The 288,358-nt window shown below is 44.3% G+C and overlaps 4 protein-coding genes, 2 long non-coding RNA genes and 1 pseudogene across 6 annotated transcripts; 1 reads left to right on the forward strand and 6 right to left on the reverse strand.

Annotated features, from left to right (window-relative positions):
- The first annotated feature begins 2,650 nt into the window (after positions 1–2,650).
- LOC129844019 (uncharacterized) lies at positions 2,651–7,902 on the forward strand. The gene is made up of 2 exons (XR_008757889.1): positions 2,651–3,267; positions 6,780–7,902. It is a non-coding gene; the product is annotated as an uncharacterized LOC129844019 (long non-coding RNA).
- A 7,542-nt stretch (positions 7,903–15,444) lies between these two features.
- Positions 15,445–47,667, reverse strand: LOC129844015 (uncharacterized; the record flags this gene model as incomplete). Its single annotated transcript, XM_055912386.1, has 13 exons — positions 15,445–16,082; positions 16,210–16,298; positions 17,038–17,316; positions 17,442–17,747; positions 18,183–18,503; positions 18,734–18,763; positions 33,521–33,922; positions 34,455–34,847; positions 34,947–35,077; positions 44,072–44,211; positions 46,229–46,464; positions 46,915–47,190; positions 47,316–47,667. Coding segments are annotated over 13 exons (3,090 nt in total), but the record flags the coding sequence as incomplete, so codon positions are not given.
- A 1,497-nt stretch (positions 47,668–49,164) lies between these two features.
- On the reverse strand, positions 49,165–52,245 carry LOC129844016 (killer cell immunoglobulin-like receptor 2DS2). The gene is made up of 2 exons (XM_055912387.1): positions 51,963–52,245; positions 49,165–49,595 (listed from the first exon to the last, which is right to left on the reverse strand). The coding sequence occupies exons 1-2, from the start codon at positions 52,243–52,245 to the stop codon at positions 49,267–49,269; spliced, it is 612 nt and encodes a 203-aa protein (XP_055768362.1). The 3' UTR covers positions 49,165–49,266.
- Positions 52,246–64,468: 12,223 nt separating this feature from the next.
- On the reverse strand, positions 64,469–143,680 carry LOC129844017 (scavenger receptor cysteine-rich type 1 protein M130-like). Its single transcript, XM_055912388.1, has 6 exons — positions 143,054–143,680; positions 75,871–75,900; positions 75,328–75,639; positions 74,594–74,899; positions 74,193–74,468; positions 64,469–64,861 (listed from the first exon to the last, which is right to left on the reverse strand). The coding sequence occupies exons 3-6, from the start codon at positions 75,530–75,532 to the stop codon at positions 64,533–64,535; spliced, it is 1,116 nt and encodes a 371-aa protein (XP_055768363.1). The 5' UTR covers positions 75,533–75,639; positions 75,871–75,900; positions 143,054–143,680; the 3' UTR covers positions 64,469–64,532.
- Positions 143,681–204,753: 61,073 nt separating this feature from the next.
- LOC129844021 (zinc finger protein 239-like) lies at positions 204,754–210,541 on the reverse strand. The gene is made up of 2 exons (XM_055912391.1): positions 208,708–210,541; positions 204,754–206,574 (listed from the first exon to the last, which is right to left on the reverse strand). The coding sequence occupies exons 1-2, from the start codon at positions 208,739–208,741 to the stop codon at positions 205,697–205,699; spliced, it is 912 nt and encodes a 303-aa protein (XP_055768366.1). The 5' UTR covers positions 208,742–210,541; the 3' UTR covers positions 204,754–205,696.
- Positions 210,542–210,860: 319 nt separating this feature from the next.
- Positions 210,861–214,923, reverse strand: LOC129844018 (scavenger receptor cysteine-rich type 1 protein M130-like; annotated as a pseudogene).
- Positions 214,924–222,099: 7,176 nt separating this feature from the next.
- LOC129844023 (uncharacterized) lies at positions 222,100–259,797 on the reverse strand. Its single transcript, XR_008757890.1, has 3 exons — positions 259,345–259,797; positions 258,804–259,115; positions 222,100–222,319 (listed from the first exon to the last, which is right to left on the reverse strand). It is a non-coding gene; the product is annotated as an uncharacterized LOC129844023 (long non-coding RNA).
- Between the last annotated feature and the right edge of the window lie 28,561 nt (positions 259,798–288,358).

Here is a 288,358-nt window from a genome sequence, read left to right on the forward strand (position 1 = left end):
ACCCAATGTCCACCTGGCACACTGACAGGAATGTCCACCTGGCACACTGACAGGGTCTGAATCAAACCCAATGACCACCTGGCACACTGACAGGAATGTCCACCTGGCACACTGACAGGGTCTGAATCAAACCCAATGACCACCTGGCACACTGACAGGGTCTGAATCAAACCCAATGTCCACCTGGCACACTGACAGGGTCTGAATCAAACCCAATGACCACATGGCACACTGACAGGGTCTGAATCAAACCCAATGACCACCTGGCACACTGACAGGGTCTGAATCAAACCCAATGACCACCTGGCACACTGACAGGGTCTGAATCAAACCCAATGTCCACCTGGCACACTGACAGGGTCTGAATCAAACCCAATGACCACCTGGCACACTGACAGGGTCTGAATCAAACCCAATGTCCACCTGGCACACTGACAGGGTCTGAATCAAACCCAATGTCCACCTGGCACACTGACAGGGTCTGAATCAAACCCAATGACCACCTGGCACACTGACAGGGTCTGAATCAAACCCAATGTCCACCTGGCACACTGACAGGGTCTGAATCAAACCCAATGTCCACCTGGCACACTGACAGGGTCTGAATCAAACCCAATGTCCACCTGGCACACTGACAGGGTCTGAATCAAACCCAATGTCCACCTGGCACACTGACAGGGTCTGAATGTTAAGGGGAGGGAAGATGGTCAAGAGGTGATGATTATTGTTGTTCTACTGCCTGATTGTTAAACAAGCTTTGTTAAAGAACAAGAAGACCCTCACACTGTTTACAAAAGCTTTGTTAAAGAACAAGAAGACCCGCACACTGTTTACAAAAGCTTTGTCAAAGAACAAGAAGACCCGCACACTGTTTACAAAAGCTTTGTTAAAGAACAAGAAGACCTGCACACTGTTTACAAAAGCTTTGTTAAAGAACAAGAAGACCCACACACTGTTTACAAAAGCTTTGTTAAAGAACAAGAAGACCCGCATACTGTTTACAAAAGCTTTGTTAAAGAACAAGAAGGCCTGCACACTGTTTACAAAAGCTTTGTTAAAGAACAAGAAGGCCCGCACACTGTTTACAAAAGCCTTGTTAAAGAACAAGAAGACCCGCACACTGTTTACAAAAGCTTTGTTAAAGAACAAGAAGACCCGCACACTGTTTACAAAAGCTTTGTTAAAGAACAAGAAGACCCGCACACTGTTTACAAAAGCTTTGTTAAAGAACAAGAAGACCCGCACACTGTTGACAAAAGCTTTGTTTCAAGAACAAGAAGACCAGCACACTGTTTACAAAAGCTTTGTTAAAGAACAAGAAGACCCGCACACTGTTTACAAAAGCTTTGTTAAAGAACAAGACCCGCACACTGTTTACAAAAGCTTTGTTAAAGAACAAGAAGACCCGCACACTGTTTACAAAAGCTTTGTTAAAGAACAAGAAGACCCGCACACTGTTTACAAAAGCTTTGTTAAAGAACAAGAAGACCCGCACACTGTTTACAAAAGCTTTGTTAAAGAACAAGAAGACCTGCACACTGTTTACAAAAGCTTTGTTAAAGAACAAGAAGACCTGCACACTGTTTACAAAAGCTTTGTTAAAGAACAAGAAGACCCGCACACTGTTTACAAAAGCTTTGTTAAAGAACAAGAAGGCCTGCACACTGTTTACAAAAGCTTTGTTAAAGAACAAGAAGACCTGCACACTGTTTACAAAAGCTTTGTTAAAGAACAAGAAGACCCGCACACTGTTTACAAAAGCTTTGTTAAAGAACAAGAAGACCCGCACACTGTTTACAAAAGCTTTGTTAAAGAACAAGAAGACCCGCACACTGTTTACAAAAGCTTTGTTTAATCAGCACAACAGTTTTCAGCTGTGCTATCATTATTGCAAAAGGGTTTTCTAATGATCAATTAGCATTTTAAAATGATAAACTTGGATTAGCTAACACAACGTGCCATTGTAACACAGGAGTGATGGTTGCTGATAATGGGCCTCTGTACGTCTATGTAGATATTCCATAAAAAAATCAACCGTTTCCAGCTACAATAGTCATTTACAACATTAACAATGTCTAAACTGTATTTCTGATCAATTTGATGTTATTTTAATGGACAAAAAATGTGATTTTCTTTCAAAAACAAGGACATTTCTAAGTGACCCCAACTTTTGAACGGTAGTGTACATCTACATGATGTATTGTTACACCCTGTAGGAGCAGTATAGACCTAGTCTGTTCATTATATACATCTACATAATGTATTGTTACACCATGTAGGAGCAGTATAGACCTAGTCTGTTCATTATATACATCTACATGATGTATTGTTACACCATGTAGGAGCAGAATAGACCTAGTCTGTTCATTATATACATCTACATGATGTATTGTTACACCATGTAGGAGCAGTATAGACCTAGTCTGTTCATTATATACATCTACATGATGTATTGTTACACCCTGTAGGAGCAGTATAGACTGACAGTAGCTGGCTACTTATTTAGATTTAGTTTGACATAATGAACTGCCTTAAATGTGCTGTAGTAAAAGAAAATGTATTCGCACTAATCAATCAACACATTCCTGTCTTTGTATGTCTCAATATAATAGTATTATTTAATGAAATCCATTTAAAATAATATTTTCCTCAACTGCGTTTCCCACTCCAGTCAGCAGACGGCGATTTGCGTCGTTCAGGCGATGCTGCTATCGTGACGTATAATCTAGTGGACGGTTCTTCAAAAACAACAAGTCAACCACCTAGGTAGCTTGCTAGCCAACGTAGCCGAAAGATTCAAGCTGTTTTAACGCTTTCGGTGTATATTAGCTGCTGTGTTTTAGACACACTTCTATCGTATCTACTTGTTAACCTATTTAATTTAATATGACGTTATTTTTTATTAGTCAGATATAGTAGCTGGCTGGTTAAATTAGCACTAGCTTAGTTGCTAATGATAGCTAGCTAGCTAATATCCCCGAAACATGAGGTCACTAAGCTTCTCCCCTCCTGCTAAATAAGAGGTCTGCTGGACGGAGAAAGAAACTCTGGGGCTGAACATTGTAGTGAAAGAGGAGAAGGAAGAGGAGGATGTCACAGTTAAAAAATAAATTGAGGGCGAGGCTGTTACAGTGAAAGAGGAAGAAGCGTTCACAGTGAAAGAGGAGGATGAGAAAGAGGATGCCGTTTTTGACGTGAAGAAGGAAGGGGAGATTTCTGTCACATTGAAAGATGAAGAGGTGGAGGTAGGAGATATGATTTACATCAGTAAGTACCACCTTCAATTTGGTTTTCACTTTGGGTATTCGGAGTTGGCTCGTCAATACCTCATCAAGGGAGGGCCCTGGGATGATGACTGATATGTCTGGAATCAGACGACGTAGAGAGCAAGCTACCCCTTGTTTTCTCCGTTCCGTTTCCAAAAAGTGACTTAACATATATATTTGAGAAGGGTCTATCTGGGGGCCACGGCATGTAGTGATTTTAATGTAGTTATGATTTACTACACACAGTGCCCCCCAATAGTGCCTTGCGAGAGTTGGGTTGGCTACACCAACGATTATGGATATACTGACAATAAGTCTCTGCCCTAACAAGGGGAGTCGTTGTCCACAAAGCAGCACTGTGGGTTGTCTAGCTCCCGCCTATCCTTTCTTTGGATTGGTGGATACATCTTATTATTGTTATCTATTGTTTATATTCTATGAGGGTTGTTGTCGTCAACCGCCTGTATTCAATGGAGAGAGATGCTAAGCTACTAGCATGAATATGCATAGCGATCTGGAGACAACTCCTGTAGTGTTTTTTATCAAAGTTGTCGGTATGTCACGTGTCAACATAACAATTTAAGAATTACGACACTTCTGTTAGATCAAGTAAACCTCACGTAGCAAATAAGCCATTCATTTTGTTGTTGACCAAATTCAACACTTTCCACATTGGGTTGATAATTGTTTCCACTAGAGAGACAACCAATTGGGTACCACCTACTGTAACCTACTGGCATGACCTAGAGAGAAAACCAATTGGGTACAACCTACTGTAACCTACTGACACGACCTAGAGAGAAAACCAATTGGGTACAACCTACTGTAACCTACTGACATGACCTAGAGAGAAAACCAATTGGGTACAACCTACTGTAACCTACTGACATGACCTAGAGAGAGAACCAATTGGGTACAACCTACTGTAACCTACTGACATGACCTAGAGAGAAAACCAATTGGGTACAACCTACTGTAATTGCATGAGAAAATAATGGTACCAGTCAAAAGTCTCCATGACTCTGCCGTTGTGCTGTAGAATTTGTGAACTTTGTCGCTTGTATAATAAGGGACTATCATTTGTCCCAACATCACAGGCCACAGACTTTGATAAAGACTTCCAAAAGTTTTTCCGCAGTTTTTGTAATGGGGTTTCTCCCTGTGCACCTGCCAATGTAAATCCATTGAACGAGACAAGTTACCAGACAGGACATATTGCTGATGCTCTTCCTATTGATAACCTGAATGACAATTAACTTGTGGGTGGTGGTCGTGATGACGGCCTATTCGAGGACGTCCATCGGGATTCCCCCCCCAAAAAAGAAGACGCTCTGGATTGATCACTGGAGTCAGATGTGAAGGAGGAGGTTGATCATCAGGAGTCAGATGTGAAGGAGGAGGTTGATCATCAGGAGTCAGATGTGAAGGAGGAGGTTGATCATCAGGAGTCAGATGTGAAGGAGGAGGTTGATGACCACATCAGTGAATTGTACTTTTTGGAGAAATGTCCTCTGGTCTGATGAAACAAATATAGAACTGTTTGGCAATAATGACCATCGTTATGTTTGGAGGAAAAAGGGGGAGGCTTGCAAGCCAAAGAACACCATCCTAACTATGAAGCACGGCGGTGGCAGCATCATGTTGTGGGGGTGCTTTGCTGCAGGAGGGACTGGTGCACTTCACAAAATAGATGGCATCATGAGGAGGGGAAATTATGTGGATATATTGAAGCAACATCTCACGACATCAGTCAGTAAGTTAAAGTTTGGTCGCAAACGGGTCTTCCAAATGGACAATGACCCCAAGCATACTTCCAAAGTTGTGGCAAAATGGCTTAAGGACAACAAAGTCAAGGTATTGGAGTGGCCCTCACAAAGCCCTGATCTCAATCGTATAGAAAATTTGTGGGCAGAACTGAAAAAGCGTGTGCGAGCAAGGAGGCCTACAAACCTGACACAGTTACACCAGCTCTGTCAGGAGGAATGGGCCAAAATGCACCCAACTTATTGTGGGAAGCTTGTGGAAGGCTACCCGAAACGTTTGACCCAAGTTAAACAATTTTAAGGCAATGCTACCAAATACTAATTGAGTGTATGTAAACTTCTGACCCACTGGGAATTTGATGACATAAAAGGTGAAATAAATCATTCTCTCTACCATTATTTTGACATTTCACATTCTTAAAATAAAGTGGTGATCCTAACTGACCTAAGACAGGAAATTTTTACTAGGATTAAATGTCAGGAATTGTGATGAGATTAAATGTATTTGGCTAAGGTGTATGTAAACTTTCGACTTCAACTTTAGGTACCGTTACTGTGTTAAAAACAGAGGCAGTTGTGGGACTGATGTGTGTGGTGTTAAAGGGGAAATCTGACATTTGTTTCTAAACATTGGAGTAAAAAATGAATGACAGCTTTGTTATTGTTTCAACTGCAGATTGGTTGTTTGTTGTGTGGCTTTTTTAAAGGGGCAACCTAGGTTTTAAACAGAAACAAAATGGCAGCCCAGAGACCTGAGCTGTGTTGGAATACTAATACTAACTGTACTATTTGTGACGTACATTGAGTTTGTAGTATGCTTATTGGTCGTAGTATGATATAGTTGGTTTAGCCAAAAGTTCCCTGGTAAGCAAGCATTTCTAAACTTTATTCACTGTTATGGGGTACTATTTTGGTGTGATGTCATTATGGGGTATTGTGATGTCATTATGGGGTATTGTCTGAAGATAGATCATTTAAAAAAAAAAAGTCATCCATTTTAGAATAATAGCCAAAGAACATTTTACTGGTTAAAGTCGTTTTTAAATACAAAGTAGTACATTTGACAAAAACATAAACATTATATTAATCAGGACATTCAAATGAACCTTACAATTATAATCCAAAGTAGTGTGAAATGCACTCATAAGCAACCTGTAAATGGAGGCTATATCTGCTGTCAGCCTATGAGAACTCCCCTGAGTTTTCCCCCACGGTGGTGAATTAGTGAATAGACACAGAGCTTAATGTGAGTTTCCTTGAGTAGCACTCCTGATCTTGCACTGATAGTGTGTTGTCATATTCAGAATACATTGTGGAAAAACTAAAATCTTTGCTCACCTTTTTTGCTCCAGGCAGATATACAACATCCATAACTAGTGGTTTCTGCATTAGCAGGGAGGTGTTTCTGCAACCAAATTGCATGTGTATCGCCCTTGTCGCAATTTTAGAAAACACAGAAAGGGGCCTATATTGGAGACCAAAAGTCATCTGGCACACTGCTTAGGATTTCAACAACTTTTACTTTTTTCTAGCCTAAAATCATTGATGTTACTACTAATGTGAAAAAAAAACTAAATATGACTATTGTTGCTCACTTGACTGTCTTAAGACAATTGTCAAGTAATTTTAACATTCATTACAGATGTCAATTGTTGTACAACATCATGGCTATGCTGTTGGCATCACCTTTTACAGTGGATTTCTGCTGTTGTGGGCCTTTAACCATCTGTCTGACTTGTTGTTTACACAGGACAGAGACGTGACTATTGTGGATCCTCTGGGGAGCCTCAACAACATCATGAAGCTGACGAGGCAGAGAAGAGTCCCTCCCGATCAGAACACCTCATGAAACACCAGAGGAGACCCACAGGGAAGAAATCTCACTGCTGCTCTGACTGTGGGAAAGGTTGCAAATCTTCATCAGAACTTAAAATACATCAGCGAGTACACACAGGAGAGAAATCTCACCACTGTTTTGATTGTGGGAAGAATTACTTAAGATCAGAATCACTAAAAGTACACTTGAGAATTCACACTGGAGAGAAACCTTATAGCTGTGATCAATGTGGGAAGAGTTTCTCACTCAAGCTGCCTTATAGTACATCTGAGAGCACACACCAGAGAGAAAACTTACCACTGCTCTGACTGCGGAAAGCGTTTTGTTAGTTCAACAGATTTAAAATCACACCAGAAAATACACATAGTAGAGAAACCTTTTAACTGTACTCAATGTGGGAAGAGGTTTAATCACTCAAGCTGGCTGATAGTACATCTGAGAGCACACACAGGAGTGAAACCTTATAGCTGTGATCAATGTGGGAAGAGATTTGTTACATCTAGCCATCTGACTATACACCAGAGAACACACACAGGAGAGAAATCTTATAGCTGTAGTCAATGTGGGAAGAGTTTCTCAGTCAAGCAGCCTGGTATCACACCAGAGAACACACACAAGAGGGAAATCTCATAGCTGTGATCAATGTCACAAGAGATACTCTGATAAAAGATCTCTGATCAAACATCAGAAAATACATACATGAAGTAGTTGTTTCATGATATCAATGAAATGTCACAATGTAGAATATTTGAATGATGTCACAATGTAGAATGTTTTAACATTGTAGTAGGAATACAAAGGATTTGAATTTGTTAAAAGTCCATATTGATACAGAAACACTAAACCATGATTTAGATGTATTAAGAACAAGTTGATTGACAAAGTCATGAAAAATGGAATAAACCACATTTTGGCTCTGATAAAAGATATGGCTCTGGGGTCAAAATGATCCATGTCAGAACTATGGTTCAATGTAAATATGTAGTGGGTCTAAAGTTTGTTTTAAATTATCACTCATTAAACACGAATCAATCAACACATGCTTCTCTTTGAACGACTTAATATAATATTACACTTTTATGAAATAAATGAAAATAAACTTTTGGTTCCTCAACTGCGTTGCCCACTCCAGTCAGCAGAAAGGGACGCAGCAGAAGTGCCTCTTTTTAGATTTGATTTGATTTATATATATTTTTATTCAAAATGCAGATCTACAATTTACATTGTTACATCATACAAAACAGAACACAGGTATTAACAAGAAAATACTAAAACAAACAAAACATATAAATAATTAACTATTCTAGTGTAGTTGTAATCACTCTGAAAAAATCTATAATGATTCAGGAAGATGTTATTGTTGTTGTTATTCACTAGGATTAATGTTTTAATAAAATAGTTACATTCAATCAGAAAAATGTAGAATTTTGGAATGTTTGTTTGTTTATAAAGTATTTGGCAACAAGAATAATAAAAATGAACAATCATTTCAATGGTCTTGTTATCATTGCAATAGTAACATATTATATCTTTCATGTCAAAAACATGGGTCGTGTTCATAATGATAAATAAGTATTTTTCAAGGTTTTCCCAAAATTCTGACACAAATTTACATTAAAGAACAAGTGGGACAGATTCTCACCTTTTTCACAGAAAACGCAGATATCATCAACAGCCACACATTTGGATATCATAGAATTACATGGTTATACAGTATCTTATGTAAAATTTTAAAGTGCACTTCCTTAACTTTGTTTGGTATACAATATTTGTAAGGCCTTAACCAGGCATTTTTCCAGACAATGTCAGGAATAATAAGCATGTTCCAGAAACATTTTCCTCTCGGTGGAAGTTGGTTTTGTGAATGAAGAATTTGTCTTATATATTTATTACAACCAGATTTCTCAAGTAAGCCCACGCCTTCCAATCTGAGTTCTGGATAAACTTTGTGATCATTACCAAAGCTAAGATGAGTTTTCATGAGTGTAGTTAGACCACTGGGAACGGCTTTGATCACAGAAATAAACTCTCTGAAAGGAATTGGAAACTCTTTCAATGTTATAAATTGTTCATATGTAAGAATATTACCTCTGTTGTCGAAAACATCAAGAACAAAGTCAATATTCCTCTCATGCCAGTTGGGGTAGAACAATGACTTATTCCTTACAGTAATGTCTGAATTATTCCACAAAAGAGCTTTATGAGGGGAAAAATTTAATGGAAACATATATGGAAACATATTTTCCAGGCCATTAAAGCTTGTTGGTGAAACCTAGCCAATTTAGCAGGTAATCTTTCAGGAATATAATTACATTTCAGTAACAATCGAAGACCTCCCAATTTATTAAACACATTATTTGGAATGAAATACCATATTGAGTCAGTATCGAACAAACATTTTTTCAGCCAGTTTATCTTGAAAGTGTTATTTATGTCAACAAAATCCAACACTTCTAGACCGCCTTCAGCTCTTTTGTTAGAAAGGACAGATTTCTTTAGTTTGTGAGACTTATTTTTCCAGATGAAGTCAAGAAAGGTCTTATTGATCTCTTTACAAGTAGCTGGATTTACACATAACGATAATGAGGGGTACACAAAGTGAGAAAGTCCCTCTGCCTTGGACAGAAGTACTCTCCCAAGTATAAATATTTAACACAGTCCTTTACAGGAATATTTTCAATTTCTTTATCAGAGTCAAATAAACATAAGATTTCACATTTAGAAACATTCAGCATTGATCCTGATGCAATAGAAAATGCAGTTATAGCATTAAGGGCGACCTGGTCTTTGTCTCTTAAGAAAAGAGTAGTATCATCAGCCAGTTGGGAAATTTTGATTTCTTTGTTAAAAATGGTTAAGCCATACAAATTTGCATCATTCAGAATATCTAGAGATAGAAGTTCCACAACCAAAATGAATAAAAATGGCGAAATTGGGCATCCCTGTCGTACACTTCTGTTGATACTAAATCTTTTGGAAGTATTAAGGTTTAGTAGCACAGAACTATTTATATCTTTGTAAAACATGCAAATTACTTTAATAAAAGTTTCACCAAATCCAAAAAGTTTAAGAGACCTAAAGAGAAATTCATGTTCAATTGTGTCAAAGGCTTTACAGAAGTCCAGAAATAGGACAACCGCATCTGAGTCAATTGTATCTGAATAATCTATAAGGTCCAAGACTAAACGAATGTTAGAGCTTATGTGACGGCCCTTCATAAATCCTGTTTGAGTCTCATTTATAATGGTATCTATTCCTTTAATCTTTTGGCATAAACCAGAGCAATCAATTTGTAATCAACATTTAATAAAGTAATTGGTCTCCAATTGTCAATGAGAGAAGGGTCTTTATCAGGCTTCAGAATCAATAAAATAAGGCCCTGTTTCATAGTGGAGACCATTTCCCCATTTTTAATGCAATCTTGAAACATATTGAAAATCGGGTCTTCTAGCAACTCCCAAAACTGTCTATAGAATTCAACTGATAGGCCATCAGGGCCAGGTGATTTCCCTTTTTTCATTGAATTCAGAGCCTCTCTAATTTCTCCAATTGACACAGGTGAATCGCAAACTGAGTGGAAATCATCCTCAATTACAGGGACAATTCTGAATGTGGCAAATGTAGCTTTCACAACCATCTTCCTGAAATTGAGCGCTGTAAAGGTTTTCATAAAAGGAATTGACAAATTATGATATTGTAATGGGATCTTTGCATAAAACTTAGTTAATTTTGAGTGCAGTTATAGATTTTCTTCTGTAGTTTCTCTTTTCAAGTGCAAAAAAGTAACTAGTGTTTATTTCCCCCTCTTCAATCCATTTTGCTCTTGACCTTACAAAGGCGCCCTTTGCCAGATCCGTGTTAGTCTGTTCTAATTCTAGTTGTAAAGACCTGAACACAGACTCCTCTTCTTCAGATAGATTATCTTTCTTTAGAAAACTGTCAAGTTTGCTCATCATCTCATTTTCTCTATGGTTCTTTAATTGCATCAGCTCTTTGGCGCGTTTAATGGCTACAACTCTGACTTTATATTTGAAAAATGTCCATCTACTTCCACGACCCAAGTCTTTTCTTGCAAAAATATCTTTAGCTAATGATTTGATGTTTTCAATGAGATCAGTATCTTTAAGAAGTGTATTGTTTAATTTCCAATACCCTCGAGTGCCTTTTGATTTTTTAGTAGCTTGTAAATTCAGGGAAATCAAGTGATGATCAGAAAAGGGAGCCAACTGATGATCTACATCTATAACAAATTGTAACAAAAAAGGGGAAATTAGGAATAAATCTATTCTAGATTTAGGTGACATAGTTTTGTTGGTCCAGGTATAACCCTTAGCATCCGGATTGAAATAACGCCAGGCATCCTCAACACAGAGATCCTTGCATAATTTAGTGATGATATTGCTATTCTGAAGGCTTTGACTCGTTCTAGGAGGAAAGCGATCAGCAGAAGCATCAGGTGTTTCATTAAAATCCCCTGAAATAATTAGAAAAGCCTCTGAGTATTTGTTGTTTAAATCCTGTACTTTCCTGGTAAATTGGGTAAAAAGGGTCTTATTAGGAGCATGTGAGTTATGTCCGTATACATTACAGATGATGAAAATAGCATTGTCAAGTTTAACAGTTACTATGACCCATCTGCCGTCTTGTGAAGATGTGGATTCTAGAATGTCACCTTTAAACTTGTGAATAAGTGTCAAAACACCAGCAGAGTGATTTGATCCATGACTGAAATAGGCCATATTTCCCCATTGTGATTTCCAACATTTCAAATCACTTTCACCCGAATGAGTTTCCTGAAGAAGGACAAAATCTGCATTACTGCGTTTACAGTAAAAAAATAAAGCTTTCCTTTTTGTAGGATTTCTCAAACCCCTAGCATTCAGACTAACGATATTGAGTGAATTGAAAACGAACTCCTGCATTAAAAAAAGAAAAAAACACAAATTAGATAAAAAGTATTAATATGAACAATAAAACAAAACGGTGAACCTTGAGGATTACTCGACGGAAAACCACTCAGCTGAGGTAGCGGTGGTTAACAGAATAACACATCTATTTACTTCCTTTTCTTTGGCAAGTGTTCATCAGTTGTAGTTCGAACGGTACATGTATTATTGGCAGTACATTAACTGTACTCATGGTAGTACTCACAGTTCCAATTTGGTTCATGTCAACAGAGTTACCCAGTAATCATTCTTCCTTCGATAAACGCGTGTGGGCCCTTGAACCCCGCCTTCTTTCCCTCTTGTCTTGCCTTCTGTATCAGCGGCCACAGTTTCTCTCTGGCAGCCTGATCCTGCGGTATCAGAGCTTCTTTGATGCGGAGTTTCTTCTCGTCCAGAAACTTGTTCCCCTTGGCCATTTTCCATATGATGTCCCTGTAATGGCGCATAGTTCAGCGCAAGATGATATTACGAGGGGGTCCATCAGATCTTCGTTTCCCAAGTCGATGTACCACATCAATCACGTCTCTTAGCCTGTCTTTGATGCATGGTGCCACTTTTCCCAGGATATGAATAACTACTTCTCTAATATCCTCTCCCTCTTTTACACCTTGGATTTTCAGATTCCACCTGCCAGAGTACCTTTGAAGTTCAGCTACATTCTCACACAGCTCATTCTTTTTGGATTGCATTTTCTTCAGCTCATTCTCTAGGAACGTTATCTTTTCCTTCTTCTCGCCCACAATTTTGTGTAGTTGATTGACAGTTTCTGACAAATGATCGATCTTCTTTGATGTTTCTTCTGTAGCCCGCTCTACGATGGACACTTTGGAGAGCGTGGCGTCTTGTTTAGTAGACAGGGACTGGATTGCAGAGAAAAGTTCCGACATGGAAATGTCGTCTTTTACTTTTTTCACCAGAGGATTTTTACTTGGGGTCCGAGGTAAAGAGGTTGCAAGGATTTCATCCTGGTCAGTTTTGTTCTTTCTCTTGTTAGAGATCGCGGCTTCTTGTGTATCCATGCAGCTCTGGTCCTCGTTGTGGCTAGCTAGCATGTCAGCCGTCTTCTGTGAGACTTGGATATTTCGTCTACTTTTGTCTTTCTGTCGTGTTCTTCCCATTCAACTTGACAAAAACTAACTCTAAACTTATCCCATGTCCATAAAAAAAAGTTATAGTTAGTTTCTTTCAATATTAATAGCCAATATTTGACTGTTAACCACATAACCCTCAATATTGCTTTGAAGAGCGCAAAAACACTCCCTCTCACAGCGACGCCATCTTGGCCTTCCGACAGTAACCAGGGTAACGGGGATACCTAGTCATTTTTGCGTCATCATTGCATGCGATCATCATTCTCAAAGCCGCTGTTTACTTCTAAGATCACTTTAGCACCGCCCTAAAAACCCGATTCAAATTCGACACAAACCTTAAAATAGGTATGTAATGACACGTTATATAAACTCTTTATAGTGTTTTATTTACATTTTAGAGGCAATAAGGTGATAAGTTGGACAGATCGAGTGAAAAAAAGCAATTTCCCAGACAACATCTCTCCTTCTCACTATCATGCATTAGTTTCGCTTCCCCACCCGCCATTTTAAAAAGACCCGACGGGGCTCATTGCCTGTTTGAATTATGCAGAAACGGCCAGCGTTTAGGTCATGTAATAGATTCTGTTGGAAAGGGGAGAAATTGTGCTTTACAATGGTATTGACATTACAGTTGATCTGGAAGTATTACGTTTTTGGGGCGCTAAAATAAGGGCAATTGTACGGACCAAGGCAATGTACGAGTTTACGTGAGTTTACATTACTGTTGCTCCTATCTAACAGATATCTTGTGTCCTACCTAACCATGTATCACTACTGTTGCTCCTATCTAAAATATATATTGTGTCCTACCTAACTATGTATCACTACTGTTGCTCCTATCTAACATATATCTTGTGTCCTACCTAACCATGTATCACTACTGTTGCTCCTATCTAACAGATATCTTGTGTCCTACCTAACCATGTATCACTACTGTTGCTCCTATCTAACAGATATCTTGTGTCCTACCTAACCATGTGTCACTACTGTTGCTCCTATCTAACAGATATCTTGTGTCCTACCTAACCATGTATCACTACTGTTGCTCCTATCTAACAGATATCTTGTGTCCTACCTAACCATGTATCACTTCTGTTGCTCCTATCTAACAGATATCTTGTGTCCTACCTAACCATGTATCACTACTGTTGCTCCTATCTAACAGATATCTTGTGTCCTACCTAACCATGTGTCACTACTGTTGCTCCTATCTAACAGATATCTTGTGTTCTACCTAACCATGTATCACTACTGTTGCTCCTATCTAACAGATATATTGTGTTCTACCTAACCATGTATCACTACTGTTGCTCCTATCTAACAGATATCTTGTGTCCTACCTAACCATGTATCACTACTGTTGCTCCTATCTAACAGATATCTTGTGTCCTACCTAACCATGTATCACTACTGTTGCTCCTATCTCACAGATATCTTGTGTCCTACCTAACCATGTATCACTACTGTTGCTCCTATCTAACAGATATCTTGTGTCCTACCTAACCATGTATCACTACTGTTGCTCCTATCTCACAGATATCTTGTGTCCTACCTAACCATGTTGTAGTCTGTCCAAGAGGAGAATCACACAAGACTGACAGTCTGTAATTTTATTAAAAGCATTCAGTTGATTACATGACAGTTTAGAGAGAAACATCATAACAATAATCTCCATCATAATCAATAATCAATATCATAACATTTATAATCAATAACATCATGAGAGGTAAACAACAACGACAAACCCCTTAATTAAAAAATGTTTCAAAATACAAAGAATGAACAGATGATTATAATACATGAACTAATAATGGAGACACTTCAAGATAAAGAATCTAAGAGACACTAAATAAGATAAAGAATCTAAGAGACACTAAATAAGATAAAGAATCTAAGAGACACTAAATAAGATAAAGAATCTAAGAGACACTAAATAAGATAAAGAATCTAAGAGACACTAAATAAGATAAAGAATCTAAGAGACACTAAAGAATCTACGAGACACTAAAGAATCTACGAGACACTAAAGAATCTACGAGACACTAAAGAATCTAAGAGACACTAAATAAGATAAAGAATCTAAGAGACACTAAATAAGATAAAGAATCTAAGAGACACTAAATAAGAAAGAATTTACGAGACACTAAAGAATCTAAGAGACACTAAAGAATCTAAGAGACACTAAAGAATCTAAGAGACACTAAAGAATCTAAGAGACACTAAAGAATCTAAGAGACACTAAATAAGATAAAGACAAAAGCAAAAATCAATAAATTCTGGAACGCAAAACAGACGTAATTGAGCTACTCGCTTAAAATAATCAAAACCCCAAGTTACCCAAAACCCCAAGTTACCCAAAACCCCAAGTTACCCAAAACCCCAAGTTACCCAAAACCCCAAGTTACCCAAAACCCCAAGTTACCCAAAACCCCAAGTTACCCAAAACCCCAAGTTACCCAAAACCCCAAGTTACCCAAAACCCCAAGTTACCCAAAACCCCAAGTTACCCAAAACCCCAAGTTACCCAAAACCCCAAGTTACCCAAAACCCCAAGTTACCCAAATTCCAAGTTACCCAAAATCCAAGTTACCCAAAATCCAAGTTACCCAAAATCCAAGTTACCCAAAATCCAAGTTACCCAAAATCCAAGTTACCCAAAATCCAAGTTACCCAAAATCCAAGTTACCCAAAATCCATGTTACCCAAAACCCCATGTTACCCAAAACCCCATGTTACCCAAAACCCCATGTTACCCAAAACCCCATGTTACCCAAAACCCCATGTTACCCAAAACCCCATGTTACCCAGAACCCCATGTTACCCTGGTGGTAAAAACCAAACTAAAAGGAATAATGGTGGTTGCAGTCACTCCTTTTAGATTTCTTCCAAGGTTCTAGAAAGATAAACTAATTCTGAACTTGTTATTAAAATTAGAACCACTTCAGGTTTGTCACCACATTTTAAACACCAGTCCACTGTTGACCATCGATTTAAAACACAAAACTGACCTAAGATCAGCATGTAGGATCAGCTTCATTCTACTCCTACTCCGTCCCCTGGGCTGCTCTCTCCTCTCCCGGTCCAGCTTCAGCTCTGGAGCTCAGAGAGACCATCTCCATGGCATTGACATCAAGATCCATGCTGCTCACCCTGTTCACTCTCTTCTGCCTCCTGGTGGGCTAGGGAGACACAGCACCAACAGTCAGACATTTACTCTCTAGTATCTCCTTTCTCTCTCCCTCCCTCTCCTCCTCACCCTCTCCCTCTAGTTTAAATGACGTGTAACGTCTGAGTAAATGTCTTTACCTTGTAGTACAGGTAGGAGGTGGTGATGGCTGTCAGTAGGAGCAGCAGCACTACAACGTGTCTGATGATGAAGGCTGGCAGAGGAGAGGCTGCAAACAGAAACACCTTTGATGAGGGGACTGATCATCATCACATAGATCTGTGGGAAATCTGTCAATGACAAAGTTATAAGTCTGGTTCATGTTCAGTTACCTGTGATGGTGAGGGAGAGGAGATCACTCTCAGAGAAGAAGTTATGAGAGAAAACATAATTGTAATAAACACAGCTGTAGTGGTAGTGAGTAGAGACGTTCACTGAGATAACTCAAATACAAAAGCATTCTGGGATATTTAAGTTGTATTTGATTCCTACTTGACTGAGTGATCTATTTTGCAAAGCAGACTGACAAGCTAAACAGTCATCATGAGAGGTGCAGAGGAAGTTGTATGAATGAAGGAAATCAGTTGGATATAATTATAATATGTTGATATTTCCTGAGCAGATCACTGTGAGTCCAGGAAGGAGATATAATACATGGACAAAAGTATGTGGAACTCAGCAGTGAGTTTTACAACAGAGGATTATTTTTACGCTCTACGTGGTTCAACACTCGGCGGTCCGTTCTGTGAGCTTGTGTTGTCTACCACTTCACGACTGAGCCGTTGTTGCTCCTAGACGTGCCACGTTAAGTCACTGAGATCTTCAGTAAGTCCAATCTACTGGCAATGTTTGTCTATGGAGATTGCATGTCTGTGTGCTCATTTCAGCTACACATTGCTGTGTGGCTGAAATATCAGAATCCACAAATGCCCACATACTTTTGGCCATATAGTGTATCTTGTTATTACCTGAGCAGATCACTGTGAGTCCAGGACGGGGATAATACATTCTCACACACTCCCTCAGTGAAGACTCAGACCCATAACAGTAAACGGCATTCCCTCTAGTGGTGTTTCCAGGTGGTACTGAAACAGTGGAGCCACAACCCAGCTGTCTACACACTACTGCAGCTACATTCCACTGGTTCCAGTCTGAAGCTCCCACAATCCTCCACTCTCCCTGGTCGTACCACTCCACTCCACCAGCACAGCGACTGCCTCCTCCCACCAGCCTCACATCATCAGGCTCTGACAAAAGAAAAGAGAGAGACAGTAATCTTACTATTTTCTCACTAAAACACACCTATATTGTCTCTCATATTCTTCACTCCAGGTGAGACACAATGTTGATTGAGTGACAAATTGTTTCTTACCTGAGCAGGTGAGTCCAACAGCATTACCAGGGAGGCAGGTGTTGCGTTTTCTGTCTGAGGTGTCACAGTCCAGGAGAAGGGACTCATTGCCTTTACACTGGAACTCTTTATCCCAGGTCTGACCCTCACCTCCTCCATAGAGCCCCCCCTGTAGAGCTGCAGGAGCCCCACAGCCAAGCTCCCCACAGACTACCTCTGCATCCTGCCAGTCAAAGTCAGCTTCACACACTGAGGCCCAGGACTGATTGGACTTCACCTCCACTCTCCCAGAGCAGAGACCAGCTCCATCCACAAGACGCACAGACTCTGGAGAAAAAGAGTTGGTTGAACATTCAATCAGTTTTGTTGATGACACTGTCAAGGACTAAACACAAATATGTTGGATAAAAGATTGTAGTTTGCTATGTTTGATACTGTAAGAGGTAGAAATGGGTTCTTAGTCACTCAGGATCGGGTTGGGAATAATGCAGGCAGGAGACAGGAATAAGTTCACTTCACTTTATAGAAAATAAACAGCTGGACATCCATCAGGCAGCTTCACTTCAGTACCATCTGAACTACAATGATCTGCCCATGAACATCTCCCATAAACCAATATGACAAACACAAATATAATGTTTAAATACATCTGACATCTCTCCCTCTATTTAAATAAAATAAAAACACATAAAACATAAAACATGATACATGGTAATATTGTATAATGTATAAATAAATCTCTCAATATGACCAGTCTCTTACCTGAACAGGTCACATGATGATAATATTCACCAATACAGACACCACGTCCTCCTACGATGATGATGATGACACACTGTTCAATAGAAGACTCATTTCCATTGCAACTACCATATAGTGTGACTCCTCTTCTTCCATCTTCAATCAGAGCTCCTCCAGATTCAGCTACAGGATTCCCACAGTCCAGCTCTCTACAAAAAACCTTAGTCTCTCTCATCATGCTCCACCAACTAGAACATAGACCTGACCACTCTCCTCTGGAGAAGACTTCCACTGTCCCAGAACAGGAAGTGGTCCCATTCACCAGTCTGACTGAGTATTCAGCTGTAAACAGCAGAGAGGAAAGCACAGTGGTGAGGACAGATGATGACAGTGATTCTGTTATTCTAACAGCAGTAATGCTTTGTGGTTGACAAGTATTAGTAGTTCCATAAAACACTACTTGTTATTGGGTTTAGAATGGTTTGTATGGACACATGAATTTCTCCATGTGGGATAATAAAGTTGACTAATATTGAACTGCTATATTCACTGTAGATTTATACTCTACCTACCTGGTGGACTGACGCTTTGAGCCTGGAGATCTGAGGAGAAAGAGAGAGAAAGAGACAGAGAGACAGAGGAGAAAGGGAGGAGTCAGAGGAAGAGAGAAACAAAAGAGAAAGGGAGGAGTCAGAAGAAGAGAGAGACAGAGGAGAAAGGGAGGAGTCAGAGGACGAGAGAATGGGAGGAGTCAGGAGAAAGGGAGGAGTCAGAGGAAGAGAGAGACAGAGGAGAAAGGGAGGAGTCAGTGGAAGAGAGAGACAGAGGAGAAAGGGAGGAGTCAGAGGAAGAGAGAGACAGAGGAGAAAGGGAGGAGTCAGAGGAAGAGAGAGACAGAGGAGAAAGGGAGGAGTCAGAGGAAGAGAGAGACAGAGGAGAAAGGGAGGAGTCAGAGGAAGAGAGAGACAGAGGAGAAAGGGAGGAGTCAGAGGAAGAGAGAGACAGAGGTTAAATGAACATCAACATGACCTTTCATGATGTGATGGGAAGACAGGCTTATCTTTGGTATGGTGCAACAACACCCATGTGTACAAACACTATATATACAAAAGTATGTGGACACCCCTTCAAATTGGTGGATTCTATTTCAGCCACACCCCTTCCTGATAGATGTATAAAATCAAGCACTCAGTCATGCTATCTCCATAGACAAACATTGTCAGTAGAATGGCCTTAATGAAGAGCTCAGTGACTTTCAACATGACAACATCATAGGATGCCACCTTTCCAAGTCAGATGGTCAAATTTCATAATCCCCCAACTCCTCTTCTCCCCCTCTCCTCTTCTCCTCTCTTCCCCCCTCTCCTCTTCTCCCCCTCTAGTCATCTCCCCTCTCCTCCCTTTCCTATTCTCCCCCCTCCTTTCCTCTTCTCCCTCTCTCCTCTTCTCCCCTCCCCTCTCCTCTACTCTCCTCCCCCCTTTCAACTCCTCTCACCACCTCTCCTCTCCTCTTAATCTCCTCCTCTCCCATCTCTTCTTCTCCCCTCCCCTCTCCGCCCTTCCCTCTCCTCATCTCCCTCTTCCCCTCTCCTCCTCTCTACCCCTCTCCTCTTCTCCTCTCTACATCTCCCTCTTCCACTCTCCTCTTCTCACTTCTGCTTTTCTCCCCCTCTCTTCTCCTCTTCTCCCCCTCTCTTCTCCTCTTCTGCCCCTCTCTTCTCTTCTTCTACCCGTCTGCTCTTCTCCTCTTCTGCACCTCTCTTCTCCTCATCTGCTCCTCTCCCCTCCCCTGTCCTACCTTCTCTTCTCTCCTCTTCTTCCACTCTCTTCTCCCCCTCTCTTCTAATCTTCTTCCCCTTCTCCCCCTCCTCCTCACCCCCCTCTTCTCTTCTCTCCATCTCTACTCCCCCTATCCTCTCCTGTTCTGCCCCTCTCCTCTCCTCCTCTCCTCTCCTCTGTACTCCGCCTCTCCTCTTCTCCCCCTCGCCTCTCCTCTTGTCCTCCTCTCCTCTTCTCCCTCTCCTCCTCTCCTTTTCTCCCCCTCGCCTCTCCTTTTCTCCCCCTCTCTTCTCCTCTTCTCCCTCTCTCTTCTCCCTCCTTCCCCCACTCATCTCCTCTTCTTCCCCTCTCTTCTACTCTTCTCCCTCTACTCCTTTTCTCCCCCTCTCCTCTCCCTTTCTCCCCCTCTCTTCTCCTCTTCTCCCTCCTTCCCCACTCTTCTCCTCTTCTGCCCCCCCCCCCCCTCTTCTCTTCTCCTCCCCCTCTCCTCTTCTCCCCCTCTCTTCTCTTCTGCCCCTTTCTTCTTCTCTTCTCCCCACTCTCCTCTTCTCACCCCTCTCATTTCCTCTTCACCCCCTCTCATTTTCTCCCCCTCTCTTCTCCTTTCCTCCCCTTTCCTCGCCTCTCCAAACTATCCTCTCCCCTTCTCTCCCTCTCTTCTCCTCTTCTCCTCACCCCTCTCCACTTCACCCCCCTCTCCTCTCCTCCTGCTCTCCTCTCCTTCTCTCCACCCTCTTCTCCCCTTTCCTCTCCTCACCCCCCCTCTCCTCTCTTCCCCCTTTCTTACTCTCTTCTCCCACTCTCTTCTCCCTCTCCTCTCCTCTTCTCCCCCTCTCTTCTCCTCTTCTCCCCCCTCTCCTCTTATCCACTCCCCTCTTCTCTCCCTCTCCTCTCCTTCTCCCCCTCTCCTCCCCACCCCTCGCATCTTCTCCACCCTCTCCTCTCCTCCCCTCCCCCCTCTCATCTCTTCTTCTCCCCCTCTCCTCTTCTACCCCTCACCTCTTCTCACCCCCCCCTTTTCTCCTCTTCTCCTCTTCTCCTCCTCTCTTCTCCTCTTCTACCCCTCTCTTCTCCTATTCTCCCCCTATCCTCTCCTCTTCTGCCCCTCTCCTCTCCCCTCTTCCCCTTCTCCCATCTCCTCTTCTCCCCTCTCTTCTCCTCTTTTCCCTCTCTCTTCTCCCCTTCTCCCCTCTCTTCTCCTCTCCTCTTCTCCCCTCTCTTCTCCTCTTTTCCCCCTCTCTTCTCCTCTTCTGCCCCTCTCCTGTCCTCCCCTCTTCTCTCCTCTTCTTCCTCTCTCATCTCCCCCTCTCTTCTAATCTTCTCCCCCTCCTCTTCTCCCCCTCTTCTCTTCTCCCCCTCTCTTCTCACCCTTTCCTCTCCAATTCTGCCCCTCTCCTCTTCCCCCCATCTCCTCTCCTCTTCTCCCAATCTCCTATTCTCCCCCCTCTCCTCTTCTCCCCCTCTCTTCTAGCCTCACTACTGTATATAGCCTCGCTACTGTATATAACCTCGCTACTGTTATAGCCTCGCTACTGTATATAGTCTCGCTACTGTATATAGCTTCACTACTGTATATAGCCTCGCTACTGTATATAGCTTCACTACTGTTATAGCCTCGCTGCTGTATATAGCCTCGCTGCTGTATATAGCCCCTCTACTGTATATAGCCTCACCACTGTATATAGCCTCACTACTGTTATAGCCTCACTACTGCATATAGCCCCTCTACTGTGTATAGCCTCGCTACTGTTATAGCCTCGCTACTGTTATAGCCTCACTACTGTTATAGCCTCACTACTGTATATAGCCCCTCTACTGTATATAGCCTCTCTACTGTATATAGCCTCACTACTGTATATAGCCTCACTACTGTATATAACCTCGCTACTGTTATAGCCTCACTAATGTATATAGCCTCACTACGGTAAAGTCTCACTACTGTATATAGCCTCACTACTGTTATAGCCTCACTACTGTATATAGCCTCACTACTGTATATAACCTCTACTGTATATAACCTCGCTACTGTATATAGCCTCACTAATGTATATAGCCTCACTACGGTAAAGTCTCACTACTGTATATAGCCTCGCTACTGTATATAGTCTCGCTACTGTATATAGCCTCGCTACTGTTATAGCCTCGCTACTGTATATAGTCTCACTACTGTTATAGCCTCGCTACTGTATATAGTCTCACTACTGTTATAGCCTCGCTACTGTATATAGCCTCGCTACTGTATATAGTCTCACTACTGTTATAGCCTCGCTACTGTATATAGCCTTGCTACTGTATATAGCTTCACTACTGTTATAGCCTCGCTACTGTTATAGCCTCACTAATGTTATAGCCTCGCTGCTGTATATAGCCTCGCTGCTGTATATAGCCTCGCTGCTGTATATAGCCCCTCTACTGTATATAGCCTCACTACTGTATATAGCCTCACTACTGTTATAGCCTCACTACTGTTATAGCCTCGCTACTGTTATAGCCTCACTACTGTTATAGCCTCGCTAGTCTATATAGCCTCACTACTGTATATAGCCTCACTACTGTATATAACCTCGCTACTGTATATAGCCTCACTAATGTATATAGCCTCACTACGGTAAAGTCTCACTACTGTATATAGCCTCGCTACTGTTATAGCCTCGCTACTGTATATAGTCTCACTACTGTTATAGCCTCGCTACTGTATATAGTCTCGCTACTGTTATAGCCTCGCTACTGTTATAGCCTCACTACTGTTATAGCCTCGCTAGTCTATATAGCCTCACTACTGTATATAGCCTCACTACTGTTATAGCCTCGCTACTGTTATAGCCTCACTACTGTTATAGCCTCGCTAGTCTATATAGCCTCACTACTGTATATAGCCTCACTACTGTTATAGCCTCGCTAGTCTATATAGCCTCACTACTGTATATAGCCTCACTACTGTTATAGCCTCGCTACTGTTATAGCCTCACTACTGTTATAGCCTCACTACGGTAAAGTCTCACTACTGTTATAGCCTCGCTACTGTATATAGTCTCACTACTGTTATAGCCTCGCTACTGTATATAGTCTCGCTACTGTATATAGCCTCGCTACTGTTATAGCCTCGCTACTGTTATAGCCTCACTACTGTTATAGCCTCTCTACTGTATATAGCCTCGCTACTGTATATAGTCTCGCTACTGTTATAGCCTCGCTACTGTATATAGCCTTGCTACTGTATATAGCTTCACTACTGTTATAGCCTCGCTACTGTTATAGCCTCACTAATGTTATAGCCTCGCTGCTGTATATAGCCTCGCTGCTGTATATAGCCTCTCTACTGTATATAGCCTCACTACTGTTATAGCCTCTCTACTGTATATAGCCTCTCTACTGTATATAGCCTCACTACTCTATATAGCCTCTCTACTGTATATAGCCTCACTACTGTATATAGCCCCTCTACTGTATATAGCCTCTCTACTGTACATAGCCCCTCTACTGTATATAGCCTCGATTCTGCATATAGCCCCTCTACTGTTTTATCCTCACTACTGCATATAGCCCCTCTACTGTTTTATCCTCACTACTGTTATAGCCCCTCTGCTGTATATAGCCTCACTACTGTATATAGCCTCTCAACTGTTATAGCCTCTCTACTGTATATAGCCTCACTACTCTATATAGCCTCACTACTGTATATAGCCTCACTACTGTATATAGCCTCACTACTGTATATAGCCTCACTACTGTATATAGCCTCACTACTGTATATAGCCTCACTACTGTATATAGCCTCACTACTGTATATAGCCTCTCTACTGTTATAGCCTCGCTACTGTATATAGCCCCTCTGCTGTATATAGCCTCACTACTGTATATAGCCTCTCTACTGTTATAGCCTCGCTACTGTATATAGCCTAGCTACTGTATATAGCCTCGCTACGGTAAAGCCTCACTACTGTATATAGCCTCACTACTGTATATAACCTCGCTACTGTAAATATTCTCACTACTGTATCTAGCCTCGCTACTGTATATAACCTCGCTACTGTTATAGCCTCACTACTGTATATAGCCTCGCTACTGTTATAGCCTCACTTCTGTTATAGCCTCGCTGCTGTTATGGCCTCGCTACTGTATATAGACTCACTACTGTTATAGCCTCGCTACTGTTATAGCCTCACTACTGTTATAGCCTCGCTACTGTTATAACCTCGCTACTGTTATAGCCTCGCTGCTGTATATAGCCTCACTACTGTATATAGCCTCACTACTGTATATAGCCTCACTACTGTTATAGCCTCGCTACTGTTATAGCCTCGCTACTGTTATAGCCTCGCTACTGTTATAGCCTCTCTACTGTTATAGCCTCCATACTGTATATAGCCTCGCTACTGTTATAGCCTCGCTACTGTATATAGCCTCGCTACTGTTATAGTCTCGCTACTGTTATAGCCTCGCTACTGTTATAGCCTCCCTAATGTTATAGCCTCGCTGCTGTATATAGCCTCGCTGCTGTATATAGCCCCTCTACTGTATATAGCCTCACTACTGTTATAGCCTCGATTCTGTATATAGCCCCTCTACTGTATATAGCCTCACTACTGCATATAGCCCCTCTACTGTTTTATCCTCACTACTGCATATAGCCCCTCTACTGTTTTATCCTCACTACTGCATATAGCCCCTCTACTGTTTTATCCTCACTACTGTTATAGCCTCGCTGCTGTATATAGCCCCTCTACTGTATATAGCCTCACTACTGTTATAGCCTCGATTCTGTATATAGCCTCTCTACTGTATATAGCCTCTCTACTGTATATAGCCTCACTACTGTATATAGCCTCTCTACTGCATATAGCCCCTCTACTGTTTTATCCTCACTACTGTATATAGCCTCTCTACTGTATATAGCCTCTCTACTGTTTTATCCTCACTACTGCATATAGCCCCTCTGCTGTATATAGCCTCACTACTGTATATAGCCTCTCTACTGTATATAGCCTCACTACTGTATATAGCCTCACTACTGTATCTAGCCTCGCTACTGTTATAGCCTCGCCACTGTTATAGCCTCGCTACTGTTATAGCCTCACTTCTGTTATAGCCTCGCTGCTGTTATGGCCTCGCTACTGTATATAGACTCACTACTGTTATAGCCTCGCTACTGTTATAGCCTCACTACTGTTATAGCCTCGCTACTGTTATAACCTCACTACTGTTATAGCCTCGCTGCTGTATATAGCCTCACTACTGTATATAGCCTCACTACTGTTATAGCCTCGCTACTGTTATAGCCTCGCTACTGTTATAGCCTCGCTACTGTTATAGCCTCGCTACTGTTATAGCCTCTCTACTGTTATAGCCTCCATACTGTATATAGCCTCACTACTGTTATAGCCTCGCTACTGTATATAGCCTCGCTACTGTTATAGTCTCGCTACTGTTATAGCCTCGCTACTGTTATAGCCTCGCTATTGTATATAGCCTCACTACTGTTAAAGCCTCGCTACTGTTATAGCCTCACTACTGATTTTCGCCTCACTTCTGTATATAGCCTCACTACTGTTATAGCCTCACTTTTGTATATAGCCTCACTACTGTATATAGTCTCACTACTGTATATAGCCTCACTACTGTTATAGCCTCGCTACTGTGTATAGCCTCGCTACTGTATATAGCCTCGCTACTGTATATAACCTCTCTACTGTATATAGCCTCACTACTGTTATAGCCTCGCTACTGTATATAGCCTCCCTACTGTATATAGCCTCACTACTGTTATAGCCTCGCTACTGTATATAGCCTCACTACTGTTATTTTCAATCTTTTAACTGTTGTTTGTATTTCTTTACATATCTATTGTTCACCTAATATCCAATTTTTTACCTAATACTGCACTGTTGGTTAAGGGCCTGTAAGTAAGCATTTCACTGTAAGGTCTACACCTGTTGTATTCGGTGCACGTGACAAATAACCTTTGATTTGATGTAGGTGGAGTTATTAAAGTGACTATGCACAGATAATAACAGAGAGTAGCAGCAGCGTGTGGGGGGGGGGGAGGGGGGGGCAAAGCAAAAAGTCTGGGTAGCCATTTTACTAGATATTCAGGAGTCTTATGGCTTGGGGGTAGAAGCTTTTTAGAAGCCTTTTGGACCTAGACTTGGCACTCTGGTACCGCTTGCCGTGCGGAAGCAGAGAGAACAATCTATGACTACGGTGGTTGGAGTCTGACAATTTTTATGGCCTTCCTCTTACACCGCCTGGTATAGAGGTCCTGGATGGCAGGAATCTTGGCCCCGGTGATGTACTGGGCCGAACACACTACCCTCTGTAGTGCCTTGCGGTCAGAGGCCGAGCAGTTGCCTTACCAGGCAGTGTTGCAACCCGTCGATACCGACAGTGTTGGAGTTGTGCCTGGCCGTGCAGTCATGAGTAAACAGGGAGTACAGGAGGGGACTTAGCACGCACCCCTGAGGGGCGTCTGTGTTGAGGATCAGCGTGGCGGATGTGTTGCTAAGTAAGGGGGGGGGGGGGGGGGGGGGGCCTGTCTGAAAGTCCAGGATCCAGTTGCAGAGGGAGGTGTTTAGTCCCAGGGTCCTTAGCTTAGTGATGAGCTTTGAGGGCACTATGGGGTTGAACACGGAGCTGTAATCAATGAATAGCATTCTCACAAAGGTGTTCCTTTTGTCCAGAAGGTAAGGGGCAGTGTTGAGTGCAATAGAGATTGCATCATCTGTGGATCTGTTGGGGCGGTATGGAAATTGGAGTGGGTCTAGGGTTTCTGGGATAATGGTGTTGATGTGAGCCATGACCAGCCTTTCAAAGCACTTCATGGCTACAGACGTGAGTACTACGGGTCGGTAGTCATTTAGGCAGGTTACCTTGGTGTTCTTGGACACAGGGACTATGGTGGTCTGATTGAAACATGTGGTGGATCTAATTTAATACATTTGCTTCTGTCTGTTTTTTAAATAATGAAATTCAAAGGTCAGGGTCAAGCTGAGCCGGACCAAGAGTGGAAGAGTGGAAAAGGTTACTGGTTGTGATGACATCACTGGTGAGAAGTCAGTAATGAAAAGATATTGAGTTGACTGCATGTTATTCTGTCAGCCCCATCTCTGTTGACATCTCCCTCTCTCTCCATCTCCCCTCCCCCTCTGTCCCATAGACACATCAAGTAGTGTTTAAACCCTTTACAATGAAGATCTGTGAAGTTATTTGGATTTTTACGAATGATCATTGAAAGACATGGTCCTGAAAAAGGGACCTCTTTTTGTTGCTGAGTTTACAAGCTTCAACGGCTGACTTCAAATATCCACATCAATGTGAAAGACACCAGAGCATAAAACAGCTGACTGGGAATGTAAACTATAACAGATAAATCCTACACATGTATTGTAAAAATATAAAAAGGTAGACATCAAAGGAATTACTTAGGTCTTCAATCGACAAGGACGCATAACGACAAACAGACTCAAGCAAAGAATGAAGAAAATTATGAAATACAAAAGGAAAATCTACACATTAAAGGAAAAATCCACCCGCAACCACTCATTCTTTTTAATTTACTGTGTTAAATAACACTAATGTGTGAGAACAATCATTTTTGTTAACAGATCTTTCCTTTCTGCGTTATAATAAGGTTGGTAGAAATATGGAAAATCATTGAGGAAATCTGTTGCAGCTCAAATCGAGAACAAAATCCACAATGCAATGATCTCACCTAAACAAACTGCACTATCAATTTAGGAGTCTCCAATCTCACCATGTTCAACCTGCAGATCGATGTGTCTCACAGAGTGGAGTTTAAATCACAACGGCAGATATACTTTTGAGGAGATGGGAAACCATGACGATGCTACGTCATTGGCCCACGCGGTGCATTCTGGGCGGTTCTGGGACAGGGATCGCTCTCCTTCACGGAGTGAATGGTAGTAAACTGGGCGCTGCCTCAAAAACCCAACATTTACACGTTACATTTAGTCAACAAGAAGTACAACATTACTAATCTTTTCCGAGATGTGAGGTAATTGACTTGCTATCTGTAGTATCGTATAGCTTTGGAATCGTGGCATTACATACTTTCGAAGAAAATAGGCACATTTCTCGACATAAAGTATACTGACGATTATTTTAACAAACACGTGACGCAGCATGACAACCTGAACGAAGACCTCCCGAGTTAAATCGTCCAGTATTGAAATCTGACGTGTATGAATAACGTTTTGGCGATCTAAAAGTCATATTCCTATTAACTTCCAGTGTAGTGAGAGACTTTATCACGGTGGTACGTCATACCGGACATATTTCTGCCTGCTTGAAGGCAAATAACTCAGATACACATGAAAACATGAAATGACGCAGGGAATCGATAGAACATCACTCAGAAATGAACAAAAACAATACAATATTTAACCTTTACCTTAAGGCTACACCGCTGATTGGACAGCGCCTCCATACAGGAAGGCAATGCATAGTGGGGCTCCATGGCCTGTGGTTTAATGAACAACGTTTCTGTCCAGTAGCCAGCTAAAAATATTCAGTTTGTGGGCAGTTAAAAAAAAATTGGGCACAGTTGAGTAGCATTAAATGCTTATATGGAAATAATTACAGTCACGCAGATCTTTAGAAATTGTAGGATCACTTGTAAATTGGCACTCATGAAAAGCGTTGCCGACCCCCTGCTATACTGTAAATGAAGTCACCCTTGTGGAGCGGTTCGTATTGTGTACTATGACAGTGTCATTGTCTCATGTGCTTCCCAACAAAATTGTTGCTCTGCATTCAGAGATGTTCCTTATGATGTCTGCACCCAGCTCATTTTGTATTTGCCTGTCTGCATTATTCACCAGGGAAAGGAAACATTCTGTGAATACTGAAGCATTGCATCAACAAGGTGGCTCTGATAATATTGAAACATTGTATAAATGAACGAGGCGGCTCGGAGAAACTGAAACATTTAGTATCAACAAGACAACTCTGAGAATATTCATATTGCAACATAGTAGTCAACACGGAGGCAGCAGGGCCAGCTTGTCTGTCTGATATTATTGTGTTGCCTACGCAGCATCTGGGTGCTCATTATATACTAAAAACAGCCCTACATCCACACTATAGATAAATAACTTAGCAATATTTAATGACCTTATGCAGCAATATTGATCTGTTCATCTTTTAATTCAGGAAGATGGACAAGCAACACTGATGGAGTGAGAGGTGGAAATGCATTATACCAGAGGTAGGTAGACTACAGGTAGGGATTAGGATGCAGACAGAGCAACACTGATGGAGTGAGAGGTGGAAATGCATTATACCAGAGGTAGGTAGACTACAGGTAGGGATTAGGATGCAGACAGAGCAACACTGATGGAGTGAGAGGTGGAAATGCATTATACCAGAGGTAGGTAGACTACAGGTAGGGATTAGGATGCAGACAGAGCAACACTGATGGAGTGAAAGGTGGAAATGCATTATACCAGAGGTAGGTAGACTACAGGTAGGGATTAGGATGCAGACAGAGGATGATGATGTAGTCCTATTGTTTAATTTAACTAGGCAAGTCAGTTAAGAACAAATTCATATTTACATTGACGGACTAGGAACAGTGGGTTAACTACCTTATTCATGGGCAGAACAACAGATTTTTACCTTGTCAGCTCTGTGATTCGATCTAGCAACCTTTCAGTTACTGGCCCAACGCTTTAACTACTAGGCTACCTGCCGCCCCTATTAGCCGAAGGTGTATTTTTGGCTCCCTACAGAAGGCTATATCAAACCGCTGATACAGTACTGGAATACTAGCGTGAACAAAATGTTCCCGGAAGTTTACAAAAATTATTAAAATGTATTTTTTATTTTTGTGGGGGCGCTGCAGCACCCTCATCATGCCTACTTCCCTCAGCTATACTCTGTCTCCTCCCCTCCTCTCCTCTGCCCTCCCCACCCCCTACTTCCCTCAGCTATACTCTGTCTCCCCCCTACTCTCCTCTCCTCTGCCCTCCCCACCCCCTCTTTCCTCTCTCTCGTTCTCTCTCTCTTCCTGACATGTAGCATCAGGCCTGTTGAGCTTGACTCAGGTTACAGAACTCTGGCGTCGACACGCCCCCTTCTCCTACTCTAACGTAAGACCAATATTAAATGTAATACAAAAAATATACTCTTTCATTTACGTAGAGAAAGATACAATCAATCATTGACACACTGAATATACAACAGTCAGATGCATGACACCATCACAACTTAACTGACATTAGTGCCTGTCCCCAGATGGACAGTTAGGCTACAGTAAAGTACATTTACAGGTGATCACATCATTGTCCTGCTTTGAGACACATTTTTACTGTCTGCTTCCAGTTGCATGTTATTTTACTAGCCCTGCAAATGGTAATATATCTTACAATATCAAAACATATCTCAGTAACTGTCACCAGTGTATAGGAGTATAACAGTATCCTACCTGTGCTCCAGAATAAGATCATGAATATCATTGCAGGTATCATATCTGTCTCTAACTGGGGCTCCACTGAGCTATACAGTCTACTGTCATGAAGAGAGGACTGAAGAATGGAAAATACTGCTAGGCTATATGACTTGTCTCTCATTACTTCCTTATTTCAATGGTGTGAAAACTTTTCTTAGATCACTGGTTGAACTCAGCTAAATAAAGCAATCTGATCTGTTCTGAAAAACCCCACAGGACACTGCTGACAGAGCAGCAAAGTTTCACATACAGTTGAAGATGGAAGTTTACATACACTTAGGTTGAAGTCATTAAAACTAATTTTTCAACCACTCCACAAATTTCTTGTTAACAAACTACAGTTTTGGCAAGTCGGTTAGGACATCTACTTTGTGCATGACACAGGTAATTTTTCCAACAATTGTTTACAGATTATTTCACTTATATTTCACTGTATCACAATTCCAGTGGGTAAGAAGTTTACATCCACTAAGTTGGCTGCGCCTTTAAACAGCTTGGAAAATTCCAGAAAATTATGTAATGGCTTTAGAAGCTTCTGATAGGCTAATTGACATCATTTGAGTCAATTGGAGGTGTACCTGTGGATGTATTTCAAGGCCTACCTTCAAACTCAGTGCCTCTTTGCTTGACATCACGGGAAAATCAAAAGAAATCAGCCAAGTCCTCAGAAAATAAATTGTAGACCTCCACAAGTCTGGTTCATCCTTGGGAGCAATTTCCAAACGCCTGAAGGTACGACGTTCATCTGTACAAACAATAGTACGCAAGTATAAACACCATGGGACCACGCAGCTGTCATACCGCTCAGGAAGGGGACGCGTTCTGTCTCCTAGAGATAAATGTACTTTGGTGCGAAAAGTGCAAATCAATCCCAGAACAGCAACAAATGAACTTCTGAAGATGCTGGAGGAAACATGTACAAAGGTATCTATATCCACAGTAAAACTAGTCCTATATTGACATAACCTGAATGGCCACTCAGCAAGGAAGAAGCCACTGCTCCAAAACTGTCATTAAAAAGCCAGACAGTTTGCAACTGCACATGGGGACAAAGATCGTACTTTTTGGAGAAATGTCCTCTGGTCTGATGAAACAAAAATAGAACTGTTTGGCCATAATGACCATCGTGATGTTTGGAGGAAAAAGGGGGAGGCTTGCAATCTGAAGAACACCATCCCAACCATGAAGCACGGGGGTGGCAGCATCATGTTGTGGGGGTGCTTTGCTGCAGGAGGGACTATTGCACTTCACAAAATAGATGGCATCATGAGGAAAGAAAATTATGGTGATATATTGAAGCAACATCTCAAGACATTAGTCAGGAAGTTAAAGCTTGGTCGCAAATGGGTCTTCCAAGTGGACAATGACCCCAAGCATGCTTCCAAAGTTGTGGCAAAATGGCTTAAGGACAACAAAGTCAAGGTATTGGAGTGGCCATCACAAAGCTCTGACTTCAATCCTATAGATAATTTGTGGACAGAAGTGAAAAAATGTGTGCGAGCAAGGAGGCCTACAAACCTGACTCAGTTACACCAGCTCTGTCAGGAGGAATGGGCCAAAATTAACCCAATTTACTGTAGGAAGCTTGTGGAAGGCTACCTGAAACGATTGACCCAAGTTAAACAATTTAAAGGCAATGCTACCAAATACTAATTGAATGTATGTAAACTTCTGACCCACTGGGAATGTGATGAAAAAAATTAAAGCTGAAATAAAATCACTCCTATTATTCTGACATTTCACATTCTTAAAATAAAGTGGTTATATGTCAGGAATTGTGAAAAACTGAGTTTAAATGTATTTGGCTAAGATGTATGTAAACTTCCGACTTCAACTGTAGTGTGTCCTGTAATATCACCTCTAACTTTCTACTGCTTGAGTTCACCTCTTATAGAATATTGGCTTAATGTTCCAGCACCTCAATATAAACAGTACCAGCACCCAAAATGAGTACTGATGAGGTCTCATGTTAGAGCAGGAGAAGGGGGGATGTGGTGTTGAAGCTAGAGGTCTGTTACCCAAGTCAAGTCAACATGCCTGATGCGATATGTCAGGGTCAGGCTGGACTGGGACAAGAGAGGAACAGGTTACTGGTTATGATGACATCACTGGTGAGTTGTCAGTGATAAAAATATATTCAGTTGACTGCATGTTAGTCTGTCAGCCCTCCTTTAAAAAGGATAAAACGTTATACATGCAAAATAATCTACAAATGAATCTTGCAATGTGACCAGTCTCTTCCCTGAACAGATCACATAATGACCAGTCTCTTCCCTGAACAGATCACATAATGACCAGTCTCTTCCCTGAACAGATCACATAATGATCAGTCTCTTCCCTGAACAGATCACATAATGATCAGTCTCTTCCCTAAACAGATCACATAATGACCAGTCTCTTCCCTGAACAGATCACATAATGATCAGTCTCTTCCCTGAACAGATCACAGAATGATCAATGCAGTAACTACTATACAGTAACTATGACTAAACAATCACAATACAGTAACTGACTAAACAATCACAATACAGTAACTAAACAATCACAACACAGTAACTAAACAATCACAATACAGTAACTATGACTAAACAATCACAATACTATGACTAAACAATCACAATACAGTAACTATGACTAAACAATCACAATACAGTAACTATGACTAAACAATCACAATACAGTAACTATTGGTCACTATAATGTAATATATTCTAATATGAATTCCTTCTAGAATTGTGTCTGTTACTAATGATAAACCTTTAAACTGCACTCTTCCTCCCCATCTCTGTATTTTTCAGCTCCAGATGACAAAACCTACACAGTCCAAGGGTTGCAGGTCTGCCGACTTCCTTCTGGCCACACATTGTATTCAGAGAAATATCCAATAAACCAAAGACATTGTTTTAACTGTCAATGTACTTTATTGCAGATGTTTTCCTCAAATAAAATGGAGCGTAAAATAAACCAGTTATTACAATTTATTTACACTGGGTCTAATGTGTGTGTGTGAGAGGGAGGCATGTGAAGGGTTAAAGTTGATTTTGGGGGTCTTCTAAAGACCCCCACCATTGATTATGTTATTCATTTGCTTACGTGCCATTGTACTTATACTCACTGTATAGCTGAATATGGAGGCCTCTCTCTGTGTAGCGCCCTGCAAAACCCGCAGCCCCGCGTCTGTGAGAACAGGTGAGAAAAGGGATTGAGGGTGACAGCGAGACAGAGAGAGACAGCGTCTGTGAGAAGAGGTGAGAAAAGGGACCGAGGGTGACAGCGAGACAGAGAGAGACAGCGTCTGTGAGAAGAGGTGAGAAAAGGGACCGAGGGTGACAGCGAGACAGAGAGAGACAGCGTCTGTGAGAAGAGGTGAGAAAAGGGACCGAGGGTGACAGCGAGACAGAGAGAGACAGCGTCTGTGAGAAGAGGTGAGAAAAGGGACTGAGAGTGACAGCGAGACAGAGACAGCGTCTGTTTTTTTCTGAAACAAGGGCAGATTTACATTCTGCTGAGACAGATTCTCAGAAACCTTGTGTTAAGAATAACTTGTTCTTTTAGCTGCACATGCAGGGTTTGACACCATAAGGTGTGTTCTATATAAGATGCTGTCTTTCTTTTGTTCACAACTCAGGAGAGACATCAGTTGTATGTTGATCTTTGACTTCTGTCTACGGCTGTATTCTAATTATAATATCTTAATTTTATATATTCACATTTTAAGTGTTTCTTATTTGTTAAGTAAATAACGGAGACAGAAAAGTGGAACCAACACGTTGTCAACTTAGATAAAAAGCACGCATAATTTCCTCAAACTGTAAACATTAAGCCGTCGTCTTTTACAATATTATCAATCCCCCTTTGATAGATATGGAGAGTAATTATGTAGATATTGAGAACGGACATGAAGGAGTAGATATCTCCAATCCTCAAATAAAATGCAGCAAAGCATTAAATAAACAAGTAATTACAACGTATTTGCATTGTGGATAATGTGTGTTGTGTTTTATTTTCCTTGTCAGCCACCCATCTCTGATTGGTCAGTCTGGATAGGCCCAGTGTCTTCTGGGTGAGGCTGTCAGCCACCCATCTCTGCTTGGTCAGTCTGGATAGGCCCAGTGTCTTCTGGGTGAGGCTGTCAGCCACCCATCTCTGCTTGGTCAGTCTGGATAGGCCCAGTGTCTTCTGGGTCAGGCTGTCAGCCACCCATCTCTGCTTGGTCAGTCTGGATAGGCCCAGTGTCTTCTGGGTGAGGCTGTCAGCCACCCATCTCTGCTTGGTCAGTCTGAATAGGCCCAGTGTCTTCTGGGTGAGGCTGTCAGCCACCCATCTCTGCTTGGTCAGTCTGGATAGGCCCAGTGTCTTCTGGGTGAGGCTGTCAGCCACCCACCTCTGCTTTGTCAGTCTTGATAGGCCCAGTGTCTTCTGGGTGAGGCTGTCAGGCAGATCTGATAGAGACACTAAGTGACAGTAAGTATACAGGTCAACAACATGTCTGTGTACATCTGTTGGTGTGACTGAGCATATGCAGTATAATTCTGAATGACCTGTATCCATCTGGGTCTCCTCAAAGTGTCTCCCTTCACGGCCAGTGTTGTAGGAACTGGTGCAGCCGGTAAATGAAATACCACAGCAGAGGACTACTGTGACTGCAGCTGAACTGCTGGAGGTGGCAGATCTAAAAGAGAGAGGCACAATTTTCTGAACTGACAATAATCCTAAACTAAACAGACTGAATGAGTGTAAGGCCTAGGTCCAATCAGATCAAGTGTTAACCGGTGATATCTGACACCACACAGCTGATGTTTTGGCCGTGTCAGAGGTGTAACTGTGTTGGATCTGTCCAATCAGTGAGCAGCAGCTCTTGATCAAAGTCACAAAACTACAGCCATCGTACAAACATTACAAGTTCAGAAGGAGAATGTGTCATATAGAAATAATGACGCTGACATTCTAAATCAAACTAAATCATGAGGATTTCCATCAGTCTAATGGAGGTGTAGATTACATCTCACATTCTAAATCAACAAACTAAATCATGAGGATTTCCATCAGTCTAATGGAGGTGTAGATTACATCTCACATTCTAAATCATGAGGATTTCTATCAGCCTTAACGGAGGTGTAGATTACATCTCACATTCTAAATCATGAGGATTTCTATCAGCCTTAACGGAGGTGTAGATTACATCTCACATTCTAAATCATGAGGATTTCTATCAGCCTTAACGGAGGTGTAGATTACATCTCACATTCTAAATCATGAAACTAAACAAGGCTACGTTGTTATCATTTAGTAATGTTGTACTGTAGTCTACTGCACCCCATATCAACCAACTACTAGCTGGTCACAAGGCTACGTTGTTATCATTTAGTAATGTTGTACTGTAGTCTACTGCACCCCATATCAACCAACTACTAGCTGGTCACAAGGCTACGTTGTTATCATTTAGTAATGTTGTACTGTAGTCTACTGCACCCCATATCAACCAACTACTAGCTGGTCACAAGGCTACGTTGTTATCATTTAGTAATGTTTTACTGTCGTCTACTGCACCACATATCAACTAGTAGTGACAAGGCTATATTGTTGTCATTCAGTAATACTGTAACGTTACTGTACATCACATTATCCACCTAGCTAGCTAGTGATAGCTTAGCTAGCTCCAAAGAAACAAACAATGAATGACAACAGGCTGTTTAACAATATATATCTACCTGATTGCATGTAAAACAACTTTACAGGTGATTAAAGTTTGAAAGCAAAGTTGACTTACAAGTATGCTGCTCTCTCGGGAACTAGAGCGAGGCATCCAGATATGGGGTTAGCTAGCTAGCAGCGCCAGAATGTTAGCTATGAAAGTATTTATCCAGCAACAATGTCGAGGTCACAAACGAAAGGAACTATGTTAAACCATGCTGACTTCGTAAGACATGTCAACTCGGACTGAAATAATGAACAGGCTGAACGTACATTTCTGTGACTAACTAGATAACTTTAGCTTGTCATTCCTGTTTACAGAGTGTACGTCCCTCCACATTGAGAAGCGCCACTGTGTCAACATTGTAGAATTATATTACATCCGGGTTGGTTTACAAACCCCACTGACAGTGCATGGGACGCTGTTTAGGGCCGTTTAGCAAAAGAATAATCAACTGCGAAAAATATATATGTAAACTCTCTTGGTAAATAGTGTGGTCTACAGCTTATCATGATACTCTACCTCAAGCTAGCAAAACATTGAGACTTCCTTAGATTTTGTGCACCAGCTGTTGTTTACAAATATGCATCGGCCACCGCACCTTGTCTTACCAGAGGCAGCTGTTCTATCCTGCCGAAAAAGCTTCAAACCCGCCAGCTGTATGTTAATCATGTCATCGTTCAGCCACGACTCGGTGAAACATAAGATATTACAGTTTTTAATGTCCCGTTGGTCGGATATACGTGCTCGTAGTTTGTCTATTTTATTATCGATTGATTGTAAGTTGGCTAGTAGGAACGATGGTAAAGGTAGATTACCATCTCGGCGACGGATCCTTACAAGGCACCCGGACTGTTGTCCACGATACCGCCGACTTTTCCTCCGGCCACTGACGGGGATGAGGGCTTTGCCGGGTGTCTGGAGTAAATCCTTCCCTTCCGACTCGTTGAAGAAGAAGAATTCCTCTAGTACGGGGTGAGTAATCGCTTCCCTGATATCAAGAAGCTCTTTTCAGTCATAAGACACTTTGGCAGAAACATAAGTTACAAATAACGTGAAAAAAACATACAGAATAGCACAATTGGTTACAGGATCGTAAAACGGAGGCCATCTCCTTCAGCACCATTAGATAATCATATTTAGACATCCAACCCCTAGGGGGCAGTAGGAGACAGGTGTCTGGAGTACCAGCATGGTTTAATGGCTCTGGTGAAGTTTAACCTAAGGACTTGTGTAGTGGTGCACTTTATAGGGAATAGGGTGCCATTTGTGGCGCATTCTATGGGAAAATCGCAATTACATTTCCTTTAATTACTCGAGTCCTCGCTCCTCGCCTCCTACTCAAAACCCAAAGGAGGAAAGGGAGGACACAAGGAATCAAGGAAATGAAATCTAACTAGCTGACAGGATGATGAAATACTGTACTAGGTCTGGGTAATATGAGGGTGATCATGTTTCATACTCACACCAAACTACAGTGAAATCTGTAGGCTCCAGGTTGAACTTTCCCTTAGATACATGTAACCCTCTCTTCTGAGGGACCTGAGTTCCTATCAGTTTGGACCTAGTATCTAGGTGTGTGGCAGTACTATTAGACTAGGTGGTCAAAAAGTAGTCAACATGTGAAGGTTAATGTGTGTAAACATAATGTAAATATAATGTCTGACCAATCGAAATACACATTTCAAAATTGTTTTGGTCACGTGGACTGGGAAATGTTCCGTAAAGCCTCAGACAATAACATCGATTTATATGCTGACTCGGTGAGTGAGATTATTAGGAAGTGCATTGGAGATGTTGTACCCACTGTGACTATTAAAACCAACCCTAACCAGAAACCATTCGTGCAAAACTGAAAGCGTGAACCACCACATTCAACCATGGAAAGACGTTGGGGAATATGGATGAATATAGACAGTGTAGTTATTCCCTCCGCAAGGCAATCAAACAAGCGAAATGTTGGTATAGGGACAAAATGAAGTCGCAATTCAACAGCCCAGACACGAGACGTATGTGGCAGGGTCTACAGGCAATCACGGACTACAAAAAGAAAACCCATCACGTCACAGACACCGACATCTTGCCACCAGACAAGCTAAACACCTTCTTTGCCCGCTTTGAGGATATACAATGCCAACGACGCGGCTCGCTACCAAGGACTGCGGGCCCCCCCTCTCCTTCTCCATGGCCGACGTGAGTAAGACATTTAAACGTGTTAACCCTCGCAAGGCTGCTGGCCCAGACGGCATCCCTAGCCGCGTCCTCAGAGCATGCACAAACCAGCTGGCTGGTGTGTTTATGGACATATTCAATCTCTCCCTATCCCCTCCCTTCTCCCCACATGCTTCAAGATGGCCACCATTGTTCTTGTTCCCAAGAAAGCTAAGGTAACTGAACTAAATGACTATCGCCCCGTAGCACTCACTTCTGTCATCATGAAGTGCTTTGAGAAACTAGTTAAGGATCATATCACCTCCACCTTACCTGCCACACTAGACCCACTTCAGTTTGCATATCGCCCCAACAGGTCCACAGACGATGCAATCGCCATCACACTGCACACTGCCCTATCCCATCTGGACAAGAGGAATACTCATGTAAGAATGCTGTTCATTGAATACAGCTCAGCATTCAACACCATAGTACCCTCCAAGCTCATCATTAAGTTTAAGGCCCTGGTCTCAACCCCGCCCTGTGCAATTGGGTCCTGGACTTTCTGACGGGCCGCCCCCAGGTGGTGAAGGTAGGAAACAACATCTCCACTTCGCTGATCCTCAACAATGTGGCCCGACCGCAAGGCACTACAGAGGGTAGTGCATACGGCCCAGTACATCACCGGGGTCAAGCTTCCTGCCATCCAGGACCTCTATACCAGGCGGTGTCAGAGGAAGGCCCTACAAATTGTGAAAGACACCAGTCACCCTAGTCATAGACTGTTCTCTCTTCTACCGCACAGCAAGTGGTACCGGATCACCAAATCTAGGACCAAAAGGCTCCTTATCAGCTTCTACCCCCAAACCATCAGACTCCTGAACATCCAATCAAAAGGCTCCTTATCAGCTTCTACCCCCAAACCATCAGACTCCTGAACAACTAATCAAAAGGCTCCTTATCAGCTTCTACCCCCAAACCATCAGACTCCTGAACATCCAATCAAAAGGCTCCTTATCAGCTTCTACCCCCAAACCATCAGACTCCTGAACAACTAATCAAAAGGCTCCTTATCAGCTTCTACCCCCAAACCATCAGACTCCTGAACATCCAATCAAAAGGCTCCTTATCAGCTTCTACCCCCAAACCATCAGACTCCTGAACAAATAATCAAAAGCCTCCTTATCAGCTTCTACCCCCAAACCATCAGACTCCTGAACATCCAATCAAAAGGCTCCTTATCAGCTTCTACCCCCAAACCATCAGACTCCTGAACAAATAATCAAAAGCCTCCTTATCAGCTTCTACCCCCAAACCATCAGACTCCTGAACATCCAATCAAAAGGCTCCTTATCAGCTTCTACCCCCAAACCATCAGACTCCTGAACAACTTGTAAGTCGCTCTGGATAAGAGCGTCTGCTAAATGACTTAAATGTAAATGTAAACATCTGATCACATGACCACCAGACCCCTCTTTTACACTGCTGCTACTCTCTGTTTACTATCTATACATAGTCACTTTAACTCTACCTACATATTACCTCAATTACCTGGATTAACCGGTGCCCCCTCACATTGACTCTGCAACGGAACCCCAATATAGCCTCGCTATTGTTATTTTACTGCTGCTGTTTAATTATTTATTACTGAAAAAATATATATCTTTACTGAACACATTTTTTATTAAGAGTTCTTAAAGCAATGTTGGTTAAGAGCTTGTAAGTAAGAATTTCACTGTAAGGTCCACACCTGTTGTATTCAGCATTTCACTGTGAGGTCTACTACACCTGTTGTATTCAGCATTTCACTGTGAGGTCTACACCTGTTGTATTCAGCATTTCACTGTGAGGTCTACACCTGTTGTATTCAGCATTTCACTGTGAGGTCCACACCTGTTGTATTCAGCATTTCACTGTTGTATTCGGCGCATGTGACAAATACAATTTGAGTATCCTCTAACTAGATTGGTCCATGACAGACATTTGACCTCTAACCCTTGGTATCCTCTCTCCCCATTGGTCCAGGTGAGAAGAAGAGGTCATTGGGGCGGGACTACCACCCTCTGTGTCTGAAGTGTCAACAGTGTCAGAGACAGTTGACCCCGGGACAACATGCTGAGGTATGGAGAGAGAGGGAGGGAGAGAAGGGGGAGGGAGGAACGGGAGCTGAGAGGGAGGGGAGTATAGCAGAGGAGGGAGACGTAGGAGGGAGAGGGGAGAGAGGGAAGGGAAGGGGGAGAGAGAGTGAGTCAGTGAGAGAAGAGGAGAGAGGGAAGGGAAGGGGGAGAGAGAGTGAGTCAGGGAGAGAAGGGGAGGAGAGAGAGGGAAGGGAAGGTTGAGTGAGGGGGGAGAGAAAGATAGTATCAACAGTGTCAGAGACAGCTGACCCCAGGACAACATGCTGAGGTATGAAGACAGGGAGGGGGAGGGTGGGGAAGGAGAGAGGGAGGGAGATGGGGTGCAGAAGGAAGGTCTGTCTATCTGTCTATCTATCTGTCTGTCTGTCTGTCTGACTATCTATCTATCTATCTATCTATCTATCTATCTATCTATCTATCTATCTATCTATCTATCTATATGTGTGTATCTATGTATCTCATGAACTAAGATGTTTTCTGTGCTTTGTGTTTCAGCATGATGAGAAACCCTACTACACTAACTGTTACATGTAGACGTTTGGTAACAGAGGTAGATACTGCTTGGTGATGAGAAACCCTACTACACTAACTGTTACATGTAGATGTTTGGTACCAGAGGTAGATACTGCTTGGTGATGAGAAACCCTACTACACTGTTACATGTAGATGTTGGGTACCAGAGGTAGATACTGCTTGGTGATGAGTAACCCTACTACACTGTTACATGTAGATGTTGGGTACCAGAGGTAGATACTGCTTGGTGATGAGTAACCCTACTACACTGTTACATGTAGATGTTTGGTACCAGAGGTAGATACTGCTTGGTGATGAGAAACCCTACTACACTAACTGTTACATGTAGATGTTTGGTACCAGAGGTAGATACTGCTTGGTGATGAGTAACCCTACTACACTAACTGTTACATGTAGATGTTTGGTACCAGAGGTAGATACTGCTTGGTGATGTACTTTAGCTGGAGTACGTCCCAAATTGCTGCCTATTCCCTACATAGTACACTACTTTGGCCAGAGACTTGGTCAAAAGTAGTACACCAAATAGGGAATAGTGTGTGTCTTAGGATGGTATGTACAGCAAATATCTCATACATCTCTATCTCTCTCTCTCCTCTCTCTGTGCTCTCTTGTATGTACAGCAAATAACCCTCTCTCTGTCTCTCTCTCTCTCTCTCTGTCTGTGTCTCTCTGTCTGTGTCTCTCTCTCTCTCTCTCTCTCTCTCTCTCTGTCTCTCTCTCTCTCTCTCTGTCTGTGTCTCTCTGTCTGTGTCTCTCTCTCTCTCTCTCTCTCTCTCTCTCTCTGTCTCTCTCTCTCTCTCTCTGTCTGTGTCTCTCTGTCTGTGTCTCTCTCTCTCTCTCTCTCTCTCTCTCTCTCTCTCTCTCTCAGCAGGTAACAGGAGACTGATGTCAAACTGTCACAGCTCAGCCTCCTCTTCCTCTTCCTCCTCCTAGGAACCAGTCTAACCAAAAAACACCAAAATACAACCTAATGAGAACTAACAGGCTATCAACAAGGATCTATGTTCAACAAAACTGACATTCAGCCAACAAGCCAACGACCATCCAACTAGACCCAACATTCAGCCAACCAACATTTGACCAATCGAGAAATACTCTGAAAGTCCCCCTCTTTCAGTCAATCATAAAACAACTACCTGGACCACTACGCTGTGTTCAATGGAGACGACGGTTGTTCTTCAATAAAACAGAAGCTTCTACAGTCGTCTGGTTGAAGTGTGTTAAATACAGAGTCCCTTTAGGCACCAACACACATCCTACACTACACATGTACTGGAGTACACAGACACACATCCTACACTACACATGTACTGGAGTACACAGACCCACATCCTACACTACACATGTACTGGAGTACACAGACACACATCCTACACTACACATGTACTGGAGTACACAGACACACATCCTACACTACACATGTACTGGTACTAGTAAGATCATGTTTTAATACCACCAGAGTTCTGAACACGCAAACACACACACACACACATATATACATACACACACACACAAAGACACACACACAGACACATAGGGACTTTGCAATGAGGGTTTCAGCATGACAGTTAGTTCAAGAGGAGAATCACACAAGACTGACAGCCTGTAATTTTATTAAAAGCATTCAGTTGATTACATGCCAGTTTAGAGAGCAACATCATGACAATAATCTACTTCATAATCAATAATCAATATCATAACATTTATAATCAATAACATCATTATCTCTATATACCACCAACAACATCATGAAGTAAACAACAACAAACCAAAACGACTTGAGGAAAAGATGACCATAATAATACCTGGATGAATAATGGAGACACTTCAAGATAAAGAATCTAAGAGACACTAAATAAGATAAAGAATCTAAGAGACACTAAATAAGATAAAGAATCTAAGAGACACTAAATAAGATAAAGAATCTAAGACACACTAAATAAGATAAAGAATCTAAGAGAACTCTAAAGACATGAAGACAAAAGCAAAAAGCAATAAATATATTCTGGAACACAAAACGGATTTAAAAAAAATCAAAACCCCAAGTTACCAAAACCCCATGTTACCCAAAACCCATGTTACCAAAACCCCATGTTACCCAAAACCCAATGTTACCCAAACCCCATGTTACCAAAACACCATGTTACCCCAAACCCCATGTTATCAAAACACCATGTTACCCAAAACCCATGTTACCCAAAACCCCATGTTCCCAAAACCCCATGTTACCCAAAACCCCATGTTACCAAAACACCATGTTACCCAAAACCCCATGTCACCCAAAACCCCATGTTACCAAAAACCCCATGTTACCAAAACACCATGTCACCCAAAACCCCATGTTACCCAAAACCCCATGTTACCAAAACCCCATGTTACTCAAAACCCCATGTTACCCAAAACCCCATGTTACCAAAACCCCATGTCACTCAAAACTCCATGTTACCAAAAACCTCATGTTACCCAAAACCCATGTTACCCAAACCCCATGTTACCCATACCCCATGTTACCCAAACCCCATGTTACCCAAGCCCCATTTTACCCAAACCCCATGTTACCAAAACACCATGTTACCCAAAACCCATGTTACCCAAAACCCCATGTTACCAAAACCCCATGTTACTCAAAACTCCATGTTACCAAAACCCCATGTTACCAAAACCCCATGTTACTCAAAACTCCATGTTACCAAAAACCTCATGTTACCCAAAACCCCATGTTACCCAAAACCCCATGTTACCAATACCCCATGTTACCCAAACCCCATGTTACCCAAACCCCATTTTACCCAAACCCCATGTTACCCAAAACCCCATGTTACCCAAAACCCCATGTTACCCAAAACCCCATGTTACCAATACCCCATGTTACCAATACCCCATGTTACCCAAACCCCATGTTACCCAAACCCCATGTTTCCCTGGTGGTAAAAAACTAAACTAAAATGAATAATGGTGGTTGCAGTCACTCCTTTTAGATTTCTTCCAAGGTTCTAGAAAGATAAACTAATTCTGAACTTGTTATTAAAATTAGAACCACTTCAGGTTTGTCACCACATTTTAAACACCAGTCCACTGCTGACCATCGATTTAAAACACAAAACTGACCTAAGATCAGCATGTAGGGTCAGCTTCATTCTACTCCTACTCCGTCCCCTGGGCTGCTCTCTCCTCTCCCGGTCCAGCTTCAGATCTGGAGCTCAGAGAGACCATCTCCATGGCGTTGACATAAAGATCCGTGCTGCTCACACTGTTCTCTCCTCTACCTCCTGGTGGTCTCGGGAGACACTGCACAAAGAGACAGTCTGGTTGACCACAAAAACACACATGACCAACTCTCAGTGGTGTAAAGGACTTAAGTAAAACTACTTGAAAGAACTATTAAAGTAGTTTTTTGGGGTATCTGTACTTTACGTTGCTATTTATATTTTTGACAACTTTTACTTTTACTTCACTACATTCCGGAAGAAAATATTTTACTCCAAACATTTTCCCTGACAACCAAAAGTACTCTTATCTGGTGGACTTACTAAACACATGCTTCGTTTGTTAATGATGTCTGAGTGTTGGAGTGTTGGAGAGTGTCCCTGGTTATCTGTTAATGATGTCTGAGTGTTGGAGTGTGTCCCTGGTTATCTGTTAATGATGTCTGAGTGTTGGAGTGTGTCCCTGGTTATCTGTTAATGATGTCTGAGTGTTGGAGTGTTGGAGTGTGTCCCTGGTTATCTGTTAATGATGTCTGAGTGTTGGAGTGTGTCCCTGGTTATCTGTTAATGATGTCTGAGTGTTGGAGTGTGTCCCTGGTTATCTGTTAATGATGTCAGAGTGTTGGAGTGTGTCCCTGGTTGTCTGTAAATACATAAATAAATAAAATGATGCCGTCTGGTTTGGATATATTAATAAGGACTTAGAAATGATTACTTTCACTTTTGATACTTAAGTATTATTTAACCAAATACTTTTAGACTTTTACTCAAGTAGTCTTTTACTGGGTGTCTTTCACTTTCACTTGAGTCATTTTCTATTAAGGTATCTTTACTTTTACTCAAGATGTGAACTTTTTTCACCACTACCAGACTACTAATCAATACAGACCATCTCTCTACCAGACTACTAATCAATACAGACCATCTCTCTACCAGACTACTAATCAATACAGACCATCTCTCTACCAGACTACTAATCAATACAGACCATCTCTCTACCAGACTACTAATCAATACAGACCATCTCTCTACCAGACTACTAATCAATACAGACCAACTCTCTACCAGACTACTAATCAATACAGACCAACTCTCTACCAGACTACTAATCAATACAGACCAACTCTCTACCAGACTACTAATCAATACAGACCATCTCTCTACCAGACTACTAATCAATACAGACCAACTCTCTACCAGACTACTAATCAATACAGACCAACTCTCTACCAGACTACTAATCAATACAGACCAACTCTCTACCAGACTACTAATCAATACAGACCATCTCTCTACCAGACTACTAATCAATACAGACCATCTCTCTACCAGACTACTAATCAATACAGACCAACTCTCTACCAGACTACAAATCAATACAGACCATCTCTCTACCAGACTACTAATCAATACAGACCATCTCTCTACCAGACTACTAATCAATACAGACCAACTCTCTACCAGACTACTAATCAATACAGACCATCTCTCTACCAGACTACTAATCAATACAGACCATCTCTCTACCAGACTACTAATCAATACAGACCATCTCTCTACCAGACTACTAATCAATACAGACCATCTCTCTACCAGACTACTAATCAATACAGTCAGATTTTAGGCACGTCGGAGCAGAGATGGAAAATTCAAGGAACTTTCAATAAAATCAATGGTTTTCCAAAATTCTTAGTTGGAGGATTCTGGATTTCCTGTGAATTCCCTCCACATCCAGGGATATTCCAACTGGGATTTAGGGAAAACCCGGAATTGTCCAACTCTACGTCTGAGAAAATGTCTTTACCTTAGTACAGTACAGGTATAATATGGCGGTGAATATGGTGGTGATGGCTGTCAGTAGGAGCAGCAGCACTACAACGTGTCTGATGATGAAGGCTGGCAGAGGAGAGGCTGCAAACAGAAACACCTTTGATGAGGGGACTGATCATCATCAGATAGATCTGTGGGAAATCTGTCAATGACAAAGTTATAAGTCTGGTTCATGTTCAGTTACCTGTGATGGTGAGGGAGAGGAGCTCACTCTCAGAGGAGAAGTTATGAGAGAAAACATAATTGTCATAAACACAGCTGTAGTTCACTTGGTGGGAGTCATCTGCAGCAGGGAAGAGGAAGGCAGCAGAGTGATTGACAGCTGGCTGGGTCTGGGTTCTGTTGGAGCCGGTGAACGTGAGGAGGAAGGAGCCTCCTGGGTACTGTGGCTGAGTGGAGCAGGTGATGGTGAAGCTGTAGCCCCTGAACACCTCGGGCCCCTGGTGGCCCCTGGAGACCCCTCCCATTGATTCAGTCAGGGAGATATCAGGCTGGACCAGGAGATCTGTAACAATAAAAGAGAAGAAGAAAAACCTCTTCAACTAGTTTCCTATAGATATGACAATAACATCAGCATGTAACAGTGCCAGCCACCCTCCCTCACAGGGCAACATGAGTAGTGGGCCTACAGTCACTGAGACAACATATGTTGATATCAGGCTTAAGCAGGACATCTGGAACAAGAGGAGAGAAAAAGAAAACGTAGCTCCTCAACTACTTTCCTCATTTAGATATGACAATAACATGACATGTGACAGTGGTAGTGAGTAGAGACGTTCACTGAGATAACACTCAAATACAAAAGCATTCTGGGATATTTAACTTGTATTTGATTCCTACTTGACTTAGTGATCTATTTTGCAAAGCAGACTGACAAGCTAAACAGTCATCATGAGAGGTGCAGAGGAAGTTGTATGAATGAAGGAAATCAGTTGAATAGAATTATTGTTATTACCTGAGCAGATCACTGTGAGTCCAGGAGAGAGACCATACATTCTGGAACACTCCCTCAGTGAAGACTCAGACCCAGAACAGTAAACTCCATTCCCTCTAGTGGTGTTTCCAGGTGGTACTGAAACAGTGGAGCCACAACCCATCTGTCTACACACTACTGCAGCTACATCCTCCTGGTTCCAGTCAGCTCCCACAATCCTCCACTCTCCCTGGTCGTACCGCTCCACTCCACCAGCACAGCGACTGCCTCCTCCCACCAGCCTCACATCATCAGGCTCTGAGAAAAGAAAAGAGAGAGACAGTAATCTTACTATTTTCTAACTAAAACACACCTATATTGTCTCTCATATTCTTCACTCCAGGTGAGAAACAATGTTGATTGAGTGACAAACTGTTTCTTACCTGAGCAGGTGAGTCCAACAGCATTACCAGGTAGGCAGGTGTTGTGTTTTCTGTCTGAGGTGTCACAGTCCAGGAGAAGGGACTCATTGCCTTTACACTGGAACTCTTTATCCCAGGTCTGACCCTCACCTCCTCCATAGAGCCCCCCCTGTAGAGCTGCAGGAGCCCCACAGCCAACATCCCTACAGACTACCTCTGCATCCTGCCGGTCAAAGTCAGCTTCACACACTGAGGCCCAGGACTGATTGGACTTCACCTCCACTCTCCCAGAGCAGAGACCAGCTCCATCCACAAGCCGCACAGACTCTGGAGAAAAAGAGTTGGTTGAACATTCAATCAGTTTTGTTGATGACACTGTCGAGGACTAAACACAAATATGTTGGATAAAAGGTTGTAGTTTGCTATGTTTGATACTGTAAGTGGTAGAAATGGGTTCTTAGTCACTCAGGATCGGGTTGGGAATAATGCAGGCAGGAGACAGGAATAAGTTCACTTCACTTTATAGAAAATAAACAGCTGGACATCCATCAGGCAGCTTCACTTCAGTACCATCTGAACTACAAGGTCTGATACTATATGTCAGGGTCAGGCTGGGCCGGGCCAAGAGAGGAACAGGTTACTGGTTATGATGACATCACTGGTGAGAAGTCAGTGATACAAATATATTCTCTTTCACATCTCTACCTCTTCCTCTCCTCCTCCCTCCTCCTCTCTTTGTGACAGTGAGTAGAGACGTTCACTGAGGTAACACTGAAATACAAAGCATTGTGGGATATTTAAGTTTGATTTGATTCCTACTTGACTGAGTAATCTATTTTGCGAAGCAGACTGACAAGCTAAACAGTCATCATGAGAGGTGCAGAGGAAGTTGTATGAATGAAGGAAATCAGTTGAAAATAATTATAATATGTTGATATTTCCTGAGCAGATCACTGTGAGTCCAGGAAGGAGATATAATACATGGACAAAAGTATGTGGAACTCAGCAGTGAGTTTTACAACAGAGGATTATTTTTACGCTCTACGTGGTTCAGAAACACCTTTGATGAGGGGACTGATCATCATCAGATAGATCTGTGGGAAATCTGTCAACGACAAAGTTATAAGTCTGGTTCATGTTCAGTTACCTGTGATGGTGAGGGAGAGGAGCTCACTCTCAGAGGAGAAGTTATGAGAGAAAACATAATTGTCATAAACACAGCTGTAGTTCCCTTGGTGGGAGTCATCTGCAGCAGGGAAGAGGAAGGCAGCAGAGTGATTGACAGCTGGCTGGGTCTGTGTTCTGTTGGAGCCGGTGAACGTGAGGAGGAAGGAGCCTCCTGGGTACTGTGGCTGAGTAGAGCAGGTGATGGTGAAGCTGTAGCCCCTGAACACCTCGGGCCCCTGGTGGCCCCTGAAGACCCCTCCCATTGAGTCAGTCAGGGAGATATCAGGCTGGACCAGGAGATCTGTCACAATAAAAGAGAAGAAGAAAAACCTCTTCAACTAGTTTCCTGTAGATATGACAATCACATCAGCATGTAACAGTGCTAGCCACCCTCCCTCACAGGGCAACATGAGTAGTGGGCCTACAGTCACTGAGACAACATATGTTGATATCAGGCTTAAGCAGGACATCTGGAACAAGAGGAGAGAAAAAGAAAACGTAGCTCCTCAACTACTTTCCTCATTTAGATATGACAATAACATGACATGTGACAGTGGTAGTGAGTAGAGACGTTCACTGAGATAACACTCACATACAAAAGCATTCTGGGATATTTAAATTGTATTTGATTCCTTCTTGACTGAGTGATCTATTGTGCAAAACAGACTTCCAAGCTATACAGTCATCGTGAGAGGCTGGCAGAGGAGAGGCTGCAAACAGAAACACCTTTGATGAGGGGACTGATCATCATCACATAGATCTGTGGGAAATCTGTCAATGACAAAGTTATAAGTCTGGTTCATGTTCAGTTACCTGTGATGGTGAGGGAGAGGAGCTCACTCTCAGAGGAGAAGTTATGAGAGAAAACATAATTGTCATAAACACAGCTGTAGTTCCCTTGGTGGGAGTCATCTGCAGCAGGGAAGAGGAAGGCAGCAGAGTGATTGACAGCTGGCTGGGTCTGTGTTCTGTTGGAGCCGGTGAACGTGAGGAGGAAGGAGCCTCCTGGGTACTGTGGCTGAGTGGAGCAGGTGATGGTGAAGCTGTAGCCCCTGAACACCTCGGGCCCCTGGTGGCCCCTGGAGACCCCTCCCATTGATTCAGTCAGGGAGATATCAGGCTGAACTAGGTGATCTGTAACAAATCAAACCAAAGTTTGTTTGTCATGCGCCCCCAAATACAACAGGTGTAGACCTGACAGTGAAATGCTTACTTACAGGCCCTAACCAACAGTGCAATTTTTAAGTAAAAAAAATATATTATGTGAACAATAGATTAGTAAGGGGAAAAAACAACAGTAAAAAGACAGTGAATAATAACAGCAGCGAGGCAAAATACAGTAGAGAGACTATATACAGTTGCGAGGCTATATACAGTGGCGAGGATATATACAGTAGAGAGGCTATATACAGTAGAGAGGCTATATACGGTAGAGAGGCTATATACAGTAGAGGTTAAATACAGTAGGGAGGCTATGACAGTAGCGAGGCTATATACAGTAGAGAGGCTATAACAGTAGCGAGGCTATATACAGTAGAGAGGCTATATACAGTAGAGAGGCTATATACAGCAGAGAGGCTATATACAGTAGAGAGGCTATATACAGCAGAGAGACTATATACAGTAGTGAGGCTATATACAGTAGAGAGGCTATATACAGTAGGGAGGCTATAACAGTAGCGTGGCTAAATACAGCAGAGAGGCTATATACAGTAGTGAGACTATACACAGTAGAGAGACGATAGACAGTAGAGATTTTATATACAGTAGAGAGGCTATATACAGTAGTGAGGCTATATACAGTAGAGAGGCTATATACAGTAGTGAGGCGATATACAGTAGAGAGGCTATATACGGTAGAGAGGCTATATACAGTAGAGGTTAAATACAGTAGGGAGGCTATGACAGTAGCGAGGCTATATACAGTAGAGAGGCTATATACAGTAGGGAGGCGATAACAGTAGCGAGGCTATATACAGTAGAGAGGCTATATACAGTAGAGAGGCTATATAGAGTAGTGAGGCTATATACAGTCGAGAGGCTTTATACAGTAGCGAGGCTATGTACAGTAGAGAGGCTATATACAGTTGAGAGGCTATATATAGTAGTGAGGCTATATACAGTCGAGAGGCTTTATACAGTAGCGAGGCTATGTACAGTAGAGAGGCTATATACAGTTGAGAGGCTATATACAGTAGCGAGGCTATATACAGTAGCGAGGCTATATACAGGCACTGGTTAGTCGGGCTAATTGAGGTTGTATGTGCAAGAATGTATAGTTAAGGTGACTATGCACATATGATAAACAGAAAGCATCAGCAGCGTTAAAGTCCGGGTAACCATTTGATGACCTGTTCAGGAGTCTTACGGATTGGGGGTAAAAACTGTTGATAAGCCTTTTGGTCCTAGACTTGGCACTCCGGTAACGCTTGCCGTGCGGTGGTAGAGAGAACAGTCTATGACTGGGGAGGCTGGGTCTTTGACAATTGTTTAGGGCCTTCCTCTGACACCGTGCAGCTTAGCCCAAGTGATGTACTGGGCCGTACTCGCACTACCCTCTGTAGGGCCATGCGGTCGGAACCTGAGCAGTTACCATACCAGGCAGTGATGCAACCAGTCAGGATGCTCTCGATGTTGCAGCTGTAGAACCTTTTGAGGATCCGAGGACCCATGCCAAATACTTTTAGTTTCCTGAGTGGGAATAGGTTTTGTCGTGCCCTCTTTACGACTGTCTTGGTGTGTTTGGACCATTCTAGTTTGTTGGTGATGTGGACACCAAGGAACTTGAAGCTCTCAACCAGCTCCACTACAGCCCCGTCGATGAGAATGGGGGCGTGCTCGGTCCTCCTTTTCCTTTAGTCCACAATCATCTCCTTAGTCTTGGTTACGTTGAGGGACAGGTTGTTATTCTGACACCACCCGGCCAGGTCTCTGACGTCCTCCCCATAGGCTTGTCGTTGTCGGTGATCAGGCATACCACTGTTCTGTCGTCTGCAAACTTAATGATGGTGTTGGAGTCGTGCCTGGCCACGCAGTCGTGGGTGAACAGGGAGTACAGGAGGGGACTGAGCACGCACCCCAGAGGGGCTCCAGTGTTGAGGATCAGTGTGGCAGATGTGTTGCTACCTACCCTCACTACCTGGGGACGGCCCGTCAGGAAGTCCAGGATCCAGTTGTAGAGGGAGGTGTTTAGTCCCAAGATCCTTAGCTTAGTGATGAGCTTTGAGGGTACTATGGTGTTGAACGCTGAGCTGTCGTCAATGAACAGCATTCTCACATAGGTGTTCCTTTTGTCCAGGTGGGAAAGGGCAGTGTTAAGTGTAATAGAGATTGCATCATATTTTGCAAAGCAGACTTCCAAGCTAAACAGTCATCATGAGAGGCTGGCAGAGGAGAGGCTGCAAACAGAAACACCTTTGATGAGGGGACTGATCATCATCAGATAGATCTGTGGGAAATCTGTCAATGGCAAAGTTATAAGTCTGGTTCATGTTCAGTTACCTGTGACGGTGAGAGAGAGGAGATCGCTTTCAGAGGAGAAGTTGTGAGAGAAAACATAATTCTCATAAACACAGCTGTAGTTCCCTTGGTGGGAGTCATCTGCAGCAGGGAAGAGGAAGGCAGCAGAGTGATTGACAGCTGGCTGGGTCTGGGTTCTGTTGGAGCCGGTGAACGTGAGGAGGAAGGAGCCTCCTGGGTACTGTGGCTGAGTGGAGCAGGTGATGGTGAAGCTGTAGCCCCTGAACACCTCGGGCCCCTGGTGGCCCCTGGAGACCCCTCCCATTGAGTCAGTCAGGGAGATATCAGGCTGAACCAGGTGATCTGTAACAAATCAAATCAAAGTTTATTTGTCAGGCGCACCGAATAGAACAGGTGTAGACCTGACAGTGAAATGCTTATTTACAGGCCCTAACCAACAGTGCAATTTTTAAGTAAATAATAGATATTATGTGAACAATAGATTAGTAAGGGGAAAAAACAACAGTAAAAAGACAGTGAATAATAGTGAGGCTATATACAGTAGTGAGGCTATATACAGTAGAGAGGTTATATACAGTAGAGAGGCTATATACAGTGGCGAGGCTATATACAGTGGCGAGGCTATATACAGTGGCAAGGCTATATATAGTAGTGAGGCTATATACAGTAGAGAGGCTATATACAGTAGAGAGGCTATATACAGTAGAGAGGCTATATACAGTAGTGAGGCTATATACAGACAGGCTATATAGAGTAGAGAGGCTATATACAGTAGAGAGGCTATATACAGTAGAGAGGCTATATACAGTAGAGAGGCTATATACAGTAGAGAGGCTATATACAGTAGAGAGGCTATATACAGTGGCGAGGCTATATACAGTAGTGAGGCTATATACAGTAGTGAGGCTATATACAGTAGAGAGGCTATATACAGTAGGGAGGCTATAACAGTAGCGAGGCTATATACAGCAGAGAGGCTATATACAGTAGTGAGACTATACACAGTAGAGAGACGATAGACAGTAGAGATTTTATATACAGTAGAGAGGCTATATACAGTAGTGAGGCTATATACAGTAGAGAGGCTATACACAGTAGAGAGGCTATATACAGTGGCGAGGCTATATACAGACAGGCTATATACAGTAGAGAGGCTATATACAGTAGAGAGGCTATATACAGTAGTGAGGCGTTATACAGTAGAGAGGCTATATACAGTAGTGAGGCTATATACAGTAGTGAGGCTATATACAGTAGAGAGGCTATATACAGTAGTGAGGCTATATACAGTAGAGAGGCTATATACAGTAGAGAGGCTATATACATTAGAGAGGCTATATAGAGTAGTGAGGCTATATACAGTCGAGAGGCTATATAAAGTGGCGAGGCTATATACAGTAGAGAGGCTATATACAGTAGAGAGGCTATGTACAGTAGAGAGGCTATATACAGTAGAGAGGCTATATAGAGTAGTGAGGCTATATACAGCAGTGAGGCTAGACAGTAGAGAGGTTATATACAGTAGGGAGGCTATAACAGTAGCGAGGCTATATACAGTAGAGAGGCTATATACAGTAGTGAGGCTATATACAGTAGAGAGGCTATACACAGTAGGGAGGCTATAACAGTAGCGAGGCAATATACAGCAGAGAGGCTATATACAGAAGTGGGCCTATTCACAGTAGAGAGACGATAGACAGTAGAGAGGTTATATACAGTAGAGAGGTTATATACAGTAGGGAGGCTATATACAGTAGAGAGGCTATATACAGTAGTGAGGCTTTATACAGTAGCGAGGCTATATACAGTAGAGAGGCTATATACAGTAGAGAGGCTATATACAGTAGTGAGGCTTTATACAGTAGCGAGGCTATATACAGTAGAGAGGCTATATACAGTAGTGAGGCTTTATACAGTAGCGAGGCTATGTACAGTAGAGAGGCTATATACAGTTGAGAGGCTATATACAGTAGCGAGGCTATATACAGTAGCGAGGCTATATACAGGCACTGGTTAGTCGGGCTAATTGAGGTTGTATGTGCAAGAATGTATAGTTAAGGTGACTATGCACATATGATAAACAGAAAGTATCAGCAGCGTTAAAGTCCGGATATCCATTTGATGACCTGTTCAGGAGTCTTACGGATTGGGGGTAAAAACTGTTGATAAGCCTTTTGGTCCTAGACTTGGCACTCCGGTAACGCTTGCCGTGCGGTGGTAGAGAGAACAGTCTATGACTGGGGAGGCTGGGTCTTTGACAATTGTTTAGGGCCTTCCTCTGACACCGTGCAGCTTAGCCCAAGTGATGTACTGGGCCGTACTCGCACTACCCTCTGTAGGGCCATGCGGTCGGAACCTGAGCAGTTACCATACCAGGCAGTGATGCAACCAGTCAGGATGCTCTCGATGTTGCAGCTGTAGAACCTTTTGAGGATCCGAGGACCCATGCCAAATACTTTTAGTTTCCTGAGTGGGAATAGGTTTTGTCGTGCCCTCTTTACGACTGTCTTGGTGTGTTTGGACCATTCTAGTTTGTTGGTGATGTGGACACCAAGGAACTTGAAGCTCTCAACCAGCTCCACTACAGCCCCGTCGATGAGAATGGGGGCATGCTCGGTCCTCCTTTTCCTTTAGTCCACAATCATCTCCTTAGTCTTGGTTACGTTGAGGGACAGGTTGTTATTCTGACACCACCCGGCCAGGTCTCTGACGTCCTCCCCATAGGCTTGTCGTTGTCGGTGATCAGGCATACCACTGTTCTGTCGTCTGCAAACTTAATGATGGTGTTGGAGTCGTGCCTGGCCACGCAGTCGTGGGTGAACAGGGAGTACAGGAGGGGACTGAGCACGCACCCCAGAGGGGCTCCAGTGTTGAGGATCAGTGTGGCAGATGTGTTGCTACCTACCCTCACTACCTGGGGACGGCCCGTCAGGAAGTCCAGGATCCAGTTGTAGAGGGAGGTGTTTAGTCCCAAGATCCTTAGCTTAGTGATGAGCTTTGAGGGTACTATGGTGTTGAACGCTGAGCTGTCGTCAATGAATAGCATTCTCACATAGGTGTTCCTTTTGTCCAGGTGGGAAAGGGCAGTGTTAAGTGTAATAGAGATTGCATCATATTTTGCAAAGCAGACTTCCAAGCTAAACAGTCATCATGAGAGGCTGGCAGAGGAGAGGCTGCAAACAGAAACACCTTTGATGAGGGGACTGATCAACATCAGATAGATCTGTGGGAAATCTGTCAATGGCAAAGTTATAAGTCTGGTTCATGTTCAGTTACCTGTGACGGTGAGAGAGAGGAGATCGCTTTCAGAGGAGAAGTTGTGAGAGAAAACATAATTCTCATAAACACAGCTGTAGTTCCCTTGGTGGGAGTCATCTGTAGCAGGGAAGAGGAAGGCAGCAGAGTGATTGACAGCTGGCTGGGTCTGGGTTCTGTTGGAGCTGGTGAACGTGAGGAGGAAGGAGCCTCCTGGGTACTGTGGCTGAGTGGAGCAGGTGATGGTGAAGCTGTAGCCCCTGAACACCTCGGGCCCCTGGTGGCCCCTGGAGACCCCTCCCATTGAGTCAGTCAGGGAGATATCAGGCTGAACCAGGTGATCTGTAACAAATCAAATCAAAGTTTATTTGTCAGGCGCACCGAATAGAACAGGTGTAGACCTGACAGTGAAATGCTTATTTACAGGCCCTAACCAACAGTGCAATTTTTAAGTAAATAATAGATATTATGTGAACAATAGATTAGTAAGGGGGAAAAACAACAGTAAAAAGACAGTGAATAATAGTGAGGCTATATACAGTAGAGAGGCTATATAGAGTGGCGAGGCTATATACAGTAGAGAGGCTATATACAGTAGAGAGGCTATATACAGTGGCGAGGCTATATACAGTGGCGAGGCTATATACAGTGGCAAGGCTATATATAGTAGTGAGGCTATATACAGTAGAGAGGCTATATATAGTAGTGAGGCTATATACAGTAGAGAGGCTATATAGAGTAGTGAGGCTATATACAGTAGAGAGGCTATATGTAGAGAGGCTATATATAGTAGTGAGGCTATATACAGTAGAGAGGCTATATACAGTAGAGAGGCTATATACAGTAGAGAGGCTATATACAGTAGCGAGGCTATATACAGGCACTGGTTAGTCGGGCTAATTGAGGTTGTATGTGCAAGAATGTATGTTGAGGACCAGGGGGTGCTATTTTCACTTTTGGGGAAAATCGTATGATTTTTAAACGGCCTCGTACTCAATTCTTGCTTGTACAATATGCATATTATTATTACTATTGGATAGAAAACAGTCTCTAGTTTCTAAAAACGTTTGAATTATTTCTCTAAGTGAAACAGAACTCTTTTTACAGACCATTTCCTAACCGGAAGTGAGATTTCCAAAAGCGAAGTCTCTCTTTAAGAGCTTGTCTATAAAAGGGCATGTTACTTATGACTGTAGAAACACGTCATACGCCTTCCCCTGGGTGTCATGCGGAAGTGAGAAAAGAAATCACTTGATTATCTCGTCCTGGGATTGAACACAACCTCTTGGACTGAGACGTGCGCACTTTATATTTTTTCCTGGAAGCGAAGTTGGACCTGTACTCGGCTCATGGAAGAACCTTGTTAAAGGTGAATATGATCTCTGGCTTCGATTTTATTTGATACATGTCACAATATCATCCTAAAGTATGTTTTTTCAATATAGTTTAATTATATTATTGAATTTTATTCTGGACTTTAGACGTGATGCGACGCAAGATTTGGTTCAAGAATGAGAGGTTAGCATCGCACGGCCAGTGTGCTTGCTAATTCAAGAGGGAAATCGTTCGTTCTGGATCGAAATAAAGACGTTTCTGAACAAAGGACCCCTTGGAGAACATTCTGATGGGAGATCAACAAAGATAAGGACCCAATTTGGGATGCTTTTTCATATATCTGTCGAACTGTGCTATGCTACCGTTTGACTAGAATCAATGCTGCTGTGTGCTAGCTATTGTAGTAAGCTAATATAACGATATATTGTGTTTTCGCTGTAAAACACTTCAAAAATCGGAAATATTGGCTATATTCACAAGATATTTGTCTTTCATTCGCTATCCACCATATATTTGCCTGAAATGTTTTATGATGAGTAATTAGGTAGTTGACGTTGGTGTCTGTATTTACTCTGGCTACTCCCATGCGATTTCTGACTGTAGCTATGATGGTAGCAGTAATGTAAAACTGATTTATAGCTAAAATATGCACATTTTTCGAACAAAACATAGATTTATTGTGTAACATGTTATAGGACTGTCATCTGAGGTATTTTTTTCTAGGTTATTTAGGTTGGTTCTAGGTTAGTTAGGTTGGCTTGTGCATGCTACCTGCATGCTACCGTTGCTGTGTCTGTCTGTCTTTTGTATTTGGTGGTGAGCTAACATAAATATATGTGGTGTTTTCTCTGTAAAACATTTTAAAAATCGGACATGTTGGCTGAATTCACAAGATGTTTATCTTTCAAATGCTGTATTGGACTTGTTAATGTGTGAAAGTTAAATATTCCAAATTTTGTTTTTTTGAATTTGCCGCTCTTCCTTTTCAGTGGAATGTGGGCGGAGTTCCGCTAGCGGAACGGGGGGGGTCAGACAGGTTAAGGTGACTATGCACATATGATAAACAGAAAGTACCAGCAGCGTAAAAGTCCGGGTATCCATTTGATGACCTGTTCAGGAGTCTTACGGATTGGGGGTAAAAACTGTTGATAAGCCTTTTGGTCCTAGACTTGGCACTCCGGTAACGCTTGCCGTGCGGTGGTAGAGAGAACAGTCTATGACTGGGGTGGCTGGGTCTTTGATTATTGTTTAGGGCCTTCCTCTGACACCGTGCAGCTTAGCCCCAGTGATGTACTGGGCCGTACTCGCACTACCCTCTTTAGGGCCATGCGGTCGGAGACTGAGCGGTTGCCATACCAGGTAGTGATGCAACCAGTCAGGATGCTCTCGATGTTGCAGCTGTAGAACCTTTTGAGGATCTGAGGACCCATGCCAAATCTTTTTTAGTTTCCTGAGTGGGAATAGGTTTTGTCGTGCCCTCTTTACGACTGTCTTGGTGTGTTTGGACCATTCTAGTTTGTTGGTGATGTGGACACCAAGGAACTTGAAGCTCTCAACCAGCTCCACTACAGCACCGTCGATGAGAATGGGGGCGTGCTCGGTCCTCCTTTTCCTTTAATCCACAATCATATCCTTAGTCTTGGTTACGTTGAGGGACAGGTTGTTATTCTGACACCACCCGGCCAGGTCTCTGACGTCCTCCCTATAGGCTTGTCGTTGTCTCTGTCGTCTGCAAACTTAATGATGGTGTTGGAGTCGTGCCTGGCCACGCAGTCGTGGGTGAACAGGGAGTACAGGAGGGGACTGAGCACGCACCCCTGAGGGGCTCCAGTGTTGAGGATCAGCGTGGCAGATGTGTTGCTACCTACCCTCACCACCTGTACCACCACACGTAGGTGTTCCTTTTGTCCAGGTGGGAAAGGGCAGTGTTAAGTGTAATAGAGATTCCATCATCTGTGGATCTGTTTGGGCGGTATGCAAATTGGAGTGGGTCTAGGGTTTCTGGGATAATGGTGTTGATGTGAGCCATGACCAACCTTTCAAAGCACTTCATGGCTACGGATTTGAGTGCTACGAGTCTGTAGTCATTTAGGCAGGTTGCCTTAGTCTTCTTGGGCACAGGGACTATGGTGGTCTGCTTGAATCATGTTGGCATTACAGACTCAATCAGGTACATGTTGAAAATGTCAGTGAAGACACCTGCCAGTTGGTCAGCACAAGCATAGAGCACACGTCCTGGTAATCTGTCTGGCCCTGCGGCCTTGTGAATGTTGACCTGTTTAAATGTCTTACTCACATCGACTAGAGCGTGATCACACAGTCATCCAGAACAGCTGGTGCTCTCATGCATGCCTCAGTGTTGCTTGCCTCGAAGCGAGCACAGAAGCGATTTGGCTCGTCTCACTGGGAAGCTCGTGGCTGTGCTTCCTTTGTAGTCTGTAATAGTTTGCAAGCCCTGCCACAAGCCCTGCATTGGAGCTGGTGTAGTACGATTCAGTCTTAGCCCTGTATTGGCGTTTTGCCTGTTTGATGGTTCGTCGGAGGCATAGCAGGATTTCTTATCAGCTTCCGGGTTAGAGTCCAGCACCTTGAAAGTGGCAGCTCTACACTTTAGCTCAGTGCGAATGCTGCCTGTAATTCATGGCTTCTGGTTGGGGTATGTACGTACAGCTACTGTGGGGATGATGTCCCTGATGAAGATATTTATAAAGCCAGTGAATGATGTGGTGTACTCCTCAATGCAATCGGAAGAATCCCGGAACATGTTCCAGTCTGTGATAGCAAAACAGTCCTGTAGTTTAGCATCTGCTTCATCTGACCACTTTTTTAAAAACCCGAGTCACTGGTGCTTCCTGCTTTAATTTTAGCTTGTAAGCAGGAATCAGGAGGATAGTATTGTGGTCAGATTTACCAAATGGAGGGCGAGGGAGAGCTTTGTATGTGTCTCTGTGTCTGGAGTAGAGGTGATCTAGATTTTTTTCACTCTGATTGCGCATTTAACATGTTGATAGAAATTAGGTAAAACTGATTTAAGTTTCCCTGCATTAAAGTCTCCGGCCACTAGGAGCGCCGCCTCTGGGTGAGTGGTTTCCTTGTTTGCTCTTTTCCTTATACAGCTGACTGAGTGCGGTCTTAGTACCAGCATCCGTCTGTAGTGGTAAATAAACAGCCACGAAGAGTATAGATGAAAACTCTCTTGGCAAACAATGTGGTCTACAGTTTATCATAAGATACTCTACTTCAGGCGAGCAAAATCTAGAGACTTCCTTAGATTTCGTGCACCAGCTGTTGTTCACAGATATGCACAGACCGCCCCCCTCGTCTTACCGGAGTGTGCTGTTCTATCTAGCTGGTGCAGCGTATATCCTGCTATCTGAGTATCCATATCATCATTCAGCCACGATTCCGTGAAACATAAGATGTTACAGTTATTGATGTGCAGTTGGATATTCGTGTTCGTACGTCGTCTAATTTTTTGTCCCGTGATTGTATGTTGGCGAATAATATTAACGGTAACGGGAGCTTTCCCACTCGCCTTCTGCGGATCCTTACGAGTTACCTCTGTGTCCTCTGTACCTGCGTTTCTATTGCCAATAATGGGGATGTCGGCCTTGTCGGGTGTTCGCAGTATATCCTGTGCTTCCTGCTTGTTGAAGAAAACATCTCAGTCTAATCAGAGATGAGTGATCGCTGTCCTGATGTCCAGAAGCTCTTTCTTGCCGTAAGAGATGGTGGCAGAAACATTATGTACAAAGTAAGTTACAAATAACAAAAACACCCCCTCATAAGAGTACAACTGGTTAGTCGCCCGTAAAACTGCTGCCATGTCTTCAGGCGCCATTATATTTTATAACAACAAAAGAGAAGAAGAAAAACCTCTTCAACTAGTTTCCTATAGATATGACAATCACATCAGCATGTAACAGTGCTAGCCACCCTCCCTCACAGGGCAACATGAGTAGTGGGCCTACAGTCACTGAGACAACATATGTTGATATCAGGCTTAAGCAGGACATCTGGAACAAGAGGAGAGAAAAAGAAAACGTAGCTCCTCAACTACTTTCCTCATTTAGATATGACAATAACATGACATGTGACAGTGGTAGTGAGTAGAGACGTTCACTGAGATGACACTCAAATACAAAAGCATTCTGGGATATTTCAGTTGTATTTGATTCCTACTTGACTGAGTGATCTATTTTGCAAAGCAGACAGACAATCTAAACAATCATTGTATGAACGAAGGAAATCAGTTGAATATAATTATAATATGTTGTTATTACCTGAGCAGATCACTGTGAGTCCAGGAAGGAGATCATAACTTCGGGAACACTCCCTCAGTGAAGACTCAGACCCAGAACAGGAAACTCCAAACCCTCTAGTGGTGTTTCCAGGAAGTACTGAAACAGTGGAGCCACAACCCAGCTGTCTACACACTACTGCAGCTACATCCCCCCAGATATCAACTCCCACAATCCTCCACTCTCCCTGGTCGTACCGCTCCACTCCACCAGCACAGCGACTGCCTCCTCCCACCAGCCTCACATCATCAGGCTCTGAGAAAAGAAAAGAGAGAGACAGTAATCTTATTATTTTCTCACTAAAACACACCTATATTGTCTCTCATATGCTTCACTCCAGGTGAGAAACAATGTTGATTGAGTGACAAACTGTTTCTTACCTGAGCAGGTGAGTCCAACAGCATTACCAGGTAGGCAGGTGTTGTGTTCTCTGTCTGAGGTGTCACAGTCCAGGAGAAGGGACTCATTGCCTTTACACTGGAACTCTTTATCCCAGGTCTGACCCTCACCTCCTCCATAGAGCCCCCCCTGTAGAGCTGCAGGAGCCCCACAGCCAAGCTCCCCACAGACTACCTCTGCATCCTGCCGGTCAAAGTCAGCTTCACACACTGAGGCCCAGGACTGATTGGACTTCACCTCCACTCTCCCAGAGCAGAGACCAGCTCCATCCACAAGCCGCACAGACTCTGGAGAAAAAGAGTTGGTTGAACATTCAATCAGTTTTGTTGATGACACTGTCAAGGACTAAACACAAATATGTTGGATAAAAGATTGTAGTTTGCTATGTTTGATACTGTAAGAGGTAGAAATGGGTTCTTAGTCACTCAGGATCGGGTTGGGAATAATGCAGGCAGGAGACAGGAATAAGTTCACTTGACTTTATAGAAAATAAACAGCTGGACATCCATCAGGCAGCTTCACTTCAGTACCATCTGAACTACAATGATCTGCCCATGAACATCTCCCATAAACCAATATGACAAACACAAATATAATGTTTAAATACATCTGACATCTCTCCCTCTATTTAAATGAAATAAAAACACATAAAACATGATACATGGTAATATTGTATAATGTACAAATACATCTCTCAATATGACCAGTCTCTTACCTGAACAGGTCACACGATGATAATATCCACCATCACAGACACCAAGTTCTTCTATGATGTCACACTGTCGAATGGAAGACTCATCTCCATCACAACTTAGTGTGACTCCTCCTCTTCCCTCTTCAATCAGAGGTCCTCTAGATTCAGCTACAGGATTCCCACAGTCCAACTCTCTACACACAACCTTAGTCTCTATCATTCTCCACCACCCAGGACATAGACCTGACCACTCTCCTCTGTAGAAGACTTCCATTGTCCCAGAACAGGAAGTGGTCCCATCCACCAGTCTGACTGAGAGTTCAGCTGTAAACAGCAGAGAGGAAAACACAGTGGTGAGGACAGATGATGACAGTGATTCTGTTATTCTAACAGCAGTAATGATTTGTGGTTGACAAGTATTAGTAGTTCCATAAAACACTACTAGTAATTTGGTTTTAGAATGGTTTGTATGGACACATGAATTTCTCCGTGTGGGATAATAAAGTTGACTAATATTGAACTGCTATAATCACTGTAGATTTATACTCTACCTACCTGGTGGACTGACACTTTGAGCCTGGAAATCTGAGGAGAAAGAGAGAGACAGAGGATAAAGAGAGAGAAAGAGACAGAGAGACAGAGAGATAGAGGAGTAAGGGAGGAGTCAGAGGAAGAGAGAGACAGAGGAGAAAGGGAGGAGTCAGAGGAAGAGAGAGACAGAGGAGAAAGGGAGGAGTCAGAGGAAGAGAGAGACAGAGGAGAAAGGGAGGAGTCAGAGGAAGAGAGAGACAGAGGAGAAATGAACATCAACATGACCTTTCATGATGTGATGGGAAGACAGGCTTATCGTTGGTATGGTGCAACAACACACATGTGTACATACACTATATATACAAAAGTATGTGGACACCCCTTCAAATTGTGTGGTAAAACTTCACAAAGCCCTGACCTCAACTCCATCGAACACCTTTGGGATGAATTGGAACGCCGACTTCGAGTCAGGTCGAATCGCCCAACCTCACTAATGCTCTTGTGGCTGAATGGAAGCAAGTCCCTGCAGCAATGTTCCAACATCTAGTGGAAAGCCTTCCCAGAAGAGTGGAGGCTGTTATAGCAGCAATGTTCCAGCATCTAGTGGAAAACCTTCCCAGAAGAGTGGAGGCTGTTATAGCAGCAATGTTTCAACATCTAGTGGAAAACCTTCCCAGAAGAGTGGAGGCTGTTATAGCAGCAATGTTCCAACATCTAGTGGAAAACCTTCCCAGAAGAGTGGAGGCTGTTATAGCAGCAATGTTCCAACATCTAGTGGAAAACCTTCCCAGAAGAGTGGAGGCTGTTATAGCAGAAAGGGGGGACCAACTCCATGCAAATGCCCATGATTTTGTATTGAGATGTTTGAACAGCAGGTGTCCACATACTTTTGGTGATTTAGTGTATATTCTGCAGCTGGCTGGCTGGCTGGCTGGCTGGCTGGCTGGCTGGCTGGCTGGCTGGCTGGCAGGCAGGCAGGCAGGCAGGCAGGCAGGCAGGCAGACAGACAGACAGACAGACAGAACTACTAGTCACCCCTCCACTCTCTCCCTGAGTCCATGCCCTAGACAGACAGACCTACTAGTCACCCCTCCATTCTCTCCCAGAGTCCAGGCCCCAGACAGACAGAACTACTAGTCACCCCTCCACTCTCTCCCTGAGTCCAGGCCCCAGACAGACAGACAGACAGACAGAACTACTAGTCACCCCTCCACTCTCTCCCTGAGTCCAGGCCCCAGACAGACAGACAGACAGAACTACTATTCACCCTCCACTCTCTCCCCGAGTCCAGGCCCCAGACAGACAGAACAGCAACACCGTCAGAACTATAGCAGTCTTCATTCTGAAATGACTCTGGTCTTCTTCAGAAGTAGTGCAGTAGTCTACAGGGTTCAGAACTCGTCTTTTTAAACACTTCTTATCACTCATATCATGAGGTTTCACATGTGTTTGGTTACATAGTGTCCAATGTTCTTCTTAGTGATAAAACAGCAAACATTAAGAGTGTTTACTTATCAGACCCACATATATAATAAATATACTATAATATACTATCTTCATATGCTTTTAGTACTCACACATGAATCATATCCTGTTTGGAGGTCATGTGTTGTTTTGAGCCAGCAGTAAAAACACACTGACAGGACAGTTCCTCTTATGGCCACTAGGTGGTAATCTGGTGTCACAGACGCAGGACTGAAGACTAGAAAGAAGCATTGTCTCAATTATCTCTCCTTTCTCCTAAAGTGTACACTTGTTCCCTTCCCTTCACTGAAATGACTGGTACACTAAATATGGTGGAAACGCCCACTTGATAACAGAAAGTAGAGTCCTCTGAGTGGAACGGTGGGAGACAAACAGTACCTCCTCTCCCCTTCTCCTCCTCTCCTATCCTATCCTCAACCCTCTCCCTCTCCCTCTCCCTCTCCCTCTCCCTCTCCCTAAGCTATACAGTCATCGTGAGAGGCTGGTAAAGGAGAGGCTACAAACAGAAACACCTTTGATAAGGGGACTGATCATCATCACATAGATCTGTGGGAAATCTGTCAATGACAAAGTTATAAGTCTGGTTCATGTTCAGTTACCTGTGATGGTGAGGGAGAGGAGCTCACTCTCAGAGGAGAAGTTATGAGAGAAAACATAACTGTCATAAACACATCTGTAGGTCCCTTGGTGGGAGTCATCTGCAGCAGGGAAGAGGAAGGCAGCAGAGTGATTGACAGCTGGCTGGGTCTGTGTTCTGTTGGAGCCGGTGAACGTGAGGAGGAAGGAGCCTCCTGGGTACTGTGGCTGAGTGGAGCAGGTGATGGTGAAGCTGTAGCCCCTGAACACCTCGGGCCCCTGGTGGCCCCTGGAGACCCCTCCCATTGAGTCAGTCAGGGAGATATCAGGCTGGACCAGGAGATCTGTAACAATAAAACTAAAAGTAAATGTAAATAAAAGAGAAGAAGAAAAACCTCTTCAACTAGTTTCCTATAGATATGACAATAACATCAGCATGTAACAGTACCAGCCACCCTCCCTCACAGGGCAACATGAGTAGTGGGCCTACAGTCACTGAGACAACATATGTTGATATCAGGCTTAAGCATGGACATCTGGAACAAGAGGAGAGAAAAAGAAAACGTAGCTCCTCAACTACTTTCCTCATTTAGATATGACAATAACATGACATGTGACAGTGGTAGTGAGTAGAGACGTACACTGAATTAACACTCAAATACAAAAGCATTCTGGGATATTTAACTTGTAATTCATTCCTACTTGACTGAGTGATCTATTTTGCAAAGCAGACTGACAAGTTAAACAGTCATCATGTGAGGTGCAGAGGAAGTTGTATGAATGAAGGAAATCAGTTGAATATAATTATAATATGTTGATATTTCCTGAGCAGATCACTGTGAGTCCAGGAAGGAGATATAATACATGGACAAAAGTATGTGGAACTCAGCAGTGAGTTTTACAACAGAGGATTATTTTTACGCTCTACGTGGTTCAACACTCGGCGGTCCGTTCTGTGAGCTTGTGTTGTCTACCACTTCACGGCTGAGCCGTTGTTGCTCCTAGACTTGACACGTTGAAAGTCACTGAGCTCTTCAGTAAGAACATTCTACTGTCAAGGTTTGTCTATGGAGATTGCATGGCTGTGTGCTTGATTTTATACACCTGTCAGCAACAGGTGTGACTGAAAAAGCCGAATCCACTAAAGTCCACTTACTTTTGGCAATATAGTGTGTCAGGATTTGGCCAGGATTGTTCAGGTTTTGGTCACTAGATGCCCCCATTGTGCTTTTTTGACTCATTTGTTTTTTCCCTTGTTCCAGTTATTATTTGCACCTGTGCCTCATTTCCCTTGAAAGTATTTAAACCCTTAGTGTTCCTCAGTTCTTTGCTATGTGTTTGTATGTTAGCACCCAGCCCCAGCCATGCTGTGAACTTTTGTTTCTCCAGTTGGATTTTCTTGAGGTACTCTGGTTTTGTTCTTGTTTATTTTTGATTATTCTTTTGAGGTTTGTTTTTCCCTGCTGTTCTTACCAGTTTGTGGATTTTCCTTGTGTCTTGGAGGATATACATTTGTTCTCTTGGAATTACTTTTGACGTTGTGGATTTATATTCCTTTTTACTTTATTAAATCACCGTCTCAAGTACTGCTGTGTCTGCCTCATCTTCTGGGTTCTGCCGACTATTAATGGCTCAGTTTACTAAGTGACTGTTTCTCACACCGGAGACCCGAGTTCGTAACCGGGTCCTGACAGAAACACAGAGCCAACAAAATGAACCCAGAGGCAGCCAGTACCCAGGACCTTTTTTCCATGCTGTCCCACCACGAGGGGACTGTCCAACGCCACGAAGCTGCTCTGAGGCCTTAATGGGTAGACATTCTCAACTTCTGTCGTAGATGCTGACTTCCATAAAGCAGATATCTAATCGACTTCCCCCGGCAACCGCTCCTGCCCCAGTACATCAGATTCAAGTGCCCGTGGCAGTTAACCTTTTGTCAATCTAGGGGGTGCTGTTTCCACTTTGGAAAATATTGTTACCAAATTAAACTGCTTCATACTCAATTCTTGCTCGTACAATATGCATATTATTATTACTATTGGATAGAAAACACTCTCTAGTTTCTAAAACTGTTTGAATTATTTCTCTGAGTGAAACAGAAGTCATTCTGCAGCACACTTCCTGTCAAGAAGTGAGATTTCTGAAATTGAGGTCTCTGTTCCAGGGTCGGTTTATAAATTCCCTTATAAGGTATGGGGCTACATGCACTGCATACGCCTTCCCCTAGATGTCAGTAAGCGGTGAGACTTTGAATGGAGCGGATAGCACCATCTGGGGGAGTATAAAACCTCTTGGAACGGAAGTATCGACCTTTTCGACGAGGCGCCTGACGCATGAAGGACATCGGCATGGCTTCTTCAAAAGCTTTCGGTTTAGCAGTTCTTTATCTCCGGCTCTGATTTCATTTGTTTTTTGTCTTAACTTCATAAGGTAGTTAATTTAAACCGACTTATAGCAGTTTATTGCGATTTTCCTGGATTTCTTTGTGACGCGCTTTCACGAGTTGGACACCTCTCCAGTGGGTGGCTATCGTTAGCTGCTATTTCGACAGGACAAGAGGACATCTTTCAACCCAAAGACGATTGTTCTGGAGAAAGGACACCTTGCCCAAGATTCTGATGGAAGCTCAGCTAATAGTAAGCAGTCTTTATGCTGTTAATTCGTACTTATGTTGACAAATGTCAAATAATAATTCCGCCATGAATTATGGTGCGGTCTCGCTTTAGCGCACGCTGTATTGCGCAGTAACGTTAATTTAAAAAATCTAACACAGCGATTGCATTAAGAACTAATTTATCTTTCATTTGCTGTCCAACTTGTATTTTCTAGTCAAGTTTATGAATAGTTTTCGATTAGAATAGGTGCTTCTCCAAGATGGCGCCGGACAGATTGCTCTAAGTTTTGGCCACTATTCTCATTGTATAACCACGATTTGTGCCGCTAAATATGCACATTTTCGAACAAACTCTATATGCATTGTGTAATATGATGTTATAGGATTGTCATCTGAAGAATTCTGAGAAGGTTAGTGAAAAAATTAATATCTTTTGGTGGCTTATACTTATCGCTATGTTTTTGCTTGAATCAATGCTGTTGTGATGTTTGCTATTGTGGTAAGCTAGTATAACGTTATAATGTGTTTTCGCTGTAAAATCAAATCAAATAAAGTTTATTTTATATAGCCCTTCGTACATCAGCTAATATCTCGAAGTGCTGTACAGACACCCAGCCTAAAACCCCAAACAGCAAGCAATGCAGGTGTAGAAGCACGGTGGCTAGGAAAAACTCCCTAGAAAGGCCAAAACCTAGGAAGAAACCTAGAGAGGAACCAGGCTATGAGGGGTAGCCAGTCCTCTTCTGGCTGTGCTGGGTGGAGATTATAACAGAACTATGCCAAGATGTTCAAAATGTTCATAAGTGACAAGCATGGTCAAATAATAATCATGAATAATTTTCAGTTGGCTTTTCATAGCCGATCATCAAGAGTTGAAAATAGCAGGTCCGGGACAGGTGGCGGTTCCATAACCGCAGGCAGAACAGCTGAAACTGGAATAGCAGCAAGGCCAGGTGGACTGGGGACAGCAAGGAGCCATCACGCCCGGCAGCCCCGACGCACGGTCCCAGGGCTCAGGTCCTCCGAGAGAGAGAAAGAGAGAGAGAAGGAGAGAATTAGAGAGAGCCAAGATTTTCAAAATGTTCATAAATGACAAGCATGGTCAAATAATAATCAGGAATAAATGTCAGTTGGCTTTTCATAGCCGATCATTAAGAATTGAAAACAGCAGGTCTGGGACAGATAGGGGTTCCATAACCGCAGGCAGAACAGTTGAAACTGGAACAGCAGCAAGGCCAGGTGGACTGGGGACAGCAAGGAGTCATCATGCCCGGTTTGCCGTGACGTATGGTCCTAGGGCTCAGGTTCTCCGAGAGAGAGAAAGAAAGAGAGAACGAGATAATTAGAGAGAGCATACTTAAATTCACACAGGACACTGGATAAGATAGGAGAAGTACTCCAGGTATAACCAACTGACCCTAGCCCCCCGACACATAAACTACTGCAGCATAAATACTGGAGGCTGAGACAGGAGGGGTCAGGAGACACTGTGGCCCCATCCGATGATACCCCCGGACAGGGCCAAACAGGAAGGATATAACCCCACCCACTCTGCCAAAGCACAGCCCCCACACCACTAGAGGGATATCTTCAACCACCAACTTACAATCCTGAGACAAGGCCGAGTATAGCCCACAAAGATCTCCACCACAGCACAAACCAAGGGGGAGGCGCCAACCCAGACAGGAAGATCACGTCAGTAACTCAACCCACTCAAGTGACGCACCCCTCCTAGGGACGGCATGAAAGAGCACCAGTAAGCCAGTGACTCAGCCCCTGTAATAGGGTTAGGGGCAGAGAATCCCAGTGGAGAGAGGGGAACCGGCCAGGCAGAGACAGCAAGGGCGGTTCGTTGCTCCAGAGCCTTTCCGTTCACCTTCACACTCCTGGGCCAGACTACACTCAATCATATGACCTACTGAAGAGATAAGTCTTCAGTAAAGACTTAAAGGTTGAGACCGAGTCTGCGTCTCTCACATGGGTAGGCAGACTATTCCATAAAAATGGAGATCTATAGGAGAAAGCCCTGCCTCCCGCTGTTTGCTTAGAAATTCTAGGGACAATTAGGAGGCCTGCGTCTTGTGACCGTAGCGTACGTGTAGGTATGTACGGCAGGACCAACTCGGAAAGATAGGTAGGAGCAAGCCCATGTAACGCTTTATAGGTTAACAGTAAAACCTTGAAATCAGCCCTTGCCTTAACAGGAAGCCAGTGTAGGGAGGCTAGCACTGGAGTAATATGATCAAATTTCTTGGTTCTAGTCAGGATTCTAGCAGCCGTATTTAGCACTAACTGAAGTTTATTTAGTGCTTTATCCGGGTAGCCGGAAAGTAGAGCATTGCAGTAGTCTAACCTAGAAGTAACAAATGCATGGATAAATTTTTCTGCATCATTTTTGGACAGAAAATTTCTGGTTTTTGCAATGTTACGTAGATGGAAAAAAGCTGTCCTTGAAACAGTCTTGATATGTTCGTCAAAAGAGAGATCAGGGTCAAGAGTAACGCCGAGGTCCTTCACAGTTTTATTTGAGACGACTTTACAACCATCAAGATTAATTGTCAGATTTAACAGAAGATCTCTTTGTTTCTTGGGACCTAGAACAAGCATCTCTGTTTTGTCCGAGTTTAAAAGTAGAAAGTTTGCAGCCATCCACTTCCTTATGTCTGAAACACAGGCTTCTAGCGAGGGCAATTTTGAGGCTTCACCATGTTTCATTGAAATGTACAGCTGTGTGTCATCCGCATAGCAGTGAAAGTTAACATTATGTTTTCGAACAACATCCCCAAGAGGTAAAATATATAGTGAAAACAATAGTGGTCCTAAAACAGAACCTTGAGGAACACCGAAATGTACAGTTGATTTGTCAGAGGACAAACCATTCACAGAGACAAACTGATATCTTTCCGACAGGTAAGATCTAAACCAGGCCAGAACTTGTCCGTGTAGACCAATTTGGGTTTCCAGTCTCTCCAAAAGAATGTGGTGATCGATGGTGTCAAAGGCAGCACTAAGGTCTAGTAGCACGAGGACAGATGCAGAGCCTCGGTCTGACGCCATTAAAAGGTCATTTACCACCTTCACAAGTGCAGTCTCAGTGCTATGATGGGGTCTAAAACCAGACTGAAGCATTTCGTATACATTGTTTGTCTTCAGGAAGGCAGTGAGTTGCCGTGCAACAGCTTTTTCTAAAATTTTTGAGAGGAATGGAAGATTCGATATAGGCCGATAGTTTTTTATATTTTCCGGGTCAAGGTTTGGCTTTTTCAAGAGAGGCTTTATTACTGCCACTTTTAGTGAGTTTGGTACACATCCGGTGGATAGAGAGCCGTTTATTATGTTCAACATATGAGGGCCAAGCACAGGAAGCAGCTCTTTCAGTAGTTTAGTAGGAATAGGATCCAGTATGCAGCTAGAAGGTTTAGAGGCCATGATTATTTTCATCATTGTGTCAAGAGATATAGTACTAAAACACTTGAGTGTCTCCCTTGATCCTAGGTCCTGGCAGAGTTGTGCAGACTCAGGACAATTGAGCTTTGGAGGAATACGCAGATTTAAAGAGGAGTCCATAATTTGCTTTCTAATGATCATTAACTTTTCCTCAAAGAAGTTCATGAATTTATTACTGCTGAAGTGAAAGCCATCCTCTCTTGGGGAATGCTGCTTTTTAGTTAGCTTTGCAACAGTATCAAAAAGAAATTTTGGATTGTTCTTATTTTCCTCAATTAAGTTGGAAAAGTAGGATGATCGAGCAGCAGTGAGGGCTCTTCGGTACTGCACGGTACTGTCTTTCCAAGCTAGTTATTTGTTGCGATTGCAAACGTAATAAAATGGTGGTCCGACAGTCCAGGATTATGAGGAAAAACATTAAGATCTACAACATTTATTCCATGGGACAAAACTAAGTCCAGAGTATGACTGTGGCAGTGAGTAGGTCCAGAGACATGTTGGACAAAACCCACTGAGTCGATGATGGCTCCGAAAGACTTTTGGAGTGGGTCTGTGGACTTCTCCATATGAATATTAAAATCACCAAAAATTAGAATATGATCTGCTATGACTACAAGGTTTGATAGGAATTCAGGGAACTCAGAGAGGAACGCTGTATATGGCCCAGGAGGCCTATAAACAGTGGCTATAAAAAGTGATTGAGTAGGCTGCATAGATTTCATGACTAGAAGCTCAAAAGACGAAAACGTCATTTTTTTTTTTGTAAATTGAAATTTGCTATCGTAAATGTTAGCAACACCTCCGCCTTTGCGGGATGCACGGGGGATATGGTCACTAGTGTAACCAGGAGGTGAGGCCTCATTTAACACAGTAAATTCATCAGGCTTAAGCCATGTTTCAGTCAGGCCAATCACATCAAGATTATGATCAGTGATTAGTTCATTGACTATAACTGCCTTTGAAGTGAGGGATCTAACATTAAGTAACCCTATTTTGAGATGTGAGGTATCACAATCTCTTTCAATAATGGCAGGAATGGAGGAGGTCTTTATCCTAATGAGATTGCTAAGGCGAACACCGCCATGTTTAGTTTTGCCCAACCTAGGTCGAGGCACAGACACAGTCTCAATGGGGATGGCTGAGCTGACTACACTGACTGTGCTATTGGCAGACTCCACTAAGCTGGCAGGTTGGCTAACAGCCTGCTGCCTGGCCTGCACCCTATTTCATTGTGGAGCTAGTGGAGTTAGAGCCCTATCTATGTTTGTAGATAAGATGAGAGCACCCCTCCAGCTAGGATGGAGTCCGTCACTCCTCAGCAGGTCAGGCTTGGTCCTGTTTGTGGGTGAGTCCCAGAAAGAGGGCCAATTATCTACAAATTCTATCTTTTGGGAGGGGCAGAAAACAGTTTTCAACCAGCGATTGAGTTGTGAGACTCTGCTGTAGAGCTCGTCACTCCCCCTAACTGGGAGAGGGCCAGAGACAATTATTCGATGCCGACACATCTTTCTAGCTGATTTACAGGCTGAAGCTATGTTGCGCTTGGTGACCTCTGACTGTTTCATCCTAACATCGTTGGTGCCGACGTGGATAACAATATCTCTATACTCTCTACACTCGCCAGTTTTAGCTTTAGCCAGCACCATCTTCAGATTAGCCTTAACGTCGGTAGCCCTGCCCCCTGGTAAACAGTGTATGATCGCTGGGTGATTCGTTTTAAGTCTAATACTGCGGGTAATGGAGTTGCCAATGACTAGGGTTTTCAATTTGTCAGAGCTAATGGTGGGAGCCTTCGGCGTCTCAGACCCCGTAACGGGAGGAGTAGAGACAAGAGAAGACTCGGCCTCAGACTCCGACTCGCTACTCAATGGGGAAAACCGGTTGAAAGTTTCTGTCGGCTGAATGAGCGACACCGGTTGAGCATTCCAACAGCATTTCCCTCCAGAAGCCATGAGAAAATTGTCCGGCTGCGGGGACAGTGCGGGGGGATTTATAATAACGTTACTATCTGTACTTACTGGTGGCACAGACGCTGTTTCACCCTTTCCTACACTGAAATTACCCTTGCCTAACGATTGCGTCTGAAGCTGGGCTTGCAGCACAGCTATCCTCGCCGTTAGGCGATCATTCTCCTGTATATTATGAGTACAGCGAATGCAGTTAGAAGACATCATGTTAAAGTTACTACTTAGCTTCGGCTGTTGAAGGTGCTGACGAACCATGTCCAGATAAAGCGTCCGGAGTGAAAAAGTTGAATGAGGGAAAAAAGTTGTGATGGAAAAACTAAAAGTATAAACGTAAAGTTGTCAGCTAGCAAAGCAAAGCTAGCAAAGTAAAGTTGGCAACAAAACGCACAGCAACACGTCTGCAAATTCAAAAGTCTTAATCTTCTGCGTTCCTCACAGCGGTACCAACGACAAGCCAACAGACGTCGCCGTCCCGGGCCTACCCTGCGCCTCGGCCAGAGAGTCTGGCTCTCAACAAAGAACTTACCGCTACGGGTGGAGTCTCGCAAGCTGTCCCAGAAATACATCGGTCCCTTTAAGGTTGCCAGGAGAGTGAATCCCGTTACTTATCGCCTGCACTTACCCAGATCCCTTAAGATTAATCCCACGTTTCACATTTCTTTATTAAAACCTGTTGTTTTTTCTCCCCTTATCCCGGCAGGCAGACCTCCTCCTCCGGGTGCAGCGGTCCTGGCAGTATCTGGTGGACTGGGAAGGCTACGGTTCCGAGGAGCGCTCCTGGGTTCCTGCCAAAGACATACTGGACCCTGACCTCATTCGTCAGTTCAGGGTCCTCCACCCTGAGAAGGCTGGTAGGAACATCAGGAGCCGTTCCTAGGGGAGGCTTCTGTCAGGATTTGGCCAGGATTGTTCAGGTTTTGGTCACTAGATGCCCCCATTGTGCTTTTTTGACTCTTTTGTTTTTTCCCTTGTTCCAGTTATTATTTGCCCCTGTGCCTCATTTCCCTTGAGTGTATTTAAACCCTTAGTGTTCCTCAGTTCTTTGCTCTGTGTTTGTATGTTAGCACCCAGCCCCAGCCATGCTGTGAACTTTTGTTTCTCCAGTTGGATTTTCTTGAGGTACTCTGGTTTTGTTCTTGTTTATTTTTGATTATTCTTTTGAGGTTTGTTTTTCCCTGCTGTTCTTACCAGTTTGTGGATTTTCCTTGTGTCTTGGAGGATATACATTTTTTCTCTTGGAATTACTTTTGACGTTGTGGATTTATATTCCTTTTTACTTTATTAAATCACCGTCTCAAGTACTGCTGTGTCTGCCTCATCTTCTGGGTTCTGCCGACTATTAATGGCTCAGTTTACTAAGTGACTGTTTCTCACACCGGAGACCGGAGTTCGTAACCGGGTCCTGACAATAGTGTATCTTGACAATAACATGACATGTGACAGTGGTAGTGAGTAGAGACGTTCACTGAGATAACACTCAAATACAAAAGCATTCTGGGATATTTAACTTGTATTTGATTCCTACTTGACTGATTGATCTATTTAGTAAAGCAGATTTACAAGCTAAACATTCATCATGAGAGGTGCAGAGGAAGTTGTATGAATGAAGGAAATCAGTTGAATATAATTATAATATCTTGTTATTACCTGAGCAGATCACTGTGAGTCCAGCAAGGAGATCATAGCTTCTGTAACACTCCCTCAGTGAAGACTCAGACCCAGAACAGATAACTCCAAACCCTCTAGTGGCGTTTCCAGGTGGTACTGAAACAGTGGAGCCACAACCCAGCTGTCTACACACTACTGCAGCTATAGCCTTCACGTCAGAGAGAGCTCCCACAGTCCTCCACTCTCCCTGGTCGTACCACTCCACTCCACCAGCACAGCGACTGCCTCCTCCCACCAGCCTCACATCATCAGGCTCTGAGAAAAGAAAAGAGAGAGACAGTAATCTTACTATTTTCTCACTAAAACACACCTATATTGTCTCTCATATTCTTCACTCCAGGTGAGAAACAATGTTGATTGAGTGACAAACTGTTTCTTACCTGAGCAGGTGAGTCCAACAGCATTACCAGGTAGGCAGGTGTTGTGTTTTCTGTCTGAGGTATCACAGTCCAGGAGAAGGGACTCTTTGCCTTTACACTGGAACTCTTTATCCCAGGTCTGACCCTCACCTCCTCCATAGAGCCCCCCCTGTAGAGCTGCAGGAGCCCCACAGCCAACATCCCCACAGACTACCTCTGCATCCTGCCGGTCAAAGTCAGCTTCACACACTGAGGCCCAGGACTGATTGGACTTCACCTCCACTCTCCCAGAGCAGAGACCAGCTCCATCCACAAGCCGCACAGACTCTGGAGAAAAAGAGTTGGTTGAACATTCAATCAGTTTTGTTGATGACACTGTCAAGGACTAAACACAAATATGTTGGATAAAAGATTGTAGTTTGCTATGTTTGATACTGTAAGAGGTAGAAATGGGTTCTTAGTCACTCAGGATCGGGTTGGGAATAATGCAGGCAGGAGACAGGAATAAGTTCACTTCACTTTATAGAAAATAAACAGCTGGACATCCATCAGGCAGCTTCACTTCAGTACCATCTGAACTACAATGATCTGCCCATGAACATCTCCCATAAACAAATATGACAAACACAAATATAATGTTTAAATACATCTGACATCTCTCCCTCTATTTAAATGAAATAAAAACACATAAAACATGATACATGGTAATATTATATAATGTGTAAATAAATCTCTCAATATGACCAGTCTCTTACCTGAACAGATCACATGAAGATAATATGCACCAAAACAGTAACCAGGTCCTCCTCTGATGTCACACTGTCTAAAAAATGACTCATGTCCACTACAACTATAAAGAAAGAATCCTCTTCTTCTTCCATCCTTAACTAGAGGTCCAATAGATTCAGCTTCAGGATTCCCACAGTCCAGCTGTCTACACACAACCTTGGCCTCTTTCATTATGCTCCACCAACTAGGACATAGACCCAACCACTCTCCTCTGTAGAAGACTTCCACTGTCCCAGAACAGGAAGTGGTCCCATTCACCAGTCTGACTGAGAGTTCAGCTGTAAACAGCAGAGAGGAAAACACAGTGGTGAGGACAGATGATGACAGTGATTCTGTTATTCTAACAGCAGTAATGCTTTGTGGTTGACAAGTATTAGTAGTTCCATTAAACACTACTTGTTATTGGGTTTTAGAATGGTTTGTATGGACACATGAATTTCTCCATGTGGGATAATAAAGTTGACCAATATTGAACTGCTATAATCACTGTAGATTTATACTCTACCTACCTGGTGGACTGACGCTTTGAGCCTGGAGATCTGAGGAGAAAGAGAGAGACAGAGGAAGAGAGAGACAGAGGAGAAAGGGAGGAGTCAGAGGAAGAGAGAGACAGAGGAGAAAGGGAGGAGTCAGAGGAAGAGAGAGACAGAGGAGAAAGGGAGGAGTCAGAGGAAGCAAGTCCCTGCAGCAATGTTCCAACATCTAGTGGAAAACCTTCCCAGAAGACTGGAGGCTGTTATAGCAGAAAGGGGGGACCAACTCCATATTAATACCCATGATTTTGGATTGAGATGTTTGAACAGCAGGTGTCCACATACTTTTGGTGATTTAGTGTATATTCTGCAGATGGCTGGCTGGCTGGCTGGCAGACAGACAGACAGACAGACAGACAGACAGACAGACAGACAGACAGACACAGACAGACAGACAGACAGAACTACTAGTCACCCCTCCACTCTCTCCCTGAGTCCAGGCCCCAGACAGACAGACAGACAGACAGACAGAACTACTAGTCACCCCTCCACTCTCTCCCTGAGTCCAGGCCCCAGACAGACAGACAGACAGAACTACTATTCACCCTCCACTCTCTCCCTGAGTCCAGGCCCCAGACAGACAGAACAGCAACACCGTCAGAACTATAGCAGTCTTCATTCTGAAATGACTCTGGTCTTCTTCAGAAGTAGTGCAGTAGTCTACAGGGTTCAGAACTCGTCTTTTTAAACACTTCTTATCACTCATATCATGAGGTTTCACATGTGTTTGGTTACATAGTGTCCAATGTTCTTCTGTGTGATAAAACAGCAAACATTAAGAGTGTTTACTTATCAGACCCACATATATAATAAATATACTATAATATACTATCTTCATATGCTTTTAGTACTCACACATGAATCATATCATTTATGCAGGTCATGTGTTGTTTTGAGGCAGCAGTAAAAACACACTGACAGGACAGTTCCTTTTATGGCCACTAGGTGATAATCTGGTGTCACAGACACAGGACTGTAGACTAGAAAGAAGCATTGCCCCAATTATCTCTCCTTTCTCCTAAAGTGTGCACTTGTTCCCTTCACTGAAATGACTGGTACACTAAATATAGTGGAAACGCCCACTTGATAACAGAAGGTAGAGTCCTCTGAGTGGAACGGTGGGAGACAAACAGTACCTCCTCTCCCCTTCTACTCCTCTCCTCCTCTCCTCTTCTCCCCCTCCCCTCTCCTCTTCTCCCCCTCCCCTCTCCTCTTCTCCCCCTCCCCTCTCCTCTTCTCCCCCTCTCCACCTCTCCTCTTCTACACCTCTCTTCTCCTCCTTTCTTCTCCTCCTCTCCCTTTCTTCTCCTCTTCTCCCCTCTCCTCCCCTCTCTCTTCTTCTCCCACTCTCCACTTCTACTGTTCTCCCCAATTGTCCTCTCCTTTTCTCCCCAACACTCTCTTCTCATCTTCTCCTCCTCACCTCTTCTCTTCTCCCCCCTCTCCTCTTCTCCCCCTCTCCTCTTCTCCTCCCCCTCTCTTCTCCTCTTCTCCCCCCTTCTCTCCTCTTCTCCCCCCTCTCTTCTCCTCCCCCTCTCTTCTCCTCTTCTGCCCCTCTCCTCTTCTCACCCTTCCCTCTTCTCCCCCTCTCATCTTCTCTTCTCCCCTCTTCTCTTCTCCCCCTCTCCTCATCTCCACTTCTCCCCCTCTCCTCTTCTCGCCCTCTCCTCTTCTCGCCCTCTCCTCTTCTCCCCCTTTAATCTTCTCCCCCTTTAATCTTCTCCCCCTTTAATCTTCTCCCCCTCTTCTCTTCTTCCACTCTCTTCTCCACTTCTCCCCCTCTCCTCTCCTCTTATCCCCCTTCTCCCCTTTTCCCCATCTCCTATTTTCTCCCTTTAATATTCTCCCTCTGTCATCTTCTCTTCTCCCCCTTCTCTTCTCCCCCCCTTTCTTCTTCTCACCCCTCTCCTATTCTCTTCTCCCCCTCTTCTCCTCTTCTCCCACTCTCCTCTTCTCCCCCTCTCCTCTTCTCCCCCTCTTCTCCCCTCTCCTCTTCTCCCCTCTCTCTTCTCCTCTTCTCCCCCTCTCTTCTCCCACTTTCTTCTCCTTCTCTCCCTTTCCCCTTTACTTCTTCCCCTCTCCTCTCCTCCACCTCAATCTTCTCCCCCTTTCCTCTTCTCACCCCTCTCCTCTTCTCCCCTTCTCCTATTCTCTTCTCCCCCTCTTCTCCTCTTCTCCCACTCTCCTCTTCTCCCCCTCTCCTCCTCTTCTCCTCTTCTCCCACTCTCCTCCTCTCCTCTTCTCCTCCTCTCCCCTCTCCCCTCTCCTCTTCTCTCCCCTCTCCTATTCTCTCCCCTCTCCTATTCTCTCCCCTCTCCTATTCTCTCCCCTCTCCTCTTCAGTTTGAAACTTGGTAGTGAGTTTAGTGAGTGTTGCAACCGAGGACAGACCATTTTTAAGCGTTCATCACTCTGTGGTCCCGTTCTGTGTGACCTACCACTTCACAGATGAGCCATAAGACTGTTAAATAGTTCATTAATGGTTACCTGGACTGTCTGCACTGACACCACAAACACTCACAAGACTACACATACACACTATATAAACACTCACTAGACTACACATACACACTATATAAACACTCACTAGACTACACATACACACTATATAAACACTCACCAGACTACACATACACACTATATAAACACTCAGAAATTACATAGACTTGTAACGGCAGTCTAAGTTGTCCTCCTCATCGGACGAGGAGAGGTGAGAAGGATCGGATGACCAATATGCAGCGTGATAAGTTTCCATGATTTAATAACACAAAAACTAGACAAAATACAAAACAACAAACGAACCAACCGTCACAGTCCCGTGTGGCACAAACACTGACACAGGAAACAACCACCCACAAATCCCCAACACAAAACAAGCCACCTATATATGATTCTCAATCAGGGACAACGATTGACAGCTGCCTCTGATTGAGAACCATATTAGGCTGAACACAGAAACAGACAAACTAGACACACAACATAGAATGCCCACCCAGCTCACGTCCTGACCAACACTAAAACAAGCACAACACATAAGAACTCTGGTCAGGACGTGACAGTACCCCCCTCCTGAGGTGCGGACTCCGAACGCACCCCTAAAACTCAAGGGGAGGGTCTGGGTGGGCATCTGTCCGCGGTGGCGGCTCCGGCGCAGGACGAGGACACCACTCCACCATTGTCTTTGTCCCCCTCCTTAGCGTCCTTTGAGTGGCGACCCTCGCCCTCGACCCTGGTCTAGGAACCTTCACAAAGGTCCCCCCTAGATTTAGGAGACAGCTCAGGACAGAGAGGTAGCTCAGGACAGAGAGGTAGCTCAGGACAGAGAGGTAGCTCAGGACATAGAGGTAGCTCAGGACAGAGGGGCAACTCCGGACTGAAGGGCAGCTCCGGACAGAGAGGCAGCTCTGGACTGAAGGGCAGCTCCGGACTAATGGCAGCTCCGGACTGAGGGGCAGCTCCGGGCTGAGGGGCAGCTCATGACTGGAGGGCAGCTCCGGACTGGAAGGCAGCTCATGACTGGAAGGCAGCTCATGACTGGAGGGCAGCTCATGACTGGAGGGCAGCTCATGACTAGAAGGCAGCTCATGACTGGAGGGCAGCTCATGACTGGAGGGCAGCTCATGACTGGAGGGCAGCTCATGACTGGAAGGCAGCTCATGACTGGAGGACAGCTCATGACTGGAGGGCAGCTCATGACTGGAGGGCAGCTCATGACTGGACGGCAGCTCATGACTGGAGGACAGCTCATGACTGGAGGGCAGCTCATGACTGGAGGGCAGCTCATGACTGGAGGACAGCTCATGACTGGAGGGCAGCTCATGACTGGACGGCAGCTCATGACTGGAGGACAGCTCATGACTGGAGGGCAGCTCATGACTGGAGGGCAGCTCATGACTGGAAGGCAGCTCATGACTGGAGGGCAGCTCATGACTGGAGGGCAGCTCCTGACTAGCTGGCGGTTCTGGCAGCTCCTGACTGGCTGGCGGCTCTGGCAGCTCCTGACTGACTGGCGGCTCTGGCAGCTCCTGACTGGCTGGCGGCTCTGGCAGCTCCTGACTGGCTGGCGGCTCTGGCAGCTCCTGACTGGCTGGCGGCTCTGGCACCTCCTGACTGGCTGGCGGCTCTGGCAGCTCCTGACTGACCGGACGGCTCTAATGGCTCGGGACAGACGGGCGGCTCTGAAGGCTCGGGACAGACGGATGGCTCAGATGGCGCTGGGCAGACGGATGGCTCAGATGGCGCTGGGCAGACGGATGGCTCAGATGGCGCTGGGCAGGCAGGCAGCTCAGACGGCGCTGGGCAGACGGATGGCTCAGATGGCGTTGGGCAGACGGATGGCTCAGACGGCGCTGGGCTGGCAGGCAGCTCAGACGGCGCTAGGCAGACGAGCAGTACAGACGGCGCTGGGCAGGCAGGCAGTGCAGGCGGCGCTGGGCAGGCAGGCAGTGCAGGCGGCGTTGGACAGACGGCCGACTCTGACCTGCTGAGGTGCACAGTAGGCCTGGTGCGTGGTACCGGCACTGGAGGTACTGGGTTGGAGACACGCACCATAGGGAGAGTGCGTGGAGGAGGAACAGAGTTCTGGAGACGCACAGGAAGCCTGGTGCGTGGTGTAGGCACTGGTGGTACTGGGCTGGGGCGGGAAGGTGGCGCCGGATATACCGGACCGTGAAGGAGTACACGAGCTCGTGAGCACCGAGCCTGCCCAACCTTACCTGGTTGAGTGTTCCCCGTAGCCCTGCCAGTGCGGCGAGGTGGAATAGCCCGCACTGGGCTATGCTGGCGAACCGGGGACACCATACGTAAGGCTGGTGCCATGTACACCGGCCCGAGGAGACGCACTGGAGACCAGATGCGTTGAGCCGGCTTCATGGCACCCGGCTCGATGCCCAACCTAGCCCGGCCAGTGCGGCGAGGTGGAATAGCCCGCACTGGGCTAAGCACGCATACTGGGGACACCGTGCGCTCCACCGCATAACACGGTGCCTGACCAGTACGACGTCCTCTCACTCCACGGTAAGCCCGGGAAGTTGGCGCAGGTCTCCTACCTGACTTCGCCACACTCCCCTTTAACCCCCCCCCCAAGAAATTTTTGGGTGAGCCTCTCGGGCTTCCAGCCGCTCTGCCATGCTAGCGCCTCATAATGCCGCCTCTCCGCTTTTGCTGCCTCCAGCTCCGCTTTGGGGCGGCGACACTCCTCTGGCTCTGCCCAGGGTCCTTTACCGTCTAGAATTTCCTCCCATGTCCATTCCTCCTGGTACCGCTGCTGCTGTCACTGCTGCCCATTGCCACGCTGCTTGGTCCGGGTTTGGTGGGTGGTTCTGTAACGGCAGTCTAAGTCGTCCTCCTCATCGGACGAGGAGAGGCGAGAAGGATGGGAGGACCAATATGCAGCGTGATAAGTTTCCATGATTTAATAACACAAAAACTAGACAAAATACAAAACAACAAACGAACCAACCGTCACAGTCCCGTGTGGCACAAACACTGACACGGGAAACAACCACCCACAAATCCCCAACACAAAACAAGCCACCTATATATGATTCTCAATCAGGGACAACGATTGACAGCTGCCTCTGATTGAGAACCATATTAGGCCGAACACAGAAACAGACAAACTAGACACACAACATAGAATGCCCACCCAGCTCACGTCCTGACCAACACTAAAACAAGCACAACACATAAGAACTCTGGTCAGGACGTGACAAGACTAAACACACACATATTTTACATTCAATATATGCCACTTTACCCTGCCTTCATGTACATATCTACCTCAAATACCTTATTATTATCTATCCTGATGTCTAGTCACTTTACCCTGCCTTCATGTACATATCTACCTAAAATACCTTATTATTATCTATCCTGATGTCTAGTCACTTTACCCTGCCTTCATGTACATATCTACCTCAATTACCTTATTATTATCTATCCTAATGTCTAGTCACTTTACCATGCCTTCATGTACATATCTACCTCAAATACCTTATTATTATCTATCCTGATGTCTAGTCACTTTACCCTGCCTTCATGTACATATCTACCTCAAATACCTTATTATTATCTATCCTGATGTCTAGTCACTTTACACTGCCTTCATGTACATATCTACCTCAAATACCTTATTATTATCTATCCTGATGTCTAGACACTTTACCCTGCCTTCATGTACATATCTACCTCAAATACCTTATTATTATCTATCCTGATGTCTAGTCACTTTACCCTGCCTTCATGTACATATCTACCTCAAATACCTTATTATTATCTATCCTGATGTCTAGTCACTTTACCCTGCCTTCATGTACATATCTACCTCAAATACCTTATTATTATCTATCCTGATGTCTAGTCACTTTACCCTGCCTTCATGTACATATCTACCTCAAATACCTTATAATTATCTATCCTGATGTCTAGTCACTTTACCCTGCCTTCATGTACATATCTACCTCAAATACCTTATTATTATCTATCCTGATGTCTAGTCACTTTACCCTGCCTTCATGTACATATCTACCTCAAATACCTTATTATTATCTATCCTGATGTCTAGTCACTTTACCCTGCCTTCATGTACATATCTACCTTATTATTATCTATCCTGATGTCTAGTCACTTTACCCTGCCTTCATGTACATATCTACCTCAAATACCTTATTATTATCTATCCTGATGTCTAGTCACTTTACCCTGCCTTCATGTACATACAGTGCATTAGGAAAGTATTCAGACCCCTTGTCTTTTTCCACATTTTGTTACGTTACAGTCTTATTCTAATATTAATTTAAAAACAATCCTCATCAATCTACACACAATACCCCATAATGACAAAGCAAAACAGGTATTTAGACATTTTTGGTAATTTATTAAAAGTAAAAAGCAGTCGTTCTGCTTTTCACTGTCGTTCTAAAGTTTGGGGTCACTTAGAAATGTCTTTGTTGTTGAAAGAGAAGCACATTTGTTGTCCATTAAAATACCATCAAATTGATCAGAAATACAGTGTAGACATTGTTAATGTTGTAAATGACTATTGTAGCTGGAAACGGCAGATTCTTTTTGGAATATCTACACAGGTGTTCAAAGGCCCATTATCAGCAACCATCACTCCTGTGTTCCAATGGCACGTTATGTTAGCTAATCTGTAAGAGCTGTCGCTTTCCTCATCCTCGGAAGAGGTGAGGAGAGAAGGATCTTCAGACCAATATGCGGAGTCAGGGAAATATGCCATCTTTTTTTATTAATACGAAAACTGATGACACGAAAACAAACACTTTAACAAACTACAAAATAAGAAAACGACGTACACGCAACCTGAACATAAACTTACATGGACAAACGTAAACTCACGAACAGGAACGGACATCGAAACATACGAACAGCCAAACAGCTCCAAAAGTGAATACATCGAACACAACGAAGACATCACAGGAGACAATCACCCACAAACAAACAGTGAGAATGCCCTACCTAAATATGACTCTTGATTAGAGGAAAATGCAAACCACCTGCCTCTAATCAAGAGCCATACCAGGCAAACCGAAACCAACATAGAAACAGATAACATAGACTGCCCACCCAAAACACATGCCCTGACCATAAACACATAAAAACTAACATAAATAGGTCAGGACTGTTACAGTACCCCCCCCCCCAAGGTGCGAACGCCGGGCGCACCAGCACAAAGTCCAGGGGAGGGTCCGGGTGGGCAGTTGACCACGGTGGTGGTTCCGGTTCAGGACGCTGTCCCCGCACCACCATAGTCACTCCCCTCTTCTTTCTACCCCTTCTACTGACCACCCTAACACTACCTTCCCCTAAATAAACAGCTAGCACCGGGACAAGGGGCAGCACCGGGACAAGGGGTAGCACCGGGACAAGGGGCAGCACCAGAACAAGGGGCAGCACCAGGATAAGGACCATCACTGGAATAAGGGGCAGCACCGGGACAAGGGGCAGCACCGGGACAAGGGGCAGCACCGGGACAAGGGGCAGCACCGGGACAAGGGGCAGCACCGGGACAAGGGGCAGCACCGGGACAAGGGGCAGCACCGGGACAAGGGGCAGCACCGGGACAAGGGGCAACACCGGGACAAGGGGCAGATCCCGGCTGAAGGACTCTGGCAGGTCCTGTTTGGACGGCTCTGGCAGGTCCATGCAGGCTGACGGTTCTCGACGCTCATGGCAGACTGACGGCTCTCTACGCTCATGGCAGGCTGACGGCTCTCGACGCTCATGGCAGACTGACTGCTCTCGACGCTCATGGCAGGCTGACGGCTCTCGACGCTCATGGCAGGCTGACGGCTCTCGACGCTCATGGCAGGCTGACGGCTCTCGACGCTCATGGCAGGCTGACGGCTCTCGACGCTCATGGCAGGCTGACGGCTCTCGACGCTCATGGCAGGCTGACGGCTCTCGACGCTCATGGCTCTCTGACGGCTCTGGCTGCTCATGGCTCTCTGACGGCTCTGGCTGCTCATGGCTCTCTGACGGCTCTGGCTGCTCATGGCTCTCTGACGGCTCTGGCTGCTCATGGCTCTCTGACGGCTCTGGCTGCTCATGGCTCTCTGACGGCTCTGGCTGCTCATGGCTCTCTGACGGCTCTGGCTGCTCATGGCTCTCTGACGGCTCTGGCTGCTCATGGCTCTCTGACGGCTCTGGCTGCTCATGGCTCGCTGGCGGCTCTGGCAGATCCTGTCTGGTTGGCGGCTCTGGCAGATCCTGTCTGGTTGGCGGCTCTGGCAGATCCTGTCTGGTTGGCGGCTCTGGCAGATCCTGTCTGGCGGGCGGCTCTAGCGGCTCCTGTCTGGCTGACGGCTCTAGCGGCTCCTGTCTGGCGGATGGCTCTGTAGGCTCATGGCAGACGGGCGGCTTTGCAGGCTCATGGCAGACGGGCGGCTTTGCAGGCTCCTGGCAGACGGATGGCTCAGATGGCGCTGGGGAGACGGATGGCTCAGATGGCGCTGGGAAGACGGATGGCTCAGATGGCGCTGGGGAGACGGATGGCTCAGATGGCGCTGGGGAGACGGATGGCTCTGGCCGTATACGGCGCACTGTAGACCTGGTGCGTGGTGCCGGAACTGGAGGCACCGGGCTAATGATAAGCACCTTCCTACTAGTGCGTGGAGCAGGGACAGGGCACACTGAACTCTCAAAGCGTACTCTATACCTGGTGCGTGGTACCGGCACTGGTGGCACCTGGCTGAGGGCACGCACCTCAGGACTAGTACGGGGAGAAGTGACAGTGTGTACAGGACTTAGGAGACGCACAGGTGGCTTAGTGCGTGGGGCCGGAACTGGAGGCACTGAACTGGATACACGCACTATAGGGAGAGTGCGTGGAGGAGGAACAGGGCTCTGGAAATGCACTGGTAGCCTAGTGCGTAATGTAGGCACTGTAGGTACTAGGCTGGGGCGGGGAGGTGGCGCCGGAAATACCGGACCGTGCAGGCGTACTGGCTCTCTTGAGCATTGAGCCTGCCCAACCTTACCTGGTTGAATGCTCCCGGTCGCCCTGCCAGTGCGGCGAGGTGGAATAGCCCGCACTGGGCTATGCAGGCGAACCGGGGAAACCATGCGTAAGGCAGGTGCCATGTATGCCGGCCCGAGGAGACGCACTGGAGACCAGACGCGTTGAGCCGGCCTCATGACACCTGGCTCAATGCCCAATCTCGCCCTACCAGTGCGGGGAGGTGGAATAACCCGCACCGGCCTATGCACACGTACAGGAGACACCGTGCGCTCTACTGCGTAACACGGTGTCTGCCCGTACTCCCGCTCTCCACGGTGAGCCTGGGAAGTGGGCGCAGGTCTCCTACCTGCCCTTGGCCCACTACCCTTTAGCCCCCCCCCCAAGAAATTTTTGGGAGTTACTCACGGGCTTTTTCGGCTTCCGTGCCAGACGTGTTCCCTCATAATTCCGGTTCCTCTCTCCGGTAGCCTCCGCTCTCCTAAGTGCCTCCAGCTGTTCCCATGGAAGGCGATCTCTACCTGCTAGGATCTCCTCCCATGTGTAGACACCTTTTCCATTCAATACATCGTCCCATGTCCATTGCTCCTTCTTCTGTCCCTTACTCCGTTTAGCATTCCCATACCGCTTGGTCTCTGTATTTTGGTGGGTGATTCTGTAAGAGCTGTCGCTTTCCTCATCCTCGGAAGAGGTGAGGAGAGAAGGATCTTCAGACCAATATGCGGAGTCAGGGAAATATGCCATCTTTTTTTATTAATACGAAAACTGATGACACGAAAACAAACACTTTAACAAACTACAAAATAAGAAAACGACGTACACGCAACCTGAACATAAACTTACATGGACAAACGTAAACTCACGAACAGGAACGGACATCGAAACATACGAACAGCCAAACAGCTCCAAAAGTGAATACATCGAACACAACGAAGACATCACAGGAGACAATCACCCACAAACAAACAGTGAGAATGCCCTACCTAAATATGACTCTTGATTAGAGGAAAATGCAAACCACCTGCCTCTAATCAAGAGCCATACCAGGCAAACCGAAACCAACATAGAAACAGATAACATAGACTGCCCACCCAAAACACATGCCCTGACCATAAACACATAAAAACTAACATAAATAGGTCAGGACTGTTACATAATCCAAGTTTATCATTTTAAAAGGCTAATTGATCATTACTGTAGTAGTGAATGGATACAGGCTGGTAAAAACAGGAAACTAAGCCATTATAAAGGCTTAGGTAAGCTTAAAGTACATTGTCTATTGTAGAGGACAGGAAAATAAAGAAAGGCCATAAGTGCATAGACAAGCTGGAAATTCCAAGGTCAGAGGGACATACAAAAGAGGGGGCCAAATGACCAACAGATGAACTATAGGCATAATACATATTTATATTAGGACACTGAGAAGGTCCTGGCACCATTGTAATCTAATCAAGAGCGGATACAGGCATTATGGGGTACGAACAAGCAGGAAGCCTGAAAATGAAAGACAATGGTAACATATGATGTATGAGAAGTAACTTAATGTGCGTATGTAATGGACTGATATACTGTATGTGTATAAAAACAGAGCCAGGGCTTAGGAAAGGTGGTCTTTCCGCGGACTGACACGTATTGTGATACATTGTATTAAAAGTCTATTTAAATTTACAAGTTCTTGTAAGTGTTATGTTTTGAACCGATTATCCACGACATTACAAAACCCTTTTTCAAGAATGATAGCACAGCTGAAAACTGTTGTCCTGATTAACAGTGGCCAAGTGGCTACTGTGGCTATTTGATCATAATGAGACTTTTGAAAGAAACATGTAGGGCTTGACATTAACCTGTTCATCCACTTCTCCTTCAGACAAGGAGGTGACTGAAAATGCTGTTGTGTTTGATGCAAGTTTACGAAGGTGTCCCAAAATACAACACTGCCCCTTTAAGAGAAAAAAAGCTATTTACCTGACTGATTTTCAAAGAGTCTAGAAATGTACACAGTTTGTAGGAAGTAATCACTCCCCTATTGCTGACTACAGATGATCTATAACCGGGATAATAACTCACTAACTAACAGAGGAGATGAACAAAATGTGCCCACATGCAGCTCTCACTTTGAACTCAAACAACATCTAGTCCCGACCACAGCTGTAAACAATCCAGTTACCTGATCCATATATGCACTGGTCTATTTGCATGTAGGCCTACTGCAGCTCTGATTGGTTCTGCCGCCCCGGTCTGTGTAGAGTACGGGATGAGTCGTGTCAATGTAATAGAATCCTACTCCGATGCGTTCTGTCTATAACATCTCTTACATAGTTGGGTTTGTTTCGCTTTGTTGCAGTGAAAGTGGATAATATTCCATTGATCACATTTACCACAGTAAAGAGACACGTTGATGGTGTTAACAGGGAAATCTCTAGAACAGTGATGGTGTTAACAGGGAAATCTCTAGAACAGTGATGGTGTTAACAGGGGAAACTCTAGAACAGTGATGGTGTTAACAGGGGAAACTCTAGAACAGTGATGGTGTTAACAGGGGAAACTCTAGAACAGTGATGGTGTTAACAGGGAAAACTCTTGAACAGTGATGGTGTTAACAGGGGAAACTCTAGAACAGTGATGGTGTTAACAGGGGAAACTCTAGAACAGTGATGGTGTTAACAGGGGAAACTCTAGAACAGTGATGGTGTTAACAGGGGAAACTCTAAAACAGTGATGGTGTTAACAGGGGAAACTCTAGAACAGTGATGGTGTTAACAGGGGAAACTCTAGAACAGTGATGGTGTTAACAGGGGAAACTCTAGAACAGTGATGGTGTTAACAGGGGAAACTCTAGAACAGTGATGGTGTTAACAGGGGAAACTCTAGAACAGTGATGGTGTTAACAGGGGAAACTCTAGAACAGTGATGGTGTTAACAGGGGAAACTCTAGAACAGTGATGGTGTTAACAGGGGAAACTCTAGAACAGTGATGGTGTTAACAGGGGAAACTCTAGAACAGTGATGGTGTTAACAGGGGAAACTCTAGAACAGTGATGGTGTTAACAGGGGAAACTCTTGAACAGTGATGGTGTTAACAGGGGAAACTCTAGAACAGTGATGGTGTTAACAGGGGAAACTCTAGAACAGTGATGGTGTTAACAGGGGAAACTCTAAAACAGTGATGGTGTTAACAGGGGAAACTCTAGAACAGTGATGGTGTTAACAGGGGAAACTCTAGAACAGTGATGGTGTTAACAGGGGAAACTCTAGAACAGTGATGGTGTTAACAGGGGAAACTCTAGAACAGTGATGGTGTTAACAGGGGAAACTCTAGAACAGTGATGGTGTTAACAGGGGAAACTCTAGAACAGTGATGGTGTTAACAGGGGAAACTCTAGAACAGTGATGGTGTTAACAGGGGAAACTCTAGAACAGTGATGGTGTTAACAGGGGAAACTCTAGAACAGTGATGGTGTTAACAGGGGAAACTCTAGAACAGTGATGGTGTTAACAGGGGAAACTCTAGAACAGTGATGGTGTTAACAGGGGAAACTCTAGAACAGTGATGGTGTTAACAGGGGAAACTCTAGAACAGTGATGGTGTTAACAGGGGAAACTCTAGAACAGTGATGGTGTTAACAGGGGAAACTCTAGAACAGTGATGGTGTTAACAGGGGAAACTCTAGAACAGTGATGGTGTTAATAGGGGAAACTCTAGAACAGTGATGGTGTTAACAGGGGAAACTCTAGAACAGTGATGGTGTTAACAGGGGAAACTCTAGAACAGTGATGGTGTTAACAGGGGAAACTCTAGAACAGTGATGGTGTTAACAGGGAAAACTCTAGAACAGTGATGGTGTTAACAGGGGAAACTCTAGAACAGTGATGGTGTTAACAGGGGAAACTTTAGAACAGTGATGGTGTTAACAGGGGAAACTCTAGAACAGTGATGGTGTTAACAGAGAAAACGTTAGAACAGTGATGGTGTTAACAGGGGAAACTCTAGAACAGTGATGGTGTTAACAGGGGAAACTCTAGAACAGTGATGGTGTTAACAGGGAAAACTCTAGAACAGTGATGGTGTTAACAGGGGAAACTCTAGAACAGTGATGGTGTTAACAGGGGAAACTCTAGAACAGTGATGGTGTTAACAGGGGAAACTCTAGAACAGTGATGGTGTTAACAGGGGAAACTCTAGAACAGTGATGGTGTTAACAGGGGAAACTCTAGAACAGTGATGGTGTTAACAGGGGAAACTCTAGAACAGTGATGGTGTTAACAGGGGAAACTCTAGAACAGTGATGGTGTTAACAGGGGAAACTAAAACAGTGATGGTGTTAACAGGGGAAACTCTAGAACAGTGATGGTGTTAACAGGGGAAACTCTAGAACAGTGATGGTGTTAACAGGGGAAACTCTAGAACAGTGATGGTGTTAACAGGGGAAACTCTAGAACAGTGATGGTGTTAACAGGGGAAACTCTAGAACAGTGATGGTGTTAACAGGGGAAACTCTAGAACAGTGATGGTGTTAACAGGGGAAACTCTAGAACAGTGATGGTGTTAACAGGGGAAACTCTAGAACAGTGATGGTGTTAACAGGGGAAACTCTAGAACAGTGATGGTGTTAACAGGGGAAACTAAAACAGTGATGGTGTTAACAGGGGAAACTCTAGAACAGTGATGGTGTTAACAGGGGAAACTCTAGAACAGTGATGGTGTTAACAGGGGAAACTCTAGAACAGTGATGGTGTTAACAGGGGAAACTCTAGAACAGTGATGGTGTTAACAGGGGAAACTCTAGAACAGTGATGGTGTTAACAGGGAAAACTCTTGAACAGTGATGGTGTTAACAGGGGAAACTCTAGAACAGTGATGGTGTTAACAGGGGAAACTCTAGAACAGTGATGGTGTTAACAGGGGAAACTCTAAAACAGTGATGGTGTTAACAGGGGAAACTCTAGAACAGTGATGGTGTTAACAGGGGAAACTCTAGAACAGTGATGGTGTTAACAGGGGAAACTCTAGAACAGTGATGGTGTTAACAGGGGAAACTCTAGAACAGTGATGGTGTTAACAGGGGAAACTCTAGAACAGTGATGGTGTTAACAGGGGAAACTCTAGAACAGTGATGGTGTTAACAGGGGAAACTCTAGAACAGTGATGGTGTTAACAGGGGAAACTCTAGAACAGTGATGGTGTTAACAGGGGAAACTCTAGAACAGTGATGGTGTTAACAGGGGAAACTCTAGAACAGTGATGGTGTTAACAGGGGAAACTCTAGAACAGTGATGGTGTTAACAGGGGAAACTCTAGAACAGTGATGGTGTTAACAGGGGAAACTCTAGAACAGTGATGGTGTTAACAGGGGAAACTCTAAAACAGTGATGGTGTTAACAGGGGAAACTCTAGAACAGTGATGGTGTTAACAGGGGAAACTCTAGAACAGTGATGGTGTTAACAGGGGAAACTCTAGAACAGTGATGGTGTTAACAGGGGAAACTCTAGAACAGTGATGGTGTTAACAGGGGAAACTCTAGAACAGTGATGGTGTTAACAGGGGAAACTCTAGAACAGTGATGGTGTTAACAGGGGAAACTCTAGAACAGTGATGGTGTTAATAGGGGAAACTCTAGAACAGTGATGGTGTTAACAGGGGAAACTCTAGAACAGTGATGGTGTTAACAGGGGAAACTCTAGAACAGTGATGGTGTTAACAGGGGAAACTCTAGAACAGTGATGGTGTTAACAGGGAAAACTCTAGAACAGTGATGGTGTTAACAGGGGAAACTCTAGAACAGTGATGGTGTTAACAGGGGAAACTTTAGAACAGTGATGGTGTTAACAGGGGAAACTCTAGAACAGTGATGGTGTTAACAGAGAAAACGTTAGAACAGTGATGGTGTTAACAGGGGAAACTCTAGAACAGTGATGGTGTTAACAGGGGAAACTCTAGAACAGTGATGGTGTTAACAGGGGAAACTCTAGAACAGTGATGGTGTTAACAGGGGAAACTCTAGAACAGTGATGGTGTTAACAGGGGAAACTCTAGAACAGTGATGGTGTTAACAGGGAAAACTCTAGAACAGTGGTCACCAACCTTTGAGTCAAGATACAAGCCTGAGATCTAACAGTAAGGTTTCACTTTGAGTCTAAATTCAAGCTGAGAACTACCACTCATGCTCTTTTCTCTATAGATACACATGATATCAACACCATACCACCAGTGGGGGGAAAAGTACCCTGTCCTGAGTAAAGTAAAGAACATGACTCAAGTAAAAGTGACAGTCACCCAGTAAAACACTGCATGATTAAAAACCTCTCTAGGGGGTGTGGGACGCTAGCGTCCCACCTGGCCAACATCCAGTGAAATTGCAGAGCGCCAAATTCAAAAACAGAAACACTCAATATAAAAATGTATAAAACATACAAGTGTTTTAAATATAAACTTCTTGTTAATCCAACCACGGTGTCAGATTTCAAAAAGGCTTTACGGCGAAAGCATACCACGCAGAGCACAGCAGACAAATCATTACAAACCGTAACAAGCCAAGTAGAGGAGTTACACAAGTCAGAAATAGTGATAAAATTAATCACTTACCTTTGATGATCTTCATATGTTTGCACTCACAAGACTCCCATTTACTCAATAAATGTTTGTTTTGTTCGATAAAGTCCATGTTTATATCCAAAAACCTCTGTTTTGTTAGCGCGTTTTGTTCAATAATCCACTGTCTCAAACAACATCCGGTGAAATTGCAGAGCGTGAAACTCAACAAAACAGAAATTCTCATAATAAACATAGATAAAAGATACAAATGTTATACACCAGCTTAAAGATAAACTTTTTGTTAATCCAACCGCTGTGTCAGATTTCAAAAAGGCTTTACGGCGAAAGCAAACCATGAGATTATCTGAGAACAGCGCCCAGCAGACAAATCATTGCAAACAGTTAGCTGCCAAGAAGAGGAGTAACAAAAGTCAGAAATAGCGATAAAATGTATCACTTACATTTGATGATCTTCATAGGTTGCACTCCGAAGACTCCATGTTACACAATAAATGTTTGTTTTGTTCAAAAATGTCCCTCTTTATGTCCAAAAACCTTTTGCTGGTGCGTTTTGTTCAGCAATCCATTGGAACAAAGCGCGGTCACAACAGACAGACGAAAAATCAAAAAAGTACAATAAAAGTTCGTAGAAACATGTCAAACGATGTTTAAAATCAATCCTCAGGTTGTTTTTGTCATAAATAATCAATAATATTTCAACCGGACAAAAGCTTTGTCAATAGAAAAGGAGAAACAAGAAAGGCGCGCTCCCAATCGCGCACTGGACTCATGTCTGGAAAATTTCCACTGTCCTCTCATTGAAAGTACTGTATCTCCCTCATTTTTCAGAGTAAAAGTCTGAAACAATACCTAACGACTGGGCACATGTAGTGGAAGCCATAGGGATCGTGAACTGGGTCCCAAGTCTTTGTATGGTGGATAGGCTTTCAATGGAAAAACAGTCTTTCAAAATAATAGTACTTCCTGGATGGATTTTCCTCAGGTTTTCACCTGCCATATCAGTTCTGTTATACTCACAGACATTATTTTAACAGTTTTGGAAACTTTAGAGGGTTTTCCATTCGAATCTACCAATTATATGCATATCCTAGCTTCTGGGCCTGAGTAGCAGGCAGTTTACTTTGGGCACGCTTTCCATCCAAAATTCCAAATGCTGCCCCCTACCCTAGTGAAGTTAAACGTCTAAAAGTATTTGGTTTTAAATATAGTTAAGTATCAAAAGTAAAAGTACAAGTACAAATAATTTAAAATGCCTTATATTAAGCAGACAGCCACATTTTCTATTTTATTTACAGATAGTCAATGGCACATTCCAACATTCAGAGATCATTTTCAAAAAAAGCATGTGATTAGTCAGTCTGCAAGATCAGAGGCAGTAGGGATGACCAGGAATGTGTAACGGCTGTCATCCTCTTCTTCCTCTGAAGAGGAAGTGTAGCAGGGATCGGACCAAGACGCAGAGTGGTAAGTGTCCATGTTTTAATATAATCCACTGAACACGACAAAAAAATACAAAATAACAAAGTAACCTAACCGAAACAGTCCCGTGTGGCACGAACACAGACACAGGAACCAAACACCCATAAACCAACAGTGAAAACAGGCAACCTAAATATGGTTCCCAATCAGAGACAATGCAAAACACCTGCCTCTGATTGAGAACCATACTAGGCCAAATGACAACCCTAAACATAGAAACACATAACATAGACTGCCCACCCCAACTCACGCCCTGACCATACTAACTAAAGACAAAACAAAGGAAAATAAAGGTCAGAACGTGACAGTACCCCCCCCCCCCAAAGGTGCGGACTCCGGACGCAAAACCTAAACCTATAGGGGAGGGCCTGGGTGGGCGTCTGTCCGCGGTGGCGGCTCTGGCGCGGGACGTGGACCGCACTTCACCATAGTTTTTGTCCGCCTCCTTAACCGCCCCCGTGGCATCTTACGAGCGGCGATCCTCGCCGCCGACCTTGGCCTGGGAACCCCAATAAATGGGCTCATAGGACTGGAAGGCACCTCTGGACTGAGGGGCAGTTCCGGACTGAGGGGCAGCTCCGGACTGAGGGGCAGCTCCGGACTGAGGAGCAATTCCGGCATCGCCGGCGTGACAGGCGGCTCTGGCAGCTCCTGGCTGACTGACGGCTCTGGCAGGTCCTGGCTGACTGACGGCTCTGGCAGGTCCTGCCTGGCAGACATCTCTGGCAGGTCCTGGCTGGCTGGCGGCTCTGGCAGCTCCTGGCTGGCTGGCGGCTCTGGCAGCTCCTGGCTGGCTGGCGGTTCTGGCAGCTCGTGGCTGGCTGGCGGCTCTGGCAGGTCCTGGCTGACTGACGGCTCTGGCAGGTCCTGGCTGACTGACGGCTCTGGCAGCTCCTGGCTGGCTGGCGGCTCCGGCAGGTCCTGGCTGGCTGGCGGTTCTGGCCAGACGGGCAGCTCAGACGGCGCTGGACAGACGGGCAGCTCAGACGGCGCTGGACAGACGGGCAGCTCAGACGGCGCTGGACAGACGGGAGACTCTGGCGGCTCAGGACAGCTCAGACGGCGCTGGACAGACGGGAGACTCTGGCGGCTCAGGTCTCCTACCTGGCTTAGCCACACTCCCCGTGTGAGCCCCCCCCAAGAAATTTGGGGCTGACTCTCGGGCTTCCAACCGCGTCGCCGTGCTGCCTCCTCATACCAGCGCCTCTCTGCCTTCGCTGCCTCCAACTCTGCCCTGGGACGGCAATATTCCCCTGGCTGAGTCCAGGGTCCCTTGCCGTCCAGAATCTCCTCCCAAGTCCATGAATTCTGTGTCTTCTGCCGCTGCTGCTGCTGTCCTTTACCACTCTGCTTGGTCCTTGGTTGGTGGGTGTTTCTGTAATGGCTGTCATCCTCTTCTTCCTCTGAAGAGGAGGTGTAGCAGGGATCGGACCAAGACGCAGAGTGGTAAGTGTCCATGTTTTAATATAATCCACTGAACACGACAAAAAAAATACAAAATAACAAAGTAACCTAACCGAAACAGTCCCGTGTGGCACGAACACAGACACAGGAAACAAACACCCACAAACCAACAGTGAAGACAGGCAACCTAAATATGGTTCCCAATCAGAGACAATGCTGATTGAGAACCATACTAGGCCAAATGACAACCCTAAACATAGAAACACATAACATAGACTGCCCACCCCAACTCACGCCCTGACCATACTAACTAAAGACAAAACAAAGGAAAATAAAGGTCAGAACGTGACAGAATGTTCTCTTGATAAGTATGAATTAGACCCTTGTCCTGCTAAGCATTCAAAATGTAACAAATACTTTTGGGTGTCAGGGAAAATGTATGGATTAAAAGTACATAATTTTCTTTATGAATGTAGTGAAGTAAAAGTTGTCAAAAATATAAAAAGTAAAGTACAGACACCCAAAAAACTACTTAAGTAGTACTTTCAAGTATTTTTACTTAAGTACTTTACACCACTGCATAACAGTCTTTGTTACTTTGACTCTATCCACTTTTATACAGACAGGTGTGTACATTTCCAAATCATGTCCAATCAATTGAATTTACCACAAGTGGACTCCAATCAAGTTGTAGAAACATCTCAAGGATGATCACTGGAAACAGGATGAACCCAACCTCAATTTCGAGTCTCATAGCAAAGGGTCTGAAAACTTATGTGAATAAGGTATTTCTGTTTTTGATGTGTTATAAATATGAACAATTCTAAAAACATGTTTTTGCTTTGTCTTTATGGGGTACTGTGTGTAGATTGATGAGAAAAATAAATAATGCAATCAATTTTAAAGTAAGGCTGTAACAAAATGTGGAAAAATTTAAGGGGTCTGAATACTTTCGGAATACACTGTACATTAGTGCCTGTCCCAGATGGACAATTATGCTACAATAAATTAATTTACAGGTGATCACATAATTTTCCTGCTTTGAGACACATTTGTACTCTTTGCTTCCAGTTGCATGTTATTTTACTAGCCCTGCAAATGGTAATATATCTTACAATATCAAAACATATCTCAGTAACTGTCACAAGTGTATAACAGCATCCTACCTGTGCTCCAGAACATAATCATCAATTTCACTGCAGGTATCATGTCTGTCTCTAACTGGGGCTCCACTGAGCGAAACAAGTCTACTGTCATGAAGAGTGAGAAATACTGCTAGGCTTTATGACTTCTATCGCATTACTTCCTTACTTCTAAGAAGTGACAAACTTTTAAGCAGATAAGATCAGTTAAACCCACCTACCTACAGGAAACACTGACATTAGAAAAACTCCACAGGAAATTGCTGACAGAGCAGCAAAGTTACACATAGTGTGTCCTATAATATCACCTCTAACGTTCTACTGCTTGAGTTCACCTCTTTACTTGTGTGATAAGTCTGGGCGTACAGCCAAGGGCCATTTGGGTGTGACACATCCTGTTTTTCCCAGTTTTTCATTATCTGCAGGAAATCAGCTATGTGGAAACATGGAGAACGGATCAGAGAATAGTGTGAGCTGTGGTAACTCTAGACGGTTGAACCCTCTTGCTGTCAACGTCACCTTTTACACACTATGTTCCTCACCCTCTCTCTCCCTCCTCCCCTGTCTCCCCCAGTTGCTCTCTCCCTCCCTCCTCCCCTCCCTCCCCCAGTTGCTCTCTCCCTCCCTTCTCCCCTGTCTCCCCCATTTGCTCTCTCCCTCCCTTCTCCCCTGTCTCCCCCAGTTGCTCTCTTCCTCCCTTCTCCCCTGTCAAATGTTTATCTAGTGTAGCTATGTATTTAATTACTCTGTAATAATTTATCTATGTATTTAATTAGTCTGTAATAATGTATCTATGTATTTAATTAGTCTGTTATAATGTTTATCTAGTGTAGCTATGTATTTAATTAGTCTGTAATAATTTATCTATGTATTTAATTAGTCTGTAATAATGTATCTATGTATTTAATTAGTCTGTAATAATGTATCTATGTATTTAATTAGTCTGTTATAATGTTTATCTAGTGTAGCTATGTATTTAATTAGTCTGTAATAATTTATCTATGTATTTAATTAGTCTGTAATAATGTATCTATGTATTTAATTAGTCTGTAATAATGTATCTATGTATTTAATTAGTCTGTTATAATGTTTATCTAGTGTATCTATGTATTTAATTAGTCTGTAATAATGTATCTATGTATTTAATTAGTCTGTAATAATGTATCTATGTATTTAATTAGTCTGTAATAATGTATCTATGTATTTAATTAGTCTGTTATAATGTTTATCTAGTGTATCTATGTATTTAATTAGTCTGTAATAATGTTTATCTAGTGTATCTATGTATTTAATTAGTCTGTAATAATGTATCTATGTATTTAATTAGTCTGTTATAATGTTTATCTAGTGTATCTATGTATTTAATTAGTCTGTTATAATGTTTATCTAGTGTATCTATGTATTTAATTAGTCTGTTATAATGTATCTATGTATTTAATTAGTCTGTAATATTGTTTATCTAGTGTATCTATGTATTTAATTAGTCTGTAATAATGTATCTATGTATTTAACTAATGTCTGTAATAATGTATCTATGTATTTAATTAAAGTCTGTAATAACGTATCTATATATTTAATTAAAGTCTGTAATAATGTATATATATATTTATTTATAGTATGGTATAGTGTTTATCTAGTGTATCTATGTATTTAATTAATGTCTGTAATAATGTAGCTATATATTTAATTATAGTAGTTATAATGTTTATCTAGTGTATCTCTGTATTTAATTAGTCTGTAATAATGTTTATCCAGTGTATCTATGTATTTAATTAGTCTGTAATAATGTTTATCTAGTGTATTTATGTATTTAATTAGTCTGTAATAATGTTTATCCAGTGTATCTATGTATTTAATTAGTCTGTAATAATGTTTATCTAGTGTATTTATGTATTTAATTAGTCTGTAATAATGTTTATCCAGTGTATCTCTGTATTTAACTAAAGTCACATGATGTACTGATGAGACTTGCTCCCTCTGCTAGAACACTTCCCCTTTGTCTACATGACTGACTCATGGTTCTGGACTCACAGCCAAATGCTGTTTCTCCATATCCTGTTATTTAGCAGTAGACTGAACTAAACTGTGAGAGACGAACAGGACAAATGGTTGTGGTTCCTATGAGAAACAGTGTTGAGACATTGAGCACTGAGAAATGGTGTGACATTTCTCAACAAGACCTCACCACAAAAGTCACAATGTGGAAAGGTGAACATCTCTCTGCAGAGGAGGTTATATATAATTTAATATATTTTCTTTCATCTGTTTTTGTTTTCTCAATCGTTCAGTTCCATAGGTCAGAGGTCAAGCTGAGCTGAGCCAATAGCGGAGAGTGGAAAAGGTTACTAGTTATGATGACATCACAACTGGTTATGATGACATCACTGGTGAGAAGTCAGTAATGAAAAGATATTCAGTTGACTGCATGTTAGTCTGTCAGCCTTATCTCCTTCAAATCTCCCTCCCTCTCCTCCCCTTATCTCCCCCCCTCTCTCTCTGATCTTATCTCCTTCAAACCTCCCTCCCTCTCCTCCCCTTATCTCCCCCCCTCTCCTTTAAACCTCCCCCCCTCTCTCTCTGATCTTATCTCCTTCAAACCTCCCTCCCTCTCCTCCCCTTATCTCCCCCCCCTCTCTCTCTCTGATCTTATCTCCTTCAAACCTCCCTCCCTCTCCTCCCCTTATCTCTCGTCCTCCACACCCCCTCCTCTCTCTCTGCTCCTCTCTCTCATTCTCAATTCAATTCAAGGGGCTTTATTGGCATAGGAAACATATGTTACCATTGCCAAAGCAAGTTAACTAGTTAATATACAAAAGTGAACTAAACAATAAAAACGAGGTGAATGCACCAATTTGTAAGTCGCTCTGGATAAGAGCGTCTGCTAAATGACTTAAATGTAAATGTAAATGTAAATGAACAGTAAACATTGCACTCACAGAAGTTCCCAAAGAATAAAGACATTTCAAATGTCATATTATGTATATATACAGTGTTGTAACGATGTGCAAGTGGTTAAAGTACAAAAGGGAAAATAAAAATAAAAATATGGGTTGTATTACAATGGTGTTTGTTCTTCACTGGTTGCCCTTTTCTTGTGGCAACAGGTCACACATCTTGCTGGCTGTGCTCACTGTGTCTGTACATAGTCAAAGCTTTCTTTAAGTTTGGGTCAGTCACAGTGGTCAGGTATTCTGCCACTGTGTACTCTCTGTTTAGGGCCAAATAGCATTCTAGTTTGCTCTGTTTTTTTGTTAATTCTTTCCAATGTGTCAAGTAATTATATTTTAGTTTTTTCATGATTTAGTTGGGTCTAATTGTGTTGCTGTCCTGTTCTCTCTCTCTTCCTGACATATAGCATCAGGCCTGTAGAGCTTGAATCAGATGACAGACTTCTAGCTTCTACACCCCCCCTCCTCCTCTCTCACCCTTCCTCTCTCCTCCCCATCCCCTCCTCTCTCTACTCCTCTCCCTCTCTCTTCCTGACATATAGCATCAGGCCTGTAGAGCTTGAATCAGATGACAGACCTCTAGCTTCTACACCCCCCCCTCCCCCTTCCTCTCTCCTCCCCATCCCCTCCTCTCTCTACTCCTCTCCCTCTCTCTTCCTGACATATAGAATCAGGCCTGTTGATCTTGACTCAGGTCACAGACATCTAGCATTGACACCCCCCCCCCCCCCCTCCTGATCTAACATAAGACCAATATAATATATAATATATACTCTCATTAATTTACATAGAGACAGATACAATCAATAATTGACACACTGAATATACAACAGTCAGATGCATGACACCATCACCAATGTTCCCTCTAACTTTCTCCGTCACTGAGCAGGTTTCAGGTCTGCTGAGCTCAAACTTTTAATGTTGTGAAAATTCTGTGCAACTTCCAGGGTGTGTTTACTGTGAACACAGAGGCTGTACCCCCTTTAAGTTACAGTTAACAGTAGACAAGTAGGCTACTGTGGCTATTTGATCATAATGTAGATCTACCAGAGTGACCTACCATCAAAAACAATGGATAAAATACATCCCATAACATTTTAACATGGAAATAGCTGTTCTATCGTTCAGCCTACAGTAGCAGCCAATGTGTGGTGTTCAACGTAGACCTACATTCCATGAGACTTTTGAAAGAAACATGCAGGGCTTGACATTAACCTGTTTATCCACTTCTCCTTCAGACAAGGAGGTGACTGAAAATGCTGTTGTGTTTGATGCAAGTTTACGAAGGTGTCCCAAAATACAACACTGCCCCTTTAAGACAAAACAAACAACTATTTTCCTGACGATTTTCAGAGTCTAGAAATGTACATGGTTTGTAGGAAGTAATCACTCCCCTATTGCTGACTACAGATGATCTATAACTGGGCTAATAACTCACTAACTAGCAAAGGAGATAAATAAAAAATATGGTAATGTTCTATTTGCATGTAGGCCTACTGCAGCTCTGATTGGTTCTGCCGCCCCGGTCTGTGTAGAGTACGGGATGAGTCGTGTCAATGTAATAGAATCCTACTCCGATGCGTTCTGTCTATAACATCTCTTACATAGTTGGGTTTGTTTTGGTTTGTTGCAGTGAAAATGGATAATATTCCATTGATCCCATTTGAAACAGTAAAGGGACACGTTGATGGTGTTAACAGGGAAAACTCTAGAACAGTGGTGGTGTTAACAGGGAAAACTCAAGAACAGTGATGGTGTTAACAGGGAAAACTCTAGAACAGTGATGGTGTTAACAGGGAAACTCTAGAACAGTGATGGTGTTAACAGGGGAAACTCTAGAACAGTGATGGTGTTAACAGGGGAAACTCTAGAACAGTGATGGTGTTAACAGGGGAAACTCTAGAACAGTGGTCACCAAAAATGGAGTCAAAATGCAAGCCGAGATCTACCAATCAGCTTTTCCTTTTAACATGACTTAACACGTACGCCTATGCAACATTAACCAATTAAAAACAGTACTGTAGCAATGAGTTTTGTGCAGTAAGTTCATAGGCGGAAATCCCAGGGGGGACGGGGGGGACACGACCCCCCCATCCTGGGAAAAATATGATTTGTCCCCCCCAATCTATCACTGTAAACATAACTATGTAATTTCAATAATATTAATAATAAGCAATGAAAGCAGTTGTGCTGATTATAGACACTTAATAGCGCGTTTTTAAGTTTCAAAAGATTGCGACCACCCCGCCCTTTGCCTCACAATGGTTTGATCCACTGCCAGTTCTTTAGCTGGCAAGGTAATAGAGGGTTCGTATCTACTGTCCGAAAGGCACTCAATGTACGTAACTGACGTGAGGTTAATCCAGTCAATCAAAAATGTTTACATTTTTATGTTGGCAGGGTTCACACACTAGCTGAATTTGCAGAGCTAGCGCGCAAACTAAAGCAAACATTAACTATCAAGCTAGCTAGTACCTATTCCATTTATGTGGCGTCGTCAAAGATGGAATCTTTGCTATCGTCATTTTATTCCAAGATCATCATTCAGCTGTAGTGCTTCAAAGTCCCTGTGATAAGGTTAACGATAAACTGAAGTCCAAACTGAACAGAACTACACTCTCTTATACCATTGTCTTAAATATATTTAATGGTCTCGTTGCAAAAGCTAAATTGTCGCTGGTGAACTTTTTTAAATTTATTTTATTTCACTTTTTTTTTTTTTTTTTTTAGATTATAGCAAACACCACAGAAACGGAATTGGTGCTCGCTAGCTTTACAAATTCAGCTATTGTTGGAAGCCAGCCAATATGAAACAAACTAGAATTAGAAAAGGTTGTAGCATATGTTGTGTAAATGTGTGTGTGTGCAGCTAGACCGGCCAGCCAGCCAGGTAGAAAAATGGCAGTATTTTTCAGTACACCAAAACGCATAGTAAGAACTCTAGTAGCCTAATATCTCAAAGACGAGTTGATAAAATGTTCATAAGAAAGAAGTGAAATGCTAATGGAAATGTTTCACAATGATGTCGTTTGGCAGAGCAGGCAACAGATGGCACACAGACAGCAGAGCTGGGGACAGATATGCAGGGACAGGGAGTCTCAGGTAAGTTTGTTGAGTCTTTGTTTGGCAACATTATGAAAGGTTCTCAATTTTTTTGACTTGTAAAATAGGGACATAATTGGAAAATGCCATGGATACCCCCGCTCTCAACTTAAACTGATGACTAAACTAAGATTTGTTTACGGCAATGGTATTGCTGTTGTGATTAATTGTGTAGTTTTGGGTACCGGTAGTTAGGAGTACGGCAAACACCTTATTTCTTTTCTAGGAGACAGACTGAGTCAGTGAGGGTGGTGAAAGGGAAAGAGCCAGGGAGAGAGACTTCAGAGAACAATGTCACAGCCACGGCAGGACCAGGTGTCACCCTTGTTGCCAGCAGCACCAGTATAGGGGACAGTGGCACAGCATTGTCCAGTTACCTCAGTGATGGCACAAAACCATATCAGCCACACCCACAATTTTTGAACCGCAAACTCTTGCCAACAGAGTGTTGACGTTTCAAGAGGCCCCAAAGCACAGAATGAAATTCTGAACATCATGGCCAATACAATCATTCGAGGCATTGCAGCTGAGATTAGGTCTCTTCCGATTGTACAATTTTCATTAATTGTTGATGGTACTCAAGATGTCTCTGGTGCTGAACAGGAGAGTGTCTTTTTGCATTATGTTGACCATGACCTTGTCCCTCACGAGGAGTTTATTGGGCTATACAGGGTGTCGGAGACAACAGGCGAGGGCATTGCGAAAGTGGCAACTGAAGTGTTGTTGAGGCTCAATTTGCCCATGTCTGGCTTACGTGGGCAGAGTTACGATGGTGCCTCAAACATGGCAGGAAAATACACAGGTGCACAGGCAATTGTGAGAAGGCAGCAGCCATTAGCCCTCTATGTCCATTGTGGAGCACACTGTGTAAATCTGATTACACAGGCTTGCTGCTCAGCCTCCCCACTGATCCGGGATTCCCTTTCTTGGGTCCATCAGTTAGGTGTCCTCTATGGCCAGTCAGGAAGGTTTAAGAGCATGTTTGAATCAATTGCCACGTCCAAAGAAACACATCTGCCCACCCGGAAACCCCTATGTCCAACAAGGTGGACTGTGCGGAATACTGCTATTAGAGCTGTGCTAGGGCAGTATGAGCGGGTACTAAGCAGCCTAGAGGAGAGTAGTTTTTAGTACATGACAGTACACTTACAAATTATTTATTTCATGTTATTTTATTTAAAATTGCATACTTTGTGCGACATACTTGTCCATAGCTGCTGTTTGAAGAGTTGAGACACTGACTGAAGGATATTTTGTTTGATTTATTTGGGTTTTTCATTGAAGTAGTTATTTTGCTTTTAGAACTGTACTTATTTTAAGCTTTTTGTTCTTGTAAAGATATTGTAGTAGACTCAGGCCAGTGGCACATTTAATGACTATATAAATGTATCAGAAAAAGTAAAATTAAAAGGTCAATTCAATACGGAGACTAACTTTGTGATGGTTCTCAATGGAGATTCTTTTAGATGTGATCACACCATGTTCATTGTATTTATGAAAACTACACCCATACAGTGTACAGTACCATTGTTACCTACTGGCCTTTCTTGATATTGCTAGTTGTAAGTCCGAATACCTGCATACATACTGGACTGGTAAGGAGCACTGCTATAACTATTATTAGTAGTAGTATTATAATGATTTAAACATTTGAACAAGTTGGTTAAACCCTTCAGTTAACTACTGTACCTATCAATTATTCAGTTGTAGGAATTATGGTTCCTCAATATACATTTAACATATTACAACGTAGGCTATGTGTTACAGAACTACTTTTGGTGTCCCCCTCAGGAATTGCTCTTGAGAAAATGTAATGTAATTGTCCCCTCCAAGGTTGATATCAGATTTTCGCCCCTGAGTAAGTTACATGCCCAATACATTATCACCGTTTGACGGAGAAGTCAGTCACTGGCCGCGGACAGCATTTGGTAAACTAACACACCCCTCCCTGCTCCGTTTTCAGCTCCGTTAACAATGTGTGTCGACACAGTTCATTTAGCGATCTCAGTTCATACAATACACACATTTTTCTTACCTTCCTTCAGTAACAATATGGTATAAGGAATAAACAGACAATCATTCATGTTTGATTCATGTGACGTTTATTGTACTTATCTATGTTTTGGAGTAGCGCTCTGTTTGATTGTTTCTGTTCCTCTCCGTCTCTGTAACTTTCGGGTTTGCTGGAATACGGAAACGAGCTTCTTCTTCTGTGGTATAATTGCGTTCGCAACAATTATATGTGCCTTCCGCCACCTACTGTTCAGGTGGACAATACGTCTCCAAACAAGATAAACATTTAACTTAATCAAACTAAAATAACAAGATAGTTTGTATTGAATTTGTTAATTAAACAAAATCTGCCTGCTTTTATATTTTAATCAGGTCCTACACAGGCTCAGAAGGATCATGTGATGGAGGGACATTTCCTGGTGACAGTAGTCCTTGAAGTGCTTCTGCCATAAGTCTTGGAGGCACAAAAACGTCTCTGCTGCAGTTATAATGATGTCCCACTTCTTGGACACTTCTGCAGTACAATGAATAACTGTGGCTGTAAATGCTACAAAATCCTCCTTTTCCACAATAAGTGCATCCAGAACACTTGATTGACGTATAACATTTACAACTGGTTGTGGTACATCCACCTCCATCTCTTCTTCAGAACTGGCCTCTTTTCCCTTCAACTCTCTTCACCACCTCCACATGGGAGACTTGTTGTACAGCCCTGATCCTTGACTCCTCAACCTCTTTCACCCTAACAGGGCATTCTGGGAATTCAGAAATATGATCCCTACCACAGTTACAACATTTTACATTCACAGACTCTTCTAGAACATATTCCTTCAGTCTGAAAACACTTGACACAGACAAACTTCTTACACTTTTTACACGAACGCTCTTATGGCGTATCTTGTATATCCCAACTTTACATAGAGTGGTAAATACTCATCAAACACCAATACAGATAAACAGCTACATTCTCCATAGGGGTCAATAATACAGATAAACAGCTACATTCTCCATAGGGGTGTCACGGTTCATGAATCCACTGCCTCACTCTCTCTCTCTCTCTCTCTCTCTCTCTCTCTCTCTCTCTCTCTCTCTCTCTCTCTCTCTCTCCTGTGTTTGTGTGGGCGTGGTTCCCAATCTTGGCCTGATTGTCTGCGCCAGCTGGAATTAATTATCTTCCCCTTTATATGTTCTGTAACCTGTGTTTCTTGTTGTCAGATCGTTGTTTCTTCCCTGAGGTTGTGTCGTGTGTCAGTGCTCATTCTCTCTCAGCCCTTGTGGGGATTATCTGCTGTGCTCCTTCCTACCCAGCCGGACTCACTCCCTTGGATTTCTCAGCACGCTATCATCAGAGGATGTGCCCTAGGCCCTGGGTTGGATTCTGTCTGAGTATATTCTGTCTGTCCTGTGGATACTGTAAACTATTTTCATTAAACCATCGTTGCTTGCATCTTGCAAACGCCTCTGTATTGTGACAAGGGGTCAATAATACAGATAAACAGCTACATTCTCCATAGAGATCAATAATACAGATAAACAGCTACATTCTCCATAGGGGTCAATAATACAGATAAACAGCTACATTCTCCATAGGGGTCAATAATACAGATAAACAGCTACATTCTCCATCGAGGTCAATAATACAGATAAACAGCTACATTCTCCATAGGGGTCAATAATACAGATAAACAGCTACATTCTCCATAGAGGTCAATAATACAGATAAACAGCTACATTCTCCATAGGGGTCAATAAAACAGATAAACAGCTACATTCTCCATAGGGGTCAATAATACAGATAAACAGCTACATTCTCCATAGGGGTCAATAATACAGATAAACAGCTACATTCTCCATAGAGGTCAATAATACAGATAAACAGATACATTCTCCATAGGGGTCAATAATACAGATAAACAGCTACATTCTCAATAGGGGTCAATAATACAGATAAACAGCTACATTCTCCATAGAGGTCAATAATACAGATAAACAGCTACATTCTCAATAGGGGTCAATAATACAGATAAACAGCTACATTCTCCATAGAGGTCAATAATACAGATAAACAGCTACATTCTCCATAGGGGTCAATAATACAGATAAACAGCTACATTCTCCATAGAGGTCAATAATACAGATAAACAGCTACATTCTCCATAGAGGTCAATAATACAGATAAACAGCTACATTCTCCATAGAGGTCAATAATACAGATAAACAGCTACATTCTCCATAGGGGTCAATAATACAGATAAACAGCTACATTCTCCATAGAGGTCAATAATACAGATAAACAGCTACATTCTCCATAGGGGTCAATAATACAGATAAACAGCTACATTCTCCATAGGGGTCAATAATACAGATAAACAGCTACATTCTCCATAGGGGTCAATAATACAGATAAACAGCTACATTCTCCATAGAGGTCAATAATACAGATAAACAGCTACATTTTCCATAGGGGTCAACAATAATACAGATAAACAGCTACATTCTCCATAGAGGTCAATAATACAGATAAACAGATACATTCTCCATAGGGGTCAATAATACAGATAAACAGCTACAGTCTCCATAGGGGTCAATAATACAGATAAACAGATACATTCTCCATAGGGGTCAATAATACAGATAAACAGCTACATTCTCCATAGGGGTCAATAATACAGATAAACATCTACATTCTCCATAGGGGTCAATAATACAGACAAACAGCTACATTCTCCATAGAGGTCAATAATACAGATAAACAGATACATTCTCCATAGGGGTCAATAATACAGACAAACAGCTACATTCTCCATAGAGGTCAATAATACAGATAAACAGCTACATTCTCCATAGGGGTCAATAATACAGACAAACAGCTACATTCTCAGTAGAGGTCAATAATACAGATAAACAGCTACATTCTCCATAGGGGTCAATAATACAGACAAACAGCTACATTCTCCATAGGGGTCAATAATACAGACAAACAGCTACATTCTCCATAGGGGTCAATAATACAGATAAACAGCTACATTCTCCATAGGGGTCAATAATACAGATAAACAGCTACATTCTCCATAGAGGTCAATAATACAGATAAACAGCTACATTCTCCATAGGGGTCAATAATACAGATAAACAGCTACATTCTCCATAGGGGTCAATAATACAGATAAACAGCTACATTCTCCATAGAGGTCAATAATACAGATAAACAGCTACATTCTCCATAGGGGTCAATAATACAGATAAACAGCTACATTCTCCATAGAGGTCAATAATACAGATAAACAGCTACATTCTCCATAGGGGTCAATAATACAGATAAACAGCTACATTCTCCATAGGGGTCAATAATACAGATAAACAGCTACATTCTCCATAGGGGTCAATAATACAGATAAACAGCTACATTCTCCATAGAGGTCAATAATACAGATAAACAGCTACATTCTCCATAGGGGTCAATAATACAGATAAACAGCTACATTCTCCATAGAGGTCAATAATACAGATAAACAGCTACATTCTCCATAGGGGTCAATAATACAGATAAACAGCTACATTCTCCATAGAGGTCAATAATACAGATAAACAGATACATTCTCCATAGGGGTCAATAATACAGATAAACAGCTACATTCTCCATAGGGGTCAATAATACAGATAAACAGCTACATTCTCCATAGAGGTCAATAATACAGATAAACAGCTACATTCTCCATAGGGGTCAATAATACAGATAAACAGCTACATTCTCCATAGAGGTCAATAATACAGATAAACAGCTACATTCTCCATAGAGGTCAATAATACAGATAAACAGCTACATTCTCCATAGAGGTCAATAATACAGATAAACAGCTACATTCTCCATAGGGGTCAATAATACAGATAAACAGCTACATTCTCCATAGAGGTCAATAATACAGATAAACAGCTACATTCTCCATAGGGGTCAATAATACAGATAAACAGCTACAATCTCCATAGGGGTCAATAATACAGATAAACAGCTACATTCTCCATAGGGGTCAATAATACAGATAAACAGCTACATTCTCCATAGGGGTCAATAATACAGATAAACAGCTACATTCTCCATAGGGGTCAATAATACAGATAAACAGCTACATTCTCCATAGGGGTCAATAATACAGATAAACAGCTACATTCTCCATAGGGGTCAATAATACAGATAAACAGCTACATTCTCCATAGGGGTCAATAATACAGATAAACAGCTACATTCTCCATAGGGGTCAATAATACAGATAAACAGCTACATTCTCCATAGGGGTCAATAATACAGATAAACAGCTCATTCTACATAGGGGTCAATAATACAGATAAACAGCTACATTCTCCATAGGGGTCAATAATACAGATAAACAGCTACATTCTCCATAGGGGTCAATAATACAGATAAACAGCTACATTCTCCATAGGGGTCAATAATACAGATAAACAGCTACATTCTCCATAGGGGTCAATAATACAGATAAACAGATACATTTTCCATAGGGGTCAATAATACAGATAAACAGCTACATTCTCCATAGGGGTCAATAATACAGATAAACAGCTACATTCTCCATAGGGGTCAATAATACAGATAAACAGCTACATTCTCCATAGGGGTCAATAATACAGATAAACAGCTACATTCTCCATAGGGGTCAATAATACAGATAAACAGCTACATTCTCCATAGGGGTCAATAATACAGATAAACAGCTACATTCTCCATAGGGGTCAATAATACAGATAAACAGCTACATTCTCCATAGGGGTCAATAATACAGATAAACAGCTACATTCTCCATAGGGGTCAATAATACAGATAAACAGCTACATTCTCCATAGGGTTCAATAATACAGATAAACAGATACATTCTCCATAGGGGTCAATAATACAGATAAACAGCTACATTCTCCATAGGGGTCAATAATACAGATAAACAGCTACATTCTCCATAGAGGTCAATAATACAGATAAAAAGCTACATTCTCCATAGGGGTCAATAATACAGATAAACAGCTACATTCTCCATAGGGGTCAATAATACAGACAAACAGCTACATTCTCCATAGAGGTCAATAATACAGATAAACAGATACATTCTCCATAGGGGTCAATAATACAGATAAACAGCTACATTCTCCATAGGGGTCAAGAGACGTCCATTAACTACTACTGGAATTTTATGTCTAAGATATTGATACCTTGACTTTGACTGCACCATATCAACACCATACCACTCCTGGTTACTATGACTACACCATATCAACACCATACCACTCCTGGTTACTATGACTGCACCATATCAACACCATACCACTCCTGGTTACTTTGACTGCACCATATCAACACCATACCACTCCTGGTTACTTTGACTGCACCATATCAACACCATACCACTCCTGGTTACTTTGACTGCACCATATCAACACCATACCACTCCTGGTTACTATGACTGCACCATATCAACACCATACCACTCCTGGTTACTTTGACTGCACCATATCAACACCATACCACTCCTGGTTACTATGACTGCACCATATCAACACCATACCACTCCTGGTCACTTTGACTGCACCATATCAACACCATACCACTCCTGGTTACTATGACTGCACCATATCAACACCATACCACTCCTGGTTACTATGACTACACCATATCAACACCATACCACTCCTGGTTACTATGACTGCACCATATCAACACCATACCACTCCTGGTTACTATGACTGCACCATATCAACACCATACCACTCCTGGTTACTATGACTACATGATATCAACACCATACCACTCCTGGTTACTATGACTACACCATATCAACACCATACCACTCCTGGTTACTATGACTGCACCATATCAACACCATACCACTCCTGGTTACTATGACTGCACCATATCAACACCATACCACTCCTGGTTACTATGACTACATGATATCAACACCATACCACTCCTGGTTACTATGACTACATGATATCAACACCATACCACTCCTGGTTACTATGACTACACCATATCAACACCATACCACTCCTGGTTACTATGACTACATGATATCAACACCATACCACTCCTGGTTACTATGACTACATGATATCAACACCATACCACTCCTGGTTACTATGACTACATGATATCAACACCATACCACTCCTGGTTACTATGACTGCACCATATCAACACCATACCACTCCTGGTTACTATGACTACACCATATCAACACCATACCACTCCTGGTTACTATGACTACACCATATCAACACCATACCACTCCTGGTTACTATGACTGCACCATATCAACACCATACCACTCCTGGTTACTATGACTACATGATATCAACACCATACCACTCCTGGTTACTATGACTACATGATATCAACACCATACCACTCCTGGTTACTATGACTACACCATATCAACACCATACCACTCCTGGTTACTATGACTACATGATATCAACACCATACCACTCCTGGTTACTATGACTACATGATATCAACACCATACCACTCCTGGTTACTATGACTACATGATATCAACACCATACCACTCCTGGTTACTATGACTGCACCATATCAACACCATACCACTCCTGGTTACTATGACTGCACCATATCAACACCATACCACTCCTGGTTACTATGACTACACCATATCAACACCATACCACTCCTGGTTACTATGACTACATGATATCAACACCATACCACTCCTGGTTACTATGACTATGCCATATTTTAAAGTTGAGGTAGGCTATATGATTACACCGGTAATAGTTGTATTACTTGTGAGGCACAGCTGAGTGAGCATACATTTAAATAATTAACTTTTTTATTTTTATTTTACAGGGCTGATGGGGCCTGCATCTGATGGTCAGTCTCAGAGGACGGAGAGAGCAGCAGACTGAGGGTCCTCCTCTCAACATCCCTCCTCTGTTCCTTTCCTCCAGTGACTCTGACCATAAAGACACACAGTCTTCCATCTGATGGAGAAACTCCAGTCTCACCTCATTATTTCTGCCTCAGGAACAAATTCATGTTACTGCTATGAACAGAGAAAGTTAATATTCCTCCATATTAAAAATAACCAAGACGCTAATAACAACAACACAAGCCTGTAGAGACACTTTCCTGCTCATTGTTGTAGCGCTGAGAGGAAACAGGAAGAACGCTCATTTTATACCTTCTAAACGTGTTGAATACAAAGTGTTGACAGTGTTGAATACAAAGTGTTGACAGTGTTGAATACAAAGTGTTGACAGTGTTGAATACAAAGTGTTGACAGTGTTGACTGAGTAGGTTGTTTTAACCTTTATTTAACTAGGCAGGTCAGTAAAGAACAAATTCTTATTTTCAATGACGTTCTAGAAACAGTCGGTTAACTGCCTTGTTCAGGGAAAGAACAACAAGTTTTTACCTTGTCAGCTCGGGGATTTGATCTGGCAACCTTTCGCTACTAGTCGCTACTAGTTTGCTGTATTGTTGACAGTTTCCCCTTGTCCTGGTTTTAAACCTTTGTTTTATGGTGTTACGGTTATCTGAGCCATCCCATTGGCCAGCGGTAAAACTATAGTGCACTTGATTTGCTCTCTGGTCCAACAGGGAGGCAGTTTGTACATTCAGACACATGAAATGCTTCAGAATGACGACAGTAGGGCTTTTCCGGCGCGCAGGGCAGCTGAATCAGGTGCACCTACCCGTCTCTACTCCAAAACCAACCATATCTGGTTAGTAGAGACCCTACTGGGTATTTCCATCCCACCTTAGCTGAGACAGGTAGAAGAGCTTTCTCTCTATTAGTCAATAAGTATCCCATATACTGTGTGTTGCATTACAGTGAATGGAGTGGGTTGAGTAAGGAGTCATCAGTAGTCTGTATTAAACACGTTGTCCAGCACAAGAGACCCATTTACATTTTACAGACTATATTGACTAATTCCAATAACATATATTTGTATTTTATTAAAGGTATATTTCTTTAAATGTAGCCTACACCAGTGGTGTAGTGGAGGGTATACTCAGGTATACTCTGTTTAACCACTTGTTTTTCAGTGGGCATTGTGTTACTCACTTCTTAATCCCCACTGATACATATCAAAGTATTGTAGTGGAGGTTTACGTCATATCAATGAATAGGGCTGATGGAACAGATCAGAATGTTTAGCTTCAAATGGCGATTAACTATTATGTCTTGACATTGTAGGAGCAGCAATGTCCACATGGCAGTAGACCTACTCCTGAATGTTCCTACTCCTGAATGTTCCTACTCCTGAATGTTCCTACTCCTGAATGTTCCTTCTCCTGAATGTTCCTACTCCTGAATGTTCCAGCATGCAGTTTGGGGGAAAACCGTGTTCTAAAATGCACAGGGCCCATGGAAGAGGTTTCATGGACAGAGATGGAAATATCAGTTAGAAAGAGGAGGGTTTAAAGATACAACAACTATCATGTGTTGATAATGTGATTATTTAGGATAATGTCTTTGCCTGACAGATAATGAAACATAGTTTAAAGAAAACCATTGGGATTTTGGCAAAACGCTACTTTGAAGCAAGGTAAGACATGCCTCATAATACAGCATGTAGAAAAACGTCCAGGTTTCAAACCATTAAGTTTAAAAACGTCTGAATTTGAGAACAAAAACCTAGACAAAAAAAAAAAATATGAAACCTGTGAATTTGTGACTCAGTTTCTCTGTTTTAATAAAAGGCCTACTATTATCCTACTGAACAGTACAGCTTGGGTTGGTCTACTATTATCCTACTGAACAGTACAGCTTGGGTTGGTCTACTATTATCCTACTGAACAGTACAGCTTGAGTTGGCCTACTATTATCCTACTGAACAGTACAGCTAAGGTAGGTCTACTATTATCCTACTGAACAGTACAGCTTGGGTTGGTCTACTATTATCCTACTGAACAGTACAGCTTGGGTTGGTCTACTATTATCCTACTAGTATCCTACTGAACAGTACAGCTTGGGTTGGTCTACTATTATCCTACTGAACAGTACAGCTTGGGTTGGTCTACTATTATCCTACTGAACAGTACAGCTTGGGTTGGTCTACTATTGTCCTACTATTATCCTACTGAACAGTACAGCTTGGGTTGGTCTACTATTATCCTACTGAACAGTACAGCTTGGGTTGGTCTACTATTATCCTACTGAACAGTACAGCTTGGGTTGGTCTACTATTATCCTACTATTATCCTACTGTACAGTAAAGCTTGGGTTGGTCTACTATTATCCTACTGACCAGTACAGCTTGGGTTGGTCTACTATTATCCTACTGAAAGTACAGCTTAGGTTTGTCTACTATTATCCTACTGAACAGTACAGCTTGGGTTGGTCTACTATTATCCTACTGAACAGTACAGCTTGTGTTGGTCTACTATTATCCTACTGACCAGTACAGCTTGGGTTGGTCTACTATTATCCTACTGACCAGTACAGCTTGGGTTGGCCTTCTATTATCCTACTGAACAGTATAGCTTGGGTTGGTCTACTATTATCCTACTGAACAGTTCAGCTTGGGTTTGTCTACTATTATGCTACTGACCAGTACAGCTTGGGTTGGTCTACTATTATCCTACTGAACAGTACAGCTTGGGTTGGTCTACTATTATCCTACTGAACAGTACAGCTTGGGTTGGTCTACTATTATCCTACTGACCAGTACAGCTTGGGTTGGTCTACTATTATCCTACTGAACAGTACAGCTTGGGTTGGTCTACTATTATCCTACTGAACAGTACAGTTTGGGTTGGCCAACTATTATCCTACTGAACAGTACAGCTTGGGTTGGTCTACTATTATCCCACTGAACAGTACAGCTTGGGTTGGTCTACTATTATCCTACTGAACAGTACAGCTTGGGTTGGTCTACTATTATCCTACTGAACAGTACAGCTTGGGTTGGTCTACTATTATCCTACTGAACAATACAGCTTGGGTTGGTATACTATTATTCTACTGAACAATACAGCTTAGGTTGGTCTACTATTATCCTACTGACCAGTACAGCTTATGTTGGCCTGTAACAAGTAATTAAAGAGTAAAAAGTAATTAAAGAGCAATAGTAAAATAACAATAGCAAGACTATATACAGGTGGGTGCCTGGCTCTCAAGAGAAGACAGGCTATGTGCACACAGCCCACAAAATGAGGTGGAAACTGAGATGCACTTCCTAACCTCCTGCCAAATGTATGACCAGTTAATTCATACTGTATGTTGTAGTCTGTCCAAGAGGGGAATCACACAGACTGATCTCAGTTAATTCATACTGTATGTTGTAGTCTGTCCAAGAGGGGAATCACACAGACTGATCTCAGTTAATTCATACTGTATGTTGTAGTCTGTCCAAGAGGGGAATCACACAGACTGATCTCAGTTAATTCATACTGTATGTTGTAGTCTGTCCAAGAGGGGAATCACACAAGACTGATCTCAGTTAATTCATACTGTATGTTGTAGTCTGTCCAAGAGGGGAATCATACAGACTGATCTCAGTTAATTCATACTGTATGTTGTAGTCTGTCCAAGAGGGGAATCACACAGACTGACAGCCTGTTATTTTATTAAAAGCATTCAGTTGATTACATGGCAGTTGAAAGAGCATCTTAACAAAAATCTACATAATAATGAATCTCATAACAATTATAATCAATAACATAATTATCTCTATACTACTAACAACATCATAACAATAATCTACATCATAATCAATATCATAACATTTATAATCAATAACATCATTATCTCTATACTACTAACAACATCATAACAATAATCTACATCATAATCAATATCATAACATTTATAATCAACATCATGAGAGGTAAACAACAACAAACCCTTTATTATTATTTTTTTCAAAATACAAAGAATGAACAGATGATTTTAATAATACCTGGACTAATAATGGAGACACTTCAAGATAAAGAATCTAAGAGACACTAGATAAGATAAAGAATCTAAGAGACACTAAATAAGATAAAGAATCTAAGAGACACTAAATAAGATAAAGAATCTAAGAGACACTAAATAAGACAAAGAATCTAAGAGACACTAAATAAGATAAAGAATCTAAGAGACACTAGATAAGATAAAGAATCTAAGAGACACTAGATAAGATAAAGAATCTAAGAGACACTAAATAAGACAAAGAATCTAAGAGACACTAAATAAGATAAAGACATGAAGACAAAAGCAAGAAGCAATACATTCTGGATCACAAAACAGACGTAATTGAGCTACTCGCTTAAAATAATCAAAACCCATGTTACCAAAACCCCATGTTACCAAAACCCACATATTACCCAAAACCCCATGTTACCCAAAACCCCATGTTACCCAAAACCCCATGTTACCCAAAACCCCATGTTACCCAGAACCCCATGTTACTCAGAACCCCATGTTACCCAGAACCCCATGTTACTCAAACCCCATGTTACCCGGAACCCCATGTTACCCAGAACCCCATGTTACCAGAACCCCATGTTACCCAGAACCCCATGTTACCCAGAACCCCATGTTACCCAGAACCCCATGTTACCCAAAAGCCCATGTTACCCAGAACCCCACGTTACCCAGAACCCCATGTTACTCAAAACCCATGTTACCCAAAACCCCATGTTACCCAGAACCCCATGTTACCCTGGTGGTAAAAACCAAACTAAAAGGAATAATGGTGGTTGCAGTCACTCCTTTTAGATTTCTTCCAAGGTTCTAGAAAGATAAACTAATTCTGAACTTGTTATTAAAATTAGAACCACTTCAGGTTTGTCACCACATTTTAAACACCAGTCCACTGCTGACCATCGATTTAAAACACAAAACTGACCTAAGATCAGCATGTAGGATCAGCTTCATTCTACTCCTACTCCGTCCCCTGGGCTGCTCTCTCCTCTCCCGGTCCAGCTTCAGCTCTGGAGCTCAGAGAGACCATCTCCATGGCATTGACATAAAGATCCATGCTGCTCACCCTGTTCACTCTCTTCTGCCTCCTGGTGGGCTAGGGAGACACAGCACCATCAGTCAGACATTTACTCTCTAGTATCTCCATTCTCTACCTCCCTCTCCTCCTCACCCTCTCCCTCACCCTCTCCCTCTAGTTTAAATGACTTGTAACGTCTGAGTAAATGTCTTTACCTTGTAGTACAGGTAGGAGGTGGTGATGGCTGTCAGTAGGAGCAGCAGCACTACAACGTGTCTGATGATGAAGGCTGGCAGAGGAGAGGCTGCAAACAGAAACACCTTTGATGAGGGGACTGATCATCATCACATAGATCTGTGGGAAATCTGTCAATGACAAAGTTATAAATCTGGTTCATGTTCAGTTACCTGTGACGGTGAGGGAGAGGAGCTCACTCTCAGAGGAGAAGTTATGAGAGAAAACATAATTGTCATAAACACAGCTGTAGTTCCCTTGGTGGGAGTCATCTGCAGCAGGGAAGAGGAAGGCAGCAGAGTGATTGACAGCTGGCTGGGTCTGGGTTCTGTTGGAGCCGGTGAACGTGAGGAGGAAGGAGCCTCCTGGGTACTGTGGCTGAGTGGAGCAGGTGATGGTGAAGCTGTAGCCCCTGAACACCTCGGGCCCCTGGTGGCCCCTGGAGACCCCTCCCATTGAGTCAGTCAGGGAGATATCAGGCTGGACCAGGAGATCTGTAACAAATCAAATCAAAGTTTATTTGTCACGCGCACCGAACACAACAGGTGTAGACCTGACAGTGAAATGCTTACTTACAGGCCCTAACCAACAGTGCAATTTTTAAGTAAAAAATAGATATTATGTGAACAATAGATTAGTAAGGGGAAAAACAACAGTAAAAAGACAGTGAAAAATAACAATAGTGAGGCTATATACAGTAGAGAGGCTATATACAGTAGAGAGGCTATATACAGTAGAGGATATATACAGTAGAGCGGCTATATACAGTAGAGGCTATATACAGTAGAGAGGTTATATACAGTAGAGGTTATATACTGTAGAGAGGCTATAAACAGTAGAGAGGCTATATACAGTAGAGGTTATATACAGTAGAGAGGCTATATACAGTAGAGAGGTTATATACAGTAGAGGCTATATACAGTAGAGAGGCTAGATACAGTAGAGAGGTTATATACAGTAGAGAGGCTATATACAGTAAAGAGGCTATATACAGTAGTGAGGCTATATACAGTAGTGAGGCTATATACAGTAGAGAGGTTATATACAGTAGGGAGGCTTTAACAGTAGAGAGGTTATATCCAGTATTGAGGCTATATACAGTAGAGAGGTTAAATACAGTAGAGAGGTTAAATACAGTAGAGAGGCTATATACAGTAGAGAGGTAATATACAGTAGAGAGGCTATATACAGTAGAGAGGTAATATACAGTAGAGAGGTAATATACAGTAGAGAGGCTATATACAGTAGAGAGGCTATATACAGTAGATAGGTTATATACAGTAGAGGCTATATACAGTAGAGAGGCTACATACAGTAGAGAGACTATAGACAGTAGAGAGGCTATATACAGTAGAGAGGCTATATACAGTAGAGAGGCTATATACAGTAGAGAGACTATAGACAGTAGAGAGGTTATATACAGCAGGGAGGCTATAACAGTAGCGAGGCTATATACAGTAGAGAGGTTATATACAATAGAGAGGCAATATACAGTAGGGAGGCTATATATAGTAGAGAGGCTATATACAGTAGAGAGGCTATATACAGTAGCGAGGCTATAACAGTAGCTAGGTTATATACAATAGCGAGGTTATATACAGTAGAGAGGCTATATACAGTATTGAGGCTATATACAGTAGAGAGGTTATATACAGTAGAGAGGCTTTATACAGTAGAGAGGTTAAATACAGTAGAGAGGTTAAATACAGTAGTGAGGCTATATACAGTAGAGAGGTTATAAACAGTAGTGAGGCTATAAACAGTAGTTAGACTATATACAGTAGGGAGGCTATATACAGTATAGAGGTTATATACAGTAGAGACGTTATATACAGTAGAGAGGTTATATACAGTAGGGAGGCTTTAACAGTAGCGAGGCTATATACAGTAGAGAGGCTATATACAGTAGGGAGGCTATATACAGTATAGAGGTTAAATACAGTAGAGAGGATATATACAGTAGAGAGGCTATATACAGTAGAGAGACGATATACAGTAGAGGTTATATACAGTAGAGAGGCTATATACAGTAGAGAGTTTATATACAGTAGAGAGGTTATATACAGTAGAGGTTATATACAGTAGAGAGGCTATATATAGTAGAGAGGCTATATAGAGTAGAGAGGCTATATATAGTAGAGAGGCTATATACAGTTTAGAGGCTATATACAGTAGAGAGGTTATATACAGTAGAGAGGCTATATATAGTTTAGAGGCTATATACAGTGGAGAGGTTATATACAGTAGAGAGGTTATATACTGTAGAGAGGCTATAAACAGTAGAGAGGCTATAAACAGTAGAGAGGCTATATAAAGTAGAGAGGCTATATACATTAGAGAGGTTATATACTGTAGAGAGGCTATAAACAGTAGAGAGGCTATAAACAGTAGAGAGGCTATATAAAGTAGAGAGGCTATATACAGTAGAGAGGCTATATACAGGAGGGAGGCAATATACTGTAGAGAGGCTATAAACAGTAGAGAGGCTATAAACAGTAGAGAGGCTATAAACAGTAGAGAGGCTATATACAGTAGCGAGGCTATATACAGTAGCGGGGCTATATACAGGCACTGGTTAGTCGGGATAATTGAGGTAGTATGTGCAAGAATGTATAGTTAAGGTGACTATGCACATATGATAAACAGAAAGTACCAGCAGCGTAAAAGTCCGGGTAACCATTTGATGACCTTTTCAGTAGTCTTACGGATTGGGGGTAAAAACTGTTGATAAGCCTTTTGGTCCTAGACTTGGCCCTCCGGTAACGCTTGCCATGCAGTGGTAGAGAGAACAGTCTATGACTGGGGTGGCTGGTTCTTTGACAATTTTTTATGGCCTTCCTCTGACACCGTGCAGCTTAGCCCCAGTGATGTACTGGGCCGTACTCGCACTACCCTCTGTAGGGCCTTGCGGTCGGAGACTGAGCAGTTGCAATACCAGGCAGTGATGCAACCAGTCAGGATGCTCTCGATGTTGCAGCTGTAGAACCTTTTGAGGATCTGAGGACCCATGCCAAATCTTTTTAGTTTCCTGAGTGGGAATAGGTTTTGTCGTGCCCTCTTTACGACTGTCTTGGTGTGTTTGGACCATTCTAGTTTGTTGGTGATGTGGACACCAAGGACCTTGAAGCTCTCACCCAGCTCCACTACAGCCCCGTCGATGAGAATGGGGGCGTGCTAGGTCCTCCTTTTCATTTAGTCCACAATCATCTCCTTAGTCTTGGTTACGTTGAGGGACAGGTTGTTATTCTGACATCACCCGGCCAGGTCTCTGACGTCCTCCCCATAGGCTTGTCGTTGTCGGGGATCAGGCATACCACTGTTCTGTCGTCTGCAAACTTAATGATGGTGTTGGAGTCGTGCCTGGCCACGCAGTTGTGGGTGAACAGGGAGTACAGGAGGGGACTGAGCACACACCCCTGAGGGGCTCCAGTGTTGAGGATCAGCGTGGAAGATGTGTTGCTACCTACCCTCACCACCTGGGGGCGGCTCGCCAGGAAGTCCAGGATCCAGTTGCAGAGGGAGGTGTTTAGTCCCAGGGTCCTTAGCTTAGTGATGAGCTTTGAGGGCACTATGGTGTTGAACGCTGAGCTGTAGTCAATGAATAGCATTCTCACGTAGGTGTTCCTTTTGTCCAGGTGGGAAAGGGCAGTGTTAAGTGTAATAGAGATTGCATCATATTTTGCAAAGCAGACTTCCAAGCTAAACAGTCATCATGAGAGGCTGGCAGAGGAGAGGCTGCAAACAGAAACACCTTTGATGAGGGGACTGATCATCATCACATAGATCTGTGGGAAATCTGTCAATGACAAAGTTATAAGTCTGGTTCATGTTCAGTTACCTGTGATGGTGAGGGAAAGGAGCTCACTCTCAGAGGAGAAGTTATGAGAGAAAACATAATTGTCATAAACACAGCTGTAGTTCCCTTGGTGGGAGTCATCTGCAGCAGGGAAGAGGAAGGCAGCAGCGTGATTGACAGCTGGCTGGGTCTGGGTTCTGTTGGAGCCGGTGAACGTGAGGAGGAAGGAGCCTCCTGGGTACTGTGGCTGAGTGGAGCAGGTGATGGTGAAGCTGTAGCCCCTGAACACCTCGGGCCCCTGGTGGCCCCTGGAGACCCCTCCCATTGAGTCAGTCAGGGAGATATTAGGCTGGACCAGGAGATCTGTAACAAATCAAATCAAAGTTTATTTGTCACGCGCACCGAACACAACAGGTGTAGACCTGACAGTGAAATGCTTACTTACAGGCCCTAACCAACAGTGCAATTTTTAAGTAAAAAATAGATATTATGTGAACAATAGATTAGTAAGGGGAAAAAACAACAGTAAAAAGACAGTGAATAATAACAATAGTGAGGCAAAATACAGTAGAAAGGCTATATACAGTTGAGAGGTTATATACAGTAGAGGATATATACAGTAGAGCGGCTATATACAGTAGAGAGATTATATAAAGTAGAGAGGTTATATACAGTAGAGGCTATATACAGTAGTGAGGTTATATACAGTAGTGAGGTTATATACAGTAGTGAGGTTATATACAGTAGTGAGGTTATATACAGTAGAGAGGCTAAATACAGTAGAAGCTATATACAGTAGAGAGGTTATATACAGTAGTGAGGAAATATACAGTAGAGAGGTTATATACAGTAGAGAGGCTAAATACAGTAGAAGCTATATACAGTAGAGAGGTTATATACAGTAGAGACTATATACAGTAGAGGCTATATACAGTAGAGAGGTTATATACAGTAGAGAGGCTATATACTGTGGAGAGGCTATATACAGTAGTGAGGCTATATACAGTAGAGGCTATATACAGTAGAGAGGCTATATAAAGTAGAGAGGCTATATACAGTAGCGAGGCTATATACAGTAGCGAGGCTATATACAGTAGTGAGGCTATATACAGTAGTGAGGCTATATACAGTAGCGAGGCTATATACAGTAGTGAGGCTATATACAGTAGTGAGGCTATATACAGTAGAGAGGCTATATACAGTAGAGAGGCTATATAAAGTAGCGAGGCTATATACAGTAGAGAGGCTATATACAGTAGTGAGCCTATATACAGTAGTGAGCCTATATACAGTAGTGAGGCTATATACAGTAGGGATGCTATTTACAGTATTGAGGCTATATATAGTAGAGAGGTTAAATACAGTAGAGAGGCTATTTACAGTATTGAGGCTATATGCAGTGGAGGGGTTATATACAGTAGAGAGGCTATATACAGTAGAGAGGTTAAATACAGTAGAGAGGCTATATACAGTAAGGAGGCTATATACAGTTGTGAGGATATAACAGTAGGGAGGCTATATACGGTAAGGATGCTATATACAGTAGCGAGGCTATAACAGTAGCGAGGTTATATACAGTAGAGAGGCTATATACAATTTAGAGGCTATATACAGTTGAGATGTTATATACAGTAGAGAGGCTATATACAGTAGAGAGGCTATATACAGTAGAGAGGCTATATACAGTAGTGAGGCTATATACAGTAGAGAGGCTATAAACAGTAGAGAGGCTATATACAGTAGTGAGGCTATATACAGTAGTGAGCCTATATACAGTAGTGAGGCTATATAGGGTAGGGATGCTATAACAGTAGCAAGGCTATATACAGTAGAGAGGCTATATACAGTAGAGAGGCTATTTACAGTATTGAGGCTATATACAGTGGAGGGGTTATATACAGTAGAGAGGTTAAATACAGTAGAGAGGTTAAATACAGTAGAGAGGCTATATACAGTAAGGAAGCTATATACAGTAGCGAGGCTATAACAGTAGGGAGGCTATATACAGTAGAGAGTTTATATACAGTAGAGAGGCTATATACAGTAGAGAGGCTATATACGGTAAGGATGCTATATACAGTAGCGAGGCTATAACAGTAGCGAGGTTATATACAGTAGAGAGGTTATATACAGTAGAGAGGTTATATACAGTAGAGAGGCTATATACAATTTAGAGGCTATATACAGTGGAGCTGTTATATACAGTAGAGAGGTTAAATACAGTAGAGAGGTTAAATACAGTAGAGAGGCTATATACAGTGAAGGGGTTATATACAGTAGAGAGGCTATATACAGTAGAGAGATTAAATACAGTAGAGAGGCTATATACAGTAAGGAGGCTATATACAGTAGCGAGGCTATAACAGTAGGGAGGCTATATACAGTAAGGAGGCTATATACAGTAGCGAGGCTATAGCAGTAGCGAGGTTATATACAGTAGAGAGGCTATTTACAGTATTGATGCTATATACAGTGGAGAGGTTATATACGGTAGGGAGGCCATATACGGTAGAGAGGCTATATACGGTAGAGAGGTTATATACAGTAAAGAGGTTATATACAGTAGAGAGATAATATACAGTAGAGAGGCTATATACAGTAGAGAGGCTATATACAGTAGGGAGGCTATGTACAGTAGAGAGGCTTTAACAGTAGCGAGGCTATATACAGTAGAGAGGCTATATACAGTAGGGAGGCTATAACAGTAGTGAGGCTATATACAGTAAGGAGGCTATATACAGTAGAGAGGCTATATACAGTAGAGAGGCTATATACAGTAGGGAGGCTATAACAGTAGTGACGCTATATACAGTAGAGAGGCTATATACAGAAGAGAGGCTATATACAGTAGAGAGGCTATATACAGGCACTGGTTAGTCGGGCTAATTGAGGAAGTATGTGCAAGAATGTATAGTTAAGGTGACTATGCACATATGATAAACAGAAAGTACCAGCAGCGTAAAAGTCCGGGTAGCCATTTGATGACCTGTTCAGGAGTCTTACGGATTGGGGGTAAAAACTGTTGATAAGCCTTTTGGTCCTAGACTTGGCCCTCCGGTAACACTTGCCGTGCAGTGGTAGAGAGAACAGTCTATGACTGGGGTGGCTGGTTCTTTGACAATTTTTTAGGGCCTTCCTCTGACACCGTGCAGCTTAGCCCCAGTGATGTACTGGGCCGTACTCGCACTACCCTCTGTAGGGCCTTGCGGTCGGAGACTTAGCTGTTGCCATACCAGGCAGTGATGCAACCAGTCAGGATGCTCTCGATGTTGCAGCTGTAGAACCTTTTGAGGATCTGAGGACCCATGCCAAATCTTTTTATTTTCCTGAGTGGGAATAGGTTTTGTCGTGCCCTCTTTACGGCTGTCTTGGTGTGTTTGGACCATTCTAGTTTGTTGGTGATGTGGACACCAAGGAACTTGAAGCTCTCAACCAGCTCCACTACAGCCCCGTCGATGAGAATGGGGGCTTGCTTGGTCCTCCTTTTCCTTTAGTCCACAATCATCTCCTTAGTCTTGGTTACGTTGAGGGACAGGTTGTTATTCTGACACCACCCGGCCAGGTCTCTGACGTCCTCCCCATAGGCTTGTCGTTGTCGGTGATCAGGCATACCACTGTTCTGTCGTCTGCAAACTTAATGATGGTATTGGAGTCGTGCCTGGCCATGCAGTCGTGGGTGAACAGGGAGTACAGGAGGGGACTGAGCACGCACCCCTGAGGGGCTCCAGTGTTGAGGATCAGCGTGGCAGATGTTCTGCTACCTACCCTCACTACCTGGGGGCGGCCCGTCAGGAAGTCCAGGATCCAGTTGTAGAGGGAGGTGTTTAGTCCCAAGATCCTTAGCTTAGTGATGAGCTTTGAGGGTACTATGGTGTTGAACGCTGAGCTGTAGTCAATGAATAGCATTCTCACGTAGGTGTTCCTTTTGTCCAGGTGGGAAAGGGCAGTGTTAAGTGTAATAGAGATTGCATCATCTGTGGATCTGTTTGGGCGGTATGCAAATTGGAGTGGGTCTCGGGTTTCTGGGATAATGGTGTTGATGTGAGCCATTACCTGCCTTTCAAATCACTTCATGGCTACGGACGTGAGTGCTACGGGTCTGTAGTCATTTAAGCAGGTTGCCTTAGTCTTTTTCGGGCACAGGGACTATGGTGGTCTGCTTGAAACATGTTGGTATTACAGACTCAATCAGGGACATGTTGAAAATGTCAGTGAAGACACCTGCCAGTTGGTCAGCACAAGCACGGAGCACACGTCCTGGTAATCTGTCTGGCCCTGCGGCCTTGTGAATGTTGACCTGTTTAAATGTCTTACTCACATCGACTACTGAGAGCGTGATCACACAGTCATCCAGAACAGCTGATGCTCTCATGCATGCCTCAGTGTTGCCTGCCTCGAAGCGAGCACAGAGGTGATTTAGCTCGTCTGTTAGGCTTGTCTCACTGGGAAGCTCGCGGCTGTGCTTCCTTTGTAGTCTGTAATAGTTTGCAAGCCCTGCCACAAGCCCTGCGTTGGAGCTGGTGTAGTACGATTCAGTCTTAGCCCTGTATTGGCGTTTTGCCTGTTTGATGGTTCGTCGGAGGCACAGCAGGATTTCCTATCAGCTTCCGGGTTAGAGTCCAGCACCTTGAAAGTGGCAGCTCTACCCTTTAGCTCAGTGCGAATGCTGCCTGTAATTCATGGCTTCTGGTTGGGGTATGTACGTACAGCTACTGTGGGGATGATGTCCCTGATGAAGATATTTATAAAGCCAGTGAATGATGTGGTGTACTCCTCAATGCAATCGGAAGAATCCCGGAACATGTTCCAGTCTGTGATAGCAAAACAGTCCTGTAGTTTAGCATCTGCTTCATCTGACCACTTTTTTAAAAACCCGAGTCACTGGTGCTTCCTATTTTAATTTTAGCTTGTAAGCAGGAATCAGGAGGATAGTATTGTGGTCAGATTTACCAAATGGAGGGCGAGGGAGAGCTTTGTATGTGTCTCTGTGTCTGGAGCAGAGGTGATCTAGTTTTTTTTCACTCTGGTTGCGCATTTAACATGTTGATAGAAATTAGGTAAAACTGATTTAAGTTTCCCTGCATTAAAGTCTCCGGCCACTAGGAGCGCCACCTCTGGGTGAGCGGTTTCCTGTTTGCTCTTTTCCTTATACAGCTGACTGAGTGCGGTCTTAGTACCAGCATCCGTCTGTAGTGGTAAATAAACAGCCACGAAGAGTATAGATGAAAACTCTCTAGGCAAATAATGTGGTCTACAGTTTATCCTAAGATACTCTACTTCAGGCGAGCAAAATCTAGAGACTTCCTTAGATTTCGTGCACCAGCTGTTGTTCACAAATATGCACAGACGGCCCCCCCTCATCTTACTGTGCTGTTCTATCTAGCTGGTGCAGCGTATATCCTGCTATCTGAGTATCCATGTCATCATTCAGCCACGATTCCGTGAAACATAAGCTGTTACAGTTATTGATGTGCAGTTGGATATTCGTGTTCGTACGTCGTCTAATTTTTTGTCCCATGATTGTATGTTGGCGAGTAATATTAACGGTAACGGCAGCTTTCCCACTCGCCTTCTGCGGATCCTTACGAGGCACCTCTGTGTCCTCTGTACCTGCGTCTCTTTCTATTGCCAATAATGGGGATGTCGGCCTTGTCGGGTGTTCGCAGTATATCCTGTGCTTCCTGCTTGTTGAAGAAAACATCTCAGTCTAATCAGAGATGAGTGATCGCTGTCCTGATATCCAGAAGCTCTTTCTTGCCGTAAGAGACGGTGGCGAAACATTATGTACAAAGTAAGTTACAAATAACACAAACACCCCCTCATAAGTGTACAACTGGTTAGTCGCCCGTAAAACTGCTGCCATTTCCAAAGGCGCCATTATATTTTATAACAATAAAAGAGAAGAAGAAAAACCTCTTCAACTAGTTTCCTATAGATATGACAATAACATCAGCGTGTAACAGTGCCAGCCACCCTCCCTCACAGGGCAACATGAGTAGTGGGCCTACAGTCACTGAGACAACATATGTTGATATCAGGCTTAAGCAGGACATCTGGAACAAGAGGAGAGAAAAAGAAAACGTAGCTCCTCAACTACTTTCCTCATTTAGATATGACAATAACATGACATGTGACAGTGGTAGTGAGTAGAGACGTTCACTGAGATAACACTCAAATACAAAAGCATTCTGGGATATTTCAGTTGTATTTGATTCCTACTTGACTGAGTGATATATTTTGCTAAACAGACTTCCAAGCTATACAGTCATCGTGAGAGGCTGGTAGAGGAGAGGCTGCAAACAGAAACAACTTTGATAAGGGGACTGATCATCATCACATAGATCTGTGGGAAATCTGTCAATGACAAAGTTATAAGTCTGGTTCATGTTCAGTTACCTGTGATGGTGAGGGAGAGGAGCTCACTCTCAGAGGAGAAGTCATGAGAGAAAACATAATTGTCATAAACACAGCTGTAGTTCCCTTGGTGGGAGTCATCTGCAGCAGGGAAGAGGAAGGCAGCAGCGTGATTGACAGCTGGCTGGGTCTGGGTTCTTTTGGAGCCGGTGAACGTGAGGAGGAAGGAGCCTCCTGGGTAATGTGGCTGAGTGGAGCAGGTGATGGTGAAGCTGTGGCCCATGAACACCACGGGCCCCTGGTGGCCCCTGGAGACCCCTCCCATTGAGTCAGTCAGGGAGATATCAGGCTGGACCAGGAGATCTGTAACAATAAAAGAGAAGAAGAAAAACCTCTTCAACTAGTTTCCTATAGATATGACAATAACATCAGCATGTAACAGTGCTAGCCACCCTCCCTCACAGGGCAACATGAGTAGTGGGCCTACAGTCACTGAGACAACATATGTTGATATCAGGCTTAAGCAGGACATCTGGAACAAGAGGAGAGAAAAAGAAAACGTAGCTCCTCAACTACTTTCCTCATTTAGATATGACAATAACATGACATGTGACAGTGGTAGTGAGTAGAGACGTTCACTGAGATAACACTCAAATACAAAAGCATTCTGGGATACTTAAGTTGTATTTGATTCCTACTTGACTGAGTCAACTATTTTGCAAAGCAGACTGACAAGTTAAACAGTCATCATGAGAGGTGCAGAGGAAGTTGTATGAATGAAGGAAATCAGTTGAATATAAATATAATATGTTGATATTTCCTGAGCTGATCACTGTGAGTCGAGGAAGGAGATATAATACATGGACAAAAGTATGTGGAACTCAGCAGTGAGTTTTACAACAGAGGATTATTTTTACGCTCTACGTGGTTCGACACTCGGCGGTCCGTTCTGTCAGCTTGTGTTGTCTACCACTTCACGGCTGAGCCGTTGTTGCTCCTAGACGTGACACGTTGAAAGTCACAGATCTTCAGTAGGAACATTTTACTGCCAATGTTTGTCTATGGAGATTGCATGGTTGTGTTCTCAATTTTATTCACCTGTCAGCGACATGTGTGGCTGAAATAGCCAAATCCACAAAAGCCATATAGTGTATCTTGTTATTACCTGAGCAGATCACTGTGAGTCCAGGAAGGAGATAATCTAATCTTCCACACTCCTTCAGTACAGATTCAGACCCATAACAGATAACTCCAAACCCTCTAGTGGTGTATCCAGGTGTTACTGAAACAGTGGAGCCACAACCCAGCTGTCTACACACTACTGCAGCTACATCCTCCTGGTCCTCGTCACCAGCTCCCACAGTCCTCCACTCTCCCTGGTCGTACCGCTCCACTCCACCAGCACAGCGACTGCCTCCTCCCACCAGCCTCACATCATCAGGCTCTGAGAAAAGAAAAGAGAGAGACAGTAATCTTACTATTTTCTCACTAAAACACACCTATATCGTCTCTCATATTCTTCACTCCAGGTGAGAAACAATGTTGATTGAGTGACAAACTGTTTCTTACCTGAGCAGGTGAGTCCAACAGCATTACCAGGTAGGCAGGTGTTGTGTTTTCTGTCTGAGGTGTCACAGTCCAGGAGAAGGGACTCTTTGCCTTTACACTGGAACTCTTTATCCCAGGTCTGACCCTCACCTCCTCCATAGAGCCCCCCCTGTAGAGCTGCAGGAGCCCCACAGCCAACATCCCTACAGACTACCTCTGCATCCTGCCGGTCAAAGTCAGCTTCACACACTGAGGCCCAGGACTGACTGGACTTCACCTCCACTCTCCCAGAGCAGAGACCAGCTCCATCCACAAGCCGCACAGACTCTGGAGAAAAAGAGTTGGTTGAACATTCAATCAGTTTTGTTGATGACACTGTCAAGGACTAAACACAAATATGTTGGATAAAAGATTGTAGTTTGCTATGTTTGATACTGTAAGAGGTAGAAATGGGTTCTTAGTCACTCAGGATCGGGTTGGGAATAATGCAGGCAGGAGACAGGAATAAGTTCACTTCACTTTATAGAAAATAAACAGCTGGACATCCATCAGGCAGCTTCACTTCAGTACCATCTGAACTACAATGATCTGCCCATGAACATCTCCCATAAACCAATATGACAAACACAAATATAATGTTTAAATACATCTGACATCTCTCCCTCTATTTAAATGAAATAAAAACACATAAAACATGATACATGGTAATGTTATATAATGTACAAATAAATCTCTCAATATGACCAGTCTCTTACCTGAACAGGTCACATGAAGATAATATCCACCATAACAGACACCAGGTCCTCCTTCTATGATGTCACAATGTCTAATAGTAGACTCATCTCCACCACATCTCAATATTCTGACTCCTCTTCTTCCCTTTTCAATCAGAGGTCCTCCAGATTCAGCTACAGGATTCCCACAGTCCAGCTCTCTACACACAACCTTTGCCTCCATCATGCTCCACCACTCAGTACATAGACCTGACCACTCTCCTCTGGAGAAGACTTCCACTGTCCCAGAACAGGAAGTGGTCCCATCCACCAGTCTGACTGAGAGTTCAGCTGTAAACAGCAGAGAGGAAAACACAGTGGTGAGGACAGATGATGACAGTGATTCTGTTATTCTAACAGCAGTAATGCTTTGTGGTTGACAAGTATTAGTAGTTCCATAAAACACTACTTGTTATTGGGTTTTAGAATGGTTTGTATGGACACATTACTTTCTCCATGTGGGATAATAAAGTTGACTAATATTGAACTGCTATAATCACTGTAGATTTATACTCTACCTACCTGGTGGACTGACTCTTTGAGCCTGGAGATCTGAGGAGAAAGAGAGAGACAGAGGAGAAAGGGAGGAGTCAGAGGAAGAGAGAGACAGAGGAGAAAGGGAGGAGTCAGAGGAAGAGAGAGACAGAGGTTAAATGAACATCAACATGACCTTTCATGATGTGATGGGAAGACAGGCTTATCGTTGGTATGGTGCAACAACACACATGTGTACATACACTATATATACAAAAGTATGTGGACACCCCTTCAAATTAGTCGATTCTATTTCAGCCACACCCTTTCCTGACAGATGTATTAAATCAAGCACTCAGCCATGCAATCTCCATAGACAAACATTGGCAGTAGAATGGCCTTAATGAAGAGCTCAGTGACTTTCAACATGACAACATCATAGGATGCCACCTTTCCAAGTCAGACGATCAAATTTCATAATCCACCAACTCCTCTTCTCCCCTCCCCTCTCCTCTCCTCTCCTATTCCTCTCCTCTTCTCCCCCTCTCCTATTCCTCTCCCCCGCTCCTCTCCCTCACTTCTCCTCTTATTGTCCTCTCTTCTCCTCTTCTCCCCATCTCTACTCCACTTCTCCCTCTCTCTTATACTAATCCTCCCCTCTCTTCTCCCTCTCTCTTCCCCCTCTCCTCATCTTCTCTTCTCCCCCTTCTTCTCCTTTTCTCCCACTCTCTTCTACCCCCCTTCTCCCCCTCTCTTCACCTCTGTTCCCCCACTCCTCTCCTCTACACTCCTCTTCTCACCCTTTCCTCTCCTCACCTCTCCCTCTCCTCCTCTCCTCTTCTCCCCCTCTCTTCTCCTTTTCTCCCCCTCTCTTCTACACCCTCCTCTCTTCCCCTCCCCCCTCCTCTCCTCTTCTCCACCTCTACCCTTCTTCTCCCCCTCTCTTCTCCTCTTTCCCCCCCTCTCTTCTCCCCATCTCATCTCCTCTTTCCCCCATCTCCTCTCCTCTTCTCCACCTCTACTCTTCTCTTCTATCCCTCTCTTCTCCTCTTTCCCCCTCTCTTCTCCTCTTTCCCCCATCTCTTCTCCTCTCCTCTCCTCTCCTCTTCTCCTTCCCCTCTCTCCCCATCTCTTCTCCTCTTTCCCCGCTCTCCTCTCCTCTCTTCAATTCTCCTCTTCTCCCCCCCTACTCCCCTCCCCCTCTTCTCCTCTCCTCTCCCTTCTCTTCCTCTCTCTTCTCCACCTCTCTTCTAATCTTCTCCCCTCTCCTCTCCTCCCCTTCCCCACTTCTGCCCCTCTCTTCTCCTCTTTTGACACTCTATTCTCCTCTTCTCCCCCTCTCATTCTCCCTCCACTCCTCTTCTCCCTCCTCTCCTCTCCTCCCCCTCTCTTCTCCTCTTCTCTCCCTTTCTTCTCCTCTTCTCTCCCTTTCTTCTCCTCTTCTCTTCCCCCCTCATCTCCTCTTCTCACCCTCTTGTCTTTACCCCCTCCCCTCTCAACATGGATCTAGTCCAATCAGAAGTGTCTCACCTCAACATGGATCTAGTTCAATCAGACGTGTCTCACCTCAACATGTATCTAGTCCAATCAGACGTGTCTAACCTCAACATGGATCTAGTCCAATCAGACGTGTCTCACCTCAACATGGATCTAGTCCAATCAGACGTGTCTCACCTCAACATGGATCTAGTCCAATCAGATGTGTCTCACCTCAACATGGATCTAGTCCAATCAGACGTGTCTCACCTCAACATGGATCTAGTCCAATCAGACGTGACTCACCTCAACGTGGATCTAGTCCAATCAGACATGTCTCCCCTCAACATGGATCTAGTCCAATCAGACGTGTCTCACCTCAACATGGATCTAGTCCAATCAGACGTGTCTCACCTCAACATGGATCTAGTCCAATCAGACGTGTTCACACTGATATTGATCTAATAGGCAACAGTGACTTTTTTAATGCAACAGAATAAACACTAAAAAACACATTACATTTCAATAGGTGCAATAACTTATCTCTGTACACTATTCTGATTAGATACTATTTAATGCTGAGTTTGGACACAGGTTTTTATAGGAACACTAAGGCACCTGGACCGCATATTGAGATGTGCCTTTAGTTAAGTAAATCAGTTGTTACATAAGGTGACAGTTGTAGGACTGTTAACAAAGTAGCTGAATTGTCAAAGACCGTAACCTGAGGTCACCCAAAGAAAAGAATTCCAGAACTTTCTCTTGTAAAGAATTACAAATCTACCACTTTCATATAAACCCCTCGATACACAGCAGAACATCTACACTGAATCCATCCACCAAACATCCTAATTTGTTTTAATCAACACTTTTTATGACACTAAAATAACCTTCAACTACAGTATACAGTGGGGCAAAAAGTATTTAGTCAGCCACCAATTGTGCAAGTTCTCCCACTTAAAAAGATGAGAGAGGCCTGTAATTTTCATCATAGGTACACTTCAACTATGACAGACGAAATGAGGTAAAGAAATCCAGAAAATCACATTGTAGGATTTTTAATGAATTTATTTGCAAATTATGGTGGAAAATAAGTATTAGCTAAACCTAGGGCATGGTTAAATGGAGTGTGTAGAAATACAGCTAAACCTAGTGCATGGCTAAATGGGGTGTGTATAAATACAGCTAAACCTAGTGCATGGCTAAATGGGGTGTGTATAAATACAGCTAAACCTAGGGTATGGCTAAATGGGGTGTGTATAAAAACTCTATAATACTATTTGGAGAACAGCAAAAACTAACAAAAATGCCCCCAGACATGAATTATCACTGCGATATTAGGTTTATATCAGGTTTAAAGGTCTGTGGAATGGATGTACAACGTACTACTCAACCTCATCATACAGAGGCTACATTGACTCATTTATTCTACTGGTGGAACAGTACAATGAAATAGATGCATAATAAACTCAGCAAGAAAAGAAATGTCCTCTTACTGTCAACTGCGTTTATTTTCAGCAAACTTAACATGTGTAAATATTTGTATGAACATAACAAGATTCAACAACTGAGACATAAACTGAAGAAGTTCCACAGACATGTGACGAACAGAAATGGAATAATGTGTTTTACGAATTATCATTGAAAGACAGGGTCCTGAAAAAGGGACCTCTTTTTTTTTGCTGAGTTAGTCTACCAAGTGTTAATGTCACCACCATGGACCCAGCCTGCAAGCACACTCTCACAACAGCCAGAGCTTAACCACAAAGACTAATATAGATGCTTGTACAACGTATAGTGGCAGAGTTTAGACACATAGCAACAGTATCTATTATAAGGCCTGCAGCAAAACATATGAATCTTAAGGTCCCCTTAATTAACAATGGGGAGGGTCTCTGGAACCCACCCCCTACAGTGACATTAACACTTGGTAGATAACTTAGCAATATTTAATGACGTTATGCAGCAATATTGATCTGTTCATCTTTTAATTCAGGAAGATGGACAAGCAACACTGATGGAGTGAGAGGTGGAAATGCATTATACCAGAGGTAGGTAGACTACAGGTAGGGATTAGGATGCAGACAGAGTAACACTGATGGAGTGAGAGGTGGAAATGCATTATACCAGAGGTAGGTAGACTACAGGTAGGGATTAGGATGCAGACAGAGCAACACTGATGGAGTGAGAGGTGGAAATGCATTATACCAGAGGTAGGTAGACTACAGGTAGGGATTAGGATGCAGACAGAGTAACACTGATGGAGTGAGAGGTGGAAATGCATTATACCAGAGGTAGGTAGACTACAGGTAGGGATTAGGATGCAGACAGAGCAACACTGATGGAGTGAGAGGTGGAAATGCATTATACCAGAGGTAGGTAGACTACAGGTAGGGATTAGGATGCAGACAGAGCAACACTGATGGAGTGAGAGGTGGAAATACATTATACCAGAGGTAGGCAGACTACAGGTAGGGATTAGGATGCAGACAGAGCAGCACTGATGGAGTGAGAGGTGGAAATGCATTATACCAGAGGTAGGTAGACTACAGGTAGGGATTAGGATGCAGACAGAGCAACACTGATGGAGTGAGAGGTGGAAATGCATTATACCAGAGGTAGGTAGACTACAGGTAGGGATTAGGATGCAGACAGAGGATGATGATGTAGACCTATAGGTAAGAAGTTAATGTTGGGTTCGCTACAGAAGGGTATATCAAACCACTGATACAGTACAGGACTACTAGGGGGGGAAATGGTTTTCCAAAAAGTAAAAAAAAACATTTTTGTATTTTTCAGGATCACGCCTACTTCCATCAGCTATGCTCTGTCCCCTTCCCTCCTCTCTCTCTCCTCTGCCCTCACCACCCCCTCTTTCCTCTCTCTCTCGTTCTCTCTCTCTTCCTGACATGTAGAATCAGGCATGTTGAGCTTGACTCAGGTCACAGACCTCTGCCATCGACACTCCCCCCTTCTCCTGCTCTAACATAAGACCAATATTAGATAGATACATAAAATATACTCTCACTCATTTACATAGGGACAGATACAATCAATCATTGACACACTGACTATACAACAGTCAGATGCATGACACCATCACAACTTAACTGACATTAGTGCCTGTCCCCAGATGGACAGTTAGGCTACAGTAAAGTACATTTACAGGTGATCACATCATTGTCCTGCTTTGAGACACATTTTTACTGTCTGCTTCCAGTTGCATGTTATTTTACCAGCCCTGAAAATTATGATATATCTTACAATATCAAAACATATCTCAGTAACTGTCACAAGTGTATAACAATATAACAGCCTCCTACCTGTGCTCCACAACAGGATGGTCAGTACCACTGCAGGTATCATATCTGTCTCTAACTGGGGCTCCACTGAGCGAAACAAGTCTACTGTCATGAAGAGAGGACTGAAGAGTTGAAAATACTGCTAGGCTATATGACTTCTATCTCATTACTTCCTGACTTCTATGACGTGACAAACCTTTAAGCAGCTAAGATCAGCTAAACCCACCTACCTACAGGAAACACTGACATTAGAAAAACTCCACAGGAAACTGCTGACAGAGCAGCAACGTTTCACATAGTGTGTCCTATAATATCACCTCTAACTTTCTACTGCTTGAGTTCACCTCGTATAGAATATTGGCTTAATGTTCCAGCACCTCAATATAAACAGTACCAGCACCCAAAATGAGTACTGATGAGGTCTCATGTTAGAGCAGGAGAAGGGGGGATGTGGTGTAGAAGCTAGAGGTCTGTTACCCAAGTCAACTCAACAGGCATGATGCTATATGTCAGGGTCAGGCTGGGCTGGGACACGAGAGGAAAAGGTTACTGGTTATGATGACATCACTGGTGAGAAGTCAGTGATACAAATATATTCAGTTGGTTTAAATGTTTGTCTCTCTCTCCCTCCTCCCCTGTCTCCTTCTACCAACCCAGTCTGTCTGTGAGTAAGAACTATCTTGCTCTCGCTCCTCCTCCCGTTGCTCTCTTCCTCCCGCCTCCCCCCTCTTTGACAGATATGATGCTGCATGTCAGGTTCATTGTTGGGGTCAGGGTCGAGGTTGGGGTCAGGTCAGCCTACAGCTGTGTCTGTAAACAACGACCCTATATGGAAGTAAATGACTACAAACTACATTCAAGTCTTGAGTTTATTCAAGTAGAATAAGAAAAGTACAAAACAACATCAAGGTGTATCTGTTAGAAATCATCAGAACATCACATCAACTCACAAGTATCACAGTAGGATAGAAATTAACACTTGGTAGAATATATAACTTAAACATCCATGGTGGTGACATTAACACTTGGTAGACTATATAACTTAAACATCCATGGTGGTGACATTAACACTTGATAGAATATACACTACACAACACAATGTAACTCCAAGTCAATCACACTTCTATGAAATCAAACTGTCCACTTAGGAAGCAACACTGATTGCCAATAAATTTCACATGCTGTTGTGCAAATGGAATAGACAAAAGGTGGAAATTATAGGCAATTAGCAAGACACAAATGTGCATGTGTCAGCATATGGTCTCACAAGGGGTCTGAGGATCTCGTCTCGGTACCTAATTGCAGTCAGGCTACCTCTGGCGAGCACATGGAGGGCTGTGCGGCCCCACAAAGAAATGCCACCCCACACCATGACTGACCCACCGCCAAACCGGTCATGCTGGAGGATGTTGCAGGCAGCAGAACGTTCTCCACGGCGTCTCCAGACTCTGTCACGTCTGTCACATGTGCTCATGTGCTCAGTGTGAACCTGCTTTCATCTGTGAAGAGCACAGGGCGCCAGTGGTGAATTTGCCAATCTTGGTGTTCTCTGGCAAATGCCAAACGTCCTGCACGGTGCTGGGCTGTAAGCACAACCCCCACCTGTGGACGTCGGGCCCTCATACCACCCTCATGGAGTCTGTTTCTGACCGTTTGAGTAGACACATGCACATTTGTGGCCTGCTGGAGGTCATTTTGCAGGGCTCTGGCAGTGCACCTCCTGGCACAAAGGCGGAGGTAGCGGTCCTGCTGCTGGGTTGTTGCCCTCATACGGCCTCCTCCACGTCTCCTGGTGTACTGGCCTGTCTCCTGGTAGCGCCTCCATGCTCTGGACACTACGCTGACAGACACAGCAAACCTTTTTGCCACAGCTCGCATTGATGTGCCATCCTGGATGAACTGCACTATCTGAGCCACTTGTGTGGGTTGTAGACTCCGTCTCATGCTACCACTAGAGTGAGAGCACCGCCAGCATTCAAAAGTGACCAAAACATCAGCCAGGAAGCATAGGAACTGAGAAGTGGTCTGTGGTCACCACCTGCAGAATCACTCCTTTTTTGGGGGTGTCTTGGTAATTGCCTATAATTTCCACCTTTTGTCTATTCCATTTGCACAACAGCATGTGAAATTTATTGTCAATCAGTGTTGCTTCCTAATTGGACAGTTTGATTTCACAGAAGAGTTACATTGTGTTGTTTAAGTGTTCCCTTTATTTTTTTGAGCAGTGTTTAACTTAAACATCCATGGTGGTGACATTAACACCTGGTAGACTATATAACTTAAACATCCATGGTGGTGACATTAACACTTGGTAGACTATATAACTTAAACATCCATGGTGGTGATGTCGGGGCAGGTTCCTTGTTCCTTGTCAATCATTTGCTTATTGGTGAAATCAGTAATCAGACAATATCTTTAAGTAAATCAATCATTCATTTATTAATGCAGTTGCAGACAGAAGTTGACAACGGGAACACAGCATGTATGTTTCAGAGTAAGTTCTGCAACCCACCTCAGGGCACAGCTGATTATATACATGTGATCACTCTCTAGTGGTATGATCACCTACGTCAATGTATGTGTGTATCAATAAGCTGAGGTTACCTTATAAAGTAACCTAGTACAGTAGCTTCTCTGAATTCATTAGCATTGTCCACTGTCACACAATATCAGCATGTCAAAACCAGACAGTGGTTACTTCTCTTTATCTAGTTTCGGTCTGACTCAGACCCAGCCTGCAAGCACACACTCACGACAGCCAGGGCTTAACCACAAAGACTAATATAGATGGCTTGTACAACGTATAGTGGCAGAGTTTAGACACATAGCAACAGTATCTATTATAAGGCCTGCAGAAAAACATATGAATCTTAAAGTCCCTTAATTAACAATGGGGAGGGTCTCTGGAACCCACCCCCTACAGTGACATTAACACTTGGTAGGCTATATAACTTAAACAATCATGGTGGTGACATTAACACTTGGTAGACTATATAACTTAAACATATTGGTTGTTCCTGTTGGGTAGCAACTTCACCAGCTTGTTGTTGTTGTTGTCGTCATGGTTGTTCCTGTTGGGTAGCAACTATACCAGCTTGTTGTTGTTGTTGTTGTCATGGTTGTTCCTGTTGGGTAGCAACTTCACCAGCTGGTTGTTGTTGTTGTCGTCATGGTTGTTCCTGTTGGGAAGCAACTTCACCAGCTTGTTGTTGTCATGGTTGTTCCTGTTGGGTAGCAACTTCACCAGCTTGTTGTTGTTGTTGTCATGGTTGTTCCTGTTGGGTAGCAACTTCACCAGCTTGTTGTTGTTGTTGATGTCATGGTTGTTCCTGTTGGGTAGCAACTTCACCAGCTTGTTGTTGTTGTTGTTGTTATGGTTGTTCCTGTTGGGTAGCAACTTCACCAGCTTGTTGTTGTTGTTGTCGTCATGGTTGTTCCTGTTGGGTAGCAACTTCAACAGCTTGTTGTTGTTGTTGTTGTCGTCATGGTTGTTCCTGTTGGGTAGCAACTTCAACAGCTTGTTGTTGTTGTCATGGTTGTTCCTGTTGGGTAGCAACTTCACCAGCTTGTTGTTGTTGTTGTTGTCATGGTTGTTCCTGTTGGGTAGCAACTTCAACAGCTTGTTGTTGTTGTTGTCATGGTTGTTCCTGTTGGGAAGCAACTTCACCAGCTTGTTGTTGTCATGGTTGTTCCTGTTGGGTAGCAACTTCACCAGCTGGTTGTTGTTGTTGTCGTCATGGTTGTTCCTGTTGGGAAGCAACTTCACCAGCTTGTTGTTGTCATGGTTGTTCCTGTTGGGTAGCAACTTCACCAACTGGTTGTTGTTGTTGTTGTCATGGTTGATCCTGTTGGGTAGCAACTTCACCAGCTGGTTGTTGTTATTGTTGTCATGGTTGTTCCTGTTGGGTAGCAACTTCACCTGCTTGTTGTTGTCATGGTTGTTTCTGTTGGGTAGCAACTTCACCAGCTGGTTGTTGTTATTGTTGTCATGGTTGTTCCTGTTGGGTAGCAACTTCACCTGCTTGTTGTTGTTGTCATGGTTGTTTCTGTTGGGTAGCAACTTCACCAGCTTGTTGTTGTTGTTGTTGTTGTTGTCATGGTTGTTCCTGTTGGGTAGCAACTTCACCAGCTTGTTGTTGTCGTCATGGTTGTTCCTGTTGGGTAGCAACTTCACCAGCTTGTTGTTGTTGTTGTCGTCATGGTTGTTCCTGTTGGGTAGCAACTATACCAGCTTGTTGTTGTTGTTGTTGTCATGGTTGTTCCTGTTGGGTAGCAACTTCACCAGCTGGTTGTTGTTGTTGTCGTCATGGTTGTTCCTGTTGGGAAGCAACTTCACCAGCTTGTTGTTGTCATGGTTGTTCCTGTTGGGTAGCAACTTCACCAGCTGGTTGTTGTTGTTGATGTCATGGTTGTTCCTGTTGGGTAGCAACTTCACCAGCTTGTTGTTGTTGTTGTCAGGGTTGTTCCTGTTGGGTAGCAACTTCACCAGCTTGTTGTTGTTGTTGTCATGGTTGTTCCTGTTGGGTAGCAACTTCACCAGCTTGTTGTTGTTGTTGTCGTCATGGTTGTTCCTGTTGGGTAGCAACTTCACCAGCTTGTTGTTGTTGTTGTTGTTGTCATGGTTGTTCCTGTTGGGTAGCAACTTCACCAGCTTGTTGTTGTTGTTGTTGTCATGGTTGTTCCTGTTGGGTAGCAACTTCAACAGCTTGTTGTTGTTGTTGTCGTCATGGTTGTTCCTGTTGGGTAGCAACTTCACCTGCTTGTTGTTGTTGTTGTCGTCATGGTTGGTCCTGTTGGGTAGCAACTTCACCAGCTTGTTGTTGTTGTTGTTGTCATGGTTGGTCCTGTTGGGTAGCAACTTCACCAGCTGGTTGTTGTTGTTGTCGTCATGGTTGTTCCTGTTGGGTAGCAACTTCACCAGCTTGTTGTTGTTGTTGTTGTCATGGTTGTTCCTGTTGGGTAGCAACTTCACCAGCTTGTTGTTGTTGTTGTCATGGTTGTTCCTGTTGGGTAGCAACTTCACCAGCTTGCTGTTGTTGTTGTCATGGTTGTTCCTGTTGGGTAGCAACTTCACCAGCTTGTTGTTGTTGTTGTCATGGTTGTTCCTGTTGGGTAGCAACTTCACCAGCTTGTTGTTGTTGTTGTCGTCATGGTTGTTCCTGTTGGGTAGCAACTTCACCAGCTTGTTGTTGTTGTTGTTGTCATGGTTGTTCCTGTTGGGTAGCAACTTCACCAGCTGGTTGTTGTTGTTGTTGTTGTCATGGTTGTTCCTGTTGGGTAGCAACTTCACCAGCTGGTTGTTGTTGTTGTCGTCATGGTTGTTCCTGTTGGGAAGCAACTTCACCAGCTTGTTGTTGTCATGGTTGTTCCTGTTGAGTAGCAACTTCACCAGCTGGTTGTTGTTGTTGATGTCATGGTTGTTCCTGTTGGGTAGCAACTTCACCAGCTTGTTGTTGTTGTTGTCGTCATGGTTGTTCCTGTTGGGTAGCAACTTCACCAGCTTGTTGTTGTTGTTGTTGTTGTCATGGTTGTTCCTGTTGGGTAGCAACTTCACCAGCTTGTTGTTGTTGTTGTTGTCATGGTTGTTCCTGTTGGGTAGCAACTTCAACAGCTTGTTGTTGTTGTTGTCGTCATGGTTGTTCCTGTTGGGTAGCAACTTCACCAGCTGGTTGTTGTTGTTGTCGTCATGGTTGTTCCTGTTGTGTAGCAACTTCACCAGCTTGTTGTTGTTGTTGTTGTCATGGTTGTTCCTGTTGGGTAGCAACTTCACCAGCTTGTTGTTGTTGTTGTCATGGTTGTTCCTGTTGGGTAGCAACTTCAACAGCTTGTTGTTGTTGTTGTCATGGTTGTTCCTGTTGGGAAGCAACTTCACCAGCTTGTTGTTGTCATGGTTGTTCCTGTTGGGTAGCAACTTCACCAGCTGGTTGTTGTTGTTGTCGTCATGGTTGTTCCTGTTGGGAAGCAACTTCACCAGCTTGTTGTTGTCATGGTTGTTCCTGTTGGGTAGCAACTTCACCAACTGGTTGTTGTTGTTGTTGTCATGGTTGATCCTGTTGGGTAGCAACTTCACCAGCTGGTTGTTGTTATTGTTGTCATGGTTGTTCCTGTTGGGTAGCAACTTCACCTGCTTGTTGTTGTTGTCATGGTTGTTTCTGTTGGGTAGCAACTTCACCAGCTTGTTGTTGTTGTCGTCATGGTTGTTCCTGTTGGGTAGCAACTTCACCAGCTTGTTGTTGTTGTTGTTGTCATGGTTGTTCCTGTTGGGTAGCAACTTCACCAGCTTGTTGTTGTTGTTGTTGTTGTTGTCATGGTTGTTCCTGTTGGGTAGCAACTTCACCAGCTTGTTGTTGTCGTCATGGTTGTTCCTGTTGGGTAGCAACTTCACCAGCTTGTTGTTGTTGTTGTCGTCATGGTTGTTCCTGTTGGGTAGCAACTTCACCAGCTTGTTGTTGTTGTTGTCATGGTTGTTCCTGTTGGGTAGCAACTTAACCAGCTTGTTGTTGTTGTTGTTGTCATGTTTGTTCCTGTTGGGTAGCAACTTCACCAGCTTGTTGTTGTTGTTGTTGTCATGGTTGTTCCTGTTGGGTAGCAACTTCACCAGCTTGTTGTTGTTGTCATTGTTGTTCCTGTTGGGCAGCAACTTCACCAGCTTGTTGTTGTTGTTGTTGTCATGGTTGTTCCTGTTGGGTAGCAACTTCACCAGCTTGTTGTTGTTGTCATTGTTGTTCCTGTTGGGTAGCAACTTCACCAGCTTGTTGTTGTTGTCATGGTTGTTCCTGTTGGGTAGCAACTTCACCAGCTTGTTGTTGTTGTTGTTGTTGTTATGGTTGTTCCTGTTGGGTATTAACTTCACCAGCTTGTTGTTGTTGTTGTTGTCATGGTTGTCCCTGTTGGGTAGCAACTTCACCAGCTTGTTGTTGTTGTTGTTGTCATGGTTGTTCCTGTTGGGTAGCAACTTCACCAGCTTGTTGTCGTTGTTGTTGTCATGGTTGTTCCTGTTGGGTAGCAACTTCACCAGCTTGTTGTTGTTGTTGTCGTCATGGTTGTTCCTGTTGGGTAGCAACTTCACCAGCTTGTTGTCGTTGTCATGGTTGTTCCTGTTGGGTAGCAACTTCACCAGCTTGTTGTTGTTGTCATGGTTGTTCCTGTTGGGTAGCAACTTCACCAGCTTGTTGTTGTTGTTGTTGTCATGGTTGTTACTGTTGGGTAGCAACTTCACCAGCTTGTTGTTGTTGTTGTTGTCATGGTTGTTCCTGTTGGGTAGCAACTTCACCAGTTTGTTGTTGTTGTTGTCGTCATGGTTGTTCCTGCTGGGTAGCAACTTCACCAGCTGTTGTTGTTGTTGTCATGGTTGTTCCTGTTGGGTAGAAACTTCACCAGCTTGTTGTTGCTGTTGTCATGGTTGTTCCTGTTGGGTAGCAACTTCACCAGCTTGTTGTTGTTGTCATGGTTGTTCCTGTTGGGTAGCAACTTCACCAGCTTGTTGTTGTTGTCATGGTTGTTCCTGTTGGGTAGCAACTTCACCAGCTTGTTGTTGTTGTCATGGTTGTTCCTGTTGGGTAGCAACTTCACCAGCTTGTTGTTGTTGTCATGGTTGTTCCTGTTGGGAAGCAACTTCACCAGCTTGTTGTTGTTGTCATGGTTGTTCCTGTTGGTTAGCAACTTCACCAGCTTGTTGTTGTTGTCATGGTTGTTCCTGTTGGGTAGCAACTTCACCAGCTTGTTGTTGTTGTCAGGGTTGTTCCTGTTGGGTAGCAACTTCACCAGCTTGTTGTTGTTGTTATTATCAGGGTTGTTCCTGTTGGGTAGCAACTTCACCAGCTTGTTGTTGTTGTTGTCATGGTTGTTCCTGTTGGGTAGCAACTTCACCAGCTTGTTGTTGTTGTTGTCGTCATGGTTGTTCCTGTTGGGTAGCAACTTCATCAGCTTGTTGTTGTTGTCATGGTTGTTCCTGTTGGGTAGCAACTTCACCAGCTTGTTGTTGTTGTCATGGTTGTTCCTGTTGGGTAGCAACTTCACCAGCTTGTTGTTGTTGTTGTCGTCATGGTTGTTCCTGTTGGGTAGCAACTTCATCAGCTTGTTGTTGTTGTCATGGTTGTTCCTGTTGGGTAGCAACTTCATCAGCTTGTTGTTGTTGTCATGGTTGTTCCTGTTGGGTAGCAACTTCATCAGCTTGTTGTTGTTGTCATGGTTGTTCCTGTTGGGTAGCAACTTCATCAGCTTGTTGTTGTCGTCATGGTTGTTCCTGTTGGGTAGCAACTTCACCAACTTGTTGTTGTTGTCATAGTTGTTCTTAACTGACTTGCCTTGTTAAATAAAGGTTAAAACATAAATAAAACAACTAGACAGTTAAATCACATTTGACCTTAAAGTAAAATCCTAATTGTGTATGTACTTACCTATATAGACACACTTCCCATGGTTTGACAGAAATAAACTAGCTATAAAGACTATTTTCCTGACTGTCTCTACTGATGGCCTGTAACAGCAGAATAAAATAAGTGGGATATTTAACCAGAACTGAAACAGAGTAGGTTGCTAGTTGACTAAGTGTTGAAAATTGTTTCAATGCTGCCGTCTACAGATCTTCTAATGTATTGTAATACCACATGTACCAATACAGTAGAATTGACAGGGACACTGTGTAATGAGACAATGACCCTCCATCCAATGTTCTGCTGCTGTTGTGCAACATTGTGACATCACTGACATGTTTACAGGTTGCCATGCCGACGAAAGAGAAGGTGTTTTCATTCTGTAATAAGGCCTTCACTTCAGTCTGGATGGCTGGTTGACTGCAGACAGGTTACACAGTATCAGTGTAGGTGTTAGGCTGTTTCTGCTCTCCTCCCAACTACTAATGGAATTGTCCTGCCAATGCAACGTATGAAAATGTATCCACTCACTACTGTAAGTCTCTCTGGATAAGAGCGTCTGCTAAATGACTCACATGTTCAATGTAATGTTCAGTTTCACAATATCAATGGAATAGACCAAAGCAGAGCCATGTATTTAGATATGAATACATGACTCTGGGCAAAAACACAAACAGATCTGGGACCTGCCAGACTACACAGTTGACATCATAGGGAAACCCGACTAGCTTCTGGTCCAATACTTACTGACTCGGAGCAGGGCGACATGGAGGAGAAAGTTCCTGACCGAAGACACCACATCTTCCTCTTCATCTCTTCCGGGTCCATCTTCGGCCCGAGTCCCTCCATTTTCAGCATCTTTAGTTAATTATCTGGCGGTGATGTGATCTGATTAGCGGCTGTCTGTCAACCAATAGCCTACTATACTGTGTTATTAGCTAGAGCTAGACAGTCTGAGTACACTACATCCTGAATGGCCACGAAGATGTGTGTCTGAAATGCACCTTTAAGTTCAGTTGGAGCTGAAACGACGGGCAGATATCTCGATTGGGGATAATGTTAATATTTAGCTACGTTATTAGCTGTTATGTGTTTTGTTTTGCACGCAGGGTATGGCTAAATGGGGTGTGTAGAAATACAGCTAAACCCGGGGTATGGCTAAATGGGGTGTGTAGAAATACAGCTAAACCTAGGGTATGGCTAAATGGGGTGTGTAGAAATACAGCTAAACCTAGGGTATGGCTAAATGGGGTGTGTAGAAATACAGCTAAACCTAGGGTATGGCTAAATGGGATGTGTAGAAATACAGCTAAACCTAGGGTATGGCTAAATGGGGTGTGTAGAAATACAGCTAAACCTAGGGTATGGCTAAATGGGGTGTGTAGAAATACAGCTAAACCTAGGGTATGGCTAAATGGGGTGTGTAGAAATACAGCTAAACCTAGGGCATGGCTAAATGAGGTGTGTAGAAATACAGCTAAACCTAGGGTATGGCTAAATGGGATGTGTAGAAATACAGCTAAACCTAGGGTATGGCTAAATGGGATGTGTAGAAATACAGATAAACCTAGGGTATGGCTAAATGGGATGTGTAGAAATACAGCTAAACCTAGGGTATGACTAAATGGGATGTGTATAAATACAGCTAAACCTAGGGTATGGCTAAATGGGATGTGTAGAAATACAGCTAAACCTAGGGCATGGCTAAATGGGGTGTGTAGAAATACAGCTAAACCTAGGGTATGGCTAAATGGGGTGTGTAGAATCCCTCCACCAGTTGAAGCTAATTTACTGTCCTATAAACTCTTAAATACTATTTGGAGAACAGCAAAAACTAACAAAAATGCTCCCAGACATTAACTATTTAACTGTACTAGAATGCTTAAAAGACCGCAAAATGTTTTATATCGGTTATCGGTATGGTTTCTTTTTGGCAAGGAAAATATTGGATTTCGGAATTGGCCAAAAATGTAATATCGGTGCATCCCTAATAATAAGGTTGATAACAAGATGGAACATCGTTGTGGAAATCTGTTGCAGCTCAAATCGACTACAAAATCCACAATGCAATGCTCTCTGTATGGGCTGGCTGGTAGCTAAACGTATCTACACACAATAATCCCAAAGACAATATCAGTATGCGAGGTAGCTAACTAGCTGTTAAATCACCTAAACAAACTGCACTATCAATTTAGGAGTCTACAATCTCACCATATTCAACCTGCAGATCGATGTGTCTCACAGAGTGGAATATAACATTCACAACTTCAGAAATAATTTTGAGGAGATGGGAAACGATGCCCTTGCTATGTCAATAGGCGGTGCGGTGCATTCTGGGTGATTCTGGGACAACGAGAGGCTCTTTCAAGGTTTGAATGGGAGTCTATTGGGCTCTAGATCAAAAACACAACATTAGCATGAATTTTGTCAAAAAAAAGTACAACATTACAGATATTTTCGGAGATGTGAGATAATTAACTTGCTATCTGTAGTATCGTATATATTTGGAATCGTGACAGTACGTACTTTTGATGAAAATAGGCAGTTTCTCGACATGAAGTACACTGACTTTGAGAAGATATTACGTGATGATTGGTTTAGCAACCGCGTGACGCGGCATGACAACGTGAACGTGATTGGTCGACAGTCCGCTGGGTGGGGCGTTATACAGGCACGCAGATCTTTAGAAATGGGAGGATCATTTGTACATTGAAAAACGTTGTCGACCCCCTGCTATAATGTATATGAAGTGACCCTTGTGGAGCTGTTCCTATTGTGTACAATGACAGTGTCATTGTCTCATGTGCTTCCCTACACAATTGTTGCTCTGCATTCAGAGATGTTCCTTATGATGTCTGCACCCAGCTCATTTTGTATTTGCCTGTCTGCATTATTCACCAGGGAAAGGAAACATTCTGTGAATACTGAAGCATTGCATCAAAAAGGTGGCTCTGATAATATTGAAACATTGTATAAATGAACGAGGCGGCTTGGAGAAATTGAAACATTTAGTATCAACAAGACAACTCTGAGAATATTCATATTGCAACATAGTAGTCAACACGGAGGCAGCAGGGCCAGTTTGTCTGTCTGATATTATTGTGTTGCCTACGCAGCATCTGGGTGCTCATTATATACTAAAAACAGCCCTACATCCACACTATAGATAAATAACTTAGCAGTATTTAATGACCTTATGCAGCAATATTGATCTGTTCATCTTTTAATTCAGGAAGATGGACAAGCAACACTGATGGAGTGAGAGGTGGAAATGCATTATACCAGAGGTAGGTAGACTACAGGTAGGGATTAGGATGCAGACAGAGCAACACTGATGGAGTGAGAGGTGGAAATGCATTATACCAGAGGTAGGTAGACTACAGGTAGGGATTAGGATGCAGACAGAGCAACACTGATGGAGTGAGAGGTGGAAATGCATTATACCAGAGGTAGGTAGACTACAGGTAGGGATTAGGATGCAGACAGAGGATGATGATGTAGACCTATAGGTAAGAAGTGAATGTTGGGCTCGCTACAGAAGGCTATATCAAACCACTGATACAGTACTGGACTACTAGTGGGTGTGGCGTACAGCAGGTCAGCCACCAGGGGGAGACTCATCGAGGCCTGGTGACAGACAGAGTATACATCACGAGCCGATGGCTCCATCTGCTGGACGTGCCAGGTCTCTACGGGCTCTCCGGCCAGGACTAATTGTGGCTGACTGGGAGTTGGTGAGTAATCAGGGGCTGGTTGCTCACCATCTGTGCAGGCCCATAAAGCTGCCAGAAGGGCAGCACACAGAGAGAGTGGGGGAGGAAAGGACTCCCGTATAGTTGGGGACGGTTGCAGAGGTATGAGGCGGGAGTTCAGTTTTTGTGCTGGACAGGATACAGCAAGACCCGGAGCGTAGAAGACGGTCATCCGGAGAGGGTCTCATGGGGAGACCTATCTTTATCTTTTTTATTTATTATTTAAATAAACACCCTTGAAACCGAGCTAATCCTACTCTGTTCGTGTCTGATCTGGGTAAACGTCTTGACCAAAGTCCCTGGTCTACCACAGGGGGAAATGGTTTTCCAAAAAGTAAAAAAATCTAATTACATTCATGTTTTTTTCTCGGGGCGCCGCAGCACCCTCATAATGCCTACTTCCCTCAGCTATGCTCTGTCCCCTCCCCTCCTCTCTCTCTCCTCTGCCCTCCCCACCCCCTACTTCCCTCAGCTATGCTCTGTCCCCTCCCCTCCTATCTCTCTCCTCTGCCCTCCCCACCCCCTACTTCCCTCAGCTATGCTCTGTCCCCTCCCCTCCTATCTCTCTCCTCTGCCCTCCTCACCCCCTCCCCTCCTATCTCTCTCCTCTGCCCTCCCAAACCCCCTACTTCCCTCGGCTATGCTCTGTCCCCTCCCCTCCTATCTCTCTCCTCTGCCCTCCCCACCCCCTACTTCCCTCAGCTATACTCTGTCCCCTCCCCTCCTATCTCTTGTTCTCTCTCTCTTCCTGACATGTAGCATCAGGCCTGTTGAGCTTGACTCAGGTCACAGACCTCTGGCATCGACACTCCCCCCTTCTCCTGCTCTAACATAAGACCAATATTAAATAGATACATGAAATATACTCTCATTAATTTACATAGAGACAGATACAATCAATCATTGACACACTGAATATACAACAGTCAGATGCATGACACCATCACAACTTAACTGACATTAGTGCCTGTCCCCAGATGGACAGTTAGGCTACAGTAAAGTACATTTACAGGTGATCACATCATTGTCCTGCTTTGAGACACATTTTTACTGTCTGCTTCCAGTTTCATGTTCTTTTACTAGCCCTGCAAATTATAATATATCTTACAATATCAAAACATATCTCAGTAACTGTCACAAGTGTATATCAGCATCCTACCTGTGCTCCACAACAGGGTCATCAGTATCACTGCAGGTGTCATATCTGTCTCTAACTGGGGCTCCACTGACATATACAAGTCTCTAACTGGGGTTACTGTCATGAAGAGAGGACTGAAGTGTGTAACATACTGCTCGGCTATATGACTCTCTCATTACGTCCTAACTTCAATGATGTGAGATAAACTTCTTAGCAACTTATCTTGGATCAGTGGTTGAACACACTACAGCAAACTGAAAAACTCCACAGGAAACTGCTGGCAGAGCAGCAACGTTTCACATAGTGTGTCCTATAATATCAGCTCTAACTTTCTACTGCTTGAGTTCACCTCTTATAGAATATTGGCTTAATGTTCCAGCACCTCAATATAAACAGTACCAGCACCCAAAATGAGTACTGATGAGGTCTCATGTTAGAGCAGGAGAAGGGGGGATGTGGTGTAGAAGCTAGAGGTCTGTTACCCAAGTCAACTCAACAGGCCTGATGCTATATGTCAGGGTCAGGCTGGGCTGGGACAAGAGAGGAAAAGGTTACTGGTTATGATGACATCACTGGTGAGAAGTCAGTGATACAAATATATTCATTTGATTTAAATGTTTGTCTCTCTCTCTCCTCCCCTGTCTCCTCCTCAGTCAGTCAGTTAGTAAGAACTATCTCTCTCTCCTATCTCTCTCTCTCCCTCCTCCCCTGTCTCCTCCTCAGTCAGTCAGTTAGTAAGAACTATCTCTCTCTCCTATCTCTCTCTCCCTCCTCCCCTGTCTCCTCCTCAGTCAGTCAGTTAGTAAGAACTATCTCTCTCTCCTATCTCTCTCTCTCCCTCCTCCCCTGTCTCCTCCTCAGTCTGTCAGTGATTAAGAACTATATCTCTCTCCTATCTCTCTCTCTCTCCCTCCTCCCCTGTCTCCTCCTCAGTCTGTCAGTGAGTAAGAACTATCTCTCTCTCCCTCCTCCCCTGTCTCCTCCTCAGTCTGTCAGTGAGTAAGAACTATCTCTCTCTCCCAGCCTTGTGGTTGATTAAAGACCCCCCCCCCCCCCTCCACAAAAGGGGACATATTTGCGTATGTTGTGGTCTTGTGAATTCTGGCTGAATTCTGGTAAAGAGGATGCTCTTTAATCTCAGCATGTCTACAGATTCTCTTTTCTCTCTGTATTTGTTGGCTTGGAAATGTTGATACCGGAGACTGTTATCAGAAGAATCTGTGTAACCAAGCATTTATAGAGGCTGAGAAATGCATTATAGTTCATAGGAAGGTTGGTTATCCTCCAACAATGTCACAATGGACGGCAGAAATGTCTCGTTGTGTATCACTAGATTTGATTTACTGGTCAACGTTCATGAGGTCAGGATGCCTTATATGGAAAACTGTAGGACAAAAGGAGTCTGTATAAAAAACATGACCACTTCATGTTTTCAACAGCTGCTGGGTTGTTCAGTCCTGGTGGTCTGCTGTCCTGTGGGTTGTCACTCTGGCCTTGACCTAACACACCTGAAACCAACAATGAATGTTTCACTAAGACCCTAAAGCTGAGTGGGATGTGTTGGGTTGGGGTGGTGGAGGACGGGCCGACCCAGCTACACCTTACAGTATATACAAAAGTATGCGGACACCCCTTCAAATTAGTGGATTTGGATATTTCAGCCACACCCGTTCCTGACCTGTGAAAAAAAATTGAGCACACCACCATGCAATCTCCATAGACAAACATTGACAGTACAATGGCCTTACTGAGGAACTCAGTGACAATCAACATGTCACCATCATAGTATGCTACCTTTCCAACAAGTCAGTTCATCAAATGTCTACCCTGCTAGAGCTGCCCCGGTCAACTGTAAGTGCTGTTATTGTGAAGTGGAAACATCTAGGAGCAGCAGTGGCTTAGCCTCGAAGTGGTAGCTCACACAAGCTCACAGAACGGGACCGCGAGTGCGGAAGTTTGTCGCGTGTAAAAATCATCTGTCCTCGGTTGCAACACTCACTTCCGAGTTCCAAACTTCCTCTGGAAGCAACTTCAGCACAAGAACTGTTCGTCTGGAGCTTCATGAAATGGGTTTCTACGGCCGAGCAGCAGCACACAAGCCTAAGATCAACATGTGCAATGCCAAGCGTCTGCTGGAGTGGAAACACTTTCTCTGGAGTGATGAATCACGTTTCCCCATCTGGCAGTCAGAACCACAAACCTGGGTTTGGCAGATGCCAGGAGAACGCTACCTGCCCCAAAGCATAGTGCCAACTGTAAAGTTTGGTGGAGGAGGAATAATGGTCTGGGGTTGTTTTTAATGGATCGTGTTGGGCCCCTTAGTTCCATTGAAGGGAAATCTAATCGCTACAGCAGACAATGACATTCTAGACTATTCTGTGCAGACAATGACATTCTAGACTATTCTGTGCTTCCAACTTTGTGACAACAGTTTGGAGAAGGCCCTTTCCTGTTTCAGCATGACAATGCCCCTGTACACAAGGCGAGGTCCATACAGAAATAGTTTGTTGAGATCGATGTGGAAGAACTTTACTGGCCTGCACAGAGTCCTGACCTAAACCCTATTGAATACCTTTAGGGATGAATTGAAACACCGACTGTGAGCCAGGCCTAATTGCCCAACATCAGTGCCAACCTCACTAATGCTGTTGTGGCTGAATGGAAGCAAGTCCACGCAGCAATGTTCCAACATCTAGTGGAAACCTTCCCAGAAGACTGGAGGCTGTTATAGCAGCAAAGGGGGGACCAACTCCATATTAATACCCATGATTTTGGAATGAGATGTTAGATGAGCAGGTGTCCACATACTTTTGGTCATGTAGTGTACATTCTCCTTCCATGCAAATGTGTAACTCTCTTTGCAGATGAGATTAAATCTAATTTAAAAAAATTAAATCATTTTTTAAATCATTAATTTCAGAGGTCAGGGTCAAGCTGAGCCGGACCAAGAGTGGAAAAGGTTACTGGTTATGATGACATCACTGGTGAGAAGTCAGTAATGACAAGATATTCAGTTGGCTGCATGTTAGTCTGTCAGCCCCATCTCTGTTGACATCTCTCTTTCTCTCCACGCCTTCTCTCGCTCTCTCCTTCCTCTCTCTCTGTTCCTCTCTCTCTCTTCCTGACAGATAGCATCAGACCTGTTGACTTGGGTAACAGACCTCTAGCATCTACACCCCCCCTTCTCCTACTCTAACATCAGACCAATATAATATATAATATGTCAAGTATTAGTGGTTCCATAAAACACTACTTGTTATTGGGTTTTAGAATGGTTTGTATGGACACATGACTTTCTTCATGTGGTATAATAAAGTTGACTAATATTGAACTGCTATAATCACTGTAGATTTATACTCCACCTACCTGGTGGACTGACGCTTTGAGCCTGGAGATCTGAGGAGAAAGAGAGAGACAGAGGAGAAAGAGAGAGAGAGAGACAGAAAGATAGAGAGAAAGGGAGGAGTCAGAGGAAGAGAGCGACAGAGGAGAAAGGGAGGAGTCAGAGGAAGAGAGAGGCAGAGATTAAATCAACATAACATGACCTTTCATGATGTGATGGGGAAGACAGGCGTATCGTTGGTATGGTGCAACAACACCCATGTGTAAACACATTCCCCATCTCTCCTCCACCCTCCTCTCTCCTCCACCCTCCTCTCTCCTCCACCCTCCTCTCTCCCCTACCCTTCTCTCTCCCTTACCCTCCTCTCTCCTCCACCCTCCTCTCTCCCCTACCCTCTCCTCTCTCCCCTACCCTCTTCTCTCCTCCACCCTCCTCTCCACCCTCCTCTCTCCCCTCCCCTCCTCTCCACCCTCCTCTCTCCCCTCCCCTCCTCTCTCCTCCACCCTCCTCTCTCCCCTACCCTTCTCTCTCCTCCACCCTCCTCTCTCCCCTACCCTTCTCTCTCCTCCAACCTCCTCTCTCCCCTCCCCTCCTTTCTCCTCCACCCTCCTCTCTCCCCTCCCCTCCTCTCTCCTCCACCCTCCTCTCTCCTCCACCCTCCTCTCACCTCCACCCTCCTTTCTCCCCTCCCCTCCTCTCTCCTCTACCCTCCTCTCTCCTCTACCCTCCTCTCTCCTCCACCCTCCTCTCTCCTCCACCCTCCTCTCTCCTCCACCCTCCTTTCTCCCCTCCCCTCCTCTCTCCTCTACCCTCCTCTCTCCTCCACCCTCCTCTCCCCTCCACCCTCCTCTCTCCTCTACCCTCCTCTCTCCCCTCCCCTCCTCTCTCCTCTACCCTCCTCTCTCCTCCACCCTCCTCTCCCCTCCACCCTCCTCTCTCCTCTACCCTCCTCTCTCCTCTACCCTCCCCTCTCCTCTACCCTCCTCTCTCCTCCACCCTCCTCTCTCCTCCACCTTCCTTTCTCCCCTCCCCTCCTCTCTCCTCTACCCTCCTCTCTCCTCCACCCTCCTCTCTCTTTTCTCCCCTCCCCTCCTCTCTCCTCTACCCTCCTCTCTCCTCCACCCTCCTCTCCCCTCCACCCTCCTCTCTCCTCCACCCTCCTCTCTCCTCCACCATCCTCTCTCCCCTCCCCTCCTCTCTCCTCCCCCCTCCTCTCCCCCCTCCCCTCCTCTCTCCTCCAACCTCCTCTCTCCCCTCCCCTCCTATCTCCTCCATCCTCCTCTCTCCTCCATCCTCCTCTCTCTCCTCCCCTCCTCTCTCCCCTACCCTCCTCTCTCCCCTATCCTCTCTCCTCCACCCTCCTCTCTCCTCCACCCTCCTCTCTCCCATCCCCTCCTCTCTCCTCCAACCTCCTCTCTCCCCTCCCCTCCTATCTCCTCCACCCTCCTCTCTCCCCTACCCTTCTCTCTCCCTTACCCTCCTCTCTCCTCCACCCTCCTCTCTCCCCTACCCTCTTCTCTCCTCCACCCTCCTCTCTCCCCTACCCTCTTCTCTCCTCCACCCTCCTCTCCACCCTCCTCTCTCCCCTCCCCTCCTCTCCACCCTCCTCTCTCCCCTCCCCTCCTCTCTCCTCCACCCTCCTCTCTCCCCTACCCTTCTCTCTCCTCCACCCTCCTCTCTCCCCTACCCTTCTCTCTCCTCCAACCTCCTCTCTCCCCTCCCCTCCTTTCTCCTCCACCCTCCTCTCTCCCCTCCCCTCCTCTCTCCTCCACCCTCCTCTCTCCTCCACCCTCCTCTCACCTCCACCCTCCTTTCTCCCCTCCCCTCCTCTCTCCTCTACCCTCCTCTCTCCTCTACCCTCCTCTCTCCTCCACCCTCCTCTCTCCTCCACCCTCCTCTCTCCTCCACCCTCCTTTCTCCCCTCCCCTCCTCTCTCCTCTACCCTCCTCTCTCCTCCACCCTCCTCTCCCCTCCACCCTCCTCTCTCCTCTACCCTCCTCTCTCCCCTCCCCTCCTCTCTCCTCTACCCTCCTCTCTCCTCCACCCTCCTCTCCCCTCCACCCTCCTCTCTCCTCTACCCTCCTCTCTCCTCTACCCTCCCCTCTCCTCTACCCTCCTCTCTCCTCCACCCTCCTCTCTCCTCCACCTTCCTTTCTCCCCTCCCCTCCTCTCTCCTCTACCCTCCTCTCTCCTCCACCCTCCTCTCTCTTTTCTCCCCTCCCCTCCTCTCTCCTCTACCCTCCTCTCTCCTCCACCCTCCTCTCCCCTCCACCCTCCTCTCTCCTCCACCCTCCTCTCTCCTCCACCATCCTCTCTCCCCTCCCCTCCTCTCTCCTCCCCCCTCCTCTCCCCCCTCCCCTCCTCTCTCCTCCAACCTCCTCTCTCCCCTCCCCTCCTATCTCCTCCATCCTCCTCTCTCCTCCATCCTCCTCTCTCTCCTCCCCTCCTCTCTCCCCAACCCTCCTCTCTCCCCTATCCTCTCTCCTCCACCCTCCTCTCTCCTCCACCCTCCTCTCTCCCATCCCCTCCTCTCTCCTCCAACCTCCTCTCTCCCCTCCCCTCCTATCTCCTCCACCCTCCTCTCTCCTCCACCCTCCTCTCTCTCCTCCCCTCCTCTCTCCTCCACCCTCCTCTCTCCTCCACCCTCCTCTCTCCTCCACCCTCTCTCTCTCCTCCACCCTCCTCTCTCCTCCACCCTCTCTCCTCCACCCTCCTCTCTCCCCTACCCTCCTCTCTCCTCCGCAAATCTCTCTATCCCCTCCACTCCCATCCTCTCTACTCTACCCTTCTCTCCTACCCTCCACTCTCCCCTTCCCTCCTTTCTCCCCTCCCCTTCTCTCTACCTTACCTTCTATCCCCTACCCTCCTCTCTCCTGTACCGTTCTCTCGTATCTACCCTCCTCTCTCCTCTACCCTTCCCTCTCTCCTACCCTCCTCTCTCCTCTACCCTTCCCTCTCTCCTACCCTCCTCTCCCCAACCCTCTTTTCTCCTTCTCAAATCTCTCTCCCCTCCCCTTCTCTCTCACCTATCTTGCTCTATGCCCTCCTTTCCCATCTCCCCTCCCTTTCTCTCTCCCCTCCCTTTCTCTCTCCCCAACCCTCCTCTATCCCTACCCTCTCTCTCACCTATCTTGCTCTATGCCCTCCTTTCCCATCTCCCCTCCCTTTCTCTCTCCCCTCCCTTTCTCTTTCCCCAACCCTCCTCTCTCCCTACCCTCTCTCTCTCTCCTCCTCCTCAAATCTCTCTCCCCACCCCTTCTCTCTCTTCTCATCTCTCTCTCTCTCTCTCTCTCTTTCTCTCTCTCTTCTTGACGTATAGTGTTGGACCTGTTGATCTTGACTCAGCTCATAGACCGCTATCATCTACACCCCTCCCTTCTCCTACTCTAACATAACACCAATATAATATATACTCTCATTCATTTACATAGAGACAGATACAATCAATCGTTGACACACTGACAATACAACAGTCAGATGCAAGACACCATCACATCTTAACTGACATTAGTGCCTGTCCCCAGATGGACAGTTAGGCTACAGTAAAGTACATTTACAGGTGATCACATCATTGTCCTGCTTTGAGACACATTTTTACTGTCTGCTTCCAGTTGCATGTTATTTTACTAGCCCTGCAAATTATAATATATCTTACAATATCAAAACATATCTCAGTAACTGTCACAAGTGTATATCAACGTAACAGCCTCCTACCTGTGCTCCACAACAGGGTCATCAGTACCACTGCAGGTATCATATCTGTCTCTAACTGGGGCTCCGCTGAGCGAAACAAGTCTACTGTCATGTAGAGTCGACTGAAGTGTGGAAAATACTGCTCGGCTATATGACTTCTCTCTCATTACGTCCTAACTTCAATGATGTGAGATAAACTTCTTAGCAACTTATCTTGGATCAGTGGTTGAACACACTACAGCAAACTGATATGTTAAAAAAACTCCACAGGAAACTGCTGACAGAGCAGCAAAGTTACACATAGTGTGTCCTATAATATCGCCTCTAACTTTCTACTGCTTGAGTTCACCTCTTATAGAATATTGGCTTAATGTTCCAGCACCTAAATATAAACAGTACCAGCACCCAAAATGAGTACTGATGAGGTCTCATGTTAGAGCAGGAGAAGGGGGGATGTGGTGTAGAAGCTAGAGGTCTGTTACCCAAGTCAAGTCAACAGGCCTGATACTATATGTCAGGGTCAGGCTGGGCTGGGACAAGAGAAGAACAGGTTACTGGTTATGATGACATCACTGGTGAGAAGTCAGTGAATAAAAGATGAAGGGGAGAGGAAGGAGGAGAGGAGAGGAGATGAGAGGAGGATGGGAGAAAGGGGAGAGGAGAGGAGAGGAGAGGAGAGGAGAGGAGAGGAGAGGAGAGGAGAGGAGAGGAGAGGAGAGGAGGATGGGAGAAAGGGAGAGGAGGTACTGTTTGTCTCCCACCGTTCCACTCAGAGGACTCTACCTTCTGTTATCAAGTGGGCGTTTCCACTATATTTAGTTTACCAGTCATTTCAGTGAAGGGAACAAGTGCACACTTCAGGAGAAAGGAGAGATAATTGGGGCAATGCTTCTCTTTAGTCTTCAGTCCTGCGTCTGTGACACCAGATTACCACCTAGTGGCCATAAGAGGAACTGTCCTGTCAGTGTGTTTTTACTGCTGGCTCAAAACAACACATGACCTGCATACATGATATGATTCATGTGTGAGTACTAAAAGCATATGAATATAGTATATTATAGTATATTTATTATATATGTGGGTCTGATAAGTAAACACTCTTAATGTTTGCTGTTTTATCACTCAGAAGAACATTGGACACTATGTAACCAAACACATGTGAAACCTCATGATATGAGTGATAAGAAGTGTTTAAAAAGGTGAGTTCTGAACCCTGTAGACTACTGCACTACGTCTGAAGAAGACCAGAGTCATTTCAGAATGAAGACTGCTATAGTTCTGACGCTGTTGCTGTTCTGTCTGTCTGGGGCCTGGACTCAGGGAGAGAGTGGAGGGGTGACTAGTAGTTCTGTCTGTCTGTCTGTCTGGGGCCTGGACTCAGGGAGAGAGTGGAGGGGTGACTAGTAGTTCTGTCTGTCTGTCTGTCTGTCTGTCTGTCTGTCTGGGGCCTGGACTCAGGGAGAGAGTGGAGGGGTGACTAGTAGTTCTGGCTGTCTGTCTGTCTGGGGCCTGGACTCAGGGAGAGAGTGGAGGGGTGACTAGTAGTTCTGTCTGTCTGTCTGTCTGGGGCCTGGACTCAGGGAGAGAGTGGAGGGGTGACTAGTAGTTCTGTCTGTCTGGGGCCTGGACTCAGGGAGAGAGTGGAGGGGTGACTAGTAGTTCTGTCTGTCTGGGGCCTGGACTCGGGGAGAGAGTGGAGGGGTGACTAGTAGTTCTGTCTGTCTGGGGCCTGGAATCAGGGAGAGAGTGGAGAGGTGACTAGTAGTTATGTCTGTCTGTCTGGGGCCTGGACTCAGGGAGAGAGTGGAGGGGTGACTAGTAGTTCTGGCTGTCTGTCTGTCTGGGACCTGGACTCAGGGAGAGAGTGGAGGGGTGACTAGTAGTTCTGTCTGTCTGTCTGGGGCCTGGACTCAGGGAGAGAGTGGAGGGGTGACTAGTAGTTCTGTCTGTCTGTCTGTCTGTCTGGGGCCTGGACTCAGGGAGAGAGTGGAGGGGTGACTAGTAGTTCTGTCTGTCTGTCTGTCTGTCTGTCTGTCTGGGGCCTGGACTCAGGGAGAGAGTGGAGGGGTGACTAGTAGTTCTGTCTGTCTGTCTGTCTGGGGCATGGACTCAGGGAGAGAGTGGAGGGGTGACTAGTAGTTCTGTCTGTCTGTCTGTCTGTCTGTCTGTCTGTCTGTCTGTCTGTGGACTCAGGGAGAGAGTGGAGGGGTGACTAGTAGTTCTGTCTGTCTGTCTGTCTGTCTGTCTGTCTGTCTGTCTGTCTGTGGACTCAGGGAGAGAGTGGAGGGGTGACTAGTAGTTCTGTCTGTCTGGGGCCTGGACTCAGGGAGAAAGTGGAGGGGTGACTAGTAGTTCTGTCTGTCTGTCTGTCTGGGGCCTGGACTCAGGGAGAGAGTAGAGGGGTGGTAGGTAGGTAGGTAGGTAGGTAGGTAGGTAGGTAGGTAGGTAGGTAGGTAGGTAGGTCGGAGAGAGTGGAGGGGTGACTAGTAGTTCTGTCTGTCTGCAGTATATACACTAAATCAACAAAAGTATGTGGACACCTGCTTGTCAAACATCTCATTCCAAAATCATGGGCATTAATATGGAGTTGGTCCCCCCGTTGCTGCTATAACAGCCTCCACTCTTCTGGGAAGGCTTTCCACTAGATGTTGAAACATTGCTGCGGGGACTTGCTTCCATTCAGCCACAAGAGCATTAGTGAGGTCGGGCACTGATGTTGGGCAATTAGGCCTGGCTCACAGTCGGCGTTCCAATTCATCCCAAAGGTGTTCTACGTTGTTGAGGTCAGGGCTTGTGAAGTTCTTCCACACCAATCTCGACTAACCATTCATGTATGGAACTCGCTTTGCATACAAGGGCATTGTCATGCTGAAACAGGAAAGGGCCTTCCCCAAACTGTTGCCACAAAGTTGGAAGCACAGAATCTTCTAGAATGTCATTGAATGCTGTAGGGTTAAGATTTCCCTTAACTGAAACAAAGGGGCCCGAACCATGAAAAACAACCCCAGACCATTATTCCTCCTCCACCAAACTTTACAGTTGGCACTATGCATTGGGGAAAGTAGCATTCTCCTGGCATCCGCCAAACCCAGAATAGTCCTTTAGATTGCTAGAAGGTGAAGCATGATTCATCACTCCAGAGAATACGTTTCCACTGCTCCAGAGTCCAATGGCAGCGAGCTTTACACCACTTAAGCCTACACTTGGCATTGCACATGGTGATCTTAGGTTTGTATGCAGGTGCCATCCTATGACGGTGCCACGTTGAAAGTTACTGAAAGCTCTTCAGTAAGGCAATTCTACTGCCAATGTTTGTCTGTGGAGATTGCATGGCTGTGTGCACATGTTTATACACCTGTCAGCAACTGGTGTGGCTGAAATGGCCCAATCTACTAATTTGAAGGGGTGTCCACATTCTTTTGTATATATTGTGTATTCCCCCAGCTGTCTGGTCCAGGAGAATATCACCTCTGATGCTGTCTGGTCCAGGAGAATATCACCTGTGATGCTGTCTGGTCCAGGAGAATATCACTTGTGATGCTGTCTGGTCCAGGAGAATATCACCTGTGATGCTGTCTGGTCCAGGAGAATATCACCTGTGATGCTGTCTGGTCCAGGAGAATATCACCTGTGATGCTGTCTGGTCCAGGAGAATATCACCTGTGATGCTGTCTGGTCCAGGAGAATATCACCTGTGATGCTGTCTGGTCCAGGTGAATATCACCTGTGATGCTGTCGGGTCCAGGAGAATATCACCTGTGATGCCCTCCGTTCCAGGAGAATATCACCTGTGATGCTGTCTGGTCCAGGAGAATATCACCTGTGATGCTGTCTGATCCAGGAGAATATCACCTGTGATGCTGTCTGGTCCAGGAGAATATCACCTGTGATGCTGTCTGGTCCAGGAGAATATCACCTGTGATGCTGTCTGGTCCAGGAGAATATCACCTGTGATGCTGTCTGGTCCAGGAGAATATCACCTGTGATGCTGTCTGATCCAGGAGAATATCACCTGTGATGCTGTCTGGTCCAGGAGAATATCACCTGTGATGCTGTCTGGTCCAGGATAATATCACCTGTGATGCTGTCTGGTCCAGGAGAATATCACCTTTGATGCTGTCTGGTCTAGGATAATATCACCTGTGATGCTGTCTGGTCCAGGATAATATCACCTGTGATGCTGTCTGGTCCAGGATAATATCACCTGTGATGCTGTCTGGTCCAGGAGAATATCACCTGTGATGCTGTCTGGTCCAGGATAATATCACATGTGATGCTGTCTGGTCCAGGAGAATATCACCTGTGATGCTGTCTGATCCAGGAGAATATCACCTGTGATGCTGTCTGGTCCAGGAGAATATCACCTGTGATGCTGTCTGGTCCAGGAGATTATCACCTGTGATGCTGTCTGGTCCAGGATAATATCACCATTGATGCTGTCTGGTCTTGGATAATATCACCTGTGATGCTGTCTGGTCCAGGAGAATATCACCTGTGATGCTGTCTGGTCCAGGAGAATATCACCTGTGATGCTGTCTGGTCCAGGAGAATATCACTTGTGATGCTGTCTGGTCCAGGAGAATATCACCTGTGATGCTGTCTGGTCCAGGAGAATATCACCTGTGATGCTGTCTGGTCCAGGAGAATATCACCTGTGATGCTGTCTGGTCCAGGAGAATATAACCTGTGATGCTGTCTGGTCCAGGTGAATATCACCTGTGATGCTGTCTGGTCTAGGAGAATATCACCTGTGATGCCCTCCGTTCCAGGAGAATATCACCTGTGATGCTGTCTGGTCCAGGAGAATATCACCTGTGATGCTGTCTGATCCAGGAGAATATCACCTGTGATGCTGTCTGGTCCAGGAGAATATCACCTGTGATGCTGTCTGATCCAGGAGAATATCACCTGTGATGCTGTCTGGTCCAGGAGAATATCACCTGTGATGCTGTCTGGTCCAGGAGATTATCACCTGTGATGCTGTCTGGTCCAGGAGAATATCACCTTTGATCCTGTCTGGTCTTGGATAATATCACCTGTGATGCTGTCTGGTCCAGGAGAATATCACCTGTGATGCTGTCTGGAGTATTTGTTTCTTGTCTTGTGATTTAGATGTGACTGTATTTTGACAGTTTCTTTATCTATTCCATACAATTGATGTAACATACAGTACATTAGTTGTGATAGTAGTGTTTTGAATATGTCACATTAGAGTGAAGGGGTCACAAGGTGAGACGTGGTATGAAATAAAGTAATAATTTACAGCACACAGTATCTACTGTAAAGACTGTTGTCATTGTGTGGAAATCAGGGTCTGGCCCCCAAAACAAAGTTCCTCTCATAATTATCCATAACGAGCCATCTCCACCCTGGTACCTCCCTCCACACAAACACCAAGTCATTCTATGGAACGCGGCTCCGAGAGAGAGAGAGAGAGGACAAGACCATCATCAATCAGTAGCTGGAGTTCCATCTCAGAAGCTCTACTGACCATCATCAATCAGTAGCTGGAGTTCCATCTCAGAAGCTCTACTGACCATCATCAATCAGTAGCTGGAGTTCCATCTCAGAAGCTCAATTACCATCATCGATCAGTAGCTGGAGTTCCATCTCAGAAGCTCTACTGACCATCATCAATCAGTAGCTGGAGTTCCATCTCAGAAGCTCTACTGACCATCATCAATCAGTAGTTGGAGTTCCATCTCAGATCTCTACTGACCATCATCAATCAGTAGCTGGAGTTCCATCTCAGAAGCTCTACTGACCATCATCAATCAGTAGCTGGAGTTCCATCTCAGAAGCTCTACTGACCATCATCAATCAGTAGCTGGAGTTCCATCTCAGAAGCTCTACTGACCATCATCAATCAGTAGCTGGAGTTCCATCTCAGAAGTTCTACTGACCATCATCAATCAGTAGCTGGAGTTCCATCTCAGAAGCTCTACTGACCATCATCAATCAGTAGCTGGAGTTCCATCTCAGAAGCTCTACTGACCATCATCAATCAGTAGCTGGAGTTCCATCTCAGAAGCTCTACTGACCATCATCAATCAGTAGCTGGAGTTCCATCTCAGAAGCTCTACTGACCATCATCAATCAGTAGTTGGAGTTCCATCTCAGATCTCTACTGACCATCATCAATCAGTAGCTGGAGTTCCATCTCAGAAGCTCTACTGACCATCATCAATCAGTAGCTGGAGTTCCATCTCAGAAGCTCTACTGACCATCATCAATCAGTAGCTGGAGTTCCATCTCAGAAGCTCTACTGACCATCATCAATCAGTAGCTGGAGTTCCATCTCAGAAGTTCTACTGACCATCATCAATCAGTAGCTGGAGTTCCATCTCAGAAGCTCTACTGACCATCATCAATCAGTAGCTGGAGTTCCATCTCAGAAGCTCTACTGACCATCATCAATCAGTAGCTGGAGTTCCATCTCAGAAGCTCTACTGACCATCATCAATCAGTAGCTGGAGTTCCATCTCAGAAGTTCTACTGACCATCATCAATCAGTAGCTGGAGTTCCATCTCAGAAGCTCTACTGACCATCATCAATCAGTAGCTGGAGTTCCATCTCAGAAGTTCTACTGACCATCATCAATCAGTAGCTGGAGTTCCATCTCAGAAGTTCTACTGACCATCATCAATCAGTAGCTGGAGTTCCATCTCAGAAGCTCTGCTGACCATCATCAATCGATATAAGTTTAAATACTAAACATGTGTAAGCAGAATGAAGGCTGAGCCCATGTGAGTTTACAAAGCTGGATCAACATGGAGTCACTATTAGACATGTTAAAAACAGAACGTAAGCAGAATCTGTGTAGATGAGGCAAGGAGACTAACAAGACGTGTCTGGTCTGAGCCATATCTGATCTGGTGAAGGTTACTGGACACACATGTGTTATTAATACATAGACAACATCGGTCTGATCTGGTGAAGGATACTGGACACACATGGGTTAATGATACATAGACAACATCAGTCTGATCTGGTTAAAGGTTACTGGACACACATGGGTTAATATACATAGACAACATCAGTCTGATCTTGTGAAGGATACTGGACACACATGGGTTAATATACATAGACAACATCAGTCTGATCTGGTGAAGGTTACTGGACACACATGGGTTAATGATACATAGACAACATCAGTCTGATCTTGTGAAGGTTACTGGACACACATGGGTTATTAATACATAGACAGCATCAGTCTGATCTTGTGAAGGATACTGGACACACATGGGTTAATGATACATAGACAACATCAGTCTGATCTTGTAAAGACCTTTGGACAGGAACATTAGATAATCAGTTATAGACACCAGTAGGAGTGTGCATGTCACCACCAATAGAATATATGCCCCAATATCTGAGCCAATAAGAGAATGGACACTAAGCAAGACAACACGATTCATAAAGTGGAGTGACAATGTTATGTAAGGATCAGACTGTATAGACTATATTACATGTATTTAGTGTATTATTGGGGCAGCAGGGTAGTGGTTAGAATGTTATGTAAGGATCAGACTGTATAGACTATATTACATGTATTTAGTGTATTATTGGGGCGGCAGGGTAGTGATTAGAATGTTATGTAAGGATCAGACTGTATAGACTATATTACATGTATTTAGTGTATTATTGGGGCAGCAGGGTAGTGGTTAGAATGTTATGTAAGGATCAGACTGTATAGACTATATTACATGTATTTAGTGTATTATTGGGGTGGCAGGGTAGTGGTTAGAATGTTATGTAAGGATCAGACTGTATAGACTATATTACATGTATTTAGTGTATTATTGGGGCGGTAGGGTAGCCTAGTGGTTAGAATGTTATGTAAGGATCAGACTGTATAGACTATATTACATGTATTTAGTGTATTATTGGGGCGGCAGGGTAGTGGTTAGAATGTTATGTAAGGATCAGACTGTATAGACTATATTACATGTATTTAGTGTATTATTGGGGCGGCAGGGTAGTGGTTAGAATGTTATGTAAGGATCAGACTGTATAGACTATATTACATGTATTTAGTGTATTATTGGGGTGGCAGGGTAGCCTAGTGGTTAGAATGTTATGTAAGGATCAGACTGTATAGGCTATATTACATGTATTTAGTGTATTATTGGGGCGGCAGGGTAGCCTAGTGGTTAGAATGTTATGTAAGGATCAGACTGTATAGACTATATTACATGTATTTAGTGTATTATTGGGGCGGCAGGGTAGCCTAGTGGTTAGAATGTTATGTAAGGATCAGACTGTATAGACTATATTACATGTATTTAGTGTATTATTGGGGCTGCAGGGTAGCCTAGTGGTTAGAATGTTATGTAAGGATCAGACTGTATAAAAGCCAAGTACTAAGAATGAAGAGTCAGTTCTTCCATGGAATTGCTCGGCTTTGTTACTGTTTGTAATAAAGTCTAATTGAATTCACAGGTTCCGGTATTGTTGAAATATTTGATTCAATATTTTCCACAACAGTCAATCTGTATAGACTGCAAGAACTTTGAAATTAAGTTGTTTTCAAGTCATTATTAACAACAACCTGAAAATAAATGTTTAAAACTTTCAACTAAAACCAAACGTATATTTGACAACGGGTATAGTCTTCTTTTCAACGTCTTTTCATTACATTTAGCTAGGTGGTATAGCCCAATGTCAAAACACAGTTTTAAAGTCTCCAAATCAATAACCAATATGCAGAAACCATTTGTGATATTGAAAACCTAAACCTAAAATATACTATCTGCACAAACATCTGCAACAATAATCATATTACTTGTATTTTTTAAAACAATATGCATAATGCTAGACTGAAATGGACCCCAGGACACTTCTGTAGATCTGAGAGGATTGAATAGATGGGAGCAACATGGTCACATTTCCACCTAGCTAATCAGAAGCTCCATCCACCAACCTCCTTCTCTCCTCTCTCTCTTTTCAGGGTTCACTCGATAGGCATGTTGTTGGATCTGGGCCCAGTCCCCAATGTCATGCTCTAGTACATTTGGGTTTGGCACTTCTGAGAATGAACCCTGATATTCTAATAGCAGGGCAACAATGTCAATATAATTGTACCCAAAAATGGTCAGCTGGTTGCATAAATAATTATCATTACTAAATGTTACATAAATTGTAAATATGAAATATGAAAATCAAATGTACACCCCTTTGTTAATATGTATTGGCAATAATTAACTTAATGGTGAGGCATGGAATAATAAAACATGTATATAAACACAAACATCTGCCCTAATCATATTACTTGTGTTTTTAAACAAGCACCTTATAAACTGCCCCAGCAACAACAATGCTGCTGTTTAGTAGCAATAAATCACTGATATCAATTAGGGGGGAAATCAGGTTGTACGTGCTGTTGAAACTAACACAACTAAACAAACACATGGAAATGGGAGATATATTTTACCTCACTGGTTAGAGGACAACCTGCAGAAGACAGTCAGCTACATTTTGGAGTGATGCCTTTAAACTTAGAGGTCGCTAAACAAAGGAACGAAACACTTATTTTTCATCACTCATCTATATCATGTTGAAATCATTTGTGTGAGAGTGGGGAGATGAGGTTGCATGTCATGTTAAACCTAACAGCTCAAAAACCAGATGGAATCTGGGAATAATGTGTACATCACTGGTTAGAGGACAACTTGTAGAAAACAGCTAGCTACATTTTGATTCAAGTGGGTCACCAATGCTGTAAGTGTAACACAGCTCTTTTTTTGTTAGTCACTTTTTGTTAAATCACATAAATAGTACTGGATTAATAGCCTGGATTTTCCCCCTGATGTTAATATCCATATCATGCTGAAATCAACTGAACAGGGGGCAAACGTTTAGTATTCTACATTGTGACATTATTAAAATATTCCTACTACAATGTTAAAACATTCTACATTGTGACATCATTAAAATACTCCTACTACTATGTTAAAACATTCTACATTGTGACATCATTAAAACACTCCTACTACAATGTTAAAACATTCTACATTGTGACATCATTTCATTGATATCATGAAACAACTCCATGTATGTATTTTCTGATGTTTGATCAGAGATCTTTTATCAGAGTATCTCTTCTCACATTGAGCACAGCTGTGAGATTTCTCTCCTGTGTGTGTTCTCTGGTGTAATATCAAGGAGCTTGATCCAGTAAAACTATTTTCACATTGTTCACAGCTATACGATTTCTCTCCTGTGTGTGTTATCCGGTGTGAAGTCAGCTCTAGATCTGTACAATGTAGACAATAATTAAAATAAAGAAAAAACATTGAATTTGTAGGTGTGTCCAAACAATTGACCGGTACTGTACATGCATTGTGGAGGTGAACTGATCCTAGATCTGTTCAAAGGCATAACATCTACAGCAGGAACAACTGTCCGTGTTAGAGAACATATAAAACCAACTGATCCTAGATCTGTGCAAAGGCATAACATCTACAGCAGGAACAACTGTCTGTGTTAGACAACATATAAAACGAACTGGTCCTAGATCTGTACAAAGGCATAACATCTACAGCAGGAACAACTGTCTGTGTTAAAAGGCCCAGCTGGTTTTAAAATGACATATTTGAATGTCAAATGATTTGTTTGTCAGCTCAAGACAGGGTCTGTGGAGGCTTGGCCTATTAGTGATAGATTTTTGGAGGGACCCTTGTCCCTACAGCCAATCAGTGAGCAGCTTCCCTTCCCCTACATCTCAGTCAGTTCTGTTACTCACAACACCCCCCCCCCCCTGCTTTCCTCAACAATGGAACAGCTTCCCTTCCCCTACATCTCAGGCAGTTCTGTTACTGACAACACTCCCCCTGTTTTCCTCAACAATAGAACAGCTTCCCTTCCCCTACATCTCAGGCAGTTCTGTTACTCACAACACTCCCCCTGCTTTCTTTAACAATGGAACAGCCTCCCTTCCCCTACATCTCAGGCAGTTCTGTTACTCACAACACCCCCCCTGCTTTCTTTAACAATGGAACAGCTTCCCTTCCCCTACATCTCAGGCAGTTCTGTTACTCACAACACTCCCCCTGCTTTCCTCAACAATGGAACAGCCCACTGAGCTAAAGCCTTGCCATTACAAATATGTTTTAAAGGAGCGGGACATTTTTTACAATGAGGAAATAATATTTAATGTTTTACACGTACCTCAGCCATCATTGTGAATGGTATCTTATGCAGTGACAAAATTAGATTTGCTGATGCAGTAAATCTAATACTTAGGTGTTTTTAGGCATAAAAGGTCTGCGGTGATTTCGTGGTTATAAGTTACTGACCTTGGAATACATTTCTGGCCATGCTGGCAGGGTCTGAATCAAACCCAATGACCACCTGGCACACTGGCAGGGTCTGAATCAAACCCAATGTCCACCTGGCACACTAATGACCACCTGGCACACTGGCAGGGTCTGAATCAAACCCAATGACCACCTGACACACTGACAGGGTCTGAATCAAACCCAATGTTCACCTGGCACACTGACAGGGTCTGCATCAAACCCAATGTCTACCAGCAGTATAGACTGACAGTAGCTGATGTATTGTTACACCATGTAGGTGCAGTATAGACCTAGTCTGTTCATTATATACATCTACATGATGTATTGTTACACCATGTACGTGTAGTATAGACTGACAGTAGCTGGCTACTTATTTAGATTTAGTTTGACTTAATGAACTGCCTTAAATGTGCTGTAGTAAAATAAAATGTATTCGCACTAATCAATCAACACATTCCTGTCTTTGTATGTCTCAATATAATAGCATTATTTAATGAAATCCATTTCCTCAACTGCATTTCCCACTCCAGTCAGCAGACGGCGATGTTGCTCTCTGCATTTCCCACTCCAGTCAGCAGAGCCAGCGATGCTGCTATCGTGACGTTTAATGTAGTGGACGGTTCATCAAAAACAACAAGTCAACAACCTCGGTAGCTTGCTAGCCAACGTAGCCGAAAGATTCAAGCTGTTTTTACGCTTTCGGTGTATATTAGCTGCTGTGTTTTAGACACACTTCTATCGTATATACTTGTTAGCCTATTTAATTTAATGTTACGTTATTTTTTATTAGTCAGATATAGTAGCTGGCTGGTTAAATTAGCACTAGCTTAGTCACTAATGATAGCTAGCTAGCTAATATCCCCGAACATGAGGTCAGTAAGCTTCTCCCCTCCTGCTAAAGAAGAAGGGGTCTGCTGGACGGAGGAAGAAGCTCTGGGGCTGAACATTGTCGTGAAAGAGGAGAAGGAAGAGGAGGATGTCACAGTTAAAAAATAAATTGAGGGTGAGGCTGTTACAGTGAAAGAGGAAGACGCGTTCACAGTGAAAGAGGAGGATGAGAAAGAGGATGCCGTTTTTGCCGTGAAGAAGGAAGGGGAGATTTCTGTCACATTGAAAGATGAAGAGGTGGAGGTAGGAGATCTGATTTACATCAGTAAGTACCGCCTTAAATTGGGTTTTCCACTTTGGATATTCGGAGTTGGCTCGTCAATACCTCATCAAGGGAGGGCCCTAGGATGATAACTAATATGTCTAGAATCAGACGACGTAGAGAGCAAGCTACCCCTTGTTTTCTCCGTTCCGTTTCCAAAAAGTGACTTCACATATATATTTGAGAAGGGTCTATCTGGGGGCCACGGCATGTAGTGATTTTAATGTAGTTATGATTTACTACACACCGTGCCCCCCAATAGTGCCTTGCGAGAGTTGGGTTGGCTACACCAACGATTATGGATATACTGACAATAAGTCTCTGCCCTAACAAGCGGAGTCGTTGTCCACAAAGCGGCACTGTGGGTTGTCTAGCTCCCGCCCATCCTTTCTTTGGATTGGTGGATCTTATTATTATTGTTATCTATTGTTTATATTCTATGAGGGTTGTTGTCGTCAACCGCCTCTATTCAATGGAGAGAGATGCTAAGCTACTAGCATGAATATGCATAGCGATCTGGAGACAACTCCTATAGTGTTTTTTATCAAAGTTGTCGGTATGTCACGTGTCCACATAACAATTTAAAAAGTACGACACTTCTGTTAGATCAAGTAAACCTCACGTTGCAAATAAGCAATTCATTTTGTTGTTGACCAAATTCAACACTTTCCACATTGGGTTGATAATTGTTTCCACTAGAGAGAGAACCAATTGGGTACAACCTACTGTAACCTACTGACATGACCTAGAGAGAGAACCAATTGGGTACAACCTACTGTAACCTACTGGCACGACCTAGAGAGAAAACCAATTGGGTACAACCTACTGTAACCTACTGACATGACCTAGAGAGAGAACCAATTGGGTACAACCTACTGTAACCTACTGACACGACCTAGAGAGAAAACCAATTGGGTACAACCTACTGTAACCTACTGACATGACCTAGAGAGAGAACCAATTGGGTACAACCTACTGTAACCTACTGGCATGACCTAGAGAGAAAACCAATTGGGTACAACCTACTGTAGCCTACTGGCATGACCTAGAGAGAGAACCAATTGGGTACAACCTACTGTAACCTACTGACATGACCTAGAGAGAAAACCAATTGGGTACAACCTACTGTAACCTACTGACATGACCTAGAGAGAAAACCAATTGGGTACAACCTACTGTAACTTACTGACATGACCTAGAGACAAAACCAATTGGGTACAACCTACTGTAGCCTACTGACACGACCTAGAGAGAAAACCAATAGGGTACAACCTACTGTAATTGCATGAGAAAATAATGGTACCAGTCAAAAGTCTCCATGACTCTGCCGTTGTGCTGTAGAATTTGTGAATTTTGTCGCTTGTATAATAAGGGACTATCATTTGTCCCAACATGGTCACAGACTTTGATAAAGACTTCCAAAAGTTTTTCCGCAGTTTGAGATCGACTGAGTTTTTTTTAATGGGGTTTCTCCCTGTGCACCTGCCAATGTAAATTCATTGAACGAGACAAGTTACCAGACAGGACATATTGCTGATGCTCTTCCTATTGATAACCTGAATGACAATTAACTTGTGGGTGGTGGTCGTGATGACGGCCTTTTCGATGACGTCCATCGGGATTCCCCCCCAAAAAGAAGACGCTCTGGATTGATCACTGGAGTCAGATGTGAAGGAGGAGGTTGATCATCAGGAGTCAGATGTGAAGGAGGAGGTTGATCATCAGGAGTCAGATGTGAAGGAGGAGGTTGATCATCAGGAGTCAGATGTGAAGGAGGAGGTTGATCATCAGGAGTCAGATGTGAAGGAGGAGGTTGATCATCAGGAGTCAGATGTGAAGGAGGAGGTTGATCATCAGGAGTCAGATGTGAAGGAGGAGGTTGATCATCAGGAGTCAGATGTGAAGGAGGAGGTTGATCATCAGGAGTCAGATGTGAAGGAGGAGGTTGATCATCAGGAGTCAGATGTGAAGGAGGAGGTTGATCATCAGGAGTCAGATGTGAAGGAGGAGGTTGATCATCAGGAGTCAGATGTGAAGGAGGAGGTTGATCATCAGGAGTCAGATGTGAAGGAGGAGGTTGATCATCAGGAGTCAGATGTGAAGGAGGAGGTTGATCATCAGGAGTCAGATGTGAAGGAGGAGGTTGATCATCAGGAGTCAGATGTGAAGGAGGAGGTTGATCATCAGGAGTCAGATGTGAAGGAGGAGGTTGATCATCAGGAGTCAGATGTGAAGGAGGAGGTTGATCATCAGGAGTCAGATGTGAAGGAGGAGGTTGATCATCAGGAGTCAGATGTGAAGGGGGAGGTTGATCATCAGGAGTCAGATGTGAAGGAGGAGGTTGATCATCAGGAGTCAGATGTGAAGGAGGAGGTTGATCATCAGGAGTCAGGTGTGAAGGAGGAGGTTGATCATCAGGAGTCAGATGTAAAGGAGGAGGTTGATCATCAGGAGTCAGATGTGAAGGAGGAGGTTGATCATCAGGAGTCAGATGTAAAGGAGGAGGTTGATCATCAGGAGTCAGATGTGAAGGAGGAGGTTGATCATCTGTAGAGAACTGTTACTTGATGGATAGGCTATTGCACAACACACAGAGCTATTTTCCTTCATTCAGGACATTTAGAATGACAACACATTACAGAGTAGCCTAGTGGGATTATTCACAAAATTATCTGGTGATCAGGTTAGAAAATGTCATGAAATGTCATGACAAAGACATTTTAGTTTCACCTGAAATATTAAATGATTTATAATCCTAGGTCTATGTTATTGTTAGGTGAAGTTATGGGTCCTACAGTAGGTCTATGTTATTGTTAGGTGAAGTTCTGGGTCCTACAGTAGGTCTATGTTATTGTTAGGTGAAGTTATGGGTCCTACAGTAGGTCTATGTTATTTTTATGTGAAGTTATGGGTCCTACAGTAGGTCTAAGTTATTGTTAGGTGAAGTTATGGGTCCTACAGTAGGTCTATGTTATTGTTAGGTAAGATTATAGAACATTTTGGCATACGCTTAGTGGACAGACCCTCATTGTCCGGCTGATGGAAAACTAGCCAAAGAGCATTTTACTGGTTGAAGTCGTTTTTAAATATAAAGTAGGACATTTTCGACAATAACATAAACATTATATTAATCAGGACATTCAAATGAACCTTACAATTATAATCCAAAGTAGTGTGAAATGCACTCATAAGTAACCTGTAAATGGAGGCTATATTTGCTGTCAGCCTATGAGAACTCCCCTGAGTTTTCCCCCACGGTGGTGAATTAGTGAATAGACACAGAGCTTAATGTGAGTTTCCTTGAGTAGCACTCCTGATCTTGCACTGATAGTGTGTTGTCATATTCAGAATACATTGTGGAAAAACTAAAATCTTTGCTCACCTTTTTTGCTCCAGGCAGATATACAACATCCATAACTAGTGGTTTCTGCTTTATCAGGGAGGTGTTTCTGCAACCAAATTGCATGTGCATCGCCCTTGTCGCAATTTTAGAAAACACAGAAAGGAGCCTATATTGGAAACCAAAAGTCATCTGACACACTGCTTAGGATTTCAATAACTTTTACTTTTTTCAAGCCTAAAATCATTGATGTTACTACTAATGTGAAAAAAAAGACTAAATATGACTATTGTTGCTCACTTGACTGTCTTAAGACAATTGTCAAGTAATTTTAACATTCATTACAGACGTCAGTTGTTGTACAACATCATGGCTACGCTGTTGGCATCACCTTTTACAGTGGATTTCTGCTGTTGTGGGCCTTTAACCATCTGTCTGACTTGTTGTTCACACAGGAGAGAGACGTGACTATCGTGGATCTTCTGGGGAGCCTCAACAACATTATGAAGCTGACGAGGCAGAGAAGAGTCCCTCCTGATCAGAACACCTCAAGAAACACCAGAGGAGACCCACAGGGAAGAAATCTCACTGCTGCTCTGACTGTGATAAAGGTTGCAAATCTTCATCAGAACTTAAAATACACCAGCGAGTACACACAGGAGAGAAATCTCACCACTGTTTTGATTGTGGGAAGAGTTACTTAAGATCAGAATCACTAAAAGTACACATGAGAATTCACACTGGAGAGAAACCTTATAGCTGTGATGAATGTGGGAAAAATTTTACTCACTCAAGGTGCCTGATAGTACATCTGAGAGCACACACCGGAGAGAAACCTTACCACTGCTCTGACTATGGAAAGAGTTTTATTAGTTCAACAGATTTAAAATCACACCAGAAAATACACATAGTAGAGAAACCTTTTAACTGTACTCAATGTGGGAAGAGGTTTAATCACTCAAGCTGGCTGATAGTACATCTGAGAGCACACACAGGAGTGAAACTTTATAGCTGTGATCAATGTGGGAAGAGTTTTGTTACATCTAGCCATCTGACTATACACCAGAGAACACACACAGGAGAGAAATCTTATAGCTGTAATCAATGTGGGAAGAGTTTTACTCAGTCAAGCAGCCTGGTATCACACCAGAGAACACACACAGGAGAGAAATCTCATAGCTGTGATCAATGTCACAAGAGATACTCTGATAAAAGATATCTGATCAAACATCAGAAAATACATACATGAAGTAGTTGTTTCATGATATCAATGAAATGTCACAATGTAGAATATTTGAATGATGTCACAATGTAGAATGTTTTAACATTGTAGTAGGAATACAAAGGATTTGAATTTGTTAAAAGTCCATATTGATACAGAAACACTAAACCATGATTTAGATGTATTAAGAACAAGTTGATTGACAAAGTCATGAAAAATGGAATAAACCACATTTTGGCTCTGATAAAAGATATGGCTCTGGGGTCAAAATGATCCATGTCAGAACTATGGTTCAATGTAAATATGTAGTGGGTCTAAAGTTTGTTTTAAATTATCACTCATTAAACACGAATCAATCAACACATGCTTCTCTTTGAACGACTTAATATAATATTACACTTTTATGAAATAAATGAAAATAAACTTTTGGTTCCTCAACTGCGTTGCCCACTCCAGTCAGCAGAAAGAGACGCAGCAGAAGTGCCTCTTTTTATATTTGATTTGATTTATATATTTTTTTATTCAAAATGCAGATCTACAATTTACATTGTTACATCATACAGAACAGAACACAGGTATTAACAAGAAAATACTAAAACAGACAAAACATATAAATAATTAACTATTCTAGTGTAGTTGTAATCACTCTGAAAAAATCTATAATGATTCAGGAGGATGTTATTGTTATTCACTAGGATTAATGTTTTAATAAAATAGTTACATTCAATCAGAAAAATGTAGAATTTTGGTGTAGAATTTTGGAATTTTTGTTTGTGTATAAAGTATTTGGCAACAAGAATAAAAAAAATGAACAATCATTTCAATGGTCTTGTTATCATTGCAATAGTAACATATTATATCTTTCATGTCAAAAACATGGGTCGTGTTCATAATGGTAAATAAGTATTTTTCAAGGTTTTCCCAAAATTCTGCCACAAATTTACCTTAAAGAACAAGTGGGACACATTCTCACCTTTTTTTCACAAAAAACGCAGATATCATCAACAGCCACAAATTTGGATATCATAGAATTACATGGATATACAGTATCTTATGTAAAATTTTAAAGTGCACTTCCTTAACTTTGTTTGGTATACAATATTTGTAAGGCCTTAACCAGGCATTTTTCCAGACAATGTCAGGAATAATAAGCATGTTCCAGAAACATTTTCCTCTCGGTGGAAGTTGGTTTTGTGAATGAAGAATTTGTCTTATTACAACAAGATTTCTCAAGTAAGCCCACGCCCTCCAACCTGAGTTCTGGATAAACTTTGTGATCATTACCAAAGCTAAGATGAGTTTTCATGAGTGTAGTTAGACCACTGGGAACGGCTTTGATCATAGAAATAAACTCTGAAAGGTATTGGAAACTCTTTCATTGTTATAAATTGTTCATATGTGAGAATATTACCTCTGTTGTCAAAAACATCAAGAACAAAGTCAATATTCCTCTCATGCCAGTTGGGGTAGAACAATGACTTATTCCTTACAGTTATGTCTGAATTATTCCACAAAAGAGCTTTATGTGGGGAAAAATTGTGTAGGAAACATATTTTCCAGGCCTTAAAGCTTGTTGGTGAAACCTAGCCAATTTAGCGGGTAATCTTTCAGGAATATAATGACATTTCAGTAAAAATTGAAGACCTCCCACCTTATGAAACACATTATTTGGAATGAAATACCATATTGAATCAGTATTGATCAAACATCTTGTCAACCAGTTGATCTTGAAAGTGTTATTTATGTCACAAAGTCCAACACTTCCAGACCTCCTTCAGCTCTTTTATTACAGGGGACTGACTTCTTCAGTTTGTGAGATTTATTTTTCCAGATGAAGTCAAGAAAGGTCTTATTGATCTCTTAACAAGTAGCAGGATTTACAAACAAAGATGAGGGGTACACAAAACCAGACAGTCCCTCTGCCTTGGACAGAAGTACTCTCCCAAGTATAGAAAGATCTCTTTGTAGACAATTATTAAATATATTTTTGGTTTTCTTAAGTTTAGGAGAGAAATTCATATGTTGTCTGACTGTGGTTTTTTGACAGATGTATTCCTAAATATTTAACACAGTCCTTTACAGGAATATTTTCTATTTCTTTATCATCAGAGTCAAATAAACATAAGATTTCTGTACTATATTAACACTGCTAATCCAACAATATTGCTAGGTTCCTGCACGAAAGAAACACTGCTAATCCAACAATAGTGCTAGGTGCCTGCACACTTGAGTTAAAGGGGAACTACTCTCAAAAATGTAAATTTCTTAGATTTTCCCCAAACTTCAAAAGTGGTCTCCTGATTGGTTTAAGTATTGTTGTGGACTTAGAACAACTGCATTGTTTTTTTGTTAAAAAAAGTCTGACTTTGAGAACAAAAACCCGAAGAAATTAGAATAATTCTGCATTTGTGAATTTCTGACTCAGTTTCTCTGTTTCAATAAAAGGCCTACTATTATTCTACTGACCAGTACATCTTGGGTTGGTCTGCTATTATCCTACTGACCAGTACAGCTTGGGTTGGTCTACTATTATCCTACTGACCAGAACAGCTTGGGTTGGTCTACTATTATCCTACTGACCAGTACAGCTTGGGTTGGTCTACTATTATCCTACTGACCAGAACAGCTTGGGTTGGTCTACTATTATCCTACTGAACAGTACAGCTTGGTTGGTCTACTATTATCCTACTGAACAGTACAGCTTGGGTTGTTCTACTATTATCCTACTGAACAGTACAGCTTGGGTTGGTCTTCTATTATCCTACTGACGAGTACAGCTTGGGCTGGTCTACTATTATCCTACTGAACAGTACAGCTTAGGTTGGTCTACTATTATCCTACTAACCAGTACAGCTTGGGTTGGTCTACTATTATCCTACTATTATCCTACTATTATCATACTGAACAGTACATCTTGGGTTGGTCTTCTATTATCCTACTGAACAGTACAGCTTGGGTTGGTCTACTATTATCCTACTGAACAGTACAGCTTGGGTTGGTCTACTATTATTCTACTGACCAGTACAGCTTGGGTTGGTCTACTATTATCCTACTGAGCAGTACAGCTTGGGTTGGTCTACTATTATCCTACTGAACAGTACAGCTTGGGTTGGTCTATTATTATCCTACTGAACAGGACAGCTTGGGTTGGTCTACTATTATCCTACTGAGCAGTACAGGTTAGATTGGCCTACCATTATCCTACTATTATCCTACTGAACAGTACAGCTTGGGAAGTCTACTATTATCCTACTGAACAGTACAGCTTGGGTTGGTCTACTATTATCCTACTGAACAGTACAGCTTGGGTTGGTCTACTATTATCCTACTGAACAGTACAGCTTGGGTTGGTCTACTATTATCCTACTGACCAGTACAGCTTGGGTTGGTCTACTATTATCCTACTGACCAGAACAGCTTGGGTTGGTCTACTATTATCCTACTGAACAGTACAGCTTGGTTGGTCTACTATTATCCTACTGAACAGTACAGCTTGGGTTGGTCTACTATTATCCTACTGAACAGTACAGCTTGGTTGGTCTACTATTATCCTACTGAACAGTACAGCTTAGGTTGGTCTACTATTATCCTACTAACCAGTACAGCTTGGGTTGGTCTACTATTATCCTACTATTATCCTACTATTATCATACTGAACAGTACATCTTGGGTTGGTCTTCTATTATCCTACTGAACAGTACAGCTTGGGTTGGTCTACTATTATTCTACTGACCAGTACAGCTTGGGTTGGTCTACTATTATCCTACTGAGCAGTACAGCTTGGGTTGGTCTACTATTATCCTACTGAACAGTACAGCTTGGGTTGGTCTATTATTATCCTACTGAACAGGACAGCTTGGGTTGGTCTACTATTATCCTACTGAGCAGTACAGGTTAGATTGGCCTACCATTATCCTACTATTATCCTACTGAACAGTACAGCTTGGGAAGTCTACTATTATCCTACTGAACAGTACAGCTTGGGTTGGTCTACTATTATCCTACTGAACAGTACAGCTTGGGTTGGTCTACTATTATCCTACTGAACAGTACAGCTTGGGTTGGTCTACTATTATCCTACTGACCAGTACAGCTTGGGTTGGTCTACTATTATCCTACTGACCAGAACAGCTTGGGTTGGTCTACTATTATCCTACTGAACAGTACAGCTTGGGAAGTCTACTATTATCCTACTGAACAGTACAGCTTGGGTTGGTCTACTATTATCCTACTGAACAGTACAGCTTGGGTTGGTCTACTATTATCCTACTGAACAGTACAGCTTGGGTTGGTCTACTATTATCCTACTGAACAGTACAGCTTGGGTTGGTCTTCTATTATCCTACTGACCAGTACAGCTTGGGTTGGTCTACTATTATCCTACTGAACAGTACAGCTTGGGTTGGTCTACTATTATCCTACTAACCAGTACAGCTTGGGTTGGTCTACTATTATCCTACTAACCAGTACAGCTTGGTTTGGTCTACTATTATCCTACTATTATCCTACTATTATCCTACTGAACAGTACAGCTTGGGTTGGTCTTCTATTATCCTACTGACCAGTACAGCTTGGGTTGGTCTACTATTATCCTACTGAACAGTACAGCTTGGGTTGGTCTACTATTATCCTACTAACCAGTACAGCTTGGGTTGGTCTACTATTATCCTACTAACCAGTACAGCTTGGGTTGGTCTACTATTATCCTACTATTATCCTACTATTATCCTACTGAACAGTACATCTTGGGTTGGTCTTCTATTATCCTACTGAACAGTACAGCTTGGGTTGGTCTACTATTATCCTACTGAACAGTACAGCTTGGGTTGGTCTACTATTATCCTACTGAACAGTACAGCTTGGGTTGGTCTACTATTATCCTACTGAACAGTACAGCTTGGGTTGGTCTACTAGTATTCTACTGACCAGTACAGCTTGGGTTGGTCTACTATTATCCTACTGAACAGTACAGCTTGGGTTGGTCTACTATTATCCTACTGAACAGTACAGCTTGGGTTGGTCTACTATTATCCTACTGAACAGTACAGCCTGGGTTGGTCTACTATTATCCTACTGAACAGTACAGCTTGGGTTGGTCTACTATTATCCTACTGAACAGTACAGCTTGGGTTGGTCTACTATTATCCTACTGACCAGTACAGCTTGGGTTGGTCTACTATTATCCTACTGAACAGTACAGCTTGGGTTGGTCTACTATTATCCTACTGACCAGTACAGCTTGGGTTGGTCTACTATTATCCTACTGAACAGTACAGCTTGGGTTGGTCTACTATTATCCTACTGACCAGTACAGCTTGGGTTGGTCTACTATTATCCTACTGAACAGTACAGCTTGGGTTGGTCTACTATTATCCTACTGAACAGTACAGCTTGGGTTGGTCTACTATTATCCTACTAACCAGTACAGCTTGGGTTGGTCTACTATTATCCTACTAACCAGTACAGCTTGGTTTGGTCTACTATTATCCTACTATTATCCTACTATTATCCTACTGAACAGTATAGCTTGGGTTGGTCTTCTATTATCCTACTGACCAGTACAGCTTGGGTTGGTCTACTATTATCCTACTGAACAGTACAGCTTGGGTTGGTCTACTATTATCCTACTAACCAGTACAGCTTGGGTTGGTCTACTATTATCCTACTAACCAGTACAGCTTGGGTTGGTCTACTATTATCCTACTATTATCCTACTATTATCCTACTGAACAGTACATCTTGGGTTGGTCTTCTATTATCCTACTGAACAGTACAGCTTGGGTTGGTCTACTATTATCCTACTGAACAGTACAGCTTGGGTTGGTCTACTATTATCCTACTGAACAGTACAGCTTGGGTTGGTCTACTATTATCCTACTGAACAGTACAGCTTGGGTTGGTCTACTAGTATTCTACTGACCAGTACAGCTTGGGTTGGTCTACTATTATCCTACTGAACAGTACAGCTTGGGTTGGTCTACTATTATCCTACTGAACAGTACAGCCTGGGTTGGTCTACTATTATCCTACTGAACAGTACAGCTTGGGTTGGTCTACTATTATCCTACTGAACAGTACAGCTTGGGTTGGTCTACTATTATCCTACTGACCAGTACAGCTTGGGTTGGTCTACTATTATCCTACTGAACAGTACAGCTTGGGTTGGTCTACTATTATCCTACTGACCAGTACAGCTTGGGTTGGTCTACTATTATCCTACTGAACAGTACAGCTTGGGTTGGTCTACTATTATCCTACTGACCAGTACAGCTTGGGTTGGTCTACTATTATCCTACTGAACAGTACAGCTTGGGTTGGTCTACTATTATCCTACTGAACAGTACAGCTTGGGTTGGTCTACTATTATCCTACTAACCAGTACAGCTTGGGTTGGTCTACTATTATCCTACTAACCAGTACAGCTTGGGTTGGTCTACTATTATCCTACTATTATCCTACTATTATCCTACTGAACAGTACATCTTGGGTTGGTCTTCTATTATCCTACTGAACAGTACAGCTTGGGTTGGTCTACTATTATCCTACTGAACAGTACAGCTTGGGTTGGTCTACTATTATCCTACTGAACAGTACAGCTTGGGTTGGTCTACTATTATCCTACTGAACAGTACAGCTTGGGTTGGTCTACTAGTATTCTACTGACCAGTACAGCTTGGGTTGGTCTACTATTATCCTACTGAACAGTACAGCTTGGGTTGGTCTACTATTATCCTACTGAACAGTACAGCCTGGGTTGGTCTACTATTATCCTACTGAACAGTACAGCTTGGGTTGGTCTACTATTATCCTACTGAACAGTACAGCTTGGGTTGGTCTACTATTATCCTACTGACCAGTACAGCTTGGGTTGGTCTACTATTATCCTACTGAACAGTACAGCTTGGGTTGGTCTACTATTATCCTACTGACCAGTACAGCTTGGGTTGGTCTACTATTATCCTACTGAACAGTACAGCTTGGGTTGGTCTACTATTATCCTACTGACCAGTACAGCTTGGGTTGGTCTACTATTATCCTACTGAACAGTACAGCTTGGGTTGGTCTACTATTATCCTACAGAACAGTACAGCTTGGGTTGGCCTACTATTATCCTACAGAACAGTACAGCTTGGGTTGGTCTACTATTATCCTACTGAACAGTACAGCTTGGGTTGGTCTACTATTATCCTACTGAATAGTACAGCTTGGGTTGGTCTACTATTATCCTACTGATCAGTACAGCTTGGGTTGGCCTGACTGTGAAAGACCAATATGGGATTCATCATTTTAGGTCATTCAGAGTGTATGTCACTGTTTCTCATGCTTTTCACACAGGGTGCCTTTCCTTCTCTGGGCCGTTTGGAAAATGTTTTACTAAATTAGAGTACTGTGTACCCACTTCTCCAGGCACCACTACACCACTGACCTACACAACAGCTTTCAATATACCAGTATTTAGTTTGGAAACTTTCAAAAGAAATGCTGGTATAAATAATAAAATATTAAAATATATCAAATTATCCATTTATTTGTTTCTAAAGTGGTTGAAATGCTGTGAAAAAGTGTTGTACTCCACTACAGCAGTAAAATAATCGCTATTCTCAAAGTTGAGCACCACAGCATTTATAGGCTCCTTTTGCCAAGTGGTGGATTTGGATTTTGGAGATCCTCCGGCCTCCGACTCATTCACTCGTTCACTACTGGGCCAGGGGTGTGTCCCAAAGGTATTTACTGCTTCCTGAAGTGTGCACTCGTTCACTACTCCCCATAAAGTGTAAAAGCATTGGATTGGTGAAGGCGTAGGTTATAGTATGAGTTTCCATACTAATCAATTCCTGTCAAATCCTGTCCATGAAGGGAAGTGGGAGATTATTGGGACACAGCCCAGGTATGCAGACGTTTCCCCAGCCCAGGTATGCAGACGTTTCCCCAGCCCAGGTATGCAGACGTTTCCCCAGCCCAGGTATGCAGACGTTTCCCCAGCCCAGGTATGCAGACGTTTCCCCAGCCCAGGTATGCAGACGTTTCCCCAGCCCAGGTATGCAGACGTTTCCCCAGCCCAGGTATGCAGACGTTTCCCCAGCCCAGGTATGCAGACGTTTCCCCAGCCCAGGTATGCAGACGTTTCCCCAGCCCAGGTATGCAGACGTTTCCCCAGCCCAGGTATGCAGACGTTTCCCCAGCCCATCACCACTTCAACAAATACCAATCAATCAATATATCATCAAATCCTTTATGATTAGCCAATTTTACTTCAGGCGTTTCACTGGTGGTCTGGAACAAAATCCTGCAACGCCTGTATCTCTCCAGGGTTGGTGGGTGACTGTATCTCTCCAGGGTTGGTGGGTGACTATATCTCTCCAGGGTTGGTGGGTGACTGTATCTCTCCAGGGTTGGTGAGTGACTGTATCCCTCCAGGGTTGGTAGGTGACTGTATCTCTCCAGGGTTGGTGGGTGACTGTATCTCTCCAGGGTTGGTGGGTGACTGTATCTCTCCAGGGTTAGTGGGTGACTGTATCTCTCCAGGGTTGGTGGGTGACTGTATCTCTCCAGGGTTGGTGGGTGACTTCTGGACCCTGATCAGACATGGAGTAGTTGGCTCTGCATTTACACTGGGGCTCTGTTCACAAACACAAACAGACCCCACAGAGCCCCAGGACAGCAAACATATTAGACCCAACCAAATCATGAGAAAACAAAAAGATAATTACTTGACACATTTGAAAGAATTAACAAATAAAAAGAGCAAACTAGAATGCTATTTATCCCTGAACAGAGAGTACACAGTGGCAGAATACCTGACCACTGTCACTGACCCAAACTTAAGAAAAGCTTTGACTATGTACAGACTCAGTGAGTTAGCCTTGCTATTGAGAAAGGCCGCTGTAGGCAGACCTCAAAACAAATCAAATTGTATTAGTTATGAGCCCCTAACCAACAATGCAGTTAAAAAAATATGGAAAGAATAGGAAATGAAAGTAACAAGTAATTAAAGAGCAGCAGTAAAATAACAATAGCAGGACTATATACAGATGGGTATCTGGCTCTCAAGAGAAGACAGGCTATGTGCACACAGCCCACAAAATGAGGTGGAAACGGAGATGCACTTCCTAACCTCCTGCCAAATGTATGACCAGTTAATTCATACTGTATGTTGTAGTCTGTCCAAGAGGGGAATCACACAGACTGATCTCAGTTAATTCATGCTGTATGTTGTAGTCTGTCCAAGAGGGAAATCACACAGACTGATCTCAGTTAATTCATACTGTATGTTGTAGTCTGTCCAAGAGGGGAATCACACAAGACTGACAGCCTGTAATTTTATTAAAAGCATTCAGTTGATTACATGGCAGTTTAGAGAGAAACAATGACAATAATCTACATCATAATCAATATCATAACATTTATAATCAATAACATCATTATCTCTATACTACTAACAACATCATAACAATAATCTACATCATAATCAATAATCAATATCATAACATTTATAATCAATAACATCATTATCTATATACTACTAACAACATCATAACAATAATCTACATCATAATCAATATCATAACATTTATAATCAATAACATCATGAGAGGTAAACAACAACAAACCCCTTTAATAAAAAATGTTTCAAAATACAAAGAATGACCAGATGATTATAATAATATATGGACTAATAATGGAGACACTTCAAGATAAATAATCTAAGAGAAACTAAATAAGATAAAGAATCTAAGAGACACTAAATAAGATAAAGAATCTAAGAGACACTAAATACGATAAAGAATCTAAGAGACACTAAATAAAATAATGAATCTAAGAGACACTAAATAAGACAAAGACATGAGGAGAAAGGCAAAAAGCAATACATTCTGGAACACAAAACAGACTAATTGAGCTATTCTCTTAAAATAATCATAACCCCATGTTACCAAAAACCCATGTTACCAAAAACCCCATGTTACCAAAACCCCATGTTACCAAAAACCCCATGTTACCCCCAACCCCATGTTACCAAAAAACCCATGTTACCAAAACCCCATGTTACCAAAACCCCATGTTACCAAAAACCCCATGTTACCCAAAACCCCAAGTTACCCAAAACCCCAAGTTACCCAAAACCCCAAGTTACCCAAAACCCCATGTTACCCAAAACCCCATGTTACCCAAAACCCCATGTTACCCAAAACCCCATGTTACCCAAAACCCCATGTTACCCAAAACCCCATGTTACCAAAACCCCATGTTACCAAAACCCCATGTTACCCAAAACCCCATGTTACCCTAAACCCCATGTTACCCAAAACCCCATGTTACCCAGAACCCCATGTTACCCTGGTGGTATAAAACAAACTGAAAGGAATAATGGTGGTTGCAGTCACTCCTTTTAGATTTCTTCCAAGGTTCTAGAAAGATAAACTTATTCTGAACTTGTTATTAAAATTAGAACCACTTCAGGTTTGTCACCACATTTTAAACACCAGTCCACTGCTGACCATCGATTTAAAACACAAAACTGACCTAAGATCAGCATGTAGGGTCAGCTTCATTCTACTCCTACTCCGTCCCCTGGGCTGCTCTCTCCTCTCCCGGTCCAGCTTCAGCTCTGGAGCTCAGAGAGACCGTCTCCATGGCATTGACATAAAGATCCATGCTGCTCACCCTGTTCACTCTCTTCTGCCTCCTGGTGGGCTAGGGAGACACAGCACCAACAGTCAGACATTTACTCTCTAGTATCTCCATTCTCTCTCCCTCTCCCAATCCCTCTAGTTTAAATGACTTGTAACGTCTGAGTAAATGTCTTTACCTTGTAGTACAGGTAGGAGGTGGTGATGGCTGTCAGTAGGAGCAGCAGCACTACAACGTGTCTGATGATGAAGGCTGGCAGAGGAGAGGCTGCAAACAGAAACACCTTTGATGAGGGGACTGATCATCATCACATAGATCTGTGGGAAATCTGTCAATGACAAAGTTATAAGTCTGGTTCATGTTCAGTTACCTGTGATGGTGAGGGAGAGGAGATTGCTCTCAGAGGAGAAGTTATGAGAGAAAACATAATTGTCATAAACACAGCTGTAGTTCCCTTGGTGGGAGTCATCTGCAGCAGGGAAGAGGAAGGCAGCAGAGTGATTGACAGCTGGCTGGGTCTGGGTTCTGTTGGAGCCGGTGAACGTGAGGAGGAAGGAGCCTCCTGGGTACTGTGGCTGAGTGGAGCAGGTGATGGTGAAGCTGTAGCCCCATAACATCTCAGGCCCCTGGTGGCCCCTGGAGACCCCTCCCATTGAGTCAGTCAGGGAGATATCAGGCTGGACCAGGAGGTCTGTAACAATAAAAGAGAAGAAGAAAAACCTCCTCAACTACTTTCCTCATTTAGATATGACAATAACATGACATGTGACAGTGGTAGTGAGTAGAGACGTTCACTGAGAACACTCACACAAAGCATTCTGGGATATTTAAGTTGTATTTGCTTCCTACTTGACTGAGTGATCTATTTTGCAAAGCAGACTGACAAGCTAAACAGTCATCATGAGAGGTGCAGAGGAAGTTGTATGAATGAAAGAAATCAGTTGAATATAATTATAATATGTTAATATTTCCTGAGCAGATCACTGTGAGTCCAGGAAGGAGATATAATACATGGACAAAAGTATGTGGAACTCAGCAGTGAGTTTTACAACAGAGGATTATTTTTACGCTCTACGTGGTTCAACACTCGGCGGACCGTTCTGTCAGCTTGTGTTGTCTACCACTTCACGGCTGAGCCGTTGTTGCTCCTAGACGTGCCACGTTAAGTCACTGAGATCTTCAGTAAGGACATTTTACTGCTGATGTTTGTCTATGGAGATTGCATGGCTGTGTGCTTGATTTTATACACCTGTCAGCAACAGGTGTGCCTAATCTACTAATGTCCACATACTTTTGGCCACATAGTGTATCTTGTTATTACCTGAGCAGATCACTGTGAGTCCAGGATAGAGATCATAACTTTTCCAACACTCCCTCAGTGAAGACTCAGACCCAGAACAGATAACTAAAAACCCTCTAGTGGTGTATCCAGTTAGGACTGAAACAGTGGAGCCACAACCCAGCTGTCTACACACTACTGCAGCTATAGCCTTCACGCCAGAGGAAGATCCCACAATCCTCCACTCTCCCTGGTCGTACCGCTCCACTCCACCACCACAGCGACTGCCTCCTCCCACCAGCCTCACATCATCAGGCTCTGAGAAAAGAAAAGAGAGAGACAGTAATCTTACTATTTTCTCACTAAAACACACCTATATTGTCTCTCATATTCTTCACTCCAGGTGAGAAACAATGTTGATTGAGTGACAAACTGTTTCTTACCTGAGCAGGTGAGTCCAACAGCATTACCAGGTAGGCAGGTGTTGTGTTTTCTGTCTGAGGTGTCACAGTCCAGGAGAAGGGACTCTTTGCCTTTACACTGGAACTCTTTATCCCAGGTCTGACCCTCACCTCCTCCATAGAGCCCCCCCTGTAGAGCTGCAGGAGCCCCACAGCCAAGCTCCCCACAGACTACCTCTGCATCCTGCCGGTCAAAGTCAGCTTCACACACTGAGGCCCAGGACTGATTGGACTTCACCTCCACTCTCCCAGAGCAGAGACCAGCTCCATCCACAAGCCACACAGACTCTGGAGAAAAAGAGTTGGTTGAACATTCAATCAGTTTTGTTGATGACACTGTCAAGGACTAAACACAAATATGTTGGATAAAAGATTGTAGTTTGCTATGTTTGATACTGTAAGAGGTAGAAATGGGTTCTTAGTCACTCAGGATAGGTTTGGGAATAATGCAGGCAGGAGACAGGAATAAGTTCACTTCACTTTATAGAAAATAAACAGCTGGACATCCATCAGGCAGCTTCACTTCAGTACCATCTGAACTACAATGATCTGCCCATGAACATCTCCCATAAACCAATATGACAAACACAAATATAATGTTTAAATACATCTGACATCTCTCCCTCTATTTAAATGAAATTAAAAACACATAAAACATGATACATGGTAATATTGTATAATGTATAAATAAATCTCTCAATATGACCAGTCTCTTACCTGAACAGATCACATGATGATAATATTCACCATCACAGACACCAGGTCCTCTGATGACACACCGTCTAATAGAAGACTCATGTCCCCTGCAACTCCTATATAGTGTGACTCCTATTCTTCCATCTTCAATCAGAGGTCCTCTAGATTCAGCTACAGGATTCCCACAGTCCAGCTCTCTACACACAACCTTAGTCACTATTATCATGTCCCACCACCTATTGCATAGACCCAACCACTCTCCTCCATAGAAGGCTTCCACTGTCCCAGAACAGGAAGTGGTCCCATTCACCAGTCTGACTGAGAGTTCAGCTGTAAACAGCAGAGAGGAAAACACAGTGGTGAGGACAGATGATGACAGTGATTCTGTTATTCTAACAGCAGTAATGCTTTGTGGTTGACAAGTATTAGTAGTTCCATAAAACACTACTTGTTATTGGGTTTTAGAATGGTTTGTATGGACACATGAATTTCTCCATGTGGGATAATAAAGTTGACTAATATTGAACTGCTATAATCACTGTAGATTTATACTCTACCTACCTGGTGGACTGACTCTTTGAGCCTGGAGATCTGAGGAGAACGAGAGAGACAGAGGAGAAAGAGAGGAGTCAGAGGAAGAGAGAGACAGAGGAGAAAGGGAGGAGTCAGAGGAAGAGAGAGACAGAGGAGAAAGGGAGGAGTCAGAGGAAGAGAGAGAGAGGTTAAATGAACATCAACATGACCTTTCATGATGTGATGGGATGATAGGCTTATCGTTGGTATGGTGCAACAACACACATGTGTACATACACTATATATACAAAAGTATGTGGACACCCCTTCAAATTAGTGGATTCTATTTCAGCCACACCCCTTCCTGACAGATGTATAAAATCAAGCACTAAGTCATGCAATCTCCATAGACAAACATTGTCAGTAGAATGGCCTTAATGAAGAGCTCAGTGACTTTCAACATGACAACATCATAGGATACCACCTTTCCAAATCAGGATACCACCAACTCCTCTTCTCCCTTCTCCTCTCCTCTCCTCTTATCCCCCTCTTCTATTCCTCTCCTCCGCCTCTCCTCATCTGCCCTTCTCCTCCCCTCTTCTCTTCTTCCCCCTCTCCTATTCCTCTCCCCCTCTCCTCTCCCTCACTTCTCCTCTTATTGTCCTCTCTTCTCCTCTCTCCCCATCTCTACTCCACTTCTCCCTCTCTCCTCCCCCTCTCCTCATCTTCTCTTCTCTCCTCTCCTCTTCTCACCCTTTCCTCTCCTCACCTCTCCCTCTCCTCTTCTACCACTCTCTTCTCTCCCTCTCATTCTCCCTCCTCTCCTCTTCTCCCCCTGTCCTCTCCTCTCACTTTTCTTCTCCCCTCTCCACTTCTCCCCCTCTCTTCTCCTCTTCTGCCCCTCCCTTCTCCACCCCGCTATCCTCTCCTCTACACTCCTCCCCCTCTCCCAGCTCCCCCTCTCTTCTACACCCTCCTCTCTCCCCCTCTCCTCTTCTCTCCTCTTATCCCCATCTCTTCTCCTCTTTCCCCCCTCTCTTCTCCCCATCTCTTCTCCCCCATCTTCTCTTCTCCCTTCTCTTCCTCTCTCTTCTCCACCTCTTTTCTAATCTTCTCCCCCCTTCTCCCCTCTCCTCTTCTCCCCCATCTCATCTACTCTTCTCTCCCTCTCATCTTCTCCACCTCTTCTCCCCTCCCCCTCTCCTCTTCTCCACCTCTTCTCCCCCTCTTCTCCTCTCCCTCTCATCTTGTCCAACCCTCTCCTCTTCTCCCCTTCCGCCCCTCTCTTCTCCTCTTTTGACACTCTGTTCACATCTTGTCCCCCTCTCATTCTCCCTCCACTCCTCTCATCTCTTCCCCTCCCCCCTCTACTCTCCTCCACCTCTCCTCTCTCCTCCTACCCCCCTCTCTTCTCCTCTTCTCCACCTCTACCCTTCTTCTCCCCCTTTCTTCTCCTCTTCTCCCCCTTTTCTCTTCTCCCCCTCTCTTCTCTTCTCCCCCTCTCTTCTCCTCTTTCCCCATCTCTTCTCCCTCTCTTCTCTTCTCCTCCCCTCTTCTCCCCCATCTTCTCTTCTCCCCTCTCCCTTCTCTTCCTCACCTCTCTTCTAATCTTCTCCCCCCTTCTCTTCTCCCCCATCTCATCTACTCTTCTCTTCTCCCCCTCCCCGCTCTCCTATTCTCCCCCCTCTCCACCCCCCCCCTCTTCTCCTCTTTTGCCCCTCTTCTCCCACTATTCTCCCCCTCTCCTCTTCTCCCCCTGTCCTCTCCTCTCCTCCTCTCACTTTCTTCTCCCCTCTCTACCCCCTCTCTTCTCCCCCTCTCTTCTCCTTTTCTCCCTCTTCTCCCCCTCTCTTCTCCTTTTCTCCCTCTTCTACCCCTCTCTTCTCTTCTCCTCTCCTCTCCTCCCCCTCTTCTCCCCCTCTCTTCTCCTCTTTCCCCTACCTCTTCTCCTCTTTCCCCCACCTCTTCTCCTCTTTCCCCCATCTCTTTGACTCTCCTCTTCTCCCCACCTCTTCTCCTCTCCTCCCCACCTCTTCTCCTCTCCTCCCCACCTCTTCTCCTCTTTCCCCCACCTCTTCTCCTCTTTCCCCCACCTCTTCTCCTCTTTCCCCCATCTCTTCTCCTCTTTCCCCCATCTCTTCTCCTCATTCCCCCGTCTCTTCTCCTCTTTCCCCCATCTCTTCTCCCCACCTCTTCTCCTCTTTCCCCCACCTCTTCTCCTCTTTCCCCCACCTCTTCTCCTCTTTCCCCCCACCTCTTCTCCTCTTTCCCCCCACCTCTTCTCCTCTTTCCCCCCACCTCTTCTCCTCTTTCCCCCACCTCTTCTCCTCTTTCCCCCATCTCTTCTCCTCTTCCCCCCACCTCTTCTCCTCTTTCCCCCAGCTCTTCTCCTCTTTCCCCCATCTCTTCTCCTCTCCTCTTCTCCCCACATCTTCTCCTCTTCCCCTTCATTTTCCCCCACCTCTTCTCCTCGTTCCCCATCTCTTCTCCTCTTTCCTCCATCTCTTCTCCTCTCCTCTCCTCCCCATTTCCTCTCCTCTCCTCCATCTCTCTTCTCCTCTTCTCCCCCATCTCTTCTCCTCTTCCACCCTCATTTCCTCTTCTCACCCTCTTGTCTTTACCCCCTCCCCTCTCAACATGGATCTAGTCCAATCAGACGTGTCTCACCTCAACATGGATCTAGTCCAATCAGACGTGTCTCACCTCAACATGGATCTAGTCCAATCAGACGTGTCTCACCTCAACATGGATCTAGTCCAATCAGACGTGTCTCACCTCAACATGGATCTAGTCCAATCAGACGTGTCTCACCTCAACATGGATCTAGTCCAATCAGACGTGTCTCACCTCAACATGGATCTAGTCCAATCAGGCGTGTCTCACCTCAACATGGATCTAGTCCAATCAGACGTGTCTCACCTCAACATGGATCTAGTCCAATCAGACGTGTCTCACCTCAACATGGATCTAGTCCAATCAGACGTGTCTCACCTCAACATGGATCTAGTCCAATCAGACGTGTCTCACCTCAACATGGATCTTGTCCAATCAGACGTGTCTCACCTCAACATGGATCTTGTCCAATCAGACGTGTCTCACCTCAACATGGATCTAGTCCAATCAGACGTGTCTCACCTCAACATGGATCTAGTCCAATCAGACGTGTCTCACCTCAACATGGATCTTGTCCAATCAGACGTGTCTCACCTCAACATGGATCTTGTCCAATCAGACGTGTCTCACCTCAACATGGATCTAGTCCAATCAGACGTGTCTCACCCCAACATGGATCTAGTCCAATCAGACGTGTCTCACCCCAACATGGATCTAGTCCAATCAGACGTGTCTCACCCCAACATGGATCTAGTCCAATCAGACGTGTCTCACCCCAACATGGATCTAGTCCAATCAGACGTGTCTCACCCCAACATGGATCTAGTCCAATCAGACGTGTCTCACCGCAACATGGATCTAGTCCAATCAGACGTCTCACCTCAACATGGATCTAGTCCAATCAGACGTGTCTCACCTCAACATGGATCTAGTCCAATCAGACGTGTCTCACCTCAACATGGATCTAGTCCAATCAGACGTGTCTCACCTCAACATGGATCTAGTCCAATCAGACGTGTCTAACCTCAACATGGATCTAGTCCAATCAGAGGTGTCTCACCTCAACATGGATCTAGTCCAATCAGACGTGTCTCACCTCAACATGTATCTAGTCCAATCAGATGTGTCTAACCTCAACATGTATCTAGTCCAATCAGACGTGTTCACACTGATATTGATCTAAAAGGCAACAGTGACTTTTTTAATGCAACAGAATAAACACTAAAAAACACATTACATTTCAATAGGTGCAATAACTTCTCTGTACACTATTCTGATTAGATACTATTTAATGCTGAGTTTGGACACAGGTTTTTATAGGAACACTAAGGCACCTGGGCCACATATTGAGATGTGCCTTTAGTTAAGTAAATCAGTTGTTACATGAGGTGACAGTTGTAGGACTGTTAACAAAGTAGCTGAATTGTCAAAGACCGTAGCCTGAGGTCACCCAAAGAAAAGTAATCCAGAACTTTCTCTTGTAAAGAATTACAAATCTACCACTTTCATATAAACCCCTCGATACACAGCAGAACATCTACACTGAATCCATCCACCAAACATCCTGATTTGTTTTAATCAACACTTTTTATGACACTAAAATAACCTTCAACTACAGTATATATGAAGGGATTATTGTCATTGTTACATTATGTAGGCTACAGTAAGTTATATTCTTCCATTTTAAATAACAGGCTCTCCCACCATCTAGAATCATCAGGTCTGCTTGCAGATGAACAGAATGTCTTGGAAAGACAGACCTTTAGACCTCATAGGCCTGTCCAATACATTGTTGATTTTTATTATTTATACTTTCATTACAAGTTGGGATTTAAATTGATGTACACGCCATGATGTCTCAGTGAAAATGTATTATATATATTTATTATAAAACAATTTAGAAAACGTCACTCAAATCCTGTTAAAATGTATATAGAGGTATTAGTCTCATGCTACAGTATATAAATGATATTGTTCCATTTTAAACAGCCTAACAGGCTCTCCCACCATCTCTAATGATCTGGTCTGCTTGATGATGAACTAAATGTAGACCACAGCATGATTATTATATGACTACCACATCTCTGTACCCCACACACACAATCCATGTTTGGTAGATGCTCTTTTCATTTACAATTTAACCCTTAGCCTACCATTTCTGCGGTCGTGTGGAAATCTGTAACGTCCGATCAGTTTGGCCTGTAAACTGTGGAAAGATGAGACTCAGGAACACGATGATGTTCTCCGTTTTGCTCTACGACCCCATAAGCATCGTCTGAAGTCATACAGTCCATCTGCCAACTTCTGTCTGTAGTGTCAGAACCGTTTGGACTACACACTAACATGACCCCACTATGGAAAGGTGAGACTCTCAGGAACACATACAGGTTGTATTGATCTAGGACACACTAACATGACCCCACTATGGAAAGGTGAGTCTCTCAGGAACACATACAGGTTGTATTGATCTAGGACACACTAACATGACCCCACTATGGAAAGGTGAGTCTCTCAGGAACACATACAGGTTGTATTGATCTAGGACACACTAACATGACCCCACTATGGAAAGGTGAGTCTCTCAGGAACACATACAGGTTGTATTGATCTAGGACACACTAACATGACCCCACTATGGAAAGGTGAGTCTCTCAGGAACACATACAGGTTGTAATGATCTAGGACACACTAACATGACCCCACTATGGAAAGGTGAGTCTCTCAGGAACACATACAGGTTGGTTTGATCTAGGACACACTAACATGACCCCACTATGGAAAGGTGAGTCTCTCAGGAACACGTACAGGTTGGTTTGATCTAGGACACACTAACATGACCCCACTATGGAAAGGTGAGTCTCTCAGGAACACATACAGGTTGTATTGATCTAGGACACACTAACATGACCCCACTATGGAAAGGTGAGTCTCTCAGGAACACATACAGGTTGTATTGATCTAGGACACACTAACATGACCCCACTATGGAAAGGTGAGTCTCTCAGGAACACATACAGGTTGTATTGATCTAGGACACACTAACATGACCCCACTATGGAAAGGTGAGTCTCTCAGGAACACATACAGGTTGTATTGATCTAGGACACACTAACATGACCCCACTATGGAAAGGTGAGTCTCTCAGGAACACATACAGGTTGTATTGATCTAGGACACACTAACATGACCCCACTATGGAAAGGTGAGTACCCACAAGCTTTACAAGACTCGTCTGAAGGTCTTAACACATTTATGGAAGTATATATGGAGATAGTTTAGTGCCAAAAATAAGGGGGGGAAATTATGAGATTCCTGATCCAAAATATAACAATCCCAAAACTATTTGGCCCTAAACAGACATTACATGGTGACAGACTATCTGATAGAAAACTGAGGAAAAAATGTACAATATACAAATGAAGTGAGCCTTGCTATTGAGAAAGGATTGAAACAGGCAGAGAGAAGACTGGCTATGTGCCCACTACCACAAAATGAGGTGGAAGCTGAGCTGTACTTTCTAACCTCCTGCCAAATGTACAACGATATAAGAGACACAGATTTCAAGGACCCCAAAATAATTTGAACACAAATATAATATTGACAAGCTCCCGTATCTGTTAGGTGAAATACCACAGTGTGCAATCATGTCAGCAGAACGTGTGACCTGTTGTGATGAGAACAGGGTAACCAGTGGAGAACAAACACCACAGTAAATAAAACCTAGGACTAGATTTATCACTTTAGTTCATTTCCCTTGACATTTGTTCTTCTACTTTTTGTACACACAGCTCATACTCTCCTACACACACCAGCTGACTGAGAGGGACCTAGTGTAGCCAGCTGGTTGAGAGGGCACTAGTGTAGCCAGCTGGTTGAGAGGGCACTAGTGGAGCCGGCTGGTTGAGAGGGCACTAGTGGAGCCGGCTGGTTGAGAGGGCACTAGTGTAGCCAGCTGGTTGAGAGGGCCATAGTGGAGCCAGCTGGTTGAGAGGGCACTAGTGGAGCCAGCTGGTTGAGAGGGCCCTAGTGGAGCCAGCTGGTTGAGAGGGCACTAGTGTAGCCAGCTGGCTGAGAGGGCCCTAGTGTAGCCGGCTGGTTGAGAGGGCCCTAGTGGAGCCGGCTGGTTGAGAGGGCACTAGTGTAGCCAGCTGGTTGAGAGGGCACTAGTGGAACCAGCTGGTTGAGAGGGCCCTAGTGTAGCCAGCTGGTTGAGAGGGCCCTAGTGGAGCCAGCTGGTTGAGAGGGCCCTAGTGGAGCCAGCTGGTTGAGAGGGCCCTAGTGGTACCAGGGAACCGGTGCAGAGTCAATGTGCGGGTCACCAGTGTCAAGGTTATTGAGGTAATATGTACATGTAGGTAGAGTTATTAAAGTGACTATACATAGATAATAACAGAGAGTAGCAGCAGAGTAGGCGAAGGGGGGGACAATGCAAATAGTCTGGGTAGCCATTTGATTAGATGTTCAGGAGTCTTATGGCTTGGGTGTAGAAGATGTTTAGAAGCCTCTTGGACCTAGACTTGGTGCTCCGGTACCGCTTGCCGTGCAGTAGGAGAGAGAACAGACTTTGACTAGGGTGACTGGAGTCTTTGACCATTTTTATGGCCTTCCTCTGACACCGCCTGGTATAGAGGTCCTGGATGGCAGGAAGCTTGACCCAGTGATGTACTGGGCCGTATGCACTAACCTCTATAGTGTCATGCGGTCAGAGGTCGATCAGTTGCCATACCAGGCAGTGATGCAACCCGTCAGGATGCTCTCGATGGTGCAGCTGTAGAACCTTTTGAGGATCTGAGGACCCATGCCAAATCTTTTCAGTCTCCTTTTGTCGAGCCTTCTTCACGACTGTCTTCGTGTGTTTGGACCATGTTAGGATGTTGGTGATGTGGACACCAAGGAACTTGAAGCTCTCAACCTGCTCCACTACAGCCCCGTTGATGAGAATGGGGGCGTGCTCGGTCCTCCTTTTCCTGTCTTTCACAATCATCTCCTTTGTGTTGATCACGTTGAGGGAGAGATTGTTGTCCTGGCACCACACGGCCAGGTCTCTGACCTCCTCCCTATAGGCTGACACACTGTTGTGTCATTGGCAAACTTAATGGTGTTGGAGTCATGCCTCGGCGTGCAGTCATGAGTGAACAGGGAGTACAGGAGGGGACTGAGCACACAGCCCCCGTGTTGAGGATCAGCGTGGCGGATGTGTTGTTACCTAACCTTACCACCTGGGGGGTCAGGAAGTCCAGGATCCAGTTGCAGAGGGAGGTGTTCAGTCCCAGGGTCCTTAGCTTAGTGATGAGCTTTGAGGGCACTATGGGGTTGAACACTGAACTGTAATCAATGAATAGCATTCTCACATAGGTGTTCCTTTTGTCCAGGTGGGAAGGGGCAGTGTTGAGTTCAATAGAGATTGCATCATCTGTGGATCTGTTGGGGCGGTATGGAAATTGGAGTGGGTCTAGGGTTTCTGGGATAATGGTGTTGATGTGAGCCATGACCAACCTTTCGAAGCACTTCATGGCTACAGACGTGAGTGAAATGGACAGAGAGGTGGAAATGCATTATACCAGAGGTTGGTAGACTACAGGTAGGGATTAGGATGCAGACAGAGGATGATGATGTAGTCCTATTGTTTTATTTAACTAGGCAAGTCAGTTAAGAACAAATTCATATTTACAATGACGGACTAGGAACAGTGGTTTAACTACCTTATTCATGGGCAGAACAACAGATTTTTACCTTGTCAGCTCAGGGATTCGATCTAGCAACCTTTCAGTTACTGTCCCAACGCTTTAACCACTAGGCTACCTGCCGCACCTATAAGCAAGAAGTGTATTTTTGGCTCCCTACAGAAGGCTATATCAAACCGCTGATACAGTACTGGACTACTAGGGTGAACAAAATGTTCCCGGAAGTTTACAAAAAATTATAAATTACATATTTGTATTTTTTTTTCTTTTGGGGGGGGGGGGGGGCGCTGCAGCACCCTCATCATGCCTCCTTCCCTCAGCTATACTCTGTCTCCTCTCCTCTCTCTCTCCTCTGCCCTCCCCACCCCCTCCTTCCCTCAGCTATACTCTGTCTCCTCCCCTCCTCTCTCTCTCTCCTCTCCTCTGCCCTCCCCACCCCCTCCTTCCCTCAGCTATACTCTGTCTCCTCCCCCCCTCCTCTCTCTCTCCTCTGCCCTCCCCACCCCCTCTTTCCTCTCTCTCTCTTCCTGCCATGTAGCATCAGGCCTGTTGAGCTTGACTCAGGTTACAGAACTCTGGCGTCGACACTCCCCCTTCTCCTACTCTAACATAAGACCAATATTAAATATAATACATCAAATATACTCTTTCATTTACATAGAGACAGATACAATCAATCATTGACACACTGAATATACAACAGTCAGATGCATGACACCATCACAACTTAACTGACATTAGTGGCTGTCCCCAGATGGACAGTTAGGCTACAGTAAAGTACATTTACAGGTGATCACATCATTGTCCTGCTTTGAGACACATTTTTACTGTCTGCTTCCAGTTGCATGTTATTTTACTAGCCCTGCAAATGGTAATATATCTTACAATATCAAAACATATCTCAGTAAGTGTATATCAATATAACAGCCTCCTACCTGTGCTCCACAACAGGGTCATCAGTATCACTGCAGGTATCATATCTGCCTCTAACTGGGGCTCCACTGACATATACAAGTCACTGTCATAAGGTTTGGACTGAAGAGTGGAACATACTGCTCGGCTATATGACTTCTATGTCATAAGTTCGTTAGGTCTTTGATGTGAGATAAACTTCTCAGCAACTTATCTTGGATCAGTGGTTGAACACACTACAGCAAACTGAAAAACTCCACAGGAAACTGCTGACAGAGCAGCAAAGTTACACATAGTGTGTCCTATAATATCACCTCTAACTTTCTACTGCTTGAGTTCACCTCTTATAGAATATTGGCTTAATGTTCCAGCACCTAAATATAAACAGTACCAGCACCCAACATGAATACTGATGAGGTCTCATGTTAGAGCAGGAGAAGGGGGGATGTGGTGTAGAAGCTAGAGGTCTGTTACCCAAGTCAACTCTACAGGCCATATGCTATATGTCAGGGTCAGGCTGGGCTGGGACAAGAGAGGAACAGGTTACTGGTTATGATGACATCACTGGTGAGAAGTCAGTGATACAAATATATTCAGTTAATTTAAATGTTTCTCTCTCTCCCTCCTCCCCTGTCTCCTCCTCAGTCTGTCAGTGAGTAAGAACTATCTCTCTCTCCTCTCTCTCTCTCTCTCTCTCTCTCTCTCTCCTCCCCTGTCTCCTCCTCAGTCTGTCAGTGAGTAAGAACTATCTCTCTCTCTCCTATCTCTATCTCTCTCCCTCCTCCCCTGTCTCCTCCTCAGTCTGTCAGTGAGTAAGAACTATCTCTCTCTCCTATCTCTCTCTCTCTCCCTCCTCCCCTGTCTCCTCCTCAGGCTGTCAGTGAGTAAGAACTATCTCTCTCTCCTATCTCTCTCTCTCCCTCCTCCCCTGTCTCCTCCTCAGTCTGTCAGTGAGTAAGAACTATCTCTCTCTCCTATCTCTCTCTCTCCCTCCTCCCCTGTCTCCTCCTCAGTCTGTCAGTGAGTAAGAACTATCTCTCTCTCCTATCTCTCTCTCTCTCCCTCCTCCCCTGTCTCCTCCTCAGTCGGTCAGTGAGTAAGAACTATCTCTCTCTCCTATCTCTCTCTCTCTCCCTCCTCCCCTGTCTCCTCCTCAGTCTGTCAGTGAGTAAGAACTCTCTCTCTCTCCTATCTCTCTCTCTCCCTCCTCCCCTGTCTCCTCCTCAGGCTGTCAGTGAGTAAGAACTCTCTCTCTCTCCCAGCCTTGTGGTTGATTAAAGACCCCCCCCCCCCCCCTCCACAAAAGGGGACATATTTGCGTATGTTGCGGTCTTGTGAATTCTGGCTGAATTCTGGTAAAGAGGATGCTCTTTAATCTCAGCATGTCTACAGATTCTCTTTTCTCTCTGTATTTGTTGTCTTGGAAATGTTGATACCGGAGACTGTTATCAGAAGAAACTGTGTAACCAAGCATTTATAGAGGCTGAGAAATGCATTATAGTTAATAGGAAGGTTGGTTATCCTCCAACAATGTCACAATGGACGGCAGAAATGTCTCGTTGTGTATCACTAGATTTGATTTACTGGTCAACGTTCATGAGGTCAGGATGCCTTATATGGAAAACTGTAGGACAAAAGGAGTCTGTATAAAAAACATGACCACTTCATGTTTTCAACAGCTGTTGGGTTGTTCAGTCCTGGGGGTCTGCTGTCCTGTGGGTTGTCACTCTGGCCTTGACCTAATATACCTGAAACCAACAATGAATGTTTCACTAAGACCCTACAGCTGAGTGGAATGTGTTGGATTGGGGTGGTGGAGGACGGGCCGACCCAGCTACACCTTACAGTAAATACAAAAGTATGTGGACACCCCTTCCAATTAGTGGATTCGGCTATTTCAGCCACACACGTTCCTGACCTTTGAATAAAATCGAGCACACAGCCATGCAATCTCCATAGACAAACATTGCTGTAGAATGGCCTTACTGAAGAACTCAGTGACAATCAACATGTCACCATCATAGTATGCTACCTTTCCAACAAGTCAGTTCATTAAATGTCTACCCTGCTGGAGCTGCCCCGGTCAACTGTAAGTGCTGTTATTGTGAAGTGGAAACATCTAGGAGCAGCAGTGGCTTAGCCTCGAAGTGGTAGCTCACACAAGCTCACAGAACGGGACCGCGAGTGCTGAAGTTTGTCGCTTGTAAAAATCATCTGTCCTCGGTTGCAACACTCACTTCCGAGTTCCAAACTTCCTCTGGAAGCAACTTCAGCACCAGAACTGTTCGTCTGGAGCTTCATGAAATGGGTTTCTACGGCCGAGCAGCAGCACACAAGCCTAAGATCAACATGTGCAATGCCAAGCGTCTGCTGGAGTGGAAACACTTTCTCTGGAGTGATGAATCACATTTCCCAATCTGGCAGTCAGAACCACAAACCTGGGTTTGGCAGATGCCAGGAGAACGCTACCTGCCCCAAAGCATAATGCCAACTGTAAAGTTTGGTGGAGGAGGAATAATGGTCTGGGGTTGTTTTTCATGGTTTGGGCCCCTTAGTTTCATTGATGGGAAATCTAATCGCTACAGCATACAATGACATTCTAGACTATTCTGTGCTTCCAACTTTGTGGCAACAGTTTGGGGAAGGCCCTTTCCTGTTTCAGCATGACAATGCCCCTGTACACAAGGCGAGGTCCATACAGAAATAGTTTGTTGAGATCGATGTGGAAGAACTTTACAGGCCTGCACAGAGCCCTGACCTAAACCCTATTGAATACCTTTAGGGATGAATTGAAACGCCGACTGTGAGCCAGGCCTAATCGCCCAACCTCACTAATGCTGTTGTGGCTGAATGGAAGCAAGTCCCTGCAGCAATGTTCCAACATCTAGTGGAAAGCCTTCCCAGAAGACTAGAGGCTGTTATAGCAGCAAAGGGGCACCAACTCCATATTAATACCCATGATTTTGGAATGAGATGTTAGATGAGCAGGTGTCCACATACTTTTGGTCATGTAGTGTACATTCTCCTTCCATGCAAATGTGTAACTCTCTTTGCAGATGAGATTAAATCTAATTAGATTTTTTTTTTTAATTTTTTTAATCATTAATTTCAGAGGTCAGGGTCAAGCTGAGCCGGACCAAGAGTGGAAAAGGTTACTGATTATGATGACATCACTGGTGAGAAGTCAGTAATGACAAGATATTCAGTTGGCTGCATGTTATTCTGTCAGCCCTATCTCTGATGACATCTCCCTTTCTCTCCTCTCCTTCTAGCTCTCCCTATCTCTGTTGACATCTCCCTTTCTCTCCACGCCTTCTCTCTCTCTCTCCTTCCTCTCTCTCTGTTCCTCTCTCTCTCTTCCTGACAGATAGCATCAGACCTGTTGACTTGGGTAACAGACCTCTAGCATCTACACCCCCCTTCTCCAACTCTAACATCAGACCAATATAATATATAATATGTCAAGTATTAGTAGTTCCATAAAACAGTACTTGTTATTGGGGTTTAGAATGGTTTGTATGGACACATGAATTTCTCCATGTGGGATAATAAAGTTGACCAATATTGAACTGCTATAATCACTGTAGATTTATACTCTACCTACCTGGTGGACTGACGCTTTGAGCCTGGAGATCTGAGGAGAAAGAGAGAGACAGAGGAGAAAGAGAGAGAGAGACAGAGAGATAGAGAGAAAGGGAGGAGTCAGAGGAAGAGAGAGGCAGAGATTAAATCAACATAACATGACCTTTCATGATGTGATGGGGAAGATAGGCGTATCGTTGGTATGGTGCAACAACACCCATGTATAAACACATTCCCCATCTCTCACCCTCCTCTCTCCTCCACCCTCCTCTCTCCCCTCCCCTCCTCTCTCCCCTACCCTTCTCTCTCCTCCACCCTCCTCTCTCCCCTCCCTTCCTCTCTCCCCTCCCCTCCTCTCTCCTCCACCCTCCTCTCTCTCCTACCCTCCTCTCTCCTCCACCCTCCTCTCTCCCCTCCCCTCTTCTCTCCTCCACCCTCCTCTCTCCCCTCCCCTCCTCTCTCCCCCACCCTCCTCTCTCCGCGACCCTCCTCTCTCCCCTCCCCTCCTCTCTCCCCTACCCTTCTCTCTCCTCCACCCTCCCCTACACTTCTCTCCTCTGAAAATCTCTCTATCCCCTCCCCTCCCATCCTCTCTACTCTACCCTTCTCTCCTACCCTCCACTCTCCCCTTCCCTCCTTTCTCCCCTCCCCTTCTCTCTACCCTACCTTCTATCCCCTACCCTCCTCTCTCCTCTACCGTTCTCTCGTATCTACCCTCCTCTCTCCTCTACCCTTCCCTCTCTCCTACCCTCCTCTCTCCTCTACCCTTCCCTCTCTCCTACCCTCCTCTCTCCTCTACCCTTCCCTCTCTCCTACCCTCCTCTCTCCTCTACCCTTCCCTCTCTCCTACACTCCTCTCTCCTCTACCCTTCCCTCTCTCCTACCCTCCTCTCTCCTCTACCCTTCCCCTCTCCTACCCTCCTCTCTCCTCTACCCTTCCCCTCTCCTACCCTCCTCTCTCCTCTACCCTTCCCTCTTTCCTACCCTCCTCTCTCCTCTACCCTTCCCTCTCTCCTACCCTCCTCTCTCCTCTACCCTTCCCTCTCTCCTACCCTCCTCTCTCCTCTACCCTTCCCCTCTCCTACCCTCCTCTCTCCTCTACCCTTCCCTCTCTCCTACCCTCCTCTCTCCTCTACCCTTCCCTCTCTCCTACCCTCCTCTCTCCTCTACCCTTCCCTCTCTCCTACCCTCCTCTCTCCTCTACCCTTCCCTCTCTCCTACACTCCTCTCTCCTCTACCCTTCCCTCTCTCCTACCCTCCTCTCTCCTCTACCCTTCCCCTCTCCTACCCTCCTCTCTCCTCTACCCTTCCCCTCTCCTACCCTCCTCTCTCCTCTACCCTTCCCTCTTTCCTACCCTCCTCTCTCCTCTACCCTTCCCTCTCTCCTACCCTCCTCTCTCCTCTACCCTTCCCTCTCTCCTACCCTCCTCTCTCCTCTACCCTTCCCCTCTCCTACCCTCCTCTCTCCTCTACCCTTCCCTCTCTCCTACCCTCCTCTCTCCTCTACCCTTCCCTCTCTCCTACCCTCCTCTCTCCTCTACCCTTCCCTCTCTCCTACCCTCCTCTCTCCTCTACCCTTCCCTCTCTCCTACCCTCCTCTATCCTCTACCCTTCCCCTCTCCTACCCTCCTCTCTCCTCTACCCTTCCCTCTCTCCTACCCTCCTCTCTCCTCTACCCTTCCCTCTCTCCTACCCTCCTCTACCCTTCCCTCTCTCCTACCCTCCTCTCTCCTCTACCCTTCCCTCTCTCCTACCCTCCTCTCTCCTCTACCCTTCCCTCTCTCCTACCCTCCTCTCTCCTCTACCCTTCCCTCTCTCCTACCCTCCTCTCTCCTCTACCCTTCCCTCTCTCCTACCCTCCTCTCTCCTCTACCCTTCCCTCTCTCCTACCCTCCCCTCTCCTCTACCCTTCCCTCTCGCCTACCCTCCTCTCTCCTCTACCCTTCCCTCTCTCCTACCCTCCTCTCCCCAACCCTCTTTTCCCCTTCTCAAATCTCTCTCCCCTCAACCTTCTCTCTCACCTATCTTGCTCAATTCCCTCCTTTCCCATCTCCCCTCCCTTTCTCTCTCCCCTCCCTTTCTCTCTCCCCTCCCTTCTCTCTCCCCAACCCTCCTCTCTCCCTACCCTCTCTCTTTCTCCTCCTCCTCAAATCTCTCTCCCCACCCCTTCTCTCTCTTCTCATCTCTCTCTCTCTCTCTCTCTTTCTCTCTCTCTTCTTGACATATAGTGTTGGACCTGTTGATCTTGACTCAGCTCATAGACCTCTATCATCTACACCCCTCCTTCTCCTACTCTAACATAACACCAATATAATATATACTCTCATTCATTTACATAGAGACAGATACAATCAATCATTGACACACTGAATATACAACAGTCAGATGCATGACACCATCACAACTTAACTGACATTAGTGCCTGTCCCCAGATGGACAGTTAGGCTACAGTAAAGTACATTTACAGGTGATCACATCATTGTCCTGCTTTGAGACACATTTTTACTGTCTGCTTCCAGTTGCATGTTATTTTACTAGCCCTGCAAATGGTAACATATCTTACAATATCAAAACATATCTCAGTAACTGTCACAAGTGTCTATCAACGTAACAGCCTCCTACCTGTGCTCCACAACAGGATGGTCAGTATCACTAGAGGTATCATATCTGCCTCTAACTGGGGCTCCGCTGAGCGAAACAAGACTACTGTCATGAAGAGTCGAATGAAGTGTGGAAACTACTGCTTGGCTATATGACTTCTATCTCATTACGTCCTAACTTCAATGATGTGAGATTAACTTCTTAGAATCTTATCTTGGATCAGTGGTTGAACACACTACAGCAAACTGATATGTTAAAAAAACTCCACAGGAAGCTGCTGACAGAGCAGCAAAGTTACACATAGTGTGTCCTATAATATCGCCTCTAAATTTCTACTGCTTGAGTTCACCTCTTATAGAATATTGGCTTAATGTTCCAGCACCTCAATATAAACAGTACCAGCACCCAAAATGAGTACTGATGAGGTCTCATGTTAGAGCAGGAAAAGGTGGGATGTGGTGTAGAAGCTAGAGGTCTGTTACCCAAGTCAAGTCAACAGGCCTGATACTATATGTCAGGGTCAGGCTGGGCTGGGACAAGAGAGGAACAGGTTACTGGTTATGATGACATCACTGGTGAGAAGTCAGTGAATAAAAGATGAAGGGGAGAGGAAGGAGGAGAGGAGAGGGAGGAGAGGGGGAGAAAAGAGGAGAGAGAAGAGGAGGATGGGAGAATGGGAGAGGAGAGGGAGGAGAGGTGGAGAAAAGAGGAGAGAGAGAAGAGGAGGATGGGAGAAAGGGGAGAGGAGAGGAGAGGAGAGGAGAGGAGAGGAGAGGAGAGGAGAGGAGAGGAGAGGAGGATGGGAGAAAGGGAGAGGAGGTACTGTTTGTCTCCCACCGTTCCACTCAGAGGACTCTACCTTCTGTTATCAAGTGGGCATTTCCACCATATTTAGTGTACCAGTCATTTCAGTGAAGGGAACAAGTGCACACTTTAGGAGAAAGGAGAGATAATTGGTGCAATGCTTCTTTCTAGTCTACAGTCCTGCGTCTGTGACACCAGATTATCACCTAGTGGCCATAAGAAGAACTGTCCTGTCAGTGTGTTTTTACTGCTGGCTCAAAACAACACATGACCTGCAAACAGGATATGATTCATGTGTGAGTACTAAACGCATATGAATATAGTATATTATAGTATATTTATTATATATGTGGGTCTGATAAGTAAACACTCTTAATGTTTGCTGTTTTATCACTCAGAAGAACATTGGACACTATGTAACCAAACACATGTGAAACCTCATGATATGAGTGATAAGAAGTGTTTAAAAAGGTGAGTTCTGAACCCTGTAGACTACTGCACTACTTCTGAAGAAGACCAGAGTCATTTCAGAATGAAGACTGCTATAGTTCTGACGGTGTTGCTGTTCTGTCTGTCTGGGGCCTGGACTCAGGGAGAGAGTGGAGGGGTGACTAGTAGTTCTGTCTGTCTGTCTGTCTGGGGCCTGGACTCAGGGAGAGAGTGGAGGGGTGACTAGTAGTTCTGTCTGTCTGTCTGTCTGTCTGTCTGGGGCCTGGACTCAGGGAGAGAGTGGAGGGGTGACTAGTAGTTCTGTCTGTCTGTCTGTCTGGGGCCTGGACTCAGGGAGAGAGTGGAGGGGTGACTAGTAGTTTTGTCTGTCTGTCTGTCTGGGGCCTGGACTCAGGGAGAGAGTGGAGGGGTGACTAGTAGTTCTGTCTGTCTGTCTGTCTGTCTGTCTGTCTGTCTGTCTGTCTGTCTGTCCTGTCCTGTCCTGTCCTGTCCTGTCCTGTCCTGTCTGTCTGTCTGTCTGTCTGTCTGTCTGTCTGTCTGTCTGTCTGTCTGTCTGTCTGTCTGTCTGTCTGTCTGTCTGTCTGTCTGTCTGTCTGTCTGTCTGTCTGTGTGTGTGTGTGTGTGTGTGTGTGTGTGTGTGTGTGTGTGTGTGTGTGTGTGTGTGTCCTGGACTCAGGGAGAGAGTGGAGGGGTGACTAGTAGTTCAAATGTATTTTGTAAGCCCTTCTTACATCAGCTTATATCTCAAAGTGCTTATACAGAAACCCAGCCTAAAACCCCAAACAGCAAGCAATGCAGGTGTAGAAGCACGGTGGCTAGGAAAAACTCCCTAGAATAGCCAGAACCTAGGAAGAAACCTAGAGAGGAACCAGGCTATGAGGGGTGGCCAGTCCTCTTCTGGCTGTGCCGGGTGGAGATTATAACATAACATGGCCAAGATGTTCAAATGTTCATAGATGACCAGCAGGGTCAAATAATAATAATCACAGTGGATGTCGAGGGTGCAACAGGTCAGCACCTCATGAGAAAATGTCAGTTGGCTTTTCGTAGCCGATCATTCAGAGTTTCTCTACCGCTCCTGCTGTCTCTAGAGAGTTGAAAACAGCAGGTCTGGGACAGGTAGCACGTCCGGTGAACAGGTCAGGGTTCCATAGCCGCAGGCAGAACAGTTGAAACTGGAGCAGCAGCACGGCCAGGTGGACTGGGGACAGCAAGGAGTCATCAGACCAGGTAGTCCTGAGGCATGGTCCTAGGGCTCAGGTCCTCCAAGAGAGAGAGAAAAAAAGAGAGAAAGAAAGAGAGAATTAGACAGAGCATACTTAAATTCACACAGGACACCGTATAAGACAGAAGAAATACTCCAGATATAACAGACTGACCCTAGCCCCTCGACACATAAACTACTGCAGCATAAATACTGGAGGCTGAGACAGGAGGGGTTGGGAGACACTGTGGCCCCATCCGACGATACCCCCGGACAGGGCAAAACAGGCAGGATATAACTGCCAATGTTCTGTCTGTCTGTCTGCAAGCCAGCCAGCCAGCCAGACCAGCCAGCCAGCCATCTGCAGTATATACACTACATGACCAAAAGTATGTGGACACCTGCTCATCTAACATCTCATTCCAAAATCATGGGTATTAATATGGAGTTGGTCCCACCTTTGCTGCTATAACAGCCTCCAGTCTTCTGGGAAGGTTTCCACTAGATGTTGAAACATTGCTGCAGGGACTTGCTTCCATTCAGCCACAAGAGCATTAGTGAGGTCGGGCACTGATGTTAGGTGATTAGGCCTGGCTCGCAGTCGGCGTTCCAATTCATCCCAAAGGCGTTCGACGTTGTTGAGGTCAGGGCTTTTTGAAGTTCTTCCACACCAATCTCGACTAACCATTCATGTATGGAACTCGCTTTGCGTACGGGGCATTGTTATGCTGAAACAGGAAAGGGCCTTCCTCAAACTGTTCCCAAAAAGTTGGAAGCACAGATTCCTCTGGAATGTCATTGTATGCTGTAGCATTAAGATTTCCCTTCACTGGAACTAAGGGGCCCAAACCATGAAAAACAGCCCCAGACCATTATTCCTCCTCCACCAAACTTTACAGTTGGCATGATGCATTGGGGCAGGTATCATTCTCATGGCATCCTACTGGACACACATGGGTTAATGATACATAGACAACATCGGTCTGATCTTATAAAGACCTTTGGACAGGAACATTAGATAATCAGTTATAGACACCAGTAGGAGTGTGCATGTCACCACCAATAGAATCTATGCCCCAATATCTGAGCCAGTAAGAGAATGGACACTAAGCAAGACAACACGATTCATAAAGTGGAGTGACGATGTTAAGTAAGGATCAGACTGTATAGGCTATATTACATGTATTTAGTGTATTATCGGGGTGGCAGGGTAGTGGTTAGAATGTTATGTAAGGATAAGACTGTATAGACTATATTACATGTATATAGTGTATTATTGGGGCAGCAGGGTAGCCTAGTGGTTAGAATGTTATGTAAGGATCAGACTGTATAGGCTATATTACATGCATATAGTGTATTATCGGGGCGGCAGGGTAGCCTAGTGGTTAGAATGTTATGTAAGGATCAGACTGTATAGACTATATTACATGTATTTAGTGTATTATCGGGGCGGCAGGGTAGTGGTTAGAATGTTATGTAAGGATCAGACTGTATAGACTATATTACATGTATTTAGTGTATTATTGGGGCAGCAGGGTAGTGGTTAGAATGTTATGTAAGGATCAGACTGTATAGACTATATTACATGTATATGGTGTATTATTGGGGCGGCAGGGTAGCCTAGAGGTTAGAATGTTATGTAAGGATCAGACTGTATCAAAGCCAAGTACTAAGAATGAAGAGTCAGTTCTTCCATGGAATTGTTCGGCTTTGTTACTGTTTGTAATAAAGTCTAATTGAATTCACAGGTTCCGGTATTGGTGAAATATTTGATTCAATATTTTCCACAACAGTTAATGTGTATAGACTGCAAGAACTTTGAAATTAAATTGTTTTCAAGTCATTATTAACAACAACCCGAAAATAAATATTTAAAACTTTCAACTAAAACCAAACGTATATTGGACGTCGGGTATAGTCTTCTTTTCAACGTCTTTTCAATTACATTTAGCTAGGTGGTATAGCCCAATGTCAAAACACAGTTTTAAAGTGTCCAAATCAATAACCAATATGCAGAAACCATTTGTGATATTGAAAACCTAAATATAAAATATACTATCTGCACAAACATCTGCAACAATAATCATATTACTTGTATTTTTTAAAACAAGCACCTTTTAAAATGCACAAGCACCAGAAACACTGTTGTTTTGACAAGTAGCAATAAATCACTGATATCAATTAGGGGGAAATCAGGTTGTATGTGCTGTTGAAACTAACACAACTAAACAAACACATGGAAGTGGGAGATATATTTTACCTCACTGGTTAGAGGACAACCTGCAGAAGACAGTCAGCTACATTTTGGAGTGATGCATTTAAACTTAGGGGTCGCTAAACAAAGGAACGAAACACTTATTTTTCATCACTCATCGATATCATGTTGAAATCATTTGCGTGAGAGTGGGGAGATGAGGTTGCATGTCATGTTAAAACTAACAGCTCAAAAACCAGATGGAATCTGGGAATAATGTGTACATCACTGGTTAGAGGACAACTTGTAGAAAACAGCGAGCTACATTTTGATTCAAGTGGGTCACCAATGCTGTAAGTGTAACACAGCTATTTTTTTGTTAGTCACTTTTTGTTACATCACATAAATAGTACTGGATTAATAGCCTGGATTTTCCCCCTGAGGTTAATATCCATATCATGCTGAAATCAACTGAACAGGGGGCAAACGTTTAGTGTTCTACATTGTGACATTATTAAAATACTCCTACTACAATGTTAAAACATTATACATTGTGACATCATAAAAATACTCATACTACAATGTGAAAACAATCTACATTGTGACATCATTAAAATACTCCTACTACAATGTTAAAACATTCTACATTGTGACATCATTAAAATACTCCTACTACAATGTGAAAACATTCTACATTGTGACATCATTAAAATACTCCTACTACAATGTGAAAACAATCTACATTGTGACATCAGTAAAATACTCCTACTACAATGTTAAAACATTCTACATTGTGACATAATTTCATTGATATCATGAAACAACTCCTTCATGTATGTATTTTCTGATGTTTGATCAGAGATCTTTTATCAGAGTATCGCTTGTCACATTGATCACAGCTATGAGGTTTCTCTCCTGGGTGTGTTCTCTGGTGTATAGTCAGATAGCTAGATGTAGTAAAGCTCTTCCCACATTGACCACAGCTATAAGATTTCTCTCCTGTGTGTGTTCTCTGGTGTACAATCAGATGGCTAGATGTAGTAAAACTTTTCCCACATTGATCACAGCTATAAGGTTTCTCTCCTGTGTGTGTTCTCTGGTGTATAATCAGATGGCTAGATGTAGTAAAACTCTTCCCACATTGTTCACAACTATAAGGTTTCTCTCCTGTGTGTGTTCTCTGGTGTGATACCAGGTTGCTTGACTGAGTAAAACTCTTCCCACATTGATCACAGCTGTATGGTTTCTCTCCTGAGTGTTTTCTCTGGTGCGATAAGAGGCTGCTTGACTGAGTAAACCTCTTCCCACATTGATCACAGCTATACGATTTGTCTCCTGTGTGTGTTCTCTGGTGTACAATCCGATGGCTAGATGTAGTAAAACTCTTCCCACATTGATCACAGCTATAAGGTTTCTCTCCAGTGTGAATTCTCATGTGTACTTTTAGTGAATTTGATCTTAAGTAACTCTTCCCACAATCAAAACAGTGATGAGATTTCTCTCCTGTGTGTACTCGCTGGTGTATTTTAAGTTCTGATGAAGATTTGCAACCTTTTCCACAGTCAGAGCAACAGTGAGATTTCTTCCCTGTGGGTCTCCTCTGGTGTTTCTTGGGGTGTTCTGATCGGGAGGGACTCTTCTCTGCCTCGTCAGCTTCATGATGTTGTTGAGGCTCCCCAGAGGATCCACGATAGTCACGTCTCTCTCCTGTGTGAACAACAAGTCAGACAGATGGTTAAAGGCCCACAACAGCAGAAATCCACTGTAAAAGGTGATGCCAACAGCATAGCCATGATATTGTACAACAATTGACGTCTGTAATGAATGTTAAAATTATTTTACAATTGTCTTAAGACATTCAAGTGAGCAACAATAGTTATATTAAATCAAATGTATTTATATAGCCCTTCTTACATCAGCTGATATCTCAAAGTGCAGTACAGAAACCCAGCCTAAAAAACCAAACAGCAAGCAATGCAGGTGTAGAAGCACGGTGGCTAGGAAAAACTCCCTAGAAAGGCCGAAACCTAGAGAGGAACCAGGCTATGAGGGGTGGCCAGTCCTCTTCTGGCTGTGCCGGGTGGAGATTATAACAGAACATGGCCAAGATGTTCAAATGTTCATAAATGACCAGCATGGTCAAATAATAATAATCACAGTAGTAGTCGAGGGTGCAGCAAGTCAGCACCTCAGGAGTAAATGTCAGTTGGCTTTTCGTAGCCGATCATTAAGAGTATCTCTACCGCTCCTGCTGTCTCTAGAGAGTTGAAAACAGCAGGTTTTAGTATTTGATTTTTTCCCGTCCTAGAACATATACAGCAACACCTCCCCCATTGGCATTCCTGTCTTTATGTAGATGTTATATCCCTGTATTGCTCCTGCTCTATCAGAGGAATGATATAAGTGAGTGTCAGAGGTGGCCAGTATATGAATGTTATCCGATGTTAACAAGTTATTGATTTCATGAACCTTATTTCTAAGGCCACATATTTGAATAAGGGCCATTCCTTCCTCTTTCCTGGGCAGCTGACTGAGAAAACAAATACAAATGAAAACATTGTTTGACTACTAGTCGGTCATTTTAAAGAGCTGATTGGGTCTCTACTTGACACCAACAAACATCCCATAATATCTGTCCCTCTGCCCTTCCTACATGGTGACAAACAGTTCAGCAGACGTTGAGTCCTCCTGGCTAGGAGACAATTGCAGCTCTGAGGGTGTAACATTTATTGTCAGGAGGGAGAGAGATGACTCAAGGACTAAACTATATAAAGTGGCATTATACGCCACCGGAGTTGTTCATCACATTTAACAAACCAAACATTGAAATCCCCTTATAGAAGGTCAAGTAAAAAACCAAACCAGTCTGGGCATCAATACTGGTATCTGGTAAAATACGGTATACCGCCCAGCCCCAAGCCTAGGTTAAAACTATCATTTTGACCTTATGGATGGCCAGTCCTCGTATTCATAGTGTAGTGAATTCAGGGGGAAGCCCTGAGCTGAACTCAAACCTGGTCCAGCGACTGTAAATCAAGCAGACAGTAACATTATAAACGTATTCATAGTGTAGTGAATTCAGGGGGAAGCCCTGAGCTGAACTCAAACCTGGTCCAGCGACTGTAAATCAAGCAGACAGTAACATTATAAACGTATTCATAGTGTAGTGAATTCAGGGGGAAGCCCTGAGATGAACTCAAACCTGGTCCAGCGACTGTCAAGCCAACACTTTATAACTGTTACGCCAAGATGTCTGAACTTCTTGACGAGGTCGCTAGGTTTTGGGTTAAGGTTACTACAATAGCTTTCTCTATGAATGTGAGAGTGGTTACATTTCTCCAGCCCCCATCCCTCAGCGGTTTACCAAAACAAGTCTCAGGGCAGGCATTTTGTTGCTGTTTAAATCCCAGGTTGTCCCTTTAAAAAAGCCAAATCAATCAATCAACCAATCTGCAGTTGAAACAATAACAATGATGTCATTCCACCACTGTTTTGGTCATAAGATGATGGATGGGGCTGGAGAAATGTAACTACTCTCAAATCCATAGACAGACCTATGGATGCAAGGACTGACCATCCATGATATCAACATTATAGTTTTAACCATGTTGAAGCTATACAGTGTTGGTTTACTATGTTTCTAAACATTGGCATAAAACAGCTTGTTTGTGGTTCTGATGGGGTACAACAGTTGAACAAAGCTCATGAGGCATGTGTTATATTCTTCAAGAATCAATGGCTATAAATAATATAAATGTAGCAATTGCATATTTCCCCTTTAATACCACACATCAGTTCAACAACTGCAGTTTGTTCCTCTGGTTTTAAGACAGTACTTACTAATGTTAATCACGGCCCTGTTTCTCAAAACCATCTTACGGATAAGTTCACCTCCGAACCATAGGATGCCTTAAGATGCCTTTGGGAAACTGGGCCCAGATGTCCAGTTTCCTCCTCTTCGTCGTTCTCCTCCTTTTTCGATGTGACAGTCATCTCCCCCTCCTCCTCTTTCACTCCAAAAACTGCATCCTCCTCTCTCAGCCTCCTCTTCTTTTACTGTAACATCCTCCTCTTTCACTCTGAACGAGTCTTCCTTTTCTTCCACAGAAACGTTTTTTTCTTCTTCTATCACGGTAACAGCTTCACCCTCTACTTGTTTTTGTATTGTAACATCCTTCTCCTCATCCTTCTCTTTCAGATGAGCTTCTTTCTCCGTCCAGAAGACCTCTTTTTTAGCAGGAGGAGAGTAGCTTAGTGAACTCATGGTCGGGGATGTTCGCTAGCTAGCATTAGCGACTAGCCTAGTTCTAAGCTAATTTAGCAAACCAGCTAGCTGACAAACAACGTAATTATATAATTAAATAGGCCAACAAGCACATACCACAGAAGTGTGTTCAAAACACAGCGACTAATATACACCAAAACAGTGTAAAGAGCGTGAATGTTGTAGCTATGTTTGCTAGAAAGCTACCGAGGTGTCTGACTAACTGTTGTTGTTGAAGGAGCGTCCCGTCCACTAGATTATACGTCACACTGGCAGCATCGCCTGAACCTAAAAGACGCACATCGCCATCTGCTGACTGGAGTGGGCAACGCAGTTGAGGAACCAAAAGTTTATTTTCATTTATTTCATAAAAGTGTAATATTACATTAAGTCGTTCAAAGAGAAGCATGTGTTGATTGATTCGTGTTTAATGAGTGATAATTTAAAACAAACTTTAGACCCACTACATATTTACATTGAACCATAGTTCTGACATGGATCATTTTGACCCCTGAGCCATATCTTTTATCAGAGCCAAAATGTGGTTTATTCCATTTTTCATGACTTTGTCAATCAACTTGTTCTTAATACATCTAAATCATGGTTTAGTGTTTCTGTATCAATATGGATTTTTAACAAACTCAAATCCTTTGGAGTCATTTTGACTCCAGCCAAAAGTACCTTTGATAAATAGGACGTTTATTTCAAATCAAATCAAATCACATTTTATTGGTCACATACACGTGTTAAGCAAATGTTACTGCAGGTGTAGCAAAATGCTTGTGGTTCTAGCTCCGACAGTGCAGTAATATCTAACAATTTCACAACATATACCCAAAACACACAAATCAAAGTATTTGAATGTAGGTTTCTCTGTAGACATGATCCATCCCACCAGAGGGTGGAGGGGCACCTGTATCAGTGGTTTAGACCAGATAGACACCTGCAGACACACAGTATAGTGCCTCCCATGTACTCTCCTAAGATTGGACTTTTCTATACCACGTATCACATGACTGTGTACAAAACTGCCAATGGTAGAAAACTCTGCCAGTGTAATACAGTGCATTCGTTAAGTATTCAGACCCCTTCACTTTTTCCACATTTAGTTACATTACAGCCTCATTCTAAAATTGAATAATCTTTTCCCCCTCATCAATCTACACACAATACCCCATAATGACAAACCAAAAACAGTTTTTTAGACATGTTTTCAAATGTATTTACTTAAGTATTCAGACCCTTTGCTTTGAGACTCGAAATTGAGCTCAGATGCATCCTGATGCCATTGATCATCCTTGAGATGTTTCTACAACTTGATTGGAGTCCACCTGTGGTAAATTCAATTGATTAGACATGATTTGGAAAGGCACACACCTGTCTATATAAGGTTTACACAGGTGGAACAGTTTACAGTGCATGTCAGAGCTAAAACCAAGCCATGAGGTCAAAGGAATTGTCCGTAGAGCTCTGAGACAGGATTGTGTCGAGGCACAGATCTGGGTAAAGGTAACAAAAACCCATGTTACCCAGAACCCCATGTCACCCAGAACCCCATGTTACCCAGAACCCCATGTTACCAAAAACCCCATGTTACCAAAACTCCATGTTACCCAGAACCCCATGTTACCCAGAACCCCATGTTACCCAGAACCCCATAATACCCAGAACCCCCTGTTACCCAGAACCCCATGTTACCCAGAACCCCATGTTTCTCTGGTGATAAAAAAACGAACTAAATGAATAATGATGGTTGCAGTCACTCCTTTTAGATTTCTTCCAAGGTTCTAGAAAGATAAACTAATTCTGAACTTGTTATTAAAATTAGAACCACTTCAGGTTTGTCACCACATTTTAAACACCAGTCCACTGCTGACCATCGATTTAAAACACAAAACTGACCTAAGATCAGCATGTAGGGTCAGCTTCATTCTACTCCTACTCCGTCCCCTGGGCTGCTCTCTCCTCTCCCGGTCCAGCTTCAGCTCTGGAGCTCAGAGAGACCATCTCCATCTCATTGACATAAAGATCCATGCTGCTCACCCTGTTCACTCTCTTCTGCCTCCTGGTGGGCTAGGGAGACACAGCACCAACAGTCAGACATTTACTCTCTAGTACCTCCATTCTCTCTCCCTCCCACTCCTCCTCACCCTCTCCCTTTAGTTTAAATGACTTGTAACATCTGAGTAAATGTCTTTACCTTGTAGTACAGGTAGGAGGTGGTGATGGCTGTCAGTAGGAGCAGCAGCACTACAACGTGTCTGATGATGAAGGCTGGCAGAGGAGAGGCTGCAAACAGAAACACCTTTGATGAGGGGACTGATCATCATCACATAGATCTGTGGGAAATCTGTAAATGACAAAGTTATAAGTCTGGTTCATGTTCAGTTACCTGTGATGGTGAGGGAGAGGAGCTCACTCTTAGAGGAGAAGTAATGAGAGAAAACATAATTGTCATAAACACAGCTGTAGTTCCCTTGGTGGGAGTCATCTGCATCAGGGAAGAGGAAGGCAGCAGAGTGATTGACAGCTGGCTGGGTCTGCTGTATGTTGGAGCCGGTGAATGTGAGGAGGAAGGAGCCTCCTGGGTACTGTGGCTGAGTGGAGCAGGTGATGGTGAAGCTGTGTCCCCATAACATCTCGGGCCCCTGGTGGCCCTTGGAGACCCCTCCCATTGAGTCAGTCAGGGAGATATCAGGCTGGACCAGGAGTTCTGTAGCAATAAAAGAGAAGAAGAAAAACCTCTTCAACTAGTTTCCTATAGATATGACAATAACATCAGCATGTAACAGTGCTAGCCACCCTCCCTCACAGGGCAACATGAGTAGTGGGCCTACAGTCACTGAGACAACATATGTTGATATCAGGCTTAAGCAGGACATCTGGAACAAGAGGAGAGAAAAAGAAAACGTAGCTCCTCAACTACTTTCCTCATTTAGATATGACAATAACATGACATGTGACAGTGGTAGTGAGTAGAGACGTTCACTGAGATAACACTCAAATACAAAAGCATTCTGGGATATTTAACTTGTATTTGATTCCTACTTGACTGAGTGATCTATTTTGCACAGCAGACTGACAAGCTAAACAATCATCATGAGAGGTGCAGAGGAAGTTGAATGAATGAAGGAAATCAGTTGAATATAATTATAATATGTTGATATTTCCTGAGCAGATCACTGTGAGTCCAGGAAGGAGATATAATACATGGACAAAAGTATGTGGAATTCAGCAGTGAGTTTTACAACAGAGGATTATTTTTACGCTCTACGTGGTTCAACACTCGGCGGTCCGTTCTGTCAGCTTGTGTTGTCTACCACTTCACGGCTGAGCCGTTGTTGCTCCAAGACGTGCCACGTTTAAAGTCACTGAGATTATCAGTAAGGATATTTTACTGACTGTGTTTGTCTATGGAAATTGCATGGCTGCATGCTCGAGTTTATACACCTGTCAGCAACAGGTGTGGCTGAAATAGCCAAATCCACTGATGTCCACATACATTTGGCAATATAGTGTATATTGTCATTACCTGAGCAGATCACTTTGAGTCCAGGAAGGTGATCATAGCTTCTGGTACACTCTCTCAGCGCGCGCTCAGACCCAGAACAGTGAACTAAACACCCTCTAGTGGTGTATCCAGGAAGTACTGAAACATTGGAGCCACAACCCAGCTGTCTACACACTACTGCAGCTACAGCCTTCACGTCAGAGAAAGATCCCACAATCCTCCACTCTCCCTGGTCGTACCGCTCCACTCCACCAGCACAGCGACTGCCTCCTCCCACCAGCCTCACATCATCAGGCTCTGAGAAAAGAAAAGAGAGAGACAGTAATCTTACTATTTTCTCACTAAAACACACCTATATTGTCTCTCATATTCTTCACTCCAGGTGAGAAACAATGTTGATTGAGTGACAAACTGTTTCTTACCTGAGCAGGTGAGTCCAACAGCATTACCAGGTAGGCAGGTGTTGTGTTTTCTGTCTGAGGTGTCACAGTCCAGGAGAAGGGACTCTTTGCCTTTACACTGGAACTCTTTATCCCAGGTCTGACCCTCACCTCCTCCATAGAGCCCCCCCTGTAGAGCTGCAGGAGCCCCACAGCCAAGCTCCCCACAGACTACCTCTGCATCCTGCCGGTCAAAGTCAGCTTCACACACTGAGGCCCAGGACTGATTGGACTTCACCTCCACTCTCCCAGAGCAGAAACCAGCTCCATCCACAAGCCGCACAGACTCTGGAGAAAAAGAGTTGGTTGAACATTCAATCAGTTTTGTTGATGACACTGTCAAGGACTAAACACAAATATGTTGGATAAAAGATTGTAGTTTGCTATGTTTGATACTGTAAGAGGTAGAAATGGGTTCTTAGTCACTCAGGATCGGGTTGGGAATTTATTTATTTATTTATTTACCGTTATTTTACCAGGTAAGTTGACTGAGAACACGTTCTCATTTGCAGCAACGACCTGGGGAGTAGTTACAGGGGAGAGGAGGGGGATGAATGAGCCAATTGTAAACTGGGGATTATTAGGTGACCATGATGGTTTGAGGGCCAGATTGGGAATTTAGCCAGGACACCGGGATTAACACCCCTACTCTTACGATAAGTGCCATGGGATCTTTAATGACCTCAGAGAGTCAGGACACCCGTTTAACGTCCCATCCGAAAGACGGCACCCTACACAGGGCAGTGTCCTGTGTAGGGTGCCGGAATAATGCAGGCAGGAGACAGGAATAAGTTCACTTCACTTTATAGAAAATAAACAGCTGGACATCCATCAGGCAGCTTCACTTCAGTACCATCTGAACTACAATGATCTGCCCATGAACATCTCCCATAAACCAATATGACAAACACAAATATAATGTTTAAATACATCTGACATCTCTCCCTCTATTTAAATGAAATTAAAACACATAAAACATGATGCATGGTAATATTGTATAATGTACAAATAAATCTCTCAATATGACCAGTCTCTTACCTGAACAGGTCACATGATGATAATATCCACCATCACAGACACCAGGTTCTCCTATAAAGCCACACTGTCTAAATGAAGACTCATTTCCATCACATCTCAATAGTGCGACTCCTCTTCTTCCATCTTCAATCAGAGGTCCTCTAGATTCAGCTACAACATTCCCACAGTTCAGCTCTCTACACACAACCTTAATCTCTCTCATTATTCTCCACCTCCCAGTACATAGACCTGACCACTCTCCTTCATAGAAGACTTCCACTGTCCCAGAACAGGAAGTGGTCCCATCCACCAGTCTGACTGAGAGTTCAGCTGTAAACAGCAGAGAGGAAAACACAGTGGTGAGGACAGATGATGACAGTGATTCTGTTATTCTAACAGCAGTAATGCTTTGTGGTTGACAAGTATTAGTAGTTCCATAAAACACTACTTGTTATTGGGTTTTAGAATGGCTTGTATGGACACATGAATTTCTCCATGTGGGATAATTAAGTTGAATAATATTGAACTGCTATAATCACTGTAGATTTATACTCTACCTACCTGTTGGACTGACGCTATGAGCCTGGCGACCTGAGGAGAAAGAGAGAGACAGAGGAGAAAGAGAGGAGTCAGAGGAAGAGAGAGACAGAGGAGAAAGGGAGGAGTCAGAGGAAGAGAGAGACAGAGGAGAAAGGGAGGAGTCAGAGGAAGAGAGAGACAGAGGAGAAAGGGAGGAGTCAGAGGAAGAGAGAGACAGAGGAGAAAGGGAGGAGTCAGAGGAAGAGAGAGACAGAGGTTAAATGAACATCAACATGACCTTTCATGATGTGATGGGAAGACAGGCTTATCGTTGGTATGGTGCAACAACACATATGTGTACATACGCTATATATACAAAAGTATGTGGACACCCCTTCAAATTGGTGGATTCTATTTCAGCCACACCCCTTCCTGACAGATGTATAAATCAAGCACTCAGCCATGCAATCTCCATAGACAAACATTGTCAGTAGAATGGCCTTAATGAAGAGCTCAGTGACTTTCAACATGGCAACATCATAGTATGCCACCTTTCCAAGTCAGATGGTCAAATTTCATAATCCCCCAACTCCTCTTCTCCCTTCTTCTCTCCTCTCCCCTATCCCCCTCTCCTCTTCTCCACCTCTCCTCTTCTCCACCTCTCCTCTTCTCTTCTCTTCTTCCCCTCTTATCTTCTCTAACCCTCTCCTCTTCTCCCCCTCTCATCTTCTCCAATCCTCTCCTCTTCTCCCCTTCCCCACTTCTGTCCCTCTCTTCTCCTCTTTTGACACTTCTATTCTCCTCTTCTCCCCCTCTCATTCTCCCTCCACTCCTCTTCTCCCCCCTCTCCTCTTCCCCCCCTCTCCTCTTCTCACAATATCCTCTTCTCCCCCTCTCTTCTCTTCCCTCTCCTCGCCTCCCCCTTGCTTCTCCTCATCTCTTCTCCAATTTCCCCCATCTCTTCTCCCCCCTCTTCTCTTCTGCCCCTCTCCTCTTCCCTCCCTTTCCTCTTCTCCACTTCTCCCCCCTCTCCTCTTCTCCCCCTCTTCTCTTCGCCACCTCTCCTCTTCTCCCCCATCTCATCTTCTCCAACCCTCTCCTCTTCTCCCCTTCCCCACTTCTGCCCCTCTCTTCTCCTCTTTTGACACTCTATTCTACTCTTCTCTCCCTCTCCCCCTCTCTTCTCCTCTCCCCCCTCCCCTATCCCCTTTCCTCCCCTTTCCTCCTCTCTTCTCTTTCTTCTCCTCTTCTTCCCCTCTCCTTTTCTCTTCTCCCCCCTCCAGTCTCCTCTTCTCCCCCCTCTCCTCTCCACTTCCTTCCTCTCCCCTCTCCTCCCCTTTCCTCCTCTCTCCTCCCCCTCTCCTCTTCTCTTCTTCCCCTCTCGTCGCTCCCCATCTCCTCTTCTCACCCTCTTGTCTTTACCCCCTCCCCCCTCAACATGGATCTAGTCCAATCAGACGTGTCTCACATCAACATGGATCTAGTCCAATCAGACGTGTCTCACCTCAACATGGATCTAGTCCAATCAGACGTGTCTCACCTCAACATGGATCTAGTCCAATCAGACGTGTCTCACCTCAACATGGATCTAGTCCAATCAGACATGTCTCACCTCAACATGGATCTAGTCCAATCAGACGTGTCTCACCTCAATATGGATCTAGTCCAATCAGACGTGTCTCACCTCAACATGGATCTAGTCCAATCAGACGTATCTCACCTCAACATGAATTTAGTCCAATCAGACGTGTCTCACCTCAACATGAATCTAGTCCAATCAGACGTGTCTCACCTCAACATGGATCTAGTCAAATCAGACGTGTCTCACCGCAACATGGATCTAGTCCAATCAGACGTGTCTCACCTCAACATGGATCTAGTCCAATCAGACGTGTTCACACTGATATTGATCTAAAAGGCAACAGTGACTTTTTTAATGCAACAGAATAAACACTAAAAAACACATTACATTTCAATAGGTGCAATAACTTATCTCTGTACACTATTCTGATTAGATACTATTTAATGCTGAGTTTGGACACAGGTTTTTATAGGAACACTAAGGCACCTGGACCACATATTGAGATGTGCCTTTAGTTAAGTAAATCAGTTGTTACATGAGGTGACAGTTGTAGGACTGTTAACAAAGTAGCTGAATTGTCAAAGACCGTAGCCTGAGGTCACCCAAAGAAAAGAATTCCAGAACTTTCTCTTGTAAAGAATTACAAATCTACCACTTTCATATAAACCCCTCGATACACAGCAGAACATCTACACTGAATCCATCCACCAAACATCCTGATTTGTTTTAATCAACACTTTTTATGACACTAAAATAACCTTCAACTACAGTATATATGAAGGGATTATTGTCATTGTTACATTATATAGGCTACAGTAAGTTATATTCTTCCATTTTAAATAACAGGCTCTCCCACCATCTAGAATCATCAGGTCTGCTTGCAGATGAACAGAATGTCTTGGAAAGACAGACCTTTAGACCTCATAGGCCTGTCCAATACTATGTTAAATTTTTATTATTTATACTTTACAAGTGGGATTTAAATTGATGTACACACCATGATGTCTCAGTGAAAATCTATTGTATATATACAGTGGGGCAAAAAAGTATTTAGTCAGCCACAAATTGTGCAAGTTCTCCCACTTAAAAAGATGAGAGAGGCCTGTAATTTTCATCATAGGTACACTTCAACTATGACAGACGAAATTAGAATTTTTTTTCTCCAGAAAATCACATTGTAGGATTTTTAATGAATTTATTTGCAAATTATGGTGTAAAATAAGTATTTGGTCAATAACAAAAGTTTATCTCAATACTTTGTTATATACCCTTTGTTGGCAATGACAGAGGTCAAACGTTTTCTGTAAGTCTTCACAAGGTGTTCACACACTGTTGCTGGTATTTTGGCCCATTCCTCCATGCAGATCTCCTCTAGAGCAGTGATGTTTTGGGGCTGTTGCTGGGCAACACGGACTTTCAACTCCCTCCAAAGATTTTCTATGGGCTTGAGATCTGGAGACTGGCTAGGCCACTCCAGGACCTTGAAATGCTTCTTACGAAGCCACTCCTTCGTTGCCCGGGCGGTGTGTTTGGGATACTTGTCATGCTGAAAGACCCAGCCACGTTTCATCTTCAATGCCCTTGCTGATGGAAGGAGGTTTTCACTCAAAATCTCACGATACATGGCCACATTCATTCTTTCCTTTACACGGATCAGTCGTCCTGGTCCCTTTGCAGAAAAATAGCCCCAAAGCATGATGTTTCCACCCCCATGCTTCACAGTAGGTATGGTGTTCTTTGGATGCAACTCAGCATTCTTTGTCCTCTAAACACGACGAGTTGAGTTTTTACCAAAAAGTTATATTTTGGTTTCATCTGACCATATGACATTCTCTGAATCTTCTTCTGGATCATCCAAATGCTCTCTAGCAAACTTCAGACGGGCCTGGACATGTACTGGCTTAAGCAGGGGGACACATCTGGCACTGCAGGATTTGAGTCCCTGGCGGCATAGTGTGTTACTGATGGTAGGCTTTGTTACTTGGTCCCAGCTCTCTGCAGGTCATTCACTAGGTCCCCCCGTGTGGTTCTGGGATTTTTGCTCACCGTTCTTGTGATCATTTTGATCCCACAGGGTGAGATCTTGCGTGGAGCCCCAGATCGAGGGAGATTATCAGTGGTCTTGTATGTCTTCCATTTCCTAATAATTGCTCCCACAGTTTATTTCTTCAAACCAAGCTGCTTACCTATTGCAGATTCAGTCTTCCCAGCCTGGTGCAGGTCTACAATTTTGTTTCTGGTGTCCTTTGACAGCTCTTTGGTCTTGGCCATAGTGGAGTTTGGAGTGTGACTGTCTGAGGTTGTGGACAGGTGTCTTTTATACTGATAACAAGTTCAAACAGGTGCCATTAATACAGATAACGAGTGGAGGACAGAGGAGCCTTTTAAAGAAGAAGTTACAGGTCTGTGAGAGCCAGAAATCTTGCTTGTTTGTAGGTGACCAAATACTTATTTTCCACCATAATTTGCAAATAAATTAATTAAAAATCCTACAATGTGATTTTCTGGATTTTTTTGTCTCATTTTGTCTGTCATAGTTGAAGTGTACCTATGATGAAAATTACAGGCCTCTCTCATCTTTTTAAGTGGAAGAACTTGCACAATTGGTGGCTGACTAAATACTTTTTTGCCCCACTGTATATACAGTGGGGAGAACAAGTATTTGATACACTGACGATTTTGCAGGTTTTCCTACTTACAAAGCATGTAGAGGTCTGTACTTTTTTGTCATAGGTACACTTCAACTGTGAGAGACGGAATCTAAAACAAAAATCCAGAAAATCACATTGTATGATTTTTAAGTAATTAATTAGCATTTTATTGCATGACATAAGTATTTGATACATCAGAAAAGCAGAACTTAATATTTAGTACAGAAACCTATGTTTGCAATTACAGAGATCATATGTTTCCTGTAGTTCTTGACCAGGTTTGCACACACTGCAGCAGGGATTTTGGCCCACTCCTCCATACAGACCTTCTCCAGATCCTTCAGTTTTTGGGGCTGTCGCTGGGCAATACGGACTTTCAGCTCCCTCCAAAGATTTTCTATTGGGTTCAGGTCTGGAGACTGGCTAGGCCAATCCAGGACCTTGAGATGCTTTTTACGGAGCCACTCCTTAGTTGCCCTGGCTGTGTGTTTTGGGTCGTTGTCATGCTGGAAAACCCAGCCACGACCCATCTTCAATGCTCTTACTAAGGGAAGGAGGTTGTTGGCCAAGATCTCACGATACATGGCCCCATCCATCCTCCCTTCAATACGGTGCAGTCGTCCTGTCCCATTTGCAGAAAAGCATTCCCAAAGAATGATGTTTCCACCTCCATGCTTCACGGTTGGGATGTTTTTCTTGCGGTTGTACTCATCCTTCTTCTTCCTCCAAACACGGCGAGTGGAGTTTAGACCAAAAAGCTCTATTTTTGTCTCATCAGACCACATGACCTTCTCCCATTCCTCCTCTGGATCATCCAGATGGTCATTGGCAAACTTCAGACGGGCCTGGACATGCGCTAGCTTGAGCAGGGGGACCTTGCGTGCGCTGCAGGATTTTAATCCATGGCGGCGTAGTGTGTTACTAATGGTTTTCTTTGAGACTGTGGTCCCAGCTCTCTTCAGGTTATTGACCAGGTCCTGTCGTGTAGTTCTGGGCTGATCCCTCACCTTCCTCATGATCATTGATGCCCCACGAGGTGAGATCTTGCATGGAGCCCCAGACCGAGGGTGATTGACCTTCATCTTGAATTTCTTCCATTTTCTAATAATTGCGCCAACAGTTGTTGCCTTCTCACTAAGCTGCTTGCCTACTGTCCTGTAGCCCATCCCAGCCTTGTGCAGGTCTACAATTTTATCCCTGATGTCCTTACACAGCTCTCTGGTCTTGGCCATTGTGGAGAGGTTGGAGTCTGTTTGATTGAGTGTGTGGACAAGTGTCTTTTATACAGGTAATGGGTTCAAACAGGTGCAGTTAATACAGGTAATGAGTGGAGAACAGGAGGGCTTCTTAAAGAAAAACTAACAGGTCTGTGAGAGCCGGAATTCTTACTGGTTGGTAGGTGATCAAATACTTATGTTATGCAATAAAATGCAAATGAATTACTTAAAAATCATACAATGTGATTTTCTGGATTTTTGCAGAAATTACAGACCTCTAAATGCTTTGTAAGTAGGAAAACCTGGAAAATCGGCAGTGTATCAAATACTTGTTCTCCCCACTGTATATATATATATATATATATATATATATATATATATATATATATATATATATATATATATATATATATATATATATATATATATATATATATATATATATATATATATGTATTATAAAACAATTTAGAAAACGTCACTCAAATCCTGTTAAAATGTATATAGAGGTATTAGTCTCATGCTACAGTATATAAATTATATTGTTCCATTTTAAACAGCCTAACAGGCTCTCCCACCATCTCTAATGATCTGGTCTGCTTGATGATGAATTAAATGTAGACCACAGCATGATTATTATATGACTACCACATCTCTGTACCCCCACACACACAATCCATGTTTGGCAGATGCTCTTTTCATTTACAATTTAACCCTTAGCCTACAATTTCTGCGGCCGTGTGGAAATCTGTAACGTCCGATCAGTTTGGCCTTTAAACGATGGAAAGATGAGACTCAGGAACACGATGATGTTCTCCGATGTTCTCCGACTACACACTAACATGACCCCACTATGGAAAGGTGAGTCTCTCAGGAACACGTACAGGTTGGTTTGATCTAGGACACACTAACATGACCCCACTATGGAAAGGTGAGTCTCTCAGGAACACATACAGGTTGTATTGATCTAGGACACACTAACATGACCCCACTATGGAAAGGTGAGTCTCTCAGGAACACATACAGGTTGTATTGATCTAGGACACACTAACATGACCCCACTATGGAAAGGTGAGTCTCTCAGGAACACATACAGGTTGGTTTGATCTAGGACGCCCACAAGCTTTACAAGACTCGTCTGAAGGTCTCCTGGTACCAGTTTAACACATTAATGGAAGTATATATGGAGATAGTTTAGTGTAGAAAATAAGGGTGAAATACATGTAAAATATTCATATGAGTTTCAGCAGTGAGTTTTACAACAGAGGATTATTTTTACGCTCTACGTGGTTCAACACTCGGCGGTCCGTTCTGTGAGCTTGTGTTGTCTACCACTTCACGGCTAAGCCGTTGTTGCTCCAAGACGTGCCACGTTTAAAGTCACTGAGATTATCAGTAAGGACATTTTACTGACTGTGTTTGTCTATGGAAATTGCATGGCTGCATGCTCGAGTTTATACACCTGTCAGCAACAGGTGTGGCTGAAATAGCCAAATCCACTGATGTCCACATACTTTTGGCCATATAGTGTATCTTGTTATTACCTGAGCAGATCACTTTGAGTCCAGGAAGGTGATCATAGCTTCTGGTACACTCTCTCAGTGCGCGCTCAGACCCAGAACAGTGAACTAAAAACCCTCTAGTGGTGTTTCCAGGTAGTACTGAAACAGCGGAGCCACAACCCAGCTGTCTACACACTACTGCAGCTACAGCCGTCACGTCAGAGAAAGATCCCACAATCCTCCACTCTCCCTGGTCGTACCGCTCCACTCCACCAGCACAGCGACTGCCTCCTCCCACCAGCCTCACATCATCAGGCTCTGAGAAAAGAAAAGAGAGAGACAGTAACCTTACTATTTTCTCACTAAAACACACCTATATTGTCTCTCATATTCTTCACTCCAGGTGAGAAACAATGTTGATTGAGTGACAAACTGTTTCTTACCTGAGCAGGTGAGTCCAACAGCATTACCAGGTAGGCAGGTGTTGTGTTTTCTGTCTGAGGTGTCACAGTCCAGGAGAAGGGACTCATTGCCTTTACACTGGAACTCTCTATCCCAGGTCTGACCCTCACCTCCTCCATAGAGCCCCCCCTGTAGAGCTGCAGGAGCCCCACAGCCAAGCTCCCCACAGACTACCTCTGCATCCTGCCGGTCAAAGTCAGCTTCACACACTGAGGCCCAGGACTGATTGTACTTCACCTCCACTCTCCCAGAGCAGAGACCAGCTCCATCCACAAGCCGCACAGACTCTGGAGAAAAAGAGTTGGTTGAACATTCAATCAGTTTTGTTGATGACACTGTCAAGGACTAAACACAAATATGTTGGATAAAAGATTGTAGTTTGCTATGTTTGATACTGTAAGAGGTAGAAATGGGTTCTTTGTCACTCAGGATCGGGTTGGGAATAATGCAGGCAGGAGACAGGAATAAGTTCACTTCACTTTATAGAAAATAAACAGCTGGACATCCATCAGGCAGCTTCACTTCAGTACCATCTGAACTACAATGATCTGCCCATGAACATCTCCCATAAACCAATATGACAATACATCTGACATTGCTCCCTCTATTTAAATGAAATTGAAACACATAAAACATGATACATGGTAATATTATATAATGTACAAACAAATCTCTCAATATGACCAGTCTCTTACCTGAACAGGTCACATGATGATAATATCCACCATCACAGACACCAGGTCCTCCTTCTATGATGTCACAATGTCTAATAGTAGACTCATTTCCACTGCATCTGCTAAATAGTCTGATTCCTCTTCTTCCCTCTTCAATCAGAGATCCTCCAGATTCAGCTACAGGATTCCCACAGTCCAGCTCTCTACAAACAACCTTAGTATCTCTCATGCTCCACCACCCAGTACATAGACCCAACCACTCTCCTCTGTAGAAGACTTCCACTGTCCCAGAACAGGAAGTGGTTCCATTCACCAGTCTGACTGAGTATTCAGCTGTAAACAGCAGAGAGGAAAACACAGTGGTGAGGACAGATGATGACAGTGATTCTGTTATTCTAACAGCAGTAATTCTTTGTGGTTGACAAGTATTAGTAGTTCCATAAAACACTACTTGTTATTGGGGTTTAGAATGGTTTGTATGGACACATGAATTTCTCCATGTGGGATAATAAAGTTGACTAATATTGAACAGCTATAATCACTGTAGATTTATACTCTACCTACCTGGTGGACTGACACTTTGAGCCTGGAGATCTGAGGAGAAAGAGAGAGACAGAGGAGAAAGGGAGGAGTCAGAGGAGAAAGAGAGAGACAGAGGAGAAAGGGAGAAGTCAGAGGAAGAGAGAGACAGTGGAGAAAGGGAGGAGTCAGAGGAAGAGAGAAAAAAGGAGAAAGGGAGGAGTCAGAGGAATAAAGAGACAGAGGAGAAAGGGAGGAGTCAGAGGAAGAGAGAGACAGAGGAGAAAGGGAGGAGTCAGAGGAAGAGAGAGACAGAGGAGAAAGGGAGGAGTCAGAGGAAGAGAGAGACAGAGGAGACAGGAGGAGTCAGAGGAAGAGAGAGACAGAGGAGAAAGGGAGGAGTCAGAGGAAGAGAGAGACAGAGGAGAAAGGAAGGTGTCAGAGGAAGAGAGAGACAGAGGAGAAAGGGAGGAGTCAGAGGAAGAGAGAGACAGAAGTTAAATGAACATCAACATGACCTTTCATGATGTGATGGGAAGACAGGCTTATCATGAGGTTTCACATGTGTTTGGTTACATAGTGCCCAATGTTCTTCTGAGTGATAAAACAGCAAACATTAAGAGTGTTTACTTATCAGACCCACATATATAATAAATATACTATAATATACTATATTCATATGCTTTTAGTACTCACACATGAATCATATCCTGTATGCAGGTCATGTGTTGTTTTGAGGCAGCAGTAAAAACATACTGACAGGACAGTTCCTCTTATGGCCACTAGGTGATAATCTGGTGTCACAGACGCAGGACTGAAGACTAAAGAGAAGCATTGTCCCAATTATCTCTCCTTTCTCCTAAAGTGTGCACTTGTTCCCTTCACTGAAATGACTGGTAAACTAAATATAGTGGAAACGCCCACTTGATAACAGAAGGTAGAGTCCTCTGAGTGGAACGGTGGGAGACAAACAGTACCTCCTCTCCCCTTCTCCTTTCCTCCCCCTCCTCTCCTCTCCCTCTCTCCCCCCTTTCATCTTCTCCCCCTCCCCTCTCATCACCCCTCCTCTACTCTCCCTCCCCCTGTCCCCTCCCCCTCTCCTCTATTCTTCTCCCCCTCTTCTCTTCTACCCCAGTCCTCTTCTCTCCCTCTCCTCTTCTCCCTCCTCGAATATTCCACCCCTCTCCTCTTCTCCCCCTCTCCCCCCCTCGAATATTCTACCCATCCCCTCTTCTCCCCCTCTTCTCTTCTCCCGCTCTCCTCTTCTCCCCCTCTCCTCTTCTCCCTCCTCGAATATTCCACCCCTCTCCTCTTCTCCACCTCTCCCCTTCTCCCCCCTCGAATATTCTACCCCTCTCCTCTTCTCCCCCATTCATCTTCTCCGCCTCTCCTCTCCCCTTCTTCACCACCGCCTCTCCTCTTCTCCCCCTCTCTTCTCCTCTTCTGCCCCCTGCTCTTCTCCCCCTCTCCACTTCTCACAATCTAATTTTCTCACCTTCTCTTCTCTCCCCCAGGGAGAGGGTCAGGGAGAGAGTTGAGTTATGTACTAGACTGATGGGGGTCAGGGAGAGAGTTGAGTTATGTACTAGACTGGTGGGGGTCAGGGAGAGAGTTGAGTTATGTACTAGACTGGTGGAGGTCAGGGAGAGAGTTGAGTTATGTACTAGACTGGTGGGGGTCAGGGAGAGAGTTGAGTTATGTACTAGACTGGTGGAGATCTGGCGTCCAGGTGGCCCTGGCAGAAGCAGTGGGTTCTGGGTAAAATCACTGGGGAAGCCAGTCCAGAATAAAGCCATATTACAACCTGTGTGTTGTGATAATTGTGTTGTTTCTCTGTAACCTGTTAGTTTATATGCCTTGACACTGTGATATAGAAGTCTAAAACTGAGATTATTAGAAGACACAGTGGCAGAATAAATTCAACCACACCTTTGTTTCGTCACAAAACCAGAGAGCAGCATCTGTCCTGTAAAGTCCACAAAACATATTACATGTAACAAACAGTTACATGACCTACAGCATGGTCAAACAAGGTCATGTTTCTGACATTTTCTGACTAGTAACCAACTATTGATTTAGAACCACAGAGTTACAGCAAGTCACAAAGACAACAGGAGCTGCCTCCACTATTCCAGCACCATTTACACTTCAACATTTCAACATCATCAAATCACCTCTGCTTAGTCTAATACAGTGACAACTAAAAGATACCAACAACTATTTAGTCCAATCAATGTCAGCTAAATATGATGTGGCTGTCCATGGAACTGATTTGTTTGTGTGTGTGTGTGTGTGTGTACGTATGTGTGTGTGTGTACGTATGTGTGTGTGTGTGTGTGTACGTATGTGTGTGTGTGTGTGTACGTATGTGTGTGTGTGTGTGTGTGTACGTATGTGTGTGTGTGTGTACGTACGTATGTGTGTGCATGTGTGTGTCTGTGTACGTATGTGTGTGTGTGTGTGTGTGCGTGTGTACATATGTGTGCGTGTGTGTGTGTGTGTGTGTGTGTGTGTGTGTGTGTGTGTGTGTGTGTGTGTGTGTGTGTGTGTGTGTGTGTGTGTGTGTGTACGTACATACGTACGTGCGTGCGTGCGTGTGTGTGTGTGTGTGTGTGTGTGTACGTATGTGTGTGTGTGTGTACGTATGTGTGTGTGTGAGCACCATTTGAGCTATCAAAAAACAATTTCAAATTGACATACCAATTAGAACCTCACACAAAATATTCAAATCTACAATTGAACCAATTGCCCCAAATGGAGGTAAACTGTGGGGTCCACTAACCAATCAAGATTTGAAATACTGCATGAAGAAATTCTGCAAAAACATTCTTAGAGTACAGAGAAAAAGGCCCAAATAATACATGTAGGACAGAATTAGACCAATATCAATCACTAATTAATATCCATCACTAATTAATACCCATCACTAATTAATATCCATCGCTAATTAATATCCATCACTAATTAATACGCATCACTAATTAATATCATCACTAATTAATATCCATCACTAATTAATATCCTGAAACAAGACTTCAATGTCTATAACCACATAAAAACAAGAGACCAGCACTGAAATGACAAGAGAACATTGATAAAAGTCCCTTCATCCAGCTGGTCCTGAAGCTTAGTTCACAAACCCCTACTAACCCTACAAAGCATCAGGACAGCACTCAGACAGTCTGGCCCAAACTAATTACAAACAAACATACATAAATGATGGCAAACTATCTGACCACTGTGACTGATAGAAAACGGAGAAAAAAATTGACCATTGACAGACTCAGTGAGTCTAACCTTGCTATTGAGAGAGGTGGCCACAGGCAGAGAGAAGACAGGCTATGTGCCCACTACCCACAAAATAAGTTGGATACTGAGCTGTACTTCCCTGTACTTCCCAAATGTACAACGATATAAGAGATACATATTTCTCTCAGATTACAAAGACCCCAAAATCATTTGAAATAAAATAAGCTCCTGTATCTGTCAGGTGAAATACCACAGTGTGCGATCATGTCAGCAGAATGTGTGACCTGTTGTGATGAGAACAGGGTAACCAGTGGAGAACAAACACCACAGTAAATAAAACCTAGGACCAGATTTATCACTTTAGTTCATTTCCCTTGACATTTGTACTTCTACTTTCTGTACACACATCTCACGCTCTCCTACACACACCAGCTGACTGAGAGGGCCCTAGTGGAGCCGGCTGACTGAGAGGGCCCTAGTGGAGCCGGCTGGTTGAGAGGACCCTAGTGGAGACGGCTGGCTGAGAGGGCCTTAGTGGAGCCAGATGGCTGAGAGGGCCTTAGTGGAGCCAGATGGCTGAGAGGGCCCTAGTGGAGCCAGATGGCTGAGAGGGTCCTAGTGGAGCCGGATGGTTGAGAGGGCCCTAGTGGAGACGGCTGGCTGAGAGGTCCCTAGTGGAGACGGCTGGCTGAGAGGATCCTAGTGGAGCCGGATGGTTGAGACGGCCCTAGTGGAGCCAGATGGCTGAGAGGGCCCTAGTGGAGCCGGCTGGCTGAGAGGGCCCTAGTGGAGCCGGCTGGCTGAGAGGGCCCTAGTGGAGACAGGTGGCTGAGAGGGCCCTAGTGGAGACGGCTGGCTGAGAGGGCCCTAGTGGAGCCGGCTGGCTGAGAGGGCCCTAGTGGAGACAGGTGGCTGAGAGGGCCCTAGTGGACCTGGCTGGCTGAGAGGGCCCTAGTGGAGCCGGCTGGCTGAGAGGACCCTAGTGGAGCCGGCTGGCTGAGAGGGCCCTAGTGGAGCCGGCTGGCTGAGAGGACCCTAGTGGAGCCGGCTGGCTGAGAGGGTCCTAGTGGAGCAAGATGGCTGAGAGGGCCCTAGTAGAGTCGGCTGGCTGAGAGGGCCCTAGTGGAGCAGGCTGGCTGAGAGGGCCCTAGTGGAGCAGGCTGGCTGAGAGGGCCCTAGTGGAGACAGGTGGCTGAGAGGGCACTAGTGGAGACAGGTGACTGAGAGGGCCCTAGTGGAGACGGCTGGCTGAGAGGGTCCTAGTGGAGACAGGTGGCTGAGAGGGCCCTAGTGGAGACAGGTGGCTGAGAGGGCCCTAGTGGAGACGGCTGGCTGAGAGGGTCCTAGTGGAGACCTTCCTTGACACTTTCTCTCTCCTCCACAAATATCCCCTCCCCTCCTCTCTCCCCTCTCTCCCCTCCCCTTCTCTCTCCACTCCCCTTTTCTCTCACCTACCCCCCTCTCGCCCCTCCCCTCCTCTGTCCCCTCCCCTCCACTACTCTCTCCCCACTACTCCTCTCTCCTCCCTCTCACGCTGCTCATCTCTCTCTCTCTCTCTCTCTCTCTCTCCCTCTCTCTCTCTCTCTCTCTCTCTCTCTCTCTCTCTCTCTCTCTCTCTCTTCGTGACGTATAGTGTTGGACCTGTTGATCTTGACTCAGCTCATAGACCTCTATCATCTACACCCCTCCTTCTCCTACTCTAACATAACACCAATATAATATATACTCTCATTCATTTACATAGAGACAGATACAATCAATCATTGACACACTGAATATACAACAGTCAGATGCATGACACCATCACAACTTAACTGACATTAGTGCCTGTCCCCAGATGGACAGTTAGGCTACAGTAAAGTACATTTACAGGTGATCACATCATTGTCCTGCTTTGAGACACATCTTTACTGTCTGCTTCCAGTTGTATGTTATTTTACTAGCCCTGCAAATTATAATATATCTTACAATATCAAAACATATCTCAGTAACTGTCACAAGTGTATATCAATATAACAGCCTCCTACCTGTGCTCCACAACAGGGTCATCAGTATCACTGCATATATCATATCTGTCTCTAACTGGGGCTCCACTGAGTGAAACAAGTCTACTGTCATGAAGAGTCGACTGAAGAGTGAGAAATACTGCTAGGCTTTATGACTTCTATCTCATTACTTCCTGACTTCTATGATGTCACAAACCTTTAAGCAGATAAGATCAGTTAAACCAACCTACCTACAGGAAACACTGACATTAGAAAAACTCCACAGGAAACTGCTGGCAGAGCAGCAACGTTTCACATAGTGTGTCCTATAATATCACATCTATAATATCAGCTCTAACTTTCTACTGCTTGAGTTCACCTCTTATAGAATATTGGCTTAATATTCCAGCACCTCAATATAAACAGTACCAGCACCCAAAATGAGTACTGATGAGGTCTCATGTTAGAGCAGGAGAAGGGGGGATGTGGTGTAGAAGCTAGAGGTCTGTTACCCAAGTCAACTCAACAGGCCTGATGCTATAAGTCAGGGTCAGGCTGGGCTGGGACAAGAGAGGAACAGGTTACTGGTTATGATGACATCACTGGTGAAAAGTCAGTGATACAAATATATTCAGCTGATTTAAATGTCAGTCTATCTCTCCCTCCTCCCCTGTCTCCTTCTACCAACCCAGTCTGTCAATAAGTCCTATCTCTCTTTCTCTCCCTCCTCCCCTGTCTCCTTCTACCAACCCAGTCTGTCAGTAAGAACTAAACTCAGCAAAAAAAGAAACGTCCTCTCACTGTCAACTGCGTTTATTTTCAGCAAACTTAACATGTGTAAATACTTGTATGAACATAGCAAGATTCAACAACTGAGACATAAAATGAACAAGTTCCACATACATGTGACTAACAGAAATGGAATAATGTGTCCCTGAACAAAGGGGGGAGGGGGTCAAAATCAAAAGTCACAGTCAGTATCTGGTGTGGCCACCAGCTGCATTAAGTACTGTAGTGCATCTCCTCCTCATGGACTGCACCATATTTGCTAGTTCTTGCTTTGAGATGTTACCCCACTCTTCCACCAAGGCACCTTCAAGTTCCCAGACATTTCAGTTCCCAGACATGACCTAGCCCTCACCCTCCGATCCAACAGGTCCCAGACGTGCTCAATGGGATTGAGATCCGGGCTCTTCGTTGGCCATGGCAGAACACTGATATTCCTGTCCTGCAGGAAATCACGCACAGAACGAGAAGTATGGCTGGTGCCATTGTCATGCTGGAGGGTCATGTCAGGATGAGCCTGCAGGAAGGGTACCACATGAGGGAGGAGGATGTCTTCCCTGTAACGCACAGCATTGAGATTGCCTGCAATGACAACAAGCTCAGTCCGATGATGCTGTGACACACCGCCCCAGACCATGACGGACCCTCCACCTCCAATCGATCTCGATCCAGAGTACAGGCCTTGGTGTAAACGCTCATTCCTTCCTCACCCCTGGTGAGACAAAACCGCCACTCATCAGTGAAGAGCACTTTTGCCAGTTCTGTCTGGTCCAGCGACGGTGAGTTTGTGCCCAAAGGCGACGTTGTTGCCAGTGATGTCTGGTGAGGACCTGCGGTACAACAGGCCTACAAGCCCTCAGTCCAGCCTCTCTCAGCCTATTGCGGACAGTCTGAGCACGGATGGAGGGATTGTGCATTCCTGGTGTATATCGGGCAGTTGCTGTTGCCATCCTGTACCTGTCCCGTAGGTGTGATGTTTGGATGTACCGATCCTGTGCAGATGTTGTTACACGTGGTCTGCCACTGCGAGGATGATCAGCTGTCCGTCCTGTTTCCCTGCAGCGCTGTCTTAGGCGTCTCACAGTACGGACATTGCAATTTATTGCCCTGGCCACTTATGCTGTCCTCATGCCCTCTTGCAGCATGCCTAAGGGACGTTCAGGAAGATGAGTAGGGACCCTGGGCATCTTTCTTTTGGTGTTTTTCACAGTCAGTTGAAAGGCCTCTTTAGTGTCCTAAGTTTTCATAACTGTGACCTTAATTGCCTACCGTCTGTAAGCTGTTAGTGTCTTAAAGACCGTTACACAGGTGCATGTTCATTAATTGTTTATGGTTCACTGAACAAGCATGGGAAACAGTGTTTAAACCCTTTACAATGAAGATCTGTGTAGTTATTTGGATTTTTACAAATTATTTTTGAAAGACAGGGTCCTGAAAAAGGGACATGTATTGTTTTGCTGCGTTTCTCTCTCCCATCTCTCTTCCTCCTCCCTTGTCTCCTTCTCCCAACCCAGTCTGTCAGTAAGTCCTATCTCTCTCTCCCATCTCTCTTCCTCCTCCCTTGTCTCCTTCTCCCAACCCAGTCTGTCAGTAAGTCCTATCTCTCTCTCCCATCTCTCTTCCTCCTCCCTTGTCTCCTTCTCCCAACCCAGTCTGTCAGTAAGTCCTATCTCTCTCTCCCATCTCTCTTCCTCCTCCCTTGTCTCCTTCTCCCAACCTAGTCTGTCAGTAAGTCCTATCATTCTCTCTCTTCCTCCTCCCTTATCTCCTTCTCCCAAACCCAGTCTGTCAGTAAGTCCTATCATTCTCTCTCATCCTCCTCCCTTGTCTCCTTCTCTCAACCCAGTCTGTCAGTAAGTCCTATCATTCTCTCTCTTCCTCCTCCCTTGTCTCCTTCTCCCAAACCCAGTCTGTCAGTAAGTCCTATCTCTCTCTCTCATCCTCCTCCCCTGTCTCCTTCTCTCAACCCAGTCTGTCAGTAAGTCCTATCATTCTCTCAATTCAATTCAATTCAATTCAAGGGGCTTTATTGGCATGGGAAACATGTGTTAACATTGCCAAAGCAAGTGAGGTAGATAATATACAAAAGTCAAATAAACAATAAAACAATGAAAATCTCTCTCTCCCATCTCCCTTCTTCCTCCCGTGTCTCCTTCTCTCAACCTAGTCTGTCAGTAAGTCCTATCATTCTCTCTCATCTCACTTCCTTCTCCCTTGTCTCCTTCTCTCAACCTAGTCTGTCAGTAAGTCCTCTCTCTCTCTCTCTCTCTCTCTCTCTCTCTCTCTCTCTCTCTCTCTCTCTCTCTCTCTCTCTCTCTCTCTCTCTCTCTCTCTCTCTCTCTCTCTCTCTCTCTCCTGAGAAATACTGCTAGGCTAAATGACTTCTATCTCATTACTTCCTTACTTATATGATGTGACACACTTTTAAGCAGACAAGATCAGTGGTTAAACCCACATACCTACAGGAAACACTGACATTAGAAAAACTCCACAGGAAACTGCTGGCAGAGCAGCAACGTTTCACATAGTGTGTCCTATAAATCAGCTCTAACTTTCTACTGCTTGAGTTCACCTCTTATAGAATATTGGCTTAATGTTCCAGCACCTCAATATAAACAGTACCAGTACCCAAAATGAGTACTGATGAGGTCTCATGTTAGAGCAGGAGAAGGGGGATGTGGTGTAGAAGCTAGAGGTCTGTTACCCAAGTCAACTCAACAGGCCTGATGCTATATGTCAGGGTCAGGCTGGGCTGGGACAAGAGAGAAAAAGGTTACTGGTTATGATGACATCACTGGTGAGAAGTCAGTGATAAAAAGATGAAAAGGAGAGAAGAGGAGAGGAGAGGAGAGGGAGGAGAGGAGAGGGGGAGGGGAGATGAGGTACTGTTTGTCTCCCACCGTTCCACTCAGAGGACTCTACCTTCTGTTATCAAGTGGGCTTTTCCACCATATTTAGTGTACCAGTCATTTCAGTGAAGGGAACAAGTGCACACTTTAGGAGAAAGGAGAGATAATTGGGACAATGCTTCTTTCTAATCTGCAGTCCTGCGTCTGAGACCAGATTACCACCTAGTGGCCATAAGAGGAACTGTCCTGTCAGTGTGTTTTTACTGCTGGCTCAAAACAACACATGACCTGCATACATGATATGATTCATGTGTGAGTACTAAAAGCATATGAATATAGTATATTATAGTATATTTATTGTATATGTGGGTCTGATAAGTAAACACTCTTAATGTTTGCTGTTTTATCACTCAGAAGAACATTGGACACTATGTAACCAAACACATGTGAAACCTCATGATATGAGTGATAAGAAGTGTTTAAAAAGGTGAGTTCTGAACCCTGTAGACTACTGCACTACTTCTGAAGGAGACCAGAGTCACTTCAGAATGAAGACTGCTATAGTTCTGACGCTGTTGCTGTTCTGTCTGTCTGGGGCCTGGACTCAGGGAGAGAGTGGAGGGGTGACTAGTAGTTCTGTCTGTCTGTCTGTCTGGGGCCTGGACTCAGGGAGAGAGTGGAGGGGTGACTAGTAGTTCTGTCTGTCTGGGGCCTGGACTCAGGGAGAGAGTGGAGGGGTGACTAGTAGTTCTGTCTGTCTGTCTGTCTGTCTGTCTGTCTGGGTCCTGGACTCAGGGAGAGAGTGGAGGGGGGACTAGTAGTTCTGTCTGTCTGTCTGGGGCCTGGACTCAGGGAGAGAGTGGAGGGGGGACTAGTAGTTCTGTCTGTCTGTCTGGGGCCTGGACTCAGGGAGAGAGTGGAGGGGGGACTAGTAGTTCTGTCTGTCTGTCTGGGGCCTGGACTCAGGGAGAGAGTGGAGGGGGGACTAGTAGTTCTGTCTGTCTGTCTGTCTGTCTGTCTGGGGCCTGGACTCAGGGAGAGAGTGGAGGGGTGACTAGTAGGTCTGTCTGTCTGTCTGTCTGTCTGTCTGGGGCCTGGACTCAGGGAGAGAGTGGAGGGGTGACTAGTAGTTCTGTCTGTCTGTCTGGGGCCTGGACTCAGGGAGAGAGTGGAGGGGTGACTAGTCGTTCTGTCTGTCTGTCTGTCTGTCTGTCTGTCTGTCTGTCTGTCTGTCTGTCTGGGGCCTGGACTCAGGGAGAGGGTGGAGGGGTGACTAGTAGTTCTGTCTGTCTGTCTGGGGCCTGGACTCAGGGAGAGAATGGAGGGGTGACTAGTAGTTCTGTCTGTCTGTCTGTCTGTCTGTCTGTCTGTCTGGGGCCTGGACTCAGGGAGAGAGTGGAGGGGTGACTAGTAGTTCTGTCTGTCTGTCTGTCTGTCTGGGGCCTGGACTCAGGGAGAGAGTGGAGGGGTGACTAATAGTTCTGTCTGTCTGTCTGGGGCCTGGACTCAGGGAGAGAGTGGAGGGGTGACTAGTAGTTCTGTCTGTCTGTCTGGGGCATGGACTCAGGGAGAGAGTGGAGGGGTGACTAGTAGTTCTGTCTGTCTGTCTGTCTGTCTGGGGCCTGGACTCAGGGAGAGAGTGGAGGGGTGACTAGTAGTTCTGTCTGTCTGTGTGTCTGTCTGGGGCCTGGACTCAGGGAGAGAGTGGAGGGGTGACCAGTAGCTCTGTTTGTCTGTCTGTCTGTCTGTCTGTCTGTCTGTCTGTCTGTCTGGGGCCTGGACTCAGGGAGAGAGTGGAGGGGTGACTAGTAGTTCTGTCTGTCTGTCTGTCTGTCTGGGGCATGGACTCAGGGAGAGAGTAGAGGGGTGACTAGTAGTTCTGTCCGTCTGTCTGTCTGTGGCATGGACTCAGGGAGAGAGTGGAGGGGTGACTAGTAGTTCAAATCAAATCAAATGTATTTTGTAAGCCCTTCTTACATCAGCTGATATCTCAAAGTGCTGTACAGAAACCCAGCCTAAAACCCCAAACAGTAAGCAATGCAGGTGTAGAAGCACGGTGGCTAGGAAAAACTCCCTAGAATAGCCAGAACCTAGGAAGAAACCTAGAAAGGAGCCAGGCTATGAGGGGTGGCCAGTCCTCTTCTGGCTGTGCCGGGTGGAGATTATAACAGAACATGGCCAAGATGTTCAAAGATTCATAGATGACCAGCAGGGTCAAATAATAATAATCACAGTGGTTGTCGAGGGTGCAACAGGTCAGCACCTCAGGAGTAAATGTCAGTTGGCTTTTCGTAGCCGATCATTCAGAGTATCTCTACCGCTCCTGCTATCTCTAGAGAGTTGAAAACAGCAGGTCTGGGACAGGTAGCACGTCCGGTGAACAGGTCAGGGTTCCGTAGCCGCAGGCAGAACAGTTGAAACTGGAGCAGCAGCACGGCCAGGTGGACTAGGGACAGCAAGGAGTCATCAGGCCAGGTAGTCCTGAGGCATGGTCCTAGGGCTCAGGTCCACCAAGAGAGAGAAAAAAAGAGAGAAAGAAAGAGAGAATTAGACAGAGTATACTTAAATTCACACAGGACACAGGATAAAACAGCAGAAATACTCCAGATATAACAGACTGACCCTAGCCCCTCGACACATAAACTACTGCAGCATAAATACTGGAGGCTGAGACAGGAGGGGTTGGGAGACACTGTGGCCCCATCCGACGATACCCCCATTCAAGGCAAAACAGGCAGCTAATAACTGCCAATGTTCTGTCTGTCTGTCTGCAAGCCAGCCAGCCAGCCAGCCAGACAGCCATCTGCAGTATATACACTAAATCATCAAAAGTATGTGGACACCTGCTGTTCAAACATCTCTAACCAAAATCATAGGCTTTTACATGGAGTTGGTCCCCCGTTGCTGCTGTAACAGCCTCCACTCTTCTGGGAAGGTTTTCCACTAGATGTTGGAACATTGCTGCAGTGACTTGCTTCCATTCAGCCACAAGAGCATTAGTGAGCATTTTCTAGAGTTGATTAGATAGTTTTTTTTTTTCAGTCAATCTACACATAGTGTCCTATAATGACAAAGCGAAAACAGGTTTACACATTTTTGAGATCCTTTTTAAAAAAAAATGTAAAATTAGTATTGAGATCCTGTTTCTGATGGTCACTGATGTTGGGCGATTAGACCTGGCTCGCAGTCGGCGTTCCAATTCATCCCAAAGGTGTTCGATGGAGTTGAAGTCAGGGCTTTGTGAAGTTCTTCAACACCAATCTCGACTAACCATTCATGTATGGAACTCGCTTTATCGCACGGGGCATTGTCATGCTGAAACAGGAAAGGGCCTTCCCCAAACTGTTGCCACAAAGTTGGAAGCACAGATTCCTCTAGAATGTCATTGAATGCTGTAGGGTTAAGATTTCCCTTAACTGGAACAAAGGGGCCCAAACCATGAAAAACAACCCCAGACCATTATTCCTCCTCCACCAAACTTTACAGTTGGCACAATGCATTGGGGCAGGTAGCATTCTCCTGGCATCCGCCAAACCCATATTAGTGCGTCGGATTGCTAGAAGGTGAAGCATGATTCATCACTCCAGAGAATACGTTTCCACTGCTCCAGAGTCCAATGGCAGCTAGCTTTACACCACTTAAGCCTACACTTGGCATTGCACATGGTGATCTTAGGCTTGTATGCAGCTGCTCGGCCCTGGAAACCCATTTCATGAAGCTCCTGACAAACAGTTTCTTGTGCTGATGTTGCTTCCAGAGGCAGTTTGGAACTTGTTAATGAGTGTTACAACCAAGTACAGATGATTTTTACACGTTACACGCTTCAGCACTCGGCGGTCCCGTTCTGTGAACATGTGTGGCCCACTACTTCTTGGCTGAGCTGTTGTTGGTCCTAGATGTTTCCACTTCTCAGTAACAGCACTTACAGTTGACAGGGGCAGCTCTAGCAGGTCAGAAACTTGACAAACTGACTTGTTGGAAAGGTGCCATCCTATGACGGTGCCACGTTGAAACTTACTGAGATCTTCAGTAAAGCCATTCTACTGCCACTTGGTTGGTTACTACATGATTCCATATGTGTTATTTCATAGTTTCAATGTCTCCACTATTATTCTACAATGTAGACAATAGTTAAAACTGATCCTAGATCTGTACAATGTAGACAATAGTTAAAATAAAGAAAAAACATTGAATCTGTAGGTGTGTCCAAACAATTGACCGGTACTGTATATGCATTGTGGAGGTGAACTGGTCCTAGATCTGTGCAAAGGCATAACATCTCCAGCAGGAACAACTGTCTGTGTTAGAGAGCATATAAAACGAACTGATCCTAGATCTGTACAAAAGGCATAACATCTACAGCAGGAACAACTGTCTGTGTTAGAGAACATATAAAACGAACTGATCCTAGATCTGTACAAAGGCATAACATCTACAGCAGGAACAACTGTCTGTGTTAGAGAACATATAAAACAAACTGATCCTAGATCTGTACAAAGGCATAACATCTACAGTAGGAACAACTCTGTGTTAAAAGGCCCAGCTGGATTGAATTGAGCTGTTTAAAATGACGTATTTGAATGTCAAATGATTTGTTTGTCAGTACAAGACAGGGTCTGTGGAGGCTTGGCCTATTAGTGGTAGATTTTTGGAGGGACCCTTGTCCCTACAGCCAATCAGTGAGCAGCTTCCCTTCCCCTACATCTCAGGCAGTTCTGTTACTCACAACACCCCCCTGCTTTGCTAAAAAAAATGGCCACGCTGGCAGGGTCTGAATCAAACACAATGTCCACCTGGCACACTGACAGGGTCTGAATCAAACCCAATGTCCACCTGGCACGCTGGCAAGGTCTGAATCAAACCCAATCACCACCTGACACACTGACAGGGTCTGAATCAAACACAATGTCCACCTGACACACTGACAGGGTCTGAATCAAACACAATGACCACCTGGCACACTGACAGGGTCTGAATCAAACCCAATGTCCACCTGGCACACTGACAGGGTCTGAATCAAATTATATACATCTACATGATGTATTGTTACACCATGTAGGAGCAGTATAGACCTAGTCTGTTCATTATATACATCTACATGATGTATTGTTACACCATGTAGGAGCAGTATAGACCTAGTCTGTTCATTATATACATCTACATGATGTATTGTTACACCATGTAGGAGCAGTATAGACCTAGTCTGTTCATTATATACATCTACATGATGTATTGTTACACCATGTAGGAGCAGTATAGACCTAGTCTGTTCATTATATACATCTACATTATGTATTGTTACAACATGTAGCAGCAGTATAGATCTAGTCTGTTCATTATATACATCTACATGATGTATTGTTACACCATGTAGGAGCAGTATAGACCTAGTCTGTTCATTATATACATCTACATGATGTATTGTTACACCATGTAGGAGCAGTGTAGACCTAGTCTGTTCATTATATACATCTACATGATGTATTGTTACACCATGTAGGAGCAGTATAGACCTAGTCTGTTCATTATATACATCTACATGATGTATTGTTACACCATGTAGGAGCAGTATAGACCTAGTCTGTTCATTATATATATCTACATGATGTATTGTTACACCATGTAGGAGCAGTATAGACCTAGTCTATTCATTATATACATCTACATGATGTATTGTTACACCATGTAGGAGCAGTATAGACCGACAGTAGCTGGCTACTTATTTAGATTTAGTTTGACCTAATGAAACTGCCTTAAATGTGCTGTAGCAAAATAAAATGTATTCGCACTAATCAATCAACACATTCCTGTCTTTGTATGTCTCAATATAATAGTATTATTTAATGAAATCCATTTAAAATAATATTTTTCTCAACTGCGTTTCCCACTCCAGTCAGCAGACGGCGATTTGCGTCGTTCTGGCGATGCTGCTAACGTGACGTATAATCTAGTGGACGGTTCTTCAAAAACAACAAGTCAACCACCTCGGTAGCTTGCTAGCCAACGTAGCCGAAAGATTCAAGCTGTTTTTACGCTTTCGGTGTATATTAGCTGCTGTGTTTTAGACACACTTCTATCGTATCTACTTGTTAACCTATTTAATTTAATATGACGTTATTTTTTATTAGTCAGATATAGTAGCTGGCTGGTTAAATTAGCACTAGCTTAGTTGCTAATGATAGCTAGCTAGCTAACATCCCCGAACATGAGGTCAGTAAGCTTCTCCCCTCCTGCTAAAGAAGAGCTCTGCTGGACGGAGAAAGAAGCTCTGGGGCTGAACATTGTCGTGAAAGAGGAGAAGGAAGAGGAGGATGTCACCGTTAAAAAATTAATTGAGGGTGAGGCTGTTACAGTGAAAGAGGAAGAAGTGTTCACAGTGAAAGAGGAGGATGAGAAAGAGGATGCCGTTTTTGACGTGAAGAAGGAAGGGGAGATTTCTGTCACATTGAAAGATGAAGAGGTGGAGATAGGAGATCTAATTTACATCAGTAAGTACCACCTTCAATTTGGTTTTCACTTTGGGTATTCGGAGTTGGCTCGTCAATACCTCTTCAACGGAGGGCCCTAGGATGATGACTGATATGTCTAGAATCAGACGACGTAGAGAGCAAGCTACCCCATGTTTTCTCCGTTCCGTTTCCAAAAAGTGACTTAACATATATATTTGAGAAGGGTCTATCTGGGGGCCACGGCATGTAGTGATTTTAATGTAGTTATGATTTACTACACACAGTGCCCCCCAATAGTGCCATGCGAGAGTTGGGTTGGCTACACCAACGATTATGGATATACTGACAATAAGTCTCTGCCCTAACAAGCGGAGTCGTTGTCCACAAAGCAGCACTGTGGGTTGTCTAGCTCCCGCCTATCCTTTCTTTGGATTGGTGGATCTTATTATTATTGTTATCTATTGTTTATATTCTATGAGGGTTGTTGTCGTCAACCGCCTGTATTCAATGGAAAGAGATGCTAAGCTACTAGCATGAATATGCATAGCGATCTGGACACAACTCCTATAGTGTTTTTTATCAAAGTTGTCGGTATGTCACGTGTCCACATAACAATTTAAGAATTACGACAGTTCTGTAGATCAAGTAAACCTCACGTAGCAAATAAGCCATTCATTTTGTTGTTGACCAAATTCAACACTTTACACATTGGGTTGATAAATGTTTCCACTAGAGAGACAACCAATTGGGTACAACCTACTGTAACCTACTGACACGACCTAGAGAGAAAACCAATTGGGTACAACCTACTGTAACCTACTGACATGACCTAGAGAGAAAACCAATTGGGTACAACCTACTGTAACCTACTGACATGATCTAGAGAGAAAACCAATTGGGTACAACCTACTGTAACCTACTGACACGACCTAGAGAGAAAACCAATTGGGTACAACCTACTGTAAACTACTGACACGACCTAGAGAGAGAACCAATTGTGTACAACCTACTGTAATTGCATGAGAAAATAATGGTACCAGTCAAAAGTCTCCATGACTCTGCCGTTGTGCTGTAGAATTTGTGAATTTTGTCGCTTGTATAATAAGGTACTCTCATTTGTCCCAACATCACAGGACACAGACTTTGATAAAGACTTCCAAAAGTTTTTCCGCAGTTTGAGATCAACTGAGTTTTTGTAATGGGGTTTCTCCCTGTGCACCTGCCAATGTAAATCCATTGAACGAGACAAGTTACCAGACAGGACATATTGCTGATGCTCTTCCTATTGATAACCTGAATGGCAATTAACATGTGGGTGGAGGTCGTGATGACGGCCTATTCGATGACGTCCATCGGGATTCCCCCCAAAAAGAAGACGCTCTGGATTGATCACTGGAGTCAGATGTGAAGGAGGAGGTTGATCATCAGGAGTCAGATGTGAAGGAGGAGGTTGATCATCAGGAGTCAGATGTGAAGGAGGAGGTTGATCATCAGGAGTCAGATGTGAAGGAGGAGGTTGATCATCAGGAGTCAGATGTGAAGGAGGAGGTTGATCATCAGGAGTCAGATGTGAAGGAGGAGGTTGATCATCAGGAGTCAGATGTGAAGGAGGAGGTTGATCATCAGGAGTCAGATGTGAAGGAGGAGGTTGATCATCAGGAGTGAGATGTGAAGGAGGAGGTTGATCATCAGGAGTCAGATGTGAAGGAGGAGGTTAATCATCAGGAGTGAGATGTGAAGGAGGAGGTTGATCATCAGGAGTCAGATGTGAAGGAGGAGGTTAATCATCAGGAGTCAGATGTGAAGGAGGAGAATGATCATCAGGAGTCAGATGTGAAGGAGGAGGTTGATCATCAGGAGTCAGATGTGAAGGAGGAGGTTGATCATCAGGAGTCAGATGTGAAGGAGGAGGTTGATGGCCACATCGGTGAATCGTACTTTTTGAAAAAATGTCCTCTGGTCTAATGAAACAAATATAGAACTGTTTGGCCATAATGACCATCGTTATGTTTGGAAGAAAAATGTCAGGAATTGTGTGGCTTTTTTAAATTGGCAACCTAGGTTTTAAACAGAAACAATATGGCAGCCCAGAGACCTGAGCTGTGTTGGAATACTCATACTAACTGTACTATTTGTGACGTACATTGAGTTTGTAGTATGCTTATTGGTCGTAGTATGATATAGTTGGTTTAGCCAAAAGTTCCCTGGTAAGCAAGCATTTCTAAACTTTATTCACTGTTATGGGGTACTATTTTTTAAATCTTTGCTCACCTTTTTTGCTCCAGGCAGATATACAACATCCATAACTAGTGGTTTCTGCATTATCAGGGAGGTGTTTCTGCAACCAAATTGCATGTGCATCGCCCTTGTCGCAATTTTAGAAAACACAGAAAGGGGCCTATATTGGAGACCAAAAGTCATCTGGCACACTGCTTAGGATTTCAACAACTTTTACTTTTTTCTAGCCTAAAATCATTGATGTTACTACTAATGTGAAAAAAAAGACTAAATATGACGATTGTTGCTCACTTGACTGTCTTAAGACAATTGTCAAGTAATTTTAACATTCATTACAGACGTCAATTGTTGTACAACATCATGGTTACGCTGTTGGCATCACTTTTTACAGTGGATTTCTGCTGTTGTGGGCCTTTAACCATCTGTCTGACTTGTTGTTCACACAGGAGAGAGACGTGACTATCGTGGATCCTCAGGTGAGCCTCAACATCATGATGCTAACGAGGCAGAGAAGAGTCTCCCGATCAGAACACCTCAAGAAACACCAGCAAAGACCCACAGGGAAGAAATCTCACTGCTGCTCTGACTGTGGGAAAGGTTGCAAATCTTCATCAGAACTTAAAATACACCAGCGAGTACACACAGGAGAGAAATTTCACCACTGTTTTGATTGTGGGAAGAGTTACTTAAGATCAGAATCACTAAAAGTACACATGAGAATTCACACTGGAGAGAAACCTTATAGCTGTGATCAATGTGGGAAGAGTTTTACTCACTCAAGCTGCCTGATAGTACATCTGAGAGCACACACCGAAGAGAAACCTTACCACTGCTCTGACTGCGGAAAGAGTTTTATTAGTTCAACAGATTTAAAATCACACCAGAAAATACACATAGTAGAGAAACCTTTTAACTGTACTCAATGGGGGAAGAGGTTTAATCACTCAAGCTGGCTGATAGTACATCTGAGAATTCACACAGGAGAGAAATCTCATAGCTGTGATCAATGTCACAAGAGATACTCTGATAAAAGATCTCTGATCAAACATCAGAAAATACATACATGAAGGAGTTGTTTCATGATATCAATGAAATGTCACAATGTAGAATATTTGAATGATGTCACAATGTAGAATGTTTTAACATTGTAGTAGGAGTACAAAGGATTTGAATTTGTTAAAAGTCCATATTGATACAGAAACACTAAACCATGATTTAGATGTATTAAGAGCAAGTTGATTGACAAGGCCATGAAAAATGGAATAAACCACATTTTGGCAATGATAAAAGATATGGCTCTGGGGTCAAAATGATCCATGTCAGAACATGGTTCAATGTAAATATGAAGTGGGTCTAAAGTTTGTTTTAAATTATCACTCATTAAAAACGAATCAATCAACACATGCTTTTATTTGAACGACTTAATATAATATTACACTTTTATGAAATAAATGAAAATAAACTTTTGGTTCCTCAACTGCGTTGCCCACTCCAGTCAGCAGAAAGAGACTCAGCAGAATTGCCTCTTTTTAGATTTGATTTGATTTATATCTTTTTTTATTCAAAATGCAGATCTACAATTTACATTGTTACATCATACAGAACAGAACACAGGTATTAACAAGAAAATACTAAAACAGACAAAACATATAAATAATTAACTATTCTAGTGTAGTTGTAATCACTCTGAAAAAATCTATAATGATTCAGGAAGATGTTATTGTTGTTGTTATTTACTAGGATTAATGTTTTAATAAAATAGTTACATTCAATCAGAAAAATGTGTCATTTTGGTATAGAATTTTGGAATTTTTGTTTGTGTATAAAGTATTTGGCAACAAGAATAAAAAAAATGAACAATCATTTCAATGGTCTTGTTATCATTGCAATAGTAACATATTATATCTTTCATGTCAAAAACATGGGTCGTGTTCATAATGGTAAATAAGTATTTTTCAAGGTTTTCCCAAAATTCTGACACAAATTTACATTAAAGAACAAGTGGGACAGATTCTCACCTTTTTTTCACAGAAAACGCAGATATCAACAGCCACACATTTGGATATCATAGAATTACATGGATATACAGTATCTTATGTAACATTTTAAAGTGCACTTCCTTAACTTTGTTTGGTATACAATATTTTTAAGGCCTTACCAAGGCATTTATCCAGACATTGTCAGGAATAAGCATGTTCCAGAAACATTTTCCTCTCGGTGGAAGTTGGTTTTGTGAATGAAGAATTTGTCTTATATATTTATTACAACAAGATTTCTCAAGTAAGCCCACGCCTTCCAATCTGAGTTCTGGATAAACTTTGTGATCTTTACCAAAGCTAAGATGAGTTTTCATTAGTGTAGTTAGACCACTGGGAACGGCTTTGATCACAGAAATAAACACTGAAAGGAATTGGAAACTCTTTCAATGTTATAAATTGTTCATATGTGAGAATATTACCTCTGTTGTCAAAAACATCAAGAACAAAGTCATTATTTGGATGAAGATGAATATGTATGAACTTTCCAATTTGTAAGTCGCTCTGGATAAGAGCGTCTGCTAAATGACGTAAATGTAAATGTAAAATTATTCCTCTCATGCCAGTTGGGGTAGAACAATGACTTATTCCTGACAGTTATGTCTGAATTATTCCACAAAAGAGCTTTATGAGGGGAAAAATTGTGTAGGAAACATATTTTCCAGGCCATTAAAGCTTGTTGGTGAAACCTAGCCAATTTAGCAGGTAATCTTTCAGGAATATAATTACATTTCAGTAAAAATCAAAGACCTCCCAATTTTTTAAACACATTATTTGGAATGAAATACCATATTGAGTCAGTATCGAACAAACATTTTTTCAGACAGTTTATCTTGAAAGTGTTATTTATGTCAACAAAATCCAACACTTCTAGACCGCCTTCAGCTCTTTTGTTAGAAAGGACAGATTTTTTTAGTTTGTGAGACTTATTTTTCCAGATGAAGTCAAGAAAGGTCTTATTGATCTCTTTACAAGTAGCTGGATTTACACATAACGACAATGAGGGGTACACAAAGCGAGACAGTCCCTCTGCCTTGGACAGAAGTACTCTCCCAAGTATAAATATTTAACACAGTCCTTTACAGGAATATTTTCAATTTCTTTATCATCAGAGTCAAATAAACATCAGATTTCACATTTAGAAACATTCAGCATTAATCCTGATGCAATAGAAAATGCAGTTATAGCATTAAGGGCGACCTGGTCTTTGTTTCTTAAGAAAAGAGTAGTATCATCAGCCAGTTGGGAGATTTTGATTTCTTTGTTAAAAATGGTTAAGCCATACAAATTTGCATCATTCAGAATATCTAGAGATAGAAGTTCCACAACCAAAATGAATAAAAATGGCGAAATTGGGCATCCCTGTCGTACACTTCTGCTGATACTAAATCTTTTGGAAGTATTAAGGTTTAGTAGCACAGAACTATTTATATCTTTGTAAAACATGCAAATTACTTTAATAACATTTTCACCAAATCCAAAAAGTTTAAGAGACCTAAAGAGAAATTCATGTTCAATTGTGTCAAAGGCTTTACAGAAGTCCAGAAATAGGACAACCGCATCTGAGTCAATTGCATCTGAATAATCTATAAGGTCCAAGACTAAACGAATGTTAGAGCTTATGTGACGGCCCTTCATAAATCCTGTTTGAGTCTCATTTATAAATGGTATCTATTCCTTTCTTTAATCTTTTGGCATAAACCAGAGCAATCAATTTGTAATCAACATTTAATAAAGTAATTGGTCTCCAATTGTCAATGAGAGAAGGGTCTTTAGCAGGCTTCGGAATCAATGTGTGGAGACCATTTCCCCATTCTTAATGCAATCTTGAAACATATTGAAAATCGGGTCTTCTAGCAACTCCCAAAACTGTCTATAGAATTCAACTGATAGGCCATCAGGGCCAGGTGATTTCCCTTTTTTCATTGAATTCAGAGCCTCTCTAATTTCTCCAATTGACACAGGAGAATCGCAAACTGAGTGGAAATCATCCTCAATTACAGGGACACAATTCTGAATGTGGAAAATGTAGCTTTCACAACCATCTTCCTGAAATTGAGAGCTGTAAAGGTTTTCATAAAATGAATTGACAAATTATGATATTGTAATGGGATCTTTGCATAAAACATCGTTAATTTTGAGTGCAGTTATAGATTTTCTTTTGTAGTTTCTCTTTTCAAGTGCAAAAAAGTAACTAGTGTTTATTTCCCCCTCTTCAATCCATTTTGCTCTTGACCTTACAAAGGCGCCCTTTGCCAGATCCGTGTTAGTCTGTTCTAATTCTAGTTGTAAAGACCTGAACACAGACTCCTCTTCTTCAGATAGATTATCTTTCTTTAGAAAACTGTCAAGCTTGCTCATCATCTCCTTTTCTCTATGGTTCTTTAATTGCATCAGCTCTTTGGCGCGTTTAATGGCTACCACTCTGACTTTATATTTGAAAAATTCCCATCTACTTCCATGACCCAAGTCTTTTCTTGCAAAAATATCTTTAGCTAATGATTTGATGTTTTCAATGAGATCAGTTTCTTTAAGAAGTGTATTGTTTCATTTCCAATACCCTCGAGTGCCTTTTGATTTTTTAGTAGCTTGTAAATTCAGGGAAATCAAGTGATGATCAGAAAAGGGAGCCAACTGATGATCTACATCTATAACAAATTGACTTCTTCAGTTTGTGAGACTTATTTTTCCAGATGAAGTCAAGAAAGGTGTTATTGATCTCTTTACAAGTAGCAGGATTTACAAACAAAGATGAGGGGTACACAAAACCAGACAGTCCCTCTGCCTTGGACAGAAGTACTCTCCCAAGTATAGAAAGATCTCTTTGTAGACAATTATTAAATATATTTTTGGTTTTCTTAATTTTAGGAGAGAAATTCATATGTTGTCTGACTGTGGTTTTTTGACAGATGTATTCCTAAATATTTAACACAGTCCTTTACAGGAATATTTTCTATTTATTTATCATCAGAGTCAAATAAACATAAGATTTCTGTACTATATTAACACTGCTAATCCAACAATATTGCTAGGTTCCTGCACGAAAGAAACACTGCTAATCCAACAATAGTGCTAGGTGCCTGCACACTTGAATTAAAGGGGAACTACTGTCAAAAATGTAAATTTCTTAGATTTTCCCCAAACCTCAAAAGTGGTCTCCTGATTGGTTTAAGTATTGTTATGGACTTAGAACAATTGCATTGTTTTTCTGTTAAAAAAAAGTCTGACTTTGAGAACAAAAACCCGAAAAAATGAGAAAAATTCTGAATTTGTGAATTTCTGACTCAGTTTCTCTGTTTCAATAAAAGGCCTACTATTATCCTACTGGCCAGTACAGCTTGGGTTGGTCTACTATTATCCTACTGAACAGTACAGCTTGGGTTGGTCTACTATTATCCTACTGACCAGTACAGCTTGGGTTGGTCTACTATTATCCTACTGAACAGTACAGCTTGGGTTGGTCTACTATTATCCTACTGACCAGTACAGCTTGGGTTGGTCTACTATTATCCTACTGAACAGTACAGCTTGGGTTGGTCTACTATTATCTTACTGAACAGTACAGCTTGGGTTGGTCTACTATTATCCTACTGACCAGTACAGCTTGGGTTGGTCTACTATTATCCTACTGACCAGTACAGCTTGAGTTGGTCTACTATTATCCTACTGAACAGTACAGCTTGGGTTGGTCTACTATTATCCTACTGAACAGTACAGCTTGGGTTGGTCTACTATTATCCTACTGAACAGTACAGGTTAGATTGGCCTACCATTATCCTACTATTATCCTACTGAACAGTACAGCTTGGGAAATCTACTATTATCCTACTGAACAGTACAGCTTGGGTTGGTCTACTATTATCCTACTGAACAGTACAGCTTGAGTTGGTCTGCTATTATCCTACTAAACAGTACAGGTTAGTTTGGTCTACCATTATCCTACTATTATCCTACTGAACAGTACAGCTTGGGTTGGTTTACTATTATCCTACTGAACAGTACAGCTTGGGTTGGTCTACTATTATCCTACTGAACAGTACAGCTTGGGTTGGTCTACTATTATCCTACTGAACAGTACAGCTTGGTTTGGTCTACTATTATCCTACTGAACAGTACAGCTTGGGTTGGTCTACTATTATCCTACTGAACAGTACAGCTTGGGTTGGTCTACTATTATCCTACTGAACAGTACAGCTTGGGTTGGTCTACTATTATCCTACTGAACAGTACAGCTTGGGTTGGTCTACTATTATCCTACTGAACAGTACAGCTTGGGTTGGTCTACTATTATCCTACTGAACAGTACAGTTTGGGTTGGCCTGACTGTGAAAGACCAATATGGGATTCATCATTTTTTGTCATTCAGAGTGTATATCACTGTTTCTCATGCTTTTCACACAGGGTGCCTTTCCTTCTCTGGGCCGTTTGGAAAATGTTTTACTAAATTAGAGTACTGTGTACCCACTTCTCCAGGCACCACTACACCACTGACCTACACAACAGCTTTCAACATACCAGTATTTAGTTTGGAAACTTTCAAAAGAAATTCTGGTATGAATAATACAAATTTAAAATATGTCAAATTATCCATTTATTTGTTTCTAAAGTGGTTGCAATGCTGTGAAAAACAGTTGTACTGAACTACAGTACTAAAATAAAATAATAGAAAATATTAATTATAAATTAATAAATTATAAAAACTAAAATAATTGATATTCTCAAAGGCCTGATCCTCAGAACTGGGCCAGGGGTGCATCCCAAAAGTATTTACTGCTTCCTAAAGTGTTCACTCGTTCACTACTCCCCATAAAGTGTAAAAGCATTGGATTGGTGAAGGCGTAGGTTATAGCACGAGTTTCCAAACTAATCAATTCTTGTCAAATCCTGTCCATGAAGAGAAGTGAACAAGTGCACACTTTGGGAGGAAAGAGAGATTATTGTGGCACAGCCCAGGTATGCAGTCGTTTCCCCAGTCCAGGTATGCAGACGTTTCCCCAGCCCAGGTATGCAGACGTTTCCCCAGCCCAGGTATGCAGACCTTTCCAGGGTTGGTGGGTGACTGTATCTCTCCAGGGTTGGTGGGTGACTGTATCTCTCCAGGGTTGGTGGGTGACTGTATCTCTCTAGGGTTGGTGGGTGACTGTATCTCTCCAGGGTTGGTGGGTGACTGTATCTCTCCAGGGTTGGTGGGTGACTGTATCTCTCCAGGGTTGGTGGGTGACTGTATCTCTCCAGGGTTGGTGGGTGACTATCTCTCCAGGGTTGGTGGGTGACTGTATCTCTCCAGGGTTGGTGGGTGACTGCTGGACCCTGATCAGACATGGAGTAGTTGGCTCTGCATTTACACTCACAGCACACCCACCTATCACCATCAATCACCACACACCAGGACAACAATACATCATAGTCTATGGAGGATAAATAACTACACACCAGGACAACAATACATCATAGTCTATGGAGGATCAATAACTACACACCAGGACAACAATACATCATAGTCTATGTGGAGGATAAATAACTACACACCAGGACAACAATACATCATAGTCTATGTGGAGGATAAATAACTACACACCAGGACAACAATACATCGTAGTCTATGTGGAGGATAAATAACTACACACCAGGACAACAATACATCATAGTCTATGTGGAGGATAAATAACTACACACTAGGACAACAATACATCATAGTCTATGTGGAGGATAAATAACTACACACCAGGACAACAATACATCATAGTCTATGTGGAGGATAAATAACTACACACCAGGACAACAATACATCATAGTCTATGGAGGATAAATAACTACACACCAGGACAACAATACATCATAGTCTATGGAGGATAAATAACTACACACCAGGACAACAATACATCATAGTCTATGTGGAGGATAAATAACTACACACCAGGACAACAATACATCATAGTCTATAGAGGATAAATAACTACACACCAGGACAACAATACATCATAGTCTATGGAGGATAAATAACTACACACCAGGACAACAATACATCATAGTCTATGTGGAGGATAAATAACTACACCAGGACAACAATACATCATAGTCTATGTGGAGGATAAATAACTACACACCAGGACAACAATACATCATAGTCTATGTGGAGGATTAATAACTACATTGATGTCTTATCTTCTCTCTTTCTGTTTGTTTGTAGAACCTCACTGTTTGAATTAGCAGGTGTTATTATTAGCCCCTCATCTGTGAGAGACAGACAGACAGAGAGAGAGACAAGAGAGTCCCCTAAGTCCCCAAGCTAGACCCGGTGCTCTGTTCACAAACAGACCCCACAGAGCCACAGGACAGCAAACATAAACCCAACCAAATCATGAGAAAACAAAAAGATAATTTGAAAGAATTAACAAAAAAAGAGCAAACTAGAATGCTATTTATCCCTGAACAGAGAGTACACAGAATACCTGACCACTGTCACTGACCCAAACTTAAGGAAGCTTTGACAATGGACAGACTCAGTGAGCATAGCCTTGCTATTGAGAATGGCAGCCGTAGGCAGACCTCGAATCAAATCAAATTGTATTAGTTACGAGCCCCTAACCAACAATGTAGTAAAACAAATATGAAATAGAATAAGAAATGAAAATAACAAGTAATTAAAGAGCAGCAGTAAAATAACAATAGCAGGACTATATACAGGTGGGTACCTGGCTCTCAAAAGAAGACAGGCTATGTGCACACAGCCCACAAAATGAGGTGGAAACTGAGATGCACTTCCTAACCTCCTGCCAAATGTATGACCAGTTAATTCATACTGTATGGTGTAGTCTGTCCAAGAGGGGAATCACACAGACTGATCTCAGTTAATTCATACTGTATGTTGTAGTCTGTCCAAGAGGGGAATCACACAGACTGATCTCAGTTAATACATACTGTATGTTGTAGTCTGTCCAAGAGGGGAATCACACAAGACTGATCTCAGTTAATTCATACTGTATGTTGTAGTCTGTCCAAGAGGGGAATCACACAGACTGATCTCAGTTAATTCATACTGTATGTTGTAGTCTGTCCAAGAGGGGAATCACACAGACTGATCTCAGTTAATTCATACTGTATGTTGTAGTCTGTCCAAGAGGGGAATCACACAGACTGATCTCAGTTAATTCATACTGTATGTTGTAGTCTGTCCAAGAGGGGAATCACACAGACTGATCTCAGTTAATTCATAATGTATGTTGTAGTCTGTCCAAGAGGGAAATCACACAGACTGATCTCAGTTAATTCATACTGTATGTTGTAGTCTGTCCAAGAGGGGAATCACACAAGACTGACAGCCTGTAATTTTGTTAAAAGCATTCAGTTGATTACATGACAGTTTAGAGAGCAACATCATAACAATAATCTACATCATAATCAATAATCAATATCATAACATTTATAATCAATAACAACATTATCTATATACTACTAACAACATCATAACAATAATCTACATCATAATCAATAGCATAACATTTATAATCAATAACATCATTATCTATATACTACTAACAACATCATAACAATAATCTACATCATAATCAATATCATAAAATTTATAATCAATAACATCATTATCTATATACTACTAACAACATCATAACAATAATCTACATCATAATCAATATCATAACATTTATAATCAATAACATCAGGAGAGGTAAACAACAACAACAAACCCCTTTATTTATTTATTTTTTCAAAATACAAAGAATGACCAGATGATTATAATAATACATGGATTAATAATGGGAACACTTCAAGATAAAAATCTAAGAGACACTAACTAAGATAAAGAATCTAAGAGACACTAACTAAGATAAAGAATCTAAGAGACACTAAATAAGATAAAGAATCTAAGAGACACTAAATAAGATAAAGAATCTAAGAGACACTAAATAAGATGAAGAATCTAAGAGACACTAAATAAGATAAAGAATCTAAGAGACACTAAATAAGATAAAGAATCTAAGAGACACTAAATGTCACGTTCTGACCATAGTGTAACGATTGTTCTCCTCCTCGTCCGAGGAGGAGCAGGGATCGGACCAAAACGCAGCTTGTGTGGAATACATGATGAATTTATTTAAACAAGACGAACACGAAGCACACTTGATAAATTACAAAATAACAAAACGACGTAGACCGACCTGAACATGAGAACTTACAGAACACGAAGAATGCACGAACAGGAACAGACTAAACAAACGAAACAGTCCCGTGTGGTACAGACACGGAAGACAATCACCCACAAACAAACAGTGTGAACAGCCTACCTTAATATGGTTCTCAATCAGAGGAAACGTCAAACACCTGCCCCTGATTGAGAACCATATAAGGCTAATTTCCAATGAACCTAAACATAGAAACACATAACATAGACTGCCCACCCAGCTCACGTCCTGACCAACAAAACAAAGCTAAACAAAGGAAAATAAGGTCAGGAACGTGACACATAGTTCTTGTGTGTTTTACTTGTTTTAGTGTTGGTCAGGACGTGAGCTGGGTGGGCATTCTATGTTGTGTGTCTAGTTTGTCTGTTTCTATGTTTGGCCTAATATGGTTCTCAATCAGAGGCAGGGGTTTTGTGTTGTCTCTGATTGGGAATCATATTTAGGTTGCTTGTTTTGCGTTGGGATTTTGTGGGTGGTTGTTTCCTGTCTTTGTGTTCGTGTCACCAGAGAGGACTGTTTCGGTTTGCCACGTTTGTTATTTTTGTATTTTGTAAGTGTTCACGTTTATCATCTTAATTAAATATGTTGAGCACGAGCTACGATGCGTCTTGGTCCGATCCCTGCTACACCTCCTCTTCAGACGAAGAGGACGAAGGCTGCCGTTACACTAAATAAGATAAAGAATCTAAGAGACACTAAATAAGATAAAGAATCTAAGAGACACTAAATAAGATAAAGAATCTAAGAGACACTAAATAAGATAAAGAATCTAAGAGACACTAAATAAGATAAAGATTCTAAGAGACACTAAATAACATAAAGAATCTAAGAGACACTAAATAAGATAAAGAATCTAAGAGACACTAAATAAGATAAAGAATCTAAGAGACACTAAATAAGATAAAGAATCTAAGAGACACTAAATAAGATAAAGAATCTAAGAGACACTAAATAAGATAAAGAATCTAAGAGACACTAAATAAGATAAAGATTCTAAGAGACACTAAATAAGATAAAGATTCTAAGAGACACTAAATAACATAAAGAATCTAAGAGACACTAAATAAGATAAAGATTCTAAGAGACACTAAATAACATAAAGATTCTAAGAGACACTAAATAACATAAAGAATCTAAGAGACACTAAATAAGATAAAGAATCTAAGAGACACTAAATAAGATAAAGAATCTAAGAGACACTAAATAAGATAAAGAATCTAAGAGACACTAAATAAGATAAAGAATCTAAGAGACACTAAATAAGATAAAGAATCTAAGAGACACTAAATAAGATAAAGAATCTAAGAGACACTAAATAAGATAAAGATTCTAAGAGACACTAAATAACATAAAGAATCTAAGAGACACTAAATAAGATAAAGAATCTAAGAGACACTAAATAAGATAAAGATTCTAAGAGACACTAAATAACATAAAGAATCTAAGAGACACTAAATAAGATAAAGATTCTAAGAGACACTAAATAACATAAAGAATCTAAGAGACACTAAATAAGATAAAGAATCTAAGAGACACTAAATAAGATAAAGATTCTAAGAGACACTAAATAAGATAAAGATTCTAAGAGACACTAAATAAGATTGTCACGCCCTGGCTTTAATTATCTTTGTTTTCTGTATTATTTTTAGTTAGGTCAGGGTGTGACAGGGGGGATGTTTGTGTTTTGTCTCGTCTTGGGTGGTTGTATTGTATAGGGGGTTTTTGTTGAGTGAATGGGGTTGTGTTCAGTAGAGAGGTTTAGGAAAGTCTATGGTTGCCTGGTTTGGTTCTCAATCAGAGACAGCTGTTTATTGTTGTCTCTGATTGGGAGCCATATTTAAGGCAGCCATGGGCTTTAGGTGATTGTGGGTAATTGTCTATGTTCTATGTTGCATGTGTGCACTTAGTTCGTTTTAGCTTCACGATTGTTTGTTTTTGTTCATTTAGTAAGTGTTTGTTTTTTTCTTCATTAAAAGAAGATGGCTTTCTTTCACGCTGCGCCTTGGTCCACTCATTCGTCTTATAACGATCGTGATAAAGATTCTAAGAGACACTAAATAAGATAAAGAATCTAAGAGACACTAAATAAGATAACGATTCTAAGAGAACACTAAATAAGATAAAGATCTAAGAGACACTAAATAAGATAAAGAATCTAAGAGATACTAAATAAGATAAAGATTCTAAGAGATACCAAATAAGATAAAGACCTGAAGACAAAAGCAGAAAGCAATACATTCTGGAACACAAGTCAGATGTAATGAGCTACTCTCTTCAAATAATTAAAACCCCATGTTACCCAAAACCCCATGTTACCCAGAACCCCATGTTACCCAAAACCCCATGTTACCCAGAACCCCATGTTACCCAAAACCCCATGTTACCCAAAACCCCATGTTACCCAGAACCCCATGTTACCCAGAACCCCATGTTACCCAGAACCCCATGTTACCCAAAACCCCATGTTACCCAAAACCCCATGTTACCCAAAACCCCATGTTACCCAGAACCCCATGTTACCCAGAACCCCATGTTACCCAGAACCCCATGTTACCCAAAACCCCATGTTACCCAGAACCCCATGTTACCCAGAACCCCATGTTACCCAAAACCCCATGTTACCCAAAACCCCATGTTACCCAGAACCCCATGTTACCCAGAACCCCATGTTACCCAGAACCCCATGTTACCCAGAACCCCATGTTACCAAAACCCCATATTACCCAAAACCCGATGTTACCAAAACCCCACGTTACCCTGGTGGTAAAAACCAAACTAAAAGGAATAATGGTGGTTGCAGTCACTCCTTTTAGATTCCTTCCAAGGTTCTAGAAAGATAAACTAATTCTGAACTTGTTATTAAAATTAGAACCACTTCAGGTTTGTCACCACATTTTAAACACCAGTCCACTGCTGACCATCGATTTAAAACACAAAACTGACCTAAGATCAGCATGTAGGGTCAGCTTCATTCTACTCCTACTCCGTCCCCTGGGCTGCTCTCTCCTCTCCCGGTCCAGCTTCAGCTCTGGAGCTCAGAGAGACCGTCTCCATGGCAGTGACATCAAGGTCCATGCTGCTCACCCTGTTCACTCTCTTCTGCCTCCTGGTGGGCTAGGGAGACACAGCACCAACAGATAGTCATTTACTCTCTAGTATCTCCATTCTCTCTCCCTCCCTCTCCCCCTCACCCCCTCCCTCTAGTTTAAATGACTTGTAACGTCTGAGTAAATGTCTTTACCTTGTAGTACAGGTAGGAGGTGGTGATGGCTGTCAGTAGGAGCAGCAGCACTACAACGTGTCTGATGATGAAGGCTGGCAGAGGAGAGGCTGCAAACAGAAACACCTTTGATGAGGGGACTGATCATCATCACATAGATCTGTGGGAAATCTGTCAATGACAAAGTTATAAGTCTGGTTCATGTTCAGTTACCTGTGATGGTGAGGGAGAGGAGCTCACTCTCAGAGGAGAAGTTATGAGAGAAAACATAATTGTCATAAACACAGCTGTAGTTCCCTTGGTGGGAGTCATCTGCAGCAGGGAAGAGGAAGGCAGCAGAGTGATTGACAGCTGTCTGGGTCTGGGTTCTGTTGGAGCCGGTGAACGTGAGGAGGAAGGAGCCTCCTGGGTACTGTGGCTGAGTGGAGCAGGTGATGGTGAAGCTGTAGCCCCTGAACACCTCGGGCCCCTGGAGACCCCTGGAGACCCCTCCCATTGAGTCAGTCAGGGAGATATCAGGCTGGACCAGGAGATCTGTAACAATAAAAGAGAAGAAGAAAAACCTCTTCAACTAGTTTCCTATAGATATGACAATAACATCAGCATGTAACAGTGCCAGCCACCCTCCCTCACAGGGCAACATGAGTAGTGGGCCTACAGTCACTGAGACAACATATGTTGATATCAGGCTTAAGCAGGACATCTGGAACAAGAGGAGAGAAAAAGAAAACGTAGCTCCTCAACTACTTTCCTCATTTAGATATGACAATAACATGACATGTGACAGTGGTAGTGAGTAGAGACGTTCACTGAGATAACACTCAAATACAAAAGCATTCTGGGATATTTAAGTTGGATTTGATTCCTACTTGACTGAGGGATCTATTTAGTAAAGCAAACTTACAAGTCAAACAGTCATCATGAGAGGTGCAGAGGAAGTTGTATGAATGAAGGAAATCAGTTGAATATAATTATAATATGTTGATATTTCCTGAGCAGATCACTGTGAGTCCAGGAAGGAGATATAATACATGGACAAAAGTATGTGGAACTCAGCAGTATTTTTACAACAGAGGATTATTTTTACGCTCTACGTGGTTCACCACTCGGCTGTCCGTTCTGTCAGCTTGTGTTGTCTACCACTTCACGGCTGAGCCGTTGTTGCTCCTTGTAAGGGCTGTCGCCCTCCTCTTCCTCGGACGAGGAGAGGAGAGAAGGATCAGTGGACCAATACGCAGCATTAGGGAAATAAGCCATCTCTTTATTTGACACGACGGCAACACGAAAACAAAATTACAAAACGACGTAGACGAAAACCTGAACATGAACTTAACTAACTAAACGTAGAACTCACGGACAGGAAACAGACTACATCAAAACGAACGAACAGCCAAACAGTCCCGTATGGTACATACATCGACGACACAGGAGACAATCACCCACAAACAAACAGTGAGAACACCCTACCTAAATATGACTCTCAATTAGAGGAAAACGCAAAACACCTGCCTCTAATTAAGAGCCATACCAGGCAACCCAAAACCAACATAGAAACAGAAAACATAGACTGCCCACCCAAAACTCACGCCCTGACCATATACACATACAAAAACAACATAAAACAGGTCAGGAACGTTACACTCCTAGACGTGCCACGTTGAAAGTCACTGATATCTTTAGTGAGTCCATTCTACTGCCAATGTTTGTCTATGGAGATTGCATGGTTGTGTGCTTGATTTTATATACCCGTCAGCAACAGGTGTGGCTGAAATAGCCGACTCCACTGATGTCCACATACTTTTGGCCATATAGTGTGTCTTGTTATTACCTGAGCAGATCACTGTGAGTCCAGGAAGGAGATCATCATATCTTCTACACTCCCTCAGTACATGCTCAGACCCAGAACAGTAAGCTTCAAACCCTCGAGTGGTGTTTCCAGGTATTATTGAAACAATGGAGCCACAACCCAGCTGTCTACACACTACTGCAGCTACATCCTCCTCGTCCTCAGTTCCCACAGTCCTCCACTCTCCCTGGTCGTACCGCTCCACTCCACCAGCACAGCGACTGCCTCCTCCCACCAGCCTCACATCATCAGGCTCTGAGAAAAGAAAAGAGAGAGACAGTAATCTTACTATTTTCTCACTAAAACTCACCTACAGTGGGGAGAACAAGTATTTGATACACTGCCGATTTTGCAGGTTTTCCTACTTACAAAGCATGTAGAGGTCTGTAATTTTTATCATAGGTACACTTCAACTGTGAGAGACGGAATCTAAAACAAAAATCCAGAAAATCACATTGTATGATTTTTAAGTAATTGATTTGCATTTTATTGCATGACATATGTATTTGATCACCTACCAACCAGTAAGAATTCCGGCTCTCACAGACCTGTTAGTTTTTCTTTAAGAAGCCCTCCTGTTCTCCACTCATTACCTGTATTAACTGCACCTGTTTGAACTCGTTACCTGTATAAAAGACACCTGTCCACACACTCAATCAAACAGACACCAACCTCTCCACAATGGCCAAGACCAGAGAGCTGTGTAAGGACATCAGGGATAAAATTCTAGACCTGCACAAGGCTGGGATGGGCTACAGGACAATAGGCAAGCAGCTTGGTGAGAAGGCAACAACTGTTGGCGCAATTATTAGAAAATGGAAGAAGTTCAAGATGATGGTCAATCACCCTCAGTCTGGGGCTCCATGCAAGATCTCACCTCGTGGGGCATCAATGATCACGAGGAAGGTGAGGGATCAGCCCAGAACTACACGGCAGGAGCTGGTCAATGACCTGAAGAGAGCTGGGACCACAGTCTCAAAGAAAACCATTAGTAACACACTACGCCGTCATGGATTAAAATCCTGCAGCGCACGCAAGGTCCCCCTGCTCAAGCCAGCGCATGTCCAGGCCCGTCCGAAGTTTGCCAATGACCATCTGGATGATCCAGAGGAGGAATGGGAGAAGGTCATGTGGTCTGATGAGACAAAAATAGAGCTTTTTGGTCTAAACTTCACTCGCCGTGTTTGGAGGAAGAAGAAGGATGAGTACAACCCCAAGAACACCATCCCAACCGTGAAGCATGGAGGTGGAAACATCATTCTTTGGGGATGCTTTTCTGCAAAGGGGACAGGACGACTGCACCGTATCGAGGGGAGGATGGATGGTACCATGCATCATGAGATCTTGGCCAACAACCTCCTTCCCTCAGTAAGAGCATTGAAGATGGGTCGTGGCTGGGTCTTCCAGCATGACAACGACCCAAAACACACAGCCAGGGCAACTAAGGAGTGGCTCCGTAAGAAGCATCTCAAGGTCCTGGAGTGGCCTAGCCAGTCTCCAGACCTGAACCCAATAGAAAATCTTTGGAGGGAGCTGAAAGTCCGTATTGCCCAGCGACAGCCCCGAAACCTGAAAGATCTGGAGAAGGTCTGTATGGAGGAGTGGGCCAACATCCCTGCTGCAGTGTGTGCAAACCTGGTCAAGAACTACAGGAAACATATGATCTCTGTAATTGCAAAGGTTTCTGTACCAAATATTAAGTTCTGTTTATCTGATGTTTCAAATACTTATGTCATGCAATAAAATGCAAATTAATTACTTAAAAATCATACAATGTGATTTTCTGGATTTTTGTTTTAGATTCCGTCTCTTACAGTTGAAGTGTACCTATGATAAAAATTACAGACCTCTACATGCTTTGTAAGTAGGAAAACCTGCAAAATCGGCAGTGTATCAAATACTTGTTATCCCCACTGTATATTGTCTCTCATATTCTTCACTCCAGGTGAGAAACAATGTTGATTGAGTGACAAACTGTTTCTTACCTGAGCAGGTGAGTCCAACAGCATTACCAGGTAGGCAGGTGTTGTGTTTTCTGTCTGAGGTGTCACAGTCCAGGAGAAGGGACTCATTGCCTTTACACTGGAACTCTTTATCCCAGGTCTGACCCTCACCTCCTCCATAGAGCCCCCCCTGTAGAGCTGCAGGAGCCCCACAGCCAAGCTCCCCACAGACTACCTCTGCATCCTGCCGGTCAAAGTCAGCTTCACACACTGAGGCCCAGGACTGATTGGACTTCACCTCCACTCTCCCAGAGCAGAGACCAGCTCCATCCACAAGCCACACAGACTCTGGAGAAAAAGAGTTGGTTGAACATTCAATCAGTTTTGTTGATGACACTGTCAAGGACTAAACACAAATATGTTGGATAAAAGATTGTAGTTTGCTATGTTTGATACTGTAAGAGGTAGAAATGGGTTCTTAGTCACTCAGGATAGGGTTGGGAATAATGCAGGTAGGAGACAGGAATAAGTTCACTTCACTTTATAGAAAATAAACAGCTGGACATCCATCAGGCAGCTTCACTTCAGTACCATCTGAACTACAATGATCTGCCCATGAACATCTCCCATAAACCAATATGACAAACACAAATATAATGTTTAAATACATCTGACATCTCCCCCTCTATTTAAATGAAATTAAAACACATAAAACATGATACATGGTAATATTGTCAAATGTACAAATAAATCTCTCAATATGACCAGTCTCTTACCTGAACAGGTCACATGACGATAATATTCACCATTACAGACACCACGTCCTCCTCTGATGTCACACTGTCCAATAGAAGACCCATCTCCATCACAACTCAATAGTATGACTCCTCCTCTTCCATCTTCAATCAGAGGTCCTCTAGATGCAGCTACAGGATTCCCACAGTCCAGCTCTCTACACACAACCTTAGTCTCTATCATCATGCTCCACCACCACATAAAACATAGACCTGACCACTCTCCTCTGTAGAAGACTTCCACTGTCCCAGAACAGGAAGTGGTTCCATTCACCAGTCTGACTGAGAGTTCAGCTGTAAACAGCAGAGAGGAAAACACAGTGGTGAGGACAGATGATGACAGTGATTCTGTTATTCTAACAGCAGTAGTGCTTTGTGGTTGACAAGTATTAGTAGTTCCATAAAACACTACTTGTTATTGGGTTTTAGAATGGTTTGTATGGACACATGAATTTCTCCATGTGGGATAATAAAGTTGACTAATATTGAACTGCTATAATCACTAGATTTATACTCTACCTACCTGGTGGACTGACGCTTAGAGCCTGGAGATCTGAGGAGAAAGAGAGAGACAGAGGAGAAAGAGAGAGAGAGAGACAGAGAGACAGAGGAGAAAGGGAGGAGTCAGAGGAAGAGAGAAACAGAGGAGAAAGGGAGGAGTCAGAGGAAGAGAGAGACAGAGGAGAAAGGGAGGAGTCAGAGGAAGAGAGAGACAGAGGAGAAAGGGAGGAGTCAGAGGAAGAGAGAGACAGAGGAGAAAGGGAGGAGTCAGAGGAAGAGAGAGACAGAGGAGAAAGGGAGGAGTCAGAGGAAGAGAGAGACAGAGGAGAAAGGGAGGAGTCAGAGGAAGACAGAGACAGAGGAGAAAGGGAGGAGTCAGAGGAAGAGAGAGACAGAGGTTAAATGAACATCAACATGACCTTTCATGATGTGATGGGAAGACAGGCTTATCGTTGGTATGGTGCAACAACACCCATGTGTACATACACTATATTTACAAAAGAATGTGGACACCCTTCAAATGAGTGGATTCTATTTCAGGCACTCCCCTTCCTGACAAATGTATAAAATCAAGCACTCAGCCATGCAATCTCCATAGACAAACATTGTCCGTAGAATGGCCTTAATGAAGAGCTCAGTGACTTTCAACATGGCAACATCATAGGATACCACCTTTCCAAGTCAGACGGTCAAATTTCATAATCCCCCAACTCCTCGTATCCCTTCTTCTCTCCTCTCCTCTCCATTCCTCTCCTCTTCTCCCTCTCCTCTCCTCTTCTCCCCCCTCTCCTATTCCTCTCCCCCTCTCTCCCTCACTTCTCCTCTTATTGTCCTCTCTTCTCCTCTTCTCCCCATCTCTACTCCACTTCTCCCCCTCTCTTCTCCTCTTCTCCCCCACTCTTCTCCTCTTCTCACCCTCTCTTCTCCTCTGTTTCCCCACTCTTCTCCTCTACACTCCTCCCCCTCTCCTCTTCTCACCCTTTCCTCTCCTCACCTCTCCCTCTCCTCTTCTGCCCCTCTCTTCTCCCCCTGTCCTCTCCTCTCACTTTTCTTCTCCCCTCTCCACTTCTCCCCCTCTCTTCTCCCCCTCTCTTCTCCTCTTCTGCCCCTCCCTTCTCCACCCCGCTCTGCTCTCATCTACACTCCTCCCCTCTCCCAGCTCCCCCTCCCTTCTCCTCTTCTCCCTCTCCTCCCCATCTCTTCTCCTCTTCTCCCCCTCTCTTGTACAGCCTCCTCTCTTCCCCTCCCCCCTCCTCTCCTCTTCTCCACCTCTACCCTTCTCCCCCTCTCTTCTCCTCTTTCCCCCCTCTCTTCTCCCCATCTCATCTCCTCTTTCCCCCATCTCTTCTCCTCTCCTCTCTTCTCCTCTTCTCCACCTCTACTCTTCTCTTCTATCCCTCTCTTCTCCTCTTTCCCCCATCTCTTCTCCTCTTTCCCCCATCTCTTCTCCTCTCCTCTCTTCAATTCTCTGCTTCTCACCCTCTCATCTTCTCCCCCCCTTCTCCCCCATCTCCTCTTCTCCTCTTCTCCCCTTCCCCACTTCTGCCCCTTTATTCTTCTCTTTTGACACTCTATTCTCCTCTTCTCCCCCTCTCATTCTCCCTCCTCTCCTCTTCTCCCCCTGTCCTCTCCTCTCCCCTTCTCCTCTCACTTTTCTTCTCCCCTCTCCACTTCTCCCCCTCTCTTCTCCTCTTCTGCCCCTCCCTTCTCCACCCCGCTCTCCTCTACACTCCTCCCCCTCTCCCCTTCTCTTCTCTCCTCTTATCCCCATCTCTTCTCCTCTTTCCCCCCTCTCTTCTCCCCATCTCTTCTCCTCCCCTCTTCTCTTCTCCCCTCTCCCTTCTCTTCCTCACCTCTTTTCTAATCTTCTCCCCCCCTTCTCCCCTCTCCTCTTCTGCACCTCTCCTCTTCTCCCCCTCTTCTCTTCTCCCCCTCTTCTCTTCTCCCCCTCTTCTCCCCTCCCCCTCTCCTCTTCTCCCCCTCTCCTCTTCTCTCCCTCTCATCTTCTCCAACCCTCTCCTCTCATCTTCTCCCCTTCCGCCCCTCTCTTCTCCTCTTTTGACACTCTGTTCACCTCTTATCCCCCTCTCATTCTCCCTCCACTCCTCTCATCTCTTCCCCTCCCCCCTCTACTCTCCTCCACCTCTCCTTTTCTCCCCCTCTCTTCTCCTCTTTCCCCCTCTCTTCTCCCCCTTTTCTCTTCTCCCTCTCTTCTCTTCTCCTCCCCCCCTTCTCCCCTCCCCTCTTCTCCCCATCTTCTCTTCTCCTCTCCCCTCCTCACCTCTCTTCTAATTTTCTCCCCCCTTCTCTTCTCCCCCATCTCATCTACTCTTTTCTTCTCCCCCTCCCCGCTCTCCTATTCTCCCCCCTTTCCACCCCCCCCTCTCTTCTCCTCTTTAGCCCCTGTTCTCCCCCTCTTCTCCCCTCTCATCTTTTCCAACCCTCTCCTATCCTCCCCTTCCCCACTTCTGCCCCTCTCATTCTCCCTCCACTCCTCTCCTCCTCTCACTTTTTCTCCCCTCTCTTCTCCTTTTCTCCCTCTTCTACCCCTATCTTCTCTTCTCCTCTCCTCCAACTCGAGCCTTCGCTCCCTCTCTTCTCCTCTTCTCCCCCTCTCTTCTCCTCCCCCTCTCTTCTCCTCTTTCCCCATCTATTCTCCTCTTTCCCCACCTCTTCTCCTCTTTCCCCCATCTCTTCTCCTCTTTCCCCCACCTCTTCTCCTCTTTCCCCCATCTCTTCTCTCCTCTCCTCCCCCTGTCCTCTCCTATCCTCCCCCTCTCTTCTCCTCTTCTCTCCCTTTCTTCTCCTCTTCTCATCCTCTTGTCTTACCCCCTCCCCTCTCAACATGGATCTAGTCCAATCAGACGTGTCTCACCTCAACATGGATCTAGTCCAATCAGACGTGTCTCACCTCAACATGGATCTAGTCCAATCAGAGGTGTCTCACCTCAACATGGATCTAGTCCAATCAGAGGTGTCTCACCTCAACATGGATCTAGTCCAATCAGAGGTGTCTCACCTCAACATGGATCTAGTCCAATCAGACGTGTCTCACCTCAACATGGATCTAGTCCAATCAGAGGTGTCTCACCTCCACATGGATCTAGTCCAATCAGAGGTGTCTCACCTCCACATGGATCTAGTCCAATCAGAGGTGTCTCACCTCCACATGGATATAGTCCAATCAGACGTGTCTCACCTCCACATGGATATAGTCCAATCAGACGTGTCTCACCTCAACATGGATCTAGTCCAATCAGACGTGTCTCACCTCAACATGGATCTAGTCCAATCAGACGTGTCTCACCTCAACATGTATCTAGTCCAATCAGACGTGTCTCACCTCAACATGGATCTAGTCCAATCAGACGTGTCTCACCTCAACATGGATCTAGTCCAATCAGACGTGTCTCACCTCAACATGGATCTAGTCCAATCAGACGTGTTTCACCTCAACATGGCTCTAGTCCAATCAGACGTGTCTCACCTCAACATGGCTTTAGTCCAATCAGACGTGTCTCACCTCAACATGGATCTAGTCCAATCAGACGTGTCTCACCTCAACATGGCTCTAGTCCAATCAGACGTGTCTCACCTCAACATGGATCTAGTCCAATCAGACGTGTCTCACCTCAACATGGATCTAGTCCAATCAGAGGTGTCTCACCTCAACATGGATCTAGTCCAATCAGAGGTGTCTCACCTCAACATGGATATAGTCCAATCAGACGTGTCTCACCTCCACATGGATCTAGTCCAATCAGACGTGTCTCACCTCCACATGGATCTAGTCCAATCAGACGTGTCTCACCTCCACATGGATCTAGTCCAATCAGACGTGTCTCACCTCCACATGGATCTAGTCCAATCAGACGTGTCTCACCTCAACATGGATCTAGTCCAATCAGACGTGTCTCACCTCAACATGGATCTAGTCCAATCAGACGTGTCTCACCTCAACATGGATCTAGTCCAATCAGACGTGTCTCACCTCAACATGGATCTAGTCCAATCAGACGTGTCTCACCTCAACATGGATCTAGTCCAATCAGACGTGTTTCACCTCAACATGGCTCTAGTCCAATCAGACGTGTCTCACCTCAACATGGCTCTAGTCCAATCAGACGTGTCTCACCTCAACATGGCTCTAGTCCAATCAGACGTGTCTCACCTCAACATGGCTCTAGTCCAATCAGACGTGTCTCACCTCAACATGGATCTAGTCCAATCAGACGTGTCTCACCTCAACATGGATCTAGTCCAATCAGACGTGTCTCACCTCAACATGGATCTAGTCCAATCAGACGTGTCTCACCTCAACATAGATCTAGTCCAATCAGACGTGTCTCACCTCAACATGGATCTAGTCCAATCAGACGTGTCTCACCTCAACATAGATCTAGTCCAATCAGACGTGTCTCACCTCAACATGGATCTAGTCCAATCAGACGTGTCTCACCTCAACATGGCTCTAGTCCAATCAGACATGTCTCACCTCAACGTGGATCTAGTCCAATCAGACGTGTTCACACTGATATTGATCTAATAGGCAACAGTGACTTTTTTAATGCAACAGAATAAACACTAAAAAACACATTACATTTCAATATAACTTTCATTACAACAGAATATCTTGGAAAGACAGACCTCAACTACAGTATATATGAAGGGATTATTGTCATTGTTACATTATATAGGCTACAGTAAGTTCTATTCTTCCATTTTAAATAACAGGCTCTCCCACCATCTAGAATCATCAGGTCTGCTTGCAGATGAACAGAATGTCTTGGAAAGACAGACCATTAGACCTCATAGGCCTGTCCAATACATTGTGGATTTTTATTATTTATACTTTCATTACAAGTTGGGATTTAAATTGATGGACACAACATGATGTCTCAGTGAAAATGTATTATATATATTTATTATAAAACAATTTAGAAAACGTCACTCAAATCCTGTTAAAATGTATATAGAGGTATTAGTCTCATGCTACAGTATATAAATGATATTGTTCCATTTTAAACAGCCTAACAGGCTCTCCCACCATCTCTAATGATCTGGTCTGCTTGATGATGAACTAAATGTAGACCACAGCATGATTATTATATGACTACCACATCTCTGTACCCCCACACACACAATCCATGTTTGGCAGATGCTCTTTTCATTTACAATTGAACCTTTAGCCTACCATTTCTGCGGCCGTGTGGAAATCTGTAACATCCGATCAGTTTGGCCTGTAAACTGTGGAAAGATGAGACTCAGGAACACGATGATGTTCTCCGTTCTGCTCTACGACCCCATAAGCATCGTTTGAAGTCATACAGTCCATCTGCCAACTTCTGTCTGTAGTGTCAGAACCGTTTGGACTACACACTAACATGACCCCACTATGGAAAGGTGAGTCTCTCAGGAACACATACAGGTTGTATTGATCTAGGACACACTAACATGACCCCACTATGGAAAGGTGAGTCTCTCAGGAACACATACAGGTTGGTTTGATCTAGGACACACTAACATGACCCCACTATGGAAAGGTGAGTCTCTCAGGAACACATACAGGTTGTATTGATCTAGGACACACTAACATGACCCCACTATGGAAAGGTGAGTCTCTCAGGAACACATACAGGTTGTATTGATCTAGGACACACTAACATGACCCCACTATGGAAAGGTGAGTCTCTCAGGAACACATACAGGTTGGTTTGATCTAGGACACACTAACATGACCCCACTATGGAAAGGTGAGTCTCTCAGGAACACATACAGGTTGGTTTGATCTAGGACACACTAACATGACCCCACTATGGAAAGGTGAGTCTCTCAGGAACACATACAGGTTGTATTGATCTAGGACACACTAACATGACCCCACTATGGAAAGGTGAGTCTCTCAGGAACACATACAGGTTGGTTTGATCTAGGACGCCCACAAGCTTTACAAGACTCGTCTGAAGGTCTCCTGGTACCAGTTTAGCACATTTATGGAAGTAGATATGGAGATAGTTTAGTGTAGAAAATAAGGGGTGAAATACATGTCAAATATTAATATGAGTTTCCTGATCTTTTTCCCCAAAAATGTAAAAATCCCAAAACTATTTGGCCCTAAACAGACATTACATGGTGACAGACTATCTGATAGAAAACTGAGGAATGTACAATATACAAATGAAGTGAGCCTTGCTATTGAGAAAGGATTGAAACAGGCAGAGAGAAGACAGGCTATGTGCCCACTGCCACAAAATGAGGTGGAAACTGAGCTGTACTTTCTAACCTCCTGCCAAATGTACAACGATATAAGAGACACATATTTCCCTCAGATTACAAGGACCCCAAATTTTTTTGAAGACAAATATAATATTGACAAGCTCCTGTATCTGTTAGATGAAATACCACAGTGTGCGATCATGTCAGCAGAATGTGTGACCTGTTGTGATGAGAACAGGGTAACCAGTGGAGAATAAACACCACAGTAAATAAAACCTAGGACTAGATTTATCACTTTAGTTCATTTCCCTTGACATTTGTACTTCTACGTTTTGTACACACAGCTCACACTCTCCTACACACACGAGCTGACTGAGAGGGCCTAGTGGAGCCGGCTGGCTGAGAGGGCCCTAGTGGAGACAGGTGGTTGAGAGGGCACTAGTGTAGCCAGCTGGTTGAGAGGTCCCTAGTGTAGCCAGCTGGTTGAGAGGTCCCTAGTGGAGCCAGCTGGTTGAGAGGTCCCTAGTGGAACCAGCTGGTTGAGAGGACACTAGTGTAGCCAGCTGGTTGAGAGGGCACTAGTGTAGCCAGCTGGTTGAGAGGACACTAGTGTAGCCAGCTGGTTGAGAGGGCACTAGTGTAGCCAGCTGGTTGAGAGTGCACTAGTGTAGCCAGCTGGTTGAGAGGGCACTAGTGTAGCCAGCTGGTTGAGAGTGCACTAGTGTAGCCAGCTGGTTGAGAGGGCCTTAGTGTAGCCAGCTGGTTGAGAGGGCCCTAGTGGAGCCAGCTGGTTGAGAGGGCACTAGTGGAACCAGCTGGTTGAGAGGGCCCTAGTGGTACCGGGGTACCGGTGCAGAGTCAATGTGCGGGTCACCGGTGTCAAGGTTATTGAGGTAATATGTACATGTAGGTAGAGTTATTAAAGTGACTATACATAGATAATAACAGAGAGTAGCAGCAGCGTAGGCGAAGGGGGGGACAATGCAAATAGTCTGGGTAGCCATTTGATTAGATGTTCAGGAGTCTTATGGCTTGGGTGTAGAAGATGTTTAGAAGCCTCTTGGACCTAGACTTGGTGCTCTGGTATCACTTGCCGTGCGGTAGCAGAGAGAACAGTCTATGACTAGGGTGACTGAAGTCTTTGACCATTTTTATGGCCTTCCTCTGACACCGCCTGGTATAGAGGTCCTGGATGGCAGGAAGCTTGACCCAGTGATGTACTGGGCCGTACTACCCTCTATAGTGTCATGCGGTCAGAGGTCGATCAGTTGCCATACCAGGCAGTGATGCAACCCGTCAGGATGCTCTCGATGGTGCAGCTGTAGAACCTTTTGAGGATCTGAGGACCCATGCCAAATCTTTTCAGTCTCCTTTTGTCGTGCCTTCTTCACGACTGTCTTCGTGTGTTTGGACCATGTTAGGATGTTGGTGATGTGGACAGCAAGGAACTTGAAGCTCTCAACCTGCTCCACTACAGCCCCGTTGATGAGAATGGGGGCGTGCTCGGTCCTCCTTTTCCTGTCTTTCACAATCATCTCCTTTGTCTTGATCACGCTGAGGGAGAGATTGTTGTCCTGGCACCACACGGCCAGGTCTCTGACCTCCTCCCTATAGGCTGTCACACTGTTGTCAGTGATCAGACCTACCACTGTTGTGTCATCGGCAAACTTAATGGTGTTGGAGTCATGCCTCGGCGTGCAGTCATGAGTGAACAGGGAGTAAAGGAGGGGACTGAGCACACAGCCCCCGTGTTGAGGATCAGCGTGGCGTATGTGTTGTTACCTAACCTTACCACCTGGTGGCGGCCCGTCAGGAAGTCCAGGATCCAGTTGTAGAGGGAGGTGTTCAGTCCCAGGGTCCTTAGCTTAGTGATGAGCTTTGAGGGCACTATGGTGTTGAACGCTGAGCTGTAGTCAATGAATAGCATTCTCACATAGGTGTTCCTTTTGTCCAGGTGGGAAGGGGCAGTGTGGAGTTCAATAGAGATTGCATCATCTGTGGATCTGTTGGGGCGGTATGGAAATTGGAGTGGGTCTAGGGTTTCTGGGAAAATGGTGTTGATGTGAGCCATGACCAGCGTTTGAAAGCCCTTCATGGCTACAGACGTGAGTGCTACGGGTCGGTAGTCATTTAGGCAGGTTACCTTGGTGTTCTTGGACACAGGGACTATGGTGGTCTGATTGAAACATGTGGTGGATCTAATTTAATACATTTGCTTCTGTCTGTTTTTTCAATAATGAAATTCAAAGGTCAGGGTCAAGCTGAGCCGGACCAAGAGTGGAAGAGTGGAAAAGGTTACTGGTTGTGATGACATCACTGGTGAGAAGTCAGTAATGAAAAGATATTGAGTTGACTGCATGTTATTCTGTCAGCCCCATCTCTGTTGACATCTCCCTCTCTCTCCATCTCCCCTCCCCTCCTCCTCTGTCCCATAGCCACATCAAGTAGTTTGGGTGTGTATAAATACAGCTAAACCTAGGGTATGACTAAATGGGGTGTGTAGAAATACAGCTAAACCTAGGGTATGGCTACATGGGATGTGTAGAAATACAGCTAAACCTAGGGTATGGCTAAATGGGGTGTGTAGAAATACAGCTAAACCGAGGGTATGGCTAAATGGGGTGTGTAGAAATACAGCTAAACCGAGGGTATGGCTAAATGGGGTGTGTAGAAATACAGCTAAACCTAGGGTATGGCTAAATGGGGTGTGTAGAAATACAGCTAAACCGAGGGTATGGCTAAATGGGATGTGCAGAAATACAGCTAAACCGAGGGTATGGCTAAATGGGGTGTGTAGAAATACAGCTAAACCTAGGGTATGGCTAAATGGGGTGTGTAGAAATACAGATAAACCTAGGGTATGGCTAAATGGGGTGTGTAGAAATACAGCTAAACCTAGGGTATGGCTAAATGGGGTGTGTATAAATACAGCTAAACCTAGGGTATTGTAACGGCTTTCTTCCATAGGTGAAGGAGAGGACCAAAGTGCAGCGCGGCTAGTGTTCAACATGTTTAATAAAAGAACAAGTGAAACACTACAAACAACATACAAAATAACAAATGTGCAAAACCGATACAGACCTATCTGGTGCAGAACACAAACACAAAGACAGGTAACAAACACCCACAAAATCCCAACACAAAACAAGCCTCCTATATATGAGTCTCAATCAGAGACAATGACTACCATCTGTCTCTGATTGAGAACCCACACTAGGCTGACATAGAAACAGACAAACTAGACACACAACATAGAATTCCCACCCAGCTCACGTCCTGACCAACTAAACGCATACAAAACAACAGAAAACAGGTCAGGAACGTGACAGAACCCCCCCCTCAAGGTGCGAACTCCGGGCGCACCCCTAAAACTCAAGGGGAGGGTCTGGGTGGGCATCTGTCCGCGGTGGCGGCTCCGGCGGTGGACGAGGGCACCACTCCACCATTGTCTTTGTCCACCTCCTTAGCGTCCCTTGAGTGGCGACCCTCGGCCCCCGACCATGGTCCAGGAACCTTCACCAACTCCCCTCTACAATAGAGGAGACAACTCCGGACAGAGAGGTAGTTCAGGACAAATAGGTAGCTCAGGACAGAGAGGTAGCCCAGGACAGAGAGGTAGCCCAGGACAGAGAGGTAGCCCAGGACAGAGGGACAACTCCGGACTGAGTGGCAGCTCCGGACTGAGTGGCAGCTCATGACTGAGTGGCAGCTCATGACTGAGTGGCAGCTCATGACTGGAGGGCAGCTCATGACTGGAGGGCAGCTCATGACTGGAGGGCAGCTCATGACTGGAGGGCAGCTCCTGACTGGCTGGCGGCTCTGGCGGCTCCTGACTGGCTGGCGGCTCTGGCGGCTCCTGACTGGCTGGCGGCTCTGGCGGCTCCTGACTGGCTGGCGGCTCTGGCGGCTCCTGACTGGCTGGCGGCTCTGGCGGCTCCTGACTGGCTGGCGGCTCTGGCGGCTCCTGACTGGCTGGCGGCTCTGGCGGCTCCTGACTGGCTGGCGGCTCTGGCGGCTCCTGACTGGCTGGCGGCTCTGGCGGCTCCTGACTGGCTGGCGGCTCTGGCGGCTCCTGACTGGCTGGCGGCTCTGGCGGCTCCTGACTGGCTGGCGGCTCTGGCGGCTCCTGACTGGCTGGCGGCTCTGGCGGCTCCTGACTGGCTGGCGGCTCTGGCGGCTCCTGACTGGCTGGCGGCTCTGGCGGCTCCTGACTGGCTGGCGGCTCTGGCGGCTCCTGACTGGCTGGCGGCTCTGGCGGCTCCTGACTGGCTGGCGGCTCTGGCGGCTCCTGACTGGCTGGCGGCTCTGGCGGCTCCTGACTGGCTGGCGGCTCTGGCGGCTCCTGACTGGCTGGCGGCTCTGGCGGCTCCTGACTGGCTGGCGGCTCTGGCGGCTCCTGACTGGCTGGCGGCTCTGGCGGCTCCTGACTGGCTGGCGGCTCTGGCGGCTCCTGACTGGCTGGCGGCTCTGGCGGCTCCTGACTGGCTGGCGGCTCTGGCGGCTCCTGACTGGCTGGCGGCTCTGGCGGCTCCTGACTGGCTGGCGGCTCTGGCGGCTCCTGACTGGCTGGCGGCTCTGGCGGCTCCTGACTGGCTGGCGGCTCTGGCGGCTCCTGACTGGCTGGCGGCTCTGGCGGCTCCTGACTGGCTGGCGGCTCTGGCGGCTCCTGACTGGCTGGCGGCTCTGGCGGCTCCTGACTGGCTGGCGGCTCTGGCGGCTCCTGACTGGCTGGCGGCTCTGGCGGCTCCTGACTGGCTGGCGGCTCTGGCGGCTCCTGACTGGCTGGCGGCTCTGGCGGCTCCTGACTGGCTGGCGGCTCTGGCGGCTCCTGACTGGCTGGCGGCTCTGGCGGCTCCTGACTGGCTGGCGGCTCTGGCGGCTCCTGACTGGCTGGCGGCTCTGGCGGCTCCTGACTGGCTGGCGGCTCTGGCGGCTCCTGACTGGCTGGCGGCTCTGGCGGCTCCTGACTGGCTGGCGGCTCTGGCGGCTCCTGACTGGCTGGCGGCTCTGGCGGCTCCTGACTGGCTGGCGGCTCTGGCGGCTCCTGACTGGCTGGCGGCTCTGGCGGCTCCTGACTGGCTGGCGGCTCTGGCGGCTCCTGACTGGCTGGCGGCTCTGGCGGCTCCTGACTGGCTGGCGGCTCTGGCGGCTCCTGACTGGCTGGCGGCTCTGGCGGCTCCTGACTGGCTGGCGGCTCTGGCGGCTCCTGACTGGCTGGCGGCTCTGGCGGCTCCTGACTGGCTGGCGGCTCTGGCGGCTCCTGACTGGCTGGCGGCTCTGGCGGCTCCTGACTGGCTGGCGGCTCTGGCGGCTCCTGACGGGCTGGCGGCTCTGGCGGCTCCTGACGGGCTGGCGGCTCTGGCGGCTCCTGACGGGCTGGCGGCTCTGGCGGCTCCTGACGGGCTGGCGGCTCTGGCGGCTCCTGACTGGCTGGCGGCTCTGGCGGCTCCTGACTGGCTGGCGGCTCTGGCGGCTCCTGACTGGCGGGCGGCTCTGGCGGCTCCAGACTGGCGGGCGGCTCTGGCGGCTCCTGACTGACGGACGGCTCTGGCGGCTCCTGACTGACGGACGGCTCTAATGGCTCGGGACAGACGGGCGGCTCTAATGGCTCGTGGCAGACGGAAGACTCAGACGGCGCTGGGCAGACGGATGGCTCAGACGGCGCTGGGCAGACGGATGGCTCAGACGGCGCTGGGCAGACGGATGGCTCAGACGGCGCTGGGCAGACGGATGGCTCAGACGGCGCTGGGCAGACGGATGGCTCAGACGGCGCTGGGCAGACGGATGGCTCAGACGGCGCTGGGCAGACGGATGGCTCAGACGGCGCTGGGCAGACGGATGGCTCAGACGGCGCTGGGCAGACGGATGGCTCAGACGGCGCTGGGCAGACGGAAGGCTCAGACGGCGCTGGGCTGACGGACGGCTCAGACGGCGCTGGGCAGACGGACGGCTCAGACGGCGCTGGGCAGACGGACGGCTCAGACGGCGCTGGGAAAACGGACGGCTCAGACGGCGCTGGGCAGACGGACGGCTCAGACGGCGCTGGGCAGACGGACGGCTCAGACGGCGCTGGGCAGACGGACGGCTCTAATGGCTCGTGGCAGACGGAAGACTCAGACGGCGCTGGGCAGACGGATGGCTCAGACGGCGCTGGGCAGACGGATGGCTCAGACGGCGCTGGGCAGACGGATGGCTCAGACGGCGCTGGGCAGACGGATGGCTCAGACGGCGCTGGGCAGACGGATGGCTCAGACGGCGCTGGGCAGACGGATGGCTCAGACGGCGCTGGGCAGACGGATGGCTCAGACGGCGCTGGGCAGACGGATGGCTCAGACGGCGCTGGGCAGACGGATGGCTCAGACGGCGCTGGGCAGACGGATGGCTCAGACGGCGCTGGGCAGACGGATGGCTCAGACGGCGCTGGGCAGACGGATGGCTCAGACGGCGCTGGGCAGACGGATGGCTCAGACGGCGCTGGGCAGACGGATGGCTCAGACGGCGCTGGGCAGACGGACGGCTCAGACGGCGCTGGGCTGACGGACGGCTCAGACGGCGCTGGGCAGACGGACGGCTCAGACGGCGCTGGGCAGACGGACGGCTCAGACGGCGCTGGGCAGACGGACGGCTCAGACGGCGCTGGGCAGACGGACGGCTCAGACGGCGCTGGGCAGACGGACGGCTCAGACGGCGCTGGGCAGACGGACGGCTCAGACGGCGCTGGGCAGACGGACGGCTCAGACGGCGCTGGGCAGACGGACGGCTCAGACGGCGCTGGGCAGACGGACGGCTCAGACGGCGCTGGGCAGACGGACGGCTCAGACGGCGCTGGGCAGACGGACGGCTCAGACGGCGCTGGGCAGACGGACGGCTCAGACGGCGCTGGGCAGACGGACGGCTCAGACGGCGCTGGGCAGACGGACGGCTCAGACGGCGCTGGGCAGACGGACGGCTCAGACGGCGCTGGGCAGACGGACGGCTCAGACGGCGCTGGGCAGACGGACGGCTCAGACGGCGCTGGGCAGACGGACGGCTCAGACGGCGCTGGGCAGACGGACGGCTCAGACGGCGCTGGGCAGACGGACGGCTCAGACGGCGCTGGGCAGACGGACGGCTCAGACGGCGCTGGGCAGACGGACGGCTCAGACGGCGCTGGGCAGACGGACGGCTCAGACGGCGCTGGGCAGACGGACGGCTCAGACGGCGCTGGGCAGACGGACGGCTCAGACGGCGCTGGGCAGACGGACGGCTCAGACGGCGCTGGGCAGACGGACGGCTCAGACGGCGCTGGGCAGACGGACGGCTCAGACGGCGCTGGGCAGACGGACGGCTCAGACGGCGCTGGGCAGACGGACGGCTCAGACGGCGCTGGGCAGACGGACGGCTCAGACGGCGCTGGGCAGACGGACGGCTCAGACGGCGCTGGGCAGACGGACGGCTCAGACGGCGCTGGGCAGACGGACGGCTCAGACGGCGCTGGGCAGACGGACGGCTCAGACGGCGCTGGGCAGACGGACGGCTCAGACGGCGTTGGGCAGACGGGCAGTTCAGGCGCCGCTGGGCAGACGGGCAGTTCAGGCGCCGCTGGGCAGACGGGCAGTTCAGGCGCCGCTGGGCAGACGGGCAGTTCAGGCGCCGCTGGGCAGACGGGCAGTTCAGGCGCCGCTGGGCAGACGGGCAGTTCAGGCGCCGCTGGGCAGACGGGCAGTTCAGGCGCCGCTGGGCAGACGGCAGACTCTGGCCGGCTGAGACGCACTATAGGCCTGATGCGTGGTGCCGGAACTGGAGGTACCGGGCTGAGGGCACGCACCTCAGGGCGAGTGCGGGGAGGAGGAACAGGGCTCTGGAGATGCACTGGAAGCCTGGTGCGTGGTGTAGGCACTGGTGGTACTGGTCTGGGGCGGGAAGGTGGCGCCGGATATACCGGACCGTGAAGGAGGACACGCGCTCTTGAGCACCGAGCCTCTCCAACCTTACCAGGTTGAATGGTCCCCGTAGCCCTGCCAGTGCGGCGAGGTGGAACGACCCGCACTGGGCTATGCAGGCGAACCGGGGACACCACCTGTAAGGCTGGTGCCATGTACGCCGGCCCGAGGAGACGTACTGGAGGCCAGATACGTTGGGCCGGCTTCATGACATCCAGCTCGATGCCCAACCTAGCCCTCCCAGTGCGGCAAGGTGGAATAGCCCGCACTTGGCTAAGCACGCGTACTGGGGACACCGTGCGCTTTACCGCATAACACGGTGTCTGACCAGTACGACGCCCTCTCACTCCACGGTAAGCCCGGGGAGTTGGCTCAGGTATCCAACCCGGCTTCGCCACACTCCCCTTTAGCCCCCCCCCAAGAAATTTTTGGGTGAGCCTCTCGGGTTTCCAGCCACTCAACCTTGCAAGCGCCTCATAATGCCGCCTCTCCGCTTTTGATGCCTCCAGCTCCGCTTTAGGAGGGCGACACTCCTCTGGCTCTGCCCAGGGTCCTTCTCCGTCCAGAATCTCCTCCCATGTCCATTCCTCCTTGTACTGCTGCTGCTGTTGCTGCTGCCCGTTGCCACGCTGCTTGGTCCGGGTTTGGTGGGTGTTTCTGTAACGGCTTTCTTCTTCCAGGAGAGGACCAAAGTGCAGCGCGGCTAGTGTTCAACATGTTTAATAAAAGAACAAGTGAAACACTACAAACAACATACAAAATAACAAATGTGCAAAACCGATACAGACCTATCTGGTGCAGAACACAAACACAGAGACAGGTAACAAACACCCACAAAATCCCAACACAAAACAAGCCTCCTATATATGAGTCTCAATCAGAGACAATGACTACCATCTGTCTCTGATTGAGAACCCACACTAGGCTGACATAGAAACAGACAAACTAGACACACAACATAGAATTCCCACCCAGCTCACGTCCTGACCAACTAAACACATACAAAACAACAGAAAACAGATCAGGAACGTGACATGTATGGCTAAACGGGGTGTGTAGAAATACAGCTAAACCTAGGGTATGGCTAAATGGGGTGTGTAGAAATACAGCTAAACCTCGGGTATGGCTAAATGCGGTGTGTAGAAATACAGCTAAACCTAGGGTATGGCTAAATGGGGTGTGTAGAAATACAGCTAAACCTAGGGTATGGCTACATGGGATGTGTAGAAATACAGCTAATCCTAGGGTATGGCTAAATGGGGTGTGTAGAAATACAGCTAAACCTAGGGTATGGCTAAATGGGGTGTGTAGAAATACAGCTAAACCTAGGGTATGGCTAAATGGGGTGTGTAGAAATACAGCTAAACCTCGGGTATGGCTAAATGGGATGTGTAGAAATACAGCTAAACCTAGGGTATGGCTAAATGGGGTGTGTAGAAATACAGCTAAACCTAGGGTATGGCTAAATGGGGTGTGTAGAAATACAGCTAAACATAGGGTATGGCTAAATGGGGTGTGTATAAATACAGCTAAACCTAGGGTATGGCTAAATGGGATGTGTAGAAATACAGCTAAACCTAGGGTATGGCTAAATGGGGTGTGTAGAAATACAGCTAAACATAGGGTATGGCTAAATGGGGTGTGTAGAAATACAGCTAAACCTAGGGTATGGCTAAATGGGGTGTGTAGAAATACAGCTAAACCTAGGGTATGGCTAAATGGGGTGTGTAGAAATACAGCTAAACCTCGGGTATGGCTAAATGGGGTGTGTAGAAATACAGCTAAACCTAGGGTATGGCTAAATGGGGTGTGTAGAAATACAGCTAAACCTAGGGCATGGCTAAATGGGGTGTGTAGAAATACAGCTAAACCTAGGGTATGGCTAAATGGGTTGTGTAGAAATACAGCTAAACCTAGGGTATGGCTAAATGGGGTGTGTAGAAATACAGCTAAACCTAGGGTATGGCTAAATGGGGTGTGTAGAAATCCCCCCACCTGATAATTCACTGTACTTAGAAACTCTAAAATACTATTTGGAGAACAGGAAAAACTAACAAAATGCCCCCAGACATGAATTATCACTGCAATATTAGGTTTATATCAGGTTTAAAGGTCTGTGGAATGGATGTACAATGTACTACTCAATCTCATCATACAGAGGCTACATTGACTCATTTAGTCTACTGGTGGATCAGTACAATGAAATAGATGCATAATACACACTTCAATGCTGACTTCAAATACCCACATCAATGTGAAAGTAACCAGAGCATAAAACAGCTGACTGTGAATGTAAACTATGCCAGATAAAATAATTTTTTATATAACCTTTATGTAACTAAGCAAATCAGTTAAGAACAAATGCTTATTTACAATGACGGCCTACCCCGGCCTAACCCAGACGACGCTGGGACAATTGTGCGCCGCCCTACGGGACTCCCAATCACGGCCGGATGTGATGCAGCCTGGATTCAGACCAGGCCAGATAAATCCTACACATGCATGTAAATAAAATACATTAAAGGAATTTCTTAGGCCTTCAATCAACAAGGACGCATTACGACAAACTGACTCAAGCAAAGAATGAAGAAAATCATGAAATACAAGATGAAAATATTCACCACTCATTCCTTTACAGTGTTAAATAATACTTGTATGTGAGAACAATACTTTTTGTAAACAAATGTTTCATTTTGGCGTTATAATAAGGTTGGTAGCAAGATGGAAAATCGTTGAGGAAATCTGTTGCAGCTCAAGTCGACTACAAAATCCACAATGCAATGCTCTCTGAATGGGCTGGCTGGTAGCTAAACGTATCTACACACAATAATACCAAAGACAATATCAGCATGTGAAGTAGCTAACTAGCTGTTAAATCACCTAAACAAACTGCACTATCAATTTAGGAGTTTACAATCTCACCATATTCTGGGCGACTGTGGGACAAGGAGAGGCTCTTTCAAGGTTTGAATGGGAGTCTATTGGGCTCTAGATCAAAAACCCAACATTATCATGAATTTTGTCAAAAAGAAATACAACATTACAGATATTTTCGGAGATGTGAGATAATTAACTTGCTATCTGTAGTATCGTATAGCTTTGGGATCGTGACAGTACGTACTTTTGATGAAAATAGGCAGTTTCTCGACATGAAGTACACTGACTTTGAGAAGATATTACGTGGCGATTGGTTTAGCAACCACGTGACGCAGCATGTGAACGTGATTGGTCGACAGTCTGCTGGGTTGGGCGTTATACAGGCACGCAGATCTTTAGAAATGGGAGGATCATTTGTAAATTGAAAAGCGTCGTCGACCCCCTGCTATAATGTATATGAAGTCACCCTTGTGGAGCGGTTCCTATTGTGTACTATGACAGTGTCATTGTCTTATGTGCTTCACAACAAAATTGTTGCTCTGCATTCAGAGATGTTCCTTATGATGTGTGCACCCAGCTCATTTTGTATTTGCCTGTCTGCATTATTCACCAGGGAAAGGAAACATTCTGTGAATACTGAAGCATTGCATCAACAAGGTGGCTCTGATAATATTGAAACATTGTATAAATGAACGAGGCGGCTCGGAGAAACTGAAACATTTCATATCAACAAGACAACTGAGAATATTCATATTGCAACATAGTAGTCAACACGGAGGCAGCAGGGCCAGCTTGTCTGTCTGATATTATTGTGTTGCCTACGCAGCATCTGGGTGCTCATTATATACTAAAAACAGCCCTACATCCACACTATATATAAATAACTTAGCAATATTTAATGACGTTATGCAGCAATATTGATCTGTTCATCTCTTAATTCAGGAAGATGGACAAGCAACACTGATGGAGTGAGAGGTGGAAATGCATTATACCAGAGGTAGGTAGACTACAGGTAGGGATTAGGATGCAGACAGAGGATGATGATGTAGACCTATAGGTAAGAAGTTAATGTTGGGCTCGCTACAGAAGGCTATATCAAACCACTGATACAGTACTGGACTACTAGTGGGTGTGGCGTACAGCAGGTCAGCCACCAGGGGGAGACTCATCGAGGCCTGGTGACAGACAGAGCATACATCACGAGCCGATGGCTCCATCTGCTGGACGTGCCAGGTCTCTACGGGCTCTCCGGCCAGGACTAATTGTGGCTGACTGGGAGTTGGTGAGTAATCAGGGGCTGGTTGCTCACCAGCTGTGCAGGCCCATAAAGCTGCCAGAAGGGCAGCACACAGAGAGAGTGGGGGAGGAAAGGACTCCCGTATAGTTGGGGACGGTTGCAGAGGTATGAGGCGGGAGTTCAGTTTTTGTGCTGGACAGGATACAGCAAGACCCGGAGCGTAGAAGACGGTATTCCGGAGAGGGTCTCATGGGGAGACCTATCTTTATCTTTTTTATTTATTATTTAAATAAACACCCTTGAAACCGAGCTAATCCTACTCTGTTCGTGTCTGATCTGGGTAAACGTCTTGACCAAAGTCCCTGGTCTACCACAGGGGGAAATGGTTTTCCAAAAAGTAAAAAAATCTAATTACATTCATGTTTTTTTCTCGGGGCGCCGCAGCACCCTCATAATGCCTACTTCCCTCAGCTATGCTCTGTCCCCTCCCCTCCTCTCTCTCTCCTCTGCCCTCCCCACCCCCTACTTCCCTCAGCTATGCTCTGTCCCCTCCCCTCCTATCTCTCTCCTCTGCCCTCCCCACCCCCTACTTCCCTCAGCTATGCTCTGTCCCCTCCCCTCCTATCTCTCTCCTCTGCCCTCCTCACCCCCTCCCCTCCTATCTCTCTCCTCTGCCCTCCCCACCCCCTACTTCCCTCAGCTATACTCTGTCCCCTCCCCTCCTATCTCTTGTTCTCTCTCTCTTCCTGACATGTAGCATCAGGCCTGTTGAGCTTGACTCAGGTCACAGACCTCTGGCATCGACACTCCCCCCTTCTCCTGCTCTAACATAAGACCAATATTAAATAGATACATGAAATATACTCTCATTAATTTACATAGAGACAGATACAATCAATCATTGACACACTGAATATACAACAGTCAGATGCATGACACCATCACAACTTAACTGACATTAGTGCCTGTCCCCAGATGGACAGTTAGGCTACAGTAAAGTACATTTACAGGTGATCACATCATTGTCCTACTTTGAGACACATTTTTACTGTCTGCTTCCAGTTTCATGTTCTTTTACTAGCCCTGCAAATTATAATATATCTTACAATATCAAAACATATCTCAGTTACTGTCACAAGTGTATAACAGCATCCTACCTGTGCTCCAGAATAGGCTCATCAATATCACTGCAGGTATCATATCTGTCTCTAACTGGGGCTCCACTGACATATACAAGTCTCTAACTGGGGTTACTGTCATGAAGAGAGGACTGAAGAGTGTAACATACTGCTCGGCTATATGACTCTCTCATTACGTCCTAACTTCAATGATGTGAGATAAACTTCTTAGCAACTTATCTTGGATCAGTGGTTGAACACACTACAGCAAACTGAAAAACTCCACAGGAAACTGCTGGCAGAGCAGCAACGTTTCACATAGTGTGTCCTATAATATCAGCTCTAACTTTCTACTGCTTGAGTTCACCTCTTATAGAATATTGTCTTAATGTTCCAGCACCTCAATATAAACAGTACCAGCACCCAAAATGAGTACTGATGAGGTCTCATGTTAGAGCAGGAGAAGGGGGGATGTGGTGTAGAAGCTAGAGGTCTGTTACCCAAGTCAACTCAACAGGCCTGATGCTATATGTCAGGGTCAGGCTGGGCTGGGACAAGAGAGGAAAAGGTTACTGGTTATGATGACATCACTGGTGAGAAGTCAGTGATACAAATATATTCATTTGATTTAAATGTTTGTCTCTCTCTCTCCTCCCCTGTCTCCTCCTCAGTCAGTCAGTTAGTAAGAACTATCTCTCTCTCCTATCTCTCTCTCTCCCTCCTCCCCTGTCTCCTCCTCAGTCAGTCAGTTAGTAAGAACTATCTCTCTCTCCTATCTCTCTCTCCCTCCTCCCCTGTCTCCTCCTCAGTCAGTCAGTTAGTAAGAACTATCTCTCTCTCCTATCTCTCTCTCTCCCTCCTCCCCTGTCTCCTCCTCAGTCTGTCAGTGATTAAGAACTATATCTCTCTCCTATCTCTCTCTCTCTCCCTCCTCCCCTGTCTCCTCCTCAGTCTGTCAGTGAGTAAGAACTATCTCTCTCTCCCTCCTCCCCTGTCTCCTCCTCAGGCTGTCAGTGAATAAGAACTATCTCTCTCTCCTATCTCTCTCTCTCTCTCCCTCCTCCCCTGTCTCCTCCTCAGTCTGTCAGTGAGTAAGAACTATCTCTCTCTCCCAGCCTTGTGGTTGATTAAAGACCCCCCCCCCCCCCCCTCCACAAAAGGGGACATATTTGCGTATGTTGTGGTCTTGTGAATTCTGGCTGAATTCTGGTAAAGAGGATGCTCTTTAATCTCAGCATGTCTACAGATTCTCTTTTCTCTCTGTATTTGTTGGCTTGGAAATGTTGATACCGGAGACTGTTATCAGAAGAATCTGTGTAACCAAGCATTTATAGAGGCTGAGAAATGCATTATAGTTCATAGGAAGGTTGGTTATCCTCCAACAATGTCACAATGGACGGCAGAAATGTCTCGTTGTGTATCACTAGATTTGATTTACTGGTCAACGTTCATGAGGTCAGGATGCCTTATATGGAAAACTGTAGGACAAAAGGAGTCTGTATAAAAAACATGACCACTTCATGTTTTCAATAGCTGCTGGGTTGTTCAGTCCTGGTGGTCTGCTGTCCTGTGGGTTGTCACTCTGGCCTTGACCTAACACACCTGAAACCAACAATGAATGTTTCACTAAGACCCTAAAGCTGAGTGGGATGTGTTGGGTTGGGGTGGTGGAGGACGGGCCGACCCAGCTACACCTTACAGTATATACAAAAGTATGCGGACACCCCTTCAAATGAGTGGATTTGGATATTTCAGCCACACCCGTTCCTGACCTGTGAAAAAAAATTGAGCACACCACCATGCAATCTCCATAGACAAACATTGACAGTACAATGGCCTTACTGAGGAACTCAGTGACAATCAACATGTCACCATCATAGTATGCTACCTTTCCAACAAGTCAGTTCATCAAATGTCTACCCTGCTAGAGCTGCCCCGGTCAACTGTAAGTGCTGTTATTGTGAAGTGGAAACATCTAGGAGCAGCAGTGGCTTAGCCTCGAAGTGGTAGCTCACACAAGCTCACAGAACGGGACCGCGAGTGCGGAAGTTTGTCGCGTGTAAAAATCATCTGTCCTCGGTTGCAACACTCACTTCCGAGTTCCAAACTTCCTCTGGAAGCAACTTCAGCACAAGAACTGTTCGTCTGGAGCTTCATGAAATGGGTTTCTACGGCCGAGCAGCAGCACACAAGCCTAAGATCAACATGTGCAATGCCAAGCGTCTGCTGGAGTGGAAACACTTTCTCTGGAGTGATGAATCACGTTTCCCCATCTGGCAGTCAGAACCACAAACCTGGGTTTGGCAGATGCCAGGAGAACGCTACCTGCCCCAAAGCATAGTGCCAACTGTAAAGTTTGGTGGAGGAGGAATAATGGTCTGGGGTTGTTTTTAATGGATCGTGTTGGGCCCCTTAGTTCCATTGAAGGGAAATCTAATCGCTACAGCAGACAATGACATTCTAGACTATTCTGTGCAGACAATGACATTCTAGACTATTCTGTGCTTCCAACTTTGTGACAACAGTTTGGAGAAGGCCCTTTCCTGTTTCAGCATGACAATGCCCCTGTACACAAGGCGAGGTCCATACAGAAATAGTTTGTTGAGATCGATGTGGAAGAACTTTACTGGCCTGCACAGAGTCCTGACCTAAACCCTATTGAATACCTTTAGGGATGAATTGAAACACCGACTGTGAGCCAGGCCTAATTGCCCAACATCAGTGCCAACCTCACTAATGCTGTTGTGGCTGAATGGAAGCAAGTCCACGCAGCAATGTTCCAACATCTAGTGGAAACCTTCCCAGAAGACTGGAGGCTGTTATAGCAGCAAAGGGGGGACCAACTCCATATTAATACCCATGATTTTGGAATGAGATGTTAGATGAGCAGGTGTCCACATACTTTTGGTCATGTAGTGTACATTCTCCTTCCATGCAAATGTGTAACTCTCTTTGCAGATGAGATTAAATCTAATTAAAAAAAATTAAATCATTTTTTAAATCATTAATTTCAGAGGTCAGGGTCAAGCTGAGCCGGACCAAGAGTGGAAAAGGTTACTGGTTATGATGACATCACTGGTGAGAAGTCAGTAATGACAAGATATTCAGTTGGCTGCATGTTAGTCTGTCAGCCCCATCTCTGTTGACATCTCTCTTTCTCTCCACGCCTTCTCTCGCTCTCTCCTTCCTCTCTCTCTGTTCCTCTCTCTCTCTTCCTGACAGATAGCATCAGACCTGTTGACTTGGGTAACAGACCTCTAGCATCTACACCCCCCCTTCTCCTACTCTAACATCAGACCAATATAATATATAATATGTCAAGTATTAGTAGTTCCATAAAACACTACTTGTTATTGGGTTTTAGAATGGTTTGTATGGACACATGACTTTCTTCATGTGGTATAATAAAGTTGACTAATATTGAACTGCTATAATCACTGTAGATTTATACTCCACCTACCTGGTGGACTGACGCTTTGAGCCTGGAGATCTGAGGAGAAAGAGAGAGACAGAGGAGAAAGAGAGAGAGAGAGACAGAAAGATAGAGAGAAAGGGAGGAGTCAGAGGAAGAGAGCGACAGAGGAGAAAGGGAGGAGTCAGAGGAAGAGAGAGGCAGAGATTAAATCAACATAACATGACCTTTCATGATGTGATGGGGAAGACAGGCGTATCGTTGGTATGGTGCAACAACACCCATGTGTAAACACATTCCCCATCTCTCCTCCACCCTCCTCTCTCCTCCACCCTCCTCTCTCCTCCACCCTCCTCTCTCCCCTACCCTTCTCTCTCCCTTACCCTCCTCTCTCCTCCACCCTCCTCTCTCCCCTACCCTCTTCTCTCCTCCACCCTCCTCTCTCCCCTACCCTCTTCTCTCCTCCACCCTCCTCTCCACCCTCCTCTCTCCCCTCCCCTCCTCTCTCCTCCACCCTCCTCTCTCCCCTACCCTTCTCTCTCCTCCACCCTCCTCTCTCCCCTACCCTTCTCTCTCCTCCAACCTCCTCTCTCCCCTCCCCTCCTTTCTCCTCCACCCTCCTCTCTCCCCTCCCCTCCTCTCTCCTCCACTCTCCTCTCTCCTCCACCCTCCTCTCACCTCCACCCTCCTTTCTCCCCTCCCCTCCTCTCTCCTCTACCCTCCTCTCTCCTCTACCCTCCTCTCTCCTCCACCCTCCTCTCTCCTCCACCCTCCTCTCTCCTCCACCCTCCTTTCTCCCCTCCCCTCCTCTCTCCTCTACCCTCCTCTCTCCTCCACCCTCCTCTCCCCTCCACCCTCCTCTCTCCTCTACCCTCCTCTCTCCCCTCCCCTCCTCTCTCCTCTACCCTCCTCTCTCCTCCACCCTCCTCTCCCCTCCACCCTCCTCTCTCCTCTACCCTCCTCTCTCCTCTACCCTCCCCTCTCCTCTACCCTCCTCTCTCCTCCACCCTCCTCTCTCCTCCACCTTCCTTTCTCCCCTCCCCTCCGCTCTCCTCTACCCTCCTCTCTCCTCCACCCTCCTCTCTCCTTTCTCCCCTCCCCTCCTCTCTCCTCTACCCTCCTCTCTCCTCCACCCTCCTCTCCCCTCCACCCTCCTCTCTCCTCCACCCTCCTCTCTCCTCCACCATCCTCTCTCCCCTCCCCTCCTCTCTCCTCCCCCCTCCTCTCCCCCCTCCCCTCCTCTCTCCTCCAACCTCCTCTCTCCCCTCCCCTCCTATCTCCTCCACCCTCCTCTCTCCTCCATCCTCCTCTCTCTCCTCCCCTCCTCTCTCCCCTACCCTCCTCTCTCCCCTATCCTCTCTCCTCCACCCTCCTCTCTCCTCCACCCTCCTCTCTCCCATCCCCTCCTCTCTCCTCCAACCTCCTCTCTCCCCTCCCCTCCTATCTCCTCCACCCTCCTCTCTCCTCCACCCTCCTCTCTCTCCTCCCCTCCTCTCTCCTCCACCCTCCTCTCTCCTCCACCCTCCTCTCTCCTCCACCCTCTCTCTCTCCTCCACCCTCCTCTCTCCTCCACCCTCTCTCCTCCACCCTCCTCTCTCCCCTACCCTCCTCTCTCCTCCGCAAATCTCTCTATCCCCTCCACTCCCATCCTCTCTACTCTACCCTTCTCTCCTACCCTCCACTCTCCCCTTCCCTCCTTTCTCCCCTCCCCTTCTCTCTACCTTACCTTCTATCCCCTACCCTCCTCTCTCCTGTACCGTTCTCTCGTATCTACCCTCCTCTCTCCTCTACCCTTCCCTCTCTCCTACCCTCCTCTCTCCTCTACCCTTCCCTCTCTCCTACCCTCCTCTCCCCAACCCTCTTTTCTCCTTCTCAAATCTCTCTCCCCTCCCCTTCTCTCTCACCTATCTTGCTCTATGCCCTCCTTTCCCATCTCCCCTCCCTTTCTCTCTCCCCTCCCTTTCTCTCTCCCCAACCCTCCTCTATCCCTACCCTCTCTCTCACCTATCTTGCTCTATGCCCTCCTTTCCCATCTCCCCTCCCTTTCTCTCTCCCCTCCCTTTCTCTTTCCCCAACCCTCCTCTCTCCCTACCCTCTCTCTCTCTCCTCCTCCTCAAATCTCTCTCCCCACCCCTTCTCTCTCTTCTCATCTCTCTCTCTCTCTCTCTCTCTTTCTCTCTCTCTTCTTGACGTATAGTGTTGGACCTGTTGATCTTGACTCAGCTCATAGACCTCTATCATCTACACCCCTCCTTCTCCTACTCTAACATAACACCAATATAATATATACTCTCATTCATTTACATGGAGATAGATACAATCAATCATTGACACACTGAATATACAACAGTCAGATGCATGACACCATCACAACTTAACTGACATTAGTGCCTGTCCCCAGATGGACAGTTAGTCTACAGTAAAGTACATTTACAGGTGATCACATCATTGTCCTGCTTTGAGACACATTTTTACTGTCTGCTTCCATTTGCATGTTATTTTACTAGCCCTGCAAATGGTAATATATCTTACAATATCAAAACATATCTCAGTAACTGTCACAAGTGTCTATCAATATAACAGCCTCCTACCTGTGCTCCACAACAGGGTCATCAGTACCACTGCAGGTATCATATCTGTCTCTAACTGGGGCTCCACTGAGTGAAACAAGACTACTGTCATGAAGAGAGGACTGAAGAGTGGAAAATACTGCTAGGCTATATGACTTCTATCTCATTACGTCCTAACTTCAATGATGTGAGATAAACTTCTTAGCATCTTATCTTGGATCAGTGGTTGAACACACTACAGCAAACTGAAAAACTCCACAGGAAACTGCTGACAGAGCAGCAAAGTTTCACATAGTGTGTTCCATAATATCAGCTCTAATTTTCTACTGCTTGAGTTCACCTCTTATAGAATATTGGCTTAATGTTCCAGCACCTCAATATAAACAGTACCAGCACCCAAAATGAGTACTGATGAGGTCTCATGTTAGAGCAGGAGAAGGGGGGATGTGGTGTAGAAGCTAGAGGTCTGTTACCCAAGTCAACTCAACAGGCCTGATGCTATATGTCAGGGTCAGGCTGGGCTGGGACAAGAGAGGAACAGGTTACTGGTTATGATGACTTCACTGGTGAGAAGTCAGTGAATAAAAGATGAAGGGGAGAGGAAGGAGGAGAGGAGAGGGAGGAGAGGTGGAGAAAAGAGGAGAGAGAGAGGAGGAGGATGGGAGAAAGGGGAGAGGAGAGGAGAGGAGAGGAGAGGAGAGGAGAGGAGAGGAGAGGAGAGGAGAGGAGAGGAGAAAAGAGGAGAGGAGAGGAGAGGAGAGGAGAAAAGAGGAGAGAGAGAAGAGGAGGAGGGGAGAAAGGGAGAGGAGGTACTCTTTGTATCCCACCATTCCACTCAGAGGACTCTACCTTCTGTTATCAAGTGGGCGTTTCCACTATATTTAGTTTACCAGTCATTTCAGTGAAGGGAACAAGTGCACACTTTAGGAGAAAGGAGAGATAATTGGTGCAATGCTTCTTTCTAGTCTACAGTCCTGCGCCTGTGACACCAGATTATCACCTAGTGGCCATAAGAGGAACTGTCCTGTCAGTGTGTTTTTACTGCTGGCTCAAAACAACACATGACCTGCAAACATGATATGATTCATGTGTGAGTACTAAAAGCATATGAATATAGTATATTATAGTATATTTATTATATATGTGGGTCTGATAAGTAAACACTCTTAATGTTTGCTGTTTTATCACTAAGAAGAACATTGGACACTATGTAACCAAACACATGTGAAACCTCATGATATGAGTGATAAGAAGTGTTTAAAAAGGTGAGTTCTGAACCCTGTAGACTACTGCACTACTTCTGAAGAAGACCAGAGTCATTTCAGAATGAAGACTGCTATAGTTCTGACGCTGTTGCTGTTCTGTCTGTCTGGGGCCTGGACTCAGGGAGAGAGTGGAGGGGTGACTAGTAGTTCTGTCTGTCTGTCTGTCTGGGGCCTGGACTCAGGGAGAGAGTGGAGGGGTGACTAGTAGTTCTGTCTGTCTGTCTGTCTGTCTGTCTGGGGCCTGGACTCAGGGAGAGAGTGGAGGGGTGACTAGTAGTTCTGTCTGTCTGTCTGTCTGGGGCATGGACTCAGGGAGAGAGTGGAGGGGTGACTAGTAGTTCTGTCTGTCTGTCTGTCTGTCTGTCTGTCTGTCTGTCTGTCTGTCTGTCTGTCTATCTGTCTGTCTGTCTGTCTGTGGACTCAGGGAGAGAGTGGAGGGGTGACTAGTAGTTCTGTCTGTCTGGGGCCTGGACTCAGGGAGAAAGTGGAGGGGTGACTAGTAGTTCTGTCTGTCTGTCTGGGGCCTGGACTCAGGGAGAGAGTAGAGGGGTGGTAGGTAGGTAGGTAGGTAGGTAGGTAGGTAGGTAGGTAGGTAGGTAGGTAGGTAGGTAGGTCGGAGAGAGTGGAGGGGTGACTAGTAGTTCTGTCTGTCTGCCTGCAGTATATACACTAAATCAACAAAAGTATGTGGACACCTGCTTGTCAAACATCTCATTCCAAAATCATGGGCATTAATATGGAGTTGGTCCCCCCGTTGCTGCTATAACAGCCTCCACTCTTCTGGGAAGGCTTTCCACTAGATGTTGAAACATTGCTGCGGGGACTTGCTTCCATTCAGCCACAAGAGCATTAGTGAGGTCGGGCACTGATGTTGGGCAATTAGGCCTGGCTCACAGTCGGCGTTCCAATTCATCCCAAAGGTGTTCTACGTTGTTGAGGTCAGGGCTTGTGAAGTTCTTCCACACCAATCTCGACTAACCATTCATGTATGGAACTCGCTTTGCATACAAGGGCATTGACATGCTGAAACAGGAAAGGGCCTTCCCCAAACTGTTGCCACAAAGTTGGAAGCACAGAATCTTCTAGAATGTCATTGAATGCTGTAGGGTTAAGATTTCCCTTAACTGAAACAAAGGGGCCCGAACCATGAAAAACAACCCCAGACCATTATTCCTCCTCCACCAAACTTTACAGTTGGCACTATGCATTGGGGAAAGTAGCATTCTCCTGGCATCCGCCAAACCCAGAATAGTCCTTTAGATTGCTAGAAGGTGAAGCATGATTCATCACTCCAGAGAATACGTTTCCACTGCTCCAGAGTCCAATGGCAGCGAGCTTTACACCACTTAAGCCTACACTTGGCATTGCACATGGTGATCTTAGGTTTGTATGCAGCTGCTCGGCCCTGGAAACCCATTTCATGAAGCTCCTGACAAACAGTTTCTTGTGCTGATGTTGCTTCCAGAGGCAGTTTGGAACTTGTTGGTGAGTGTTGCAACCAAGTACAGATGATTTTTACACGTTACACGCTTCAGCACTCGGCGGTCCCGTTCTGTAAACTTGTGTGGCCCACTACTTCTTGGCTGAGCCGTTGTTGGTCCTAGACGTTTCCACTTCTCAGTAACAGCACTTACAGTCGACCGGGGAAGCTCTAGCAGGTCGGAAACTTGACAAACTGACTTGTTGGAAAGGTGCCATCCTATGACGGTGCCACGTTGAAAGTTACTGAGATCTTCAGTAAGGCAATTCTACTGCCAATGTTTGTCTGTGGAGATTGCATGGCTGTGTGCACATGTTTATACACCTGTCAGCAACTGGTGTGGCTGAAATGGCCCAATCTACTAATTTGAAGGGGTGTCCACATTCATTGTATATATTGTGTATTCCCCCAGCTGTCTGGTCCAGGAGAATATCACCTCTGATGCTGTCTGGTCCAGGAGAATATCACCTGTGATGCTGTCTGGTCCAGGAGAATATCACTTGTGATGCTGTCTGGTCCAGGAGAATATCACCTGTGATGCTGTCTGGTCCAGGAGAATATCACCTGTGATGCTGTCTGGTCCAGGAGAATATCACCTGTGATGCTGTCTGGTCCAGGAGGATATCACCTCTGATGCTGTCTGGTCCAGGAGAATATCACCTGTGATGCTGTCTGGTCCAGGTGAATATCACCTGTGATGCTGTCGGGTCCAAGAGAATATCACCTGTGATGCCCTCCGTTCCAGGAGAATATCACCTGTGATGCTGTCTGGTCCAGGAGAATATCACCTGTGATGCTGTCTGATCCAGGAGAATATCACCTGTGATGCTGTCTGGTCCAGGAGAATATCACCTGTGATGCTGTCTGGTCCAGGAGAATATCACCTGTGATGCTGTCTGGTCCAGGAGAATATCACCTGTGATGCTGTCTGGTCCAGGA

This window comes from Salvelinus fontinalis, unplaced genomic scaffold, assembly GCF_029448725.1.
Source record: "Salvelinus fontinalis isolate EN_2023a unplaced genomic scaffold, ASM2944872v1 scaffold_0166, whole genome shotgun sequence".
Lineage (NCBI taxonomy): Eukaryota > Metazoa > Chordata > Actinopteri > Salmoniformes > Salmonidae > Salvelinus > Salvelinus fontinalis.

What these genes read in the sequence shown, in the direction of transcription:
- LOC129844016 (XM_055912387.1), bottom strand. Translation starts at nt 52,245, where the DNA reads ATGGGAGGGGTCTCCAGGGGCCACCAGGGGCCCGAGGTGTTCAGGGGC. An exon ending in CCTCTCTCTCACCGTCACAG is followed by an intron (nt 49,596 to 51,962) that starts GTAACTGAACAT and finishes GATTTGTTACAG; the next exon opens with ATCACCTAGTTCAGCCTGAT.
- LOC129844017 (XM_055912388.1), bottom strand. Translation starts at nt 75,532, where the DNA reads ATGAAAGAGGCCAAGGTTGTGTGTAGACAGCTGGACTGTGGGAATCCT. An exon ending in TCTTCATGTGATCTGTTCAG is followed by an intron (nt 74,900 to 75,327) that starts GTAAGAGACTGG and finishes CTTTTTCTCCAG; the next exon opens with AGTCTGTGCGGCTTGTGGAT. An exon ending in TGTTGGACTCACCTGCTCAG is followed by an intron (nt 74,469 to 74,593) that starts GTAAGAAACAGT and finishes TTCTTTTCTCAG; the next exon opens with AGCCTGATGATGTGAGGCTG.
- LOC129844021 (XM_055912391.1), bottom strand. Translation starts at nt 208,741, where the DNA reads ATGGTTTTGAGAAACAGGGCCGTGATTAACATTA. An exon ending in CAGGGCCGTGATTAACATTA is followed by an intron (nt 206,575 to 208,707) that starts GTAAGTACTGTC and finishes TTGTTCACACAG; the next exon opens with GAGAGAGACGTGACTATCGT.